Source organism: Salvelinus namaycush, chromosome 18, assembly GCF_016432855.1.
Source record: "Salvelinus namaycush isolate Seneca chromosome 18, SaNama_1.0, whole genome shotgun sequence".
Classification (NCBI taxonomy): domain Eukaryota; kingdom Metazoa; phylum Chordata; class Actinopteri; order Salmoniformes; family Salmonidae; genus Salvelinus; species Salvelinus namaycush.
Window position 1 is genome coordinate 16,884,968 of NC_052324.1, and position 273,839 is coordinate 17,158,806.

At 43.0% G+C, this 273,839-nt stretch overlaps 13 protein-coding genes, 1 long non-coding RNA gene and 2 pseudogenes across 17 annotated transcripts; 7 read left to right on the top strand and 9 right to left on the bottom strand.

Annotated features, from left to right (window-relative positions):
- Positions 1-3,516: 3,516 nt before the first annotated feature.
- rnf10 (ring finger protein 10) lies at positions 3,517-32,734 on the bottom strand. The gene is made up of 17 exons (XM_039013367.1): positions 32,177-32,734; positions 21,298-21,482; positions 20,811-21,016; positions 20,617-20,707; positions 20,344-20,528; positions 20,090-20,226; positions 7,325-7,479; positions 7,020-7,148; positions 6,689-6,929; positions 6,438-6,571; positions 6,204-6,321; positions 5,991-6,092; positions 5,756-5,893; positions 5,291-5,382; positions 5,073-5,130; positions 4,738-4,902; positions 3,517-4,636 (listed from the first exon to the last, which is right to left on the bottom strand). The coding sequence occupies exons 1-17, from the start codon at positions 32,340-32,342 to the stop codon at positions 4,563-4,565; spliced, it is 2,376 nt and encodes a 791-aa protein (XP_038869295.1). The 5' UTR covers positions 32,343-32,734; the 3' UTR covers positions 3,517-4,562.
- A 1,305-nt stretch (positions 32,735-34,039) lies between these two features.
- pop5 (POP5 homolog, ribonuclease P/MRP subunit) lies at positions 34,040-42,175 on the bottom strand. The gene is made up of 5 exons (XM_039013368.1): positions 42,112-42,175; positions 41,888-42,030; positions 38,278-38,427; positions 37,854-37,937; positions 34,040-34,605 (listed from the first exon to the last, which is right to left on the bottom strand). The coding sequence occupies exons 1-5, from the start codon at positions 42,129-42,131 to the stop codon at positions 34,520-34,522; spliced, it is 483 nt and encodes a 160-aa protein (XP_038869296.1). The 5' UTR covers positions 42,132-42,175; the 3' UTR covers positions 34,040-34,519.
- A 1,992-nt stretch (positions 42,176-44,167) lies between these two features.
- On the bottom strand, positions 44,168-45,899 carry LOC120062716. The gene is made up of 3 exons (XM_039012776.1): positions 45,459-45,899; positions 45,082-45,226; positions 44,168-44,929 (listed from the first exon to the last, which is right to left on the bottom strand). The coding sequence occupies exons 1-3, from the start codon at positions 45,868-45,870 to the stop codon at positions 44,584-44,586; spliced, it is 903 nt and encodes a 300-aa protein (XP_038868704.1). The 5' UTR covers positions 45,871-45,899; the 3' UTR covers positions 44,168-44,583.
- A 1,203-nt stretch (positions 45,900-47,102) lies between these two features.
- Positions 47,103-57,761, bottom strand: hps4 (HPS4 biogenesis of lysosomal organelles complex 3 subunit 2). Its single transcript, XM_039013369.1, has 13 exons — positions 57,499-57,761; positions 57,134-57,216; positions 56,899-56,989; positions 56,612-56,755; positions 56,227-56,334; positions 54,172-54,288; positions 53,893-53,987; positions 53,718-53,790; positions 49,835-49,974; positions 48,897-49,632; positions 48,255-48,381; positions 47,768-47,879; positions 47,103-47,600 (listed from the first exon to the last, which is right to left on the bottom strand). Exons 2-13 carry the CDS (start codon positions 57,172-57,174, stop codon positions 47,429-47,431), a joined length of 1,956 nt encoding a protein of 651 aa, XP_038869297.1. The 5' UTR covers positions 57,175-57,216; positions 57,499-57,761; the 3' UTR covers positions 47,103-47,428.
- A 122-nt stretch (positions 57,762-57,883) lies between these two features.
- Positions 57,884-64,501, bottom strand: LOC120063169 (cytochrome c oxidase subunit 6A, mitochondrial-like). The gene is made up of 3 exons (XM_039013370.1): positions 64,335-64,501; positions 58,379-58,527; positions 57,884-58,192 (listed from the first exon to the last, which is right to left on the bottom strand). Exons 1-3 carry the CDS (start codon positions 64,435-64,437, stop codon positions 58,103-58,105), a joined length of 342 nt encoding a protein of 113 aa, XP_038869298.1. The 5' UTR covers positions 64,438-64,501; the 3' UTR covers positions 57,884-58,102.
- On the top strand, positions 63,967-71,582 carry LOC120063170. Its single transcript, XR_005478477.1, has 3 exons — positions 63,967-64,647; positions 65,138-65,200; positions 70,937-71,582. It is a non-coding gene; the product is annotated as an uncharacterized LOC120063170 (long non-coding RNA).
- Positions 71,583-77,894: 6,312 nt separating this feature from the next.
- On the top strand, positions 77,895-80,670 carry LOC120062717 (phospholipase A2-like). The gene is made up of 3 exons (XM_039012777.1): positions 77,895-78,029; positions 80,116-80,243; positions 80,420-80,670. Exons 1-3 carry the CDS (start codon positions 77,926-77,928, stop codon positions 80,542-80,544), a joined length of 357 nt encoding a protein of 118 aa, XP_038868705.1. The 5' UTR covers positions 77,895-77,925; the 3' UTR covers positions 80,545-80,670.
- A 6,454-nt stretch (positions 80,671-87,124) lies between these two features.
- LOC120063171 (malectin-like) lies at positions 87,125-94,155 on the top strand. Its single transcript, XM_039013371.1, has 6 exons — positions 87,125-87,402; positions 87,670-87,922; positions 88,998-89,176; positions 89,946-90,122; positions 90,379-90,436; positions 90,784-94,155. Exons 2-6 carry the CDS (start codon positions 87,715-87,717, stop codon positions 91,029-91,031), a joined length of 870 nt encoding a protein of 289 aa, XP_038869299.1. The 5' UTR covers positions 87,125-87,402; positions 87,670-87,714; the 3' UTR covers positions 91,032-94,155.
- Positions 94,156-95,137: 982 nt separating this feature from the next.
- LOC120062718 (protein unc-119 homolog B-like) lies at positions 95,138-100,348 on the top strand. Its single transcript, XM_039012778.1, has 5 exons — positions 95,138-95,428; positions 97,646-97,759; positions 98,354-98,456; positions 98,877-99,049; positions 99,390-100,348. The coding sequence occupies exons 1-5, from the start codon at positions 95,191-95,193 to the stop codon at positions 99,500-99,502; spliced, it is 741 nt and encodes a 246-aa protein (XP_038868706.1). The 5' UTR covers positions 95,138-95,190; the 3' UTR covers positions 99,503-100,348.
- Positions 100,349-101,555: 1,207 nt separating this feature from the next.
- Positions 101,556-104,195, top strand: LOC120063174 (protein CUSTOS-like). The gene is made up of 6 exons (XM_039013374.1): positions 101,556-102,391; positions 102,582-102,612; positions 102,748-102,846; positions 102,994-103,061; positions 103,189-103,279; positions 103,469-104,195. The coding sequence occupies exons 1-6, from the start codon at positions 102,262-102,264 to the stop codon at positions 103,842-103,844; spliced, it is 795 nt and encodes a 264-aa protein (XP_038869302.1). The 5' UTR covers positions 101,556-102,261; the 3' UTR covers positions 103,845-104,195.
- hnf1a (HNF1 homeobox a) lies at positions 104,152-111,391 on the bottom strand. 2 transcript variants are annotated; one of them, XM_039013372.1, is made up of 10 exons: positions 110,813-111,391; positions 109,596-109,795; positions 108,660-108,840; positions 108,318-108,520; positions 107,957-108,102; positions 107,384-107,525; positions 107,003-107,176; positions 106,728-106,843; positions 106,483-106,567; positions 104,152-104,697 (listed from the first exon to the last, which is right to left on the bottom strand). In XM_039013372.1, exons 1-10 carry the CDS (start codon positions 111,109-111,111, stop codon positions 104,567-104,569), a joined length of 1,677 nt encoding a protein of 558 aa, XP_038869300.1. In that variant the 5' UTR covers positions 111,112-111,391; the 3' UTR covers positions 104,152-104,566. The 2 variants fall into 2 exon arrangements, with proteins under 2 accessions (XP_038869300.1, XP_038869301.1); XM_039013373.1 differs by lacking the exon at positions 104,152-104,697 and adding an exon at positions 105,200-105,250.
- A 9,268-nt stretch (positions 111,392-120,659) lies between these two features.
- LOC120063175 (RNA-binding protein Musashi homolog 1-like) lies at positions 120,660-145,427 on the top strand. 3 transcript variants are annotated; one of them, XM_039013375.1, is made up of 15 exons: positions 120,660-121,365; positions 121,733-121,773; positions 122,517-122,598; positions 123,834-123,918; positions 136,180-136,221; positions 136,813-136,905; positions 140,040-140,088; positions 140,768-140,850; positions 140,956-141,073; positions 141,699-141,836; positions 142,413-142,469; positions 142,759-142,815; positions 142,922-143,088; positions 143,505-143,550; positions 143,690-145,427. In XM_039013375.1, the coding sequence occupies exons 1-14, from the start codon at positions 121,307-121,309 to the stop codon at positions 143,544-143,546; spliced, it is 1,113 nt and encodes a 370-aa protein (XP_038869303.1). In that variant the 5' UTR covers positions 120,660-121,306; the 3' UTR covers positions 143,547-143,550; positions 143,690-145,427. The 3 variants fall into 3 exon arrangements, with proteins under 3 accessions (XP_038869303.1, XP_038869305.1, XP_038869306.1); XM_039013377.1 differs by having other exon boundaries at positions 141,756-141,836; XM_039013378.1 differs by having other exon boundaries at positions 141,756-141,836; positions 142,922-143,067.
- Positions 145,428-171,966: 26,539 nt separating this feature from the next.
- On the bottom strand, positions 171,967-196,161 carry LOC120063593 (annotated as a pseudogene).
- Positions 196,162-200,557: 4,396 nt separating this feature from the next.
- On the bottom strand, positions 200,558-202,381 carry LOC120063594 (aspartate beta-hydroxylase domain-containing protein 2-like). Its single transcript, XM_039013937.1, has 3 exons — positions 201,227-202,381; positions 200,827-200,940; positions 200,558-200,667 (listed from the first exon to the last, which is right to left on the bottom strand). Exons 1-3 carry the CDS (start codon positions 202,089-202,091, stop codon positions 200,558-200,560), a joined length of 1,089 nt encoding a protein of 362 aa, XP_038869865.1. The 5' UTR covers positions 202,092-202,381.
- Positions 202,382-215,470: 13,089 nt separating this feature from the next.
- On the top strand, positions 215,471-240,946 carry LOC120062842 (annotated as a pseudogene).
- A 1,270-nt stretch (positions 240,947-242,216) lies between these two features.
- LOC120062719 (leucine-rich repeat-containing protein 75B-like) lies at positions 242,217-271,799 on the bottom strand. The gene is made up of 4 exons (XM_039012779.1): positions 271,518-271,799; positions 251,194-251,322; positions 249,045-249,160; positions 242,217-242,840 (listed from the first exon to the last, which is right to left on the bottom strand). Exons 1-4 carry the CDS (start codon positions 271,797-271,799, stop codon positions 242,261-242,263), a joined length of 1,107 nt encoding a protein of 368 aa, XP_038868707.1. The 3' UTR covers positions 242,217-242,260.
- Between the last annotated feature and the right edge of the window lie 2,040 nt (positions 271,800-273,839).

A 273,839-nucleotide genomic window follows, 5' to 3' on the forward strand; every position in this document is an offset into this window, starting at 1 on the left:
TATGTTGAATATCAGTTGGAAAGACAAAACACCTGAACACTTTTTTAAATGTATTACCCCGTTTGCTTCCAGTGTGAAATAAATCGTTGTGTAATGCGATCATCTAGCAACTCAAAGGTTGCGAGTTTGAATCTCATCACGCACAACTTTAGCAACTTTTCAACTACTTACTACTTTTGAGCTACTTTGCAACTTCTTAGCATGTTAGCCAACACTTCCCATAACCTTAACCCTTTAACCTAACTCCTAAACTTAACCCTCACCCCTAGCCTAGCTAGCATTAGGCTGTTATGCTGGCAGTATGATCGCGGTAAAAAAAAAAATAGTCTCCTAAAAAGACACGCTAAACTCGGAATATCGATAATTCTTCGCACTAGTGCGGTACAACTGATATTCACAGCATTGCAACCTTTGAAAAAATACATGGATAATTTTATTTTTATACCAACATTTATTTTGAAAGTTTACACATTGGTATGTTAAAAGCTATTGTGTATGCTATATTTAAAGAAATACAATTTTTATCAAATTCAAATATATATTATTGGAATTACTCAGACTATGCGAAACTTAAATTGGTATCTTGTGCTGGGCAACGGGTTTATAATAATACAGTGCTGGCGACTCCTTACTCCATTCACTGCAATGTAATACACTACACTGTGTATGGGATACTTATTGGGTTGTAGAAGAGAACTTTACTACCTGTATCATATAAACTGGGGTAGGGAAATACTCAGTCGTGTCTCTGTTAAGCAAATATGGCCCGTTTTATAAGGGGACTGTGTCGCACTGCCTGCTTCTGGCTGTTCGCTCTGCCCCATCCATAGCCCCCAATGCAAAACACTAATAGACTGTACATGGGATACATATTGGCTTGTAGAGAGAACGTTTTCTACCTGTCTCAGCTAAAGTGGAATGGGAAATACTCAGTAGAGTCTCTACTATCCTAAGGTTAGTCTTGGAGGTGGACTGTAAAGTACTTCAGTACAAATACTTTAAAGTACTACTAAAGTAGTTTTTGGGGGTATCTGTACTTTACTATTTATATTTTTGACTACTTTTACTTCCCTACATCCCTAAAGAAAATAATGTACTTTTTACTCCATACATTTTCCCTGACACCCAAAACTACTCTTCACATTTTGAATGGCTAGCAGGACAGGAAAATGGTCAAATTCATGCACTTATCAAGAGAACATCCCTGGTCATCCCTATTGCCTCTGATCTGGTGGATTCACTAAACACAAATGCTTCGTTTGTAAATTGTGTTGGAGTGTGCCCTTGGCTAACCATAAATAAATAAAAACTAGAAAATGGTGCTGTCTGGTTTGCTTAATATAGGGAATTTTAAATGTTTTATACTTTTACTTTCAATACTTAAGTATATTTTAGCTATTACATTTACTTTTGACACTTAGGTATATTTAAAACCAAATACTTTTAGACTTTTACTCAAGTAGTATTTTACTTGGTGACTTTCACTTTTACTTGTAATTTTCTATTAAGGTATCTATACTTTTACTCAAGTATGACAATTGGGTACTTTTTCAACCACCGGTCGTACGGCCTGCGGCTGGATTTTCACTCCACCCCTCCGTAGCCCCCAATGCAATACACTGTAATACACTGTACATGGGATACATATTGGCTTGTAAAGATACGTTTCTACCTGTCTCAGCTAAAGTGGGGTGGGAAATACTCACAAAGGTCTCTACTAAACAAATATGTGAAGTTTTGGAGTGGGACTGTGTCGTAAATATCCAGAAACACAGCTTTAAATGACCTGGTACTATCCATGGTCCATTGAAGGCCAAAACGTCAATCTTTTAACCTTGCTTAAATAAAACTTACTTTATGGTGAGGGAGCGTTGCTCCTTTTTCTTTTCGATGATGATTAGATTTTTTGTTTGCACCTCGACTCACATTGGTGGAGCGCCCTCCAATTCTTTCCCCTATTCATGGTCTTGAAATTACTACACACTCAACAACAAAAACACAAAAGCTAAACTTTATTATCAAAACGAAAATTAAATTTATTTACAAGTTAAATGTAATGAATATTAACCAGGCTATTAAGGACACAGTATAATAAAGCTTTCTGAACAGCAATGGATACAATTATTTACAAGCTGTAGGCCGATATGACTATATACTGCTTATCAAGGCGTGCTGTATACAGTGATGGCCTACTACCTAGTTGTCAAAAATATTAACAGAGACAAGATTATTTACAAGCTATATTGTCATGATTATCTATAAAGCCCAGCAAAGGCACTTTTTGTAGAGTGCAAAATGTATTACAAGAGACAAGGCTATCAGTACACAGTATAAACAAGCTTTCAGAATAACAATGGAGAACATTCAACCTGGTCTCAGTGCACTTCGTATTATTCCGTCTGTAAATCCAAGGGACTCCATTTAGTATGATATGTTACCTTTCATATGGTATGTATTCATTTGTGGATGTCCATCACCCATTTCGTATGATATGTTACGAATTGTCAAAACGTACAATATGTTACAAATTTGCTTAATGTACAACATGTTACGAATTTGCCAAACGTATGATATGTTAAGAATTCTAGCTAGGTGGCTAGGTATCTAATACTAGGATTGTGGTAATGTAGCTGGTCGCACTTGGCTGGCTGTTAGCTACAAATTGGTAGGTATGGTGTGCCACCCTTTGTACAGTTTTCATTACTACCCTGACACGGTCGGTGACAGGTTAGAATCGGCTGCTGCTTGGGTCCTCCTGGGCTGCGTTCAATACGAGAAAAACGTACTGCTTCGTTCAATTAAACGGAAACGGTCCTGTTCTGAACGACCAGTTGAAAAACGGGGAGGGATTAGGTTATGAGTTCAAAATGCAACGCTGCCAACCACTTCCCTTTAAATACGCCACTCATTGCATCAATCCATACCCACTAAACGGAGGAAACGTACCTCAGTATCATCAAGAACGTTTTGGGAAAACGTGTCGTTTAATACAAACCTTTACGCAACGTAGCAAATGTCCAATTGAACTGAACGAACCCCTGGGGAAAAAATTACAATATCCTTTGCGTGTACGGGCCATCTAGCGGTCGTATCCCCCCCCCCCTACCCCAAAAAAAATCGTACATTTATTTCGAAATTGTTCTTGATAGGTAGGTTCTGATTTATTTAAAACATTTCAGAGACATTTTTCATAAATCAAGCCATTCACTAGGCAGGTGGACTAGTAATCGGAAGGTTGCAAAATCGAAACCCCGAGCTGACAAGGTAAAAATATGTCGTTCTGTCCCTGAACATGGCAGTTAACCCACTGTTCCTAGGCCTCATTGGAAATAAGAATTTGTATTTAACTAGGCAAGTCAGTTAAGAAAAGGTTAAAAAAATAATCCCAGTCCACTCAACTACCTTTCTCCTTCTGACAGCCAAGTGTCAACTAAAGTAAAAAATAGTAACAAAATAACAATTGTGCATCAATACCCTCTCATTTTGCTGCAATACAAAAAATAACCAGACAAATAGTTTGATTGTGCATAATCCTTTATTCCAATGTCAGGCCAGTTGACATTTTTAATGTTCATGTTCACTACAAACTTAAAAAATAATCAATGACCAAAAAGAACCCTCAAACAAAACATCTTCTATATAGTATCTTTACATCCCACCTTTTCACTCCTTATATAGCAAGTAATCCGAAGTCAGCAGATCTCTAGCTTCACACATAAAACATATTTGCAACACTGAATTGAAACCAGGGGGGTAAAGTGCCAATGTTACAAATTAGACTAGGAAGGACAAACAAATGACTATGGTAGAAGGGGGAAAATTAATAGATCAAAGAGAAGAAACTGCATATCCATGGTCTAATAATTCAAACACAAGGTCCACAGTGTATTTGAGTTGTCTGCCATCAACACACAAAATATTTCCAATCCTTTCTTTAATACAAGCTACACTGTATTCCTTGCATTTCCTCCAGACCGGTATGAGAATCAGACTCATGCATAGAGGTTGTGCTATGTTCAGGCCAAATCAGAGTAAAACGCAAGCAGAACATACAACTTGCATTGGATAAGTTTTTTGTTTTTGTTAAGCAGACATTTTTTTGAAGAACAAATTCAGGGCTGACAGTGTTTGGGACTTGGGATTGAAAATCTGGGATGGTACCTGCAGCTGGCTGACTGCTACCCCAAATAAAATTCACCCCTCAAAACGATTCCATTCAACCCAATGTAGATCCTAATATGGTCTCTATAACAAATGTAACTCATTCTACCCTCCATCCTTACAGCATATTTTTAAAGAAGATTTTCAATGTGGCAGGAAGTTGGAACAAATCTTTGTGCACCAGAAGTATTGTAGAACGCATAATAAACCAATTGCACAATGTAAGAAATTGTGAGTGGGACTGTGGTCGAGGCATTACTTACCTTGGCTACATACAACAACAAAAATTCTCCATTGTCTGTCATTCTAAAATAGAGCTGCATGGGAAAATGACAGTGATAAGAGATGGATCAAACTAAAATGTGAGCAGGTGAAGGGATAAATATCAACTTCAGTGTCGTCTACTTTGTGTGAATCATAGAGGTGCTGAACAGAAGCTTCTGTTTCTTCTTCTTCTTCTTTCCCCCCTTTTCATCTGAGAGAGAGAGAATAGGATAAGTATGCAGTCTTCCAACTCCACAAATAAGGCATCACTTACACAAGCTAAGACACAGACAAACACAGTGAAAGACTGACCGGGGATGACCACTGGCTGTGGTGGAGCAGTTGGACCATGGTCCAGCTGCAGGAGTGCCTCCTCAAAGGCCTGGCTGAAAGAGTTCTGGAAACTGGGCACTGGGACCCGGTCAGACACATCACTCTCTCCATCGCTGTCTGCCGCTGGAGGAGCCAGAAGCATTTCTGAGGGAGCAGCACAACAACAACAAAAAACAGTCAAACATGGTCCAACACTGACACTATGGTCCAAACAAACATAGGGTTCAGCTGACAGTGCTCGCCGTGCCAACTGATTTGAGCAAACACTAACAGAAACTGAGGAGAAATGAATGATGTAGACGTGGAGTTGTCACCTTTCTTTGGAGTGGTCCACGGCCCAGCATCAGCCCTGGCTTTCCCATCCCTCAGCATCTTATCAGGGGAGAATAAGGGGTGATGAGAGAAAAGTCATCTAAATTGTCTATATCCAAAAGTTGTAACATCCTGACATCCAAGGTAATCAGCTCGTAATAAAAAAATAGTAGGTACAGACATGTAGGAGTGACTAAATTAACGAGTTAGGCCTACAGACCTGAGCAAAGGACATGCAGTGAGAGTCATCCTCCACACAGCCCACGCTGGGCGCAGGGCTGTCTCCAGTCAGACTAGGGAACATCATCCCATCTACAACAAGATGGAAATGGCGATTTCAGTTTACAAGACACCGTTTGTAATGTGCTATATTTGGGGCGGCAGGTAGCCTAGTGGTTAGAGCGTTGGGCCAGTAACAGAAAGGTTGCTAGATCGAATCCCCGAGCTGACAAGGTACAAATCTGTCGTTCTGCCCCTGAACAAGGCAGTTAACCCACTGTTCCTAGGCTGTCCTTGTAAATAAGAAATTGTTCTTAACTGACTTGCCTAGTTAAATAAAAGGTTAAATAAAAAACGAATTCCATGGCACAAAATACAAACATTACTATCAGAAGTCCATAAAACAGTGACACTTTAAATTTCCAAGCCTGTCAAAATAAAGGACAGTTGAAAGAGCTGGTCTCACCAGAGACAGCGCTGCTGGTGAGGGCTGAGTGAGGGGCCAACAGAAATTCAGGATACACTTGTGGACTGCCGTTGTGAGGTGGTGACCCAAATGCCGGGAACTGCTGAAGATTCTCCAGCCCAATATGCACCTCTGGATCTGAGAAAACATTCATATGAAGATACTTTATCTGACGACAATTTTTCAGTTACACATTCTACATTGAGAAACAACCAAAAAAGTAAAATGGACTCACATTTCCCCTGCTTCTTGTTCTCCTCCATCTCAATACGCCTCTCCCTGCGCTTCTCATCCCTTGCTTTCTTTTGTCTGAGACGCTTTCTTTTCTCCAAATCATCTTAGAGTCAGAAGAAAAAAAAGTGAGGGGGAAAGGAGATCAGTATTGGATTAGTATTTACTCTAAGAAGCAATGTACATGACTAGAATAGAGAGTACGTTAGGTTCTGACCTGCAAAGCTGTCCAGGGTCTCTTTGGACAGGGTGGGGGGCTGCAGGGCCAGCTCACAGATACTGAACTCACAGGTGAGCGGCAGGTGAGCCAGGTAGCGGTGTCGACGGCGAATCTCCTGTAGCCAAGAGAATCAAAACCTGAGATATTGCACATGTTCCTGGGATGAAGCAGAAGAAACAAAGTCTTGGTACATTTTTCAAGAACAAACATGGTTTAGATCTAATCACTTACCTCAGTGATAGTTTGCCCCTCAATCTCCACCACAGTGGCCGTGATGGTGTGGGGGCTGGCCTCTAGGCTGCCGTACTCACGTTGCAGACAGCGCACATTCACTGGGTGCAGGAACATCTGCTGGCAGTCCTCCGCTGGAAGAACAAAGGAGTAAGTGCAGAGACTGGACTTTTGAATGTAATAAAGAGGACATGGTAGATGTTAAGTGGAGAGACACTGATAAACCGTAGTTCTGCTAAAGGGTATCCTACCTTGGTAGAAGTAGTAGGAGGGTCCATGCTCTGAGGTTTGGGGGCGCGTCGTTTCAGCCTGGCTGGGATGGTTCTCCTCAGCAGGCTGGGGCTCTGGAGCTGCATCCTCAGGGGACTCCTCTAGCACTCTCTCCAGGAGCCCTTCAGGGAGCTGTGGTTCCTCACCGGTGGCCTCCTCAGGGTCCTCCTCTGGAACCTCTGCCACCTCATCATCAAATGCAGAGGAATACTGCAGAACTGGCTGGAAAGAGTAAAACATGGAGAATCTCTGAGCCAATAACACGGGCGAGTTTGGAGAGTATATTAATGGGTTATAAATGCAAACACTTACCTTGGTACTGCTAAAGGTGGTCACGACTTCCTCCTCAGGGGAGGGGGGATCTGCCAGGGTGAGATTTGACAGTTCCAGGTTGTCCTCAGCACATGCCTTCTGGTGCTTCAGCAGAGCTTCCACTCGCTCCTGGACCACAGCACAGGAAAGAGAGGGGGTCAGTTCATGCTATATAGGCATATCATATATGACTTGACCTAAGTTTATGTAACAAGTCAAACTTCACACACACACATCACTTCTTGCTTCATGCAGTAGAAGCTGCCTGTATTTTAAACTACAAGCTGCTAGTTTGTCAGTGTTACCTGCAGATTGCACAGGGCACTCTGGATGAAACAGGCTGTGGCATCCTCTCCCTGGGTGAGCTGACCCTGCAGAGCGGCCTTCTCCTCGGCCACTAGGCCCAGCACCTGCTCCTGAGAGGCCAGCAGCAGTTTGGAGTACGGGCTCAGATGCACATCTACAGCACAGGGGTACAGCCGTGTCACAACGACTCACATATACCATACCACAGAAACAGGTATATGGTAAACAGTGTTGCACAGTACACTAAAACTTTGGTACTTTTTCAATACTACAAACTAGGACTGTGGCAGTCATGACATTTTGTTAGCCGGTTATTGTCATGCAAATGTATGCTGATCTCACGGTAATTGACCGTTAATGAACAAACATGTTTAGCATCTCCAGGCATACAAGTCACTGATGCGTGCCTTTGGAACATTTACATTTGAAAAAAGTCTAATAAATCCATTTAATATACACCATCACAATAAATCCATCATCTATTTTAGGCAGATCTAAAGAGACATTAAATGAAAAAATATATATATTTCAAAAGGAACCGAATATGAGTTGGCCTACTACTGACTATGCGCCATGCCAAAGGCTGTAGGCTTTAGTTTATTTAGCAGACAAGATATGCTTATGAGTGCCATTATTTTATATGATTTTATTGTAAGAATAATATAATTGAACTTAGCGGAATAAAATAGAAAGGATATTTTTCAATATCGGAGCGGGTGCGCATATGAAGCGGCTGTTGAGCATTATAAAAAGTGATCATTTGAAACGGCTCCTATACGCAGGATTTAGAGTTATTTGGCAACTTTAGTTGTGAATGACACAAACCTTAGAATGTCTTAGAAATCAAAACATATATGGGCTGCATGATGCGACTACAGGCTATTAACTATTTTAAAAAGTCACAAAAAAGGGCAGGACCAGGGACAGATGAAAATGTAATCCATATGCATTTGAATAACGACTGGCAGCCGCTTTCCCGCAGTGTAAATCATGCTGGGTAGGCTACTATAGTAGCAGCTGGGATCCTCTTTTTAGTGGCAACATTCAAAACTTTGCTTTCACATGGGATTGCATATAGAAATGTCTGTTTAAAAAACATTCATTTCACTTCACACATGTTTGTCATGGGCTCTCCAACCATGTTCCTGCAGCTACCCAATGCTTAATTTTGGAAACGTCGATAGTAACAAGTTTTCACAACAAAACATTTCAATAAACTGTTGACAGCCCCCCCATCTCTGCACGACCGAGAAAGCAATGAAGGAGAGGAGATGGAGAAACGCAGTGGTGAGATATTCTATAGCTAAAAAAGGCAGTGTGTCAACCTATTAATTATGAAAACATTAAAACGTGCCCCATTACTAGGTTATTCAAACTCAAATTCACTATAAAATGTAGGCTAAATTCGTAAACTGCCCTGCACAATCAATGAACCAACGGCATCGCCTAGGCCTATATGTTCCCTCCCAGACTCATGGATAGAAAGATTGGAGCGTAACATAAGGTAACCAGTCCATCCAGAATGCATAATACAGTCCACACTCAAAGGCAATTACTAGATTGTTTAATTGTGGATTATAGGCTAGACCAATTATGTACCAAAGACATCTTAAATAGATGTTTTTTATATGCGGTAGGTGATGTATTGTATAACTGTGGCACAATCATTATTTTGATTCTGTTTTGGTGTGGCTTGGGCTCATAGTGGGGCAAAAAAGTATTTAGTCAGCCACCAATTGTGCAAGTTCTCCCACTTAAAAAGATGAGAGAGGCCTGTAATTTTCATCATAGGTACACTTCAACTATGACAGACAAAATGAGGGGGAAAAATCCAGAAAATCACATTGTAGGATTTTTATGAATATATTTGCAAATTATGGTGGAAAATAAGTATTTGGTCAATAACAAAAGTTTCTCAATACTTTGTTATATACCCTTTGTTGGCAATGACAGAGGTCAAACGTTTTCTGTAAGTCTTCACAAGGTTTTCACACACTGTTGCTGGTACTTTGGCCCATTCCTCCATGCAGATCTCCTCTAGAGCACTGATGTTTTGGGGCTGTTGCTGGGCAACACGGACTTTCAACTCCCTCCAAAGATTTTCTATGGGGTTGAGATCTGGATACTGGCTAGGCCACTCCAGGACCTTTAAATGCTTCTTACGAAGCCACTCCTTCGTTGCCCGGGTGGTGTGTTTGGGATCATTGTCATGCTGAAAGTCCCAGCCACGTTTCATCTTCAATGCCCTTGCTGATGGTAGGCTTTGTTACTTTGGTCCCAGCTCTCTGCAGGTCATTCACTAGGTCCCCCTGTGTGGTTCTGGGATTTTTGCTCACCGTTCTTGTGATCATTTTGACCCCACGGGGTGAGATCTTGCGTGGAGCCCCAGATCGAGGGAGATTATCAGTGGTCTTGTATGTCTTCCATTTCCTAATAATTGCTCCCACAGTTGATTTCTTCAAACCAAGCTGCTTACCTATTGCAGATTCAGTCTTCCCAGCCTGGTGCAGGTCTACAATTTTGTTTCTGGTGTCCTTTGACAGCTCTTTGGTCTTGGCCATAGTGGAGTTTGGAGTGTGACTGTTTGAGGTTGTGGACAGGTGTCTTTTATACTGATAACAAGTTCAAACAGGTGCCATTAATACAGGTAACGAGTAGAGGACAGAGGAGCCTCTTAAAGAAGAAGTTACAGGTCTGTGAGAGCCAGAAATCTTGCTTGTTTGTAGGTGACCAAATACTTATTTTCCACCATAATTTGCAAATAAATTCATTAAAAATCCTACAATGTGATTTTCTGGATTTTTTCCCTCATTTTGTCTGTCATAGTTGAAGTGTACCTATGATGAAAATTACAGGCCTCTCTCATCTTTTTAAGTGGGAGAACTTGCACAATTGGTGGCTGACTAAATACTTCTTTGCCCACTGTATATAGGCGAATGCATAAGCTCTACTATGCGTATGGATGTTCTACATGCAATGTCTTAAATGCTTTGAATTAAATCACCTTAAAGCGCTGTCCATTTCGTTGTTTGGCTTTAAAACAACATCAACAACAACCGTGTTTCCCACTCAGTTTCAACCTGCTGTTGAACCTGCTGTCGTCACAGTGAGGTGAGTTTTAAAATCATGATATTATTTTGATAAGTGGTTGATGTGATTTCGATAGCATTTGCATTGATGTCAGAGTGGTTAGAGGGACAATAGAGCCCTGAGTACCAGGCCATTAGGACCTGATGGTAGTTGGCAAGTTGCTTACTACAAACACATGTCAAGAGATTACTTTGACTGTGGTCATGACTGCCGGTGTGGCGGTAATACGGTCCCTGCAACAGCCCTAACTACAACATGAAAAACGATTAGATAGAATTTTGTTACTTCCGGTTCGTCTATTAAACGTCTCTCACGTTTGGAAACCAACTAAATGTATTTTACTTATTCGAAAATGTATTAATTAGCCCAAATTTAAGACAAACAGAATGCATCCCCGATTCATATTCCCTGCAACTTTCTGAAGACAATAGGACACAGGAATGCGTGCAGCGCTTGCATGTCTACCACTTTGTGTTGCCTTTAGCATGCTAATGCTAACCGTCGTCAGGTAGATGGAAAGGCTTCCACAAAAAACTAAATTAAAAATGTACTGCAAAGTAACCTATGTCTACCTGGAAGAATCTTTCTAACTCCATGTGTGCTACAGAAACCAAACAATACTAAGCAAGGTTGCCAGGTTTAACTAAAATTACCAACACATTGACCACTCCAAATCCATATATATTTCACTAGAATGTCATTGTAAACAGACAATTTTCCAGGACATAGACATGTCTTATATTGTCAGAAAGCTTAAATGATTGTTAATCTAACTGCAGTGTCCAATATACAATAGCCATTACAGCGCAAAAATACCATGCTATTGTTTGAGGATAGTGCACAACAACAAAATTCCTTTATCAAGGCAATTGGTTTGATACATTCACCTCTGACGGTAAATAATGTACGTACATTCAGTAATCTTGCTCTGATTTGTCATCCTGAGGGTCCCAGAGATTAAATGTAGTATAGTTTTGTTTGATAAAATCCATATTTATATCCTAACAACTAGAGGTCGACCGATTATGATTTTTCAACGCCGATACCGATTATTGGAGGACAAAAAAAGCCGATACCGATTAAATCGGCCGATTTAAAAATAAAATGTATTTATATATATATATATATATATATATATATATATATATATCATACACACACACACATTTTTGTAATAATGACAATTGCAACAATACTGAATGAACAATTAACACTTTTATTTCAACTTAATATAATACATAAATAAAATCTATTTAGTCTCAAATAACATGAGAACATATGTTAAAACGAACCACCAGCTTTCCTGGGTCTTCAATATTCCCAGTTAAGAAGTTTTAGGTTGTAGTGCAGAAAGCAAAGCTTGTCTGCATGGTCCCCTGTCAGTCTGCTCCTCCGCGAAACACAGACCTTATTTGAAGTAGATCAAGACATTCTCTATGGAAGACATGAACGGTAAAATAACGAAGGAACCCCTTTCAAGTTCAGCCGCAAGTTATTACAGGAATTATAACGCGTCGACTATTTCTCTCTAAACCATATACCTTTGACTAATCCGAAAACTATCACCTCGAAAACAAAACGTTTATTCCGTTCCGTATTTTATCTAACGGGTGGCATCCATGAGTCTAAATATTCCTGTTACATTGCACAACCTTCAATGTTATGTCATAATTACGTAAAATTCTGGCAAATTAGTTCGCAAAGAGCCAGGCGGCCCAAACAGTTGCATATACGCTGACTCTGCGTGCAATGAACGCAAGAGAAATTACACAATTTCACCTGGTTAATATTGCCTGCTAACCTGGATTTCTTTTAGCTAAATATGCAGGTTTAAAAAATATATACTTGTGTATTGATTTTAAGAAAGAAATTGATGTTTATGGTTAAGTACACATTGGAGCAATGACAGTCATTGATTGATTGTTTTTTATAAGATAAGTTTAAATGCTAGCTAGCAACTTACCTTAGCTTACTGCATTCGCGTAACAGGCAGGCTCCTCGTGGAGTGCAATGTAATCAGGTGTTAGAGCATTGGACTAGTTAACTGTAAGGTTGCAAGATTGGATCCCCCGAGCTGACAAGGTTAAAAATCTGTCGTTCTGTCGTTCTGCCCCTGTCGTTCTGCCCCGAGGCAGAACGTTCCTAGGCCGTCATTGAAAATAAGAATGTGTTCTTAACTGACTTGCCTAGTTAAATAAAGATTAAATAAAGGTGTAAAAAAAATAATATATATATATAATAATAAAATCGGCGCCCAAAAATACCGATTTCCGATTGTTATGAAAGCTTGAAATCGGCCCTAATTAATTGGCCATTCCGATTAATAACAACTAGAGGTCAACCAATTAATCGGCCGATTTCAAGTTTTCATAACAATCGGTAATCTGCATTTTTGGATGCCGATTGTGGCCGATTACATTGCATTCCACGAGGAGACTCCGTGGCATGCTGACCACCTGATACGCGGGTGCAGCAAGGAGCCAAGGTAAGTTGCTAGCTAGCATTAAACTTATCTTATAAAAAACAATAAATCTTAACATAATCACTAGTTAACTACACATAGTTGATAATACTAGATTAACTAGCTTTTCCTGGATTGCATATAATCAATGCGGTGCCTGTTAATTTATCATCGAATCACAGCCTACTTCGCCAAACGGGTGATGATTTAACAAAGGCGCATTTGCAAAAAAAGCACAATCATTGCACGAATGTACCTAACCATAAACATATTTTGCCTTTCTTAAAATCAATACACAGAAATATATATTTTTTTAAACCTGCATATTTAGTTGAAAGAAATTCATGTTAGCAGGCAATATTAACTAGGGAAATTGTGTCACTTCTCTTGCGTTTATTGCACGCAGAGTCAGGGTATATGCAACAGTTTGGGCCGCCTGGCTCTGGCTCGTTGCGAACTAATTTGTCAGAATTTTACATAATTATGACATAACATTGAAGTTTGTGCAATGTAACAGCAAGATTTAGATTTAGGGTTGCCACCCGTTCCATAAAATACGGAACGGTCCGTATTTCACTGAAATAATAAACGTTTTGTTTTCGAAATGATAGTTTCCGGATTTGACCATATTAATGACCAAAGGCTCGTATTTCTGTGTTTATTATATTATAATTAAGTATATGATTTCATATTTCATAGAGCAGTCTGACTGAGCGGTGGTAAGCAGCAAGCTCGTAAGCATTCATTCAAACTTTACTGCGTTTGCCAGCAGCTCTTAGCAATGCTTGATCACAGCGTTGCTTATGACTTCAAGCCTATCAACTTCTGAGATTAGGCTGGCAATACTAAAGTGCCTATTAGAACATCCAATAGTCAAAGGTATATGAAATACAAATGGTATAGAGAAAAATAGTTGACGCGTCATAATTCCTATAATAACTGCAACCTAACATTTCTTAACTGGGAATATTGAACCACCAGCTTTCATTGGTTCTGAGCAAGGAACTTAAACGTAAGATTTTTTACATGGCACATATTGCACTTTTACTTTCTTAACCAGCACTGTTTTTGCATTATTTAAACCAAATTGAGCATGTTTCATTATTTATATGAGACAAAATAGATTTTATTTCTGTATTATATTAAGTTAAAATAAGTGTTCATTCAGTATTGTTGTCATTGCCATTATTTATATGAATATAAATAAAAAATTAATAACATTTAAAAATACGGCCGATTAATCGGTATCGGCTTTTTGTGGTCCTCCAATAAATCGGTATCGGCGTTGAAAAATCATAATCGGTCGACCTCTAACAACATCCATGTCGTATACAGTGTTTTGCATGAATTCCGACTCTTTCAACTTGCAACAGAACAATTTATTAAAATCTAATCCGCAAAACATTGTTTAACCCAGTCAAATTCGGTTTCTGTGCAATCCTCAGACACTCTAGAAGGCAACCAAACTTGTTCCATCATTCAACATTACATATTGGCTACACAGCACGTCAAATAGCCCATGAAGGTCAGCCATCATTACGCACCAATGAGACGAGCGGTGTTCCCTTGATTGACAGTGTATTGGTCCTATGACCACTTATTGTAACATAGCTAGCCAGATAACCAATGAGCTGGGCTTTACAGTAGTATGTGAACGCCCTTTGACGACAAACAGCCATCAAGCTAGACCTGTGCACAACCATGTTCATTCTCAAGGGGAAAGAAAACAGAATGAACAGTAATTTGCGTTACGCAGCGGTTTGTTCTATTCTACAAACTTTCTCAAAACTGAAAAAGTAAAACTTGGCTACTAATAGGCTGACCACACCGCTCGCGTCGCATGCGCGAGCGTTGCAAAATACATTTTAGAAATCTATGCTGTTCAATTATTGCGTCAACGAGCGTCTGCGTTGCCAAGGGCTAAAATAGAACTCCTATTTCTGACGCTGATCGTGCTGCAAGGCCTGCCTCTCCCATCTCCTCATTGGTTTATAGAAGCAGATACCCACGTGCCATCTCCTCATTGGTTATACCCACGTGGGTGATTGAAAGACGAACTGTGTTGCCGGTCGGTGTAGTAATACTATGAAAGTTTAGATGCCAATCACCATATAAGTTATATGAAGAAAAAGCCTGGAAAGAAGAGAGATGACTATAAATGATTCGGTTGACCGTTTTGTGTGTGGATTAATTGTCGGAGTAGAGGACCTTGTGCATTTCAGGTAAAATAACAACTCAATGTTTATATCCCAGGACAAATTAGCTAGCAACAGCTAGCTAGCTAAATAGGACAAATTAGCTAGCAAGTGCAAGCTAACAAGCTAAATTGCATAAATGTTTAATGCTTTTCGACCTGTTCACAAATTAATGTAATTGGTTCAAGTTTGTTTTTGATATTTTAACCTGCGTGTCGTGATCGCGTTTGGTGTAGCGGGACAAAATACATTTATGCGCGCATCCGGTTTGGGTTCCGTGTCAGAGTGGAAGAGTTGAATCGAAGTCCAAGTATACAATGTATTAACTTACCCTACAGTGTTTTCAGAAAGTATTCAGACCCCTTGACTTTTTCCCCATTTTGTTATGTTACAGCCTTATTCTAACATTTATACACTTGTTTTTTTAATCTACACACAATATCCCATAATGACAAAGAAAAAACAGGTTATTAGAAATGTATGCAAATGTATTAAAAAAACTGAAATATCACATTCACATAAGTATTCAGACCCTTTACTCAGTACTTTGTTGAAGCACCTTTGACAGAGATTACAGCCTCGAGTTTTCTTGGGTATGACGCTACAAGCTTGGCACACCTGTATTTGGGGAGTTTCTCACATTCTTCTCTGCAGATCCTCTCAAGCTCTGTCAGGTTGGATGGGGAGCATTGCTGCATAGCTATTTTCAAGTCTCTCCAGAGATGTTTGATCAGGTTCAGGTCCGGGCTCTGGCTGGGCCTCTTGGACATTCAGAGACTTGTCCTGAAGCCACTCCTGCTTTGCCTTGGCTGTGTGCTTAGGGTCGTTGTCCTGTTGGAAGGTGAATCTTTGCTCCAGTCTGATGTCCTGAGCACTCTGTACTTTGCTCCGTTCATCTTTCCCTCGATCCTGACTAGTGTCCCAGTCACTGCCAATGAAAAACATCCCCACATCATGATGCTGCCATCACCATGCTTCACCGTAAGGATGGTGCCAGGTTTCCTCCAGACGTGACACTTGGCATTCAGGCCAAAGAGTTCCATCTTGGTTTCATCAGACCAGAGGATCTTGTTTCTCATCAAGTCCCCTTTAGGTTCCTTTTGTCAAACTCGAAGCAAGCAGTCATGTGCCTTTTACTGAGGAGTGGCTTCCGTCTGGCCACTCTACCATAAAGGACTGATTGGTGGAGTGCTGCAGAGATGGTTGTCCTTCTGGAAATTTCTCCCATCTCCACAGATGAACTCTTGAGCTCTGTCAATGTTACCATTGGGTTCTTTCACCAGATTGCTCAGTTTGGTCGAGCGGCCAGCTCTAGGTAGAGTCTTGGTGGTTCCAAACTTCTTCCTTTTAAGAATGATGGCCACTGTGTTTTGTGGGGACAGTCAATGCTGCAGAATATTTTTGGTACCCTTCCCCAGATCTGTCGCTCGACATAATCCTGTCTGAGCTCTACGGACAACTCATGGCTTGGTTTTTGCTCTGACATGCACAGTCAACTGTGGGACCTTATATAGACAGGTGTGTGCCATTCTAAATAATGTCCAATCAATTGAATTTACCACAGGTGGACTCCTATCAAGTTGTAGAAACATCTCAAGGATGATAAACGTAAACAGGATGCACTTGAGCTCAATTTTGAGTCTCATAGCAAAGGGTCTAAATACTTTTTTATTTTATTTTTAATACATTTGCAAACATTTCTAACAACTTGTTTTTTCTTTGTCATTATGGGGTATTGTGTGTAAATTGATGAGGATTTTTCTTTTTTAAAATCCGTTTTAGAATAAGGCTGTAATGTAACAAAATGTGGAGAAAGTCAAGGGGTCTGAATACTTTCCGAATGCACTGTGTGTGTGTATGTTATGTTGGCTGTGGTTTGAGTGTCATGTTGCCTATTGGTCCACATATTTCATTATAGTGATTGTGTTCCCCATACTCAATATAAATGTTTATACATATGTATTGTGTATTTGATGTATTGACGCAGGGCTCACCCCCTGCTAAAATAAAGGTTAAATAAAACAAGTAATAGTAAACTTGACTTAACTGGAAAAAAAAAAAATCCTCAATAGTGGTAGAGATGACCTCTGGGAGCCAACTCTAAAGAGACCACGTTCAAGCCCTCCATCCCCCACTCATTCAAAAGTAGGAACTGGTTCCTCCAGTCTGACCCCTGCTGCTTTCTCTGGCTCCACCCCCACCAGGCCATCTAGAGGTGTGAAGCGGCCAGCCCAGAAGCGGAGGAGGGCCAGTGCACCGGGGGCAACTACCACCGAGGGAGAGGACTGTTGGCACACTGTACTAGAGGATGACGTGGTGCCACTTCCACCAACATTTCAACCTAAAAAGGTAGCCAGGACCTCAGCTGGACATGACTGGAAAGTACAGCCCCCTTCATCTTTGTGTTACCTTATTTTTTAATTAACATAACTATAGAGAACATACAAAAATGTTATGTACTTACATTAATCAATTGACCAATTCAGCCACTTGGAGGCCACTTGGCTACATTTGGGCAAACTCATGAGGGACATCTGGGAGACTTCATACTAAATATTATGTAGCTCACTAGGGCTGGGCGATATGACGATATATATCGTGTGACGATAGAAAAACGTCTATGGTTTCATATTACGCTTTATCATTTATTTCGTTGTGTCGCAAATCACACTCTTTACGGCAATAGTTTTCATCCATTGGACGTCGCTTTGCGTTCTGAAATTTGCAACACAAACAAACATGGAGGAGAGTGAACGTGACACAGAGCACGGAGACCGTACCTAAAATAAGGGCCACTTTGGTCGCATGGACGTGGTTTGGGTATGAAAAGTCCGACACGGACCAGAAAACCGTCCTCTGCAGAATATGCAGCAGGCCGGTCCCAACAACAGGCTCAAACACCACTAACCTCTTTTACCACCTACGCAAGAATCATGTGAAACAGTATGGAGAGAGTCTACGGATGAGACCCAAAAAAGTACAGTCGAGTGCTCAAAACAAACCCTCGACTCAGACGTTGCAAGAGGCTTTTGCCCGCGACACAGCTTATGGCAAAGAATCATGAAGATAGGAGATAACAGCTGCAGTTACAACTTACATCTGCAAAGACATGGCCCCAATTTACACGGTCGAGAAACTGGGGTTTCGTGAGTTGGTGCTAACACTCGACCCAAGGTACCAAATGCTAATACCTTTATTTGTTGAGTATAATTCAAAATGTAATAAGAAATAGGCCTTTACATGTGGTCATTTTAGATAAACTATTTATTCATTGAATTAACAGAAAATGTGTATATCATGATATGTATCGTTATATGAAATGACCTATCGGGATATGAGATTTTGGCCATATCGCCCAGCACTAGCTCTCACATTCTTGAATATATCGGTCTGAAACTTTTCACACACACTGTTGCCCTGTTGTGGACAACATCTAAATTATCCCCAGCTTCCTATCTCAATGTATGGCCTTTCTTTTGCATTTCAAAGATGATGCAATAAAATTCCCAAGTTGTTGTTTTATTTGATGTTTTACCAGATCTATTGTGTTATATTATCCTACATTAATTTCACATCTCCACAAACTTCAAAGTCTTTCCTTTAAAATAGTATCACGAATATGCAACAGTGTGTGTGCAAAGTCATTGACTATAGCTCAGTATTCAACACCATAGTACCCTCCAAGCTCATCATTAAGCTCGGGCCCTGGGTCTGAACCCCCCCCTGTGCAACTTGGTCCTGGACTTCCTGACGGGCCGCCCCTCAGGTGGTGAAGGTATTTAACAACACCTCCACTTCGCTGATCCTCAACACAGGGGCCCCACAAGGGTGCGTGCTTAGCCACCTCCTGCACTCCCTGTTCACCCATGATTGCGTGGCCACGCACGCCTTCTACTTAATCAAGTTTGCAGACAACACAACAATAGTAGCACCACCCGCAACCGCAGGGCTCTCCAGAGGGTGGTGCGGTCTGCCGAACGCATCACCAGGGGCAAACCATCTGCCCTCCAGGACACTTACAGAACCCAATGTCACTGGAAGGCCAAAAAGATCATCAAGGACAACAACCACCCGAGCCACTGCCTGTTCACCTCGCTCATCATCCAGAAGGGAAGGTCAGTACAGGTGCATTAAAGCTGGGACCGAGAGACTGAAAATCAGCTTCTATCTCAAGGCCATCAGACTGTTAAATAGCCATCACTAGTACCTTAGAGGCTGCTGCCCTATATACATAAACTTGAAATCACTGGCCACTTTAATAATGGAACACTCGGTCACTAATAAATTGACATATTTTGCATTACTCATCTCATATGTATATACTATTCTACTCTACTGTATTTTAGTCTATGCCGCGCTGACATTGCTCGTCCAAATATTTATATATTCTTAATTCCATTCATTTACTTTAGATTTGTGTGTATTGTTGTGAAATTGTTAGATATTACTTGTTAGATACTACTGCACCGTTGGAGCTAGAAACAAGCATTTAGCTACACCCGCAATAACATCTGCTAAACGTGTATGTGGCCAATCAAATTCGATTTGATCCTTGCCTCAGGTCCTGAGCTACAGCCAGTTAGATTTGGGTATGTCATTTTAGTCGGATATTGAGATGAAGGGTTCTAACCAGAAGAGGTTCTAATTTGTTTTTATAAAGAGAAATGCCATGGTGGCCACGGCACAATTTAGAAGTAGCCCAAAAACCAGCAACCAATACATTTTCACCAGGACATCATTTTCAAAGTAGTCCAAGCTGCAGTAAAACCGCAGACATGGCAACACTGGTGCATGTGCACATGAAATAAAGGGTAGCTACACAAATCAAAATGTATTCGTTTTTCAAAAGTGGTCCCCTGGTGTGATTAAAACATTAAAATGTGTGATTTTCAGAGCAAAAACCTGGAAAATCACAGTCATTCTCCTTGCGGTATCGTGATACTAAACCTGGTATAGAAGTCAAACTTCTGGTATCGTGACAACACAAACATATGGTAATCATCCTCCTCATCACTCACCTCCAAAGAGTATAGGCTCCTCCACCTTCACCCACTGAGAGCTGGGCATGGCCACCAAAGCCCCCTTCTCCCTCCGCATTAAGCACATGGTGATGAGGTCACCGACTGCATACTGCCTGGTTTCCATCGCAACCACACTGCAGTGAGACATGAGGGGATAGAGTGCGTTATTCACCATTTTCAACCATTATATTTTCTTTCCCAAAGGTGGCGATACAGAATGTTCTAATAGGGCTGTTTAACATCTCTCTAACCTTTTGAGGTCATCAGAGTGCACAGACTCATAGCAGATGGGGCACTTGGACCAGCTCTTGTCACTGAGAGACAGGTAGTGCAGCATGCATGGCCAGCAGAAGATATGGCCACAGCGGGTGATATGGGCCGCTACCGGGGGGTAGAGGCAGATGGGGCAGGAGGGCACCTCATGACTGTAGATGCGCTGGAGGGGGGAAATAATAGATGCAATAAAAGTCCAATTAGGAGGTGGAGATTTCAAGCGAAAGAGAGGGCTGATGTACGGAACCTACCACTTGCTGCACACAGTCCCAGTTCACCAGAGTGTCTGGGTCAGTGAAGTGAGCCTTGTAGTCCTGGTCATCGGTCACCACAAACTGGCAACTAAGGCAAAAGGAGACCAAAAAGTTAATAAACACCAAACTAACAATTCAACAAGCCTTCTGTCATACTGTACAAGAAAGATTTGAATTGAGAGGGCGCTCACTTGGCCTGCAGGAAAAGCTCCTTGTTGAAGGGCTTATGCTTGTGGCCCCACTTGTTGCGGCGGCCCCAGCAGGAGTGTCCTTCTCCTCCTTGACCACCATGGCCCACACGAGGCTCAAAGGTGAAGTTGAGCAAGTGGTTTAGACTGATCTTTTTAGGTCCAGCAAACTGAGCCGGGCTGAACTCAGCCTGGCGGCACTCTGCTACCTGAGGGAAGGGAGAAAATAAGTAGAACCCGACTTTCCTGGTTCACAGGCAGGAATAATAATATTCCTATGGGTTGATGCTGCCTTGTTTCTACCGATCAGTGACTCAAACCATTCTAGCATATAAATATTCACTGTAATAAGTGCTATTTAAGAGCTAACAAGATCCCAAAGTTGGAATATACAAGTATAGGGCCAAACAAAGCTCTCTTAAATAGGCTTATGTAGGTTATTCCATAGCCAACAACAGATTCATGTTTTTGTTATCTTGTGAATGCTCACCTCTTCACATCTTCCTCCACCTGTAACGCCATACTGCCGGGATCCACCTCTCTGGGGAGGTCTCTTGTCAAAATTCTTGCTTTTCTGTGAATTGGTGCGACGAGGGCCAGGGAAACTGTCACTCTTGGGAACGGAGGGCTCTCGCTTGCGGCTGTAGCGCTTAGAACCTCCATTATTCTTACCATCTGGGGAGAATCACAGGGGAAATAAGGGGATTTATCATTCCAGCAGGATCATCAGCAATTCTATTTGCATTATCATTGCTTTTCTCATGCTCACTGTTGCGGGGCACTGTGATGTAAAGTAGAAATTAACTTGTACCAGCTTGTAGCCTAAATCAACCAAGGGAAGGGTGAAGATTATGCAGACCTTGCTGATATTATTACTGTTGTACCAAATACCTCTCTGAAAGACACCAAAGCAGAAAGGCATATTGGTAAAAGGTAAACATATCCTGCCGGTCCTCTAGTTTAAAAAAAAGCTAATCTTTAGAACCCACATGACTAGTACAGGGTGGGCCGTGTCATGTGCACTTATCAGCACAAGCCAGAGCAAGTCAAGTCATACTTGCACACAAGTGATAGATCACTCTAAAATGACCTGTTATGTGTGTAGATCCTGTTACATGCCTCAATCCCAAATGAATGGCAAAGATACAGTCTACAACAGTGGTCAGCAACCGGTCAACCCCTACCTAAACCATTTTATATTTCAACTTCAAATGAGGTAGAGATTAGAGGTCGACCGATTATGATTTTTCAATGCCGGTACCGATTATTGGAGGACCAAAAAAGCCGATACCGATTAATCGGGTGATTTTTTTAAATGTATTTTATTTGTAATAATGACAATTACAACAATACTGAATGAACACTTATTTTAACTTAATATAATACATCAATAAAAATCAATTTAGCCTCAAATAAATAATGAAACATGTTCAATTTGGTTTAAATAATGCAAAAACAAAGTGTTGGAGAAGAAAGTAAAAGTGCAATATGTGCCATGTAAAAAAGCTAACGTTTAAGTTCCTTGCTCAGAACATGAGAACATATGAAAGCCGGTGGTTCCTTTTAACATGAGTCTTCAATATTCCAAGGTAAGAGGTTTTAGGTTGTAGTTAATATAGTATTTATAGGACTATTTCTCTCTATACCATTTGTATTTCATATACCTTTGACTATTGGATATTCTTATAGGCACTATAGTATTGCCAGTGTAACAGTATAGCCAGGAACACAACGACAACAGCCACACTCGAAGCAGCGTTACCCATCGCTCCACAAAAGCCGCGGCCCTTGCAGAGCAAGGGGAATAACTACTCCAAGTCTCAGAGCGAGTGACGTTTGAAACGCTATTAGCGCGCACCCCGCTAACTAGCTAGCCATTTCACACCGGTTACACCAGCCATTAGGCTGATAGGCTTGAAGTCATAAACAGCGCTGTGCTTGCAAAGAGCTGCTGGGAAAACGCACGAAAGTGCTGTTTGAATGAATGCTTACGAGCCTGCTGCTGCCTACCATCGCTCAGTCAGACTGCTCTATCAAATCATAGACTTAATTATAACATAACACACAGAAATACGAGCCTTTGGTCATTAATATGGTAAAATCCGGAAACTATCATTTCGAAAACAAAACGTGAAAAAACGGAACCGTTCGGTATTTTATCCAACGGGTGGCATCCCTAAGTCTAAATATTCTTGTTACATTGCACAACCTTCAATGTTCTGTCATAATTACGTAAAATTCTGGCAAATTAGTTCGCAATGAGCCAGGCGGCCCAAACTGTTGCATATACCCTGACTCTGCGTGCAATGAACGCAAGAGAAGTGACACAATTTCACCTGGTTAATATTGCCTGCTAACCTGGATTTCTTTTAGCTAAATATGCAGGTTTAAAAATATATACTTCTGTGTATTGATTTTAAGAAAGGCATTGGTGTTTATGGTTAGGTACAGTCGTCCAACGATTGTGCTTTTTTCGCAAATGAGCTTTTGTTAAATCATCCCCCAGCGTTGCATTGATTATATGCAACGCAGGACACGCTAGATAAACTAGTAATATCATCAACAATGTGTAGTTATAACTAGTGATTATGATTGATTGATTGTTTTTTAAGATAAGTTTAATGCTAGCTAGCTAGCTAGCAACTTACCGTGGCTTCTACTGCATTCGCGTAACAGGCAGTCAGTCTCCTTGTGGAGTGCAACGAGAGGCAGGTGGTTATAGCGTTGGACTAGTTAACTGTAAGGTTGCAAGATTGGATCCCCCGAGCTGACAAGGTGAAAATCTGTCGTTCTGCTCCTGAACAAGGCAGTTAACCCACCGTTCCTAGGCCGTCATTGAAAATAAGAATGTGTTCTTAACTGACTTGCCTAGTTAAATAAAGGTGTAAAAAAAAAAAAAAAAAACGGCTAAATCGGCGCCCAAAAATACAGATTTCCGATTGTTATGAAAACTTGAAATCGGCCCTAATTAAATCGGCCATTCCGATTAATCGGTCGACCTCTAGTAGAGATGTCCCAAAGATCACAGATAGCGGAGGGAGGGAGAGCTATGCTGCTATAACAGCCTCCACTCTTCTGGGAAGGCTTTCCACTAGATGATGGAACATTGCTCCAGGGACTTACTTCCATTCAGCCTCAAGAGCATTAGTGAGGTCGGGCACAGATGTTGGGAGATTAGGCCTGGTTCCAATTCAAACCAAAGATGTTCGATGAGGTTGAGGTTAGGGCTCTGTGCAGGCCAGTCAAGTTCTTTCACACCTATCTCAAACCATTTCTGTAACACCTCGCTTTGTGCACAAGGGCATTGTCATGCTGAAACAGGAAAGGGCCTTCGCCAAACTTTTGCCACAAAGTAAGAAGCACAGAATCGTCTAGAATGTCATTGTATGCTGTAGCATTAAGATTTCCCTTCACTGGAACCAAGGGTCCAAGCTCAAACCATGAAAAACAGCCCCAGACCATTAATCCTCCTCCGCCAAACTTTACAGTTGGCACTATGCATCGGGGCAGGTAACGATCTCCTGGCATCTGCCAAACCCAGATTCATCTGTTGGACTGCCAGATTGTGAAGTGATTCATTACTCCAGAGAACGCATTTCCACTGCTCCAGAGTCTAATGGCGGCGAGTTTTACATCACTTCAGCCGACGTATGGCCTTACGCGTGGTGATCTTAGGCTTGTGCTTGGCCGTGGAAACCCATTTCATGAAGCTCCCGATGAACAGTTCTTGTGCTGACGTTGCGTCTAGAGGCAGTTTGGAACTTGCTAGTGAGTGTGGTGTGGCCTACCACTTCACGCCTGAGCCTACTACTTCACAAGAACAGCACTTGCAGTTGACCGGGGAAGCTCTAGCAGGGCAGAAATTTGACAAACGGACTTGTTGGAAAGGTGGCATCCTATGACGGTGCCACACTGAAAGTCACTGAGCTCTTTAGTAAGGCCATTCAACTGCCAATGTTTGTCTATGGAGATCGCATGGCTGTGCTCTTGATTTTATACACCTGTCTCTGAAATAGTAAAATCCACTAATTTGAAGGGTTGTCCACATACCTTTGTACATAGTGTATAATGTGGCCTGATAAGAATATTGGCAAGTCAAGCATAGCCAATATGCTGAGATAATGTATTAGGCCTAATGCACAAACCTCATTCCTACAGAACTGTATTTTTTTTGTTTATGTTGCATAGGCTTGTTTTTTTTAAGTCATGTTCAAAAAAATATATATTAGAGCGGTAGACCCCGGCTTGCTTTTTGACTGCGAAAGTGATCTTGACTCAAAAGATTGGTGATCACTGTTCTACAACGACGAAATGAGATGTCATCCACTGTCGTAAGGCCTATAACTAGCTAACTCCACCAGCCTCTATGGACGACTGTACAAAAATAATATTCTGTATATGCATGAAACAGACACTTGGAATAATTTTCTCCTCAACGGAGGGTCACATATAGCAGTTATGAAACAGCCCACCTTAGCCTGTTTGGACAATAGTTTACCTGTGGTTAGATATCAGTAACATATTGAAAAGGCCTATATACATGAAATTCAATGCAATGTGCAGAAATCATTATGCACCCGACTCTTGGTGAATGTTTCAATGCTCTGTCAAAAGGCACGACTTACATCTCCTCCAATATCACGTAAAGAAACCAGCCCTACCACTAGGCCCTGCAACGTAGCGTGGATCAGAGTATGTGAGCGGAGGGTGCCCAGTGTGACTGCAGCGTGGCGCGAGATTCCCAAAGGCTGGAGCGTCGGCCTCCTCGCCCGCTTCAATTTCGCTCCAGTAGTTCTCACTTCACGAGCTCAGGGCATGCCCGCCACAGCATGCATTTGTAGTCTACTTGTGTGCTGCTAATAGCCCCTTGCTTTAGCTACTGTCATGGAGTTCCCTAAATATTTTCATAAAGAAACTGATAAAAAAATCAAGGTAACTTATAAAGATCAGGACCAAGAGCAAGAGAGAAGGTGCGGTGATGTAGTGTCCACAACTAAAGAATAATTGTGGAATATGAAAATACACTTATCTGAAGTATAATGTGCACGTAGTAAGTACACTATGCTAAAAGAAAGGAATGAGGTGGGTAGATAAATACTTTGCTAGAATGGCACACAAACTACAAATCAGATCTCTTAAACATTTTGTTATATTATCTATACAATAGGCCATAACTGATTTTGGCCCAATAAGCCTGGCATATTTGATTGGGTTATTTAGCCAATTAAACAACTATGCCCAGCCTGGCAAGAACGCCCAAAAAAGGGTGTTTAGCATCCCCAGCGGCTCTGCAAGTGTGGAGAGAATATTCTTCGCTGCTGACCTGCTCTCCAGGCACCATCGCATGAGCCTGAAGCCACAGACGGGCCAAACTCATGATTCTGAAAATAAATTCAAAAGGAAAGTCATTTTTTATTTCATTTGTATTTAAATTCTAAGTAAGTCACAGCCTATATGCGCAATTTATAGAATGTAATGATTTAATACTATGAAATGTGCTTCATGTCCCTACCAACCTATTGTGTCGCACTTGCAACTGCTTCAATGTAATTCTTTGTAGGCTATAGCCTTGAAATAATATAGCCTAAATAATTAATTTTCATTCCTTCTTAGGCTCACTGTCTGGCTCCTGACCCATTTAGTGTTTATGCTGTTTAATATGACACGTAGTCTATTGAAATGATGGTCACTTCTTACATTCACCTTCATGTTTTTTCAATTACTTTTCATTCAAATCCATATGGTTTGGTTTCAATACCTTAAAACCAACTTGGTAGGTCCAGGTAGTCACAAAAACAGATGGGGACCGGTTAAATTGTGATCTTAATGAATGGATCAAATTCAGAGCAGGAGTTTTTTCCCCCTGTGAACATGGAGTGGTTTTTAGTAAAGACATGGACATACATGGAGCGCAAGCACGAGCGGGATTTCCAACCGCTCAACTCTGCTCACACGCTCTGGCTTGGATGACCAGTGTGTTGTGAATAACAATGGTGGAATTGGCAGTTCACCTTCAAAATAAAAGTCCCCCACTGAACTGATGCAAACGTATAAAAAGTGTAATCGTGCAACTTGCTGAATTTATATATCAACATTTCAACTTTGTTTAGCGTCTAGTACAAAGACAATAGTTAATGACACAAAAAAATATAAGAAATCTGTTGAAACTGCACTGTGGATGTATTATACTTCAGAATTGCATTAGGGACATACAGTACCAGTCAAACGTTTGGACACCTACTCATTCAAGGGTTTTTCTTTATTTTTACATAGTAGAATAATAGTGAAGACATCAAAACTATGAAATAACACATATGGAATCATGTAGTAACCACATTTTTTTAACAATTCAAAATATATTTGAGATTCTTCAAAGTAGCCACCCTTTGCCTTGATGACAGCTTTACACACTCCTGGCATTCTCCCAAACAGCTTCATGAGGTAGTCAACTGGAATGCATTTCAATTAACAGGTGTGGCTTGTTAAGTCAATTTTTGGAATTTCTTTTAATCTTAATGGGTTCGAGCCAAGGTAGGGGAGTATACAGAAGATGGTTCTTTACCAAACAGGGCTAAGTCCATATTATGGCAAGAATAGCTCAAATAAGCAAAGAGAAAACAGTCCATCATTACTTTAAGACATGAAGATCAGTCAATAAGGAAAACTAAGAAATTTGAAAGTTTCTTCAAGTGCAGTCACAAAAACCATCAAGCGCTATGATGAAACTGGCTCTCCTGAGGACCGCCACAGGAAAGGAAGATCCAGAGTTACCTCTGCTGCAGAGGATAAGTTCATTAAAAAGTTACCAGCCTCAGAAAAAAGAAAAGAAATGTAATCGCCAATTAACTGCACCTCAGATTGCAGCCCAAATAATTGCTTTAAAGTTCAAGTAACAGGCACATCTCAACATCAACTATTCAGAGTTGACTGTGTGAATCAGGCCTTCATGGTCGAATTGCTGCAAAGAAACCGCTATTAAAAGGACACCGATAAGAAGTGACTTCCTTGGGCAAAGAAACACGAGCAATGGACATTAGACTGATGGAAATCGGTCCTTTGGACTGATGAGTCCAAATTTGAGAATTTGTTCCAACCGCCGTGTCTTTGTGAGACGCAGAGTAGGTGAACGGATGATCTCTGCATGTTTTGTTCCCACCCTGAAGCATGGAGGAGGTGGTGTGATGGTGCTTTGCTGGTGACACTGTGATTTATTTGGAATTCAAGGCTCACTTAACCAGCATGGCTACCACAACATTCTGCTGTGAAACGCCATCCCATCTGGTTTGCGCTTAGTAGGACTATCATTTGTTTTTCAACAGGACAATGACACAAAAAACACATCCAGGCTGTGTAAGGGCTATTTGACCAAGAAGGAGAGTGATGGAGTGCTGCATCAGATGACCTGGCCTCCACAATCACCTGACCTCAACCCAATTGAGAAGGGTTGGGATGAGTTGGACCGCAGAGTGAAGGAAAAGCAGCCAACATGTGCTCAGCATATGTGGGAACTCCTTCAAGACTGTTGGAAAAGCATTTCAGGTGAAGCTGGTTGAGAGAATGCCAAGAGGTGCAAAGCTGTCATCAAGGCAAAGGGTGGCTACTTTGAAGATTCTCAAATACACTTTTTTGGTTACTACATGATTCCATGTGTTATTTCATAGTTTTGATGTCTTCGCTATTATTCTACAATGTAGAAAATAGTAAAAATAAAAACCCTTGAATGAGTAGGTGTCCAAACTTTTGACTGGTACTGTATATTGCAATGTATAGCCTTACCCCATTTCATGGACTCGATCCCTAGGTATCAGCCTACTCAGTAACCACGTTTATGCGAGTAAAGCCATACCGTATACATTTTTTTACTTAAAAATCACGACAGCTGTGATGGAAACAATTTCGGTACAATTTTATAAATGCTGACAGAATGCGAGAAATGGCAGTGGAAACACATTTATGGGCAAATATTGATTTAATAACCATCATATCGAAGTAAATTTGGAGTCACGCGATGATAATGTGTGGTCCTTTTACTACAACTCGGGGAAACCATGCAGTTTATTAGGCTACAGATGAAATAAGTTGTGAACGTGCACAGTGATCCTGCTGCTCCTTTCCAATAAATATTGAGGGTCTTATTCTGGTGACATGATGATCGATGCTTGACTCACTCTTATCTAGGGCTGTGACGGTCATGACATTTTGTCAACCGGTTATTGCCATGCAAAAGACTGCCGGTCTCATGGTAATTGCCCGTTAATTAACATACACATTTAGCATCTCCAGGTCACCACGCCTTTGGAACAGCTACATAAAAGTAGATGTCTAATAAATTCATTTCATATACACCATCAAAATAAATACATTTTCTTAGGCAGGTCTAAAGAAACATGATAAAAAATGGATTTCAGAATAACAGAATATTGTATGTTATCTGGTTATGTGCCACAGAGGACGACAATTCACATTTATGTTACTTGTATTCTCATTTTTACTTTCAAAGGGAAAAGAAAAAAATTATGAATGTTGGGTTCTTACATTTCCCACAATCCCACCCTGTACAAAACAACATGCAGATGTCTCATCCGGGTCTCTGTCGTACCTATTGTGTTTATTGGACATTAATTTTGCATTGTACAGCCTTACCCCATTTCATGGACCCAATATTCATAGGTAAGGCTGTACATTGCAATATGAATGTCCAATACACAGAATAGACTGACTGGGAAGGTGATTTTCCACAGGTTTGTTCCACCTCAAAAAGCACTTTAAGAGGATTGACACCAACCATCTCAGATTGTTCTGAAATCGTTCACCCAAAATGACATTGGTTTCCTTACCTTGACAATAGACTGCTTACAGGGTATGACGCAACCCATGCTTTGGTTTTGTTGCCCACTGTTTCAAATGCTAACTTCTTGGCATTTGTGGCACAAATCTAATGCAAGTCAATGGTATCTATATTAGCATTTCAAAACTTTATGGTCAAATCATTAAGTATCTAAAAATTGTTACTTATAGATCAGAGATTGGCAAATTGGGGCCCGTGGCAATTACACCTTGCATATTCTACTATTCTAAATTGCAACAGTAAATTGAGACTCTCTCTCCCCAGTCAGTCTCAATATACTTTGCAATTTAGAATACGCAAGGTAATTTCAATTTCATTGTGCATCAGCAGTTCTTCTCTTGTTATGTAACACGGACCCCAAACCGGCTGCGTGTGTGCATAAATGTATTTTGTCCCCCCACACCAAACGCGATCACGACACGCAGGTTAAAATATCAAAACAAACTCTGAACCAATTACATTAATTTGGGGACAGGTCAAAAAGCATGAAACATTTATGGCAATTTAGCTAGCACTTGCTAATTTGTCCCATTTATCTAGCTTGCTGTTGCTAGCCAATTTGCCCTGGGATATAAACATTGAGTTATTTTACCTGAAATGCACAAAGTCCTTTACTCCGACAATTAATCCACACACAAAACGGTCAACCGAATCGTTTATAGTCATCTCTCCTCCTTCCAGGCTTTCTCTTCTTTGAACTTATATGGTGATTGGCATCTAAACTTTCATAGTATTACCACGACGACCGACAACACAGTTCGTCTTTCAGTCACCCACATGGGTATAACCAATGAGGGGATAGCACGTGGGTACCTGCTTCTATAAACCAATGAGGAGATGGGAGAGGCAGGACTTGCACTGCGATCTACGTCACAAATAGAACTGACTTCTATTTTAGACGCTCGTTGACATGCGCGAGCAGTATGGGTGCAATAATTTAATAATATTGATTTCTAAATATATTTTGCAACACGAGCGGTGTAGTCAGGGTATAATTCACTGACAGTCACTCAATTAGCCCATGTCTGCAATTTTTTTTGAGATTGTTTAGTTTAGAGAGCTGGCCGCTAGACAAACTTGTAGTTGGCCTAATTATTATTGAATTACCGATCAGGGGTCCACCATTGAATTAGTTAGTCACTGACGAACTGACTAACTTGATATCGGTATTTGACACGGGTTCAACGCCACCATCAACCTGAATATCACATGAAAAACGTCATATTTCTCTACACCCTATGGCAAAAAGTGTAGAACTGCAGGAAATTGGCTGTAAAACCGCAAATTTTCCTCTGCCCCATGGCGAAATGAGTAGAATTACATGAAATTAGTTAGAAAATTGCAGAATATTCTCCCTCCCCATTTCAAAATGTGTAGAATTACAGCCAACGTGCTTAAAAAACCACAACATTTTCTCTACTTCCCATGGCAAAGTGTAGAAATGCACATTTTAAAAAATATATATAAATCAATAAAGTCACTCCCCGCTGTCAAGAAGGGGTAGCTAAAAAAAATTGCTCACACGGTGGGGACAGGGGAGCCTCATGATGATTTCAGATGTTGTGTCCCCCATCCCATTCAAAGTTGCCCATCCCCTTTATAGATCATTTGGTTACGAAGCACAAAAGCGCTAATATAGATACCACTGATTTGTGCCACAAATGCAAAAATGTTAGCATTTGAAACAGTGACAATGTTACCAAAACATGGGTTGCAGTCATACCTTGTCCATAGAGCATTTACATGGTAAGGAAACCAAAATGTTATTTGGTTAAACAAAACACCTAATAGAAGGAACAGCTCCTTCTTGTGGTCAGAAGCTGGTCATTATAGGTATATATCCCCTTCTACAAACTGAAATGATTAATTTCACTGATGGGGGGATGACATCACCAAATTCACTGAGAAGACATTACACAGGATGAAGAAACAATACTCCAAGCCTCAGTTCCATACTACTTCAGACATACGAGAACTGATACTGTATACTTGTTGTTCGGTTGGGATTGGCGTGGGGTGGTCCGTGGGTGGCTTTTGACCAGTTCTTTGGAGTCATCATGTCTTACTCATTGTTAGAAAAAAGTTTGGTCCAAATCGGATGTTAGGTACTGGGCATATATTTATTGAATATTATAATAATCCTATAAACAAAAAAATGGTCACTGGATGCAATCACTTTGCTTAATTTCTCAGAGATCAAATTACATTTCAACAAAATAATATTGCTAGAATGCTCATCTTTTCTGTTCTATCTACAGAATCAATTTCAGAACAAGCTGAGATGGTGGGTGTTATGGCTTATGACATGGAATGACCCCACAGTTACACTATCTAAGAAGCTAATATTTGTATAAACTCTTTAGAATTGTAATCTATGGGTGTCATTTAGTAGGCTGATTAGCCGTTACCTATGGACCTTGTGTCGCTCTACTCCGTGACACCCAAAGACTACAATTCTAAACCAGCTAGGAGATTGGCTAGGATTTAGTTCGAATTAGAAAAGCCATTGATTAATGTTCACCTGTTTTCGGTTTAGATTCTCCAGGTGTTGGGCCTGTAGAACTCGAACGGGGCGGAACCTTGTTGCTGTTGGCATTGCTGTTTGGATTCTTCTCCATGGTTGTGTCCTTTCTGCGAGAGGTATTTAGGCCGAGCTCCGGGGAGAGAGCGTCCGAACTCCCTAGCATTAAATGGGACAAAGGGAGAGGAGAGCGGATTGTAGCGAGTGCGGGTCAGGCAGCGAAGGCCCTGTTTAATTTCGGTCAAACTGGGAGACTCCATTACGGCGACATCTTGACAACAAAACAAACCAAGAAAAATAGAGACACAATTTAGGCGTCTCAGTAATGGAGGCGGTGTAGAAATTGAGAACGAAGCGAAGGCTCACACCGCGGGGCCAAGACCCAGGAAAGTTGATCGTTTTCGCGTTCTGGGAAACACTTCGCCCCAAAAAGGCGTTGACCGTTCTCCAAAGAATGGAAAACGGACAATTGTGAAGTTATCCCCCCAAAATATATTATCTAACGGACGAGCTAAAACTAATGGCGACAGGTCGCCAAACAGGAACCACAGAGACCCGGATGAGACGTTTGCGCGTTGTTGTTTTGTACAGGGTGGGATTGTGGGAAACGTAGTAGGAACCCAACATCCGTATTGTTTTTGTTTCTTTTTGAAAGTAAAAATGAGAATTGTCGTCCCCCTCATTGTGGTCCTTCTCTAAATGTTTGAGGAAAAAGTGGCAGTATGGTTGGCTAGCTCTGGAAAACCCAAGGAGGGGGGGGGTACATATACCCAGCCCTTGAGTTCTCAATTGAATGTACCGCATGGACTATAGCTGGATCAATGAAGAAATTGGAGGGGAGGAAGTGTAGTCACGGTTGGAGTCGGTGTTCTTGAAAATACAGCTGGGTGTAACTTTCCTAAAACATTAAGTATATATTTTGTAATTGATTTAAAAAATATATATATACACACACACACACTTTACAAAAATATAAAACACATGTTTCATGAGCTTAAATTAAAGAGCCCAGAAATGTTCCATATGCACAGAAACATATTTCTCTCAAATTTGTTTACATCCCTGTTAGTGAGCATTTCTCCTGTGCCAAGATAATCCATCTACCTGACAGGTGTGGCAAATCAAGAAGTTGATTAAACAGCATGATCATTACACAGGTGCACCTTGTGCTGGGAACATAAGGCCACTGAAATGTACAGTTGTCACAACACAATGCCACAGATGTTTCAAGTTGAGGGAGTGTGCAATTAGCATGCTTACTGCAGGAATGTCCACTAGAGCTGCTGCCAAATAATTTAATTCTCTACCACAACTTTGTTTCAGAGAATTTGGCAGTACGTCCAACCGGCCTCACAACCTCAAACCATGTGTAACCACAGCAGCCCAGGACCTGCACATCAGGCTTCTTCACCTGCGTGAACGTTTGAGGCCAGCCACCCGGACAGCTGATGAAACTGAGGAGTATTTCTGTCTAATAAAGCCCTTTTGTGGGGAAAAACTCATTCTGATTAGCTGGCCCTGGCTCCCATGTGGGTGGGCCTGGGAGGGCATAGGCTGCGCCACTGCCCAGTCATGTGAAATCCATAGATTAGGGCCTAATGAATTTATTTCACTTGACTGACTTCCTTATATGAACTGTAACTCCGTAAAATTGTTTAAATTGTTGCATGTTTTGTATCTAGTTTTGTTCAGTATATGAAAGATACGCTCCAAATGTTTCCAAAACTGTATCACGTGTATTTGCGTTTAGACTGAGCATTTGGCCCGCATCAGAGCGTTGCTGCATTTTCCACAAGGCTAAAGGGGACATCCAATGGCTCAATGTAATGTAATGGAATTGGAGTCATGAATTAGGGCAAATGGTTGGCTTGATAGAAGAGATTTTATTATTATTTTGCTTTCAGAAAATGTATACATAAGTGTAGAAAGTAACATATTAATTATACACATAGCAGACATAACAAAATTATTTATGTACACATGTCCCATGTTTTATTTGCTTTGTTTTAAATAGCTCACAGCTGATCTGCATTCACACTCCAACAGCTGCATTGAAGCACCAGGCTCTATTCCAGGGGTATTCAACTCTTAATCTGCGAGGTCCGGAACCTCCTGGTTTTCTGTTCTACCTGAATGAATTGCACTCAACTAAATTAGTCCCTAATTAGAGGTGAACAATGAAAAACGTGGAACTGGCTTCGAGGTCCAGAGTTGAGTTTGAGGGCTCTATTCTGTCATGAAATCCATCAGCCTAATAACAGAACTACCTGTATTGGGATTAACAGTGTCTTCCCAGAGGTGAGATACACTGCAAGTAGCAAGAGCGTCAGAATGATGTTGGTGTCACTCATCCTCCTCTTCTTCATCATCATCTGCCTCTTTCTTCAGGGTGCAGCTCAGTACTGACTTGCGGATCTCTGATCTCTCTGCTGCACAATGAAAGACAAACAAAACAGCCACAGTATAGTTTGTTTAATTCTCAGTTCAATGGTTTGAAATCAAACTAGATGGTAATTGTACATGAATTACAAAAGCAGTGTGACTTGCTTTACCTCTTTAAAAAGTATTTTTGTGGTAATTGTAGAAGTTTAAAAAGTTTTACTTTACCATTTAAAGCAAAGTAGTTTAAGTGTGTATGGTTTTGAAAAATGTTATAGTAGTGGTATTGTCTGCAGTAGTAATGATGGTGACTGGTTATAGTTGAAAACATAGGTAGATGAAAAGTTAGGATAGCCTGAACATATGAAAGCTGGTTTGCTGTATCTAGCTTGAATGGTTCAATAATTAATGTTGGGGAGTTATTTTACACTAATTTATATAGTTGATAAACTTAAATAATTTGAAGTTAATAGCCTGAACATTTGAAAGGTGGTTTGGTGTCCCTAGCTTGAACAGTTCAAGAATTACTGTTGGGGAGTTATTTTATGCACATTTATGCAAATGTATTTAGTTCTAGTTTATACGTGTTATAGAAGTAGATAGCTTGAATGTTTTAAAGTTGGTCTTGTAGCTTAATTGGCCAAGGAGCAGGACCATTTTCAATTGCTCTCTGCATTTCTTTGGTTCTCATTCAAACCTATGTTAATTTATGCACATTTTAAAATGGTTAGTTCAATTATAGTATCAAAAATCTTTTGACAAGCAATCTAAGTATGGTCAGTCAAAACATATCAGCGTTGGTTTGGAGTTAATAGGTTAAGCGGTGAAAGAGGAGAGATCTAGAATTATACTTCCTACCATTCTAGTGGATGGCTCTTTTTTGCCATTGAAATGCATTGGTATCCATACCAACGGCTCTGCTTGGGCTGCTTGATGACGCAATATGTAAGAGCTGTTAGCTAATATTAGCTAGCTGCTTTTCATCACTCTAAATTGACAAATAGCTGTAACCTTTAAAACCTGTTTGGGATAGGGGGCAGCATTTTCACTTTTGCATGAAATGCGTGCCCAGAGTAAACTGCCTGCTACCCTGTCCCAGATGCTAATATATGCATATTATTAGTAGTATTGGATAAAAAACACTCTGAAGTTTCTAAAACTGTTTAAATGATGTCTGTGAGTATAACAGAACTCATATGGCAGGCAAAAACCTGAGAAATCCAACCAGGAAGTGGGAAATCTGAGGTTTGTAGTTTTTCAAAGCTTGGCCAACCGAATACAGTGTCTATGGGGTTAACCTTTCTAGCGCAGGCGTTCCGATAGCGGAACCCCTCGACAACATTCCGCTGAAAAGGCAGAGCGGGAAATTCAAAAATATTTTTTTGAAATATGTAACTTTCGCACATTAACAAGTCCAATACAGCAAATTAAAAACACACAGCCATTTTCCAGCCAAAGATAGGAGTCACAAAAAGCAGAAATATCGATAAAATGAATCACTAACCTTTGATCTTCATCAGATGACACTCATAGGACATCATGTTACACAATACATGTATGTTTTGTTCGATAATGTGCATATTTATATCCAAAAATCTGTCTACATTGGCACGTTACGTGCAGTAATGTTTTGATTCCAAAACATCCGGTGATCTTGCAGATAGCCACAGAAATACTAATAATAAACATCGATAAAAGATACAAGTGTTATTCACAGAATTAAAGATAGACTTCTCCTTAATGCAACCGCTGTGTCAGATTTCAAAAAAAGATTTGCGGAAAAAGCATCATCTGAGTACGGCGCTCAGAGCCAAATCCAGCCAAAGAAATTTCCGCCATGTTGGAGTCAACAAAAGTTAGAAATAACATGATAAATATTCACTTACTTTTGATCTTCATCAGAATGCACTCCCAGGAATCCCAGTTCGACAATAAATGACTGATTTGTTCCATAAAGTCTATCATTTATGTCCAAATAGCTATTAGTTGTTAGCGTGTTCAGCCCAGTAATCCATCTTCATGAGCACTAGGTCCAGACAAAAACTCAAAGTTCCGTTACAGGTCGTAGAAACATATCAAACGATGTATGGAATCAATCTTTAGGATGTTTTTAACATAAATCATCAATAGTGTTCCAACCGGAGAATTCCATTGTCTTTAGAAAAGCGCTGGAACGAGAGCGAACTCTGTCGGGAGCGCGCGTCACGAGCCTGAGACACTCTGCCAGACCACTGACTCAAACAGGTCTCATGAGCCACTCCTTTATAGCAGAAGCCTGAAACAAGTTTCTAAAGATGGTTGACATCTAGTGGAAGCCTTAGGAAGTGCAACTTAAATTGGTCAAATATATTTTTGTTCAAATGCCAGATTTGAATAGCAGAGAAGTAGAGGAAGATTTCATATACTGTAACTTTTTGTCTAAGGGTTCATAAATTCAATCTGGAGTGCCAGAGTGTGCTCAGTGCCCTCTGGGCGTTTGTAAATTCAGAGCTTTTCACTCTCGGTGCGTTCAGCGCACACACTGGATGCTCTGGCCGAGGTGTAAGGTTGATCCGAGCGTTCTGGCCACACAATGGCAGCCAAGCACCCAAGCTAACTGGCTAATGTTGGTTAGCTAATTCCAGACACAAATGAGGGAACACCTCACTCTGACCATTTTACTCATCCTATTTTTAGGTTATCCAAAGTGTTGGTGACTAACTTAACTGCTGCTGGCAACAATTCAATCATGCTTTTTTAAACCGACGTTTACTGACACCAGCCATATTCAACGGGTGTTGAGCGTTCGTTATTCTGTGCTCTGGCACACTCAGACGAGAATACTCTGACATCGGGGTAGATCGCCAAAGTGAATTTACGAACTAAGCTGATCGCAAAGTGGTCAAATAAGCTGATGTGTCAAAAGTTATTGTTTACAGTGAATATTGGAAGTGATGATGTCACAATGAGGCGCTTTAGAAAGTGGAAAAAAAAGTCCCATTAAAGTGAATGAAGATAGACAAAAAGACAGCAAAATTAAGTTTAAAAATATGAAAAAGTTACGCAAGCACACTATTCCAGACCTTTCTGCACATTAAAGTTTGAACGGCATTTCTATCTTAAACAGTGTAAGAGGAGTAGCGTACAAAATAATAACAAAAAGTATATTCGCTTTGGAAGTCCCACCAAATTATAGCTTCTCTGTAACCTGGTTGTTGCCTAATCAAACTTACTAGATTACTAGGCATATTGTCTGCAATGAGAAAACCGTGCATGGGTAAGGAACTGATGTACAAAAATAAAGCAAACCATTGCATACCTTCACTCTGACAGAGGGGGAGCATCCGGTGGAGCTGCTGAGTATTGTATCGGACCAGAAATTTCTGACATGTCCGGATCGTTCCTGCATAAAAGTAGACATTGAATTTGCAGTTAGTTACCCTCAGTGCAAAATATATATCTTTGTTAAATTGATGACGGCACTAGAGCTGGTATATATATTTAAAAAAATTGTACACAGTTTATAATGTTCAATTGTAATTAGTATGCTTTGATTAACTGAACAAACTTCTTTCATATAAACCCTCTTAGGTGGAAGACAAAACAGTTCAAATAAAAACAAGTTGGAAACCTGTCTTTTTTTGTGTGCAAATAAATACAAATAATGTATGCATGCGTGTCACTTTTACATCCCAAATATCAGCTACAACTTGTTCATGCAAACGGAAGTTGGTCTGTCTTACCTCCCACATGCAAACAATTCAGAAAACATGGCACTCTTTGCCCTCGGATCTCTAGACGGGTGATGAATGGCAATGCAGACCAGATGAGTCTGTAGTGGCTCTTCCGACAGCGCAGGAACACAATTCCAGTGTGGGCATTCAGATATTTCACTGAAAAATATAAAATTTATTCATTACTTTTATGAATTATCCTCAGCCTTTTTTACTCCCAGCCAATTTACCCCATCCTGGATGGAAAGCAATTTGGGGTTAAATCAAATTGTATTTGTCAAGTGGTTCGTAAACAACAGGTGTAGACTGACAGTGAAATTCTTACAGGTCCTTTTCCAACAATGCAGAGTTAAAGATAAAATTGAAATTTAAAAAAATGGAAATAGTGACAAAGGAATAAACACACATTGAATAACAACATGGCTAGCCTATATATAGGGAGTATCAGTACTGAGTCGATGTTCAGGGGTACGAGATAGCTACCCTGATTATGTATACTGAGCAAAAATATAAATGCAACAATTTAATTGATTTTACTGAGTTACAGTTCATGTGGAGATCAGTCAATTGAAATAAATGCATTAGGACCTAATTCTATGGATTTCACATGACTGGGAGTACAGATATGCATCTGTTGGTCAGCTACCTTAGAGAAAAAATAATAATATACTTTTTTTTTTAAATGGCCCTCAGGATCTCGTTACGGTATTTTTGGTTCATTCAAACTGCCATTGCAAAAAATAAATAAAATGCATTTAAAATAAAAAATAAAAAACAGGGGGCACTGTTTACAACGTTGACATCAGCAAACCGCTCGCCTACACGTGGTCCGCGGTTGTGAGGCGGGTTGCACGTACTGCCAAATTCTCTAAAATGACATTGGAGGCAGCTTATGGTAGAGAAAAGAACATTAAATTATCTGGTAAGAGCTCTGGTGGATATTACTGCAGACAGCATGCTCCCTTAACTTTAGACATCTGTGACATTGTTTTGTGTGGCATAACTGCACATTCTAGAGTGGCCTTTTATTGTCCCCAAGCACAAGGTGCACCTGTGTAATGGTCATGCTGTTTAAATCAGTTTCTTGATGCCACACCTGTCAGGTGGATGGATTATCTTGGAAAAGAGAAAAGCTCACTAACAGATGTAAACAAATTTGTGCACAAAATTTGAGAGAAATAAGCGTTTTGTGCATATGGAACATTTCTGGGATCTTTTATTTCAGCTCATGAAACCAACACTTTACATGTTGCGGTTATATATATTTTTTTGTTCAGTGTAATTAATAATTGAAAATTATTCAGACCCCTTCTCCACATTATGTTGTAGCCGTATTCTAAATAAAAAAAGTTGATTTACACACACAACCCCATCATAACAAAGCAAAAATAGGTTTAGACATTTGAGCAAATGTATTAAATAAAACAGATATACCTTATTTACACAAGTATTCAGACCCTTTGCTATGAGACTCAAAATTGAGCTGAGGTGCATCCTGTTTACATTGATCATCCTTGAGGATGTTTCTACAACTTGATTGGAGTCCACCTGTGGCAAATTCAATTGATTGGACATTATTTGGAAAGGCACACACCTGTCTATATATATTAAAAAAACAACACTGTTGTTAGTCCATGTCAGAGCAAAAACCAAGCCATGAGGTCAAAGGTAATGGCCGTTGAGCGACAGATCTGGGGAAGGGTACCAAAACATTTGTAGCATTCAAGGTCCCCAAGAAAAGTAGCCTCCATTCTTAAACGGAAGAAGTTTGGAACAACCAAGACTCTCCCTAGAGATGACTGTCCAGCCAAAACAGGGCAATCTGGGGAGAAGGGCCTTGGTCAGGGAGATGACCAAGAGCCCGACCGTTCCTCTGAAGATGGGAGAACCTTCCAGAAGGACAACCATCTCTGGAGCACTCCACCAAATCAGGCCTTTATGGTAGAGTGGCCAGACGGAAGCCACTCCGTATAAGGCACATGACCACCCGCTTGGCGTTTGCCAAAAGGTGTCCAAAAGGCCCGACCATGAGAAAGATTCTCTGGTCTGATGAAACCAAGATTGAACCGTTTGGCCTGAATGCCAAGCTTCACGTCTGGAGGAAACCTGGCACAATCCCTACAGTGAAGCATGCTGGTGGCAGCATCATGCTGTGGGGTTGTTTATCAGCAGCAGGCACTGGGAGACTTCTCAGGATTGAGGGAAAGCTGAACGGCGCAAAGTACAGAGATCTTTAATGAAAACCTGCACAAGACCTCAGACTGGGGTGAAGGTTCACTTTCCAACAGAATGACCCTACGCACACAGCCAAGACAACGCAGGAGTGGCTTCGGGACTTGTCTCAATGTCTGAGAGGCCGGACTCAAACATCTCTGGAGAGACCTGAAATTAGTTGTGCAGTGACGCTCCCCATCCAACCTGACAAGAGCTTGAGGATCTGCAGAGAAGAATGTGAGAAACTCCCCAAATACAGGTGGCAAGCTTTTAGCGTCATACCCAAGAAGACGAGGCTGTAATCACTGCCAAAGGTGCTTCAAAAGTACTGAGTAAAGGTCTGAACTTCATGTAAATGTGATTTGTTTTTGTAATAAATTAATTTCTACATTGTTTTTGCTTTGTCATTATGGGGTATTGTGTGGAGGGGATTTAAAAAATAATCAATTTTAGAATAAGGCTATCACAAAACATGGAAAGAGTGAAGGGGTCTGAATACTTTCTAAATGCACTGTGGGGGGGGGGGGGGGGGGGGGGGGGGTAGAGTGACTACGCAACAGGATTGATATAGTAGCAGCAAACGTGTTGTATCAGTATGTGTGTTGGTATAAGCCTAAGACTGTGTGTGCAGAGTCATTGCAGGTAGTCCGGGTAGCGATTTTGTTAGCTATTTATCAGTTATCGCTTGGGTGTAGAAGCTGTTCAGGTTAGTGGGTTAAGTGCTTTCCTCAAGGGTACAACAGCAGTGGTTCGTACCACCAGCAGCCCCCTAGCTGCACGTTGAGTTCCAACAATATCACTTATGTAATGTCAGCCAGTGGTGGGAAAAGTACACAATTGTCATACTTGAGTAAAAGTATATACCTTTTTCAATAGAAAGATACTCAGTAAAAAGACTACCTGAGTAAATGTCAGTGTTTGGTTGTAAATATACTGAAGTGTAAATCATTTCAAATTCCTTATTAAGCAAAGCAGATGGCAACATTTTCTTGTTTTTAAAATGCACGGATAGCCAGGGGCACACTTCAACACTCAGACAATTGACGCATGGGTTTAGTGAGTCTGCCAGCTCAGAGGCAGTAGGGATGACCACATTCTCTTGAAGTGCATGAATTTGACAGTTTTCTTGTTCTGTTAAGCATTTTAGTACTTTTGGGTGTCAAGGAAGCTGTAGGGAGTAAAACGTACATTCAGGAATGTAGAAGTAACAGTTCAAATAAATAAAGTACAAAAGCAGTTTACGCCACTGTCAGTTAACTAATCTGAATTGTTATTGTAAACCTAGTCTAGCATAGTGGGCTGCAAGCCCTTTTCAAGTGTATGCTATTGCATCATTAACGTTACTTTAAGTGATCAAATCACATTGCTTAGCTACACAAGGTGGACTAATTCCCTTTATCAATACCTGAGAATCCGAGGCTGGACAGTGCAGCGCCATAGTCACCGTGCGCTCGAGCTACTGCTGTTTTTGTGGCAGAGTAGATGGCTCGGTCATCTAGCAGTAACAGATTGCGTCGATCTGATACGCAAACTTCACACAGCAAATATCTGCGAAGAAAAGCGTTTGATCAGGAGGGGAGAACTTTATAATTGTACACATTAGCAACATGTAAATACGAGCTATTTTACCTGGATTTTAGTCGCACCATTTCGCTGACCACATGTCGATATTTCTACTTCCGTGTTGGGTAATTTAACGAATGACAACTCGTGGTGGGGCTCAAGATTGATTGGCATCATGATAAACCAATCGCGATCTTTTACCAAAATAACTTTACTGCCCAGATGCACACTCAGAGGAGCTCGAGTCCAGATTGTCTTGGCTAGAATGGATACAGTTTATGTCCTAACTGTTGTCCTACCCTAATTATCCTAACCTGCTACGAAAAGTCAAATCTGACAAAAAATGTAGCCTATGCGGATGACTCAACACTATACACGTCAGCTACTAACTACAGTGAATGAAATCACTGCAACATTTAAAGAGCTGCAGTTAGTTTCAAAATGGGTGGCAAGGAATAAGTTAGTCTTACATATTTCAAAAAGTTAAAGCATTGTATTTGGGACAAATCATAAACTAAACCCTAAACCTCAACTAAATATTGTAATAAATAATGTGGAAATTGAGCAAGTTAAGGTTACTAAATTGCTTGTAGTAACCCTGGATTGTAAACTGTCATGGTCAAAACATGTTGATACAACAGTAGCTAAGATGGGTAGAAGTCTGTCAATGATAAAAGGCTGCTCTGCCTTTTTAACAACACTATCAACAAGGCAGATCACACCTGGACTACTGTTCAGTCGTGTGGTCAAGTGCCACAAGGAGGGACCTCGGAAAATTACAATAGGCTCTGAACAGGGCAGCACGGCTGGCCCTTAAATGTACACAGAGCACTAACATTAATAATATGCATGTAAATCTTTCATGGCTCAAAGTGGAGGAGAAATTCACTTCTTGTTGACATGTTGAATGCACTGAGGTGTCTGTTTAAACTACTAACACACAGCTCGGATACCCATGCATATCCAACAAGACATGCCACTAGAGGTCTGTTCACAATCCCAAAGTCAAAAACAGACTATGTGACGCGCACAGTACTGCTTAGAGCCATGGCTACATGGAACTCGATTCCACATCAGGTAACTGATGCAAGCAGTAGAATCAGATAAAAAAAGACACCTTATGTAACAGTGGGGACTGTGAAGAGACACACACACACAGACACAGACACACATTCACATGATAAGACACGTATACATGGATGTGGTATTGTAAATATGTGGTAGTAGGATAGTGGCCTGAGGGAACACACAATGTGTTGTGAAAAGTGTTCTGAAATGTAATGACATATTTTAAAATGTATATAACTGCGTTAATGTTGCTGGACCCCTTGCAAGCAGCTAATGGGGATCCTTAATGAATACAAATACAAATATCCTTTCTAATCAAAACCAATCCAAACCCCTTTTACTTGGCTTCTGCCAACAGAATATATAACTACTGTAGTACTACTGACATTTTTACCTCTATATGCAATGTTTCCCCCTTTGACTGTATTATGAAACTGAGTTTAAGTTGTTGACGTGTTTTTTCTTATTTTTCCTTTTCCCCCATTACCATTTATAACTCATAACAATTTCTTATTTGCCATTTCATGGACAATTAAGTGTCAACAACTCAGCATAGATGTTTTTGCTAGCTGTTGGTTTCTCATGATTTAGTAGTCCACCACTTTTTTTCACACCAACTGTCAAAACTTGTGTTGAAGCCTATTTTTATTTAACTAGGTAAGTCAGTTAAGAACAAATTCTTATTTTACAATGACAGCCTACCCCGGCCAAACCCGGACGACCCTGGGCCAGTTGTGCGCCGCCGTATGGGACTCCTGATTCCGTCCGGTTGTGATACAGCCCAGGATTGAACCGGGGTCTGTAGTGATGCCTCTAAAACTGAGATGCAGTGTCTTAGACCGCTGCGCCACTCAGGAGCCCTAGCAAGAGAAGGTCTCTCTGTCAGCTGAGAGAAAAACCCCACCTGTTGCTTGAAAACTGCAGGTGAAAAAACATGGAAAACAACAAGTGAATCACACATACATAAGATACAAGACAATGAGATTGTTGCCACAGTTTAGGACTGTACCCTTTTATGAACAACGTTTGTTTAATGCAACAAAAAAAAGAGAGACAGAGTTTCGCCAATTTAATAAGATTCAGTTTCAATAAAGGAAAAACAAACACATTTCCAATAAACATATGTGATTATATACAATATTTGCATCTTTACAAATCAAAATCTTTCTTACAAAACACAACAACACAGATAATTTAATATATACAAGCATTTGCTGAAGTGCAAAGAACCCCATACCCCTTGGGGTATAACATCTTAAAAATATATAGATTTTGCAATTATTTAAAAAATGTTAGGTAGTGAACACATCACATCCACTACCTTCACATAACAGTAATAAAAGTTGTTGCCCTCAGAAAAATAAATGCAGCTTCATAGACTTGAGGACATTCGAGACAACATGGAGATGGGGTTATGGAGCATCGCAAGGTAAAATGTGATAGTGTGTACAATCCTGGTTTGTGTCATCTTTATCTGTAGGAGAGAGCAATGAATGGAGAGTGTAATAGGTGGACTCCATTGTGCTCACAAGATACCTCCACTCCCCCCCTGTCACAGTTCAGGGCAAGGCCTAACTCCACATTGGTCAGCAGGGGGCCCACCCCCTCCCCCCACAGATCAACATTGGTATCCTGCAGAGACCATGGAGCTCCTGGCCTTTCTCGTGGGCCCCCACTTGAAAGATCCCCCACTTTCCGCATGCCAACTAGGCTTGGCCCCCCTACGGCACCACCAGCTGCCTCCTGAAGACCTTGGAATAGAAACAGCAGATCAACTTGAAGCTCCAGAACGTTTTCCTTTGACAGCAAACTGTATCTGTGGAATAAGGTGAAGAGGGGAGTCAGGACCACAGTACTTTTGCCTCATAATCACAACTTTCAGTTTCCATAGATATGGAATATAGTTATATAAAAAGTTGAGGTAATACAGCTAAGTAAGTATATCATCATGTCAACCATGACTCTTACCGTGTGGGAAGCTTGCGTTTTGCCATGTAGGAAAGGACAGGCTCAATGTTCAGGTGTTGAGGATTCAGCACACGGAGATGAATCTCAGCTCTCATTACTGTCACTGACAGAACATCCTGACTGAGAAGGAACTCCATGTCTGTATCTAGTGGGGGAGGAAAAACATTATGTAAGGCCTAAATGAAAGAAGTACCACTCAGAATGTGACAGTGGCCCCATTTCTCCTCACTAGAATGAATGTTATCTTCTATAAAACCTAAGTCTGAATTTAGATTCTTTATTGTAGGTCTGTCTACATAGGCTTACTTATTTAGTCCAAGAGTAGGCACAATAAATGGCTGAGTATCTACTTCAAATGCCTGGATTTAGATTCCTACCTCCACTGATACGACCCTGAATCCCCTTGACACCTCTGCAATGGAAACGTAACTGACAGCAACGATAGACCTGTCTGACAAAACGGAATAGCGGTTGCTCTGGATAGACTGCACGCCGTAAACCTCCTTGGGGCATTGAAAGCACCCGAAGACGATGTAGCTGTGCCAAATCCATCGGGAGCGCGTTGGTTTCCATCCAAGGCACTGCCAACAGTGCGCAATGTTGCCGCTGTGTCGCCTCGCTCTCCCGTCGACACCGTCTCAAGATATCTGTGTGTAAAGTCTTGTGTCCATCCTGAAAAGTGGATGACGTTGACAGTAACTCCTTAACCGCGCGACACTGTACTCCAATTAAATTAGTAGTCATAGATAAGCACATTAAGGCAATCCAAAATAAGGCTGTAAAAGCCATGGTGGTGGGTGCGTAGTTGGAGTGCTCTACTAGAGTTGTACCAGCTCCGTCCAGTGGTACAGCTTTAATGAAAAGGACCGCTTATCTCCGTGGTTTAAGGGGTATGCCCTTACGCTGACAATGGCCGGGCATTCTGCCACTTAGAATTTTAATTCTGTTTCTCCACACCCTGTTTTTTTCGTGCCCCTAACCACCTATTTGCACCCCACTGGCCCATAAAATGCGTTTGCATAATAAGGCACCCGAGAACACCTACTCCAGTCATTCAAATTCAGCTACGCAACTAATGACCCTAATTACACTATATTTGGACCACCAAGAATGGTTTCATTTACAAGACAAACAAAAGGCACAGAAACCGAGATTACTTTCTATATGGATAGCGTTCGCACGTAGACAGTCCTGTATGTTATGAAGCCCCAAATTATCTTACATTTCATTTCAACTTACATTTAGTCATTGTTCCTCCACTTCACCCAAAAAAATATAATTACCATGATAACAAGTGGGGTTGGTGTTCGTACTTTAGTGTTTGAAAAATGCTGCGAGCGCCATATCTCTTGTTCCATTGAGCTACTAGGCCTATTATTGATATGACACTACAGGGACCACAGTGGCCCCTGTAATTTAGAGTACAATGTGCAGCTCATTTAGACAATTAAGATAGAGTTAATTTACTAATTCATCCATACATCAGTTGATCTATTGTAAATAACCACATTAGAATACATGCATTTGAAATAGTTTACTTGGAAGAAAAAGTGTTTGCCATAAGACCAAGATCTATTGACAAAATACTTTTTTCAAGAATCACCCACTGCAGTCTTTGCAAACAACCTCATCGAATATTTTTGGAACAGGACTGAAAATTATCACATTGAGTGTACGCAATGGCTTTTGAGTTGTCTTAATCAAAATAAACCCCATAAGGAAATCCAAGAGTACACAATAATTACATGATATCTGTAAATACATATTTTTTCTACATACACCATGTCATTTGTGGGTGGTGGTGGTGAAGGATTCAGTGGCAGCCGAGAGGATTACAGTGATTAGGATACCCAGCAGCCATGTCATAAAGTTTGTACATTGAGTATTTGTTACACAAAACCACTTGTGTTCTGTATAAGCTCATGTGGTGTTGGAATTTCATAGTGCAAAATGTCTGCAGTCTTGACAAAGATCATGGCCCTCTGCACATTAACACAAAACAATGTAGGACTTGACCATCATTCTTGTAAATAGTATATTTTATTATAAGTCATTGAGAACAGATTCTGTTATACAATAATGACCTGACCAAGATAGGACAAGAACCATACAGCAAAGCGAACAAGTGACAACATTACAGATAAAGCAGACATTTCTTAAACGCCACGCAATAACAGAAAAAGCTAAAAATACATACAACTTCCTATAATTCTTTACAAAGTGCTTATATTAACTTGCAAAAAGGTTCAGTGTAAGTACAGTGTTGGAAATGAATTTAAAGAGTATCATATTCAGTAGAGAAAGGAGTAGAGAAAGGTGCTGGTGGAACTCTCCTTGTCATGGTCAGTCAGAGCAGGTTTATCCCATGTTTCATTAATCTGTGTCGGGCCTTGCTGGGCAGAGAGAAAGCGCTGTCCTGGTGGTTAGGAATGCCAGAGTTTCTCACTGCTCCGCCTTGCTGCAGGAAGTACGTCTCCTGGGCCACGCTGCGGGTCCCGTACACAGCTGCACCAGCGCTCCTGTGGTATAAACATTGTGTCTAAACATTATACATACAACTCAATGCCAAAACACTCAAGGATAATACAAACGGCATAATGATGGCCTCCGTTCCACTACCCCCATTATCAGCCTTGAGGAGTAATGAATGGTGAGAGCCCCCTCCATCACTGCTGGTCATACTGACCTGACAATAGCCTCCTGCAGAGCTTCAGTGTGAGAGAAATGCGAGTGGAGCAGCGATGTGGCTCTCACAAAGGAACACTCCTGGGCTCCCCCGGGCCTGCCAGACAGGTTGGCTGCAGGGACACACAGCAGTCTCTCGTTACAAATGCCACACAAACATGAACGGCAATCAACCACGCAATAAAAAAGCCTGAGATTGTGTAGAGTCCTAGTTGCTCAAATGTACCCCAAAATACCCATATCAGCTAACACAAAGTCCACATAAAACACCACAGTCCCACAAAATGCCCCAAAACATCCCAATCAGCTACTGCAAAGCACTGAGCTTTCTACTCACTCTAGCAGTAAGGTGAACACTGGGAAACTGAAAGACATGGTTCCATAGACAGAAATGGACAAAGAGAGAGAGGCAAAAGGTAAGAGTCAGACAAAGGCGGAAAAAATAAGTATAGAATATACAGAGAGCGCTGAGAATATTCAAGCCTCACTTGTGAGCGTGTTCTGTATACAGTCAAAGTGTGCAAAGGTGTATGGTCCATGTGGGCCAGAAGTCCCCAGAGCAGTGGTCCTCAGATGTGCCTCCAGTCCATTTAAAGATGCCAGGCTGCTGTGATACTGAGCATAAACCACAGGGTGAGAGTAGACTAAATAACAAACTGCTGTAATAACACGTAGGGCAATAGTATATTTAAGCAATAAGGCACGGGGGAGGGGGGTGTGGCATATGGCCAATATGCCACAGCTAAGGGCTGTTCTTAAACACAACGCAACGTGCCTGATACAGCCCTTAGCCGGTATATTGGTCATATACCACAAACCTCCGAAGTACCTTATTGCCATTATAAACTGGTTACCAATGTAATTAGAGCAGTAAAAATACATGTTTTGTCATACCCGTGGTATATGGTCTATGGTATATATGGTCTGGCTATACCCGTGGTATATGGTCTGGCTATACTCGTGGTATATGGCTGTCAGCCAATCAGCATTCAGGGCTTGAACCACCCAGTTTATACATTTCATTTTCTAACAGTTGAACACAGGTGGTGGTCCAGAAGGCGGAAACTCGTGGAACACTCATGCATGAACAAACATTCATATCCCTCCCATATTCCCCAAAAGTTCCTCACCACTTCCTCCATGGCTGCAGTGTTGCTGTGGAAGTCTGGCTCCACCAGCAGGGCCAGTACCAGCCCTCTCACCCTGTGCTGGTACAACGACATGGGGAGCAGAGGGGCCTCTGTAGAGTTCTCACCGGGCGAAGGGGAGTAGGGGGGCACATCACAAGTATCAGCCTGCAGTAAACCTTTACTCCCCTGTCCTTCCTTCTCCTTAAACACCTCCACATTCCCCATCCTCTGACTGCCAGGCTCTGGGGACTCCTGACCTCTGAACTGGAGGGCTCCAGCTCTCTCTCCACTCAGTACAATACTACCTCCATTCTGTCCATTGATGTGACGCAGGTCCTTGTTTTGCATTGACCTGCCTCCTCCTGCAAGACCCGACTCATCTCTCCCACCATCTATGCTGTTAAAACTGTGGTCGTACGAACTTCCTGTGACACCCTCCTCCACCTCATGGGACAGCTTTCCATTGGACAAGTTATGACCAGAGGTCTCTGGAGCGACCTTGATAGGTGAAGGGCTGAGAGGGCCAGGAGTGTGAAATGAAGGACTTGGGCTAAAAAGCGACTCATCCGATAGAGTTGACTGGGGAGTGGAGGGATAATGGAAGGATAGTGGCACGTAGTGGGTGGGGTCTGGGTCAAGCGGATCAGTGGTTGGTGTGTCAGATAGGGTTCTTGACAGGAGGCGGGACTTCCTAGGTCGGTTTGATTCCTTTGGAGTAGATTGGGTAGATTTGGATCTGCAGGACAGACACAGGCTCAACAATGTATCCTCATTTCAGGGTGGCAACCATTCAAAACGTGTCTAACCCCCACTTTCACTTGGCTTTGAGCTTACTGTATCAGGACGGAACATATAACTCACTCTAGTTAGAGTGTTTACCAGAAAAGGATATACTTTATACAGTGGAGGGGGGTTTCTTTCAGAGGTGGGTGAAGTACCTGGATTCTCTGTCCACAGGAGCGGAGCGGAGATACTGTAGTTCAGTGGCGGTCAGGAACACAGTGGTGGAGGTCACTGGGCTAGATAGAGGAGTGCTGCCAGAAGAGCTGGAGGAACTCAGTCCATTGGGTCTCTGGTCCTAGAGCAATATAGAAGCATAAGCAAAAATGTATGGCAAGGCCTGTAACTAAAACTGCTGACTTTGGGGGGGGGGGGGGAAATCTGGCGCAGGAAGAAATGGCAGCAGTTTTACGGGCGCCAAACCAACTGTGCTACTTTGTGGTTTTTTTTGCGTTATGTAACTTATTTTGTACATGTTTCTGCAACCGTATCTTACGGCAAAAAATAGCTTCTGGATATCAGGACAGCGATCACTCACCTCGGATTAGACAAAGATTTTTTCTTCAACAAGCAGGACGCACAGGACATACTCCGAACACCCGACAAGCCAACATCCCAGTTATTGGCAAGAGGAAGAGACGCAGGTACAGAGAACACAGAGCGGGGTGCCTCGTGAGGATCCGCAGGAGGCGAGTGGGAAAGCTGCCGTTACCGTCAATATTACTCGCAAACGTGCAATCATTGGACAATAAATTAGATGAGGTACGATCACGAATATCCTACCAACGGGACAGCAAAAACTGTAATATTCTTATGTTTCACGGAATCGTGGCTGAATGATGACATGGATATTCTGCTAGCGGGATATACGCTGCACCGGCAAGATAGAACAGCACACTCCAGTAAGACGAGGGGGGGCGGACTGTGCATATCTGTAAACAACAGCTGGTGTACAAAATCGAAGGAAGTCTCTAGAATTTGCTCGCCTGAAATAGAGTATTTTGTGATAAAATGCAGCCCACACTATTTGCCTAGAGTTTTCAGCTATACTTTTCGTGGCTGTTAATTTACCACCACAGACGGATGCTGGCACCAAAGGCCGCACTCAACCAGCTGTATAAGGAAATAAGCAAACAGGAAATCGCTCACCCAGAGGCAGCGCTCCTAGTGGCCGGAGACTTTAATGCAGGGAAACTTAAAATCAGTTCTACCTAATTTCTATCAACATGTTAAATGTGCTACCAGAGAGGAATTTTTTTTCTAGATCACCTGTATTCCACACACAGAGACGCGTACAAAGCTCTCCCTCCACTTGGTAAATCCGAACACAATTCTATCCTGATTCCTGCTTACAAGCAAAAATTAAAGCAGGAAGCACCAGTGACTAGGTCTTTAAAAAGTGGTCAGATGAAGCAGATGCTAAACTACAGGACTGTTTTGGTATCACAGACTGGAACATGTTCCGGGATTCTTCCGATGGCATTGAGGAGTACACCACATCAGTCACTGGTGTTGGAACCCTGACCTGTTCACCGGACGTGCTACCTGTCCCAGACCTGCTGTTTTCAACTCTCTAGAGACCGCAGGAGCGGTAGAGATACTCTTAATGATCGGCTATGAAAAGCCAACTGACATTTACTCCTGAGGTGCTACACCCTCGACAACCACTGTGATTATTATTATTTGATCATGCTGGTCATTTATGAACATTTGAACATCTTGGCCATGTTCTGTTATAATCTCCACCCGGCACAGCCAGAAGAGGACTGGCCACTCCTCATAGCCTGGTTCCTCTCTAGGTTTCTTCCTATGTTTTGGCCTTTCTAGGGAGTTTTTCCTAGCCACCGTGCTTCTACACCTGCATTGCTTGCTGTTTGGGGTTTTAGGCTGGGTTTCTGTACAGCACTTTGAGATATCAGCTGATGTACGAAGGGCTATATAAATAAATTTGATTTGACTGGCTTTATCAATAAGTGCATCGAGGACGTCGTCCCCAGTTACTGTACATACATACCCCAACCAGAAGCCATGGATAACAGGCAACATTCGCACCGAGCTAAAGGGTAGATCTGCCGTTTTCAAGGTGCGGGACTCTATCCTTATAAGAAATCCTGCTATACCCTCCGACGAATCATCAAACAGGCAAAGCCTCAATACAGGGCTAAGATTGAATCGTACTACACCGGCTCCGACGCTCGTCTTATGTGGCAGGGCTTGCAAACTATTACAGACTACAAAGGGAAGCACAGCAACGAGCTGCACAGTGACACGAGCATACTAGATGAGCTAAATCACTTCTATGCTCGCGTCGAGGCAAGCAACACTAAGGCATGCATGAGAGCATCAGCTGTTCCGAACAACTGTGTGATCACGCTCTCCGTAGCCAACGTGAGAAAGACCTTTAAACAGGTCAACATTCACAAGGCTGCGGGGCCAGATGGATTACCAGGACGTGTGCTCCGGGCATGCGCTGAACAACTGGCAGGCGTCTTCACTGACATTTTCAACATGTCCCTTGACTGAGTCTGTAAAACTAACATGTTTCAAGCAGACCACCATAGTCCCTGTGCCCAAAAACACGAAGGCAACCTGCCTAAATGACTACTGACCCGTAGCACCCACATCCATAGCCATGAAGTGCTTTGAAAGGCTGGTAATGGCACACATCAACACACCATTATCCCAGAAACCCTAGACCCACTCCAATTTGCATACCGCCCAAACAGATCCACAGATGATGCAATCTCTATTGCACTCCACTTTCCCACCTGGACAACAGGAACACCTATGTGAGAATGCTTTTCATTGACTACAGCTCAGCGTTCAACACCATAATACCCTCAAAGCTCATCACTAAGCTAAGGATCCTGGGACTAAACACCTCCCTCTGCAACTGGATCCTGGACTAGCTGACGGGCCGCCCCCAGGTGGTGAAGGTAGGTAGCCACACATCTGCCACGCTAATCCTCAACACTAGAGCCCCTCAGGGGTGCGTGCTCAGTCCCCTCCTGTAGTCCCTGTTCACCCACAACTGCACGGCCAGGCACGACTCCAACACCATCATTAAGTTTGCAGATGACACAACAGTGGTAGGCCTGATCACCGACAATGACGAGACAGCCTATAGGGAGGAGGTCAGAGACTTGGCCGGGTGGTGCCAGAATAACAACCTATCCCTCAACGTAACCAGGACTAAGGAGATGATTGTGGACTACAGGAAAAGGAGGACTGAGCACGCCCCCATTCTCATCGACAGGGCTGTAGTGGAGCAGGTTGAGAGCTTCAAGTTCCTTGGTGTCCACATCACCAACAAACTAGAATGGTCCAAACACACCAAGACAGTCGTGAAGAGGGCACGACAAAGTCTATTCCCCCTCAGGAAACTAAAAAGATTTGGCAAGGGCCCTCTGATCCTCAAAAGGTTCTACAGCTGCAACATCGAGAGCATCCTGACTGGTTGCATCACTGCCTGTTATGGCAACTGCTCGGCATCCGACCGCAGGGCACTACAGAGGTTAGTGCGAACGGCCCAGTACATCACTGGGGCTAAGCTGCCTGCCATCCAGGACCTCTACACCAGGCGGTGTCAGAGGAAGGCCCTAAAAAATGTCAAAGACCCCAGCCACCCCAGTCATACACTGTTCTCTCGACTACCGCATGGGAAGCGGTACCGGAGTGCCAAGTCTAGGACCAAAAGGCTTCTCAACAGTTTTTACCCCCAAGCCATAAGACTCGCTACTGTATATAGCCTCGCTACTGTTATTTTTCACTGTCTTTTTACTGTTGGTTTATTTCTTTACTTACCTATTGTTCACCTAATGCCTTTCCCCGCCCAAAATTGCACTGTTGGTTAGAGCCTGTAAGTAAGCATTTCACTGTAAGGTCTACACCGGTTGTATTCGGCGCACGTGACAAATACATTTTGATTTGCATTAAGATATTGATGCATAATACAACAACCAAACAAATTCAGACGATCACAAGATAAAATAAAAATCTCAAATGAGAGAAGCACCTAAATTATCAGCCATTGTCATATACCTGCTTGTATGTTTCCATTTCATGAACCATGACTTTCACTGTGAGATCAGGGGGCATCTGTGTGCTGACAACCCTGTGGAGCAAAGACACGTTTATATACACACAGTTCGTGTCTGGTTCTAATCTGTGGTTAACTACTCCAGCACTTTGCTGCAGCAAAGGTCAGACAGTTTACCTCCCACAGTAGAGTACACAACCAGCTAACACAAGGGGGCAGCGTTGACAGGCCTGCAGAATGAGGGCAGCCTTGAGTAGGAGAAGTGGGTCAATCTGAGAATCAAAATGACACATAAAACAAGGAAATAATTGCCAGGCTAGAAGTAAATCAACTTAAAAGGTCAATGAAATAGATAGTAATTGTAACAGCGCCTTACATAAAATAAGGAATCGTATGATATTACCTGAGGTAGCAAACCCTACCGACATCATGCCCAACAGACGACTTACTACTTACATGTGTAGAGTCAATGGTGCTCAAGACACTGAAGATGTGGTGGAGTTCAGTGGCACCTCCTTGTAAGTGGGAGAGGTACTGGGTCCATCGAACGGCTAAATCTTCCTGACTGTAGATCTAAATGCAAGGCAAATCAGAGGGAGGCATATTTAGCATTAGCAAAAAACAACGCACATCTATGTGAAGTGAGGACATGATATGGACATGACAGATTGCTGTACAGAGCTAGGATAAGTGTTAGTGATGTGCAGTTCACAAACTAATAATTTATTTTGGAGCGCCTCTTTTTACTGACCGGAGAGTCAGGATTCGTTTTTCCTGAGACTCATTCATTTGATCAGCTGGCCGCAATGAGTCCTACAACAAGATTGATACATGCTCCTCTGGCTCAGCCGCTCCAGAGACGTGATCCGACCACCATATATAGGCATACGCAAAGGAAAATAGATCATGCTGTAAGCAGCACAAAATGTTTATTGTAACTGATAATTGATTGCATGTGCAAGAATGAATTCAATGAATTGATTGAACGTTACGATGGACACAGCTTTATAGAACCAACACACTCGAAAACGAATAGTTTGGAGGGCTGCAGTTCGAACGATATTGTGCTCATCACCCATACGGCAGTCAAGCAATGCTTTCCGCCAAGAGTAGTTCAGAATCTAGTCCGGTTGCGGCCACAAGTAGACCTTGTTTCAAACATTTGAAAAAATAATCATATTTTTATTCCTAGCAATCAACAAATCTTCATTGTTTAAAACCTCTTAAGGATCGGACCCTTTTTTCTCTCAATTTTCGCCTAAAATGACATACCTAAATCCAACTGCCTGTAGCACAGGACCTGAAGCAAGGATATGCATATTATTGATACCATTTGAAAGGAAACACTGAAGTTTGTGGAAATGTGAAATTAATGTAGGAGAATAACACATTAGATCTTGTTAAAGATAATACAAAGGTACAAAAGTTCCATCATCTTTGAAATGCAAGAGAAAGGCCAATATGTAATATTCCAGGTTAGGCGTAATTTTGATTTTGGCCACGAGATGGAGGCAGTGTATGTGCAAAGTTTTAGACTCTTCAACGAACCATTGCATTTCTGTTCAAAATGTTGTATCAAGATTGCCCAAAATGTGCCTAATTGGTTTATTAATACATTTTGAAGTTCATAACCGTGCACTCTCCTCAAACAATAGCATGGTATTCTTTCACTGTAATAGCTACTGTAAATTGGACAGTGCAGTTAGCTTAAGTTCTTGTTAATCTTTCTGCCAATATCAGATATGTCTGTGTCCTGGGAAATTTTTCTTGTTCCTTACAACCTCATGCTAATCACATTAGCCTACGTTAGCTCAACCGTCCCACGGGGGACACCGATCCCTTAGAGGTTAAAGCACACTTTTACATGTCTGTCACAAATGACAGCTCCAATAAGCATCCTATGGTGAACCACATGCAGGGCCGGCTCTAGCCTTTTAGGTGCCCTAAGTGAGATTGGGTTGTGGAAGACTCCCAACCTTCCGGCAAAAATGTTAGTGGACCCCATGTTAAACTGTGATTATTTTAGTTTTAAAGTTAATTTCCTGCAATTCTACACATTTTGTAATAACTTATGCCATGTTAATATGATATCGGAGTGAGAATGACTAACAAGATCAATGGGGGGGGGGGGGGGGGGGCTGGAGGTCACATCTCGTTCACCATAGAGGGCACGCAGGACCCCTACCAGGGAAAGATAAACTCACGAGTCATGATTCTACAAGCCTCTCGTTCACATGTCTTCAGGGCCGGTTCCAGGCATAAGCGACATAAGAGGTTGCTTAGGGCCACCGGGTGAACCTGCCCTGATGACATGTGAACGAGAGGCTTGTAGAATCATGACTCTTGAGTTTATCGTTCGCCGGTAGGGGGTCCTGCGTGCTCTGGGCATTACAGACTCAAATTAACAAAATTGGTCATAAGATTTGTTCTTTTGACTGAACAAGTCGAAAAGACTAGTCAGTAAAAATACGCAAACTTCCCATCACTATTAAGTGTTAGAGATGACTGTACCTGGTAGCTCTGGCGGATAGGGCCGTTATAGAAACTAAAGAGATTTATCAGCTGATCCAGGAAGTCACATATACTGACGTCTGGTATTTCCACTGAACAGCTTAAGGCCTGAGGGAGGGCAACATGGATAGTTATTATGACATATACACAGGGGATTGAAACAAAAACAGGTTTAGGGGACGAACAGTCTCATTACAGTAGTCTATCCATCTGAGATATCGGTGAATGTTTCAATAAGATCTGTCAGGTTTTGCTCAAACATCTGAAGATATGTTATAGACTTAGTGCATAGTTGTCATATACGACAATGATCTGGTGTGGTTCCAGGCTATGGTGCAAATAACCTCAGGCGGAAGTGTCGTAACGAGATTATGGCGCAACTCACCCACAAAAAGTTGTCTTTCATGCGGATGGCGAACTTGCTCCGCCGTAGCCTGAGCAGACGTACAGGGGAGGAGGAGAGCTCAGAGACACAGCGGCTCACGCCTGCCAGCTGTCCACACAGCAGCTCCTGCTTATCGAGAGGCGTCTGGAATAAATAAAAGGCAAAGAACCATCATTCAACAGACTCATCCAATTGGTAGGGGATCATTACTGCAATCAAGTAATCATTCTTAATACACAGTATCAATAATCTCATTGAGGGACCACATACACCCTTGACATCCCTACCTCTTCAGGATAGAAGTAGCAGATGCCAGCTCTTGTAGGGTCACCCTCACCCTTGACCTTTGACCCATCATACAGGAAGAAGTTAATGCATCTGCAAATCACCAAAAAATCTGATTGAGCGAAAATAACCAAACTAACATTAGAAAACCAAGTAGGGACTATTGAATAGCAGGGGAAAAAATGGATAGGAATTCAATAGAATAATAAAACCTCAGATCAGAGGTGACAGTCCCACCTTCTTGAATCAGGCACAATGAGCTCAGCCATAGCTGCCATTGGTTGTTCTTGCTCTCAGTCTGTCCTGCACACTCTCCCTACCTTTATAAAGACCGTGATTAATAAAACAAGTGCATTCATTACGTGAATGTTATATCCTAGCTAGGTACAATGCAGATAACTAGGCCTATTGTTTTTCATTTTGATGACACGCCTTCGCTATTGAACCAACTGGTGGTAATTACCGACTGCATGACTAAAAATCGTAAGACCACATTGAACAGAATTGCCCAAAGTACTTCTACTAGCATGTAACGTTAATTTCACAAAGCAGTAGTCATGTCTCGCAAACTACCAGCTGGCTGACATTTAACGTTAGCTTACCAAATTCGTCAAGCCGCTTCCAAATGATGTTGACGCAGTCTTCCTCCAGGTCTTTCAAGGTAATACATGTAAAGTCGCCATCTCAGTCGAGCAATACCTTCAAATTTCCTACCTTTACTTTGCAAAACTTCACTCCTTTGTTTCAGACAATTTGACAGACTGAATTGAAAACAGAGTAACTAAGATTAGCTACTCGCTTGCTAGAGGAATGTGAGTCACAAGAAGTTAGTCATGTGAAAGAAGGGGAAGCAAATAGTGTCAAACAGTGCGTCGTTCTGAAACACGAATTTCTAAACTCCTTTCGTAACTCCAAACAGACTTATTTGGTAGAGAAAGAGACATAAGAAATCACCTGATAGTGTACATGAGTTAATAATGACAAACACATTTCGGTAATATTTATTTTAGTTAAGTTTAAGCACACATTGTGTTAAATGGTCCAGAAAAGTTTTACTATCATGGAGTCCCTTGTGATAAGTGCACATAGTTAAACATAATGGAATAGAGGAGCGTAAACTGTTTGAAGAGTGTGATCTAGTAACAGAGTAAAGAATTGAGGGAAGACTCTGGTCCCAGTGTGTGAGGTAGTCTGGAAGAAGAGTGATCACTCTTCGTGTCCTTCATAGCCATCAGGGAGGGCATTTACTTCAGGGTTGTGGAACAGGCTCTTGTTGCCATCACCCCATGGGAAACGCTGGTGAGAGACAAGAGTTAAGTTAACATAATGACAAATTCAACTAACAGGGAGCACATTAAAATGTGTAAATACTCTAGGCAAAATTACAGAGACGATAATACCAACTATACAATCAGAGGTGGTTTGCAATAACTGGATGCATTTAGTATTTTTCCATAAAACATTTTAAAACTTGAATCAGACCTTGCTGCGAATGCGAAGGTGGCTGTAAGGTACGAACTCAGGTTCCACATGGTGTGCAGCATGTTGCTGCATCTTCAGGTACATGTTCAACATGCACACTGCAACCCCCGGAAGGGCAACTACAAAGGAGAGGATCTTCCATGTTCTGGCTGGAGAAGAAACAAAGAACAAAATGAATTTGATGAGTAACACTGAAGCAAAGGCTTTATATACACTTAAGCAATACATTTGATCTTTATTCAGTTTTTCACATTTTGATGTAACAGATATGTTTATTTGATCTCACTGGAATGCCAAATCTAACTTCACGTTCCTTTTAATGTGTGCACAGGGGTACAAACCATGGAGATCAAGTATCTCAAATCTCTGCGTGTGTCAATGTCAAAAGCAACCAAACCACCAAAGTGCAGGTTTTGTACTGTTGAGTTGCCATTTCCAAAGAACCTCTGACTTTGTTCCTGCTTGTTGTAGCTAATGTAAGTTAACTAGCAAGCTGCGTGAATGCTTTTGTTAGCTAGCATTTTCAGTAAGCCCTTGTTGATACTAACCAGAAGGCCAAAACTAGATAACTAGCAATATAATTAAATCACAATGGATTCATTTTTGAATGAAGCAGCTGCCTGTTAGCTGTTGAGTCAGTGGAGAAACTAGCTAGCTATGTTGTGCTAAATGACGACGTGAACCGTTTAGCTAACATAAGCTAGAAAGCAAACTGGCAGTATGGGAAATTGGAGTGAATTAAATGTTTTATTCGTCATTATTTATTGCTAGGTAGCCATCTTGGTAAAGCATTGTGCTGCACTTACCACCCAAATCGTTTCATATGAAATGTGTGTGACTAGCTAGCTAACTAAACTGAGCCAGGCAAAGTTAGCTTGCTAATGAGCATGTGCACAGTATCAAACTGAACACAACCCCCAAAAAAGTATCCTATATATTTTTTTTATATGCAGTTTTGCTTAGTTAGAATAATTCTGATGAAATGGGGGTGGATTACACTGGGAAAGGTGCCCTCTAATTTCTCTTGTGACTTCTCTCGGCTCCCCACGTGGAGGTTTGTGCTCTCCGATTGGCTCAAAGTCAAGTTCTCCGCCACTGACAAGCGTTGTGATTCTACAAGTAGAAAACGGCAGGTTCGTTGGTACCAGGTCGATACGCAGTAGGGACGTCTTGTTCTTGAAAGAAGGCACGGCCTTCTACTGCGCTAAGTACCTGACAGCAATGTTCCCTCTAACTTGCAGGCGCGCAGCTCCCCCGGGACTGCCATGCATACATGCTGACCATACCGGACACGTCGCGTGCGCCGCAAAATAAATGTAGAAATCCATGTTATTCAATTATTGCGCCAACGAGCGTCTGCGACGCCAAGTGCTATAATACAAGTCATTCCTATTTCTGACGCAGATCGCGCTGAAAGTCCTGCCTCTCCCATCTCATTGGTTTATAGAAGCAGGCACCCACTTGCCATCTCCTCATTGGTTATACCCACGTGTGTGATTGAAAGACGAACTTTGTTGCCGTGGTAATACTATGAAAGTTTAGATGGATCACCATCTAAATTCAAAGATTAAAAAGCCTGGAAGGAGGAGAGATGACTAGAAACGATTCGGTTGGCTGTTTTATGTGTGGATTAATTGTCGGAGTAGAGGTCCTTGTGCATTTTAGGTAAAATAACTCAATGTTTATATCCCAGGACAAATTAGCTAGCAACAGTAAGCTAGCTAAATAGGACAAATTAGCTAGCAAGTGCAAGCTAACTAGCTAAATTGCCATACATGTTTAATGCTTTTCGACCTGTCCCCAAATTAATGTCATTGGTTCAGAGTTTGTTTTGATATTTTAACCTGCGTGTCGTGATTGCGTTTGGTGTAGGGGGACAACATAAATGTGCGCACGATGGCTCACGCGGGCAGACGGTTTGGGTTCCAGAAATATCAGCCCACAGAGAAGCACGAGATTGCACTTCAGTCAACTTCCTAGTTTTCCCCTTTAACACTCAACGTTTCCCTTCGAATTAATGCAATATTAGCCACTTTCAATTAAAACATACCAAAACAAAAACTAACTATGCAAGAGATTTTCTTGTATGCAGAGCGTATTGGAGTAGGATTCTATTGCATTGAAAGGCATGACTCAGGCCCATACTCTATACAGACTGGTGAGCCATAACCAATCAGATCTGCAGTATCCATGCGTCACCGTAAGGATGGTGCCAGGTTTCCTCCAGATGTGACGCTTGGCATTCAGGCCAAAGAGTTCAATCTTGGTTTCATCAGACCAGAGAATCTTGTTTCTCATGGTCTGAGAGTCCTTTAGGTGCCTTTTGGCAAACTCCAAGTGGTCTGTCACGTGCCTTTTACTGAGGAGTGGCTTCTGTCTAGCCACTACCATAAAGGCCTGATTGGTGGAGTGCTGCAGAGATGGTTGTCCTTCTGGAAGGTTCTCCACAGAGGAACTCTGGAGATATGTCAGTGACCATCGGGTTCTTGGTCACCTCCCTGGAAAAGGGCCTTCTCACCCGATTGCTCAGTTTGGCCAGGCAGCCATCTCTAGGAAGAGAGTCTTGGTGGTTCCAAAGTTTTTCCATTTAAGAATGATGGAGGCCTGTTATCTTGGGGACCTTCAATGCTGCAGACATTTTTTTGGTGTCCTTCCCCAGATCTGTGCCGACACAATCCTGTCTCGGGGCTCTACTGTTAATTCCTTTGACCTCATGGCTTGGTTTTTGCTCTGAAATGCACTGTCAAGTGGGACTTTATATAGCCCGGTGTGCCCCTTTTCAAAATAATTTCCAATCAATTGAACTTACCACAGGTGGATTCCAATAAAATTGTAGAAACATCTCAAGGATGATCAATTTGAGTCTCATAGCAAAGGTTCTGAATACTTATGTAGATAAGGTATGTTTTTTATTTATACATTTCCAAAAATGTCTAAACTTGTTTTCGCTTTGTCATTATGGGGTAGTGTGTGATTTAAATAAAAAATTTTCCTCAATTTTAGAATAAGGCTGTAACATAACATTTTGAAAAAGGGAAGGTGTTTGAATACTTTCCGAATGCACTATCCAAATAGTTCGATTTCATAACCCAATACATCCGATCATAAGCACAGAGCTCTGACATAACGGTGCATGTTTCTCATAACAACTTGAGGATTTTACATTTTATGGTCGTTGTCTTCAAAGTTGTTTCTGCTGGTCGCAAAAAGCTAAATTAGCATGCTGAAATAAAATGTAAGGTATTGAAAATAAAACGCTTGGTACACACTCAGTGCTCAGTTGACATTTCACAGAGATACTCAAATGTGAGAAACGTTAAAAATAACAGGAATTTCAAATTAATATGAAAATATATGGCATGTCTCAAATCGATATCCATCTTACCTCTGTTTTATGTCCTGCGGATTCGAGAAGAAAGATGAGTTCAACGGGAAAGTAAGGCTACTGGCTACCAGTCAGGCTTAATTCTTGCACAGAATACATTTTCCAGATTTTTGACCACTTTTTCTCTTGCCTCCATTGAGTTACTCAACCTAAAGCTGGCCATCCTACAAGCGTAAAAACTCTTAAGGTAACCATGATTGCATTCTGACCACTGTTCCCTCTAAGCTGCGTGCGGGCACGCAGTAATCGAACCCACAAATGCTGACACTCCAGATACTCAACTAGTCTAAAGAGGGACAGTTTTATTTCTTCTTTAATCAGAACAGTTTTCAGCTGTGCTAACATTAATTGCAAAAAAGGGTTTTCTAATGATCAATTAATCTTTTAAAATTATGAACTTGGATTAGCTAACAACGTGCCATTGGAACACAGGAGTGATGGTTGCTGATAATGGGCATCTGTATGCCTATGTAGATATTCCATAAATAAACATTATTAAAAGCATTTTCCTGCTACAATAGTCATTTCGAACATTAACAATGTCTTCACTATATTTCTGATCAATTTGATGTTATTTTAAATGGACATTTTATTTTTCTTTAAAAAACAAGGACATTTCTAAGTGACCCCAAACTATTGAACGGTAGTGTATATGTAACGGATGTGAAATGGCTAGCTAGTTAGCGGTGGTGCGCGCTAATAGTGTTTCAATCGGTTACGTCACTCGCTTTCAGACCTTGAAGGGGCCGCGGCCTTTGTGGAGCGATGGGTAACGATGCTTCGTGGGTGTCAGTTGTTGATGTGTGCAGAGGGTCCCTGGTTCGCGCCCGGGTCGGGGCGAGGGGACGGGCTAAAGTTAAACTGTTACATTGATGCTGTTGACCCGGATGACTGGTTGCTGCGGAAAAGGAGGAGGTCGAAAGGGGGGTGAGTAACGGATGTGAAATGGCTAGCTAGTTAGCGGTGGTGCGCGCTAATAGCGTTTCAATCGGTTACGTCACTCGCTTTGAGACCTTGAAGTAGTGGTTCCCCTTGCTCTGCAAGGGCCGCGGCTTTTGTGGAGCGATGGGTAACGATGCTTCATGGGTGACTGTTGTTGATGTGTGCAGAGGGTCCCTGGTTCGCGCCCGGGTCGGGGCGAGGGGACGGACTAAAGTTAAACTGTTACATATACACCCCCCCAAATTAGTTGATTCAGCCACACCCGTTGCTGACAGGTGTATATATATAGAAAAATATATATACACAAAAAAAAAGTACAAAAATTGACACCGCCATGCAATCTCCATAGACAAACATTGGCAGTAGAATGGCCTTACTGAAGAGCTCAGTCACTTTCAACGTGGCACCGTCATAGGATGCCACCTTTTCAACAAGTTAGTAAATAATTTCTGCCCAGCTAGAGCTGCCCCGGTCAACTGTAAGTGCTGTTATTGTGAGGCTCACAACAGGGACGCCGAGTGCTGAAGCTTGTAAAAATCATCTCTCCTCGTTTGCAACACTCCCTACAGAGTTCCAAACTGCCTCTGGAAGCAACGTCAGAACAAGAACTGTTCGTCTGGAGCTTCAAGAAATGGGTTTCCATGGCCGAGCAGCCGCACACAAGCCTAAGATCTCCATGCACAATGCCAAACGTCGGCTGGAGTGGTGTAAAGCTCGCCACCATTGCTCTCTGGAGTGATGAATCACGCTTCACCATCTGGCAGTCTGATGGACAAATATGGGTTTGGCGGATGGTAGGAGAATACTACCTGCCCCAATGCATAGTGCCAACTGTAAAGTTTGGATGTGGAATAATGGTCTGGGGCTGTGTTTAATTGTTTGGGCTAGGCCCCTTAGCATTAAGATTTCCCTGCACTGGAACTACAACATACAATGACATTCTAGATGCTTCTGTGCTTCCAACTTTGTGGCAACAGTTTGGGGAAGGCCCTTTCCTGTTTCAGCATGACAATTCCCCTGTGCACAAACGAGGTCCATACAGAAATTTGCCAATCAGTGTGGAAGAACATGATTGGCCTGCACAGAGCCCTGAACTCAACCCCATCAAACACCTTTGGGATGAATTGGAACGCAAATTGCGAGCCAGGCCTAATCACCCAACATCGGTGCCCTACCTCACTAATGCTTGTGGCTGAATGGAAGCAAGTCCCGGCAGCAATGTTCCAAAATCTAGTGGAAAGCCTTCCCAGAAGAGTGGAGGCGATTATAGCAGCAACGGGGGGGACCAACTCCATATTAATGCCAATGATTGTGGAATGAGATGTTCGATGAACAGGTGTCATACTTTAGGTCATGTAGTGTTACTAGCCATCTGGCTAGTATAGGATGGATATAGGTGGGACTTGAATTGCCAACAACTCCTGTGTATGTGGTTGATTTGCCAAGTTCCTGTAGCTAACGTTAACTTAGCTAGTTACATTAGTCAAATTCGCTGTTATGCTGTCTCGCGCTAACGTTACGTTAGCTAACGTTAACTAGCAAGGTCACTACGTTATCATGTCCTTCAAACAACTTTATGGCTTGTCATTACTAAATCGCTTCATTTGAGAAATGTTTGTGTGGGCTTACCTGTTTGCTCCCCATGACTATGGGCCGCTGAGGCAGAGAGTTGACGGGTCTGGATCATTGAGGACCGTAGGAGAGCTTGCGAAATTCTTCCAAAAGACACCATTTTCGCTGTCTTTCTGCCCGATCAGATGAACGGAAGTGATGTAGTGGGAAACGTGCTCTTCTAATGGGGCTCCACGGTAGACGCTCAATTCAGAGCGTACCCAGGGTAGCTGTCACATTCAAGCCAATCACTGCGCAGCATAATTTTTTAGCGTCAAACCAATCAGTAAGTAGAATTTTATTCCGCACAACATGAACATGGAGCCAACTGGTAAGTACCTACAGTAATTTCACCTTTGTATACATTTAGTTATATCCATTTCCTACATTTATTAGCGATTGTAAGTACACAAATATTAATGTAAAAACGTAATTGTAAAATGAATGGTAAACTAAGGCTAAAACTACTCAGTAGATTAGCTATAACTAGTTACCTTTGCTGCAAGGTAACTAGCCATGGGCGAACCTAGGAGACTGTTTTGCGTTGTGAATACTTGCTGAGCTATACGGTAGCTCTTGCCCATTCACCATGACTGTTTTAACTATCTAGCTAACTAGAACATACAGCTAACTTGCTAGTTATGTATGATATGCCAGGACTGTCACAGCCTGACAAGCTTAGTATCAACCAATTATCAAGCCCTTAATTGGCTTATTAATGTGTTACTGCTGGGCTGGAACAACATGTTCAAACATCTCCAAGACCAGGAATAATAATAAACCTTGATTTACTGGTGACCAAGGACGTGTTTTAATTGCAGACAACATAAGCCCCGAGGAGCAGGAGATGATTCAGCTGGCAGAGGATGCAGAGAGGAGTGCTGGTACGTAGATGGCTCTACCCAATACATTATCTAGATTAAAAAAAGGCAGCCTATCTCCTGTTTCTGTAGCGTGAGGCTGCTTGATGTGCAAGTACAAACCCTGGACAGGATGTTAGTCTTGCAGGGCCTTGAATACATAAAACGTATGGCGTGTCGTCCCTACTATGTTGTCCATTATTTCCAGATAATGTAGATGGTCTGTGTTTATCCCTTAAGAATAGTATAGGTTAATGCTGTAGGCTACATACCAGAAAAGCATGGATTAAACACTTTTTTTGTGTGGATTTAAACACTTTTACTTCTCTTTTGAAAGCATTCAAGTGATGGGGATTCTGGGCATTATGGGTTAAAAAAGGACGTACAGCATCAGTTTGAAGGAGATTAAGAAGCGTACTGATGGGCCAGAGAAAATGTCAGCCACAGCCCTCTGCAACTACCTGAGGGTATGTTGTTATTACTACTTTTGTCACCACATGGTGCTCATATCCATGTCTACGCTCAATGACATTTTTTTTTTTTTTTTTATGTATACCGCCTTTTTTTTGGTTTAGTACATTGTGTGAAGTTGAGTGTAGGGCCATGTAGGGACAAGGAGTTAATTGGTGTGCTGGGCAAGTCTGCATCAGTAGATGCAATTATTGGTGACATGGCCCGAGAGGAAAAAGTGGCAGTCAGGAATAACTGTATATATCATAAGTTATTTTTTTTATTTTTTTTAAGTGTTTGTCTCTCTGTGTAGGATAGCAGCTGCATAAGAGTTCTTATGAATGTAACGTGGTTCATGGTCTGTTATGCCTTTGACATTTTATCTTGCTGCCTACACACTGGGCACAGATGTCAGTTAAAAATCTAGTTTTGATTGACATTTGGTTGAGTTGTCAATGTGAACCCTAACGAAACATTTCACCATGTCATTGGATTTAGGTTAAAAGTTGAGTGGGAGAAAAAAAGACCAAATGCCCTGACGTTGATGGCTTTTTGCAAATCCAGTTCGGTTTCCATGTTGATTCTACACCATCACTGATTTTCACGGTTTAAATGTGGAAACAATGTTGATTCAACTAGTTTTTACCCAGTGATACTTTGTCCCTCGTGCCTGCTTTTACAATGTTTTTCATTGTTGCCAACAGATTTCCCCATTATGTGATGTTGTGATATCCCTCTTGTCCTGATGTGCATTGTCTCAGCCTATTTTGTCCCTTGGCTGTTATCTGCCCTTACCAGTGTTTGTACCATTTTTGTGTTGTTTCCATAGGTCTCCCTTCATATACTGCCTAGGCGCACAGGGTACGGCCAGTGGCAAGCCCTTTAGCACTGTATTTTGTAATACATTTAATTTCATTGTCTACACAGAAATGGACTACTTAAAATACCCGAGCTCTGAAGCAAGCTTCCAGAAAATTGGAACGGAAATGGCCCCACACCAAACTGGAAGTCTTCCGACTAGCTTGGAAAGACAGTACCGTGCAGTATCGAAGAGCCATCACTACTGCTCGATCATCCTATTTTTCCAACTTAATTGAGGAAAATAAGAACAATCCAAAATTTCTTTTTGATACTGTCACAAAGCTAACTAAAAAGCAGCATTCCCCAAGAGAGGATGGCTTTCACTTCAGCAGTAACAAATTCATGAACTTCTTTGAGGAAAAGATCATGATCATTAGAAAGCAAATTACGGACTCCTCTTTAAATCTGCGTATTCCTCCAAAGCTCAGTTGTCCTGAGTCTGCACAACTCTGCCAGGACCTAGGATCAAGGGAGCCACTTAAGTGTTTTAGTACTATATCTCTTGACACAATGATGAAAATAATCATGGCCTCTAAACCTTCGAGCTGCATACTGGACCCTATTCCAACTAAACTACTGAAAGAGCTGCTTCCTGTGCTTGGCCCTCCTATGTTGAACATAATAAACGGCTCTCTATCCACCAGATGGATGTGTACCAAACTCACTAAAAGTGGCAGTAATAAAGCCTCTCTTGAAAAAGCCAAACCTTGACCCAGAAAGTTTTTTATATTATCGGCCTATATCGAATCTCCCATTCCTCTCCAAAATTTTAGAAAAAGCTGTTGCGCAGCAATGTATACAATGTATACGAAATGCTTCAGTCTGGTTTTAGACCTCATCATAGCACTGAGACTGCACTTGTGAAGGTGGTAAATGACCTTTTAATGGCATCAGACCGAGGCTCTGCATCTGTCCTCGTGCTCCTAGACCTTAGTGCTGCTTTTGATACCATCGATCACCACATTCTTTTGGAGAGATTGGAAACCCAAATTGGTCTACACGGACAAATTCTGGCCTGGTTTAGATCTTATCTGTCGGAAAGATATCAGTTTGTCTCTGTGAATGGTTTGTCCTCTGACAAATCAACTGTATATTTCGGTGTTCCTCAAGGTTCTGTTTTAGGACCACTTGTTTTCACTATAAATTTTACCTCTTGGGGGATGTTATTCGAAAACATAATGTTAACTTTCACTGCTATGCGGATGACACACAGCTGTACATTTCAATGAAACATGGTGAAGCCCCAAAATTGCCCTCCCTGGAAGCCTGTGTTTCAGACATAAGGAAGTGGATGGCTGAAAACGCTCTACTTTTAAACTCGGACAAAACAGAGATGCTTGTTCTAGGTCCCAAGAAACAAAGAGATCTTCTGTTGAATCTGACAATTAATCTTGATGGTTGTACAGTTGTCTCAAATAAAACTGAAGGACCTCGGCGTTACTCTGGACCCTGATCTCTCTTTTGACGAACATATCAAGACTGTTTCAAGGACAGCTTTTTTCCATCTACGTAACATTGCAAAAATCAGAAACTTTGTCCATTTTCTGTCCAAAAATTATGCAGAAAAATGAATCCATGCTTTTGTTACTTCTAGGTTAGACTACTGCAATGCTCTACTTTAAAGCACTAAATAAACTTCAGTTAGTGCTAAATACGGCTGCCAGAATCCTGACTAGAACCAAAATATTTGATCATATTACTCCAGTGCTAGCTTTCCTACACTGGCTTCCTGTTAAGGCAAGGCTGATTTTCAAGGTTTTACTGCTAACCTACAAAGCATTACATGGGCTTGCTCCTACCTATCTTTCCGATTTGGTCCTGCCGTACATACCTACACGTACGCTACGGTCACAAGACGCAGGCCTCCTAATTGTCCCTAGAATTTCTAAGCAAACAGCTAGAGGCAGGGCTTTCTCCTATAGAGCTCCATTTTTATTGAATGGTCTGCCTACCCATGTGAGAGACGCAGACTCGGTCTCAACCTTTAAGTCTTTACTGAAGACTTATCTCTTCAGTAGGTCATATGATTGAGTGTAGTCTGGCCCAGGAGTGTGAAGGTGAACGGAAAGGCTCTGGGGCAACGAACCACCCTTGCTGTCTCTGCCTGGCCGGTTCCCCTCTCTCCACTGGGATTCTCTGCCTCTAACCCTATTACAGGGGCTGAGTCACTGGCTTACTGGTGCTCTTCCATGCTGTCCCTAGGAGGGGTGTGTCACTTGAGTGGGTTGAGTCACTGACGTGGTCTTCCTGTCTGGGTTGGGGCCCCCCCTTGGGTTGTGCCGTGGCGGAGATCTTTGTGGGCTGTACTCGGCCTTGTCTCAGGATGGTAAGTTGGTGGTTGAAGAGATCCCTCTAGTGGTGTGGGGGCTGTGCTTTGGCAAAATGGGTGGGTTATATCTTGCCTGTTTGGCCCTGTCTGGGGGTATCATCGGATGGGGCCACTGTCTCCTGACCCCTCCTGTCTCAGCCTCCAGCATTTATGCTGCAGTAGTTTGTGTCGGGGGGCTAGGGTCAGTCTGTTATATCTGGAGTATTTCCTGTCTTATCCGGTGTCCTGTGTGAATTTAAGTATGCTCTCTCTTTCTCGGAGGACCTGAGCGCTAGGACCATGCCTCAGGACTACCTGGCATGATGACTCCTTGTCCCCAGTCCACCTGGCTGCTCCAGTTTCAACTGTTCTGCCTGCGGCAATGGAACCCTGACCTGTTCACTAATCTCGACCCGGCACAGCCAGAAGAGGACTGGCCACCCCTCATAGCCTGGTTCCTCTCTAGGTTTCTTCCTAGGTTTTGGCCTTTCTAGGGAGTTTTTCCCAGCCACCGTGCTTCTACACCTGCATTGCTTGCTGTTTGGGGTTTTAGGCTGGGTTTCTGTACAGCACTTTGATATGTAAGAAGGGCTATATAAATACATTTGATAACGATGGTCAAACAGTTTTATTTTTGTTTCATCAGACCAGAGGATATTTCTCAAAAGTACAATCTTTGTCCCCATGTGCAGTTGCAAACCGCAGTCTGGCTTTATGGTGGCTTCTTCCTTGCTGAGCGACCTTTCAGGTTATGTGGATATGGATACTTTTGTACCCGCTTCCTCCAGCATCTTCACAAGGTCCTTTTTGTTGTTCTGGGATTGATTTGCACTTTTCACACCAAAGTACATTCATCTCTAGGAGACAGAACGCGTCTCCTTCCAGAGCGGTAGGACCGCTGTGTGATCCCATGGTGTTTATACTTGCGTACTATTGTTTCTACAGATGAACGTGGTACCTTCAGGCATTTGGAAATTGTTCCAAGGATGAACCAGACTTGGAGGTCTACCATTTTTTTTGTGAGGTCTTGGCTGATTTCTTTAGATTTTTCCCATGATGTCAAGCAAAGAGGCACTAAGTTTGAAGGTAGGCCTTGAAATACATCCACAGGTATACCTCCAATTGACTCAAATGATGTCAATTAGTCTATCAGAAGCTTCTAAAGCCATGACATTTTCTGGAATTTTCCAAGCTTTTTAAGTCAGTCAACTTAGGGTATGTAAACTTCTGACCCACTGGAATTGTGATACAGTGAATCTGTCTTAACAATTTTTGGAAAAATGACTTGTCATGCACAAAGTAAATGTCCTAAACATCTTGCCAAAACTATAGTTTGTTAACAAGAAATTTGTGGTGGTTGAAAAACGAGTTTTAATGACTCCAACTGTATGTACCGGTACGTACACACACACACCAGTCAAACATTTGGACACACCTACAAGGGTTTTTCTTTTGACTTTCCTACCTTGTAGAATAGCAGCGACGACAAACTATGAAATAACACATATGGAATCATGTGGTAACCAAAAAAAAGTGTTAAATCAATATTTTCTATTGAGATTCTTAGTAGCCACCCTTTGCCTTGACAGCTTTGCACACTCTTGGCAATCCCTCAAAGCTTCTTGAGGTAGTCACCTGGAATACATTTCAATTAACAGTTAAAATAAAGAAACAGGTGTGCCTTAAGTTAATTTGTGGAATTTATTTCCTTAATGCGCTTGAGCCAATCAGTTGTTGTGACAAGGTAGGGGTAGTATACAGAAGATAGACCATGTCCATATTATGGCTAGAACAGCTCAAATAAGCAAAGAAACGACAGGCCATCATTACTTTAAAGACATGAATGTCAGTCAATATGGAAAACTTCAAGAACTTTGAAAGTTAAGTGCAGTCGCAAAACCATCAAGCACTATGTTGAAACTGGCTCATGAGGACCGCCACAAGGAAGACCCAGAGCCTTTGGTTTATGTCCCAGGTGTTTTTTTAAATAAACAAAATAAAGAAATTATGTGAAGTTTTTTTTAATCACATGGACCTCAACCTTTGCATCCCCTTTTACTGGGGTTTCGTCCATATCCATCTGCTTGATGAATTCTGCCATGCAAAACAAAAGAACATTACAATGTGATTTTCCGCTGCAGGAACCAGATACCTGCATTACCCCCTGGACCAAAACGAACCCTGACAACCTGCACATCCCTATTCCCTGTGAAGGGAGGCCTTCAAGAGGTGTGCCTTGTCTGTGAGCAAATTGGAACAGAAAGGGATGGAACTGACAGAGGGTCAATTCATGTATATTTTTGTCATTGATATGAACATTCTGGGCAATACAACCTGTAACAACTCATCTATGGAAATGTCCCTTTACTTAAAGTATAGACAACTGAAAAACTTGACTTGAGCTCATCATTGATGTGGATACTAACCCATACACCCTTATCTTTCCATTACCTCAGAATAGATTTGTTATAACAGAATAAGGAGATACATGAGTTAACGCACATCATAGAAATGTTTTGTCTAGTCCTGAGTCTTTTTTTAACCCCCGGGCCACAGAGACACCTAGGTGATCACAGAGATGGCGCCTTTGCCTACTTTACTACAGGGCCTGCGGTAAAGTAACTAAAGGCTCCACCCCTCAGTTCAGAAGATTGGTTCTGTGATTATGGATAATTGTGAGTAATGATGAGTAAGTTCATTCCTCCCCCAAAAATGCTAACCTCCCCTGTTATTGGTAATGGTGAGAGGTTAGCATGTTTTGTTGTAGCCTCTAACTTTCTCATCATTCATGATTGTTCTTTATTATCAGGACTAATTTAGAAGTGTTCAGAAACATCTTATTTGCTCACTTAGAAATAATTATTCCTGTAGTTACCAAACAATACTCCTTACTATTTAAAGAGAATTTCCCCTCTCTGATGCAAAAACTCAAGACAAACATACAATTTTGGAGAACTCTCCCAATTTCTCTGCTCGGAAGAATTAATGCCATTAAAATGGTCTTCCTCCCACAACTGCTCTACCTATACCAGAACATCCCAGTCTTCATACCTAAATCCTTTAATAAACAACTGGACTCAATTATCAATCCTTTCATCTGGGATTATTAAACACACAGGATAGGTAAAAAACACCTCTGCAAATCCAAAATGGAAGGAGGATTGTCTCTCCCAAATTTTATATTTTATTACTGGGCCGCTAACCTCCGCGCTGTTACGTTTTTGCTGGATGACGCACGTCCGTCACCCAGCTGGCTTAGTATGGAGCGGGAGGAGTGTCACCCCTTCTCTATTGGTGCTGTGATTTTGTCGCCTGTCAATCTGGAGAGGTCACTTTATCGTAACAATCCTATTATACATAGCACAGTCCGAATCTGGAAGCAAATTAAAACCCACTTTGAGCTTAGACCAATGTCATTCATGCTCCCTGTTGCCAGGAACCCCTCCTTTGCCCCCTCTAACCTTGATAACACCTTTGAGCAATGGGGAGAGTTGGGGATAAGTACCATAGGGGATTTATATATAGAAGGGACCTTTGCTTCCTTTGAGTTGCTGAGGGAAACTTATAATCTTCCCAGAAGTAACTTTTTCAGATACCTACAAATCAGAGACTGTTAGAAAACACCTCCCAACATTTGGGAACGCTAAGCCTTCCATGTTTGACGGATGCATAAAAACATCCCCCACCTCAGACAAACTGATATCTCGTTTATATGATGCTTTTCAATCTGTTAGCACACCTTCTACAGATGCCATTAAGGCAAAATGGGAGGAAGAACTAGGGACTGACATTTCGGTGGCAGACTGGGAAGATAGCTTGGAGTATATCCACACCTGCTCCATTAACTCCAGACATCGTCTCATACAATTCAAGGTATTACACAGATTACACTATTCCAAAACCAAACTGCATAGGATATTTCCTGATACATCCCCTATGTGTGATAAATGTCAGGCTGCACAGGGTACACTACTCCACTGCTTTGCCCTATGCTCTAGCTTGTATGGTTACTGGTGTGGAATTTTTAGGATCCTCTCTGAAGTTCTGGAGACTTCAATTGACCCAGACCCGCTTCTAATAATCCTGGGAGTGTCTGATTCCCTAAACGGATTAACCAACCCTCAAAAACAACTAATCTCTTACAGTCTCATTTCGGCAAAAAAAATAATTGTGTTTTGGAAAAAGAGGGAAGCGCCCACTACCAAATTATGGCTCAGCGAATTGGCAAACACTGTACACTTAGAAAGAATTAGATATATTCTGAACAATAAATTATCAACATTTGATCAAATCTGGCAGCCTTTCCTCTCTTACTTGGACCATTCGGCGCTGTGAATTTGTACTTAACGCACTCTCAATTGTAATATTTGAATCCACCTTTGGGCAGCATGTGCTGGCACCGCCACCCGAGCAGTCGGGAGGGGAATAAGGGGAAGGGATAAGGGGGGGGGGGGAAGAAGTGGGGGAGGGATAAAGGGGGGGAATAAGTGGGGGGTGACACCTACCCTCTTTCTTTCTACCTGTCCTTGTTCTGTATGTCTTGTTTTGTAATATTTGTTTTGTACCCAGAACTCTGGGTCTTTTTGTTTCTGTCTGCTCTTTTATGTTTAGATAAGAATTGTATACCTTTCTTATACCTATACACCATTCTTGTGTGTGCTCAATAAAAAATATTTGAACGAGAAAGAAAAAAAAAGAAATTATTATTCCAGTCATCATTAACCAATCAGTTCCTATAAGGCAAAACATAATCTGAAACAAGCAAGCTGTAAATGCATCCAACAAGTTTGCAGAGTCACAAGGTTGTAGTCACTGCGTGCTAGGAATATGGGACCAAACAATAAACGTTTGACAACTTTAATACATTAAGTGAATTAGTTTCATTTCTAAAACGGTCAAACATATGAAAAAACCCTCAGATAAAGGTGACCGTCTGTACTGTTGCCGCAAACATTTGATCTCAAATACAAAACGCTGGAGTATAGAGCTAACTAAAAGTTTGAAGAGACTGTATGAGGAGATTAATAATGTATAGAGAAAATACCTGAAGTAATAACTATTTAGATTAACCACCAAGTGAAGTCAAGCACTGATAACATTGTAGATGCTTGTTCATAATCTCTCTCCTTCCTTCATTCACTCTCCTCCCGTCCCTTTCAGACCCAGCTACTATCAACCATGTCAATTATGATGAATTTGAGATTCCAGTGAGGTAATTAACTTATTGGTAGATAATAGACCATCCCTAGCCATCGTACAAAACATTGAGTTTTACCCAGCATGACCCCCTGACCTCTGTCCTCAGGGACTTGTAGTGAAGACTGGTGGTCCTTCCAGGGTAGTTGCTACCCGGCATCAAAAAGGAAACTCAGCTGGAACAGTGCAGAGGAAAAATGTATGGAGCTGGGAGCACAGCTGCTTGTTCCTAACTGTGAGGATGAGCTGGTAAGGCAGTCAGGGTCTGTGGGCTAAAGGTCCATATGAACAACACAAGCTTTGGAATGATGCCAACTGCACCATGAAGTACATTTACATCTGATGCAAACAGGAAATTATGAACAGTAGACCCATGTTTGCCATGCGCTGTAAGCTATGCCAGTGCTGCTTCCCTGATAACATGACATTCTCAGGGTACAGGATGTATTTCTTTCAGTGACTGTATATAAACATCACACATTATGGCATGGGATTGTACCAGACTGCTGAGCAGAAGAAGCACACAGTGCATAACATAAGATTAGTCATAGAATGTTTGATTAAAGCTTGGTATGTCAGAATTTAACAACTTTCTTGGAGTTATTTTCATCAGATATTTTTCAGGTATTTGTGGGTGAATATGAATAGCAAGGGAGATTTGAAACCGACCAATAACCAACAGAGGCACATATTGGATCATGACAGTTATTGATTTCAAGAGAAGCACATGCTAGTACAGTACTAACAGAAAGCAGGGAGGTGAGCCACTGCGGGGGGGAGAGAAGGACAGGTAAATGGCATGGCAAGTTTAAGGGGGAAATAAGAGCGATTTCTCCAATCTACAAGATGCAGATGATGAGAACATCCGAAAAAAGTTAGTTGCAGAATACAAGTTTTGACTGCATACCTGTCCGGTGCATTCACAGGTGTGCTCAAGCTGCCCCTCCCACAGTAGCAGCCAGTGTCGGTATAGTCCAGCACAGGCCAGCTGTCAGGGTTGGCACAGACAATCAAATCAAATGTATTTATATAGCCCTTCTTACATCAGCTGATATCTCAAAGTGCTGTACAATCATCGTCCTGAACTTCCATAGTGCCCATGGGATGGGTTCATGCACCGCCTGTACTGAGACACACGAGGGGCCACATACAGACCGTTCAAATATCCACATGACCATTTTTATATAAAAAATAATAATTTTGAGACCAATTGGTCACATACTAGTATTGCTTTACTAACTCTAATGAATAAGTTACATTTAACAGTATAGCAGCATGGTTGAAATGGGAAGGTGACCCAAGGTCTCATTCTAGAAAACTGACTGTTGTGCCCTTGTGGCATAATGTAAATGTATGTTACATAACCAGCTGTACTGAGGTACTGTGTAGGTACTGGGTCAAATACCTTGCAGTGCACATTGACTTAACTAAAATAATATTTCCTCAGAAGAAACTATGACAGGACAACTGGACATGAATTACAAGAAAACACTGTCATTATACTTTACACTGCTCTGTTACTGAAAAGCATCAAGTCTGCATCAAAGCCCTGTCTCAACATACAGTATACCTAATAATACTCAGACTTGCAGATAGAAGGCTAACAGCAGCAGTGTGAGAAGCCCTTATTTTGGTGTTGAAGAGAATCAATGATCTAGCACACAATTTATATAGACTCATGGCCTTGAGGGGCGGGCTTTGGATGATTACCAGAGAGTGCCGGATGCAAAGTACACAATTGTACACAGGTTACTGCACAAACAGACACTATCATAAACACTTACAGACCTGTGTATAGTGATAAAGGTGCATTGAATCACATTTCAATACTGGTTACATGTTTTATTTAACAGGTCTAAGTCATTTTTATCACAATCAATTTTTCAAGCGACAGGATAATATGCATAGAGACAGGAGACTCAGTAAGTCATTGTACAAGGCTGACTGAAGTCATGAACTGGAAATGTGTGGGAATTTAAGCATGTGTTTTGTCATTTACACAGCTGTCTTCCAAAGAACACTGGAATACAGTGTTCTTTGGAAGAAAGTTAGGGGAAAGGCTAAATTTACCTTCCAGAGTATTAGTAATTTATTTGATACAGTAAAATGCTATTTTAACCCTAACAATGACTGCTTTAAGAAAGCAATATTACACTAGAGTAGGGCTCGCCAACCCTGTTCCTGGAGAGCTACCATCCTGAAGGTTTTCACACCAACCCTGTAGGTTCACTCCAACCCTGTTCCTGGAGCGCTACCATCCTGTAGGTTCACACTCCAACCCTTATCTAGCACACCTGATTCTAATAATTAGCTGAACCAGGTTAATTAATCTCCAGGAACAGGGTTGGAAACACCTGTACTAGAGTAGATTACACTATACGTCCTTTGTCCTGATCTACATTCTGATTGTGCCCACATACACTATAGCTGTTACATCTACACATGATAGTAAAACATGTCTCTTATCCATCCACATTGTGACCAGATATCCTGGTCCCTCCCTGTATGTAAGTTATTTAACAGATATTATTTTAAAGACACATATTGATGCCATAAGTCAATGGCATTACTTGCCAATGATTTTAGAGGGCAGGTGGTGATGATTTAAATGGTTTAAAACGTTCACTGTTTCCATCAGTCTATATTTGTAAGGTTGCATCTACACCAGTGTTTCCCAACACCAGTCCTCGATTAACCCAATAGCACACATTTTTGCTGTGGCCCCGGACAAACTCAACGGTTACAATTTTTTGTATTTATTAGAGATCCCATCCTCACTACTCTTCCTGGGGTCCAAACACATTAAGGCACTTACACAAAACAAAAGACAACAATACATCATATAAAGAATACACCACTATATAGCTACAACACAAAATGTATGATACTACCATACAACAATATTACAATGTACATGTGTGTGTCTGTACCTGTGTGTCCTTTCACAGTCCCCGCTGTTCCATAACGTAGACTTTTATGTTTATAAAAAAATCTGTTTCTACTGCTTGCATCAGTTACCTGATGTGGAATGTAGTCATGGCTCTATTTAGTACTGTGCGCCTCCCAAAATCTGCTCTGGATTTGGGGAGTGTGAAGAGACCTCTGGTGGCATGTCTTGTGGGGTTGATGATTAGATGACAAGTTGAATCCGATGTGCTTGTCCAGGGCTACATCTAAAATGTGTACTGTTGGGGCTACTCTAGGACTGGAGTTAGAAAACACTGGTCTACACAGACACTAATTGGTTTTTTGACCAATCGGCTCGGAAAAAGAGCTGATGTGAAAAGATTTGATGTGATTGGTCAAAATACCAATTAGTGGAAAAATATCAGAATTGGGCTGCGTGTGTAAACGCAGCCTAAGATATCCAGACACAATGCATATCTGACTGCCTCCAGAGGTGGTCAGGAATATCTGATCACAATGCGTCTTCTAATCATCTACACCTGTCTAAAAATATGGGCACAATCGGAACGTGGACATGATCAGGACAAAGGACTGATGTTAGAACCAGGTATAAATGGGGCTATTGATAGCAGCAATCCTTGGTAAACCAGTTTAGCACCCAAGGAAAGTATTTGAACCCTGAGATGTCATTCCGATTCCAGACTGAATGACACAACCCCTCATCTTATCACTTGTTCTCTTTAGCCTCCCTTCATCCAACATCAGAGGTAAAGTTGGTGTATCCTCTTGTTTCCTCTGTCATGCATCCAACCGCCCTCCTGTTGCTGCTGACTGGTAAGACTGTCACGTTCTAATTATGATTAGAAGATTTTTCCCCTTGAACCAATGTTGAATTTACGTCTGTGCCCGGTAACTCTGTTATATGGAACCTCAATGTCAGGAATATGTGCAGTAGTGTGACTGATTGCTTCATCTCTTTCTTCTGCCAGCCTACGTGGCTCATGGTTCACTGCTGCAATTTGCCAGAATGATCAAGTGCACCCAGCCTGAAGTCAACCCCTTCATGTATAATAACTACGGCTGTTGGTGTGGCTTGGGGGGGACTGGAAATCCAAGGGATGCGCTGGATGGGTAACTGAATTTCATTCAACTTATGTTGGACATCATGACCAGGCTTTTGTGTGTGTATATTACGACTGTGGTGGTCACAATTTCGTCAGCCAGTGATTGTCAAGCAAATAACTGTCGGTCTCACAGTAATTGACCGTTAATTAACAAACACATTAGGCATCTCTTGGCTTCCACACATAGCATACAAGGCCCTGATGCAGACCTTTGGAACATCTACATGCTTAATTTAGAGTTATTAATATACCTTAATTTGTTCGGCTATATGTTTTGATTTTTAATACAAGCTGCATGATGCGCCTCTAATGATTTAAGAGAAGTTGCTTGAAAGGCATCCATTCTGCTTTGTTTTTTTACGCAGGCTGTAGACTCTACATGAGTCACATTTTTCACAATTTGACAAAAATGTGATAATGCCTAGAATTTCACGGTGGAATCCCCTTTGTGGCTGTAATGCACCCTAAAAAAATCCAGGCCTGAGTGCTGCACGGCTCATCACTCGGGTCTTTCTTACAGGCTACAAGTGAAGAAACACATCGGGGATGCAACTGCGTGCGTCCTTACAAATTCTGAGGTGTATATTGGAAGAACTGTCCACATTTACTTTTCGTCAGCCAACAAGATGTGTAGGCCTAACGAACAGAAAAAGCACTAGCATATGTCAATCTACTGCCCACTTAACTCAGAAGCCAGACACACCAATGTGTCAGAGGAAACACCGTACACCTGGTGACTGTGTCAGCGTGCACTGCACCTGGCCCTCCACCGGAGTTGCTAGTGCGCGATAGGACAAGGACATCCCTGCCGGCCAAACCCTCCCTTAAACAGAGCCTGGACTCGACCCCAGAATCTCTAGTGGCACAGCTAGCACTGCGATGCAGTGCCTTAGACCATTGCGCCACTCGGGACTGGGACAGATGTGGGATGCGATAGATCCCAAATTAATACAACCACTACCATCAACTTTTTTTACGCAGTGTGGCTGACCCAACAGATCAGAACATTTAGCTTAAAATATTGATCAACTATTAGGCTATTTCTTCACATTATAAACGCAGCAATGCACACATCGTGGTAGGCTATAAGCATGAATGTTCCATTATCCGAAAATACCATTATCAAAAGTGACCTCAAATGCAATTATGCATGTAATGCTTTTATTATAAAGGTGCATTTTTATGGTGAGAATGATCTTCCCTAAACTTGAACCTCACGCGCTGCTTATGTATGCCAGTTAGGCTCTACACCCCTTGTAAAGTGGATTAATGTGCTTAATCTTAAGAAGTTATTTGGCCACTTTAGTTGTGATACAAATCTTATTAAAACATATTGGCTAGGCTACATGACGTGTGCGACTGATTCGAAAAAGTCGCAAAAAAAAAATGTTTCTTATGCTGGGCATCATTCACAAGTGATAATATATCATTCACAAGTGATACGGTAATATTGTCACCCATCAGACTTTTCTTGATTTAATATATACTTTTTTATATATATCTTGTCTTTACATATTATTTAGTATATGTGAAAATTGATTTAGATTGGACCATTATCATGCACCTGTATCGAGACGGGGGCAGCGGAAAAAAATACATGTCATCTATGTACTTAAATAGCAAATGGAGGATGCTTTTCCCTGTGGTTTATTTTCATGCCAGCCAGGTAGACTATACTCCTGTTGTAAAGATAAGCAATATGCTTAATATTAGGAAAGTTGAAAAATAAATATAGTAGGCCTACCCTATAGAAAGCTGATACTTCTCTTTTTAGTAGAGGCCATTACTCTGTTTTCTCGTGTAATTGCATAGCCTATTGAAATGTTGCGCAACATGAGCTCATGTTTCAATTTCGAATACATTTGCTTTGATGTCAGAGTGGTTATAGGGACAATAGTGCTGAGTACCAGGCAGTTAGCACGTTTAGTAGGCTACTAACGACCATCAGCAGCATCAGAGCTTGGAGAAGCGTAATTACCGTGACTAAACAGTCACGTGGAATTTGACTGCCTTCATGACTCGTGGTGGTAATATGGTCACCACAACAGCCCTGTGTCTATCTCAAACTCTTTACTTTTTCCTCTTTAACTCAGGTGTTGTGAGGTCCACGACCACTGCTATCAAGCGAGCAGGCATCTTCCAGATTGCCGTCCCGTCATTGATTATCCTTACATCAATCTGTATAGATTCTCTTGCACTAATGGGCAGGTCTCCTGTTCAGGTAACAACTGAACTCTAGAAACAAAATAATTTGTGGACATTTGCAATAAACAATACAATCTGTCCAAGCTCTATGAAATTGTCAGATGCACTGACGTTTTGTTGTGAAGGTGAGGTTTCAGCTTTGTCTGCTACTAATGTTTATCATGAGCCTAAACCTGTGTCCTTACTCCTCAGCCTCCAGCCACGTGTGCCAGATCTCAGTGTGTGAGTGTGATCGTGTCGCCACCAACTGCTTCGCCCAGTCGACCTACAACCCTAAGAACAAGAACCTGGACCCCAAAGTCCACTGTCTCTCCTGAGCCAAGTCAAATCTGGAAGCAGCACCAACATCTGAAACTAAATATGTAAACACAACTGTAGATTCACAGAATGTTTATGAATCCTGTTTCATGCATAATGTGTGCCATGTTTGCTGGAACAATTTATTTTGCTAACAAAACTGACAACCTGATTAAATTATTGAATGGCACTCTTGAGTGTTTGTTAGTTCTGCATTTTTATTTAAAGCATAGGTGCCCTACTTGCAACCATTTTAAATTTAAACAGTTTATCAGCCAATTTAAATTGATTTACTTGCATGTGACAGAATGCTAAATTGTAGCTGGTCCCATCAGATAAAAAGGCCTATGCTAACTTCACCAGGCGGCCGTGACTATCCTGGAACAAGTTCTGCATCAGCCAATTAAAATTGTTGCTGTAGTTGGCCGTGTTCTTAACATAGTTCAGTCCAACAGCACGTTCTGGTAATTAAAGCAACTATCACATGTATTTGACAGACTGGTCAAATTGCTCACTGTCAAGTGCCTAGTTGCAGTGGTGTGTATTTATGGGTGCCAAGGTAAACCAGGCTTCCCCCCAAAAATGTACCATTTTGTGTCTCTGTTTCATAATTTATTAAAGTAGAAAATAATACCCACTCAGTGTTGCACTCAACTGTGAGTGGTCCTGTCACACAAAACAAATTGTGAAGTCAAATTGGCTTCCCTTGACATCAAAAGCAAAACTTAATTGCCAGAAACAACTTGAATTTTTGCAACGTCGTTGTCCTCTGGTGGCTGGCTTGCTAGCTAAAATTGGCCCGATCTTAAATTAGCCATACATTGTGCCCATGGCCTGAGAGGATGGAAGTTTAATATGTAGCTAGATGTAGTAGGCTAATGTTAACCTGAGTGGCGCAGCGGTCTAAGGCACTGTATCTCAGTGTTAGAGGTGACACTACAGACACCCTGGTTCGAATCCAGGCTGTATCACAATCTGCTGTGATTGGGAGTCCCATAAGGCGGCACACGATTGACTCGGCGTCGTCTTGGTTTGGCCGTGATTGTAAATCATTTAACTGACATGCCTAGTTTAATTTTTTTTAAATTAAGTTAGGTTAGCGAGCAAACATTTTTTCACTTTTATTTAACCAGGTAAGCTAGTTGAGAACAAGTTCTCATTTACAACTGCGACCTGGCCAAGATAAAGCAAAGCAGTGCGACACAAACCACCGAGTTACACAAGGAATAAACAAGCGTACAGTAAACACAATAGGAAAAAAAGAAAGTCTATATACAGTGTGTGCAAATGGCGTGAGGAGGTAAGGTAAAAAATATGCCATAGTAGCGAAGTATTTACAATTTAGCAGATTAACACTGGAGTGATCGATGTGCAAGTAGTGATACTGGTGTGCAAAAGAGCAGAAAAGTAAATAACAATATGGGGATGAGTTAGGTAGATTGGGTGGGCTATTTACAGATGGACTATGTACAGCTGCAGCGATCGGTTAGCTGCTCAGATAGCTGATGTTTAAAGTTAGTGAGGGAAATATAAGTCTCCAGCTTCAGCTATTTTTGCAATTTGTTCCAGTCACTGGCAGCAGAGAACTGGAAAGGCGGCCAAAGGAGGTGTTGGCTTTGGGGATGACCAGTGAGATATACCTGCTGGAGCACATGCTACAGGTGGGTGTTATCATGACCAGTAAGCTGAGGTAAGGCAGAGCCTTACCTAGCATAAACTTATAAATTACCTGGAGCCAGTGGGTCTGGTGACGAATATGTAGCGAGGGCCAGCCGACTAGAGCATACAGGTCGCAGTGGCGGGTGGTATAAGGGGCTTTGGTAACAAAACGGATGGCACTGTGATAAACTGCATCCAGTTTGCTGAGTAGAGTATTGGAAGCTATTTTGTAGATGACATCGCCGAAGTCGAGGATCGGTAGGATAGTCAGTTTTACTAGGGTAAGTTTGGCAGCGTGAGTGAAGGAGGCTTTATTGCGAAATAGAAAGCCGATTCTAGATTTGATTTTGGATTGGAGATGTTTGATATGAGTCTGGAAGGAGAGTTTACAGTCTAGCCAGACACCTAGGTATTTGTAGTTGTCCACATATTCTAGGTCAGAACCGTCCAGAGTAGTGATGCTAGTTGGGCGGGCGGAAGCAGGCAGCGAACGGTTGAAAAGCATGCATTTGGTTTTACTAGCGTTTAAGAGCAGTTGGAGGCCACGGAAGGAGTGTTGTATGGCATTGAAGCTCGTTTGGAGGTTAGTTAACACAGTGTCCAAAGAAGGGGCAGATGTATACAGAATGGTGTCGTCTGCGTAGAGGTGGATCAGGGAATCAAGCAAGAGCGACATCATTGATATATACAGAGAAAAGAGTCGGCCCGAGAATTGAACCCTGTGGTACCCCCATAGAGACTGTCAGAGGTCCGGACAACAGGCCCTCTGATTCGACACACTGAACTCTATCTGCGAAGTAGTTGGTGAACCAGGCGAGGAAGTCATTTGAGAAACCAAGGCTATTGAGTCTGCCGATAAAAATACGGTGATTGACAGAGTCGAAAGCCTTGGCCAGGTCGATGAAGACGGCTGCACAGTACTGTCTTTTATCATGGCGGTTATGATATCGTTTAGTACCTTGAGCGTGGCTGAGGTGCACCCATGACCAGCTCGGAAACCGGATTGCGCAGCGGAGAAGGTACGGTGGGATTTGAAATGGTCAGTGATCTGTATATTATCTTGGCTTTCGAAGACTTTAGAAAGGGTAGGTAGGGTTAAATGCGGAAGACCATATTGTTGTTGAATGCATTCAGTTGTGCAACTGTGTCGGTTTTCCCTTTCAAGCCCAAATATATCATACTTTGATTAAAACAATGACTTATTGACTTAAATCATTGTGCAACATCACAGGTAAACTCTGGGCATCGTCTTTCAGCTGAAAAAGTGGATTTTCACTGGTGTGGGCATTCCAGGCAAAAACAAATGGAGGGTGGATGAGTGGGCGTATAATGTGAATGTCTAGCAACCCAAAATGTTTAGTGTTCAAATCTCATAATTGACAACTTTAACATTTTAGCTAATTACCTACTTGGGTAATGATGTTGTGCAATTACCCATGATGTTGCACAACGATGTAAGTCAATAAGTATTTTCTTAAATCAAAGAATGATATATTTGGGCTTGAAAAGAAACTGCCCGCGTCGTGCCAATGTTGTGTCTTTTCCTATGAAATGACGTGTAAATAATTTTTAGCCTACGTTTCGTTTCAGGGATGGGTTTTATTTGAACGTTACCACCCACCAGCATGGAATTGTTTATTAATTAGAAATGCCTGCCAAGTTTGTGAGTCGTGACTGAGCTGAGGAATATAATATATAAACTTTGGCAAGAGCAAAGATGGTGGAAAAATAATGTCTCACTCAGGCAGTTTACCATTGAGAAAAATGGTCAGTTCCGGTTAGCTTAACTGGGTGGGTGAAGTGGAGGACCTGTTGTCCTGTATATTCTTACCGTTTTCTTAGCACTGTTCTCTCCCAAGTGCTTGTAAGGGCACAGATGACCCCAGTCCTCAGCAGTCCAATCCCTGTACCTTTTGCAGAATATCAGTCTGTCCCTGATGTTTTTCCTGGAGAGAAGTGGCTTCTTTGCTGCCCTTCTTGACACCAGGCCATCCTACAAAGGTCTTTGCCTCACTGTGCGTGCAGATGCACTCACACCTGCCTGCTGCCATTCCCGAGCAAGCTCTGTACTGGTGGTGCCCCGATCCCGCAGCTGAATCAACTTTAGGAGACGGTCCTGGCACTTGTTGGACTTTCTTGGGCGCCCTGAAGCCTTCTTCAGAACAATTGAACCGCTCTCCTTGAAGTTCTTGCTGAGCCGATAAATGGTTGATTTAGGTGCAATCTTACTGGCAGCAATATCCTTGCCTGTGAAGCCCTTTTTGTGCAAAGCAAAGATGACGGCACGTGTTTCCTTGCAGGTAACCATGATTGACAGAGGAAGAACAATGATTCCAAGCACCACCCTCCTTTTGAAGCTTCCAGTCTGTTATTCGAACTCAATCAGCATGACAGAGTGATCTCCAGCCTTGTCAACACTCACACCTGTGTTAACGAGAGAATCACTGACATGTCAGCTGGTCCTTTTGTGGCAGGGCTGAAATGCAATGGAAATGTTTTGGGGGGATTCAGTTCATTTGCATGGCAAAGAGAGACTTTGCAATTAATTGCAATTCATCTGATCACTCTTCATAACATTCTGGAGTATATGCAAATTGCCATCATACAAACTGAGGCAGCAGACTTTGTGAAAATTAATATTTGTGTCATTCTCAAAACTGTAGAGCTTGAAAATTGAAAATTCAAGCCCCTTGGGTGCTGCCATAGAGTCACATTAGAAGTGCCCATCCATGAAGGATCAAGGTCATTGGCCACACATAAAATTACATCAAATCACATTATATCTACAGTAGCTTTGATTGGACTGATCATGTCTACATCATACTTTCAAAATCGTGCAGTCATCATCATGAATCAAGTCAACAATCTAGTGGCAAATCCTTTTTAATCCTTGTCATATGAAGAGAAATAAGGAAGAGAAATTATAGATTATATCGGTGCTCAACGGCTATTGGAAATAAACATTACACAAGAAGTTGGAAATCGCAAATTCAACAATGAGTGGTTTGGAAGGAATCAGTGGTTAACTGCAAGCATTGCAAAGCAATCATTAACCTGCTATTCAGTGGAGTGGCCGTGTGGTCCCAAGTCTAAGATGAATGGTCTCTTTTCCTAGTTTAGAATTATAAACATTCAACATTGGCCATGCTGTCAATGAAGCATGATTTGTGCCGCGCCCAAAACAACTGTTAACTTGGAAAGACAAAATCTGACTTTAGTGAGTTCAAGACAACTGGGAACTCTGGGAAAAACGAGCTACGACTGGGAAAATACATTTTGAACTTTCATTGAACTCAAATCGGGACCCAGATCGGGACCTCGGGCTTCTTTCTAGAGCTACGACCTGAAGATCACTGACGTTATCATGATTCAACCCCCCCAGAGTTCCAAGTTGTCTTGAAAGCACCATAAATCCAGAGAATGCCAGACTTTGATGACAAAATTTGCCCACAAAGACCCGCCGCGTCACCTTCCTGTTCAAGTGAGCACAGCACAAGGTGAGTCCAAACAGGTCTTGTATGCTGCTGCATAAATGGTGTAATATGCCAGGGAGATATGTATACTGTAGCTAAGAAAGTAATGCTAAGTGTATGTTGTGTAGTAAGCTGTTAGTAGCCCATGTGCCTCACCCTAATAATTTGGTCTATTTTCACCTCTTAATTTCACCTACTGTTCTGACTTGGTGGTGCACATGTAGCCTATAACCTGTTATTGAGAAATGTAATCATCTGATAGCCAGGTGTCTCAGTGGTATAGTGCAATTAATGTATTGTTTAGTGTTGTGTAGTGGATTTGCTAGCATGCATCCCACTTGTATATATTTTTTGCCCCACCAAGATTAACATGCTAAAAATCACCACTGACCATAACCCAGGGCTCTCCAACCCTGCTCCTGGAGAACTATCCTGTAGATGTGAGTAACCTGATTGTTTATCAACCAGTCAATTATTAGAATCAGGTGTGCTAGATTAGGGTTGGAGTGAAAACCTACAGGACGGTAGCTCTATAGGACCAGGATTGGAGGGCCCTGCATAAATCCCTTTCCTACCTAACCAATTGAAATGTAAACTTCAATGGGGGGTAGGCACGTCCCAAGGATCCCGGATAGCAAGGGCCTTTTTTGACAAACCCAGAGTGCAGTGCAAGCACGCTGCGTTGGACTCTTCTGATTGGACAATATTTCAAACATCGGTTGCGTTCCAGGCTATTGTTCATTGTAGTAGCGCTGCGCCGATAATCAGATCCCAAAATGCCTGAGAAAGTGTTTTACATTTATCGGGAGCCACATTGCTTTATACAGCAACCTTCGTGTCTTGTTAATGGGGTTCTCGAGAAGTTAAACACTTCGCATAGCAATGTGAGATCTGATCATTTACGCAGCACACCTACAATAAATACGACATGGAACACGACCATTTCCTTCTACCGATTTTGTGATTATGGAAATCTGGGGAAATTAATATCACTTTAATTTAAATTTAAATGTTTGCCATGTAGCAGACGCTCCTGTCCAGGGCGATTTACAGGAGCACTTTCGTCCTTCAAATTTGCATAAAATACATATGCAGATTTGAACTGCAAACGTTTTTTTATTGGAATTCTTATCTATATATTATATCTATGTGTTATAAATGTTATTTTCGAACACACAATTAATAAAATCACGAATAACTCCCATTAGGTGTAATTGTGTGTACCTTCCGCATTTTGCCAACTGAACAACGTTGCACTTCAACCAAACCTCAGCTCGGTCTCTTTCGCATCAACTTTGACCCTCTCATTGGTAAAGAAAGTGAAAGTTAATATACAGCGGTTATAGGGAACTGTATGTGATTCGTGAATCCAAAGCATTTATATGAATATGTTAAACTTTTAATACATATGTAGAAAAAATGCCATGTGATTGGGTGTCTCTTCAGTCATCCACTTCCTGTACAGTGAACCAGCAGTTCGTTCACACCCTCATGCAATGTGTGTGCCTCTATGGAAATCAACGTCAGTCATACAAATTTGGCAGAGAAGACCAAACGGCCATTACTGTCAATGAGAGCCGCAGTGTAGATTGTGGACTATTCGGTTTTACATTTAGCAGGAAACAGGCATAGAAGCAAGTTGCACCAAGGATTTTTCAACGTAAGAACTTCGTATTCAGCAAGCCACAGCTGCTGAGAGCTAGAGGAGGTCAGCTATCAAGCTGAGATAGCTAACAAGCTAGACAGGTAACTTACTGTAGCTAGCTAAATGTAGTAAAGCCCAACGAGGCAATTCGATCTAAGAGTATTTTACATTTTATATAGAGTAAACTGTGTTGACCGTACATTCTAGTTAATGAACGTTTGCCAGCTACAACATATTCACAATCAATGCTAATCTTAGCCAGAGAGCGAACATGCTAGCTAGCTCAATATATTTGACTATCTGGGGAGGGTTTTGTGCTGTCATTCATGCTAGCTAGCTACCAACTATTGATGCCTTCTCTCACACAGCTTCCTTGGGCCAACTGGTGTGTGTCTGCTTGTACCAAGCTGTGTATGGCAATGCAGTGGGTAAAAGTCCCACTGGTCGCCGGGCTGGTCGTGGCGGTGTTGTCGCTGCTGTCTGAACACTGTTGGGCGGATGGTGGGGGCCCAAACCTTGCTGAACGAGTTATTTGGGCAGTGAACGCTGGCGGGGAAGCTCACACAGACATGCATGGCATTCACTTTAAGAAGGATCCTTTGGAAGGAAAGCTTGGGAAAGGTGAGTCTGTCTAGGCATGGCTGAATCGTCATTTCCTTATTAGCTTCATAGCTAACCTCTAACTTTGTATGATACTGATACAGTTCCCTATTGCAAATGTGACTGTTAAATTGAATTAAAAGCTAACTAGCCAGCTACACGTTAGATCTGTGTGAAATTAGCCACACGTTTAACTATTTGGCTAAAAGCAAGTGAAATATTTTCTTCTGGTAGAGGGTAATCGTGTGATTGCAGATGTGTATTTTTCATAAATAAGATATTTCAAGCTAATCAACTCATGCATGGTTTTGACTTCCGCAATTTAACCAGGTTAACCCAATGAAGAGTCAGCATTACTTTCTAGTGCCTCGCTCGAAAATGAAGCACCTCATGGAAGAATAATTAACCCAACTGTGATGATAACTAACGATATTCAGAAATGTATGTCTTTAAAAGTAATAATTGGAAACTAATACCATGAGTAGTTAATTAAAAGTAAAGTATGAGGTAAATGATACAGTGATGAAACGTCATATTTGATGTTGTATGATAGCCACTTTGCTTAGTTCCACGGCATGTTCATCTATTCATTTGATGAAAAACACTTCACTCAGAAGCGACGTTTCAGATTGTTTCTTACATCCACTCTACTAAAACTAAAGACCAAATGGGTCTGTCAGGAAATATACTGAACAAAAATATAAATGCAACATGTAAAGTGTTTGTCCCATGTTTCAAAAACCGCTAGGCTACTCTTAACCGCTAGGCTATCTGCCGCTAACTTGCCAGAACAGATAAGTCATTAATATTTGAACATGCCAAACCATGGTTAGCCAGAAAGTTTGCATCTCACATTTTTTTAATGACTTTATCAGGCATAAAAATGCATGCACTATTTGCCTTGTTTGCAGCGTTTGTGTGCAAATACAGTACAAGAAAGTAAATGTATGCAGGCATCACTACTGTTCCAGTAGATGGGTAAGCAAATGGGTTTGTATTGTGTAAGCTTATGTGAGAAGTGTTGGGTGCAAATGCGACTGAATTGCTTATAAATCGACAACGTAGTAAACAATCTACTCTTTGTATTTCCCTCTAGCATCAGATTATGGAGTCCGTCTGCCCATATTGCGTTCTAGTCCTGAAGACCAGGTTCTCTACCAGACAGAACGCTACAATGAGGATACTTTTGGCTATGAGGTGCCGATTCGTGAGGAAGGAGACTATATACTAGTCATGAAGTATGCAGAAGTCTACTTTGCCCAGTCTCAGCAGAAGGTATGACAGCCATCCAATCAAATCATCATAATATGTTTTCTGTTTAGATCTCAAAGTTCTGTCCAGTAAACTGTAAGTCATGGTAATGTTATTCTAATTTGGCAGCAAAGATTGTTGTTCAACTTAGATGATGATGATGATAGTCTCAAAATAGACAAATTCCAACAGATGTTTTATTGGAAGGTAATGATTTATTAGTCATCTATAAATACTTCTTACAAACTTGTACACTTAGGACTGAGGATTTCCCATGCTATTTTCTTTCTTTATTTTGTATTTTCACCCCCTTTTTCTCCCCAATTTCGTGGTATCCAATTGGTAGTAGTTACAGTCTTGTCTCATCGCTGCAACTCCCGTACGGACTCGGGAGAGGCGAAGGTCGAGAGCCATGCGTCCTCGAAACCCAACCAAGCCGCACTGCTTCTTGACACAATGCCCATCCAACCCGGAAGCCAGCCGCACCAATGTGTCGGAGGAAACACTGTACACCTGGCAACCGTGTCAGCGTGTACTGCGCCCGGCCCGCCACAGAAGTCGCTAGTGCACGATGAGACAAGGATATCCCTGCCGGCCAAACCCTCACCTAACCCGGACGACACTGGGCCAATTGTGCGCCGCCCCATGGGTCTCCCGGTCGCGGCCAGCTGCGACAGAGCCTGGACTCGAACCGAGAATCTCTAGTGGCACAGCTAGCACTGCGCCACTCGGGAGGCCTCCCATGCTATTTTCATGTTGCGAATCTGGCTGGCTGAAATGATCCTTTCTACAGGTATTTGATGTGCGTCTTAATGACCATGTGGTGGTGAAAGACCTGGATATCTTTGAGCGGGTCGGTCACAGTACAGCTCATGACGAAATAGTGCCTTTCTCCATACGCCGCGGTAAGCTGAGTGTCCAGGGAGAGGTGTCCACCTTCAACGGCAAGCTCACTGTGGAGTTTGTCAAGGTGAGTTGAAGTGTGTCAGTGAATATTGTTTTTTCCTCTCCTCCTGACTCATCAAAAAAACCAAGTGTCCAAGTTAAACGGTCAAGCACAAAATGTACTATTACCTACATACTACTCTGAATGTGTGTTTGTTTAGGCTTTTTCTATGCCATTAATATTTTTTTACTAATAATGGTAGGACAGTGTTTTTCAAAATGTTCATTTGACACGTGGCTTTATCTCCTGGGAACTGATAACCTGCCCTGTGTTTTCTCAGGGTTATTATGACAACCCCAAGGTCTGTGCTCTGTACGTGATGAAAGGGACATTAGACGGTGAGCCTCATCAGTCTATTAACAGGAGAATATTCAACAGTGCCAGTCAAAAATAGCATTTTCTAAGATGTTGTCTTTATAATTCTGAAGTTCTTTAAAGAATTGTAATGGAATGTTGTATTATTATGGAATATTTGCTCTTTTTTTTATCCCATTCATTTTCAATAACATTTTTCATTTGCTCCTGAATCAATTAATTGTATGCACAATCCAGTCTAAAGTCATCACAACCTCTCCTCAATGTCCTCAAGTTCTGTATGACAAAATATTTTATTACCTTTCTATTTTCACTTAACACTATCTTTAAACCCATAATCTCAGCCCCCTCTATATTTTCTGCATCTCAGATGTACCAAAACTCCAGCCTCACCCTGGACTGGAGAAACGTGAAGAACTTGAGGAGGAGGAGGAAGAGGAGACTGAGGTAGGCGAGGAGGGTGGTAAGAGGAGTACCTCGACAGCTCCCAAGTACAAGGTCCAGTCAGGCCCCAGAACGCCAAACCCGTATGCGGCCGACAATAGCAGCCTCATGTTCCCTATCCTGGTGGCGTTCGGTGTGTTCATCCCTACACTCTTCTGCCTCTGTCGGCTGTGAGAACGTAAGTTCGAGGGGGAAACGGGGACATGAAGGACAAGAGACTGTGAAGAAGGGGGGGGGGGGGTCAAAGTGACATCAAAGACACAAGGCAAGCATACAGATGGGAGAGAGCACAAGATCCAAGGGGAGAATGGTGATAACAGAGGACAAAAAAGAGACTACAAATTTGGAATGCTGGGCAGGCGGCAGAATAAAATGCCTTCCTCACTGACTAAGGTCACACACAGAAAAGGGAATGGAGAGAGTTTGTGTGTGTTGTACATCCGACACCTTTTCACCATGTGGCACATTACCACATCGCATAGAAATAAGACAGGATTTCCCACTTTCAAACCAGGTTTCTCTTGTCTGGCAGGAAGTGCCTGGGATTATACTGAGGGGTTCTGAAGTGTTAGTGGCTGTCCCTCTTTATAGATACACTTATTGTTATGGATTTGGATGAGGTGTGGCTTGGAGTGAAGGGAATGCAGATAGGCTGCTATTATGATCAACAAAAAATCAGGCCCAGTATTTAGTCAGAGATGGAACAGGAGGTGAAATCATGAAAATGGACAGATTCTTAAAAAATTTAAATTTGAAGATATTTTGTTTTAGAGATTGTGTTGTTAGTGGAATTTAGGGGGAGATGGTTACCAATTTGATCAGTTAGGCTTTAGAATGTTGTTTTTTCTTGCTCTTTTTGACTTTTTATTTCTGTGTTTGATTATCTCCCAACGTGCTGGTGTTTTAGAGCAAAAATGTACTTTCGCTTTTGATACAAGATGTGCCATAGTCTGATGAAGACAACATACCAGTAATTTCAACAAGTTCATACTGTTACAGCCTGTTCTTTGCAGCACATTGACATTTCATGTGCTGTTTTATAAGACTGCTGATGAAGTGTTATCACATTCAAGGTGGGTTTCACAATTCTCTTGCATAATGTTTCAAAAATGCATGTGTACCTCAATGGGACTATCCCATGCTGTGCTGTTTCATATAGCTGATGCAAGTTTCCTCAAATGTGATCACAAGTAAGAAGTCCACTTGTTGTGCTGGCACGCATAAATATCTGTCCTAGAAGGTACCTTTTGAGGCAACTAGACTATAACGTTATCAGAAATTGAATCCTTTGAGGGTTTACCTGGTTTTTAATCACATTGATAAAACCCTCTAACTTCTGTTTTCCACTTAACGGTACATGGCTTGGTTTGCAGCTGATGAAAGGCCACCTTTGGAAGGTTATGTGAAATAGTTCTGAGCGATTTGAGTTACATTGCCAACAGTGAGGGACCTGATCATTTAACAAATACTCTAGTGGGACAGGTCCTGAATCAGGAACATGTCTAAATTGACTCAAAGATGCATGTAGTGTAGTCCTTTGTCATGGTCACTGCCTTTTCTGCTCATTTTATGATTGTGCATGCCTTTTTGTTTCACCAAAGAGTGTTTTGTGTTGTAAAATTTTGTTTTATAAAACTCAGTAATCCTCCATTCATAACACTCTGATTAATATGATTTAGTTTTTTTACTCACATTGTTGGTGCTGTAGTGATGATTAAGTACTAGGTCAAGATAGAACGTAAACATCAGAAGTTATCCCGATACAATTTGTGTCATTAGGAGTTATAATAACTGGAAGAGCCTAAGCGTTTTATTTAATTTAGTATTTATGTAATGTCCTCTTTGAGATACTGCTGGATTCTTTAAAAATATTGGAACATGAATGTAGGACTTACAATGTGAAGAACAATTGTGTGTGTATACATGCATAGTGAAGTGATGAGTTAACTAGTTCTTTCTATGTTAAACATTTGTTGCTAAGCAAGATTTTCAGTGGTAGGCTAAATTGAAACTGGCTGTGACCAGAAAGCTTGAGTGGCCTTAAGAAATATTTTATTGCGATTTTGAAATTGTTCCCAGGGAAAAGTTTTTTTTTATATATATTTTTTTTAAGCCTGCACACTTTATAGAACTAATTTGAGGCGCTATTAGTCAAATCAACATGATGTAAAAACAGTGTGCTTGCACCAGTCTTAATCATGATCTATAGCCTATTCACTATGCACCTGTGCGTAGATATGGGTGTGTGCATGTTTCACTGTTGGGAATATTTTTACTCTTCTCCGTCTCTCCATTAGTTCAGTTTAGGCCAGTATTTTTGTCTCATCAATTTGTCTCATTTATTTTTTAGCATACCTTGTCTTAAAACTTGCCTTAAAGTAGACCGCAGCATTTTGTTGTTATTAGTCTCTAAGGTGTCCCAGTGACATCCTATATTCTTCCATACAGTTAGCCTGGAAGTCAGTAGCTGCATGTTTGCATTGTATTTGTGTTTCCAATTGCCTCTGTATCAAGAACGTAGCTCTTTTACCAAGCCTTGTCTTATGTTTCCCCAAGCCTCTCCACACTTGTCATTGATTTCACACTTGCTGAATACTTGACAAATAGATGATCCCGGTGTTGTAAATCCCCTCACTCCTGAGGTTTCCCTCCATGTTCCATGCTGCTGGAAAACCAGCCAGGGGAGGTTACAATACTTGATAGTCAGCTGATAGTAGTTTGGTTTATTTGTTTTTTTATATAAAAAAGAAACAATCCATAAATAATCAGAAGCACCTTTTTGTTCCTTAGTTGAAAAACTGCAACAAAAAAAATGTCAATCTTTTTGTTGGCTAATCGAAATCTACACAGTTGCGTGTGTATATACTGTACGGTACAATATCACACTTATTGTAGTGTGACAGCGGTTGTTTTTTTTCATCAAACTATTGTTATTATTGAGGTGTTAGGTATTTTTTAATGGTTAATTGTAAAGAAGACTGTGGCCTTTCTGCTGGGGATGACAGCCAGACAAACACTGACTGTCAGGAAGAGAAATGTGATTAGCAGTGTATGGAATTCTTTACATTTTATATTGTATAATTTAAGTAAGAAAGTGGGGTTTAATCTTGAGATATTTGCTGAATGATTAATAAAGATTTGTAGCTTTAACATTTTCCTCAGGATCGGTTTTATTTTATTTTTTAAATTACCATGATTTAACTGGTTTATTTTCAAAGCATTTGTCTGTTATTTGTGTGTAATTTTGTTTTGATTGAGTCATTGTTGCCTTGGTTTGAATACATTTGTTTTACCATTATCTGCTTTGAGGTTCCTTTTTGTGTGCTTTTCATTACTTAATTGCATGGTTTTTATTTATTTTTGTCCACGAAAGTCCCAGTGTGCAATAATCCTAACCCTACATAAGCTCACCTTGGATAAGAACCAACGGCTTGCTGTCATATAGATATGTAGGCCTAAGTCTTCAATAATTACATTTAGCTGCATCACTCTCCCATTATCCCCACTGCGGTACAGACAGACAACAGTCATACACTCTTGCGCTCCACACACAGTCACAATCACAGAGTATGTATGAATTTGTGTGAGAGTGATCAATGCCAATAAGGAATCCTACTCTCCTTATTGATTTCTCCCAGCCCTGAGGGCTTCAGGCAGCAGGTGGACTGATGGAGTAATTTGAGATGCCCCCCATCTTACTCAGTTTTAGCTCTGCAAATAACATCTACAAAGTAGGAACTGCTGATAAATGCTGTCTCTTAATAAATGTGCTATTTTATCTAACAGGTGTTTTAGCAAATTGTTTCTTTATAATTTATCCCATGTTCTACTATCCTTAGGGTTATTGCAGTACCTCGCCCTCATAACTGAACGGTTCAACATGCTGTATCACTGAGATACTGCAGTCGTCACAAATCATGAGAACTACAATTCTATTATATTTCTATGGGGGTGACGTGGGAAATGTATGGTCGGTAGGATGAAATGGCAGTAATGCGTTTGAGAGATGTAATGAGAGATGATGAATAAAAAGCATGGGCAAACTTAACTACATTGGTATAGTGAAACCATTTTCATTAAGTTGTACCATACTTAGGTGTTCCCTGGTTGGAATTCCATTTACCTGCAACCTAGGTTAAAGATGCAAAAAAATTGTTTACCTTGCCTGCAACGTTTTTGAACATCCCGCCCTACTGGTAACTATGGTAACCACCTACCGTTTTCAGCCAATTACAATCGACTGTTCTCAGCATAGGTTCTCCATTGAGACGCTTCGCCATCTTGAATTTAGTGAAAATTGCAGTTGACTAAACAAACACAGAACAACCAAGACATGAGCGGCTCTAACTCTCGGAACGAGACGGCAGCCACAGTTAAAGGACCGGACACCGATATGGGGCTGGCTGCAAATTCCAGGGAGCGAAAGTCCGGTGGAGATGTGATGAAGAGACTCAAGTCGCGACGAAATCAAACGGATAAACAGCGGCCTGTTGTTACAGAAGATGAGCTCAGGGCGCTAGGAAGAGACATCACACCAGATGAAATCCTTGGTCTGTGTGCTGTTACACGGGGTATGTATGGAGTTAGCTACTGATTGTTAAAGCAGATAATGTGATGTAACAAAATATTTTTGGTTTCCATTACCGGGAGTTACAGGTTAGTTACTGTTTGATGTAGCACAGTTGTCCAGTTGTAGGTGGTGCGTTTGAATTTGAGGTGGACCCACCTGTCTAACGTTAAATCAATCAGTGAATATTTTAAATAGACAAGATGGCGGCATACACATTGTTGGATTACTTAATGTAGAAAAAAGTGATTTATTTTAATAAAAGAGCATTTTCTAAATTCAAATGCTCCACCTGCAACTGGACAGACATTTTAGAAGATAAACGAAAAATGTAAAGTGTTGGTCCCATGTTTCATGAGCTGAAATAAGATCCCAGAAATGTTCCAAACACACAAGTGTATTTCTCTAAAAGGATGTGCACAAATTTGTTTACATCCCTTTTAGTGAGCATATTTCCTTTGCCAAGATAATCCATAGACCTGACAGGTGTGGCATATCAAGAAGCTGATTAAACAGCATGATCGTTACACAGGTGCACCTTGTGCTGGGGACAATAAAAGGCCTCTAAAATGTGCAGTTTTGGCACAAGTCAATGCCACTGATGTCTCAAGTTTTGAAGGAGTGTGCAATTGGCATGCTGACTGTAGGAATGTCCACCAGAGCTATTGCCAAATAATTTAATGTTCATTTCACATTTTTGAGAATTTGGCAGTACGTGCAACTGGCTTCACAACCGCAGACCAAGTGTAACCACGCCAGCCCAGGACCTCAACATCCAGCTTCTTCACCTGTGGGATCGTCTGGGACCAGCCACCCTGATGAAACTGAGTTTGCACAACCGAAGAATTTCTGCACAAACTTTCAGAAACTGCCTCAGGGAAGCTAATCTGCGTGCTTGTTGTCCTCACCAGGGTCTTGACCTGACTGCAGTTTGGCGTCGTAAACAACTTCAGTGGGCATATGCTGACCTTTGATGGCCACTGGCATGCTGGAGAAGTGTGCTTTTCACGGCTGAATCCCGGTTTCAACTGTACCGGGCAGATGGTAGAGTGCCCCATTGTGGGATTATGGTATGGGCAGGCATAAGCTATGTACAATGAACACAATTGCATTTTATTGATGGCAATTTGAATGCACAGAGATACCGTGCCATTCATCCGCCTCCATCACCTCATGTTTCAGCATGATAATACACGGCCCCATGTTGCAAGGATCTGTACACAATTCCTGAAAGCTGAAAATATTCCCAGTTCTTCCATGGCCTGCATACTCACCAGACATATCGCCCATTGAGCATGTTTGGGATGTGCTAGATCGACGTGTACGACAGCGTGTTCCAGTTCCCGCCAATATCCTGTGGTCCTGTGTGGCTCATTTGGTAGAGTATGGAACTTGCAACGCCAGGGTTGTGGGTTCGATTCCCACGGGGAACCAGTATCAATGAAAATGTATGCATTCACTACTGTAAGTCACTCTGGATAAGAGCGTCTGATAAATTACTAAAATGTAAATATCCAGCAACTTCGCACAGGCCACAATCAACAGCCTGATCAACTTTATGCAAAGGAGATGTGTCGTGCTGCATGAGGCAAATGGTGGTCACTCCAGATACTAACTGGTTTTCTGATCCATGCCCCTCTCTTTATTTTTAAGGTATCTGTGACCAACAGATTCATATCTGTATTCTCAGTCATATGAAATCCATAGATTAGGGCCTAATTTATTTCAATTGACTGATTCCCTTGTACTGATTCCCAAGCTTTGAAGTTGTTACATTTTATTTTTGTTCAGTGTACATGTTTGGCCGAATCGAGAACGAAGATAGTATCGCCAAGGTAAGGTTGGTCGAAAATTCTATGTACTACACAGTACTTAACCTGTAACTCCCGGTAATGGATACCAAAAATCTTTGTGTAAATCTGGTGTAACAATCTGTAGCTAGTATGGAGTGGATTGATTGAAGATGATGATAGATGTGATTTGGATAAGATTCAAGTTAATCAATGTAGCTATCTATTCTTTTTCTAGCTCATCTACCTAGTTAATGTGTTGGCTAACTTGATGTGGTTGCAAACACTGCATACCTCGCTTTGTAGTGAGTTAGTTGACTTTAACTAGCTAGCTAAGTTTGCACCACTGTTTTGAGGAAGCAGAACAAAGAATCTGTAGACACACCAGATTCCCTGTCTGTATGTGCTGCTTACTACGAATTTCCTTCCAGATTATCTATGTAAACCTGAGGACAATGTCTACAATATTGACTTCACACGTTTCAAGATCAGAGATCTGGAGACTGGGACAGTGCTCTTCGAGATTGCTAAACCTCACAACTGTGGTAAGTTTAAACTTTTCCACAACACTTTGCCACAACATAAGTGACAGATCTTAAAGGTATACTCAGCAATATGCCATCATAATACACACTGGGGTGACTTTCTGCTTATATAAATCAAGCTGGGGTTGCTGTCAGCTTGAACAGGGAACCAGGCTCAATCTGTGAGACACCCCAGTTGCTGAAACCATTGCAATCACTGCTAACCGGTGCACTGGTGGTGTTAGGTTGGGGCACAAAACAACTGCTGAAATCTGCCACACGTGACACTTGGCTCTTTACAATGTGGACTTGCCTCATTGGAAGGTATATATTGGGACAGCCCATAATTTTGGGAGATTTGAGCATTAGTTTAGTAAGCAGGAAGTTCCCCCGCTGTGTATGATGTCATATTGCTGAGTCTACTCCGAAGGGCCCCAGACTAAATGAATCTGTATTATTTCAAGTAAAACCAAACAAGCCAAGTTATTCCTTCTATGATAATGAATGTAGTCCTTATGCAAATGTTGTAGCTATAATTTTAGGTTGAAATCTGAGATTACCTTTTGTCACTTATTTGGATGCCAATTACATTTGAATCCATGTTGTCTTCATCAGACCCTGAAGATGAGGAGAATGGAGATGGAGACACCAGTTCTGGGCGCTTTGTGCGCTATCAGTTCACGCCAGCCTTCCTCAGACTGCGGAATGTTGGTGCAACGTAAGGCAGTGGATTAAACAGGAAACATCACATGCATTATCATTGTTAGAAGTCACATGACTCATCATTGAAAAACCACATACTTTGGTAAGGCCTAAATGTTCCATAGTATGTGCTTTCCCGTATGCTGACAAATTCTGAACTGTTTAGTTTGCTGGTGTGGCTTACCAGCACAAGAAACTAAGTCCTGCAGCTCCGGCAACCACCTAAACTACAACAGAGAGAATTTGGCAGAGCACACAGCTGGGAACAACTATTGAAAGAATCATCCTACTTTTGGAATATAAAAAGGAATATAGATGGTCAATGAATAAATCTACAATTCAAGTAGTTGAAGCAAATTAATGCAGATACCACCCACAGTTATGTTCAGCATGTCCCTGCTAGTATCTCAAGTGCCTCTTTCTACTCTGCTTTCAGTGTGGAGTTCACCGTGGGGGACCGGCCTGTTAACAGCTTTCGCATGATAGAGAGGCATTATTTCCAGAATAAAGTTCTCAAGAACTTTGACTTTGACTTCGGATTCTGCATCCCAAACAGCCGGAACACTTGCGAACACATCTATGAGTTTCCCCAGCTCCATGAGGACCTCAGTAAGTCTAATAGTAGTAGTGCATCTTTCTCACTTCGTCTATCAACTTTGTTGTAGCCTGTGTGTGTCCCTACAAGCTAAAGTTCAGACTGGCCAGAACATAGCTGGCCAAGTCTGTAAGTCTATACTATCCACATCCATACAGAGCCAGTCATACAACTCTCGTTGTAAGGGGAGGAATGTGGATACTAAACCATGTGGATACATGGTTCCTCTACAGGTTGTTTATTTTGGTGCGCTGAACAGCAGTAATTTACTTTTTTAGTTCGTGATATGTGTGTTGTGCTGTTCCTTATGAAGTCATTTGCAAACTGAATTTCCTTCTTTTTTGTCTCTTTAAGTTGGCCTAATGGTGGAGCACCCGTATGAGACCAGGTCAGACAGCTTCTATTTTGTGGACAACAAACTGATCATGCACAATAAGGCAGACTACGCCTACGATGGGGGCCAGTAGTATCTGAAGATTAGCTTCTTGTGTGCAATGCAACGCAGGGGTCACATTGCCCCTGAATACAATCATCATGTAGCTCTTTTGGGAACAGGAGTGTACTTTCTCCACTTCAGACATTCCAACAAACTATACCAGCCCCAGGTTTGGAGAAAAGGGACCATATCTACCTTCCAAACAGGTTGCTTCATTTATTTGATACCTCGTACCCATCTATTGCTTGGACTCATAGGAATCTCTTGTCAATCACTCTTTTGTAATGTTGAACATGTTTTCATTTGTCTTTTCTAATGTTTCCACATTTAAATGGTTACTTTACTGCTTATTTCAATCTGCTTTGAGTTCAGTATTTGTTGCAATATCCTTGTTTTTGAGTTGTTTTGTGTTTAGTCAACTGTTACCAGACAGCTCTACAGAGGGATAAGGGAACATTACATGATCCCAATCTGAATGTTAAATACCGGTCATTTGTAGCCCGTAAGATGAACAATGATTGAAGTTGACAGATGGCACAATTGGATTGCAAGCAAATTACTACAACTGTGATACTACCTAATTTCATTGAACAATAGTTTGGTTCTGGTCATCAATTTTTAACTACACATTCTGCTCAAGTCGCAATCGTGATCCTTTGCTATGTCTTCATTCCTCATATAGTGGGCTAAACTGTATATTCAGCTTTGAGACTAACAGATGCTCCATGAATTTGACATCTTGCCTTGATGTAGAAGCTGTATTATTCGTATTGAGTGTCCCATGTCACCCCTCTAGCTATATACACAGAGCATAAAACATTATGAAAACCTGCTCTTTCCATGACTGACTGACCAGGTAAAAGCTATGATCCCTTATTGATATCACTTAAATCCATTTCAATCAGTGTAGATGATGGTTAAAGAAGGACTTTTAAGCCTTGAGATATGGATTGTGTGTATGTGCCATTCAGAGGGTGAATGGGCACGACAAAATATTTAAGTGCCTTTGAACGGGGTATGGTAGTAGATGTCAGGTTTGTGTCATGAACGCTGCTGGGTTTTTCACGCTCAACATTTCCCTGTGTGTATCAAAAATGGTCCACCACCTAAAGGACCTCCAGCCAACTTGACACAACTGTGGGAAGCATTGGAGTCAACATGGGCCAGGATTCCTGTGGAATGCTTTTGACACTTTGTGGAGTCTATGCCCTGACAAATTGAGGCTGTTCTGAGGGCAATGGTGGGCATGGGGGGTAGTAAGTGATAGACAACACCCCTGGTCTGTTACGTGTTTAGCATTTGTAAATGTGCTTGTAGTATGTTCGTGCCTGCTGGAGTTACACTGAGTTTTCCAAAACTAAATGAAACCTCCCACATGTGCCTTGTATTCAGACTTCTCAGCTCAAGAGGCTTTGTTGTGTGAGAGAAATCCATGTGAAGTCCAGCTGTGCTGCGCTACAAATCTGTCCAACATGTCAAACGCTGGCCGGAAGAGATTTTTGTGAGTTCATTCTAAGCATATCCCAGTCAGCTATAAAATAATATTGGTTACCCAGAAGTAAAATTAGCGCGAAAGTTAGTGATTTCTTGTTTTACTTCTGGGGGAATGCCGATAACAATTCATTACCTTTGTGCGAAGTCTCCTCCCTTGTAAACTGAAACGGCCAAATCTCCTTCCTTTTGCTAATTTCACCTGTGTTTATCATGGTCAAAAAGCACATTTTTTGTTTTCATGAATTTTTATGATAGACAATTTTGAGTTTGTAGCTGTGGAATTTAGTGGAAACCGCTTATCATCCACACACAGGCTTTAAAATCACAGCACCAATTTAAGAACCGCCTAAACCCAATAGTGCTGCTTGTAATCACATAATTGTACGTGAGTCTCGACATATTCTCGCCGTTTCCTCTGTCCACGAGAGGTTAGTTATGAAATTATAACTATACAGTTCATAATGACAAGTGGAAGGTATAGTGTATGTATCAGTGGAGGCTGCTGAGGGGAGGACGGTTCAAAATAATGGCTGGAACGGCACGAATGGAAACCATGTGTTTGATACCATTCCACTCATTCTGTTCCACTCATTCTGCTCCAGCCTATCACGAGCCCGTCCTCCCCCAATTAAGGTGCCACCAACCTCCTGTGATATGTATGATGATGTGGCTGTGATGTTAACCACTTTAGAGACTTGTGATGTCTGTTCTAAACCTTTACTGATGTAAGGTTTGTGATAGCAGCCACCATTTTCCCCCCTAATAGCACCACCAAATTAACACTAATTATGGCTTTTACAACACAGTCTCTACTGATATAATTTTTCACTCTTATGAAGTTGGACCCGCATACTGTGTAAACTGGAACCCCTTTGAATTTATTGAGCATATTGTACTTTTATCTATTGATGAATGTGTTTTAGGACAGACAAATTTCACAGTGAGATTTTTATTCAACATTACTACAAAGATGATTGTATTTTGAATGTTACATTTCAGGGACCATAGACTCCATATGTTGTCTATATCGTTGGATGTGTACTTGGTCAACTAGAAGTAGAACTAGAAGCCCTCCTAACATTGCCTTTTATGTTCTGTTAAATGTTTTTGTTTCTGCAAGATGATATACTGCCAGGAGAGGGGGGAATTTAAAAAAAACAATTGAACAAATGTTCTGTATACATTTTGGCTTAAGTTCACTCACTCTCACTGCACTGACTGGCGTGCATTTCTCCCCCGAAAGACTTCATTACCCATAGTACATTGCTTTGTAGCGGCAAATGTACTTGATCCAACATGTCAGCACCCGTTGGAAAGATGGTTGAAGACTCAAGCAGTGAAGATGAAGATCTGGAAAAGTTTAAGGAAGCAGCTTGGAGTTTTGGCACATATGGAATTAATGGTACACACAATACCAACACGGCAGGTAAATTCAGCCTAAATAACCTTGTGCTTTAGCTAAAACACCTGATGTAACTTAGCTAGCTAATGCTAGTCAACAACAAATGTGGGGTGGGAGATAGTTTAGTGTGTGAAATCTTTAGCCAGCGATCAAATCTATCTTACCCCAAAACAACAGCAAAGTCTTAACAGTAATGTAACGACTGTTGTTTTAGATGGGGAAAGCAATGGGAAGTTATCCCGTCGGTAAGTTGATCCTTTTCTCTGAATGGCATGCTATCCCCTCTGTATTATTATGATTCACCATCATGCATAGAGGTTCTGCCTCACGTTTGGCTTCGCCAGAACAATCACGTAATTATGTAATGCTATGGTCAACAGTGTGGCTGTATCTAAACATGAACATGATGGGAACGAGCTTCAGACGACTCCGGAGTTCCGTGCGCACGTTGCAAAGAAATTAGGTGCTATACTTGACAGGTACAGTATTTCTTCTTTGTCATGGGAAAATGTTGATGAAACATCAGTTTTACTATTATAGCTACCTATAGCCTTTGCCTCGTGTTACCTCCACCTATCAACTTTTCAGTCGCCAACTTTAATCTAACTATGCAATTTGATATTCAGTTGCATTTCAGTGATATCTGCAGAAACAACAAAACCCTGCACACAGTCAACCAAATGTGAAGATGAAGGTGAGGGTTTATCCAGAAATTGTTTTGCATTGAAACTAATGCAGTAGTTATGAACTGTATGATGTCAAATATGATGCGATATAAATGCTGTGTGTGGTCTTGATCTTTTTTCTTGTTTTTTTTGAAGGTTTCCGGCTGTTCACCACATCTGTCCCAGGAGAGTTTACCATTGATCCCCCTCCTCCTCCTGTAAGGCGCCGGCCCGTCCCCAGCTCAAGGTGATGCTTGTTCTATGTAGGCCTGACCTTTTAACCTTTGGGATGTGTGAGGTGGTTTGATGTCACCTTGTTAACTACTTTGGGAAGGAATCCTTACAGTAGCATTGCATGATTGAAATATTCCTGTATCTCATATTGTAATACTACTGTAATAAACAGTTTAAGTTTGTTTCTGCAATTTTCTCCTAGTGACAGTGACAGTGAGCTGGAGATGAGACTGAGAGAGGCGGCAGTGTCAGTTACAGACCTCCTATCATCTGCTCTCCCCATCGCAGTTACACCTTCCCTGCCAGAGTCCCTCAGCTCAGATAAATTGAAGAAGAAGAAGAAGAAATACAAGGTTCAGGAAGAAGAGGACAGTAATAACAGCCCTGTCCCAGAGAAAAATAAGAAAAGGACAGCTCCCCGCGAGGTCGAGAACTGTGGAGAAGCCTCACCTTATGCTAAAACGGAGGAGGACCAAAAAAGCCCCGAGGAGGATAGTCTACCGCTGAAGGTCAAGAAGAAGAAAAATAAACAAAAAGGCACAGATGAAAGGGTGGAAGAGGAAGTAGAAAAGCACTGAGAGACTTCTGGACTCACTTGTTGTGATTTGGGATATTGGCAGTTCCATACTTGTAAGAACTGTTAACCTGTTGTAGCTTGGTGTTCTTAGCATTCATTATAACATGGTCAGGTCATACACTGTTATTTTCTTTAAATAATCACTGCAATGTTGTACTACTTTACTTGTTCTTTTCTGGAATGGAATACGTTCTTTCAGAAATGTGGAATAGTGTAAGTCTCACCAGATATTTTATGACATTTTTTCTCTGCCCAAAACACAATCAGTGCTATGCCTTGTTTTGTAAAGGAAGCAGTTTACACTGATGTCAAGAATTCTGAGAGCATTTTTATTAAAACACTTTTCTATTGATAATATACATGTTTATTGTAAAACGGGGATCAACCGCTCAGCGTTCTCTGTTTGCATGGATTTAGATGTGGTTGTTTCTAATGGTTCATCTCTGACCTCAGATCAGCAGACTGACACTGAGTACAACGTTCTTTGTAATAGTAAGGCTGCTAATTCAAGTGACTAGACTGATAACTGGCAGTGAGTCTGTCCTGGATTTATGTATCTAGCAGAATGAGTTATAGTTTCTCTGGAAAATTTTACTGCAGAAGTAGTTTTGGAGAATTTGCGTTACATCTCTATTACAGTTCTCTACTTACTGTAAAAACTATTTTGTTTCACCCACCCTCTACTCCCACCCCTTCACATTACATAGTGGTTACATTCTGTTGCTACTGTGCGGTAGAGACCATCTGTGCAGGAATGTAGGAGTTGATGTCTGCTGGCGAAGAGGAGAGGCGGTGAGGTGGATGAGTTTCACTAGACTGAGATGGAGGATACAGCTGTAAATTCCCAGAGGAAACTAAGAAAGACAGATGTTAAGTTATTAATTTCCAATTTCTCTACTGTCATTCCAATTACAACCCTGCATTTAAAATGCCCTATTTTGACTGGCAACTACAGAATACCATGGGTTATATTTACTACTATCTAGCTGTATTAAGATGACTTTAAAGTACAGTACCAGTTATAAGTGTGGACACACCTACTCATTCAAGATTGAAGACATCAAAACTATGAAATAACACATGGAATCATATAGTAACTAAGAACTTTTCAACAAGTCAAAATATATTTTAGATTCTTCAAAGTAGCCACCCTTTGCCTTGACAGCTTTGCATTCTCTCAACCAGCTTCACGAGGTAGTCACCTGGAATGCTTTTCCAACAGTCTTGAAGGAGTTCCCACATATGCTGATCACTTGTTGGCTGCTTTTCCTTCACTCTGCGGTCCAAATCATCTCAATGGCGTTGAGGTCGGGTGATTGTGTGGAGGCCAGGTCATCTGATGCAGCACTCCTCCTTCTTGGTAAAATAGACCTTACACAGCCTGGAGGTGTGTTTTGGGTCATTGTCCTGTTGAAAAACAAATGATAGTCCCACTAAGCGCAAACCAGATGGGATGGCGTATCGCTGCAGAATGCTGTGGTAGCCATGCTGGTTAAGTGTGCTTTGAATTCTAAATAAATCACTGACATTGTCACCAGAAAAGCACCTTCACACCACCACCTCATGCTTGACGGTGGGAACCACACACGCGGAGATCGTCCTTTCACCTACTCTGCGTCTCACAAAGACACAGCGGTTGGAACCAAAAATCTCAAATTTGGTCTCATCAGACCAACGGACAGATTTCCACTGGTCTAATGTCCATTGCTCTTGTTTCTTGGCCCAAGCAAGTCTCTTCTTATTATTGGTGTCCTTTAGTAGTGGTTTCTTTGCAAGAATTCGACCATGAAGGCCTGATTCACAGAGTCAAATCTGAACAGTTGATGTTGAGATGTGTCTGTTACTTGAACTCTGAAGCATTTATTTGGGCTGCAATTTCTGAGGCTGGTAACTTTTTAATGAACTTACCCTCTGCAGCAGAGGTAACTCTGGGTCTTCCTTTCCTGTGGTGATCCTCATGAGAGCCAGTTTCATCATAGTGTTTGATGGTTTTTGCGACTGAACTTGAAGAAACTTTCAAAGTTCTTGACATTTTCTGGATTGACTGACCATGTCTTAAAGTAATGATGGTCTGTTGTTTCTCTTTGCTTATTTGAGCTGTTCTTGCCATAATATGGACTTGGTATTTTACCAAATAGGGCTATCATCTGTATACCACCCCTACCTTGTCACAACACAACTGATTGGCTCAAACGCATTGAGAAGGAAAGAAATTCCACAAATTAACTTTTAACAAGGCACACCTGTTTAATTGAAACACATTCCTGGTGACTACCTCATGAAGCTGGTTGAGAGAATGCCAAGAGTGTGTCAAGCTGTCATCAAGGCAAAGGGTGGCTACTTTGAAGAATCTCAAATAGAAAATAAATGTTTTGTTGAACACTTTTTTTGGGTACTACATGATTCCATATACACTATTTAACGTTTTGATGACTTAACTATTATTCTACAATGTAGAAAATAGTAAGAATAAAGAAAAACCCTGGAATGAGTAGGTGTGTCAACTTTTGACTGGCACTGTATGTGTTACACACTTAGTAGCTTTTTTAGATGTCTTCAGTCTCCCCTTTTAGTGTAGTGTAAGAAACTGCATCTTTTTGGGAAATAGTCTACACTTGGAGTAACATGATTTATCTTACCTGGCACAGGTGAAGGGGACTGCAGGTGTAGGGAGTCCTCCTGGATGGGTTGATCTGTCTGCTCCTCAGGGTCTGTGGTCAGAATCTAACCAATGCAAAAGTCATTAGCAGATTCAACCCACATTAATACTACTACTGATCATTAGCTAGTGAGTAGACTTTTCTATACCTGTATACACAGACTTATGCAACTGATTAATAATGGCATCACTTTCATTTTAGGTGAATGTTTGGAATCACAGTACCTGCCTGACTGTGGTTAGACTGGTCAGTGTTCCAAGGCTGCTGCTGTCAGTGATGACCATTGCTTGGGACAGTAGGCTGGACGGAGGGTAGTGGGACATATCAGACTTGCTGTACACTGCAATGGAGAAATTGAGAGCAGGCGCATGGGTACTTTATGAAACCCTCCTTAGTTCTAGCTGTTCTATTAGGTTGCTCTCACTCATTCCTTGTTTCACATATTATATTTCTGTCAAAGGGCAAATGAAGGAGTAACATGCTGCCACTGTGGCCTTACTGTGACATGGAAGCTGTGCCATGGTTGCCATGAAAGGACTGTGGTGGGTCATATGACTCTGGAACTGCTGTGTGAGTTGCTGCTGGGAAGTGGAATGAAGCTGCTGCTGGAAAGAGATTGGCTGAAGGGTGGTGAACCCGCCTCCCACGTTGTTGATGACAGGTACGGTTTGACCTGTTGACCAACAGGCCAGGAAAACAGGGATTAGGCTAGGCTATTTTGTTAATGTCAGTTAGTTTTTATATCTGACAACTTTCTGATCATCACTGGAAAAGGATAAGATACAATACAGTGGATATGTTTTGAAATGACCGTTTTAAAAATAATTATGCTCTGACTTAGAGCTGTTTTGAGTGGAGGGGACTATGTAGAATCGGTTACCTATGAGGAGAGAGGACTCTCCCAGACTCATGACGCTGGGCAGGGAGGTCATGATGAGTCCATGGTGGGGAGCAGGCGAGGCAGACAGACTGTGCAGTGATGTCAGGGTGCTGACTGGGGGCAAGGGGCCACCACCTGATACCTGAGATGGGGAAAGTTGGTGGCAGAACCACAGCCATGGATTCTTGTGAGGATTGAGATGCTTTGTATATCCAAAGGTTTATGATGACATGAAGTAGTCTATGATCTCACTAGTTTAACGTGATATGGCTTGGGATTTCACTGCGTTACATGATGATATATGGTTAGCGACCTCATGGTCTTATATAACGATGTAATATGGTTTGTGATGTAATTTGCTTATTATGGTTTGTGATCACACTGATGTGTTGTGCAGTTACTAATCTATGTATTGTGATGATTGGGATTATGTGATCACAGTTGCTGATCTCTGGTTGTGACAATGAGAGGTTGTTTGCTCTCATCTCACTGGTTTGTGATGGTGTAATGGGGATTATAACAATGTGTGTCGAGGTGAGATATGGTGAATGATAATATGGTAGGTGATCTCACTGGTTTGTGATGGTGTGTTTCCAGGAGTGTGTGGCTGGGCTCCAGTTGAATGGGGCTGGCCAGGCGGCCCCCCAAGCCTCTGTCTCCATTGTGACCCCTCGATGACCCCAGATTGTCACATGTGATTTGCTGGCTATACTTCATGCCTGGAAGAGAGGAAGCCTGTTAGGATGAGTTAGGATCAGGTGTTTCCTGGGAGGAGGGAATGTTGCACCCTGTCAGTCTTGGCTCTGTTCCTCTGTATAAGGGCACTGAAAATAGTACATAAGCAACATCTGATGACAACACTAATGATTAATTATGCCCTTTGTGGATTAAATTCAATTATATTTTGATTCACTTTGGTGAGGGTGAGTGTTACCTTGCTCAGGGCTATGTGAGAGCGTGTGGTTGGTGGAGCTTGCTGATTGGCTGTTGTAAGGCATATCAAGAGCCAGTTTATGGCGGAAGGCCTCCTCCTTGCGGCGGTTAGCGAACCAGTTGTACACTCGTACCTCTGTCACCAGGTTAGAGCCCAGGCCAGCCAGCTGGGACGGAGACACACCCCTCTGGAGACACTCAGCCCTGAGGGAGAGCCAGAGAGGGCCCAGAGCAAGATAAATGTCTTTAAAGGGGGACACGCTAAAATGACAGGGACAGTTCCTCCATTGCACTGGAACTGGGAACATTTCCTGTTTTAGCTGACCTCTCCCCTCTCTCTCACCTGTTACACTCCTCCACTAATCCCTCTCTCTCCTCTTTGCTTGGGTTCCTCTGTCGTTCATAGGCGTGGAAGAGGATTTGCTGGGAGGCGGGTCCCCATTTGAACCTGTTCCTACGTCCCTTCCTCACATCCTCTCCCTGATCCTCTCCAGACCCAAGGGCATGCCTGGCATTAGTAAACTCTGCATGGGGTGGTCAGTGAAAGCATATTTGTAGAATTTTGTGATAAACGTCAATTGTATTGATATAGTATCCATATTGTTATATCAGTATTATTAATTATTCAGACAGTATTGTTATATCTTTAAAACAATAGGGCTAATTCACAGGAATCTGTTTTTATATTGGAGTTTGAGATCATTTGCAATGCAACGTGTGTGTGTGAGTGTAGGACATGCAGATTGTGTGTCTCTACACATGGAATGTGAAAGTGGACAGTATCATGTTACCTTACATGTCTATATTTGACTCAGTGACCAGTGACCATAGTTGTTTACAGCTGACAGACAAATTGAATACTGTATCATGATGGATTTACCAGTCTAAGGATTGGGGTACAGGGATTGTGATTTCGCTATCATTGGGAAAACACAGCAGGAGACCACACTTTCCTTACATGGTTGAAATGGAAAGTTTGCAAATGTCAAAGCTATTTGAAACTTTTCCAGGAAGTGGATATAAGGAAGGACATAGAATGAGAAAGAAGAGTAAGGAGAACCGTTGACATAATTGTTCTTCGCATCCTGAGATTCAGTCTTGTGTAAGAGCTCCCAATCCCCAAAACCGTATAGATTTATAGCAATTTATTGTGAATATTAATGAATGAGGTAGTCATGATTTGACCTATTATAAATGTTACACTTCAGAGTCTAGACTGTAATGTCATACTGTAGTGCAGTAAAGGCAGGGTCAGCTCATCAGCTGGTCAAATACTCACGCTGGCTAATCTCGCCCTGCTTCCTGACGTACCAGCTGTACAAAGCAGCCCGTTTCTGGTTCTTCATGGGCGTGCCTTTGTTGAGGTGCTGGGAGAGATGGGACTGGTTGAGGCCTGTGGACTCGACCACCTCTCTCTGGGGGAGGTTATGCTGCTGCATGTAGCTCTTCACCAGTTTTGCCACGCGCCATGGATCCTCCCTATCACACACAGACAAACACACAGACAAAACACATATGCATAAAGAGAGGGAGGGAGGGGGAGGGAGAGAGGGATGTTGACAATAAGAGATAAGGGGAAGCACAGCAGGGCAAAGTCCAGCTCTCTCTGGTCACTGGAATTAAAGCCCATAAAGATATGGATAGCCTACTTGCTGCAACACAAACCTTGACGGCTAGCAATAGTACATAACATTTGTATTATGTATATTAACATACAAAAGCTTTATCTATGTTCGATGCATTTTTATACTAAGGCATGGTTGGTCAAGTTGCGTTTTCATGCTAGGTGTTGTAAAATGGCCAACTTTTAACTATATACAATGACCAGTTAAACCATAATCTTGAGATATATGTTGTAGTTTGAAATGTGGTGAAATTAAATGGGCTTTAACAAATAGTAGTAAATATTCACTCAATCTGTTCTAACGCACAGACAAACATAGCACATTTCTGTTAATCTTAACCATTGCATGTAGTTCATTCATTAAATGGACAGAGAAACCTGATGGGGTGGGTAATTAGTAACCAGGAAAGGAGGAACCCTCCTTTAAATTCACCTCAGAGGCCAAGAGAGATCTCAGAGGGAGCAGGAGAACGGGGGAGGAAGGGGGAGAGGGGGACTAAATTTGAGAAAGACGAAGAAAGGGAGTAGAAAGGATGCTGCCAGGTAAAACCGTCAATTGTTTGTCCTCTCTGGAACCTTTTCTTGGTCAGAAAACGACAGGAAAAGAAAGCCGAAAAGAAAGAATGGAGAACAGAATCAAGTAACCACCATAAAATGTATTTGTTTTTAAAGATTTGTTTTTTTTTTTACAAATGAGTTGGACATTATTTTTTTAAAGTGAGAGAATAATAGCACAGCAAAGGGGTATGGCTATGTTGTTGTATGGGTGTGTGTATTAATATTTGAGGTTTGATAAAAGGAAGAGATTGATGTACTGTATATGTTGTTAAGGGGAGGATAGGGTGGATGGCAGACATTTGGGAGCTACTTACTGAAGCAGTTGGTCGACCAGAGCCCTCTGCCTGGCTGCCTCCTCTGGGGCTAGGGCCTCCAGCTCCTGGAATATGGGGGGTGGAAAATCCATTTCTCCCTCCTCCGAACTCTCGCCATCCCCCCTGTCCCCCTTCTCTGCTCCAGGGGTGACCCTCTCTCGCTCCAGTTCTCCCAGGGCATGGACCAGGACCTCCCGGGACAGTCCAGAGCCCAGCAGAGCCCAGATCAGCTGCTCCTGGAGAGCAGACAGACGCCCAGGGCCGGGCCCTGCTTCTCCTTTCCTCTCCTCTCCCTCCATTACGCTGTTGCCTAATCTTTACCTCACTAACACAGCACACAGACTACGCAGGCCACAGGTCACAAACACACACTCACACACCAACACAGACACACTGCAGTCATGCGCTTACACAAAAAACAGAGCAATTGGCTTCTGGAATCATTGCATTTCTGTCCTTCAGTTTAGGAATAGAGAAAGTTTGCTTTCATTTTCCCCCCGTTTGATTTTTCTCCTCGTCTCGTTCCGTTCTGAGCTGAGCTGTCTGGTTTTAGCCCTCCACCTGCTGTTATGCTTTAAAAGGTATTTTTTCCCTCCCCCCTCCTCCCCATGCGCTTTCTGTGAACTTTGTCCCCATCTCCGTCCATCCCTAACAGTGAGCAAAGTGCAGTCAAACTATAAATGAAAATAACCTGCACATTCATACAGCCTCCTGTATAACACACAAATGTAATACATATGTGAACGGTTACAAAAATTTGCAAATTGCATCTTAATACGCACATTACAACCCAGCATATTTATTTTTCAATATATTCTAAACCGACACAATTCTCCATGACACTTACAGGCATTCATTTTAGGATCCAAAAAGGATAACAGCAAAATGCATATTTTAGACTGCCTTGATGTAATTTATGGCTAGTATAACTATACTATTCTATTTCAAATCAATGGTAAAGGCGAAATGGAATGGATGTTGTAGCTTAACATTTAACATGGAAACCTGATAGGTGTGTTTTGAGAGGTTTGGATTGAGTTGAGTTGGACAGAGAAATTGAAAGTAACTGTTGTCCTGTACAGCACTAGAGGGCGCTACTGCATCATTCTAGAAAGACAAGGTATGATAGAGGTAGCTTTTAGATGCCGAGAACACCTGCTAGTGTTCACTGACTTAGGGTTCTGGTTCTTTCTCTCTGCTCGCTTGAATATTTCTGCTGTCCCTGACAGTCACCTAACCTTTCCTCTAACCCTCTTCCTGGGTCTTTTTCTCCCCCAGGTAACCTAACCTAAGGTTGGGTTTTCACTTTCCCAGAGCAGGAGACAATCTGGCCATAAAACCCTAACAAAAGCATCCTCCCACCCCTTTGTCCAACCCTTTTCTCATTCATTCCTTCCTCTCTCTCATTGAAAGTGCTTTACCGCCTGTGATTACATCAGACATAGATGTCACATCAAAGCTTTCACTAAAGATTTCAGATATTTCAGATTCACAGGTCGTTACTATCACACCCCTGTTCTGTATTATCCTCCATGACTTTGTCTAACTTCAAGCGTACATCTGAATCAGTAATACTTAAGAACCCCTACAGGTGGCATTGTAGCTATGCTGTATAGGTATTGCTTTCGCAGTGTGGATTCATCTCCAATAACGCTCTCTCTCTCTTTACCTTGTGCTACCTCCGGTTCAGCCTCTTTCCTCACCCCACAGTACACTAGGGAAGATGGCATTGTGCAGTATATGAAAGGGGGAACAGGGCTCCCTCTATCTCTCTGAAACACTACTGCCCTGTAATTAAGTCCCATTGTGCCTGAATTTGCACTGTTCAGAGGACAGCCCAGTGAGGGAGACAGGGCAGGGTAGTGTGGCCTGTACTGCATTTAAATCCCATACAGTGCATTATATCACACATTCTAGCAGGCATTTGGTGTGAGAAAGTAAATATACAGTTATGTAATTGTATTATCAAAGAAAAAGTGTGTTTGCATGTGTTAGTATGTAGCCTACAGTATCTTCTGTTCTAGAAATAAAGAACCAAATCAAATCAAGTTTATTTTATATAGCCCTTCGCTCCTACCTAACTCGGAAAGATAGGTAGGAGCAAGCCCATGTAACGCTTTATAGGTTAACAGTAAAACTTTGAAATCAGCCCTTGCCTTAACAGGAAGCCAGTGTAGGGAAGCTAGCACTGGAGTAATATGATCAAATTTATTGGTTCTAGTCAGGATTCTAGCAGCCGTATTTAGCACTAACTGAAGTTTATTTAGTGCTTTATCCGGGTAGCCGGAAAGTAGAGCATTGCAGTAGTCTAACCTAGAAGTAACAAAAGCCTGGATTAATTTTTCTGCATCATTTTTGGACAGAACATTTCTGATTTTTGCAATGTTATGTAGATGGAAAAAAGCTGTCCTTGAAACAGTCTTGATATGTTCGTCAAAAGAGAGATCCGGGTCCAGAGTAACGCCGAGGTCCTTCACAGTTTTATTTGAGACGACTTTACAACCATCAAGATTAATTGTCAGATTTAACAGAATATCTCTTTGTTTCTTGGGACCTAGAACAAGCATCTCTGTTTTGTCCGAGTTTAAAAGTAGAAAGTTTTCAGCCATCCACTTCCTTATGTCTGAAACACAGGCTTCTAGCGAGGGCAATTGTTGGGTCTTCACCATGTTTCATTGAAATGTACAGCTGTGTGTCATCTGCATAGCAGTGAAAGTTAACATTATGTTTTCGAATAACATCCCCAAGAGGTAAAATATATAGTGAAAACAATAGTGGTCCTAAAACGGAACCTTGAGGAACACCGAAATGTACAGTTGATTTGTCAGAGGACAAACCATTCACAGAGACAACCTGATATCTTTCCGACAGATAAGATCTAAACCAGGCTGGAACTTGTCCGTGTAGACCAATTTGGGTTTCCAGTCTCTCCAAAAGAATGTGGTGATCGATGGTATCAAAAGCAGCACTAAGGTCTAGGAGCACGAGGACAGATGCAGAGCCTCGGTCTGACGCCATTAAAAGGTAATTTACCACCTTCACAAGTGCAGTCTCAGTGCTATGATGGGGTCTAAAACCAGACTGAAGCATTTCGTATACATTGTTTGTCTTCAGGAAGGCAGTGAGTTGCTGTGCAACAGCTTTTTCAAAACTATTTGAGAGGAATGGAAGATTCGATATAGGCCGATAGTTTTTTATATTTTCTGGGTCAAGGTTTGGCTTTTTCAAGAGAGGCTTTATTACTGCCACTTTTAGTGAGTTTGGTACACATCCGGTGGATAGAGAGCCGTTTGTTATGTTCAACATAGGAGGGCCAAGCACATGAAGCAGCTCTTTCAGTAGTTTAGTTGGAATAGGATCCAGTATGCAGCTGAAGGTTTAGAGGCCATGATTATTTTCATCATTGTGTCAAGAGATATAGTACTAAAACACTTAAGTGTCTCTCTTGATCCTAGGTCCTGGCAGAGTTGTGCAGACTCAGGACAGCTAAGCTTTGGAGGAATACGCAGATTTAAAGAGGAGTCCGTAATTTGCTTTCTAATGATCATGATCTTTTCCTCAAAGAAGTTCATGAATTTATTACTGCTGAAGTGAAAGCCATCCTCACTTGGGGAATGCTGCTTTTTAGTTAGCTTTGCAACATTATCAAAAATAAATGTTGGATTGTTCTTATTTTCCTCAATTAAGTTGGAAAAGTAGGATGATCGAGCAGCAGTGAGGGCTCTTCGATACTGCACGGTACTGTCTTTCCAAGCTAGTCGGAAGAGTTCCAGTTTGGTGTGGCGCCATTTCCGTTCCAATTTTCTGGAAGCTTGCTTCAGAGCTCGGGTATTTTCTGTATACCAGGGAGCTACTTTCTTATGACAAATGGTTTTCGTTTTTAGGGGTGCAACTGCATCTAGGGTATTGCGCAAGGTTAAATTGAGTTCCTCAGTTAGGTGGTTAACTGATTTTTGTCCTCTGACGTCCTTGGGTAGGCAGAAGGAGTCTGGAAGGGCATCAATAAATCTTTGTGTTGTCTGAGAATTTATAGCACGACTTTTGATGCTCCTTGGTTGGGGTCTGAGCAGATTATTTGTTGCGATTGCAAACGTAATAAAATGGTGGTCCGATAGTCCAGGATTATGAGGAAAAACATTAAGATCCACAACATTTATTCCATGGGACAAAACTAGGTCCAGAGTATGACTGTGGCAGTGAGTAGGTCCAGAGACATGTTGGACAAAACCCACTGAGTCGATGATGGCTCCAAAAGCCTTTTGGACACTTTGTTTACTGGAAAAGTAGCTCACTAACAGACCTGCTATTTTCCCTGCTGTCCTCAGTCTCATTAGTCAGCAAACCTCCCTGTTTCTGCCCCCTCCTCTTTCAGCCTTGTGTCCATGCCACCCAAGACCCCCCCCCCCCCCCCCCCCCCCCCCCCCCACACTATTCAACCCCATTGATCATGCATGCAGAATAAGCACTGTCCACATTTTTGTAGTTTCCTCTGCAGGGAGGAGAGGCTGTGTAGCCTACGCTGTGTGCCTCCAACAATGTCCAACAGCTCACCCAGTATAAACTTAATGGACACTTCACACACAAACAGAGCTTACCATAAACAGCACAAAAATAAGTAGTCAATAGACATAGCTTTCACATATTCTTGAGTAGGAAGTGTGAATGCGTGTTTGTTCAATCTCTCGTTCTTATTGTCATCTGGTGTTAGTTTAGCGGCTTACCTTGAGAGTGCACCCCCTAATGGAATGAGCTGAGTGTGTAAAGGGGAGTCGGAAGAAGCAGAGTCTTCTAGGACAATACAGTAGTTACGGTTAGTCTATTTGAAGTTTTAATACAGATTTGAAAGGCTTTCCAAAGTTCCCTCACAGGCTTTCGGAGGCATGTGAATCAACAACATTGTTCACCTTTATCACCCTAGGCATTGGTGCTAATGCATTTCCATTGCTTGAATTATTTGAATGGCTGTTTCTTTGAGGTAACATTGTGATCGGCCTCCAATCGGTTAACAAGTCACATGATGTGTTGGAGAGGAGATTAACTGGAGCTGGTTTTGGCAATAATGAAATACTGAAGACCCAGCAGTGAATGAGCAATTACACTACCCAAAATCACCTCATTGTCAGCGGGTTAGAGTATGGGGGTGGATTGTGCTAGAGTGAGCGACTGTATTACTGATGCTAGTGTCAGGACTGTTCAGGTGTAGGCGAACCAATGCCTGGAGACTAGCTAGCTTTCCATCCAATTAGTGACACATTTTCATGTGAATATTCTAAACTCTGCATAAAGAAAATATGCGCATTTTCCCAGCAGTGGTGTTTCCACCTAACTGACTTGTTGCAGATTAAAAAAGTCAGTGCGTGATGACAGTGCACTCACAATGTTTTCATGTACCTAATAAAAATCTAAAGTTCAATGTGTTTCCATCGCATTTTCAACTCTACCGATATATTTTTTATCACAAACGGTTGCGTTAAATAGCAAATGTGTCTACTCTGGACTTGACAGGTGTGCTCTAGCCAACAGCTAACAGATAGTGTGGGTATGCTAGTCTACTTGATCAGATTATTATGGAGAAAAAAAATTATATTGAATGGCAGTCATATTATCCTCAATATTTATTGGAAAGCAGCATCAAGCTCATCACCGTGCACTTGCATCACTCTGTGAAGTTCATAACTTATTTAATCTGTAGCCTAATAAACTGCATGGGTTCCCAAGTCGTAGTAAGAGGACCACACACCATATCATCGTAAATTTACTTCGATAAGATGGTTATTATATTAATATTTGCGTTTCCACTGCCGTTTCTCATATAGCGTAATTAATTTTAGACACAAGAAGAATTATCTGTCATAATTTATACAATTGTACCGAAACTTCCTGTTTCCATCACAGCTGTCGTGATTTTTTTTATACGTTATGCTTTTACTCTAATTAAAGCTCTGGGTGGAATGTGGCTAATGACACACAGTTTAAGACAATGTGAACACTGATATGACGTCTGTCCTTCAAAGAAGATCAACTAGCCCAAAAGTTGTATTTTCTCAATCCATTTTATTTGTAGACAAAAAACTGCACATTTTCATGAAGGCCTATACTGTAGCTGTAAAACGGCATGTTTTGTGAGATTGATTGAAAGTGGAGAGCAGATTTTTCAAGGCTAGATTCATTGTTCAATATTTAGTAATGCAGTTGTCAATAAGGTAACACATAACTAAATGCTATACATGACCTACTGTCAAACAAAATAGAATTCAAAATGTGTCATCTGTACAGGGTTGGATACAATTTGGATTAGTCTGAACGTCATATGTTCACCAAGTTTAGTCATTTATTTTCTTGTCTATGTGTTGTAAAGTGTTGTAGCAGCTTACAGTGCATTCAAAGTATTCAGACCCCTTTTTGTTACGTTACTTACTTATTCTAAAATGTATTAAATACTTTTTTCCCCCTCATCAATCTACACACAATACCCCATAATGACAAAGCAAAAATGGTTTTCGACATTTTTGCAAATGTATTGAAAATAAAAAACTATCACATTTACAGAAGTATTTAGACTCTTTACTCAGTACTTTTGAAGCAGCTTTGGCAGCAATTACAGCCTCGGGTTTTCATGGGTATGACACTACAAGCTTGGCACACCTGTATTTTGGGAGTTTCTCCCATTGTTCTTTGCAGATCCTCTCAATTTCTGTCAGGTTGGATGGGGAGCGTTGCTGCACAGCTATTTTCAGTTCTCTCCAGAGATGTTAGATCGGGTTCAAGTCCGGGCTCTGGCTAGGCCAATCAAGGACATTCAGAGACTTGTCCCGAAGCGTCTTGGCAGTGTGCTTAGGGTCGTTGTCCTTTTAGAAGGTGAACCTTTACCCCAGTCTGAGGTCCTGAACACTCTTGAGCAGGTTTTAATCAAGGATCTCTCTATACCTCTCTCTAAACCTCTAAAACATCCCCACAGCATGATGCTGCCACCACCATGCTTCACCGTAGGAATGGTATTGGCCAGGTGATGATCGGTGCCTGGTTTCCTCCAGACGTGACACTTGGCATTCAGGCCAAAGAGTTCGATCTTGGTTTCATCAGACCAGAGAATCTTGTTTCTCATGGTCTGAGAGTCCTTTAGGTGCCTTTTGGCACACTCCAAGCGGGCTGTCATGTGCCTTTTACTGAGGAGTGGCTTCCGTCTGGCCACTCTACCATAAAGGCCTGATTGGTGGTGCTGCAGAGGTGGTTGCCCTTCTGGAAGGTTCTCCCATCTCCATAGAGGAACTCTGGAGCTCTGTCAGAGTGACCATCAGGTTCTTGCTCACCACCCTGATCAAGGCCCTTCTCCCCTGATTGCGCAGTTTGGCTGGGCGGCCAGCTCTAGGAAGAATCTTGGTGGTTCCAAACTTCTTCCATGATAGAATGATGGAGGCCACTGTGTTCTTGGGGACCTTCAATGCTGCAGAAATGTTTTGGTACCTTCCCCAGATCTGTGCCTCGATACAATCCTGTCTCAGAGCTCTATGGACAATACCTTTGTCCTCATGGCTTGGTTTTTGCTCTGACATGCACTGTCAACTGTGGGACCTAATATAGACAGGTGTGTTCCTTTCCAAATCATGTCCAATCAATTGAACTGTAGAAACATCTCAAGGATGATCAATGGTAACAGGATGCACCTGAGCTCCATTTCGAGTCTCATAGCAAAGGGTCTGAACACTTATTTTTATTTCTAATACATTTCTAAAAACCTGTTTTCATTTTGTCATTATGGAACACTGTGTGTAGATTGCTGAGGATTTTTTTATCCATTTTAGAATAAGGCAGTAAACATAACAAAATGTGGAAAAAGTGAAGGGGTTTGAATATTTTCCAAATGCACTGTATGTCACATGAGGGAGTTGAGTGAACTCAAGCATGTGTATTAGGCCTGTGGATCTAGACCTGTGGATCTATGCATGTGGATCTATGCCTGTAGGACAGTTCATTCAATCCTATTATCTCAACTAAATGAAGAGATGGTGGCATGTTCATTTCAGGATTGTTTCATTGAAAACCATTTTGTCAAACTAATCAAAAAGTGTTCTCTTTTTAAAACAGGTTTTCACAACACAGGTAACTACCAAAATAATGGAAACACTTGAGTAAATGAGGGATACACACTGTAACTCAGTAAAATCTTTGAAATTGTTGAATGTTGCGTATATATTTTTGGTCTCTGTATACATGATCCTAAACATGAGATGCTAATTGCTTAACTCCGGAACCACACAATTCATAGAAGGAAATCAGTCAATTGAAATAAATAAATTAGGCCCTATTCTATGGATTTCACATGACTGGGCAGGGGTGCAGCCATGGGTGGGCCTTGGAGGGCATAGGCCCACCCACTTAGCAGCAAGGCTACCCCACTACGGAGCCAGGCCTAGCCAATCAGAATGAGTTTTCCCCACAAATGGGCTTTATTACAGAGAAAAAAATATTTGATCTACCATGGCTATGCCCCCATAGGATGACAATGCGCCCATCCACAGAGTACGAGTGGTCACTGAATGGTTTGACGAGCATGAAAACGATGTAAACCAAATGCTACGGCTGTCTGTCACTAGAGGTGCCGGAGACAGCGTTTTCCATCACCAACAATAAAACCTCAAAATATGGAATTTCTTGTGGAAGACTGTCGCATCCCTCCAATAAGGTTCCAGACACTTGTAGAATCTTTACCAAGGTGCATTAAGCTGTTCTGGCTGGTGGCCCAATGCCCTACTAAGACACTTTATGTTGGTGTTTCTTTTATTTTGACAGTTACCAGTAGAATCTCAATTAAACCTATTGAAGGTGCATGTTGAAGGTGCATTCACCACGGTCCAGTGGTTATGCAATAACTAGGAAAGCTCTACTCCTCTTGTGCCAGAAAGGTCCAGGCTTCTTGGCAGAAGGCATAGTAGCACACGTTACATGTCTACTTCTATTTTGAAACACTACATGACAAAGTATGTGGACACCTGCTCGTCGAACATCATCCCAAAATCATCGGCATTAATATAGAGTTGGTCCTCCTTTTTGCTGCTCTAACAGCCTCCACTCTTCAGGGAAGGCTTTCCACTAGATGTTGGAACATTGCTATGGGGACTTGCTTCCATTCAGCCACGAGCATTAGTGAGGTCGGTCACTGATGTTCGATGGGGTTGAGGTCAGCGCTCTGTGCAGGCCAGTCAAGTTCTTCCACGCCGATCTCGACAAACCATTTCTGTATGGACCTCGCTTTGTGCACGGGGGCATTGTCATGCTGAAACGGGAAAGGGCCTGTTGCCACAAAGTTGGAGGCACTTAATCGTCTAGAATGTCACTGTATGCTGTAGCATTAAGATTTCCCTTCACTGGAACTAAGGGGCCTAGCCCGAACAATGAAAAACAGACCCAGACTATTATTCCTCCTCCACCAAACTTTACAGTTGGCACTATGCATTTCGGCATGTAGTGTTCTCCTGGGACCTGCCAAACCCAGATTCATCTGTCGGACTGCCAGATGGTGAAGCGTGATTCATCACTTCAGAGAACATGTTTCCACTGCTCAAGTGTCCAATGTTGATGAGCTTTACACCACTCCAGCCGACGCTAGGCATTGCGTATGGGGATCTTAGGCTTGTGTGCGGCTTCTCAGCTATGGAAACCCATTTCATGAAGCTCCCGATGAACAGTTCTTGTGCTGACGTTGCTTCCAGAGGCAGTTTGGAACTCTGTAGTGAGTGTTGCCAACGAGGACAGGCAATTTTATTTATTTTTTACGCGCTACGCACTTCAGCACTCAGTGGCTGAGCAGTTGTTGCTCCTAGACGTTTCCACTTCATAATAACAGCACTTACAGTTGACCGGGGTAGCATTAGCAGGGCAGAAATTTGACAAACTGACTTGTTGGAAAGGTGGCATCCTATGATGGTGCCATGTTGATAGTCACTGAGCTCTTAAGTAAGGCCTATTGACAATATTTAGCTATCGAAATTGCATGGTTGTGTGCTCGATTTTATACACCAGCCAGCAACGGGTGTGGCTGAAATAGCCGAAAACACTCATTTGAAGGGGTGTCCACATACTTTTGTATATATAGTGTATTTATGTGCCTAGTTTAAAACCTTAAACCAGTACGAAATATATTTAGCTCACACCAACAAAAATGATCATTCTAATGATTTCATACAGTATTATCATTTACCCAAACTAAAATACATATTGATATCTCTATTTGTTTATTTTACAAATTGTAACACATTTTTGTATTTATAAGCATGCGTAAAATGTGCGTAACGCTAGGATGAGAGGAACACGCGGGCACAGCACAAGGAGGAGGAGTCGACCACCTCTCCTTGAGCCAAATGTACTCGTCCCTCCTCTCTGCAACAGCCCGTTCCCCCCTTAAACCTTGGCCAAACCCCCGCCCCATCTCTCCACTCCCATCTCTCCACTCGGTCTGTTTTTCCATACCGTACAGTCTGAACACACCGGCACGAAATGGATACGGAAGGGAGCCAGAGCAGCCTGTCCTCCACGGACTCCCCTCACGACCCCTGGTAAACCTACCTTCCTCAGTCGGCTATACCTAGTCATGAGATCGATACACCTCAGAGACAAACCCGGGAGTTGAGAGAAACTACCTATTTTACTGAGACGGAGAGCGTACTCGCACTTTTTGTGTTGTTGGTCCATGGGCTTCTCATCTTCAAAGAGAGACCGCCCATTCATAGTATTTTTGTGAACAGCTAAGTTATATTTAAGCTTCAATAACGGTGTTATAATTTATATTAAGCGAGTTAAATATTGCTGTAACGGGTCGACATTTCTAAATGATTGAACTGCCCTTGTTTACCAAACATCAAAGCTTACATATTACGTAGGCCTATTTAATGTGCATTTTCACTTACGTGTTATTTCTTTTAGCAAAATGTTCATAGGCGGTCTCAGCTGGCAGACGACACAAGGTGAGCTTTTTCTCCAAACTTTATCAAAACTTTTATCAGCCGTTTATTCTCGTATGTGATTCTCAGTCATGTGTTTTTAAAGTCACAGTGAGAGTGGGAAATAATCATCTGTAGCTATTAGCCTAAATTCTAGTTTTGATCCAAGATTTCTAAAAGTGATGAATGAGTTGTGCTACACTCGCTTGGCATCTAGATACATTCAATCAGAGGTCCTTTGCTAAAATCAAAGTCCCTCATTCAACACAGATCAGTAGCCTAGCATACAGGGGGATATAATACAGAATGCCAAGATGAAAATGAACCAATGCTAAAGTAATGAGACAAAACTATAACTGGCCCTAAATCTTTGGCAATAGGCTATTGTTCAAGACAATAATTGAGCACATCGCAGGAAGAAAGATCGTTGCAGTCCTTGGGGGATGAGTTTTGTCTTGATTCTGTCATTGGATATTGTATCATAATTTACTCTCGTTATGCAGTATGTATGTTGATATAACCGAAATATATCATATTCTGTATAGGCTGTCATGGTCAACTTTAAATATTCCTTATTTTATGTTCTCATTACTGGACATTAACATTGTTGACGTTTGAACCGAATCACAGACTGCGACCATCAGAAAGTTGAACAATGGTGGCTACAATTCTACCGTAGTAGGCTGTAGAGTCACACACCACCTGCTTTATGCAACCGACATACAAAAAAATAGTTTATCTCAGTTTGTTGGTCTTCTTTCTTTCAGAGGGATTGAAAGAGTACTTTTGCAAGTATGGCGAGGTGAAGGAGTGCATGGTGATGCGGGATCCAGTTACCAAGCGCTCTAGGTGAGGGGGGCGTGCGCGGTGCAGCGCCCTATCAGAAAAGCCCAAGCCCGCTCAGACACATCACACCAGTTAAAACTGCTCGTGATTACATTGGCCTACTTAATTCACATGATTATTATGTGCCCATACTTTCTTTGTGTTTTAATTATTTTACCGTGCCTTCAGAAAATATTCATACCGCTTGACTTATTCCACGTTTTGTGTTACAGGCTGAGTTCAAAATTGAATAAATATATTTGTCTCACCCATCTACACAATATCACATAATGACAAAGTTTTTTTTTTTTTTTTTGCACATTTATTGAAAATAAAATACAGATATCTCGTTCAGTTCATACCCCAAATGTTAGACTCACCTTTGTCAGTGATTACAGCGGTGAGTCTTTCTGGGTAAGTGTCTAAGAGCTTTCCACACCTGGATTGTACAATATTTGTCCATTATTCTTTTCAAAATTATTTCAGGACTGTCAAAATGGTTGTTGACCATTGCTAGACAACCATTTTCAGGTCTTGCCATAGATTTTCAAGCAGATGTAAGTCAAAACTGTAACTCGGCCACTCAGGAACATTCACTGTCTTCTTGGTAAGCAACTCCAGTCTAGATTTGGCCTTGTGTTTCAAGTTATTGTCCTGCTGAAATATTAATTCATCTTCCAGTGTCTGGGGGGAAAGCAGACTGAACCAGGTTCGATCCCAGGCTTTATCTCAACCGACCGTGATCGGGAGTCCCATAGGGCAGCGCACAATTGACCCAGCGTCGTCCTGGTTAGGGGAGGGTTTGGCTAGAGTAGGCCGTCTTTGTAAATAAGAATTTGTTCTTAACTGACTTGCCTAGTTAAATGAAAAAAAAGGTTTTCTTCTAGGATTTTGCTAGGGCTAAGTTACAATCTTTTTTATCCTAAAAACTTCCCAGTCCTTAACGATTACAAGTATACCCATAACATGATGCAGCCACCACTATACTTGAAAATATGAAGAGTGGTTCTCAGTAATGTGTTCTATTGCCATAAAAAGGGGTTGAATACTTATTAAGTCAAGCCATTTCAGCATTTCATGTTTAATTATTTTTCAAAAGATTTCTAAAAACATAACTGCACTTTGACATTATGGGGTATTAGGCCAGTGACAATCTCAATTTAATCCATTTTAAATTCAGGCTGTAACACAACAAAATGTGGAAAAAGTCAAGGTGAATACTTTCTGAAGGCACTGTATATGCTGATATTTATTTGCAGGGGTTTTGGATTTGTCACGTTTGTTGACCAGGCCGGTGTGGATTCAGTTTTGGCAGTAACCAGGCATGAGTTGGATTCAAAAACAGTGAGTTATTAATCCACTTAAAGTATTTCTGTAGACTAGAATACTTTTCTAATGTTATCACTTCTATTTTTACCCAAAAGCCAACTCCAAAACATGTTTTCTGTTCTCAAGAACTAACTAAAACCATATTTCATATGGCTGTAGTAGTTTTATCAATTTTAAGTCTTTTAGACATATTCTACAATTTTTTTAACTTTTGTAAAGTTATTACATTATCTCTGGGAAATAAGTCAAATGTAAATACAAAATTAAGTAAATGTATATATATTACTGCCTTTATATGGCACTATTAAAGAGTTGCCATAGCTGCCTTTAATTTAATCTAGACTACTAAACTATGCTATTAGTAAAATACTTATGAATATTGCTCTTCCCAATATGATTTGCAAGTGTTCTTTACACATGACACTTAATGGGGTCTAAAAACTACATGTTGAGCCATGGAGTAAAGTTCAGGAATAGACTGGGCTACAGAATATGCTCTCTCTTTCCCTCACCCTCCCACAGTGAAACGGTCAAGAAAGCGTTACACAGTGTCAATTGCCATGGAAACTGGGGGACCCAGACAGGGTTGTGCTCAATTGCACAGTTTCTGCTTCATAGCAAGTGTAAACTCATCGTCAAACGTTCTGCATGCTGTTTTATACTTCAGTTCGCAAGTCATTTGTTCCTAGGGTGAAAATTACCTCCATAACTGTCTTATTTAAACACATCAATTCATTAACTTGTGCCTCTGCACCCTGAAACTAGCAAGCTACAGGTGTTTATGTAGTTGGGACAAGATAGTGATATTCCCAACATTGTCATATCGGTACTATTCAATAGGGAGGGAGTGTCAGAACAACCACTACCATATGGAGGGGCATTATGATCCCTTGTGGGAAAACAAAAGAAAATCTCAGAACTCCGTTAGCCAGATCAAAGACTGCACAATTGTTTCGAACAACCTGTTTCTATGTGTACATATGCACGAGGGAGTGTGTATAACTTGCGTTTTTAAAACTCTGGGGGTTGTGTGGTTTTGTTATTAATGAATGTGGGCTGGTTTGGGAACAATGCTGCCCGTTGGTCGTCATAGGGATGGCTGAGTTCCCCCTTACTGGGTGGGAGGGGTGATGGTTGGGGGTAGGTCAGTGTATTGAAATGTGCTGAGGCTCCTTCTTCCCTTTTGTGTTTGGAGAGGTACACCATCTCAACATATCTACAGATATACACAAGGAAAATGAGTTGAGACTAAAGAGGACACCACTCGAGGGAGGGAGGGAGAGTCATAGTTAGGGTGGAGAGCTATATGCGAGAGAGAGCGAGTAAATCTCAGTAAGACAAAAAATAATGGTGCTCAAAAAAGGTCCAGTCGCCAGGACCACAAATACAAATTCCATCTAAACACCGTTGCCCTAGAGCACACAAACTATACAGACCTCGGCCTCAACATCAGCGCCACAGGTAACTTCCACAGAACTGTGAACGAGCTAAGAGACAAGGCAATAAAGGCCTTTATGCCATCAAAAGGAACATAACATTCGACATACCAATTAGGATCTGGCTAAAAAAAATCTTGAATCGGTTATAGCACCCATTGCCCTTTATGGTTGTGAGGTCTGGGGTCCGCTCACCAACCAAGAATTCACAAAATGGGACAAACACCAAATTGTGACTGCATGCAGAGTTCTGCAAAAATATCCTCTGTGTAAAACACCAAATAATGCATGCAGAGCAAAATTGGGTTGATACCCGCTAATTATCAAAATTCAGAAAAGAGCCGTTAGATTCTACAACCACCTTAAAGGAAGCGATTCCCCAACCTTCCATAACAAAGCCATCACCTACAGAGAGATGAACCTGGAGAAGAGTCCCTTAAGCAAGCTGGTCCTGGGGCTCTGTTCACAAACAGACCCCACAGAGCCCCAGCACAGCAACACAATTAGATAAAATCATGAGAAAACAAAAAGATAATTACTTGACACATTGGAAAGAATTAACAAAAAAAATGCAAACTAGAATGCGATTTGGCCCTAACCAGAGAGTACACAGTGGCAGAATACCTGACCGCTGTGACTGACCCAAACTTAAGGAAAGCTTTGACTATGTACAGACTCAGTGAGCATTGCTATTGAGAAAGGCCACCGTAGGCAGACGGCTATGTGCACACTGCCCAAAAAATGAGGTGGAAACGGAGCTGCACTTCCGAACCCCCTGCCAAATGTATGACCATATTAGAGACACATATTTCCCTCGGATTACACAGATCCACAAAGAATTCGAAAACAAACCTAATTTTGATAAACTCCCATATATACTGGGTGAAATACCACAGTGTGCCATCACAGCAGCCAGATGTGTGACCTGTTGCTACAAGAAAAGGGCAACCAGTGAAGAACAAACACCATTGTAAATACAACCCATATTTATGTTTATTTATTTTTCCTTTTATACTTTAACTATTTGCACATCGTTACAACACTGTATATAGACATAATATGACATTTGAAATGTCTTTATTCTTTTGGAACTTCTGTGAGCGTAATGTTTACTCTTAATTTTGTTTTTCACTTTTGTTTATTATCCACTTCACTTGCTTTGGCAATGTTAACATATGTTTCCCATGCCAATAAGCAAGTTATAGGGTGGAGAGCTTTATGGGAGAGAGAGTCATAGGGTGGAGAGCTTTATGGGAGAAACAGAGAGAGAGAGTCATAGGGTGGAGAGCTTTTACGGGAGAGACAGAGAGAGAGAGTCATAGGGTAGAGAGCTTTACGGGAGAGACGGGGAGAGAGAGTCATGGGGTGGAGAGCTTTATGGGAGCGAGAGAGAGCGTGTCATAGTTAGGGTGGAGAGCTTTATGGGAGAGAGAGCGAGAGTCATAGGGTGGAGAGCTTTATGGGAGCGAGCAAGAGTCGTAGTTAGGGTGGAGAGCTTTATGGGAGAGAGAGCGAGAGTCATAGGATGGAGAGCTTTATGGGAGCGAGCAAGAGTCGTAGTTAGGGTGGAGAGCTTTATGGGAGAGAGCAAGAGTCGTAGTTAGTGTGGAGAGCTTTATGGGAGAGAGCAAGAGTCGTAGTTAGGGTGGAGAGCTTTATGGGAGAGAGCAAGAGTCGTAGTTAGGGTGGAGAGCTTTATGGGAGAGACGGAGAGAGTCGTAGGGTGGAGAGCTTTATGGGAGAAAGAGAGAGAACGAGAGAGCGTGTCATAGTTAGGGTGGAGAGCTTTATGGGAAAGAGAGTCGTAGTTAGGGTGGAGAGCTTTATGTGTGAGAGAGAGAGTCGTAGTTAGGGTGGAGAGCTTTATGGGAAAGAGAGTCGTAGTTAGGGTGGAGAGCTTTATGTGTGAGAGAGAGAGTCATGTGGTGGAGAGCTTTATGGGACAGAGAGAGAGAGCAAGAGTCATATGGTGGAGTTCTTTATGGGAGAGAGAGTGTCAAAGTTAGGGTGGAGAGCTTTATGGGAGAGAGAAAGAGAGTCATAGGGTGGAGAGCTTTATGTGAGGGCGAGAGTTGTAGATAGGGTGGAGAGCTTTCTGGGGGAGAGCAAGAGTCATAGTTAGGGTGGAGAGCTTTATGGGAGAGAGTCATTGTTCGGGTGGAACGCTGTATGGGAGAGAGAAAGAGTCATAGGGTGGAGAACTTTATGGGAGAGAGAGAGCGAGAGTCGTAGTTAGGGTGGAGAGCTTTATGGGACAGAGAGAGATAGTCAAAGTTCGGGTGGAGAGCCTTATGGGAGAGAGAGAGTCATAGGGTCGAGAGCTATATGGGAGAGAGATTCATAGGGTGGAGAGCTTTATGGGAGAAACAGAGAGAGAGAGTCATAGGGTGGAGAGCTTTTACGGGAGAGACAGAGAGAGAGAGTCATAGGGTAGAGAGCTTTACGGGAGAGACGGGGAGAGAGAGTCATGGGGTGGAGAGCTTTATGGGAGCGAGAGAGAGCGTGTCATAGTTAGGGTGGAGAGCTTTATGGGAGAGAGAGCGAGAGTCATAGGGTGGAGAGCTTTATGGGAGCGAGCAAGAGTCGTAGTTAGGGTGGAGAGCTTTATGGGAGAGAGAGCGAGAGTCATAGGGTGGAGAGCTTTATGGGAGCGAGCAAGAGTCGTAGTTAGGGTGGAGAGCTTTATGGGAGAGAGCAAGAGTCGTAGTTAGTGTGGAGAGCTTTATGGGAGAGAGCGTGTCATAGTTAGGGTGGAGAGCTTTATGGGAGAGAGAGCGAGAGTCATAGGGTGGAGAGCTTTATGGGAGCGAGCAAGAGTCGTAGTTAGGGTGGAGAGCTTTATGGGAGAGAGCAAGAGTCGTAGTTAGGGTGGAGAGCTTTATGGGAGAGAGCAAGAGTCGTAGTTAGGGTGGAGAGCTTTATGGGAGAGAGCAAGAGTCGTAGTTAGGGTGGAGAGCTTTATGGGAGAGACGGAGAGAGTCGTAGGGTGGAGAGCTTTATGGGAGAAAGAGAGAGAACGAGAGAGCGTGTCATAGTTAGGGTGGAGAGCTTTATGGGAAAGAGAGTCGTAGTTAGGGTGGAGAGCTTTATGTGTGAGAGAGAGAGTCGTAGTTAGGGTGGAGAGCTTTATGGGAAAGAGAGTCGTAGTTAGGGTGGAGAGCTTTATGTGTGAGAGAGAGAGTCGTAGTTAGGGTGGAGAGCTTTATGGGAAAGAGAGTCGTAGTTAGGGTGGAGAGCTTTATGTGTGAGAGAGAGAGTCGTAGTTAGGGTGGAGAGCTTTATGGGAAAGAGAGTCGTAGTTAGGGTGGAGAGCTTTATGTGTGAGAGAGAGAGTCGTAGTTAGGGTGGAGAGCTTTATGGGAAAGAGAGTCGTAGTTAGGGTGGAGAGCTTTATGTGTGAGAGAGAGAGTCATGTGGTGGAGAGCTTTATGGGACAGAGAGAGAGAGCAAGAGTCATATGGTGGAGTTCTTTATGGGAGAGAGAGTGTCAAAGTTAGGGTGGAGAGCTTTATGGGAGAGAGAAAGAGAGTCATAGGGTGGAGAGCTTTATGTGAGGGCGAGAGTTGTAGATAGGGTGGAGAGCTTTCTGGGGGAGAGCAAGAGTCATAGTTAGGGTGGAGAGCTTTATGGGAGAGAGTCATTGTTCGGGTGGAAAGCTGTATGGGAGAGAGAAAGAGTCATAGGGTGGAGAACTTTATGGGAGAGAGAGAGCGAGAGTCGTAGTTAGGGTGGAGAGCTTTATGGGACAGAGAGAGATAGTCAAAGTTCGGGTGGAGAGCCTTATGGGAGAGAGAGAGTCATAGGGTCGAGAGCTATATGGGAGAGAGATTCATAGGGTGGACAACTTTATGGGAGAGAGAGACAGAGAGCGAGAGTCGTAGAGAGAGTGTGTGTCATAGTTAGGGTGGAGAGCTTTATGGGGGAAAGAGAGAGTCGTAGTTAGGTTGGAGAGCTTTACGGGTGAGAGAGAGAGTCATAGGGTGGACAACTTTATGGGAGAGAGCGAGAGTTGTAGTTAGGGTGGAGAGCTTTTTTCTGAGAGCGAGAGAGAGTTTCATAGATTGGAGAGCTTCATGGGAGAGAGAGTCATAGGGTGGAGAGCTTTATTGGAGAGGGAGAGTCGTAGTTAGGATGGAAAGCTTTTTATGGGAGAGGGGGTCATAGGGTGGAGAGCTTTATGGGAGAGAGAGAGTCATAGGGTGGAGAGCTGTATGGGAGCGAGAGAGAGAGTGTCATAGGGTGGAGAGCTTTATGGGAGAGGGAGAGAGTCGTAGTAAGGGTGGAGAGCTTTGTGGGATAGAGAGTTTCATAGGGTGGAGAGCTTTATAGAAGAGAGCGTTTCAAAGGGTGGAGAGCTTCATGGGAGAGAGAGAGAGTCGTAGGGTGGAGAGCTTTATGGTAGAGAGAGAGAGAGAGTCTTCGGGTGGAGAGCTTTATGAGCGAGAGAGAGAGTCATAGGGTGTACAACTTTATGGGAGAGATCGAGAGTTGTAGTTAGGGTGGAGAGCTTTTTTCTGAGAGCGAGAGAGAGTTTCATAGATTGGAGAGCTTCATGGGAGAGAGAGTCATAGGGTGGAGAGCTTTATTGGAGAGGGAGAGTCGTAGTTAGGATGGAAAGCTTTTTATGGGAGAGGGGGTCATAGGGTGGAGAGCTTTATGGGAGAGAGAGAGTCATAGGGTGGAGAGCTGTATGGGAGCGAGAGAGAGAGTGTCATAGGGTAGAGAGCTTTATGGGAGAGGGAGAGAGTCGTAGTAAGGGTGGAGAGCTTTGTGGGATAGAGAGTTTCATAGGGTGGAGAGCTTTATAGAAGAGAGCGTTTCAAAGGGTGGAGAGCTTCATGGGAGAGAGAGAGAGTCGTAGGGTGGAGAGCTTTATGGTAGAGAGAGAGAGAGAGTCTTCGGGTGGAGAGCTTTATGAGCGAGAGAGTGTGTCTTTGGGTGGAGACCTTTATGGGGGAGAGAGAGAATTTGTCATAGTTAGGGTGGAGAGCTTTATGGTAGAGAGAGAGAGTCGTAGGGTGGAGAGCTTTATGGTAGAGAGAGAGAGAGAGAGAGTCATAGGGTGGAGACCTTTATGGGGGAGAGAGAGAGAGAGTGTGTCATAGGGTGAAGAGCTTTATGGGAGAGAGAGAGATAGTCATAGGGTGGAGAGCTTTATGGTAGAGACAGAGAATTTGTCATAGTTAGGGTGGAGAGCTTTATGGTAGAGAGAGAGAGTCGTAGGGTGGAGAGCTTTATGGTAGAGAGAGAGAGAGAGAGAGTCATAGGGTGGAGACCTTTATGGGGGAGAGAGAGAGAGAGTGTGTCATAGGGTGAAGAGCTTTATGGGAGAGAGAGTGAGTCATAGGGTGAAGAGCTTTATGGGAGAGAGAGATAGTCATAGGGTGGAGAGCTTTATGGTAGAGAGAGAGAGAGAGAGAGAGTCATAGGGTGGAGACCTTTATGGTAGAGAGAGAGAGTGTGTCATAGGGTGAAGAGCTTTATGGGAGAGAGAGATAGTCATAGGGTGGAGAGCTTTATGGTAGAGAGAGCTTGTCCTAGTTAGGGTGGAGAGCTTTATGGGAGAGAGAGAGTGTCGTAGGTAGGGTGGAGAGCTTTATGGGAGAGAGAGTCGTAGTTAGGGTGGAGAGCTTTTTGGGAGAGAGCAGGAGTTGTGGTTAGGGTGGAGAGCTTTATGGGGGAAAGAGAGCGAGAGTCGTGGTTAGGGTGGAGAGCTTTATGGGAGAGAGAGAGAGTCGTAATTAGAGTGGAGCGCTTTATGGGAGAGAGAGTCATAGGGTGGAGAGCTTCATGGGAGAGAGAGAGTCATAGGGTGGTAAGTTTTATGGGAGAGAGAGAGCGAGAGTCGTTGTTAGGGTGGAGAGCTTTTTGTGAGAGGGAAAGAGTCGTAGTTAGGGTGGAGAGCTTTATGGGAGAGAGAGAAAGTCATAGTTAGGGTGGAGAGCTTTATGGGAGAGAGAGTCGTAGTTAGGGTGGAGAGCTTTATGGGAGAGAGAGAGAGTCGTAGTTAGGGTGGAGAGCTATATGGGAGAGAGAGAGAGTCATAGGGTGGAGAGCTTTATGAGAGAGTCATAGGGTGGAGAGCTTTATGGGAGAGAGAGAGTCATAGGGTGGAGAGCTTTATGGGAGAGAGAGAGAGAGTCGTAGGGTGGAGAGCTTTATGGGAGAGAGAGAGAGAGTCATAGGGTGGAGAGCTTTATGGGAGAGAGAGAGAGTCATAGGGTGGAAAGCTTTATGGGAGAGAGTCATAGGGTGGAGAGCTTTATGGGAGAGAGATGGTCATAGGGTGGAAAGCTTTATGGGGAGAGAGAGAGTCATAGGGTGGAGAGCGTTATGGGAGAGAGAGTCATAGGGTGGAGAGCGTTATGGGAGAGAGAGTCATAGGGTGGAGAGCTTTATGGGAGAGAGTCATAGGGTGGAGAGCTTTATGGGAGAGAGAGAGAGTCATAGGGTGGAGAGCTTTATGGGAGAGAGAGAGAGTAATAGGGTGGAGAGCTTTATGGGAGAGAGAGTCGTAGGGTGGAGAGCTTTATGGGAGAGAGAGTCATAGGGTGGAGAGCTTTATGGGAGAGAGAGAGAGAGAGTCATAGGGTGGAGAGCTTTATGGGAGAGAGAGTCATAGGGTGGAGAGCTTTATGGGAGAGAGAGAGAGTCATAGGGTGGAGAGCTTTATGGGAGAGAGAGAGAGAGTCATAGGGTGGAGAGCTTTATGGGAGAGAGAGAGAGAGTCATAGGGTGGAGAGCTTTATGGGATGGTAGCGGCACAGTTTCAAAGTAACATTCTGTGCAGTAGTATAGAAGTGTAGAGAAAAGTTTGTAGATAAATTATAGATTAAAGACGTCAGACCAAGTCAAAGGTTACTACATCAGTCTGATTTGGCATGATGCTAGTTGCAATGGGGGCTTTAATGGTTAGTTGCCATAGCTTTTTTGTCTCCATGACGCCTCCCTCCAAAGAGATTGGACACAAACCAACATCTTTGAAAATGATCATTCCTGGGATACCAGACTAGGTGACAGTTTAACCTATAAAAACCTAGAGCAAGTAATAGATTATATCCATGTGTTGTCAGCTGGATGGAGCATGACTGAGTGTGGTTGGTAACAGGGTGTGACTGTGCTCTGCGTGGCCGGTGCTCTGTTGCAGCTTTAGAGTGTGTGTGTCTGGGGTGGAGAAGGCTCAGTGACCAACGGCAGGGGTGGGATGGTGAGTAGGGTTGGCTTTTGTTTAGAGTGAGAACACCCTGCCCCCTCTCTTCTCTCTCTTACAGCCGCAGGCAGGCTGTCCTGTTAGACAGTAGAGAGAGAAACCTTCTCTAGTGGCAACCGAAAGAATTTACCATGCTGTGACTGACTAACCTGCTCCAGGCCAAGAATGGAGGGAGGTTTACTCAGAAGGACTTTTTTAATTGATATTTATTTGTAGCTGCTAGGCACACTGTCTGCTAGTGACTTGAGTAGCCTATCTATGGAGAATTATTGTATTATGTTTTAAGATTACTCCCATCGGAGTGATGTTGCACTCTGTCGTCATGGTTTAGAAAAGGTTTTGAGGTAAAGTGAGTTTTACAAGATATTATGTAGTCCTACATTTCTCAAGCATAACTTTAACACAAGGATACTCCAACAGGCTAATATATCGATGATAGCAACAGTAGGTCAACATCAAGTTACAGAGCGTTAAAGACTCCTGCAGCTCGTAAAACATATTCTATCTAAACATAGAGAACTGTGTCAGTCGGACTCAGTCCTGAGTATGGATGTCATTGGTGCACTCCACACCTGCTATGCACCCACCCAAGGCAAGCTCAGTCCTAAGAAAGGGGAAATAATAACCTGTCCTAGAAAATGTCCAATTCAAATCTAAGCAGTTTGAGATATCCTAAAATCATTCATTCTATTGATTGTAGAATTGGTATGGATAAGGTGTTTCAGTTAGCCCTGACGTGAAGGGACTAGCATGCTGACCCAGGAGGAAGTCGAGGAGAGCGAGGAAGGGATGCATGAAGGGAGAGCGGGAAGTTGTTAATCACCCCATCTGTGATTAATATGGATCTTTTAGTGTAACATTTCTAGTGTTGATTCAAGAGTTACATTAACACCGTAAAGAGTTAAATTAACACTTAATTGTGTAAAATACCGCCAGTGTTGGTGTTCCCATTATTATCATATTTCCCAGCATACTCTATTGCAGGTCGATTTTGTGTTGTTGTTGTTTGTGTCAATATCTATGTTTTTACATGTACATTGATTGATGAATTAATCTTATGCTACTCAAATATGAATAACATTTTTTAAAAACTATTTATTAGACTTATTGCACCCGTTATAATTGTTCCAGTTTATATATTTAAGGTAGTCTCATATCTTAGTCTTCCTAACCCTGGCAGTCATTCTGGATGCAGGTGATGTGTTAATAAAAATTCAAAAAATGTTGGATATCCCAACTCTGTCTGGATTCCAATAGGAATTGCACATCACTTCACAAGCCAGCATAATGTGATTTGCAGGGCTGATGTGGCATATAAACTGAGTTTCAGGCCATTGAATTAGAGTAAAACTAGGCCCTCAAAAGAAGCCCTTATGAAATATGTTTTGTATTGTCTTCAATAATTATATTTTAATGACAACATATTCAGCTAAGACCTCACTTGGTGAAGGCCACAGGACTGAAAAGTAATGAATGCAACAGCCATGTCTCTATCACTAACAAACACAGTCATGGGGGGTACTGGTAATGCTAAAATTCACTCGAAAGGCACCCTGGGAAATATGCAATTAAGGCTTAAAACTACAGCAGGGCTATTCAATCCGAAAACATTTCTGGTTTGGGATTTTGTATGGTTATTCAAAGAACCATCCCATTTATGGTTCTTCAGAAATCCTAAAATGGTTCCCCTATAGCATCGCTCTCAAGAACCTTATTTGGTTCCAACGTGCACCTTAATTTTAAAGAGTGCATGGTTGGACTGTAATTGGTCAAATGGATTGTCCTGATTTGATAAGCCCCCTTGCCTTTTTCTAAGGCTCAGCTGTGTGGACAGTCGGTGGGCCTGGGTTACGGCCCACCTCCCTGACACCAACACCTCTGCCACGTTTAGCATGATTCAATAAATATGTCATCATTAATACAAACTAAAGCAGGATGTTTTGCACTTTGTGGTTATGTATTTTACTTTGTGTCATAAATGTAGAAAAGGGGGGCATTTAACTTTCTCCAATCAATTCTCTATTCGGGTCATTTATTTTGTTTTCAAAAATGATTTTATGAAAAAGTTCCCTCACCTGTCTAATGTCCATATTTTCCCCCCATGGGTGTGTGTTGGTTGCTGTATGTTGATTTTGTTTGTGTGTGTGTCTGTTTGTTTGTTTTTTTAATGTGCACAGGAGTGTTGGACATCAGGAGGGTTGGTGACTGGAGGTGACTATCAGAGTAGTCTAGCAACCATAGAACTAAACAGTAGACTCTGCATCCGATACACCATTCAGTCTAGCCGAGCCTTCTCACTCTGCTCAATAGAACCTACCGTGATGTCGACACTACACATGTAGACTAAACACTGTACTTTACTCTGGTAAACGCATGTGGTGTACCACAGAGGCACTCGCTCTCTACTGTAGTTCTACTGTAGTTCTACTCTACCCTGTCATGGTTACGGACTAATATAGTGCTCTTAGCACTGTACTGTCTTACCGTCTTGTAGCATAACAGTACAGCGTGGAATAGCCTAGTTGTTCTATTAGATCAGTAGAGACTAATACTATAGAGGTTGCTGTACTATAGTCTCTATAGTCTTATCTTTTTTGTATGGTGTAGTTACTCTTTATCCAATCTGAACAAACGACTATATTGTCAATTGGAAATATATGAATTCAATGGTTTGGCTTTTGTTATTATTATTTATTATCATTATATTAATTTAGTATTATCATCTTCCCAAATATGTCCAATATTTCAGTCTCTGCACTGTTAATGATAGCTTAGCTCCCATGTTTACTGAAGAACTGTGTGGAAGAATGGCGATAAACACACTATGAAACGTTGGCTTTTAAATAGCTCAAAAAATCATCATAATGTCTTAGCGGGAGAGAAAAACAAACAAAATGAGGCTGATGTGCTGTCAGTGTGTGAGGTTGACGGCTCTCTCCTCTGTCTGTGTCAGTCCATTCTCCCTCCTCGTCTTCCTCATCTTCCTCTTGTTCTGTGCTGTCCCTCCCTTTCTTTCATCTACTGTGTCTCTTTCGCTGTCCTTCCTTTTTTGTGGAGGTGAGATGTGTTTGTGATTGTAGTGCCTGTGTGAGATTCCAGGAGATCACATGTCACATGTTGGTGACGAGAGGAGGTGAGGGCTGTGGAAGGCAGGCAGGCAGGCATGCCGGAAAACATTCCCACTCATTCCACCTGCACACCTATAAACCAGCACTTCAGGGGTTGGAAAAGTATTCATAGAACTGAGAGCAACCCTGGCTAGGCCAATGGGGTTATGGTTACAATGAGAGCTTCTTAGTTCCAAATCTACCAGCAGATTCTTTCAGAGAGAAAGTAAATGTTATACTCATCAATTTTTTTCATCTTCTATGCCCCACGTTGTGAAAACAACAATCCCTTGGGTCTATCCTCTAGTTGTCTTTTTCCTCTAGCTTTCATAATGACCTAATGTACTGGTGCAGCATTGTAACCCGGACACCCATGTTAATAAGGAACCCTTACAGGATGAGGCAAGGAGCGGCACCAAAGAGACCACAACCATGGACTTGGTTCACATTTACCTGATTTCATGGGCTCTGTATTGAGCTGTGTGTCTAAACTGGCCTTTCTCCTCTGAACTCCCTCCTCTAGATTGATCCGAAAGTTGCATTCCCTCGTAGAGCCCAGCCCAAGGTGAGTGAGCCAGTCTAGTCATGGTTTATCAGGGCTTAGTCCTGTGAGTTCAGTGTGAATGGCATTGCTGGGAGGGAGCAGGTTAGCCTGTGCTTGCTATGTTAAGCTTTTCACATTCTATCTGGCCTAATGCCTTGTCAATAGATGAACATGACTGCTGCTGTGACATCAATGTGATCTGTACACTCTTGTGTGATCAAGTGGCTTTTGTTAACACCTTATACAGCACAATAATGTACATTTTGTATATTCATAAGAGCGTGTAACCTGCAAGTTCACCGGCTGGTGGTGGCAGTAGTAATGTTCTACATAAGCTGTGTAATAACTATGTTAATAATGTACTGTTGGTCGTGATGCCATAAATATCAACATAAAGTCTAAAAACATTTTGTGCTAATACTTGGGCAGAGTTATTTCATCTGACTCCTTTGCCTGCTGGTGGTTTTTTCATTGGCACCTGAATTAATTGATCATAGAGATGGACAATACCAGGCTACCCAACTACAGCCACCGTTAAAGGTTCATCTTAATCCATGGTGTTATCACCGTTATTCTCGATCCATTCATAAACGGACCCATTTCTCCTTGCAGCTAGTGACTCGGACCAAGAAGATTTTTGTTGGAGGTCTGTCCGTGAACACGACCATTGAGGATGTCAAGGCGTATTTCGAGCAGTTCGGAAAGGTAAGCAGCATGGGAGCTAGTATAGCTATTGAAATGTGAGGTAGAAAGTAGACGTGTGTGGATCTGTGTCTCAGACTGTGTTGAGGCAGTGGAGATGAGTGTGATGTTGCATTATCCTCCATGCCACTGTTTTCCTCAACCCGTCTCACTTCTTTGTTGTTTAGATGAAACTGATTGCTGAGGTAAAGGTAAAAATGAAGTGCAATTGAAGAGTTGTTTTGGAAGGGAGGAGAGTTACTTGTGGGAGGGGTGGAGGAGAAGAAGGATAGAGAGGGTAGAATGGAGGTATGGAGCATTAGGCTAAGTTAGGGAAAAGAGGGAGAAAAAAGTTTTGGAGAGGGAGTGAGTGTGGTGATGGTAGGGAAGGGGGAGGGATTATCAGAATTTGAATTAATCTGATGTAACAGCTGCTCCTACCCCCAACCCCCTCCTGGCCCGTTACCGTAGTGACCCGGCTTGCCCATTGTCCCCAAGTAATTCAGCGGGCAAGGGGTTTTGTGTTGAGGGTGGGGGGTTGGAGAGTGTCAACCCAGGAGTTTTGTAACAATAACACTGGTTGACCAACGGTCAAACCAACCCAAACCAGCATACGTGTCACTTCCAGTCTGTCTTCAGTTCTTCAAACTTATACCTTTGATTTTATTTGAATATCCATAGATATTTATTTGAATATCCGTATTGTACTCAGTTTTGACGCTTCCCACCATAGATTCCAAGGGCTTTGAAATGCAGAGCAGAGATAATAAATGATGAGGTAAAAAAGGCAGAAGGGAGAACGGGTGCAGGGACTATTATGTCTTTGAACAAAGCTAGGCAAATATTTTGCTAGTTTGTACAGGAGTTCAATATTTACAAGGAGGTGCGCTGTGGTGCACTCTTACTCCTCTGTTGAATCTTCAAACTTTTCTTACTTTTGTTGACTGTAACTATTCTAAACAGACAACTTGAAATAGTGGTCTCAAGTAACCTATGCAAGTAAGTAAGGTGCAAATTCAGTAGGAAATCAGATAAACCAATGAGCCTGCATACTAACTAGATTAGCTTTCAACCCCAATAAAAGGCTGAGGCAAAGCTAATTTATGTAGTTTACCATTAGTCAGTCAGGGCAGTGTGATAATGTAATATTAAATTCAGTCTTGATAATTTAAATTATACTTCCTGTATCTAGCATATGAAGTGCTTCACTCCCAATCATAAAATTGCATTAATGGAATGAGATGGAGAGAGAGGTGGCTAGATGGAGAGATGTAAACTCTAGCCACCCATGGAAGTTTCTGATTAGACTGCCTCACTGGACCTTTTGTCTCCTGCCCTGCTCTGGACAAGGGGGTGGAGAGAGGGATGGGGAGAGAATGACTGGGAGGATGAGCAGTGGAAGAGAGGGTAAGAGGGGAATATTGTCCAGTGCACCATTTTAAAATGTCCCATGTTTGAAATATATAGCTTTGAAGGACAGTTATTGACTTACTTAGAAACATTTAGTTAAATGAGGACATTGATGTTTTAACTTGTGTACATTTTAATTGCACTGGGTACTTGTGGGGAACATGTGAAAAACATATCCGAAGTGTCAGGACAGTTTTATCATCCTGCAGATTGTAGATTTCAGCATATAATTCACCTTCTAATTCAGTATATACAGTTTGGTTAAAGTTTGGTGCTCTAAACTGTGGAGCAACATTGTCTGTGTTGTTCCATTGCTGTGTCATGGTGCTTGGACTGTAAAGAGGCAGGCCTGGTTAGGGAGACAGGAGGGTTGATAGGGAAATGTCAGAGTGGAAAGAGTCAGTGATTTGAGAGAGCTAAGACTGACAGGTCTTCTTTCACCCTGGCTGGAGGCCCTCCTCCCTCACCCTTGACCTTTCTTCGTCCAAGCTACCCAAGGGTGGACCCAAGCACGAACACACACACACACACACACTGACACACGCACATTGACTAACACAATGTGTCAGCTCTGCGTGGAACCGTATAGGCGTGTGAATAAGTGGTTCTGGCAAATAGGTGGTGGAACCATGTGCACCTGCCTTTGGCTTTATTGCAAACTGAAAGGCATCAGATATTGAATGTGGAAAGCACACATATTGCTTTACTAAAATATTAGTTAGCAATTAATTCAGGAGTTCATTTGAATGATATTAGGTGTTTGACAGTTGCTTTTTTAAATTAGATTTTGTATTGAAATGTATTGGTCTGTGTTCAGCTGAAGATGAATCCTGGGCCTCTACTGTGAAGGAGGGAGGTACAGAGGGAGAGGAAGAGAGGGCACTAGGAGAATAGGAGTTATGGCTGGCTGTGCCAACAGACAAAGCCTCCACACCTCTTTGTTCTCTTGCACCCATTCTTTGTCGCTCTCTGTTCTCCTCCCTCCCAATTTAGTCCCACATTTTCTGTCTCCACCTCTATCTCACGATACTGTTTCTTTCACTTCTCTTTCTCTCACACACACCCATCTCTACCTCACCATGGTCTGTACCTGTATTCTCTCCCCAGTCCCTCTTCCCCACATCCAACATTATACATGCCCACATTTCTACCTTACTTATTGTACCTTCTGTCTATCTATATCTCTCACTCTTCCTCTCTGACTCTCTCACACATCCTCTCTCTTTCTCTGTCTATCTATGTCTGTATCTCTCTCTCAAACTCACACACATTCTCTTTCCCTCTTAACAAATCATGCTTGATGCCGGATAAAGATTTTTAAGATAACTTTTTGCACAGTTGCCATGGGAATGGCAAACTTTGGAAAGTAGGGGGAGCGAGGGTGGATTATGTCCTCTTTTTCAGAGAGAGATTCCAACTATGCAGTTCAGAGGCAAGACATCTAACTTAGAGAAACAGGGAAGTGATTCAGATTTTGGGTTTGTGAATCAAACCTTTTCTAGCGGCCATCTTGTGCCCATGCATCACTAATGTCCCCTCTTAAGATGTTTCTTCTTCTGTTTTCTTCTCTTCCTCTACTGTGCTCTCCTCCCTCCTTTGAAACCTGTCCCCCTCCACCCCTCCTCGCTCTGCCCCTTTTGTCCATCTGTTGCTGAGCCTCCCGGGAGAACTTGAGAAGGGGTGAGGTCAGACAATATGGCGAGTGCGTACATTGTGAGGTGATGTGTGTAAAACTCTGTGTCCTCTAGGTTGATGATGCCATGCTCATGTTTGACAAGACCACCAACAGACACAGAGGTGAGACTGAGAAACCCTCTCTCTGTCCAGTCCCCCAGTACTTCAAGCCTTACATCTCCGTATCCTCAATAGTTTTTTACATTTAAGTAATTTAGCAGAAGCTCTTATCCAGAGCGACTTGCAGTTAGTGGGTTCATCTTAAGGTAGCTAGGTAAGACAACCACATATCACAATCGTAGTAAGTAATACTTTTCCTGAATGATGCAACTATCAGCTATCTCCTCATAGGCTGAACAGGAGGAACGGAGTAGGAGGAGAGGAACAAGTCTAGGCTAATTAGTCAGTCTGTTAATCGGGGATCAGGATAAAGCCTCCTAAAGCGCCTTCTACCCACCCTGGGACTGATCGATTATGACAGCCCCCCAGCTTTACTTGGCTGAGGGAGGGAGGGAGGCTCGTTGACCTGGCCAGCAGGGAGGGGAGGGAGGAGGGGATGAGCCAGGAACAGCGCCCCAGAGGGGGGAGGGTGCGGATGTACTAAGCGGCTACTACAGTACCTAATACAGGAGGTGGTTAGCAGTCGTGCATTAGCCCCACACTCTAACCCCCAGAGACAGCAGAATGGATTTCCCCAAACTTGGGTTTGAGATGTTCAATAATGGGCTTTAATCAATGGTGTTGCCGAGCTCTTCATGAGCTGACCCTCCTCACATACATTATTTGTATTTGTCCACTCCAGGGTTTGGCTTTGTCACGTTTGAGAATGAGGATGTGGTGGAGAAAGTGTGTGAGATGCATTTCCATGAGATAAACAGCAAAATGGTGAGCTAAGAAGGCTTTAAATAAATCCTTCGTTATTCAATACACAATGTAATTGTTAGTTGTAGTTGTTGACTGTTTTGTCCCCTTCGTGTGTGCTCATGACAGGTGGAGTGTAAGAAGGCTCAGCCCAAGGAAGTGATGTCACCCACGGGCTCGGCCAGGGGGCGCTCTCGGGTGATGCCCTACGGCATGGATGCCTTCATGCTGGGCATCGGCATGCTGGGTAAACTCATAGTGACGAGGATGACGACAGTAATGTCGACGATGATGTGGCCCCTCATCCTGTTACCCCATACCATCACACATCCTCTCATAATATCATATTTTATATTATGAGGAGATGATTTACCACAGAAGTTACTACCGCTAGGGGACCGATAGCATACCATATTTGAGCCTACCAAGTCTATTAAAACATGTGGTACCAAATTAGTTTGAGGTACCCTGGAATTGATGCACTGTATGATCTTAGGAAAAGTAATGCATGTATGTATGTAATATTGATATTGATGAGATATTTATGAGATATATATATTTATCTATCTATATATATATATATATATATATATATATATATATATTTAATAGGATTTAGTGGTTAAAGCATGCCTCTGAAGATGGGGTAATGACACTACCATCTACTGTTCAGTCTGAGAACTGGAATATTCCCAATGATGTTGGCAGGACAAGAGGGAATTATAGGCAAGGGTACAGTTGTTAAGTTAGATCAACTTTGAGCTGAGCATACGTACACAACATACACTGTTGGCTGATCTAGAATAAAGCATGTTATTGAGTGTATTGTTTCTGTGAACCTGTTGTTTCATTGACAGTATCCTCTTTCACAGGCAGGGGGCAGCACTGTTTCACTCAAACACAGACCCATGACTGTCCTTTCACCATAGGTTACCCAGGTTTTCAGACAGCTACGTATACTAGTCGAAGTTACACTGGCATCACCCCTGGATATACCTATCAATTCCCTGGTAAGAACCTACTCCTCCACCCATTCATACTCCCCTGAGTCAATCATGGCCATTTTGTGAGGTTCCTGGACGGTCACAGAGTAGTAGAGGAGTCCAATCATTTAATGATGGTTGTGTGATCCTATTCATCTTCACTTGGTGTGTGTCTAGACTCGTCATACTCTGTATAGCTCCCACAACACAGACAAACTCTTTAACCAACACAGCCTCCATGGAAGCTCATAAAGCACTCTGAGTGTCATTTGCTGCTTATAAATATCAGGGAGTTGACTGCATGTGCTTTGTGTGTGTTCGTAAGAGAAAGAGTGGGTATGTTTGTGGGGGGGGCAGTATATTCTTATTCCATCTTAACGTATTTGGCTTGAACCACCAGTTAACCTGACTTTTTCTTCTACGTAAATCTGCCACTTCCCATTCGCTCTTCATTTCTTCCTCTTACGCCATCTCATTGATGTGTTCCCTTGGTGTCACCCTAGTTGTATGTTCTCTGCCAGTGTGTGTGTGTGTATGGATGGGTGTGTCCCTTACCTCGCCGGTGTGTTGTTTCAACAGCACTCTCTGATGTTTCTGTTCTAGAATTCCATTTAGAGAGGACCCCCCTTCTGACATCACCACACCCCCCTGAGCTCACAGGTCAGTCCCTCCTCTGGCCTTTACAAGCAGCATGCCGTCCGTCTGCTACACACCCCTTTACTGTGCTACACACCAGTTATTACACAGTGACACCAGTTACTACACACTAATTACACACCACAGGCGTGGGTTTGCCCTCATCAGTGTAATGTAGCCCCATATGTTAGAGGTGGACATGATGTCAAGGATAATGGTAAAAAATCCTGTTCTGACTGACCTCTAGAGAGGTCAATGCTGTTCGTAGCCCGAGCTGGATTTGAAACCTGCTGTACCTCCTCTACCCTGTCAGCCATTCCTCTGTCGGCATACGGACCAATGGCAGTGGCGGCAGCAGCAGTAGCAAGAGGTATGTATGAGGGGTTGAGAAATGTTTGCTAATTTGATGTACAGTATTTCTCCTGTGTAACTAATTATGTGTCTGTCTACTTATTTGCATCTGTATGTTATTTTAGGCTCCGCCCCCTCTCGCTCTGGGGGGTTCAGCAGCCCTGGGCCAATGGCAGACTTATATGCAGCAGCCAATCAGGAGTCTGCTGTCAGCAGTTACCTCAGCGCTGCAAGCCCCTCCCCAAACACTGGGTTCGGCCATAGTCTGGGGGTAAGACACAGCCCTTATCACGTAGGTATTTTAGACCCTATTCATGTTTGGAAATGCAAAATGTGTCTGCATACTATCTGTTCAGAATGTCATAGGAAGACTATCGAAGCTACATAGCAGTGCTCCTAAGATGTTGATCTTGGCACGTGTTCATATATCCATCTTGCAATACTGTCCAATCTTGTGTTATGACCGTATACATTGAGGGGGTCTGTTATGAGCATAGAATTGTCTGTCAATGTGTGACTGTAATATCAAGTCAAAGGAACAAGTAATGTTGCTCTTGGATAATATACTGTCCATTTTGACAGATTTTTCTGGCACATTTGGTGAGGGTTGTGTTATTGAATGTGATATGATGTTGAGGGTGTTGGTGGTTGTGTTGTGATGACTGGGCGCTCCCTCTAATCTCTCCTGTGTCTGACTGCTCCCTACAGGGTCCTCTGATTGCTACGGCCTTCACTAATGGCTACCACTGAGAGAGTGAGTCTGCTACTACACCCACCCACAGCATCACATACTCAGTCATGTTCCATTCAAATAAATCACTCTAATTTACTGTACATTTATTGTAACAATATAATGTTGCCTATTCATGAAAATTGTCTCAATTTCTCTGCAGAGCTGTGAACTGAGAGATGGAAAGCTTTGAACTGGTCTGACACTCCTCTCTGGCTGTGTGACCCTGCATCTGCAGTGGGAACACTGACCCTTGACCCCTGATGTCCACGCCCCTCCTCCCACTGAGGATCTCTTTTCTTCAGACTTCCTGTGTTCGGTCTTAACATCCCCTCCTGTCTAACATGTTACTGTAGTTAGCAGAAAGGAATAACAACCTTTAAAAATATATATTTCTGCTTTTATTAGAAAAACATGCAGATAATTCTAGCTACTTTTTTAAATGTTTATTTCATTTGACTGTTTTGTGGAAATTGTCATGTATTCTCGTATGTCTTAATTATTATTATTTTTTTCCCATTTGATTCTTTTGTCAGAAGAAGGTGTTTTATTGAGAGGCGGTGAGGGAGAAAAAGTGATCTCCAGGTTCAGAATATGTGAAGGACTGGAGCAAGTATTTGTACTGAATAAATGTATATTTATCTTTCAGTACATACAGAACATTGCTGATAATACAATTTTTTTTGTATGTATTACAAAGTTGAAAAATGTATATCTTGGTAGGTGTTTAACAAACATTTGTTATACTAATAATGATAAAAGTAACAAAATTGATAGTCATGGGCCTATTTCCAGTCAGATTTGAACTGCGTGATATCTGTTTTTGTAAAATATTGTAAATATAACTGTCTTTTGGATTCTGCAAAAAACGAGGGGTATTGGGAAGGCAGTGATGGTATTTGTTTTCAGCAGATGGTTTTTTACTTTCATTCATACTGTTCGGCGTTGGGCACTCAGACTGATACATATCATAGTGTATTTGTGTGATTCATAATCTTGGACCAGTTGTGAGACTGGTCCAGGTCTGACAGAGTGAAAGGGTTTGCTCCTATACTGTGAATTCACGCAGGAACCACTGTTATCAGCACTGGGAGAGAGAGAGCTTGTGGGGATATTCCTCTTTTGAGTAGGCCTAAAACTGTTTCTTTCATCATTACTTTGAACTTATTTTATTGTTGTTTTAGAATGATCATTTTGAATATGTAGTGGTTGTAAAGGAAAATGAAGGACAAACATGCAGGAACCAGTCGTAAAACAGTTTCACAATGGTACGATTTCACGGCTAGATTCTTTCTCAGATTGTGTTGTGTGACTGCGCGTTTGTGTGTTTGTACATTGTATGGCTATGCGGTCACACTGAAATTAGGTGTGAAATGTATTGTCAGGGAATGGATATATTGGTGGCAAATGTGAATTTATCATCTTCATTTTGGTTTGTTAATGAACTTCCTTGTCTCTGTCGATGTGTGGAGGGGATTCGTTCATTCGTTTCAGTGCTAAATTAACACTCTCAGAGGTGGTCCTGAGGCTCTTCCATGATGAGATTGTATGTATTTCTCCTCAACCCCCTTCTCCACACTGACAGATACGCTGTACATCTACTGGATGACACAGACTGGAGCCATGAAACTCATGAGAAGCTATATACTTTTTAAAAAATGTTACCTTTTTGCAATGGGAAGTTAGATAAGGTGTTTTACTTTTGTGGTTAGTTTAAGAACAAGAGGCGCTGTCAATTTCTATCACCAAGTTGTAGATGTTGATATTTTTCTAAGCCTGCTGATTGATTGCCATGGTGTTGCAGCCTTTGGACTCTGTGTTTACTCTGAAAGGTTCTTGTCAACACTGTAACCCTCTTCAATTTTTTTACAATTCCTAATAAATTATTTTTAAACATTCTACTAATGCTTTAAGTTGTAACTGTCTTTCCAAACATGGTTTTCATGAAAGGTTTAGAAACAGTATGAGATGTATGAGAGGGAGTAGTAATGGATTGATTTTCAAGCTTGACATGACTAGTATACAGTACTATATGTCAGATAAAGGGATTGTAGTCTCTCCCACTGACAGACTTACCATTACGCAGAAGAGGCAATTCTCTCAGGCATCACATCAAGGGGCCTCATGAGCTGGGCATAAAAAATATGAAAATAATTTATCCACTTGAGGCCCCCCCCCAATGCTCCGCTCGATGCATAACAAATTCCCATCAAAATCTGTCTGTTTAAACTAGAGATGTCTCAATCCACTGCATCCGCCGATGAACTACAGCAGGGTTTGTCAGACCAGGACACATCTCGACAATCTGACAGGTAATTCCACAAAAAATTCTTTGCATTCTTTTTCCTGAGCTTTCTTACATCTCTCAGATATAGGACAGACACTTAAACAATTTCTATGGGCTAATAGCAGTAAGGCCGAATTCAGTGTTTCATCCAAAAAAAAGATTTATTTTTTACAGGGGTCCTAAAATACCAAATCAAATAGCTAAATGATCCTTGGTATGACCATCTTAAAGCAATTGCATATGTTAGCTTAGTTGTAGTTTCAAGTTGCCATACATCCTAAATCACATCACTGTCACGCCTCCCTTGGAGGTCTGGATAATTTTTGATTGCAAAAATGGTTTGAATGGTCCGCTGGCTCCCAGCGGCAAGATCTTGATTGGATGTTACATTTCAATAACCCTCCCCACACATGCCCATTGGTGCAACGTGTTATGTTTATCACTGTTTTCAGACCGGGAAGGACACATTTTGCAGAGAGTTGTTCCATATGCTAATTTGCAACATTGCAGAAAACCTGGAGGAAAAACATTCTGTTTTGTCAGAAGTGTGCTCTATACACAAACATATTTTGATGGGGTTTTAAAATCAATGATTTTCCGGCAATCCTCAACGTAGACTTGCACCTACGACACTAATCTAGTGAGCATTATTGGAGCTCCACCCAAGCAAGGCATTTGATTGGTTTGACGCGTAGCGAGGCCTCACTGATTTACACCGGGTCTCCACCCCTATTTAGCTATTTTTCTGCCATGAACTTCACCAGGCTTACCCGTATTAGGGAAGCCTGGTTCTCAACGAGGCTAGCTTAATAGAAACCCAGCCCAACCCGAACCCAAACTTACACTCTTGGGGATACAATACACATTTCTTCAGTAAAAAGACAGGTGTTGCTGATAATACTGTCATCATCATCGAGGCAGAGGACATGTATGTGAAGCCCATGTATCTGATGCTGTCTGGCAAAATAGAGTATGGCATGTCATACTCTTTTTGGCCAGACAGCATCAGATACATGGGCTACATATAGTAAGACAGAGGGGCGCTGTTTCGCTCGCTCGGATGCTTTCTCTGGTGAGATAGTCCATTGTTGATTTAGTCCCAACATGTTTTGCATGTCAGCAATCAAGTTTTCAACATGTATAACTTTCAAAATACAGTTATATGTATATTTAAAGTGACCAGAGTAGTCATTCTTAGGTGATTTACTTTTAAGTGAGTCTTCTGAGCCATTTACAATGGGCAGAGGCCCACTAACGTCATGATCCATAACATGACTAGAATCTCCCAACCACCATCAGCAGTTTTCACTCCTATCCCTGTGTAAAAATTCCTCAATCTTTTCCTGCTCTCTTTTTTCCCTTTTCTCTATGCGGCTGATTCAGACTTAGGAATTTACGCTTTTCCTACGCATACCTTTCCTACACACTTCTCAGTATTTGGTATTCAGACATGTTCAGTTGCTTAACAGGCTCTGGAGTGTGGCTACCTTGCATGTGTTGAATACATTCCGTTCAACCCCTGAAAACCCTCCCACTTGCTGGCCAACATATTTTCCACCCCTTTAAATACGGTGTACATTTTAGTTAGAATTTTGTCGACAGACTCACTAGAATATATTGAGAGAACGGGTTCAGAATATTAGGGATCAATGAAAGAAAGTCATCTAAATATATGCATATTTGTCTCCGTTTCAGCACCAATTGGTCTTGTAGATTATTTAGGTTTAGGAAAGTATTTATGAATCATAAAAACAGGTTTGGAGAGCCTTTATGCATGAAAGAAAGAAAACAGTGGTTTGATTTGTTCTGAAAATTGCCACATTCAGTTCTTTAACTCATGGTAATGTTGGAAGACTAGTGTACATAGAATTACAATAGGGAGAATAGTGTACAATAGTAGGCTTTACCCTCGTCTATTGCCTGCACTAACCATGGAACTGTGTGATGACACTGCCAAGTATTGCACCATGCGTCAAGTTCAAGCAGTTAAGAATGCACTCTGATTCATAACAATTTAATTAGCCCACATGTCTTTTTAAAAACATGATCAACTGTTACTAATGATCCTCAGCAACAACCACACAGCCGTGATGGCGTTTACAGAGGAAGAAAATGAAGGTAAAGGAAACAATGTAATTAAATGGAATGATAATGTATGCTATATCAACTAAAGGGAATGAACAGTAAATTGCCAGTTGAATATGTGTTATTATTAGGCCTACTGACGGTCGATACTGATAGTAGATAATATAGTAGATAATACATGATAGAAATAGGAAAGAGAGAATGTCGGGTTAGCCTATAATTAAAGGAGCTATATGTAATATTTTTTGGGACAGCGAATCTCTTGTTGTCAAATTGACTGGGGCGCTAACGGATTGTGCCACAATCGGTTAGTGTGAGGCTCAGGCTCAATCTGTCTTTTGTTGACCAATAAGAAGGCTGCACCATTAGAATGGGGGTGGGTCCAATACATATTAAAGTTTCTGAAATTACAATGCAAAAAGATTACATGTAGCTCCTTTAAGCCATTCGAGTGCCATCTCTGCAAATGAAAAGACCATACAATTTAAATTCTGCATAATGGCACAGCATTCATAAACTTTACTGTTGGAAAGTTGATATGTTGATATGCTTCAGTTTGCTGCCATATGACATTTGTTTCCAGCGATTATAAGGTAAAATATATCTAAAACAAATGTCATTTATATCTACAATTATCCAATCGGTTTACTCATTTACATAGCTCTTGTCAATAGCTCTTGTCAAGTTGTAAATGACAGTGCATGGAGAGGGGTGTTTTTTCTATCTGAAAAAATAAAGTAGATGCTTTTTCCACTTGGAAATGGTTGGTTTGCTAGACCTTATTCATGGTTTCCTCACGTGTAAAGGTGTTGGAATATAGTGTATCTGCAGACACACCTCCGCCACACCTTCATTTATATATTCGATCTCCACCCCAAACGAATAGCGGGTGAAAAGCATGCCATTCTCATGCTTAAGTTCAAGGTTAGAATACGTATAGAGAGAGAAGTGCATAAAAAGGGAATTACATTCAATTTACATGCGCTTGCAGGTAGCCTAGCAGTTAAGAGAGTTGAGTCAGTAATCTGAAAGATTTGAATCCCGAGCCAGCAAGGTGGAAAAATAGGCCATTAGTCCCTTGAGCAAGGCAGTTAACCCCCAACAACAACTGCTCTCCGGGCACAGTTGATTAAGGCAGCCCCTGCACCTCTGATTCAGAGGGGTTGGGTTAAATGCAGAAGACACATTTCGGTTGAATGCATTCAGTTGTGCAACTGACTAGGTATCCCCTTAACTTGGGTCAGAATTCCCCCCTATGTTCATGTCTTAATCTACTCTCTCTCTTCACTTTCTTGAAGCCAGCTCATCCCACTTTCTTCTTCTCTCTCCCTGTTCCTCCCTCTCACCGTCCTCTCGCAGCCCTCCTCTCTCAAAAGAAGGATAGTATTTACCCCTGAAAGTAATTAGGTAATCTCTCACCTCTGGCTGGAGCCCCCAGTCTGCGTCCTTCTTCCCACGCCTAAGGCAGCCTTAAGATACTCTTCCCCGGGTTGCTACTTTTCCCATACATTGGCTTACTTTTTGACCTGGGTCTTCTACCTAATTTCTGTCCATCTCTGACTGACCTGTGTGACCAGTGACCCGTTTAGCTGGTTCGATGTCTCCAGGAACGCCCCAGCCAACGGAGGTGAAGACCAAGCGGCCACTGGATGAGAGTGCTGACCACTTGGGGGGCAGGGAGGCACAGGAGATCCCCCCCCTCTGAAGGACAATATCTACCTTACCATCCTCACCTGTCAACATCAAGACTCTGACCTCTGTACTGGTGAGTCTAAACAAATGCCTCGGGCATTAAGACAGGCATTAAGTAATGAGTATGGATCAATGATATGTAACCTCTTATCTCTGGATATTTTTAAGATATTGAGGACTGGTTATTTTGAATGTTTTGTCCAATAAAAATGTTTGAGAAACACTGATCATTTTGTTAGCAGTATAATATCATGAGTGAAACTTCAGCCATGACATCACTTCATGGTAGTTTTCTGGTACAGTGTGCTACAACAGACACAGCAGGGGTGGAAATATTTATCAAGGGAGGATCAATGAACATGCAAAATAACGTAGTGCAGCGAGTGGAGGTTCTCTTTATTGAAACGTGAAGACCCCTAATTATCAGTCTTATTTTTTCTGTGTGTGCATTGTGTAAATCTACATCAGCATTTCCCAAACTCGGTCCTCGGGACCACAAGGTGCACGTCTAGTTTTTTGCCCTAACACAACACAGCTGATTGAAATTAGCAAAGCCAGAGTTATACTTAAACTGAATCTTTATTAGTGAGAGCTTTGCAATAGCGATGGCTGGTCGACAAATCACTGTCTCTGATGATTCGTTGAGAGCGGTGAGACAAAAGTACAAATGTCTTTTATAACCAAGATACACCCCTTTTAACCTACATGACGAACAACAGATATATAGAATGGGTCACAAGGTTAAGATTTGTATGAAAGATACCTATAATACATAGCAGAGTATCTGCTGTGTCAACAGTTTATTGTATAGACCAGTGTCTGTCCCTCTGACTCCAAACTGGAACCATATCTCCCTGGTAGGGTATAGAACAGAAACATTAACTCATGCTCTGGAATGCTCTTAAAGGTTTTTTCACCAAAAAAGACATGGTAAATCTCCTGTCAGTGTTAAATCTCCCAGAGGCCCATCCTCAGTAGAACACACACACAATAGTTAAGAATACTATTCTTTTGAATAAAACAACCATTTGATGCAATAAAAGTATTCAAACATAATCTTGCAATTTTGCCACCATACCTGCCCAGCATTTTTATACATGGCCCTAAGCATGATGGGATGTTAATTGCTTAATTAATTCAGGGATCACATCTGTGTATATATACACTGAGTGTACAAAACATTAGGAACACTGTCCTAATATTGAGTTGCACCCCCTTTTGCCCTCAGAACAGCCTCAACTTGTCGGGGCATGGACTCTACAAGGTGTCAAAAACGTTCCACAGGGATGCTGGCCCATGTTGACACCAATGCTTCCAACAGTTGTGTCAAGTTGGCTGGTAGAGGATCTCTACGCCGATTAGCTCGTTCCAATTGGATTGAGATCTAGTGACTGGACAGGCCACTGCATTAAGCATGTTTATGGAACCATTCCTGGAAAATCCTAGCCTTGTGGCATGATCCTGCTGAAAAAAAATATTTGTAGATGGAAACACTGCTGCCATGAAGGAACGCACCTTATTGGCAAAGATAATCAGATATCCTGTGGTATTCAAACATTGCTACACTTTTATCAAGGGGCCCAATGTGTGCCATGAAACCCCCCCCCCACACCATCACTACATGCCTGCAATGTTGACACGCAGCATTATGAATGTATGTACCCAAGTGATTTTCTCCCTACCCTAGTCCTCCCATCAGCGTGAAACAGCAGGAACCGGGATTCATCAGACCAGGCAATGTTTTTCCAATTCTCCAGTGTCCAGTGTTTTTGGTCCTTAGTCCACTGCAGTTTCTTGTTTTTTGCTGAAAGAAGTGGAACTCTGTAAGGTCGTCGGCTGCCATACCCCATACGTGTCATGGTACAATGAGGTGTGTATGCTTCTTATGTCTTTGGGCACCAATGTTGTACTGGACTATCAGTTGACTAACTATATCCCGACTGTAGCTCTCCACAATTTGTCAGCTTCCTTTGTCCTCTTTCATCAATGACCCGTTTTCAACCACTGGCCTGCCGTTGGCTGGATGTCCTTTGGGTGGTGAACCATTCTTTATAAACAAATTAAACAGTAAAGCGTGAAAAACCCACTACTACCATACCCCGTTAAAAGGCACTTTTCTTGCCCATTCACTCGCTGAATAGTACACAATCGATGTCTCAAGGCTTAAAAATCCTTCTTTAGCCTGTCTCCATCCCTTCATCTACGCTGATTGAAGTGGATTTAACAGGTGACATCAATAAGGGATCATAGCTTCCACCTGGATTCACCTGGTCATGGAAAGAGCAGGTGTTCTTAATGTTTTGTACACTCAGTGAATATCCCTGATTTACTAAATGTCCATTATTTTGTCAGTTACCTGTATGTAGGGTTGTTAATAGGACAACTAGTTGATTCACAAATATATAGTTGATGCAAATAGTTGATGCACTGAGAGCTTGCATAAACCTAATGGACTTTAAATGTGGTTTTCTCCTGTTATTGTTTGGTTTTGACATTCTACCTGATTGACCTATAAGGCTCTGGATTTGAATCTCTATTTCTCTTGGACAGACAGACACACACACGTATTCATACACCATGAGGGCCTCTGCAAGCCACCAGGGATTTTTCACAGGTTGGGTTCAACCTGGCACTGATGGGTGAGATGTTTTTGTGGCTGACTGCCTTCCTTACTCCCCCACCATTCCCACTTATTCCTCACACCCATTGCAATCTGGCAGGTCTGAAGGATCCTGTATTCTGATATGTAATCGAATCAACATTAAAAGGCTGAAAATAGAGGAGACGTTCCCCTGGTCTGTCACAGGTGGAACCTTAATGATGGTTTCAACATCACTGATTATGTTGATGATACGATGGGGGTGTTGATGACAATGTTGACGATGGTGAAGATGAGAAAAATAGAACCTTATGATGATCATTGCTTTGCTCTTATTTCATTCCACACATTCATATTTTAAGTAATTTCAGTAAAGAATGTAAAGGATTCAACATTGTGCAGTGTACAAGAAACTGAATCAATGCAAAAACGTGTTTTCCCATCTCTGATTGTCAAAACCTTGAGCTGCAGCTCCTGCTAAGACTGATGTTCACACCTGTCTGTGTTTATCTTACTGTGTAAATTGTTTGGAGCCTCTGCGGATAGCTATGACTGGTTTCCCAGAGTATACTGTGGCGTGGCCCAGTTGTGAGACAGTGAAACTGGATAGCCGTGTGAAAGCATCAGAGAAATAAATCAAACTGCAATGGGTGAGCTGAGCCACCGTAGCCACCGTATCTTCCTCAGGTGTCATATGTGTAGACAGACACATGATATTAGCATTTTTAAAACTTGGTTGATAAGTACTAAGAATGTTTTATCAGTGTAAACCCCACTTGCACATCATTTCCATATTTATTTACAGTGGGGCAAAAAAGTATTTAGTCAGCCACCAATTGTGCAAGTTCTCCCACTTAAAAAGATGAGAGAGGCCTGTAATTTTCATCATAGGTACACTTCAACTATAACAGACAAAATGAGAAAAAAAAATCCAGAAAATCACATTGTAGGATTTTTAATGAATTTATTTGCAAATTATGGTGGAAAATAAGTATTTGGTCACCTACAAACAAGCAAGATTTCTGGCTCTCACAGACCTGTAACTTCTTCTTTAAGAGGCTCCTCTGTCCTCCACTCGTTACCTGTATTAATGGCACCTGTTTGAACTTGTTATCAGTATAAAAGACACCTGTCCACAACCTCAAACAGTCACACTCCAAACTCCACTATGGCCAAGACCAAAGAGCTGTCAAAGGACACCAGAAACAAAATTGTAGACCTGCACCAGGCTGGGAAGACTGAATCTGCAATAGGTAAGCAGCTTGGTTTGAAGAAATCAACTGTGGGAGCAATTATTAGGAAATGGAAGACATACAAGACCACTGATAATCTCCCTCGATCTGGGGCTCCACGCAAGATCTCACCCCGTGGGGTCAAAATGATCACAAGAACGGTGAGCAAAAATCCCAGAACCACACGGGGGGACCTAGTGAATGACCTGCAGAGAGCTGGGACCAAAGTAACAAAGCCTACCATCAGTAACACACTACGCCGCCAGGGACTCAAATCCTGCAGTGCCAGACGTGTCCCCCTGCTTAAGCCAGTACATGTCCAGGCCCGTCTGAAGTTTGCTAGGGAGCATTTGGATGATCCAGAAGAAGATTGGGAGAATGTCATATGGTCAGATGAAACCAAAATAGAACTTTTTGGTAAAAACTCAACTCGTCGTGTTTGGAGGACAAAGAATGCTGAGTTGCATCCAAAGAACACCATACCTACTGTGAAGCATGGGGGTGGAAACATCATGCTTTGGGGCTGTTTTTCTGCAAAGGGACCAGGACGACTGATCCGTGTAATGGAAAGAATGAATGGGGCCATGTATCGTGAGATTTTGAGTGAAAACCTCCTTCCATCAGCAAGGGCATTGAAGATGAAACGTGGCTGGGTCTTTCAGCATGACAATGATCCCAAACACACCGCCCGGGCAACGAAGGAGTGGCTTCGTAAGAAGCATTTCAAGGTCCTGGAGTGGCCTAGCCAGTCTCCAGATCTCAACCCCATAGAAAATCTTTGGAGGGAGTTGAAAGTCCGTGTTGCCCAGCAACAGCCCCAAAACATCACTGCTCTAGAGGAGATCTGCATGGAGGAATGGGCCAAAATACCAGCAACAGTGTGTGAAAACCTTGTGAAGACTTACAGAAAACGTTTGACCTCTGTCATTGCCAACAAAGGGTATATAACAAAGTATTGAGAAACTTTTGTTATTGACCAAATACTTATTTTCCACCATAATTTGCAAATAAATTCATTAAAAATCCTACAATGTGATTTTCTGGATTTTTTTTCTCATTTTGTCTGTCATAGTTGAAGTGTACCTATGATGAAAATTAGACCTCTCTCATCTTTTTAAGTGGGAGAACTTGCACCATTGGTGGCTGACTAAATACTTTTTTGCCCCACTTGTAACGGTTTTCCTCCTCTTCGTCCGAAGAGGAGGAGTAGGGATTTGACCAAAACGCAGCGTTGTGATACGACATGAATATTTATTTAAACAAGACGAAAACTAAACAAACTTGAGAATTTACAAAATAACAAAACCGATGTAGACAGACCTGAACATGGAACTTACATAACACGAAGAACGCATGAACTGGTACAGACGACACAAACGAACGAACAAACGAAACAGTCCCGTGTGGTGCACAGACACAGACACAGACACGGAAGACAATCACCCACCAACAAACAGTGTGAACAGCCAACCTATATATGGTTCTCAATCAGAGGAAAACGTAAAACACCTGTCCCTGATTGAGAACCATATAAGGCTAATTACAAACGACCTAAACATAGAAACACAAAACATAGAATGCCCACCCCAACTCACGCCCTGACCAACTAAACACATACAAAAATAACATAAAACAGGTCAGGAACGTGACACCACTGTATTTAGGCTATCAAAAAACGTGATTATTGTAGGCTATCAAACTTCACTACGTCAAGGGAAATTTAGTATTATTTCTAACAAAGATATCTAAATATATTTCAGGATGTTGTGTATCCCTGGAAATAATCTGAAATGATGTAAACATAAAATTTTTGAAAACAAAGCTTTTCCCCAAAAAGTGGTCTCTTGGCACAACTTACTCTATGTTGGGCATAGGGACAGGGTAAGTTGAGCTGCCTTGGGGTAAGTGGGTGATGGTACTGGTAGGTCAAAGTTGAATTCATGGAATGGGGGTGAGGTATATTGTACATATTAAATGTGCCTACATTCAGAGCTCTCTGTTCAATATCACTTACCCTTACATTTCTTGAACAGTTGTCTGTGGCAGGGATGTTGTTTCGATGTACCAATTCGTACGCAGGTTCTATGCATTTGAGGCTACTAAGCCCATGAAACTAGTCCACGAGATTCTGGATATGCTTAGCAAGTTTGATCGAGTTAAACAGAAAATGAGGAAGCTTGTGGATAAGGTCTGCAGTCTCCAGCCACCTCTTGACCCGACTGCTCGCACACGCTTTTTCAGTTCTGCCCACACATTTTCTATGGGATTGAGGTCATGGCTTTGTGATGGCCACTTCAATACCTTGACTTTGTTGTCCTTAAGCCATTTTGCCACAACTTTGGAAGTATGCTTGGGGTCATTGTCCATTTGGAAGACCCATTTGCGACCAAGTTTTAACTTCCTGACTGATGTCTTGAGATGTTGCTTCAATATATCCACATAATTTTCCTCCCTCATGATGCAATATATTTTGTGAAGTGCACCAGTCCCTCCTGCAGCAAAGAACCCCCACAACATGATGCTGCCACCCCCGTGCTTCACGGTTGGGATAGTGTTCTTCGGCTTGCAAGCCTCCCCCTTTTTCCTCCCAACATAACAATGGTCATTATTGCCAAACAGTTCTATTTTTGTTTCATCAGACCAGAGGACATTTCTCCAAAAAGTACGATCTTTGTCCCCATGTGCAGTTGCAAACCGTAGTCTGGCTTTTTTATGGTGGTTCTGGAACAGTGGCTTCTTCCTTGTTAAGCGGCCTTTCAGATTATGTCAATATAGGACTTGTTTTACTTTGGATATAGATACTTTTGTACCTGTTTCCTCCAGCATCTTCACAAGGTCCTATGCTGTTGTTCTGGGATTGATTTGCACTTTTCGCACCAAAGCACGTTCATCTCTAGGAGACAGAACGCGTCTCCTTCCTGAGTGGTATGGCGGCTGCGTGGTCCCATGGTGTTTATACTTGCGTACTATTGTTTGTATAGTTGAACGTGGTACCTTCAGGCATTTGTAAATTTCTCCCAATGATGAACCAGACTTGTGGAGGTCTACAATTTTATTTCTGAGGTCTTGGCTGATTTCTTTTGATTTTCCTATGATGTCACGCAAAGAGGCACTGAGTTTGAAAGTAGGCCTTGAAATACATCCACAGGTACACTTCCAATTGACTCAAATGATGTCAATTAGCCTATCAGAAGCTTCTAAAGCCATGACATAATTTTGTGGAATTTTCCAAGATGTTTAAAGGCACAGTCAACTTAGTGTATGTAAACTTCTGACCCACTGGAATTGTGATACAGTGAATTATAAGTGAAATGATCTGTCTGTAAACAATTGTTGGAAAAATTACTTGTTTCATGCACAAAGTAGATGTCCTAACCGACTTGCCAAAACTATAGTTTGTTAAAAAAAAATTTGTGGAGTGGTTGAAAAACGAGTTTTAATGACTCCAACCTGAGTGTATGAAAACTTCCGACTTCAATTGTACATTCAAGTTCCTGCAGTTGTTGGAGGATTATGGTGCTGCTCGGTAGTGCTGTGTAGTTGCACTCTTCTGATCATTCATTAATGAAGTCACAGCCATGTTCTTAGGTTGTATTGTCCTGTGCAGCACATAAGCTATTGTAGGCATATTATTTACAGCTTATGTAATTGGAGGTTGTATTACGTTTATACCTGCCATTTACTATTGTATTTAATTTCCCCCTTTTCAGAACCACACACACTCTTGGTTAACACAATTGTGAAGCCATACACTGTGCTGTGCCGTTCCTGCTTTATGTGAATCAGCATCATTCAACTACCTCAACTGGAATCCTACCTGTCTATTTTGCCTACGAACACAGCCATGAATAAAGAGTGGTACCAACACATCCTCCGAGAGCAACTTCTCCCAACCATCCAGGAACAGTTTGGTGACAAACAATGCATTTTCCAGCATGATGGAGCACCTTGCCATAAGGCAAAAGTGATAACTAATTGGCTCGGGGAACAAAACATCGATATTTTGGGTCCATGGCCAGGAAACTCCCCAGACCTTAATCCCATTGAGAACTTGTGGTCAATCCTCAAGAGGCGGGTGGACAAACAAAAACCCACAAATTCTGACAAACTCCAAGCATTGATTATGGAAGAATGGGCTGCCATCAGTCAGGATGCGGCCCAGAAGTTAATTGACAGCATGCCAGGGCGGATTGCAGAGGTCTTGAAAAAGAAGGGTCAACACTGCAAATATTGACTCTCTGCATCAACTTCATGTAATTGTCAATAAAAGCCTTTGACACTTATGAAATACTTGTAATTATACTTCAGTATTTCATAGTAACATCTGACAAAAATATCTAAAGACACTGAGGCAGCAGACTTTGTGAAAATGTATATTTGTGTCATTCAAAACTTTTGGCCACGACTGTACACTTTGGTTGGAATCATTAAAACTCGTTTTTCAACCACTCCACAAATTTCTTGTTAACAAATTATAGTTTTGGCAAGTCGGTTAGGACATCAACTGTGGGCATGACACAAGTAATTTTTCCAACAATTCTTAACAGATTATTTCACTTATAATTCACTGTATCACAATTCCAGTGGGTCAGAAGTTTACATACACTAAGTTGACTGTGCCTTTAAACAGATAGGAAAATTCCAGAAAATGATGTCATGGCTTTAAATGCTTCTGATAGGCTAATTGACATAATTTGAGTCAATTGGAGGTGTACCTGTGAATGTATTTCAAAGCCTACCTTCAAACTCAGTGCCTCTTTGCTTGACATCATGGGAAAATCAAAAGAAATCAGCCAAGACCTCACAAAAAAATGGTAGACCTTCACAAGTCTGGTTCATCCTTGGGAGCAATTTCCAAACGCCTGAAGGAACCATGTTCATCTGTACAAACAATAGTACGCAAGTATAAACTGTGGTAGATTAATTTCCTGTATTACCAAATGAGGAGAGTTACAAACCACACACCATTCAGAGTTATACTTAAACTTCACCTTTAATAATAATTAAGCTTTTGCAATAGCATTTGACTTTCAACAATTCACTATCTCTAATGAAAAGTTGAGAGTGTCAACATAATGGCAACTGAGATCTTTTATAGCAAAGATCCACCCCTCTCAACTTACATGACAAACCACAGATCTCAGGAACTCTTTACAAAGGGCCTTTTACTTGAGAAAGGAGTATCCCATAGCCAGATAGCATTAGCTATAAATTATTGTTCAGTTTGGTCTCTAAGACGAGGTTCTAATCTCGTTCCTGGTACTTCATAGTACAAAAACACCAACTCATCCAATGGCATATATCAATTGTCAACTCTAGATACTCCCATCTCAAGTACACCCCACTCCTGGACAAGCTCACTGAGGGGAGTGAACCTCTTGGTCATATACTATCTCAAGATAAGTGCAACATCAGAGGGGACATACAATGGTTCCAGACACTGCCATACTCCTCCCCCCAATGGGAAAAGGAGGGAGTGACTGGTGTACAGACATTGTGGAGACAACTAACTGGTTCCCCATTAATCACACCATCCCTTCACATGGTTTAAGAATAGGTAAAGACACTGTTCCATTCTGTCCTCCTCCCCTTCTGATATTCTGCATAGCACCAGATGGTTTAACAGATACATTCACATATGAAGACAAGCCTGACCTCTCCCCTCTCTGGGCCCCAAGTGACTGAGCCCTAGCTGAGAAGGGATAAGTGCAACTGCCAACCCTATAGTCCAAAGGGAAACATTCTAATGACAAGTATCTCACATAAGCATATTATGCAAATAAAACATCTTATCTATGTTACCCAACTAATTCTGATTCATCCGCCACAAAACACTATGGGACCATGCAGCCGTCATACTGCTAAGGAAGGAGACGCGTTCTGTCTCCTAGAGATGAACGTACTTTGGTGCGAAAAGTGCAAATCAATCCCAGAACAACAGCAAAGGACCTTGTGAAGATGCTGGAGGAAACCTGTACAAAAGTATCTACACTGCTCAAAAAAATAAAGGGAACACTTAAACAACACAATGTAACTCCAAGTCAATCACACTTCTGTGAAATCAAACTGTCCACTTAGGAAGCAACACCGATTGACAATAAATTTCACATGCTGTTGTGCAAATGGAATAGACAAAAGGTGGAAATTATAGGCAATTAGCAAGACACCCCCAATAAAGGAGTGGTTCTGCAGGTGGTGACCACAGACCACTTCTCAGTTCCTATGCTTCCTGGCTGATGTTTTGGTCACTTTTGAATGCTGGCGGTGCTTTCACTCTAGTGGTAGCATGAGATGGAGTCTACAACCCACACAAGTGGCTCAGGCAGTGCAGCTCATCCAGGATGGCACATCAATGCGAGCTGTGGCAAGAAGGTTTGCTGTGTCTGTCAGCATAGTGTCCAGAGCATGGAGGCGCTACCAGGAGACAGGCCAGTACATCAGGAGACGTGGAGGAGGCCGTAGGAGGGCAACAACCCAGCAGCAGGGCCGCTACCTCCGCCTTTGTGCAAGGAGGAGCACTGCCAGAGCCCTGCAAAATGACCTCCAGCAGGCCACAAATGTGCATGTGTCAGCATATGGTCTCACAAGGGGTCTGAGGATCTCATCTCGGTACCTAATGGCAGTCAGGCTACCTCTGGCGAGCACATGGAGGGCTGTGCGGCCCCACAAAGAAATGCCACCCCACACCATGACTGACCCACCGCCAAACCGGTCATGCTGGAGGATGTTGCAGGCAGCAGAACGTTCTCCACGGCGTCTCCAGACTCTGTCACGTCTGTCACATGTGCTCATGTGCTCAGTGTGAACCTGCTTTCATCTGTGAAGAGCACAGGGCGCCAGTGGCGAATTTGCCAATCTTGGTATTCTCTGGCAAATGCCAAACGTCCTGCACAGTGTTGGGCTGTAAGCACAACCCCCACCTGTGGACGTCGGGCCCTCATACCACCCTCATGGAGTCTGTTTCTGACCGTTTGAGCAGACACATGCACATTTGTGGCCTGCTGGAGGTCATTTGGCAGGGCTCTGGCAGTGCTCCTCCTTGCACAAAGGCAGAGGTAGCGGTCCTGCTGCTGGGTTGTTGCCCTCCTACGGCCTCCTCCACGTCTCCTGATGTACTGGCCTGTCTCCTGGTAGCGCCTCCATGCTCTGGACACTACGCTGACAGACACAGCAAACCTTCTTGCCACAGCTCGCATTGATGTGCCATCCTGGATGAGCTGCACTACCTGAGCCACTTGTGTGGGTTGTAGACTCCGTCTCATGCTACCACTAGATTGAAAGCACCGCCAGCATTCAAAAGTGACCAAAACATCAGCCAGGAAGCATAGGAACTGAGAAGTGGTCTGTGGTCACCACCTGCAGAACCACTCCTTTATTGGGGGTGTCTTGCTAATTGCCTATAATTTCCACCTTTTGTCTATTCCATTTGCACAACAGCATGTGAAATTTATTGTCAATCAGTGTTGCTTCCTAAGTGGACAGTTTGATTTCACAGAAGTGATTGACTTGGAGTTACATTGTGTTGTTTAAGTGTTCCCTTTATTTTTTTGAGCAGTGTATATCCACAGTAAAACGAGTCCTATATCGACATAACCTGAGAGGCCGCTCAACAAGGAAGAAGCCACTGCTCCAAAACCGCCATAAAAAAGCCAGACTACGGTTTGCAACTGCACATGGGGACAAAGATCGTACTTTTTGGAGAAATGTCCTCTGGTCTGGTAAAACAAAACTAGAACTGGTTGGTCAAAATAACCATTGTTAAGTTTGGAGGAAAAAGGGGGATGCTTGCAAGCCGAAGAACACCATCCCAACCATGAAGCACAGGGGTGGCAGCATCATGTTGTGGGGTGTTTTGCTGCAGGAGGGACTGGTGCACTTCACAAAATAGATGGCATCATGAGGGATGAAAATTATGTGGATATATTAAAGCAACATCTCAAGACATCAGTCAGGAAGTTAAAGCTTGGTCGCAAATGGGTCTTCCAAATGGACAATGACCCCAAGCATACTTCCAAAGTTGTGGCAAAATGGCTTAAGGACAACAAAGTCAAGGTATTGGAGTGGCCATCACAAAGCCCTGACCTCAATCCTATGGAAAATTTGTGGGGCAGAACTGGAAACGCGTGTGCGAGCAAGGAGGCCTACAACCTTGACTCAGTTACACCAGCTCTGTCAGGAGGAATGGGCCAAAATTAATCCAACTTATTGTGGGAAGCTTGTGGAAGGCTACCTGAAACATTTGACCCTAGTTAAACAATTTAAAGGCAATGCTAACTTCTGACCCACTGGGAATGTGATGAAAGAAATAAAATCTGAAATAAATCATTCTCTCTACTATTATTGTGACATTTCACATTCTTAAAATGAAGTGGTTATCCTAACTGACCTGAAACAGGGAATTTTTACTAGGATTAAATATCTGCAAATGTGAAAAACAGAGTTTAAATATATTTGGCTAAGGTGTATGTAAACTTCCGACTTCAACTGTATGAGTCTTATTTTTGTATATACATTTATAGTTTTAAATGTTATGATTATTAATTTGTGTTGTTCCAAATGTCCAATAAAAATTACAGTTAGTGCAGAATGGTGCTTTTTTTTGTGTTGGGGGCGGGCGCTGAAGGGGGGTGTCACGCCCTGACCTTAGAGATCCTTTTATGTCTCTATTTTGGTTTGGTCAGGGCGTGAGTTGGGGTGGGTATTCTATGTTCTATGTTGTGTATTTCTTTGTGTTTGGCCGGGTGTGGTTCTCAATCAGAGGCAGCTGTCTATCGTTGTCTCTGATTGAGAACCATACTCAGGTAGCCCTTTTTTCCACTTGTCTTTGTGGGAAGTTGACTTTGTTTAGGGCACTTTGCCTTTGAGCTTCACGGTTTGTTTTTGTAGTGTTTATTGTTTTGTTTGGCGTCATTTTTATTCAATAAAAGAAAATGTACGCTCACCACGCTGCACCTTGGTCCTCTCCTTTCAACAGCCGTGAAAGAACTTCCCACCACCAAAGGATCAAGCAGCGCGGTAGAGAGGACTCCTGGACATGGGAGGAGATCCTGGATGGTAAGGGACCCTGGAGGCAGGCTGGGGAGTATCGCCGTCCAAGGGAGGAACTGGAGGCAGCTAAGGCGGAGCGGCAGCGTTATGAGGGAACACGGCTGGCAAGGAAGCCCGAGAGGCAGCCCCAAAAATGTTTTTTGGGGGGGCACACGGGGAGTGTGGCTGAGTCAGGTTGGAGACCTGAGCCAACTCCCCATGCTTACCGTGGCGAATGCTATGGGGTGATGCGCACTGTGTCTCGGTTGAGCATTCACAGGCCGGTGTGCTCGGTGCCAGCGTCCCGCATTTTCCGGGTGGAAGTGGGCATCCAGCCAGAACGGGTTGTGCCAGCTCTGCGCTCGAGGCCGCCAGTGCGTCTCCACGGCCCAGTGTATCCGGTGCCTCGGCCAAGGAAGAAGCCTCCTGTATGTCTCCCCAGCCTGGTGAGTCCTGTGCCTGCTCCCAGAGCCAGGCCTCCTGTGTGTCTCTCCACTCCAGAGACGGCCTCCAGCCCGGAGCCTCCAGAGACGGCCTCCAGCCCGGATCCTCCAGAGACGGCCTCCAGCCCGGAGCCTCCAGAGATATTCTCCAGCCCGGAGCCTCCAGAGACGTTCTCCAGTCCGGAGCCTCCAGCGACGACGTCCAATCCGGAGCCTCCAGCGACGGCCTCCGGTCCGGAGCCTCCAGCGACGTTCTCCGGTCCGGAGCCCCCAGCGAGGGTGCCCAGTCCGGGGCCCGCAACGAGGGTGCCCAGTTCGGGGCCCGCAACGAGGGTGCCCAGTCTGGGGCCCGCAACGAGGGTCCCCGCACCAGAGGTGCCACCAAAGTGGGGTGAGCCAGCGGTGGAGCGGGGTCTGCGTCCCGCACCTGAGCCACCGCCGCGGATAGATGCCCACCCAGACCCTCCCCTATAGGTTTAGGTTTTGCGGCCGGAGTCTGCACCTTTGGTGGGGGGGGGTACTGTCACGCCCTGACCTTAGAGATCCTTTTATGTCTCTATTTAGGTTTGGTCAGGGCGTGAGTTGGGGTGGGTATTCTATGTTCTATGTTGTGTATTTCTTTGTGTTTGGCCGGGTGTGGTTCTCAATCAGAGGCAGCTGTCTATCGTTGTCTCTAAAATGTATATTTTGTAATCAGATGTTAAAATTCAACAGTAAGCTTATATTATACTTATAGTGCTGCTCGGTCGACCTTCAAAAACGCAGTGTCTTGGCCCTCTCCAATGCCCCAGGTAGTTGAACACACATTCAGCTATGGCACAGAGGGGTTAGGTGGAGGGCCACTTCCTGAATGCAGAGAATACCCATTAGACAACAAAATAATTGGGCTGCCTGTCTAAATGCAGCCATAGTGTAATCCTGATACCAATCTGGGACAAAGGCTTGAATTTATTATATAATATCTGGGACCAAGGATGGAAGTAAGAAGACAATATTCAGAATAGAGATTCTGACACTGATCACACCTCCAAATTTCGTTTACGCCTAAACCCAAGTTGTTCTTGTGGACGGACTGCTGTTCCTCTGCCCATCCTGTGCTGAAATAGGCCTATATTCAGGGTGCGAATTACGGGGGAGCCAGGGGGATCAGCTCCCCCCGAATGAGACGTTAGCTCCCCTAAATGTAGCAAAAGTCCAACTTTGGGGGGTCTCTAACTAATGCTAATTTAACCATTCTCCTATTTGTTTAAAATGTAGTGGTAAATATGTTTTACAGTGGAAAATAGGAAAATAAACGTTTCCAAATTAAACGAATAGCCCCACCTCTCTGTCATGGTTTAAACCATTTATTTCTATGTGGCAGCGCTGAATTTCGGCCTCAGCTGAGTTCCTTCATGCATAGCTTTTCCTTTGTACTTCCTCATTTTCGCTATTTGTTTTGCCATGCGTCCTTGATAAAACAAATAGCCTTTATTCCAATGCATTAGATCTATCCGTTGATGTATCGTTGTTTTCGTTTGTCAGTCAGCTGTTTAGAGCGCTCAATGCTTTGTTTTTCAGTTACGCGCGGGTAGGTACTGGTGTTATCTGTGCCATCCGTGGCCGGAAGTAGTATACCATTTATTCAGCTTTATTATTTTCTATCAATAATTTTTTTCTTTACTGGATCAGCTGATGATGGTCGACAATATCACTAGACAACTAGCATACAGCTATAAACCAATTCGCATCCAATCCATCCAACAAGTCTACGTTAATGACAGTAGTCCTATAAGGTGACTCTTTCGGTTAGAACTGTTTTCACGACGAAACATAATAATGTTTGCTTAGGCATAGTTACACTTGGAGTGCATTTTCCGAGATCTCCAAGAACCATGATTCGTACATGGTTTAAGTTAAACGTTAACATTAAATTGTTAAATGCTTAATAATGACAAATAACAATATCATAAATGTTATTAATGTAAGGGGGGAAAATGTAGTGTTTTATATTACATTATCTGTGAAGACTCCAAACATTAACTCATTAATTATGGACAACTCATGAACTAGAACATGTTTTGATTCAATTCATGTATTATATTGAATGAAGGCTACCTGTTCTGTGTGTAAAATTGCCTCGGCTGAGAGGGTAGGCTACCGGCAGTGGGGTAGGCCTAGTGGAGGGTAAACGCAAGAAAACGCCGTTTACCCACCTTTTTTAGAAAAATTTATTGAAAGTATAGGGAGCATAATTTTTTTTTTTTACCTGGACCGGCAATCAGAGTTTACCCACCTATATATTTTTTACCACTACATCACGGGCCTATTTGAAGTTCATTGTAATAATACACATTGTAGCCTAGTAAATTGACAGTGTGTTATGGTGACCATCCCGTTTTCCCAGCACGGTATCAGCCCCATTTCAGGTGTCCCGTATTTTCAGGCTACAAAAAAAAGTACATTTGTCAGCAAGGTTAATCAATTAATGTAGGCCTAATCAATGGACATTTCTGATTGTGATTAGGCACACATTTTGGTCTTTTGTAACAGATTTAACAGATCTATTTCCATTCATCAAATGGCACCAGTATACATGCAGTTTGAATGCTGGAATTATTTTGGAGTGGACGAACATGCACATGTAGCTTACTTTTTGAAGTGATTTGTTTGACAATCAGATGAAAATATCAACTGGTTGTGTTCATGCCACATTAAAAGGTAATTAATTTTTACCGTTTAAATTATGTCTTTATTATTAGGCCCATAAAAATAATTCACACTCTGCCTATGTTGCTTCATGTCAGGATCAACTTGTGAATACATCCAGGCCAGTTGCAGATGAGGGTCATCTGTTAGCGGTTCCTTGAAAATGCATGGTAATCTACAGACTAGGTAAAAACTATAATAACACACACTACAAGTTTGAACTGTGATTTATTGGTGACGATTATTCTTAGGCACAATGACGCAAAATAGAGCCGCATGCTGGTGAAACACTTGACCTACACCGCCTATACAGTATAGCAGAGATGAACGTCTCACAACCACTCTGAAACAAGTTGCTGCTTTGAGTCCCCAACCCCATCACCATTTATTGTAGTGTAGCGTCGCCTGCTGGTGAAAGTTGACACTTGTCTGTGCATAATAATGTACTTTTAGTTACAAGACTGGTCTAAAATATCCATTATGATCAATTATATGAAAAATCGAGCAGTACATAGGCCAACGTAGGCCTGATGACAAAGTAGGGTACAGAAAGTACTTTTTCGCTAAGCCCTGGTGTTTTTTATTTCACCTTTATTTAACCAGGTAAACTAGTTGAGAACAAGTTCTCATTTACAACTGCGACCTGGCCAAGATAAAGCAAAGCAACAACACAGAGTTACACATGGAATAAACAAGCGTACAGTCAATAACACAATCGAAAAAAGAAAGTCTATATACAGTGTGTGCAAATGGCATAGGCAATAAATAGGCCATAGTAGCAAAGTAATTACAATTTAGCAGATTAACAGTGGAGTGATAAATGAGCAGATGATGATGTGCAAGTAGAGATACTGGTGTGCAAAAGAGCAGAAAATTAAATTAAAAAAATATGGGGATGAGGCAGGTAGATTGGATGGCTATTGGATGGCTATTTACAGATGGACTATGTACAGCTGCAGCGATCGGTTAGCTGCTCAGATAGCTGATGTTTAAAGTTAGTGAGGGAAATATAAGTCTCTAGCTTCAGTGATTTTTGCTATTCGTAGCCAAATACATTTAATAAACTCAGTTTCACAATTACTGACATTTAATCCTAGTAAAAATTGTCTTAGGTCAGTTAGGATCACCACTTTATTTTAAGAATGTGAAATGTCAGAATAATAGTAGAGAGAATGATTTATTTCAGCTTTTATTTTATTCATCACATTCCCAGTGGGTCAGAAGTTTACATATACTCAATTAGTATTTGGTAGCATTGCCTTTAAAATGTTTAACTTGGGTCAAACGTTTCGAGTAGCCTTCCACAAGCTTCTCACAATAAATTGGGTGAATTTTGTCCCATTCCTCCTGACAGAGCTGGTGTAACTGTGTCAGGTTTGTAGGCCTCCTTGCCCACACACGCTTTTCCATAGGATTGAGGTCAGGGCTTTGTGTTGGCCACTCCAATACCTTGACTTTGTTGTCCTTAAGTCGTTTTGCCACAACTTTGGAAGAATGCTTGGGGTCATTGTCCATTTGGAAGACCCATTTGCGACCAAGCTTTAACTTCCTGACTGATGTCTTGAGATGTTGCTGCAATATATCCACATAATTTTCCTCCCTCATGATGCCATATATTTTCTGAAGTGCACCAGTCCCTCCTGCAGCAAAGCACCCCCACAACATGATGCTGCCACCCCCGTGCTTCATGGTTGGGATGGTGTTCTTCGGTTTGCATGCCTCCCCCTTTTTCCATTATGGCCAAACAGTTCGGTTTTTGTTTCATCAGACCAGTGGACATTTCTCCAAAAAGTACAATCTTTGTCCCCATGTGCAGTTGCAAACCGTAGTGTTTTTTTTTTAATGCACGCCTCTAAGAAGAGGGAACGCAACACCCCGTGAAGTGAAAGAGGTATGGACTGTAGGTGTGAGTAAGGATGACAAAAGGCAGAGAATTTACCGTTTACTGGGAATTTATTCCTTCACACGGTAATATGGGGAAAAGGGGCTGGAAGGAACCAAAGCAAAGAAAGTAAATATCTAAGCCCCCTCTCCTACCTTACCTGCCTATCCACTACTTACCTAATTTAACACCACCTGGTGCGCTAACCAAAATACAGGGGGTGGGCCGCCCAGGTTTTACCTAGTGTGCCTAGACAGTGAATATACTACGGGTATATGTATGCCCGCGGGCCTCTTGCCTAAGCACTCCCTAGGTGCCTTCCCCTTCCCCCCTGGGAACAAATTAAACAGAATATTATAAACAATTTCACAAACACACTGAGAAACACAGGACATCAAAATAGGCTCTGACTGAGCAACAAACTCACACAGAACATACCAAAGCTGCTCCCATCAACAACTAACATAGTACATACCAACTGCCTGTCTCACTCTCAGCAATGATCTCTCTCTGAGAACACAACCAGCATATGATATAACCCTCTGCAATCATCCCTCTCTGCAATCATCCCTCTCTGCAATCATCCCTCTCTGCATTCTCTCCTCTGAGCAACAGAACACTGGCTTATATAGCTTAAGAAGGAATCTATTTGAAGACAGCTGTCTCCTGACGAGGGGGCGGGGTCAGCTCTCCAATCATCAATTCGGGGCCGACCAATCAGCTGCTTGGGGAGAATTCAGGAAGCCATCTCCTGAAACACACACTTAAATACACAAACTACAACACAGAAACTGGGGAACGTAACACGCCCACCACAAAAAATGCAAACATACAGTTTGCAATAACAAAAACCATATCGTATCCCCAGTTAGTAAACCCGTGAAAGAGCGTCGGCAACCACATTTGCCGAGCCCTTCACATAAGCTATCTGTACATTATATCCTTGTACAATCAGAGCCCACCGCAAAAAGCGGCGGTTCTGATTGTACATTTGCTTCAAGAACACTAAAGGATTATGGTCCGTGAAGACCATTACAGGCAAGGCACTGGATCCCACATATACCTCAACATATACCCCCACTACTTACCTAATTTAGCACCACCTGGTGCGCTAACCAAAATACAGGGGGTGGTCCGCCCAGGTCTTACCTAGTGTGCCTAGACAGTGAATATACTACAGGTATATGTATGCCCGCGGGCCTCTTGCGGGCCTCTTGCCTGTTGGTCACAGATACCTTTAAAAAAGGTTGGGGCGTGGATCAGGAAACCAGTTCGTATCTAGTGTGACCACCATTTGCTTCATGCAGCGTGACATCTCCTTCGCAGAGAGTTGATCAGGATGTTGATTGTGGCCTGTGGAATGTTGTCCCACTCATCTATGGCTGTGCAAAGTTGCTGGATATTGGCGGGAACTGGAACATGCTGCCGTACACGTCGATCCAGAGCATCCCAAACATGTCTGGTGAGTATGCAGGCCATGGAAGAACAGGGATATTTTCAGCTTCCAGGAATTGTGTACAGATCTTTGCGACATGGAGCAGTGTACTATCTTTTTTATTTTATTTTTATTATTTTACCCCTTTTTTTCTCCCCAATTTCGTGGTATCCAATTTGTAGTAGTTACAGTCTTGTCTCATCGCTGCAACTCCTGTACGGACTCGGGAGAGGCGAAGGTCGAGAGCCATGCGTCCTCCGAAACACAACCCAACCAAGCCGCACTGCTTCTTGACACAATGCACATCCGACCCGGAAGCCAGCCACACCAATGTGTCGGAGGAAACACTGTACACCTGGCGACCTGGTCAGCGTGCACTGCGCCCGGCCCGCCACAGGAGTCACTAGTGCGCGATGAGACAAGGATACCCTTGCCGGCCAAACCGGCAGGAAACCTCCCCAACCCGGACGACGCTGGGCCAATTGTGCGCCGCCCCATGGGCCTCCCGGTCGCCGCCGTCTGCAACAGAGCCTGGGCTCGAACCCAGAATCTCTGGTGGCACAGATAGCACTGCGATGCAGTGCCTTAGACCACTGCGCCACTCGGGAGGCCCCCTGAGCAGTGTATTATCATCCTGAAACGAGGTGATGGCGGCAGATGAATGGCATGACAATGGGCCTCAGGATCTCGTCATGGAATCTCTGTGCATTCAAAATGCCATTGATAAAATGCAAATTTGTTCATTGTCTGTAGTTTATGCTTGCCCATACCATAATCCCACAGCCACCATGGGGCACTCTGTTCACAGCATTGACATCTGCCCAGTACAGTTAAAACTGGGATTAAGCCGTGAAGAGCACACTTTTCCAGTGTGCCAGTGGACATCGAAGGTTTGTGCAGAAATTCTTTGATTGTGAAAGCCCACAGTTTCCTCAGCTGTCTGGGTGGCTGGTCTCAGACAATCCCACAGGTGAAGAAGCCAGATGTGGAGGTCCTGGGCTGGTGTAGTTACACGTGGTCTGCGGTTGGGAGGCCAGTTGGACGTACTGCCAAATTCTCTAAAACGATGTCGCTTATGGTAGAGAAATGAACATTCAATTCTCTGGCAACAGCTCTGGTAGACATTCCTTCAGTCAGCATGCCAATTGCACACTCCCTCAAAACTTCTGTGGCATTGTGTTGTGACAAAACCACACATTTTAGAGTGTCCTTTCATTGTCCCCAGCACAAGGTGCACCTGTGTAATGACCATGCTGTTTAATCATCTTCTTGATATGCCACACTTGTCATATGGATGGATTATCTTGGCAAAGGTGAAATGCTCACTAACAGGGATGTAAACAAATTTGTGCACAACGTTTGCGAGAAATAAGCTTTTTGTGCTTTTGGAACATTTCTGTGATCTTCTATTTCAGCTCATGAAACATAGGACCAACACTTTACATGTAGCATTTATATTTTGTTCAGTGTATATTTATTGTGCCTAGACTTAAGTTTATTGCTCTGTATAGTTTGTACATTATGCAATTTAAAAAGGAAAGTTTGATGTGTCAGTCCAAATGTCCTTGTGAGACACTTCTCTACTTCACAGTTGCCTAGTATAGGCTAGGCTTATTACGTTTGTCTTGTAATGTCTTATTTCCTGGCTTTACAGCATATTGTATAACTGAAAAAATACATTTATTTTTAGTACTCTGTAGCCTACTATATACACATTAGACAATGTATTCAATATACTGTAATTACAAGTAGGTTTGTCTCTTTGGTATGCATAATAACAGCAAAAGGACAAACTATGACTAACAGACAGACAGACAAACTACTGTAAACCATCATGTTTTGAGTGCACTGCACATAAATGTGAAGAAAAGCTACTATTTTCCAGATCTGGGGTTGGCTTGTTCACGGAGGTCCTCTTAGCTCTTGCTTGTCCGTCCCATCACCCCATTGCATTACAGACAGGATCCGGTGCTTTTATGGTGCTGGGTAAACACAACTTAAAAGATCACACAGTATCAGGAACCAGTTAATCAAATGAATGAAAGTGTAAAATTGCTGCTGCTTTCTGAGATCTTTCGTTCAGACCCAGGATCACACAGATCGGACATCCAAATTAAGCAGTATAAAACAAATCATTTATAAACCACGAGATGGTGGATACAAGAACAGTAAAACTAGGTGCACAAATACACACTTCTGTGGGACATAAACACTCAAAACTATGCACTCTTCTGTTCACACAGGTAACGTGGTGGAGTTCTTGGTCATTAGATATAACACGTACATAGATACAAACCCATTTGTGATCAGTCACACAAATAACACTCTCTGCTTTTCTCACTCTATTACCCAAACTTGAAGAATTTACCAGTAGTCACAAGTAATATTGACATTTAAAGGGGAAATCTACAGTTGCTACATACATTTTTGGACTCTGTATACCCATTGATTCTTGAAGAATATAACAGATTCCTCATGAGCATGGTTCAACTGTCGTACCTCATCAGAACCCAAAATATCAGCTTGTTTTACGCAAATGTTTATAAACAAGTTCAATGTAAACAAACACTGTATAGCCTCAGACATGGTTAAAACTAGAATGTTGATTTCATGGATGGTCAGTCCTTGAGCTGTCCATGAGTTTCAAAGTGGTTCCATTTTTCCAGGCTTATTCCTTAGCCTTTTACCAAAACACAAGCGTTATTGTTCCAATGGCGGATTGCCCTTTAAAGGTCGAGAAACAAAACTTGCCTAAATAGCAGGCTACACACAAGTGTATACAGTTTGTGGAGGGTTAAAAGTGCGGGAAACCATAAGCAAGTCAGTCTGTAAACTACAGTAGAATTTGCCTCTGTTGGACTGTGGGGCTTTTAGAGAATAACACTATTTTGGGGAGAACAGTGTTCATCCATTTCTCCTTAGATGTAAGGGCTTTATTTCCAGTTTCCCTCAGGAAAAAATTGCTCAGAGGTCCTAGTATTTCCTCTGCTTTGCTCATTCGATGATGAAAAAGTGGCAGAGGTTCACATTCAGCATAAACAACTTGAAGCCATATTGACCACTCCTCCTCTCAGCGGAACATCATTTGTACGAACTCTGTGAAAAGAGAGGATAAGATCTGTCAAAGATTAGAAGTTCAGACAGTGTGTGTGTGTCTGGTGTGTGTGTGGTAAAATATGCATATTTTTGCTCTGTGTGGAGTTGACAGTATCATATGTCTATATTTGACTCACAGTGATTTGACCCATAGTTGTTTATGATGGAGACCACACTTCCCTTACATGGTTGAAACACAGTTTGCAAATATCAAAGCTATTTGAAGCTTTGCCAGAAAGTGGATAAAAGGAAGGAAATATGAGAGCGAAGAGTAAGGAAGACCAGTCGACATCAAGCATTCATGAAGCACTCCTGTCCCAGCAGGTAGAGACTACCTTGCATACAGCATAAGTAGCAAAGTCTCTAGCCATTACAATATTATCTGTGATTGTATTAGTATGCTGGTATAGATAAACAAGATCTGCATCAGCTTACCTTCAAAGTCAACATGCCCATCACCATTCAAGTCAATGTCCCTCAGGATATCCTCTATGTCCCTGTGGCCAACCTACAGTCCAGTAACATAGGAGGAATAAGTCTGTGCAAAACAAACAGTTTTTAGTAGTGATGCATACATTGATTAAGCTACTCTGACAGACTTGATTCTGTAACCTCACCTGTTGTCCCAGCAACTTCCTCATGGCTTCTCTCAGCTCAGCTTATAGCTCCATCACCATTGGTGTCAAACTTCAAGAGGAAAAAACAAATGATCACATTCATAATCCAGAGCATGAAATATTAGAGAGACAACATAACTACTTTTCTCCGTATCACCCTCTCCTCCCTCCGGTTTCTCACCTCTTTGAAGGCATCTTTCACACCAATCATATCTGCAGTTTCAGCGAGAAGTTTGGGGCCCATCATCTCCACAAAATCCTCAAAATCAACATGACCTCCCACTTTACAAAAAGAGAAGAAACGAGAGAGAAATAAGAAGATGTTAGGGGAGGGAATTAGCAAACCATGGTGTAATGTACCTGTACTGCAAATACACTATATATACAAAAGTATGTGGACATCCCTTCAAATTAGTGGATTTGGCTATTTCAGCCACACCGGTTGCTGACAGGTGTATAAAATCAAGCACACCGCCATGCAATCTCCATAGATAAACATTGGCAGTAGAATGGCCTTACCGAAGAGCTCAGTGACTTTCAAAATGGCACCGTCATAGGATGCCACCTTTCCAATAAGTCAGTTTGTCAAATTTGTGCCCTGCTAGAGCTGCCCCGGTCAACTGTAAGTGCCGTTATTATGAAGTGCAAACGTCTAGGAGCAACAACGGCTCAGCCGCTGAGTGCTAAAGCACATAGAAATCGCCTGTCCTCGGTTGCAACACTCACTACCCTGTTCCAAACTGCCTCTGGAAGCAACGTCAGCACAAGAACTGTTCATCTGGAGCTTCATGAAATGGGTTTCCATGGCCGAGCAGCCGCACACAAGCCTAAGATCACCAAGCGTCGGTTGGAGTGGTGTAAAGTTTGTCGCCATTGGACTCTGGAGTAGTGAAAACGCGTTCTCTGGAGTGATGAATCACGCTTCACCATCTGGCAATCCGACGGATGAATCTGGGTTTGGCGGACGCCAGGAGAACGCTACATGCCCCAATGCATAGTGCCAACTGTAAAGTTTGGTGGAGCAGGAATAATGGTCTGGGGCTGTTCTTCATGGTTCGAGCTAGGCCCCTTAGTTGCAGGGAAGGGACATCTTAACACTACAGCATACAATGACATTTTAGACGATTCTGTGCTTTCAACTTTGTGGCAACAGTTTGGGGAAGGACTTTTCCTGTTTCAGCATTACAATGCCCCCAGGCACAAAGCGAGGTCCATACATAAATCGTTTGTCAAGATCGGTGTGGAAGAATTTGACTGGCCTGCACAGAGCCCTGACCTCAACCCCATCAAACACCTTTGGGATGAATTGGAAGGCCTGTCCCCACTAAAGCTCTTGTGGCTGAATGGAAGCAAGTCCCTGCAGCAATGTTCCATCTAGTAGAAAGCTTTCCCAGAAGAGTGGAGGCTGTTATAGCAGCAAAGGGGGGACCAACTCCATATTAATGCCCATGATTTTGGAATGAGATGTTCGACGAGCAAGTGTCCACATACTTTCACACTCTCACAATTCATGTTGATCTGTTGGCTCAGTTCTATCAACTCCATTTCAGTAGGCATGTATCCCATGGATCTCATGCAGTTTCCCAGGTCTTTACAGCTGATGAAACCGTCTTTGTTCTTATCAAACTCCTTAAAAGCATCCCGCAACTCTGCAGAGAGAATACAGAGGAAGATTACTCTGCAGTGATCTAAAAACGTCTGTACTACTGCCACTACCAGCGACAACTACAGAGAGACAAGCACAGGAATGTACATTAAAAAAACCTTACCATCAATCTCCTCTGGCCTCAGCTTTCTGTCCTATTAGGGCAAAGAAGACAGTCTCAGTGTAATCAGAATTGGCAATAAAATTCAGTTAACAATTAATAAAAATCAACATCATGAATAAGTCATTTAGTGATAATAACAAAAGTCGTTCCTATTATATTCTTACACTATCTGATGCTAACAATGCCAGGAACAAAGTGACTTTGAAAGGTAAATCAGCGGTCTGCTCCATGATAATTTATTCTGGTGCAACTCAAGCAAGGGACAATAGCAATATAGTAAAGAATGAAGTCACTGGAATGTTTTCAAACATCTAATGACACCCGTTCAGACTGCTCCCTGTGTCATTAGACACACAGCACAACCGGGAAACGCCTGTCTTTCAGTCTGCAAAAGAATGTAGCTGTGTTCTTTTGTCAGCTCTGGCTTACAATGAAAGCAACCTTTAAAGGATACAGAGGACAGATAGGGAGAGAGACATATCCCAGAACCCTTAGGGGTTAACCTGCAGAAGCAGAGAGAAGTGTAAACACAGCATCAACTCTGACGTCAGGCCCAAAGAACTGTCTGACTGGAACCACTCACACAGAAAACAGAGAGGCCCAAAGAGATACTGTTGGCTAAACATCAAGCAGCCATCAGGAGCCACAGCTAAGTCTTCACCAATAACCTAAATCACACAGACCGCAGGTGTTTCCTTTGACATCATACACAACACAAACATAAAATGTAAAACAAAGTGTGTTGAACATGGCGTATGTAGCCCCAGGTAAGTCCATGTTTGCTGTCTCAGCATATTTGTACACACACACACACACACACACCACACATGAAATCAAATGTTAATTGTCATATGCACCAAATACAACCTTACCATGAAATGCTTACTTACAAGCCCTTAACCAACAATGCAGAGTAAGAAAATGCTAAATATTAAAGTAAAAAAGTAGCACAATTAAATAATCACGAGGCTATATACAGGGGGTACCGGTACCGAGTCAATGTGCCAGGGTACAGATCAGTCGAGGTAATTGAGGTCATATGTACATGTGGGTAGGGGTAAAGTGTCTATGCATAGATAATAAACAGCGAGTAGCAGCAGCGTAAAACGGGGCGGGGGGGGGGGGGGGGGGGGGGGGTCAATGCAAATAGTCTGCGTAGCCATTTGATTAACTGTTCAGCAGTGCATTCGGGAAGAATTCAGACCCCTTCCCCTTTTCCACAGTTACAGTTTAATTGTAAAATGGATGACGTTATTTTTCCCCCTCATCAATCTACACACAATACCCCATAATGACAAAGCGAAAACAGAAATACCTTATTTACATAAGAATTCAGACCCTTTTCTATGACACTCGAAATTGAGCTCAGGTACATCCTGTTTCCATTGATCCTCCTTGAGATGTTTCTACAACTTGTAGTCCACCTGTGGTAAATTAGATTAATTGGACATTGGAAAGGCACACACCTGTCTATATAAGGTTGCACAGTTGTAATTGCATGTCAGAGCAAAAACCAAGCCAGGAGGTCAAGACAGGATTGTGGCAAAGCACAGATCTGGGGAAGGTTACCAAAACATTTCTGCAGCATTGGAGGTCCCCAAGAACAGTGGCACCCATCATTCTTAAATGGAAGAAGTTTGGAACCACCAAGACTCATCCTAGAGCTGGCCACCCAGCCAAACTGAGCAAGCGGGGGAGAAGGGCCTTAGACAAGGAAGTGACCAAGAACCCGATGGTCACTCTAACAGAGCTCCTCTATGGAGATGGGAGAAACTTCCAGACGGACAACCATCTCTGCAGCACTCCACCAATCAGGCCTTTATGGTAGAGTGGCCAGACGGAAGCCATTCCTCAGTAAGGCACATGACAGCCCGCCAAAAGGCACCTAAAGGACTCTCAGACCATGAGAAACAAGATTCTCTGGTCTGATGAAAGCAAGATTGAACTCTTTGGCATGAATGCCAAGCGTCATGTCTGGAGGAAACCAGGCACCGCTCATCACCCTATAGTGAAGCATGGTGGTGGCAGCATCATGCTGTGGGGATGTTTTTCAGCAGCAGTGACTGGGAGACTAGTCAGGATCAAAGGAAAGATGAACGGTGCAAACCTGCTTCAGAGAGCTCAGGACCTCAGACTGAGGCTAAAAAGTTCTCCTTCCAACAGGACAACAAGCCTTAGCACACAGCCAAGACAATGCAGGAGTGGCTTTGGGACGTGTTTCTGAATGTTCTTGAGTGGCCCAGTCAGAGCCCGGACCTGAACCCGATCTAACATCTCTGGAGACCTGAAAATAGCTGTGCAGCGACGCTCCCCATCCAACCTGACAGAGCTTGAGAGGATCTGCGGAGAAGAATGGGAGAAACTTCCAAAATACAGGTGTGCCAAGCTTTTAGCATCATACCCAAGAAGACGCGAGGCTGTAATCGCTGCCAAAAGTGCTTCAACAAAGTACTGAGTAAAGGGTCTGAATACTTATGTTAATGTGATATTTCAGTTTTTGCATTGTCATTATGGGGTATTGTGTGTAGACTGATGAGTGAAAACGTAATAAAACGTGGAAAAAGTCAAGGGGTCTGAATACTTTCCGAAAGCACTATAGGCATTGTCGTGCCCTCTTCACAACTGTCTTGGTGTGTTTGGACCATGATAGTTTGTTGGTGATGTGGACACCAAGGAACTTGAAGCGCTCAACCCGCTCCACTATAGCTCCATCGATGTAAATGGGGGCATGCTCGGCCCTCCTTTTCCTGTAGTCCACAATCAGCTCCTTTGTCTTGCTCACGTTGTGGGAGAGGTTGTTGTCCTGGAACCACACTGCCAGGTCTCAGGCTGTCGGTGATCAGGCCTACCACCGTTTTGTAGTCGGCAAACTTAATGATGGCCACGCAGTCGTGGGTGAACAGGGAGTAAGGACTAAGCATGCACCCGAGGGGCCCCTGTGGCAGATATGTTGTTGCCTACCCTTACCACCTGGGGATGGCCCATCCGGAAGTCCAGGATCCAGTTGCAGAGGGAGGTTTTTAGTCCACGGGTCCTTAGCTTAGTAATGAGCTTTGAGGGCAATATGTTGTTGAATGCTGAGCTGTAGTCAATGAACAGCATTATCATGTAGGTGTTCCTTTTGTCCAGATGGCAGTGTGGAGTGCAATAGAGATTGCGTCATCTGTGGATCTGTTGGGGCGGTATGTGAATAGGACTGGGTCTAGGGTTTCTGGGATGATAGTGTTGATGTGAGCCATGAACAGCCTTTCAAAGCACTTCATGGCTACAGACGTGAATGCTATGGGTCAGTAGTCATTTAGGCAGGTCACCTTGGTGTTCTTGGGCACAGGAACTATGGTGGTCTGCTTGAAACATGTAGGTATTACATACTGTCAGGAAGAGGTTGAAAATGTCAGTTGGTCAGGAGAGCGTGATCACACAGTTGTCTGGAACAGCTTGTTCTCTCATGCATGCTTCAGTGTTGCTTGCCTCGAAGCGCGCATAGAAGTAATTTAGCTTGTCTGGTAGGCTCATGTCTCTGGGCAGCTCATGGCTGGGCTTCACTTTGTAATCCTTAATAATTTGCAAGCCCTGCCACATCCGATGAGGATCAGAGCCGGTGTAGTAGGATTCAATCTTAAATGTATTGATGTTTTGCCTGTTTGACGGTTCGTCGGGGGATTTCTTATAAGCGTCCGGATTAGTGTCCAGCTCCTTGAAAGCAGCAGCTCTAGACTGTAGATCAGTGCGAATGTTGCCTGTAATCCATGGCTTCTGGTTGGGATATGTACGTACATTCCCTGTGGGGATGACGTCGTCGATGCACTTATGGATGAAGCTGGTGACTGATGTGGTATACTCCTCAATGCCATCGGCTGAATCCCGGAACATATTCCAGTCTGTGCTAGCAAAACAGTCCTGTAGCTTAGCATCTGTGTCATCTGACCACTTCCATATTGAGCGAGTCACTGGTACTTCCTGCTTTAGTTTTTGGTTGTAAGCAGGAGGATAGAATTATGGACGGATTTGCCAAATGGATGTGTTAAAATGTCTGATTGCATTTACCAAACAAACACACACACGGATACAAAAATATATATGGGTTTGTGTGTCGAGATTTATTATTGTCCAGGTCTTTGTGCAGGAAGATGCAGGTGGTCCCATAATGTTGTGAATGAGAGTGCAGTTTTGTGCTAGGGCCATGAGGGGCTCCTGAAAGGCCCCTGTAAGGGCAAAGCCCCTTTCCTCGCAGAACTGCACCACTCTGTACTGTCTCTTGTCTTCATGGACCAGCTTTCTAGGGGGCAAGGGTATATGGAGGGCAGTTAAACGTGATTTATGCTTGATCCGGCAATGCAGAGGACTCTGCATTTCTCCGTATAGCTCCGCATTGACATGATTGGTTGACGGTAGGTGGGGGCGGTACATTCTGTATAAACACCTCCTTGACAAGTTCCTTCACAACAAACATGGAGAACTTTGACGAAAGGCTATCAGAATAAGTAAGCAAATATAAACATCTTTATGGTACCTCATGTAGTGATTTAATGTAGGGATTTCAAAGACACAAAAACTGGTTTTAACTCCTGGAAAAAGATAATTGGGATAGAAGGACGCTGGATTAGCACACATTCAAAAAATCTGATTTAACAAAGTGTATATTCGTCAAATCCATCATGACTGATGTATTGTAACAAGCCCAATGTGGTTATTAAAATCCGATTTGGATATATTTTGCTGGTTTCGCTGCATAACATTTAGAAGTTGTCCCTTTTCAGGTTTAGAAGAAGTGACTGCTAAATGCTAACTCTCGTTCGTATAAGCTGGTAGCATAGCTACAGTAGCATAGAGAAATCAGTTGTGGAAGTCAAAGTAGTTTTCAACTGTAATGCAGATGATTGATGACGATGACCTGAACATGTATTGGGGTTGACAACGGTTTGGTTGAGTTCCATTGACCTCTTTACGACATCTATGAAAGGGGAAGCTTGAAACAAGAAGTGGAGACAGGCAGTTGCGGGACCAAAAAAATGAAGGGTTGAAGGGGAGATGCAGGTGGGAAAATGGTGTTGCCTTTTTACTTCATAATTTCTTGGCTGAGCTCCTATGTCAAGCACCAGGAAACTAAAGTGCAAGAAATATGAATGTTCTGACTTCTGCGGAAGTTGCATTGCAGTAAATGCTGTATGGCCACTGTAGACGCCAGATTGACCATACATCGGTTTTGAGAGACCCGTAGTAATCAAATTTCAATCAAATGTATTTGTAAAGCCATTTTTCCATCAGCTGATGTCACAAAGTGCTGTACAGAAACCCAGCCTAAAACCCCAAACAGCAAGCAATGTAGGTGTAGAAGCACAGTGGCTAGGAAAAACTCCCTAGAAAGGCCAGAATCTAGGAAGAAACCTAGAGAGGAACCAGGCTACGAGGGGTGGCCAGTCAGCAGCTATGGGACAGCTATGGGACAGAATGGATAGAGGTACAGTTGTGAGTTGTATTGTGTGTGTGAGCAGGGGCACAACTTTCACTGGGGATGGGGGATAGATGTCCCCCCCGCATTCTGAAATTGCATTCCCCCCAGTTTTATCATTGGATTGTGATACAAAACGAGGCAACGGTGTGCTTTAGGTCAGGTAGGCTGTTTGGAGTGTTTAACTGACTGGATAAAAAATTATGTTCCCCCACTTCTAAAACCAAAGATGGACACCTGTCTGTAATTCTCTAATTTCTTTAAAAATGTTGTAAGAGCTGCAGTGCATAATATCGATTTGACATTTGTCTATTTTTTTATTTTTATTTATTGTATTTATTGTACAACCCAACCAAGCCGCACTGCTTCTTAACACAGCGCGCCTCCAACCCGGAAGCCAGCCGCACCAATGTGTCGGAGGAAACACCGTGCACCTGGCCCCCTTGGTTAGCGCGCACTGCGCCCGGCCCACCACAGGAGTCGCTGGAGCCCGATGAGACAAGGATATCCCTACCGGCCAAACCCTCCCTAACCCGGACGACGCTAGGCCAATTGTGCATCGCCCCACGGACCTCCCGGTCGCGGCCGGCTGCGACAGAGCCTGGGCGCGAACCCAGAGACTCTGGTAGCACAGCTAGCGCTGCGATGCAGTGCCCTAGACCACTGCGCCACCCGGGAGGCCCACAATTATTCTTTTTAACGTCTTCCTTCTAGCTAGCCCATCTAGGGACTTGAAAAAAAGTTATTTTTTGAATTGATTTAAATTTTCTTAGGGAAAAATTGTGACGCTAAATGTTTTTATCTATTTGCCCAGGGACTACAGCTGAAAACTATCCAGCAGAAATGTTAATTGATGTGCATTGTCCCTGTCAAATAATAAAAAATATATATATATGGGGGAGCACGTGATGCCGCGGAGCTGAGCAGACGTTGACAAACCGAGCTCTTCAAAGTTATTCTATTATTACCTAAATAAGAACGTTGAAACAATATTCTAACATCGGCTGATAAATTGTCAAGTACTTACCTTCCCAAAGAGCCATGGACCGCCGAAAGAGGCAAGAAGGACGACCAAAACGTCGTTGATTCCCAAGATAACGATAACGCTAGCAAGATTAGCATTAGCCCTCATAACTCAAACGACAGTTCCAGACTGTTGCTCTCGGCCTCTTGCGAGCCTGCCGACATGCTGGCTACTCTCCTCCGGGAAATTCAGGATGGTAACAAAGGTCTTTCTATGAAAATCGATAAGAGAACGGCTGAACTCCATTCTTCCATTGACGACCTGAAATCCTCCATGAATGATCTCCTTTTGAGAACGACTGAGGCAGAGTTGCGCATTAGCACAGTTGAAGACACCATCGCTCGACATGACCAGGTCTTGATACAACTGCAAAAGGACAATGCCTACCTCAAAAACAAGGTAGATCAGATGGAGAACCAGAGCAGACGTAGTAATATCCGTGTGGTGGGATTGAAAGAGGACAGCGAGGGCCGTGACCCGGTCCGTTTCTTCACTCAATGGATCCCGGATGTCCTAGGCACAATCAACTTCACCAAGTCACTGGAAATCGAACGCGCCCACAGAACATCAGCGCCGAAACCCCGGCCAGATGAGCCCCCACGGGCCGTCCTGATCAGGTTCCTCCGTTTCCAAGACAGAGAGAAGGTACTGCAACTCGCAAGAGCCAAAGGGGACATAACCATTGATGGCAAGAGGGTCAGCCTTTTCCCGGATATGAGCGCGGATCTCGCAAGACGTCGCAAGCAGTTCAGACCTGCCGCCAAAGCACTGAAGGAGAAGAACATCATCGGCTACCTCATCCACCCTGCGCGGATGAAAGTTCAGTACAAAGGCCGAAGCCATCTCTTCAACACGCCGGGAGAAGTGTACACTTTTCTCAAAGAACTGAGCAACGTCTGAGCCAGGACGGTCTCTTTGGGGGATAAGATGCAGTTTGTTTGTTTTCTCTTATCCGGACTGAACCGCTGATATCCTCCGGTCGCTATAATTGATTTGTACATTTTCAACTAACCGTATCTTTCCGGGGTGAGTTCTATTACATTTACAGGAGAGTATATTTTGGTTTAGTACATATCACTGGGCGAAGCAAATAAGTGGGTTTAGGCCCACTGCTTTCCCCCTCATTTATGTTAATCTTTCGAAAAGAGACTCAAGCAGCCCTTACCGTGGGCAGTAAATATTCAGCCATAAATATCTATTCACAACGTTTGTTTTCAATTTAGAGAGCTCGCAGGTTTTAGTTTACGCCAAGGTTTAGCTAGTAAGAGCAAGATGGAAAGCGAGCAGCAACGTATCTCTACAAGTGTATTCATGTTTGATTGTTGGGATTGTGGTTTTAGTCTAACAATCGGGGTGGGTGGGATTCTTTATTTTTTTCCCCTTTTTTCTATGTTTATTGTTTCCTTCCTAAAGAGACACATAGGTCACTTCTGTGTTCAAACCAAAGTTGAAACATTTCCTAACTATCTACATATGATAGATTTCCATTCAGTTACATATTTGAAACCCTACTATGCTTAATCCACTAAAATATGTCACATTCAACGTAAAAGGTCTTAACAGCCCGATTAAAAGGAAGAGAGTCTATACATACCTTAAGAAATTAAAGGCTGACATTGTGTTTTTACAAGAAACACATCTTACAGCCAGTGAACACAAGAAATTGAAGAGGGAATGGGTAGGACAAGTTTTTGCGTCCTCTTTTAACTCCAAAGCAAGAGGAACTGCAATTTTGATAAGTAGACACATCCCCTTCTGCGTCAGCAACACCATCTCTGATCCCTCTGGCAGGTTTGTTTTGGTGCAGGGGCATATGTTTTCAGAGTCTTGGACCCTATTGAATATCTATGCTCCTAACTTCGATGACCATATGTTTATTCAGAATGTCTTCCTTCAGGTCGCTCAAGCACCACCAGGATGGTTACTGGTTGGAGGAGATTTTAATTTTTGTTTAGATACAGTTCTTGATAGGTCCTCTGATAAACCCTCACTTCTTACCAAAGCCAGCAAGCTCACCATGTCATTCATGAAAGATCTCAATTTACTAGACATCTGGAGACAGTTGCACCCACAGGATAGGGACTACTCTTTTTATTCACACCCACACAAGACACACACACGCATAGATAACTTTTTACTGTCGACACAACTGTTTCATAGAGTGTTAGATGTCGAGTATCTCCCCAGATTGCTTAGTGACCATTCTCCCCTGGTATTATCAATCTCCATTCCTACCAAGGTAAATGGAGCATATAGATGGAGACTAAATTCTACACTCCTAAAGCAACCTGAATTTTGTGCATTCATCAAAGAGCAGATCAATATTTTCACTTTGACAAACAAACCCTCCGCTCCTGACAGTTTCATTCTTTGGGACACATTGAAGGCCTATCTGAGGGGACAGATCATTTCCTATACTAAAGGGCTGAAGAGAAAACACGGTGCGGAACTGAGTGCCCTTGAATCTGAAATCTCAGAGCTAGAGAAAACCTACCAAAGAGGCCCAACTAAAGATCTATACAGGCTTTTGGTAAATAAAAAACTGAAATATAATATTCTGAACACATATCAAGCTGAGAGGGCCATCACTAAATCAAAACAGCGTTATTACGAGCTTGGAGAGAAAGCACACAAAGTATTGGCATGGCAACTGAAAGCAGAGGAAAGTAAGAGGACAATTAATGCTATAGAAACTCTTACTAATGAGATATCTTTCGACCCTACTGAAATTAATAATACTTTTAAGAAATACTATGAAGACCTCTACACTTCCCAATCAAGCGATGATCTATCAGAGATCGACTCCTTTCTCTCCTCTCTCAACCTCCCATGCCTGTCAGGGGAAGACAGCGAGCGCCTGAGTGAACACTTCTCAGTTCCTGAATTGTTGGAGGCCATTAAATCCTTACCTTCTAATAAATCTCCTGGGGAGGATGGCTTCCCTCCAGAGTTCTATAAAGAATTTAGGGAGCTGTTGGTCCCCTACCTTATGGAGGTACTTAAAAAAGCCAGGGAAGACAACTGCTTTCCAGAGTCTTTCTTCCAAGCAGTGATTACTGTAATCCACAAGAAAGGGAAAAATCCACTAAAGTGCGCCTCATATAGACCAATCTCTCTCCTTAACACAGATTGTAAACTGGTCACCAAGATGCTATCTAAGAGACTGGAGTCATGTCTTCCCCTGTTGGTCAACCCAGATCAGACTGGCTTCATAATTAATAGATTGTCCTCCAATAATCTCAGAAGGTTCTTTGATATAATTCACCTTGCTAACAAAAACAAAATACCTAGTGTCGCAGTCTCCCTCGACGCTGAAAAGGCCTTTGATAGGGTTGAATGGCCATACCTCTTTCGCGTCTTGGAAAAGTTTGGTTTAGGTACCGGGTTTGTAAATTTGATAAAATCACTCTACAAATCTCCTAAAGCTAGGATTGCTACCAACGGGATTACTTCCTCCTCTTTCCCTCTCCATAGGGGGAACAGACAAGGTTGCCCAATTAGCCCCCACCTCTTTGCCCTCGCCATCGAACCGTTGGCTGAGGCTATTAGAACGTGCCCTGACATACATGGCTTTGAGGTGGGCCCCCATACCCATAAATTATCACTCTTTGCGGACGACCTTATCTTATTTCTAACAAACCCAGAACACTCCCTCTCTCACTTGCAGATCCTACTACAGTGTTATAGTTCTTTCTCTGGATATAAGGTCAATTTAGATAAAAGCGAAATCTTACCGTTGTCTGTCTTTGACCATCATACCATCAAGCACAAGTTTCCTTTTAGATGGTCGCCTATGGGCTTCACATATTTGGGCATAATGGTGGATGGTAACCTGAACAACCTCTATAAACTCAATCTGGCCAATTTGTTGCAAAAGGTGGAGGGTGACCTTTGTAAATGGATGGACTTACCTCTCACTCTACTGGGTAGAATCAATGTAATTAAAATGAATGTCCTGCCCAGATTTCTATATCTGTTTCAATCTCTCCCTATCCCTGTTCCCGCAGCATTCTTTTCCTCTCTCGACAAGATGACCAGACGGTTTATCTGGCACGGCAAAACCCCTAGGGTTGGCCTGGATAAACTGACCCTGGATTACAGTCAAGGGGGCTTAAACCTCCCCAATTTTAGAATGTACTACTGGGCAGCACAGTCTAGGTTTCTGGCTCAGAGGTTTGACAAGGGTCCCTCTCCCTCATGGTTGAACATTGAAAAGCTTGAGGTAAATGATGACACTGGGGCAGAATTGTTTTACAAATGGGACAGAAAATCTATAAAAACCATCACAGACAACCCTTTAATCATACATTCTGTCCTGGCATGGTGCAAACTGCATGAGCTGTTCGGACGAGGGGGATTCCTTTCCCCTAAAACCCCTTTATGGAACAATAGATTGATTCCTATGTTTTTCCAGAATAGTAACTTTAGACCATGGTCTGATAAGGGGATCACTCTTCTGGAACATTGTTACGAGGAGGGAGTTCTTATGTCTTTTGATCAGCTGAAACAGAAATACCACTTGCCTAACAGGGACTTCTTTAGCTACCTACAACTACGAAACTTTATTAGGGTGTCTCTCAAGGGACAATGGAACCTACCTAAGATGTCACCTATTGAACAACTCTGCCACGCAGACCAACCACTGTTCAAGACCATTTCCCGTGTTTACGATGCTCTTATGTCAGGACTAACACTGCCTGGGCTAGATAAACCCCGACTTAGATGGGAAAAAGATCTGGGTATTGATCTTGATGAGGGTCTATGGAGTGACCTATGCAGGGATGGTGTTACATCCACATTGAACTCCAGATACAGACTGATCCAGTTTAATTTCCTCCATCAGCTCTATATCACCCCATCTAGACTGCACAAGTTCAACCCTGATATCTCCTCCCTATGTTTTAGATGTGGCTCAGATGAAGGAACATTCCTCCATTCCACTTGGCAGTGTTCAAAACTACACGGTTTCTGGCAGGGGGTATGCGATACCATATCCTCAATTCATGGGGTTGCATTCCCTCTAGACCCGGAGGTCTGTCTACTGGGCAACTTTACTAACACCAATCTTAGGCAAAGCCATACTATAAAGCTAACAGAAATATTGCTAGCGATTGCCAAGAAATGTATCGCCTTGAAATGGAAAATGGATTCCCCCCTGCCAGTTGCAATGTGGCTATCAGAAGTTAATAGTTGTATCCCACTGGAGAAAATTACTTACCGCTTGAGGAATAAGTTAAATACATTTTACAGAATTTGGCAACCTTTTATTGACTATATGGAGAATCTCCCCCCACATCACATTGAATGAATCTCTATATTATCCTTATATAATGTTTCACACGTAACGTATAATATGTAGCCTACGGCAGGTGACCATATGATCCAATGTCTCATTATAATTTTTTTTTTATTGTATGTCTGTATATATAATTATAATTTGTTTTATTTTTTCTTTCTTTGTTATGCTCATCTGTTATTGTCGCTTTGTCCTATTGTTGTCTAGTGTCTTTTCACGTTTGTCTTGAGTGTTGTTGGTTGGAAAATGCAAAAATAAAATATTTAAAAAAATATATATATATATATATATATATGAATGACCTGTTCAAAGTGCTTAGGGCCCTGCCTTCGACCTGTTAATTATGTCATGCTGCATCTCAGTCATATTGTAATACTTATCAGTCCTTAGCTTGTGCTGCTACCTTTTACCAAATGTAATTTCTACAATGTAGAAAATAGTAAAAATAAAGAAAAACCCTGGAATGAGTAGCTGTGTCCAAACTTTCTACTGGTACTGTATATTTTTGTTGTTGTTTCTTTGTAATACTACTAGCCACCTAGCAATTTTATGACGATGGCTTTAGCTAGACCAGATAGGTTCCCAACCTCATGACTAGCTACCAAGATGCCATTTCAGGCTATCCATTTTTTAAATGTTTTTATTTCACCTTTATTTAACCAGGTAGGCCAGTTGAGAACAAGTTCTCATTTACAACTGTGACCTGGCCAAGATAAAGCAAAGCAGTGTGACAAAAACAACACAGAGTTACACATGGGATAAACAAACGTACAGTCAATAACACAATAGAAAAATCTAGATACAGTGTGTGCAAATGTAGTAAGATTAGGGAGGTAAAGCAATAAATAGGCCATAGTGGTGAAATAATTACAATTTAGCATTAACACTGGAGTGATAGATGTGCAGATGATGATGTGCAAGTAGAGATACTGGGGTGCAAAAGAGCAAAAATAAATAATATGGGGATGAGGTAGTTGGGTGGGCTATTTACAGATGGGCTGTGTACAAGTACAGTGATCGATAAGCTGCTCTGACAGCTGATGCTTAAAGTTAGTGAGGGAGATATAAGTCTCCAGCTTCAGTGATTTTTGCAATTCGTTCCAGTCATTGGCAGCAGAGAACTGGAAGGAAAGGCGGCCAAAGGAGGAGTTGGCTTTGGGGATGACCAGTGAAATACACCTGCTGGAGCGCGTGCTATGGGTGGGTGTTGCCATGGTGACCAGTGAGCTGAGATAAGGCAGGGCTTTACCTAGAAAAGACTTATAGATGACCTGGAGCCAGTGGGTTTGGCGACGAATATGAAGTGAGGGCCAGCCAACGAGAGCATACATGTCGCAGTGGTGGGTAGTATATGGGGCTTTGGTGACAAAACGACATCTAATTTGCTGAGCAGAGTGTTGAAGGCTATTTTGTAAATGACATCGCCGAAGTCAAGGATCGGTAGAATAGTCAGTTTTACGAGGGTATGTTAGCAGCATGAGTGAAGGAGGCTTTGTTGCGAAATAGACAGCCGATTCTAGATTTAATTTTGGATTGGAGATGCTTAATGTGAGCCTGGAAGGAGAGTTGACAGTCTAACAGTCTGACACCTAGAATATGTAGACAACTATAAATACCTAAGTCAGAACCGTCCAGAATAGTGATGCTAGGCGGGCAGCGATCGGTTGAAGAGCATACATTTAGTTTAACTAGCATTTAAGAGCAGTTCGAGGCCACGGAAGGAGTGTTGTATAGCATTGAAGCTCGTCTGGAGGTTTGTTAATACAGTGTCCAAAGAAGGGCCAGAAGTATACAGAATGGCGTCATCTGCGTAGAGGTGGATCAGAGAATCACCAGCAGCAAGAGCGACATCATTGATATATACAGAGAAAAGAGTCGGTCTGAGAATTTAACCATGTGGCACTCCCATAGAGACTGCCAGAGGTCTGGACAACAGGCCCTCCGATTTGACACACTGAACTATATCTGAGAAGTAGTTGGTGAACCAGGCGAGGCAGTCATTTGAGAAACCAAGGCTGTTGAGTCTGCCGATAAGAATGCGGTGATTGACAGAGTCGAAAGCCTTGGCCAGGTTATGAAGACGGCTGCACAGTACTGTCTTTTATCATGGCGGTTATGATATCGTTTAGAACCTTGAGGTGCACCCATGACCAGCTCGGAAAACAGCGCAGAATGTACGGTGGGATTCAAAATGGTCGGTGATCTGTTTGTTAACTTGGCTTTCGAAAACTTTAGAAGGGCAGGATGGATATAGGTCTGTAACAGATTGGGTCTAGAGTGTCTCCCCCTTTGAAGAGGGTGATGACCGCGGCAGCTTTCCAATCTTTAGGGATCTCAGACAATACGAAAGAGAGGTTGGTAATAGGGGTTGCAACAATTGCGGCAGATAATTTGAGAGAGAGAGAGAGGGTCCAGATTGTCTAGCCCAGCTGATATGTAGGGGTCCAGATTTTGCAGCTCTTTCAGAACATCAGCTATCTGGATTTGGGTGAAGGAGAAGCAGGGGAGGCTTGGGCAAGTTGCTGTGAAATTTCAGAATTTTTGCTGGCCTTCCTAAGCCAGGATTCAGACACGGCTAGGACATCAGGGTTGGCGGAGTGTGCTAAAGCAGTGAATAAAACAAACTTAGGGAGGAGGCTTCGGATGTTAACATGCATGAAACCAAGGCTTTTACGGTTACAGAAGTCAACAAATGATAGCACCTGGGGAATAGGTGTGGTGCTGGGGGCTGCAGGGCCTGGGTTAACCTCTACATCACCAGAGGAACAGAGGATGAGTAGGATAAGGGTACGGCTAAAGGCTACAAGAACTGGTCGCCTAGTGCATTGGGGACAGAGAATAAAAGGAGCAGATTTCTGGGCGTGGTAGAATAGATTCAGGGCATAATGTACAGACAAGGGTATGGTAGGATGTGAGTACAGTGGAGGTAAACCTAGACGTTGAGTGACAATGCGAGAGATTTAATCTCTGGTGGCACCAGTTAAGCCAGGTGAGGTCTCCACCTGGCTTGACTACTTCCGGCGCTGACAGAGATGGCCGCCTCGCTTCGCGTTCCTAGGAAACTATGCAGTATTTTTTTTTTTTTACGTGTTATTTCTTACATTGGTACCCAAGGTAATCTTAGGTTTCATTACATACAGTCGGGAGGAACTACTGAATATAAGAGCAACGTCAACTTACCATCATTACGACCAGGAATATGACTTTCCCGAAGCGGATCCTGTGTTTTGCCCACCACCCAGGACAATTGATCGGATCCCAGCCGGCGAACCTAAACAACGTCGCCGTAAAAGGGGCAAACGAAGCGGTCTTCTGGTCAGGCTCCGGAGACGGGCACATCGCTCACCACTCCCTAGCATACTACTCGCAAATGTCCAGTCTCTTGACAACAAGGTTGATGAAAACCGAGCAAGGGTAGCATTCCAGAGAGACATCAGAGACTGTAACGTTCTTTGCTTCACGGAAACATGGCTCACACGAGAGACGCTATCGGAGTCGGTGCAGCCAGCTGGTTTCTTCACGCATCGCACCGACAGAAACAAGCATCTTTCTGGTAAGAAGAGGGGCGGGGGGGGGGGGTATGCCTTATGATTAACGAGACGTGGTGTGATCATAACAACATACAGGAACTCAAGTCCTTCTGTTCACCTGACTTAGAATTCCTCATAATCAAATGTCGACCGCATTATCTACCAAGAGATTTCTCTTCGATTATAATCACAGCCGTATATATTCCCCCCCAAGCAGACACATTGATGGCCCTGAACAAACTTTATTTGACTCTATGTAAACTGGAAACCACATATCCTGAGGCTGCATTCATTGTAGCTGGGGATTTTAACAAGGCTAATCTAAAAACAAGACTCCCTAAATTCTATCAGCATATCGATTGTGCAACCAGTGCTGGTAAAACCATGGATCATTGTTATTCTAACTTCCGCTACGCATATAAGGCCCTCCCCCGCCCTCCTTTCGGAAAAGCTGACCATGACTCCATTTTGTTGCTTCCAGCCTACAGGCAGAAACTAAAACAGGAAGCTCCCGCACTCAGGTCTGTTCAACGCTGGTCCGACCAATCTGATTCCACGCTTCAAGACTGCTTCGATCACGTGGATTGGGATATGTTTCGCATTGCGTCCAACAACAACATTGACGAATATGCTGATGATTCGGTGAGCGAGTTCATTAGAAAGTGCATTGGCGATGTCGTACCCACAGCAACTATTAAAACATTCCCAAACCAGAAACCGTGGATTGATGGCAGCATTCGCGCGAAACTGAAAGCGCGAACCACTGCTTTTAACCAGGGCAAGGTGACCGGAAACATGACCGAATACAAACAGTGTAGCTATTCCCTCCGCAAGGCAATCAAACAAGCTAAGCGTCAGTATAGAGACAAAGTAGAGTTGCAATTCAACGGCTCAGACACAAGAGGTATGTGGCAGGGTCTATAGTCAATCACTGATTACAAAAAGAAAACCAGCCCCGTCGCGGACCAGGATGTCTTGCTCCCATACAAACTAAATAACTTCTTTGCTCGCTTTGAGGACAATACAGTGCCACTGACACGGCCCGCTACCAAAACCTGCGGACTCTCCTTCACTGCAGCCGACGTGAGTAAAACATTTAAACGTGTTAACCCTCGCAAGGCTGCAGGCCCAGACGGCATCCCCAGCAGCGTCCTCAGAGCATGCGCAGACCAGCTGGGTGGTGTGTTTACGGACATATTCAATCAATCCTTATCCCAGTCTACTGTCCCCACATGCTTCAAGAGGGCCACCATTGTTCCTGTCCCCAAGAAAGCTAAGGTAACTGAGCTAAACGACTACCACCCCGTAGCACTCACTTCCGTCATCATGAAGTGCTTTGAGAGACTAGTCAAGGACCATATCACCTCCACCCTACCTGACAACCTAGACCCACTCCAATTTGCTTACCGCCCCAATAGGTCCACAGACGACGCAATCGCAACCACACTGCCCTAACCCATCTGGACAAGAGGAATAACTACGTGAGAATTTAACACCATAGTACCCTCCAAACTCATCATCAAGCTCGAGACCCTGGGTCTCGATCCCACCCTGTGCAACTGGGTACTGGACTTCCTGACGGGCCGCCCCCAGGTGGTGAGAGTAGGTAACATCTCCACCCCGCTGATCCTCAACACTGGGGCTCCACAAGGGTGCATTCTGAGCAATCTCCTGTACTCCCTGTTCACCCACGACTGCGTGGCTATGCACGCCTCCAACTCAATCATCAAGTTTGCGGACGACACTAGTGGTAGGCTTGATTACCAACAACGACGAGACGGCCTACAGGGAGGAGGTGAGGGCCCTCGGAGTGTGGTGTCAGGAAAATAACCTCACACTCAACGTCAACAAAACAAAGGAGATGATCGTGGACTTCAGGAAACAGCAGAGGGAGCACCCCCCTATCCACATCGATGGGACAGTAGTGGAGAGGGTAGTAAGTTTTAAGTTCCTCGGCGTACACATCACAGACAAACTGAATTGGTCCACCCACACAGACAGCGTTGTGAAGAAGGCGCAGCAGCGCCTGATGTGGTAGAGAGAAACAGTCCGATTTGCTCTGTGTTGATATCGTGCTGTAAAGACTGGCATGTATTGTCCAAGCTAAAGCTGGAGGTGTCCGAGCTAAAGGTGAAGACCGCTAGCCGTGGCTAACAAAGACTAGTAGCTAGTTAGGAGCTAGCCAGCTAACGGAGGTTCCAGATATAAGGAATATAAATAGCAGATTCGTACCACATTGGGTGAGGCAGGTTGCAGGAAAGTATATTTAGTTCATAGATAGAAAGTGAGATGAAAAAATTAGTACGAGAAAAAAAAGAAGAAAAACAAAGACAACACACGTCTGCTACTCCATCTTGGATTTGATATAGTTAGAGTAGCTAGCTCAATTAAGTTAGAGTAGTTAGCTTGTCTAAATATCTTAACTGGCATGTCTGCTTGCAAGGTTGGTAGACTTTAGAAAAGCAAGCAATTACTAAATGTACTGAGTAAGACTCACTCCTTTCAATCTTTTACTCAGATTTTTTGCAGAGATGCAGAGAAGCATATTTAGTTTCTTAAAACAAAATAAAAGTCACGAGGATACAGACAGCTCAAGAGGTATGCATTAGATATGCAGATTATTATTATTTACATAGAATTAAGCACAATGATTATGGCTCTGCTGGAAAAAGCTGTTTCAGGTGTTTGAAAACTGCAATATTCTCATTCTCATCCAGAATTTTGGGGTGCATGATGCCCCTGTTCTAAATTCATGGTAAATGTACAGGTCAGCGATTAATAGATTTTTCTGCTCAACTGTCACCTGGCTCTATTTTCCCCATCTATCCTCCATTCTCCTACCCTCTCATCACCTCCCCTCTGTAGACTATGACTAGGTCACACTGACCTAACAGATATACGGAGGCAATTTCACAGAGAAAATCACAGAAGACGGAGAGAAAACCATGGAGGGAGAAGAAGAGAGAGGGAGGGAAACAGGGAGAGCATTGTAGCGTTGCATTCATTTTAGAACATTCTCTAATGGTCTGTTATAAAAAAAAAAGTGAATAGGTAGAAGGAGCTGTCTGCTTTATTTGTCTCAGAAACAGTGTCCAAATAACACCTGCTATTTGGGGATCTGATAGTCCATGTGTTACGCTTCTCCCTGTGTCTCACTACCTCTCAATTACTGTGTCATAAAGAGCTGATTCATATTCAACTTATGTTTCACTGGCACACACTTCCTGACTGACTCAGAGTCCAGATGACAGAGAAAATAGATTGGCTGCTGAGCTGAGGGTTGTCATCCCGACTCACTGACTTCCTTGTTAGAAGCACCAAAGCTTCAGTATGCAAACACTCAGCAAAAACACATTAAAAAGGAAACTAATTCACTATAGTGCACCTATTCCGCAGAATACTTATTGAAATGATAACCAAAGTATGAGAAATAGCATATCACAAAACCTCATTACTATACAAGTCAAGAGCCCACTCCATGATGCCACACTCTCTAAGAGACCAGTACCAACTTCCACTTTATGAACACTAAGGACCCCAGTCTGCAGGAGCACATTATTATGTTTACGGAGCAGGGACACAAGTCATTCCCTACTATAGGAATGTTTTCTGATCTCAGCATGTTCCATTTTGAGGAATACTATACATTATCAGAGTGGCCTCTAGTGTAAAGATCATGCCTGAATGTAGGTGCTATACCAACGTTAGTTGATGCATTATGACACTTAAACAACCCTGCTAAACCAATTCCTTAAACTCTATAGACAGGCCTATCTAAACATTAGTAAATCGACTATGTGAAGGCTTATGTCACTATGTAGTTTAAGCTCTGTGTATGAATAATAATTGGCTATTTATTTCTGGGCAATAATTACAATATCTATAAACACATCCGAAACATGTTTGGAAAACACCTGCTCTGGGTGCAGTGATGTGTGGAACTTCTAAGATCCTTTAACCTTGACGAGATACTTCAAAGTGACTAGGCTACCTTCAAAGAGTAAAATACAAAACAGATATCATCATAGCTTTTTGATCAATGTATATATGAATATGCAAATAGAATTGATATCAGTCTAATACAAATTAACACTTCAGAACCATTCTGCTCTCTCTCGCTCCTCTGTCTCTGACTTTCTCCTTCCCATGTGAACTACTGTAGAGTGCATTCTGAAAGTATTCAGACCCCTTAAATTTTTCCACATTTTGTTACATTACAGCATTATTCTAAAATGGATTCAATTGTTTTTATACATTTTTGCAAATTTATACAAAATACAAAATAGAAAACTGAAATATTAAATTTACATAAGTATTCAGACCCTTTACTCAGTACTTTGTTGAAGCACCTTTGACAGAGATTACAGCCTCGAGTCTTCATGCGTATGACGCTACAAGTTTGGCACACCTGTATTTGGGGAGTTTCTCACATTCTTCTCTGCAGATCCTCTCAAGCTCTGTCAGGTTGGATGGGGAGCATTGCTGCATAGCTATTTTCAAGTCTCTCCAGAGATGTTTGATCAGGTTCAGGTCCGGGCTCTGGCTGGGCCTCTTGGACATTCAGAGACTTGTCCTGAAGCCACTCCTGCTTTGTCTTGGCTGTGTGCTTAGGGTCGTTGTCCTGTTGGAAGGTGAACCTTTGCCCCCAGTCTGAGGTCCCGAGCGCTCTGGAGCAGGTTTTCATCAAGGATGTCTCTGTACTTTGCTCTGTTCATCTTTCCCTCAATCCTGACTAGTCTCCCAGTCCCTGCCACTGAAAAACATCCACACAGCATGATGCTGCCACCACTATGCTTCATCGTAGGGATGGTGCCAGGTTTCCTACAGACGTGAAGCTTGGCATTCAGGCCAAAGAGTTACATCTTGGTTTCATCAAACCAGACAATCTTGTTTCTCATAGTCAGAGTCTCTAAGTGCCTTTTGACAAACTTCAAGCGGGCTGTGCCATGTGCCTTTTACTGAGGAGTAGCTTCTGTCTGGCCACTCTACCATAAAGGCCTGATTGGTGGAGTGCTGCAGAGATGGTTGTCCTTCTGGAAGTTTCTCCCATCTCCACAGAGGAACTCTGGAGCCCGGTCAGAGTGACCATTGGGTTTTTGGTCACCTCCCTGACCAAGGCCCTTCTCCCCCGATTGCTCAGTTTGGCCGGGCGGCCATCTCTAGGAAGAGTCTTGGTGGTTCCAAACCGTTTCCATTTAAGAATGATGGAGGCCACTGTGTTCTTGGGGACCTTCAATGCTGCAGACATTTTTTGATACCCTTCCCCAGATCTGTGCCTCGACACAATCCTGTCTCTGAGCTCTATGAACAATTCCTTCGACCTCATGGTTTGGTTTTTGCTCTGACATGCACTGTCAACTGTGGGACCTTATATAGACAGGTGTGTGCCTTTCCAAATCATGTCCAATCAATTCAATTTACTACAGGTGGACTCCAAGTTGTAGAAACATCTCAATGATGATTAATGGAAACAGGATGCACCTGAGCTCAATTTCGAGTCTCATAGTAAAGGGTCTGAATACTTACCTAAATAAGATTTAATAAAAACATATTTTTATACATTTGCACATTTTTCTAAAAACCTGTATTCACTGTCATTATGGGCTATTGTGTGTAGATCGATTTTTAATTTTTAATTTTAATTATTTAATCAATTTTAGAATATGGCTGTAACATAACAAAATGTGGAAAAAGTTCTGAATACTTTCAGAATGTACTGTACATCCATGCTGAGAAACCATCAATCCAGACATGGCTTTATACAGCAATGTGTGTAGCTGTGAATATATTACAATGCCAGAAAATGTATAGCTAATGTGTGCTCCAAATGTGTGCATTGCTTTTCTGGATGACTTGATGTGAAACGTACAATGAGGATAGCCTATATGGTTTCCTATTCACGGTTCCCTGACAGAGGAGCTCTGATAAGAGGACTTACTGAAGCCATCTGCACTTTCACAGACAAGCTCAGCCATTATTAATGTAATTGATTTACTATGCTCGTCAGGCATGTTAAATAGCTGTGAGATTCCACTACAAGATGTTAATTGTGACCCTCAAATATTAGTTTTCATGCACTATCAATCACATTCAGACTACTACCTCTATCTGAGATCAATACCCTGATAAAGGTAGGCCTATTGCTCCCTCTTAAGAAATAGCCTACATTACAGGGCTAGATGGGCCTTATTGATGATGAAATATAGCCTATTCCTATCTGTCCTTGCCACAATGTAATATGTTTAATCATAATGACCAAACTATTTGAAGAAGCGTATCCTTATAAATCAGTGATTCCTAGTTAATCATTATTTTTCATAATTAAGAAATACTTTTAATTGGGCCTTACCTGCCCAAAAACCGAGCTGAGAATTGGGCGCAAATTGAAGTCGGTTTCAAAGGATGCCGCACTGGACCTTCCGGAGCGGTGAGAGGATTGGCTGGACACGGGGATAGGCGATGAGGAAGCTGGGGAAGGCATGCTGGCATTCCCGCTAGTGGGCGAACTTGGCCTTGTATGGTCCCTCGACTCAAAAAATAGCCCGGTGTCATCTCTGCAATCAGAGTGGGGCTGTATTCTGGGGTCCAAGTGGGTAGGGTGAGTGTGGCTGTGGTGGTTTGCAGGCGGTGGATCGTCCCGGGTCGTTTTCCGGGTGTCGGTGATGCTTGGATGACTTGCAGTGTTCTCTCACACCTCGGCCCGAACCATGTTGCTCAGATGGGTCTTCCTGGTAGTTGGCAGCGGGTATCTGTCCGTTCGAGGCGTGGGGCTGGCTCTTACTAACTCGGGTCGTTGCCCTATTCTGGGTAACGTTGCCGAGTAGCGAAGGGTGGCACAGGGGTCTCCGCGCACTAAAGTCGCACTCTGCCGACAAGAATGACTCCTCTACGGCATTGCTGCTCACTTGAATTGCAGCTGGACGATGATGACTTCGGTCGGTTCCTGTCGTGCGTTCCGGGAAGTATGTCGATCTACCGCTTACCGAGGAAGAATTCAGCAAGGACGTCCTAGATTCGGATTTGGGAAAAGAGGAACTCTAGATTGCGTCTTGCGCCTAGTCTCGTTTCAGCAGTAGGACTACTCATTGCCGTTTGGTTGTGTATTTTCTCACATTGTCGGCCTTCGTACGGTAACAACAAAACCATAGCTGCCTTCAAAAGCTGTTCTTAAAAGTTGTATTTACCACCTGGTTGCTATGTGGCGCGGACGCAGGACGCGCGCAGATGCGTAACGAAAATCATAGCACTCTGTTCACGTCGCGTCACCTGTCACTACTATGAACATTCCTGGCACCTTGACATTTACAGTGTGTCGTTGTGGGAGGACCAAACTCCGTGCCCATAAATGATTGTTGTAGGCAGTAGTGTAAAGTACTTAAGTAAAGAATACTTGAAAGTACTACTTAAGTAGTTTTTTGGGGTATCTGTACCTTATTATTAATATTTTCACAACTTTTTACCCCATACATTTTCCCTGACACCCAAAAGTACTTGTTACAGTTTGAATGCTTAGCAGAATTGGAAAATGGCCTAATTCACACACTTCCCGAGAGAACATCCCTGGTCCTCCCCAGGGGAGCCACCAGGGATTTTGGGCCCCATGAAAAGATATCACATTGGGCCCCACCACCACAGGCCACACCAACCCTGCACAATTGCTGTAACCACACACCTCCAGAACCCAATCGACCCATTCAAAGCTTTAAATAACTCTACCTTTTGCAGGCTTGCAACTCTCTTGTAGTCCAATATTTACTGTACGATATTTACTGACAGTGAGCTGTGAAAATATAACATTGTGCAGACATGCATGCAACGTTCTGTGGAGTTCACTATTTGATGCAAGACTGATACTCTCTATAAGAAATGTGCTAAATATATTTTACAATCTAAATGTAATTTTAATGTTAACATTCTTGAATGGACAATTCTTAACATTAATGAATAACTTAAAATAACTTCAAATAAATATCACTTAAATATACATCTTACCTCTTCAATTAAAAAAATTAACATTATCATCTATAGAATGACATAACAAACAAAATAATCAAATCAGCAGCAGATTTTTGAACTAAGTATACATACCAACTAGAAAATTAGCAGCTGTAAAAGTGGAAATGGAAAACAAAATGGAAATGAAAAGGCCTGATGGTGGCGCTAGAGGAAAGGTCAAGTGGTCAACAAATCAATAGGTTTCTCCACTTGGGGTCTTGATTGTGCACAACAATTTGTATGGCAATCCAGCCATTATTTTGAGATATATCTAGTTCTCAGCCTGTGGGCATCATGTGTGTAGTGATCCAATATCCATAGCCATGCCATTTAACAGCATGGCAAGACTGCAAAGGCTGTCCTGGGACATAGTGGAGCTCAATGTGTTTAAAAAAACGTTTTAGCTTACTGAAAGCTCTCTCACCACCAGAAACAGTCACAGGCAGTATGCAAAATATATGTAAAGCAACTCACACTTCTCCAAAAATGCTTTGCAGCTGCATCTTACAAATTGCATTCAGGAGACCAAGAGGGGACAAGTTAGGGGGGAAAGGGGCAGCATATACAGTGTTCAGGTGTCTTACTTCATGTTGAAACTCAGGTGTAAGATCTCTGGAATACTTCATGATCAGTGGTTGGCACACAGAAGAGACTTTATCCTCACTAATCTGCCCAACTTTCAAAACAGCAGAAAATTATTCCACAATTTTTGCAGTGGTGTGGAACCTAGTGTCCAAGTCACTTATGTTGTCCAAAGCAGTAAAAAACACTGTGTTCTGAAACACCGTTGCTGCACTGTCCTGAGCTGTCTCCTCTTGAGAGGTCTCATCATGGAATCTCTTCCTTTTCCTCTGGCGGCGGTGTTCCTTGCTAAATTGAGGTGCAACATCCAATTGTGTAGCAATCAGTGTTGCCTCAGACAGGAGAGACTCCCATCCATCTCTAAGAGCCTGCATCTCTTCCTTTAAGGCTCTGATATTGGCTGCCTCTGTGTCAAATGAGCCTGGGGAACAGTGGGTTAACTGCCTAGCTCAGGGGCAGAACGACAGATTTTTACCTTGTCATCTCGGGGATTTGATCCAGCAACCTTTCGGTTATTAGCCCAACGCTCTAACCACTAGGCTACCTGCCGTGAATTTTTGCATAGCAACATCAGTATTCATGAAAGTAGACAATTATTATCTACATTCATTTTACTTAAGTATATTTAAAACCAAATACTTTTAGACTTTTACTCAGGTAGGATTTTACTGGGTGACTTTCACTTGAGTCATTTTCTATTAAGGTATCTTTACTTTTACTCAAGTAGGACAATTGGGTACTTTTTCCACCACTGGTGGTAGGCTATGATGTCATCAAATGGAATGGGTCATAATGCCGCAGTAAATTTCTACTGTACATCTCTATTGATTTAACAAGACGTCAAAGCTCCAAAATGAATGTAGATAATAATTGTCTACTCTCATGAATACTGATATTGCTATGCAAATATTGATTAGATTATCTTGCCAAAGTGGTGCTCAAATTCACGGCAGGTAGCCTAGTGGTTAGAGCATTGGGCTAATAACCGAAAGGTTGCTGGATCGAATCCCCGAGATGACAAGGTAAAAATCTGTCGTTCTGTCCGAGCTAGGCAGTTAACCCACTGTTCCCCAGGCGCCGAAGACGTGGATGTCAATTAAGGCAGCCGCCCGCACCTCTCTGATTCAGAGGGGCTGGGTTAAATGGGAAGACACTTTTCAGTTGAAGGCATTCAGTTGTACAACTAACCTTTGTGGCACAGGAGGTAACGCATTTGCCCTAACAGCAGGTTGCTGATCCATATTTACCTCCTCTCCATCTGCTCATACTGAAATATGGCACACCTACGCCTCCTGGTGCCACTAATATGAAACTGCAGAACAACATCATACCCAAGGGAGTTGACATACATACCCACTGAATACACAAGCTGTTACAACAGTGTTACCATGCACAAATGAGATTCTGAATTCAAGACAGAAGTAGGCTGATTCAGATAATTTGCCATTTATTAAATACTGTTCAAAATGAGTACAAATGCCACAAATATGAATCTATTGGGGTAGAATATCACCATAAATTTGATATACAGCTGGGAAAAAAAACAGAATTATATAAAATGTCACTGAACAATAGCCAAACCACCAAACATTTCAGATATCTAAAACTGAATGTATCAAAATGACAAATGCTCAGAAGAGAAGATGACATTACAGTACCAGTATATTAAGACCACACAATAACTTAACTATTGATTGTAAGACAATTATATTTCAAAACCTCTGATATGTTTTGTACTCCAACTCTATTTACAGAAATACAAAGATATCAAATACAACCATATTACAACCATTATTTAATTAGATCATTTACCAAATACAAGCCTTTCTTCTGTGTAGCAACAACACAGACAGTTTCAAGCAAATCATTTGATCTCTAAAAAAAAATGTTTCTATGTGCTTATCCAACCATGTTTCTGTGAAAGCTGTATTGATTTCTATAGGAGAGCACAGTAAAGTATCACACATTGGCAGGGATAATCACAGAGATAAGGATTGGGGCTGTAAACATTCAAATGTAACATTTTACATTATGGCTGTTTGGTCAAAGTCAGCAGGTGCTAAGAGTTACAGGGAGAAAGCAGATTTGAACAGGACAGAGAATATGTACACAGTGAGTATGGGAACGGGACAAGAGAAACGCTCCCTCCCACCCCACTCACACTGTTCTTCTCTACTTTTTTCACCAACCCTCTTAAATTCTGAAAGACATTCTCTCCGTCGCCCTTTACCTCTGCTTTTCTCTCTGTAGCTCTGTTTCTCTTCACCCCCCCCCCCCCCCCCAACAAACTCCTTGTCTTCTCAGCGCCCAGGGGTGAAGATGTAGTCCAGAGCCTGTCTCTCAGCAGCTGCCACATTAGGGTGCCAGAGGTCCACCATGAAGACAACCCTGGGTCCGTCCTCTGGGCCACCTGAACATAGAAAAAACACAGATTCATGTTTTCCTCCAATCATCCCTTTATAACAGCTTAATAACACTTTCTCACAACAGTAAACACACACACACAACCCGGGTAGAAAAAGGTGACCCCCTTTCACCCCCTCCACACACACAGCCGTCTCCCTCTCACCCTCATGGAAGGCCCTGTGGAGGAAGGAGTCATCAAACAGCAGACAGCTCCCCTCAGACCAGCACTGTGGCTCCCCGCCAACCACCAGCTCACAGGAAGAGGGCACTCTAAGACCTACGGAAGACAGGCAGCAAGTCAGTCTATATACAGTAATTACCAAGGAAACCAGGGAAAGTATTACATGACAAACACATACTGTATGAATATATTCTAAAATGTCAGCTGTATATGTTGTCATGCAAAGAAAGCTTTAAATCAACCCTACAATAGTAAACATCATTATTATCATTGTAATAATTTCAGAAACACAGGTGAATACACACAGGGAGCCAGGTGCATCTTTGAAATCGCTATATTTAACAGTGTTGTAGCCCTCCAGGCAGCTCTCTCCCCCTCTTACCCAGGTGGCAGCGCAGCCTGACGTTGGTTGGGCCGTAATGCTCAGTGATCAGGGCTCCCGGGGTTAGCACAGAGAAGCAGGCGTTTCCAAACACGTTGTTGGCGATAAAGGTGCGCAGCTGACCCAGCACCCTCCAGGCCCGGGGGCACCTCCTGGCATTGAGGGCCAGCGGAGTGCCCTGGTTCAACAAGTAGAAGGTCCACCACTGACCATGGGGGGTGCTGTTGGACTTCCAGCCCAAAGGAAGGGAGGAGCCAGCCCTTGCTGGGGGGGAGTGGTAGATGCTCTCAAACTCAGCCAGCAGAGCAGGGAAGCTCCTCTCCAGCAGCTCCACGTCGTGCTTCTGTGCGTCCCGGGAGAAGAAGGGTGCTGAGGGCAGGTCAGGGAGGAAGAACACCTCTGGCCTCTGGATGGTGGGCCGGCTGGTGAGGTAGCGACCCTGGTCTCGTACCCCTTTGTGTACCCTGCCCATGCCCGACCAGGTGTAGCGTTTGGCGTAATCTTGCAGGCTGTGGTACAGCTTCTGATTGAGACCGTCCCCTGTGTTGGTGCAGCGAAAGGACTCAGCGGACTGACAGTAAGCAAAGCCGTTCTGCTCCTCCACCCCTGACACTGGCCTGCCTTTAGCCTTGCCATCTCTCTCTGTGCTGATCAAGGCCCCCCCACCCCCTCCTACTCGACTGGGCTCATTGCTGTACCCCCCACGCAGGGGAGAGGAGCTGTGCTCACGACCTACCCTGTAACAGTACCACACAAAGAGCAGCAGCAGGCACATGGCTGTGCCAAAGGCACTGGACTCACAGTCCCTCATAGACTGCATCCCTCCAGCCACCATCTCCCTCACCCTCTCTAGTGACCACTCCATTCTGGCTCTTCGCTAAAACCACTGAGTTTGGTCTGAAGAAATACCGTTGAGAAGGTCAATAACCAACCCTGTCTGACACTGCTTGAAAATGGCTATTAGAGGAAAATTTTCCACAGGGTTTCTCAAAGGCTACTTTCAGGAAGCTCTTATCATCCCCCCTTCTGGATGCAGTCTGACACTATCTGATATGACACACTCAGGCTCCAGTCCTGAAATTTCAGTACTCAGGGATGAGGGGAGGGTTCCCCCTGCATGGTGCCTGGCTGTGTGATATTTGTGCTGCTCCCTTCCTTGTTCATTTTCGACAAATGCAGACAGACAACACACCTCAGGGTATCTGGTCTCTGCATCGGAGAGAGGGGGGGAAAGACAGGGAAAAGGTCATTAGACATAGGCACTGCACAACCAGATACACACAGCATCTAATAAAGAAGCAGAGTACCAACATGCAGATCTCATTGCAAGCTCAGTTTTCCACATTACCTCCCCCACTTAGCTGGTTTAATACGGAACTAACTCCCACCCTTTGCGCCACCCTTTACACAAACTCCCACCCCCACACTCAGCTCTGGACACACACAGTGCACCATGCGCACACACTCACACACAGATGGCATTTAAAATTCAGTTCTCCACACACCTCCGCACTGCACTGTAGAAAGCCATGAGTCACATTGCTGCATTCAAACACCAAAATCAGTCTGTCTATCACACACACACACAGTAAATCTCAGTAAGACAAAAATAATGGTGTTCCAAAAATGGTCAATTTGCCAGGTCCACAAATATAAATTCCATCTAGACACCGTTGCCCTAGAGCACACAACAAACGATACATACCTCGGCCTAAACATCAGCGCCACAGGTAACTTCCACAAAGCTGTGAACGATCTAAAAATACTTGAATCAGTTATAGAACCCATTGCCCTTTATGGTTGTGAGGTCTGCGGTCTGCTCATCAACCAAGAATTCACAAAATGAGACAAACACCAATATCCTCAGTATATAACGTGAAACACCAAATAATGCATGCAGAGCAGAATTAGGTCGATACCTGCTAATTATCCAAATCCAGAAAAGAGACATTAAATTCTACAACCACCTAAAAGAAAGTGATTCCCAAACCTTCCATAACAAAGCCATCACCTACATAGAGATGAACCTGGAGAAGAGTTCCCTAAGCAAGCTGGTCATGGGGCTCTGTTCAAAAACAGACCCCACAGAGCCCCAGGACAGCAACACAATTACACCCAACCAAATCATGAGAAAACAAAAAGATAATTACTTGACACATTGGAAAGAATTAACAACAAAAAAAATGAGAAAATTAGAATGCTATTTAGCCCTAAACAGAGAGTACAATGTGGTAGAATACCTGACCACTGTGACTGACCCAAACTTAATAAAAGCTTTGGCTATGTACAGACTCAGTGAGCATAGCCCTGCTATTGAGAAAGGCCACTGTAGGCAGACCTGGCTCTCAAGAGAAGACAGGCTATGTGCACAGCCCACAAAATGAGGTGGAAACAGAGCTGCACTTCCTAACCTCCTGTGAAATGTATGAGTGTGGCTCTAAGGCTATGCATACAAAACGAAATTCCTTAGGGTTTTCTAGAATAGCGCTTTGTACATTTATTGTAGGAAGGATAAGCAGCATAGATACATTAACATACTAACTGCAGTATTAAGCACTCACACAGACGAAAAGATGCACTGTAACAAGCAAACTATGCAGTAAACATAAACACACATAAGCAGAGCTCCCACTGTACAGACCTTCCTATGCTTCTCCTGCACAACCATCTCACCAAAAATGGTTCGGCAAACCTGCTTGGAAAGACAGAACAGCCATCTCCTCTCGTGAACACAGCCCAGATGACAGTCAACCGAGACGCACGCCCCCATAGAACCTCTCTAGCACAAATACACAGTTCGCTCGCTGCCTTGAATTGAGGAACTGTCGTAACTGAACAAACCCTGAATGGGGACAACCATCCATAACACTCGTCTGTCTGTCTCTCTCCCTCCCTCCCACTCTCAATTTCTCCAATATTCCTGCCTCTAATGCCCTTAAACCTTCATACATAAAGCTGTAGTTAGTCCGCCATCGTATCATGATTCACTCGCATAAAACCACGACAGATGTTCAAGGATTCACACTGTGTATTAACAATCTGCCAATAACAGCTACACTTGTAGCGCATAAAAACAAAAATGCAACATAATGATATTCGAAATAATAATAATGATGATGATAATATTAATAATAACTCACCCAATTTTCATGGTTTTGAAAGATATCTAGACTAGCCTACAGATTTACCATGTCACCAAGCAGCTAGTGAACTCTTTAAATAGGTATGCTATAAGTTTATTATTACATGTCAATCATAATTAGGCCCTAATCAATTTAGCAAAATGTAAAAAACTAACATCAGCAAAGATGTTCTATTATATTGACAAGATAGTCAAGTGACCGCTCTAACAATGGAAAAACATGTCCCCAAATATGGAAGGCAGGCAGGAGTAGGAAAGATCAGGTGGAACACTTCTAACCAATGAGACGGCAGATAATCGTGTGAACAACAGGCACAACTCAGAGGGTCGTCATTAGTTACCACAGCCACAAAGTCATAATTATGGCTAACCCCCGCCTATTTCTACAATTAACCTTAACTTTAACCCTAACCTTAACAACACTGCTAACCTTATGCATTACCTTAATCTTAAACTCGCATCGCCCAGAGTTCCCCCACCCACTTCACTTCCCTCCATTGAAAATGAATGGGGCTCCATTTTTTCATCTCTCCTAATGTGTTATGTGGAAATGCACTGTAATTCGGATAGTCACTCTTGCTTCACTCTCATGTGGGTGCTAGCAAACAGGCTAGGTAGTGCTAGGTATCAACAGCCAATCCAGTAGGGGCTGGAAGCTATAGTGAACTTTGATTGGTCAATAGCTTGCAATATCGCAGAGTATTTGCATAAAGTTCAGCTTTCCCCAACTTTGATCCTCACTTCCTTAAATTGAAAATTAATGGGGGTCTGTTGTTTCATCGCCTCCAACGTGTTATGTTGAAATGCACTGCAAGCCATTTTTCTCAAAGTTGCCTGAATGCCACGTGTATCCACTTATAACAGTACATTTGTAACAGCCTAAACATTACAAAACGTATATTCCATTAAATATACCTCACGTAATTCAACACTTTCTCATCAGTGGCATAGCACAGTTTTGCGGGGCCCCCACAAGGTCAGAGCAAGGCCTTAACTGTTTAATTCTAACAATAGGTTATTCAAATATGCAATACAAATCTCCAACCTCTTTTTGTTTTTTTTAATGGCACTATTAAATGCTCCAGGGTTAATTTCGTATAGCATTTTGGCATGTTTTTCTAGATTTTAGTTTGTTACTTTTTGTTGCGGGGAGTTACAAGTACATTATCCATTTCAAATGATACGTTTATAAAACATGTACCCGTAGGTTACCAATCCCCCCCCCCCCCCCCCCAGAAATGTAAGAACTACATACAAAGTTTAAGTGATAACAATTCTGTATAAACAGGAAAAGAAAACAAAACCTCCCACATTTTTCTTGCAGTATTACTTTAGTCCCTTGTTGAAAAAAGGATGCATGTTTTGGAATATTTGTGTTCTGTACAGGCTTTCTTCTTTCACTCTGACAATTAGGTTAGTATTGTGGAGTAACTACAATGTTGTTGATCCATCCTCAGGTTTCTCCAATCACAGCCAATAAACTCTGTAACTGTTTTAAAGTCCCCATTGGCCTCATGGTGAAATCCCTGAGCTGTTTCCTTCCTCTCCGACAACTGTTAGGAAGGACGCCTGTATCTTTGTAGTGACTGGGTGTATTGATACACCATCCAAAGTATAATTAATAAATTCACCATGCTCAAAGGGATATTCAAAGTCTTTTTTTTACCCATCTTCCAATAGGGGCCCTTCTTTGCGAGTTATTAAATGAAAACTTCCCTGGTCTTTGTGGTTGAATCGGTGTTTGAAATTCACTGCTCAACTGAGGGACCTTACAGATAATTGTATGTGTGGGGAGGTAGTCATTCAAAAATCATGTTAAACACTATTATTGCACACAGAGTCCATGCAATTTCTTATGTGACTTGTTAAGCAAATTGTTACTCCTGAATTGTTTTAGGCTTGCCATAACAAAGGGGTTGAATACTTATTGAATCAAGACATTTCAGCTTTTCATTTTGAATTGCTTTGACATTACGGGGTATTGCATGTAGGCCAGTGACAAAAAAAATCGCAATTTAATCAGTTTAAATTCAGGCTGTAACACAACAGAATGTGGAAAAAGCCAAGGGGTGTGAATACTTTCTGAAGGCACTGTATACAGTGCCTTCGGAAAGTATTCAGACCCATTCCCTTTTTCCACATTTTGTTACAGTACAGCCTTATTCTAAAAATTATTAAATTATATATATAAAAAAACATAAATACCTTATTACAAAAGTGTTCAGACCCTTTTCTATGAGACTAGAAATTTAATTCAGGTGCATCCTTGAGATGTTTCTACAACTTGATTGGAGTCCACCTGTGGTAAATTCAATTGACTGGACATAATTTGGAAAGGAACACACCTGTCTATATAAGGTCCCACAGTTCACAGTGGACGTCAGAGCAAAAACCAAGCCATTAGGTTGAAGGAATTGTCCGTAGAGCTCCGAAAGGATTGTGTCGAGGCACAGACCTGGGGAAGGGTACCAAAACATTTCTTCAGCATTGAAGGTCCACAAGAACACAGTGGCCTCCATCGTTCTTAAATAAAAAAAGTTTGGAACCACCAAGACTATTCCTAGAGCTGGCCGCCCGGCCAAACTGAGCAAACTGAGCAATCGGAGGAGAAGGGCCTTAGTCAGGGAGGTGAACAAGAACCCAATGGTCACTCTGACAGAGCTCCAGAGTTCTTCTGTAGAGATGGGAGAACCTTCCAGAAGGAAAACCATCACTGCAGCATTCCACCAATCAGGGCTTTATGGTAGAGTGGACAGAAGGAAGCCACTCCTCAGTAAAAGGCACATGACATTCTGCTTGGAGTTTGCCAGAAGGCACCTGCTCCAGAGCGCTTAGGACCTCAGACTGGGGTGAAGGTTCACCTTCCAACAGGACAACGACACTAAGCACACAGCCAAGACAATGCAGGAGTGGCTTCGGGACAAGTCTCTGAATGTCCTTGAGTGGCCCAGCCAGAGTCCAGACTTAAACCCAATCGAACATCTCTGGAGAGACCTGAAAATTGCTATGCAGCGTCGCTCCCCATCCAACCTTACAGAGTTTAAGAGAATCTGCAGAGAAGAATTGAAAAAGCTCCCCAAATACAGGTGTGCCAAGCTTATAGCGCCATACCCAAGAAAACTTGTGGCTGTAATCGCTGCCAAAGGTGCTTCAATAAAGTACTGGTAAATGTTCTGAATACTTATGTAAATGTGATATTTCAGGTTTTTATTTGTAATAAAATACCTGTTTTTGCTTTGTCATTATGGAGTATTGTGTGTAGACTGATGAGGGGGGAAAAAACAATTTCATCCATTTTAGAATAAGGCTGTAACTTAACAAAATGTGGAAAAAGTGAAAGGGTCTGAATAATTTCTGAATGCACTGTATACATATTGTTATATATACAGCCTATAGGGAGGAGGTCAGAGATCTGGCCATGTGGTGCCAGGACAACAACCTCTCCCTTAACGTGATCAAGACAAAGGAGATGATTGTGGACTACAGGAAAAAGAGGACCGAGCACGCCCCCATTCTCATCGACGGGGCTGTAGGGGAGCAGGTTAAGAGCTTGAAGTTCCTTGGTGTCCACATCCCCAACAAACTAACATGGTCCAAGCACACCAAGACAGTTGTGAAGAGGGCACGACAAAACCTATTCCCCTCAGGAGACTGAAAATATTTTGCAATGGTCCTCAGATCCTCAAAAGGTTCTACAGCTGCACCATCGAGAGCATCCTGACTGGTATGGCAACTGCTTGGCCTCTGACCGCAAAGCACTACAGAGGGTACGGCCCAGTACATCACTGGAGCCAAGCTTTCTGCCATCCAGGACCTCTACACAGGCGGTGTCAGAGGAAGGCCCTAAAAATTGTCAAAGACTCCAGCCACCCTAGTCATAGACTGTTCTCTCTGCTACCGCACGGCAAGCGCCAAGTCTAGGTCCAAGAGGCTTCTTAACAGCTTCTACCCCCAAGCCATGAGACTCCTGAACACCTAATCAAATGGCTACACAGACTATTTGCATTGCCCCCCCACCTCTCCCCCTCTTTTACAGCGCTGCTACTCTCTGTTGTTATCATCTATGCATAGTCACTTTAATGACTCTACCTACATGTACATATTACCTCAATTAACCGGTGCCCCCGCACATTGACTCTGTACCGGTACCCCCCTGTGTATAGTTTCGTTATTGGTATTTTACTGCTGCTCTTTAATCACTTGTTACTTTTTTCTTATTCTTACTCATATTTTTTTTAAACTGCATTGTTGGTTAGGGGCTCGTAAGTAAGCATTTCACTGTAAGGTTTACACCTGTTGTATTCGGCGCATGTGACTAATAACATTTGATTTGATTTGTATGTATGTGTTGAACTTTATGGATTGTTTATTTGTACGTGTTGAGTTTTAGCTGAGATGATTCATTACAGAGTTAAGTATATTTGTCCAGGTCTCAATTGTTCCTTGACTAGCACCATTAATTCCCTCTGTTGATAATTATAATGTTATAACTTCTAATAGTAACTGTATCCACTGGTGAATTGGGAGAGAGTGAGGTGATTGCCTTCCAAGAGCCAACATATTTTTGTGGCAGTGCTGCCTGCCAGAAGTAATCGTCTCTGAAAGGGGACACAGTGAACAGTTGGGAGATGGGGCCAATTTCATCGTAAAACGTTTCCTTGATGTTAAATATAGTCTGTGAACAAACTTAAAATGTATAAATTGATTGTTCGGTTTACGGGATGCCAAGGTAATATTCTCCCATATTCTGTTCCAGTTAAAGGGTTGTTCAGATTCAATTAGATCTGTGGACCATACTTTTTTAATGGCTAGCTCAGAATATGAGCATTCCAAAAACGGTATATATATTGTAGAGATGAGTCCTTGGATGGTTCGGTAGTTGGGTTTCCCAAGGGACTCCATAGGCCAGCAAAGCTGACTTAAGTTGTAAATATAGAAAAAAGGATTTGCCTGGTAATGTATATGTGTCTTTCAAGTCTTGGAATAATCTCAAAGGATTACTGCCCGTGATATCGGCAAGGGTACAGATTCCTCATTTGGACCATTGGGGGGAAGCAAAAGGCTGCCCTCCAGATCGTAAGGCATTATTGTGAAATATTGCAATATGGGCATCCCATTTTGATTCCCAGTTGCATTGTTTTTCAATTTTGCTCCAAATGGAAATTGTGTGAGCAATAATAGGACCAAAGCGTAGTTTACATTGTTTAAGGGGTATATCAGTGAAGGGTAATAGGAGACACCATATTTATCTCTATACTCAGCCAGAGAGAGAAGAATCATATCTAAACTAATTCATGACGAAATACTAGTGCCTGAAAATACAATTTAAAGTTTGGTACGGATAGCCCTCCTACATCTTTCCCTCTTCGAAAATGTGTTAATTTTTATCCGTGCTTGCTCACCTTGCCATATCCATTTTGAAACTGCACCATGGATTTTATCCCAATAGCCAGAAGGGGGAGATAAGGGCATCATTGAACTACAGATATTCAGCAGTGGCAATACATTCATTTTGACAGTAGATATTCTGCCCGATTCTGCCCGATCATAAGTGTGGACATTGTTAATGTTATAAATGACTATTGCAGCTGGAAACGGCAGATTTTTTATGGAATATCTACATAGGCGTACAGAGGCCCATTATCAGCAACCGTCACTCCTGTGTTCCAATGGCACGTTGTGTTAGCTAATCCAAGTTTTTAATTTTAAAAGGCTAATTGATCATTAGAAAACCCTTTTGCAATTATGTTAACACAGCTGAAAACTGTTGTTCTGATTAAAGAGGCAATAAAACTGGCCTAAAATCTGGAGCATCACGACCAGTGATGGTGATGGTAGTAGAGCCTCCACGACCAGTGAAGGTTTCTCAGAGCTTCCGGTCATTTCCGGTCACAACTTGTAGACTTGTTTAGGTGCTGCTGTGCGTTTTGTTGCTAACCTTACTTTGTTACCTGCCAACTTCACGGTTTTTACTTTTTAATTACCGTTTATATTTTTAGTTTTTCCCTCACTCAACTTTTTTCATTCAACTTTTTCACTTTGGATGCTTTATCTGGACGTGGTTCGTCAGGACCTCCACCAGTCGAAGCTAAGTAGTAACATTAACATGATGCCTTCAAATTGCAGTCGCTGTACTCATAATATACAGGAGAACGATCGCCTTACGGCGAGGATAGCTTCAGACGCAATCGTTAGGCAAGGGTAATTTCAGTGTAGGAATGGATGAAACAGCGTCTGTGCCACCAGTAACTACAGATAGTAGTATAAATCCCCTCGCACGGTCCCCGCAGCCGGACAACTTTCTCATGGCTTCTGGAAGGAAATGCTGTAGGAATGCTCAACCGGTGTCGCTTATTCAGCCGACAGAAACTTTCCCCATTAAGCAGGGAGTCGGAGTCAGAGGCTGAGCCTTCTCTGGTCTCTACTCCTCCTGTTCCGGGGTCTGAGACGCCGAAGCCTCCCACCATTAGCTCAGACAAATTGAAAACCCTAGTCATTGGCGACTCCATTACCCGCAGTATTAGACTTAAAACGAATCATCCAGAGATCACACACTGTTTACCAGTGGGCAGGGCTACTGACGTTAAGGCTAATCTGAAGATGGTGCTGGCTAAAGCTAAAACTGGCGAATGTAGAGCGTATAGGGATATTGTTATCAACGTCGGCACCAATGATGTTAGGATGAAACAGTCAGAGGTCACCAAGCGCAACATAGCTTCAGCGTGTAAATCAGCTAGAAAGATGTGTCGGCATCGAGTAATTGTCTCTGGCCCCCTCCCAGTTAGGGGGAGTGATGAGCTCTACAGCAGAGTCTCACAACTCAATCGCTGGTTGAAAACTGTTTTCTGCCCCTCCCAAAAGATAGAATTTGTAGATAATTGGCCTGCTTTCTGGGACTCACCCACAAACAGGACCAAGCCTGGCCTGCTGAGGAGTGACAGACTCCATCCTAGCTGGAGGGGTGCTCTCATCTTATCTACGAACATAGACATGGCTCAAACTCTTCTAGCTCCACAATGAGATAGGGTGCAGGCCAGGCAGCAGGCTGTTAGCCACCCTGCCAGCTTAGTGGAGTCTGCCACTAGCACAGTCAGTGAAGTCAGCTTAGCTATCCCCATTGAGACGTGTTGAGACACTATCCCCGTGTCTGTGCCTCAACCTATTTTGGGCAAAACTCAACATGGCGGTGTTCACCTTAACAATGGTTGGGGCCACTCCACCCCGCTCTCACCTTGTCCAGATCCATCTGAATGTTCCCGGCAGCGATGACGTATCCCAGAAAGGAGATAATGGAGACTTCTCAGCCTTGACAAAAAACTGGTTTTCCAGGAGGCGATGGAGGACTTGTCGGACGGAGAACATGCTCCTGAACCGAACGGGAAAAGACAATGATGTCGTCAGGGTAGACAAATATGAACCGGTTCAACCTGTCACAGAGCACATCATTGACCAGAGCCTGGAACACTGCAGGAGTGTTGGTCAGTCCGAATGGCATAACCAGATACTCTTAGTGCCTGCTAGCTGTGTTAAAGGCTTCCATTTGTCTCCTTCCCATATCCGAACCAGATGGTAGGCGTTCCGAAGGTCCAACTTCGAGAATACGGTCGCACCCTGGGGAGGCTCGAAAGCCGAGGAGAGGAGTAGTAGCGGGTAACGGTTCTTTACCGTGATGTAATTAACGCCCCGGTAGTCGATACACGGGCGCAGGGTTTTGTCCTTCTTCTCCACAAAGAAGTAACCTGCACCGGCAGGGGAGAAAGAAGGACGAATGATCCCTGCCCACACAGAGTCCTCAGTGTACCCCTCCATGGTCTTGGTCTCCACACCAGACAGGGAATAAAGCCACCCCCGAGGCTGTGTAGTGCCAAGGAGGAGGTCAATGGGGCAGTCATAGGGTCGATGCGGAGGAAGAGATGTGGCTCGGGCCTTGTTGAAAACCTCCCTGGAGGTCCTGATACTCCGCGGGAACGGCTTTACCAAAGCCCGCAGGAGGACGTCCAGGGGCAGACTGTGCAGCCTTGAGGCAATGCGCGTGGCAGAATGGGTTCCAAACGAGGATTGAACCCCTTAGCCCAGGCGATCAGGGGGTTGTGCCTGTGGAGCAATGACAATCCCAAAACCACGGGTGCAAGAGGAGATTCAATGAGCAGGAATTGCGTGGACTCACTGTGATTCCCTGACACTCATAGGTTGATAGGAATCGTACTGTGAGTGACCCTGCCAATTGAGCGTCCGTCCAACGCTCTGGCATACATGGGAACAGAGAGGAGTTGTGTGGAGATAACCAGCTCTGACACCATGGTATTGTCCATAAAGTTCTCGTCGGCCCCAGAGTCCATGAGCACCCGGAGAGATTTAGACCCGTCACCCCACAACAGGATAGCATGGAGAGGAGTATGAGTAATGGGAGATGAGGGACTCCCTGTACAGCTTTTAGAGCTCAGTCTGCGTAAATGTTCCTCAGGGGCCAATCTAGCCCTGCCCAGTTGCAGGAGGAGGAGGAGAGTCAACAGTCCTCAATGATTTCTGAGGGAACTCGGTCGACATCGGATTGTCTCGGGAATGCAGGCGTCAGGGATTTCTGGGGTTCTTTCGGCGGTGAGGGGAACACTGTGGAGGGGCATGTGTGCCCGGGAACAGATCTCCTCTCCCTACTGCGTTCCCGTAGTTGCCCATCGATCCTTATGGTCAAGTCTATGAGAGAGTCGAGGTCCAAGGGCAGCTCCCGGGCTGCAAGCTTGTCCTTAATTCCCTCCGATAATCCATTAAAGAACGAGTTGAACAGGGATTCCAGGTCCCAGGGACACTTGGCGGCTATAGTGCGAGAGTCTACCACGTAATCTGCAACACTACGGGAGTCTTGACGCAGTTGAAGTAGCTTCCGAGCCGCCTCTCTCCCAGACAATGGAGAATCGAACACCTTCCTTACTTCCGCCACGAAATCCTGCAGATTAAGGCAAACGGTGAATTGTTTCTCCCACACCATCGTAGCCCAGGTGAGTGCCCTCCCGAACATCAGCTTTGTAAGATATGATATCTTTGAACGGACCGACAGAAACAAAGAGGGCTGCAGCTCGAAAATGAGGGAGCACTGGAAGAGAATCGCTCCGGAGGAGGTAATCAGGATTCTCAGGAAGCCAGGTTGGGGAGAAGCAACACTGGTAGTGGGGTTACTGAGAGTCTGGGAGGTTTCCGGAGTTCCAACAATGCACTGACGGCATCGTCATGGTATTCCGCCAAGGTGTGGAATCCTTCCATAAGGTTATGTAGTAACTCCTTGTGTCTTCCAATGGTGGCTCCTTGTGAGGAGACAGTGTTGCAGAGCTGGTCCGAGTCTGCAGGTTCAGTCATGGCCAGTTCGTACTATCAGGATGAGACGCAGTTGCAGACACGTGATGCAGATGGTTCAAGTCTCAGAGATTTATTGAATATACAGGGGCAGGGAAAAGGCAGGTCGGGGACAGGCAGGGGTTAGTAATTCTGTTAATAGTTGGCAGACGTAGGGCCTCCCGGGTGGCGCAGTGGTCTAAGGCCACCAGAGATTCTGGGTTCGAGCCCAGGCTCTGTCTCGGCCCGGCCGCGACCGGGAGGCCCATGGGGCGGCGTACAATTGGCCCAGCGTCGTCCGGGTTAGGGAGGGTTTGGCCTGCAGGGATATCCTTGTCTCATCGCGCACTAGCGACTCCTGTGGCGGGCCTGGCGCAGTGCACGCTGACCAGGTTGCCAGGTGTACGGTGTTTCCTCCAACACATTGGTGCGGCTGGCTTCTGGGTTGGAGGTGCATTGTGTCAAGAAGTAGTGCGGCTTGGTTGGGTTGTGTTTCGGAGGACGCATGGCTCTTGACCTTCACCTCTCCCGAGTCCATACGGGAGTTGCAGCGATGAGACAAGACTGTAACTACTACCAATTGGATACCACGAAATTGGGGAGAAAAAAGGGGTAAAAATAAAAAATAAAATATATATACATATATACATATAATAGTTGGCAGACGTAGACGGCAAGCAGGCTCAGGGTCAGGACAGGCAAAACAGGTCGTAACTGGGAGACTAGAACAAAAAACAGAAAGACGAAAAAACACAGCTATAAATCTACAGTTGGGCTTGAAGCTATCAGATTAAGTTAATTATAACCTAATGGTGCTTCGTACTACACAATTCACATCATTGAGACAGATGTTATTTATTTATTTCGCAAATACAAAATCCCAGAGCCAAGCGGTTGCTTCCGGTCCTGCTGTGTTGAGGGGGAGTAGGTCTCCACTGGGACTTCAAGAATGTGGTTTATAGTTTGCTCCACCCCACAAGCACATAAGGGGCTTCATTTTTGCCCCATCAGTGGAGGTTGGCGAGGCATGGGAGGTGGCCAGTCTTGAACCTATTGAGGGTGGACCACTCCTTCCTGGGGAGGTTGAAACCAGGGGGCTGTTGTGTGGGGTAGTGATGAGGTGCTTATTTGTCCGGTCCAGTGACTATCATTCGTGTGTCCAGGTAAGATTTTTGTTGAATTCGTCAGTGGGTGGGTCTTTCCAAATTGGCTTTCTTGAGGGGAGGCTTTTCTTTGGTGGGTTGAAGAGCTCCACATGGATTGGTAGGTGTGGGGCGTTGCAGACTTTTCCAATCATTTTGTGGGTAGTTTCAAGTCTTCGGATATGTGCGGGGGTGATGTTTGCTAGGACAAGGAGCCAGGGAAGCGGGGTGGATCGTAGTGTGCTAGTGATGATGCGCATGTTGTAAAAATGTTGTAAAAATGTTGTATTTCTGTGTGTTTGGCCTGATATGGTTCTCAATCAGAGGCAGCTATCTATCATTGTCTCTGATTGAGAATCATATTTAGGTAGCCTGTTCGCACCTGTGTTTGTGGGTGGTTGTTTCTGGTTTAGTGTTTGTGTCACCTTTCAGGACTGTGCGTTTGTCGTGTTTGTTGTTTTGTTTAGTGTTGCATATTTTATTAAATGATATGAACACTTACCACGCTGTACCTTGGTCCTCTTCTTCTCCTCCAGACGACAAGTGTTACAGAACCACCCACCACCAAAGGACCAAGCAGCGTGGTAGAATGGACTCCTGGACATGGGAGGAAATCTCGGACGGCAAAGGACCATGGGCACAAAAGCAAAAGCAGAGCGGCGACGCTATGAGGAATTGGCGCGAGGAAAAGTGCACGAGAGGCAGCCCCAGAATGTTTTTGGGGGGAAGGACACAGGGAGATTGGCGGACTCAGGTAGGAGACCTGAGCCAACTCCCCGTGCTTACCGTGGCGAGAGAGTGACTGGGCAGGCACCGTGTTATGCGGTGAAGCGCACGGTGTCCCCAGTGCGCACACATAGCCCGGTGCGTTACATCGCAGCTCCTCGAATCGGCCGGGCTAGAGTGGGCATCAAGCCAGGAAGGATGATGCCGGCTCAGCGCATCTGGTCTCCTGTGCGTCTCCTCGGCCCGGGGTATACGGCACCAGCCCTACGCACGGTGTCTCCAGTTCGACAGCACAGCCCAGTGCGGCCTATTCCAACTCCCCACAATTGCCGGGCTACAGGGGGGATCCAGCCAGGACGAGTGGTGCTAGCTCTGCGCTCGAGACCGCCACTGCGCCTCCGCGGTCCAATGCATCCGGTGCCTCGGCCAAGGACAAGGCCTCCTGCATGTCTCCCCAGCCTGGTGAGTTCTATGCCTGTGCTAAGCACTAACCCTCCTGCATGTCTCCCCAGCCTGGTGAGTCCTGTGCCTTCTCCCAGAGCCAGGCCTCCTGTGTGTCTCTCCACTCCAGTGACAATCCATGGCAAGAAGCCTCCAGTGATAATCCATGGCACGATGCCTCCAGTGATGATCAATGTCACAAAGCCTCCAGTGATGATCCATGGCAAGAAGCCTCCAGTGATAATCCATGGCACGAAGCCTCCAGTGATGATCCATGGCACGAAGCCTCCAGTGATGATCCATGGCAAGAAGCCTCCAGTGATAATCCATGGCACGAAGCCTCCAGTGATGATCCATGGCACGAAGCCTCCAGTGATGATCCATGGCAAGAGCCTCCAGTGATGTACCATGGCAAGAAGCCTCCAGTGATAATCCATGGCACGAAGCCTCCAGTGATGATCCATGGCACGAAGCCTCCAGTGAGGATCCAGGGCACGAAGCCTCAGGTGAGGATCCATGGCATGAGGCCTGCAACGAAGGACGTTAGTCCGGAGCCTCCAGCGTTGCCCTCTAGTCCGGACCCTCCAGCGTCGCCCTCTAGTCCGGAGCCTCCAGCGGCGCCCTCTAGTCCGGAGCCTCCAGCGATGCCCTCTAGTCCGGAGCCTCCAGCGACGCCCTCTAGTCCGGAGCCTCCAGCGTCGCCCTCTAGTCCGGAGCCTCCAGCGTCTCCCTCCTGTCCGGAGCAGCCGGAGTCTCCCTCCTGTCCGGGGCAGCCGGAGTCTCCCTTCTGTCCGGAGCTGCCGGGAGCCGCCCGTCAGTCAGGAGCTGCTGGAGCCGCCTGTCAGTCAGGAGCTGCCGGAGCCGCCCGTCACTCCGGCGCTGCCGGAGCCGCCTTTCACTCCGGCGCTGCCGGAGTCTCCCGCCGGTCCGGCGCTGCCGGAGTCGCCCGTCTATTCGGGGCCCGCTGCAAGGGTCCCCAGTCTGGGGTCGGCGGTAAGGGTCCCCGCTCTAAGTGGGCCAAGACTAAGGTGGGGCGGGGTCCACGTCCTGCACCAGAGCCGCCACCACGGTGAAATGCCCACCCAGACCCCCCCCTATAGGTTCAGGTTTTGCGGCCGGAGTCCGCACCTTTGGGGGGGGGGGGGGGGGGGTACTGTCACGTCCTGACCTTAGAGATCCTTTTTATGTCTCTGTTTTGGTTGGTCAGGGCGTGAGTTTGGGTGGGCATTCTATGTCTGGTGTTCTATGTTGTCCTTGTGTTGTATTTCTGTGTGTTTGGCCTGATATGGTTCTCAATCAGAGGCAGCTGTCTATCATTGTCTCTGATTGAGAATCGTATTTAGGTAGCCTGTTCCCACCTGTGTTTGTGGGTGGTTGTTTCCGGTTTAGTGTTTGTGTCACCTTTCAGGACTGTGCGTTTGTCGTGTTTGTTATTTTGTTTAGTGTTGCATATTTTATTAAATGATATGAACACTTACCACGCTGCACCTTGGTCCTCTTCTTCTCCTCCAGGCGACAAGCGTTACAATATCACACAAATACACAAATAGAATAACACACTTTTAAAGAAGAGAACCTGATTATTACACTAGTGCACTTCAAACAAGAAATACACAAACTTAATTGCACAACTGCCATCTAAACCCTGACCTTTCTTGCCTTCCTTGATGCAAAGTTATCAATTACATCATCATAAGAAATCTGCCCAACAATTGCTTGGTTAATACTGATGACAGAAAGGCCACTAAGGCGTTCCTGTGACATGGTGGACCTCAGGTAGGATTTGATGAGCTTCAGCTTTGAAAAACTCCTCTCTGCTTCAGCTAGGGTCACTGGAAGAGTAAGACTAATTCTGAGAGTGGTCCACAAATTTGGAAACATTTCTGAGAGCTCCCTTTCGTGTATAAATATCAGCAGCTCAAGCAGGGTCATGGTCTTCGATGGCAAGTCAGGTAAGTTCTTCAGTTCCTGTGCAAGCTCTCTGCCATCCAAGTCTGAGTGTTCTTTATAGTGCAGTGTCATACTAAGGGCCTCACATTGTTCTGTCAGCTTCTCATTTGAGAGACTTTGGAAGGTTGGCAGCACTCCAAACTTCTCTCCCACATTTTACAATGTGGAAAATCTTTCCTGAAGGTCTGAGGTTGCAGCATCAGCAACGACACTGAAAAATGTCACCTCCAACTTCTTCAGGGCATCACTCAAAGGCTCATCAAATGATTCCTATGAAAGTGCGCTTTGTGGACCTCAGCCTTTTTTTGTTGTACTGAAGAATGGCCTTTACATTCATACCCTCGCAAATATCCTTGGCTGACGTTTGTGCAGTCATAAAGCCTGTTGCCCTGTAGTTGCTGAGACCTCTCTCTGTCCTTCTGAGAAGACTGACTGCAACATCCACATGCATACTGGGAGACTGCATCAGCTTTCTCACATGTTGTATCTGGCTCAAGATGTCATACCACACCACTGTACAGATGATGAAGCGGTATGATCCCACCTCCTCTGACAAGGACTGGGCCTCAATCTTTATTACATTTACATTTACATTTAAGTCATTTAGCAGACGCTCTTATCCAGAGCGACTTACAAATTGGTGCATTCACCTTATGATATCCAGTGGAACAACCACTTTACAATAGTGCATCTAACTCTTTTAAGGGGGAGGGGGGGGTTAGAAGGATTACTTTATCCTATCCTAGGTATTCCTTAAAGAGGTGGGGTTTCAGGTGTCTCCGGAAGGTGGTGATTGACTCCGCTGACCTGGCGTCGTGAGGGAGTTTGTTCCACCATTGGGGTGCCAGAGCAGCGAACAGTTTTGACTGGGCTGAGCGGGAACTGTACTTCCTCAGAGGTAGGGAGGCGAGCAGGCCAGAGGTGGATGAACGCAGTGCCCTTGTTTGGGTGTAGGGCCTGATCAGAGCCTGGAGGTACGGAGGTGCCGTTCCCCTCACAGCTCCGTAGGCAAGCACCATGGTCTTGTAGCGGATGCGAGCTTCAACTGGAAGCCAGTGGAGAGAGCGGAGGAGCGGGGTGACGTGAGAGAACTTGGGAAGGTTGAACACCAGACGGGCTGCGGCGTTCTGGATGAGTTGTAGGGGTTTAATAGCACAGGCAGGGAGCCCAGCCAACAGCGAGTTGCAGTAATCCAGACGGGAGATGACAAGTGCCTGGATTAGGACCTGCGCCGCTTCCTGTGTGAGGCAGGGTCGTACTCTGCGAATGTTGTAGAGCATGAACCTACAGGAACGGGTCACCGCCTTGATGTGAGTTGAGAACGACAGGGTGTTGTCCAGGATCACGCCAAGGTTCTTAGCGCTCTGGGAGGAGGACACAATGGAGTTGTCAACCGTGATGGCGAGATCATGGAACGGGCAGTCCTTCCCCGGGAGGAAGAGCAGCTCCGTCTTGCCGAGGTTCAGCTTGAGGTGGTGATCCGTCATCCACACTGATATGTCTGCCAGACATGCAGAGATGCGATTCGCCACCTGGTTATCAGAGGGGGGAAAGGAGAAGATTAATTGTGTGTCGTCTGCATAGCAATGATAGGAGAGACCATGTGAGGATATGACAGAGCCAAGTGACTTGGTGTATAGCGAGAATAGGAGAGGGCCTAGAACAGAGCCCTGGGGGACACCAGTGGTGAGAGCACGTGGTGCGGAGACAGATTCTCGCCACGCCACCTGGTAGGAGCGACCTGTCAGGTAGGACGCAATCCAAGCGTGGGCCGCGCCGGAGATGCCCAGCTCGGAGAGGATGGAGAGGAGGATCTGATGGTTCACAGTATCAAAGGCAGCCGATAGGTCTAGAAGGATGAGAGCAGAGGAGAGAGAGTTAGCTTTAGCAGTGCGGAGCGCCTCCGTGACACAGAGAAGAGCAGTCTCAGTTGAATGACTAGTCTTGAAACCTGACTGATTTGGATCAAGAAGGTCATTCTGAGAGAGATAGCAGGAGAGCTGGCCAAGGACGGCACGTTCAAGAGTTTTGGAGAGAAAAGAAAGAAGGGATACTGGTCTGTAGTTGTTGACATCGGAGGGATCGAGTGTAGGTTTTTTCAGAAGGGGTGCAACTCTCGCTCTCTTGAAGACGGAAGGGACGTAGCCAGCGGTCAAGGATGAGTTGATGAGCGAGGTGAGGTAAGGGAGAAGGTCTCCGGAAATGGTCTGGAGAAGAGAGGAGGGGATAGGGTCAAGCGGGCAGGTTGTTGGGCGGCCGGCCGTCACAAGACGCGAGATTTCATCTGGAGAGAGAGGGGAGAAAGAGGTCAAAGCACAGGGTAGGGCAGTGTGAGCAGAACCAGCGGTGTCGTTTGACTTAGCAAACGAGGATCGGATGTCGTCGACCTTCTTTTCAAAATGGTTGACGAAGTCATCTGCAGAGAGGGAGGAGGGGGGAGGAGGGGGAGGAGGATTCAGGAGGGAGGAGAAGGTGGCAAAGAGCTTCCTAGGGTTAGAGGCAGATGCTTGGAATTTAGAGTGGTAGAAAGTGGCTTTAGCAGCAGAGACAGAAGAGGAGAATGTAGAGAGGAGGGAGTGAAAGGATGCCAGGTCCGCAGGGAGGCGAGTTTTCCTCCATTTCCGCTCGGCTGCCCGGAGCCCTGTTCTGTGAGCTCGCAGTGAGTCGTCGAGCCACGGAGCAGGAGGGGAGGACCGAGCCGGCCTGGAGGATAGGGGACATAGAGAGTCAAAGGATGCAGAAAGGGAGGAGAGGAGGGTTGAGGAGGCAGAATCAGGAGATAGGTTGGAGAAGGTTTGAGCAGAGGGAAGAGATGATAGGATGGAAGAGGAGAGAGTAGCGGGGGAGAGAGAGCGAAGGTTGGGACGGCGCGATACCATCCGAGTAGGGGCAGTGTGGGAAGTGTTGGATGAGAGCGAGAGGGAAAAGGATACAAGGTAGTGGTCGGAGACTTGGAGGGGAGTTGCAGTGAGATTAGTGGAAGAACAGCATCTAGTAAAGATGAGGTCAAGCGTATTGCCTGCCTTGTGAGTAGGGGGGGAAGGTGAGAGGGTGAGGTCAAAAGAGGAGAGGAGTGGAAAGAAGGAGGCAGAGAGGAATGAGTCAAAGGTAGACGTGGGGAGGTTAAAGTCACCCAGAACTGTGAGAGGTGAGCCATCCTCAGGAAAGGAACTTATCAGGGCGTCAAGCTCATCGATGAACTCTCCAAGGGAACCTGGAGGGCGATAAATGATAAGGATGTTAAGCTTGAAAGGGCTGGTAACTGTGACAGCATGGAATTCAAAGGAGGCGATAGACAGATGGGTCAGGGGAGAAAGAGAGAATGTCCACTTGGGAGAGATGAGGATCCCAGTGCCACCACCCCGCTGACCAGAAGCTCTCGGGGTGTGCGAGAACACGTGGGCAGACGAGGAGAGAGCAGTAGGAGTAGCAGTGTTATCAGTGGTAATCCATGTTTCCGTCAGTGCCAAGAAGTCGAGGGACTGGAGGGACGCATAGGCTGAGATGAACTCTGCCTTGTTGGCCGCAGATCGGCAGTTCCAGAGGCTGCCGGAGACCTGGAACTCCACGTGGGTCGTGCGCGCTGGGACCACCAGGTTAGAGTAGCGGCGGCCACGCGGTGTGAAGCGTTTGTATGGTCTGTGCAGAGAGGAGAGAAGAGGGATAGACAGACACATAGTTGACAGGCTACAGAAGAGGCTACGCTAATGCAAAGGAGATTAGAATGACAAGTGGACTACACGTCTCGAATGTTCAGAAAGTTAAGCTTACGTTGCAAAAAAAAATAAAATCTTATTGACTAAAATGATATAGTACTGCTGGCTGGTGAAGTAGGCTGGCTAGCAGTGGCTGCGTTGTTGACTTTGTTTGAAAGTGTAGCTGGCTAGGTAACCTCTAACTGGCTAGGTAATCTCGACAATTTCTCTAAATTTCTCTAAACTACACAATTATCTTGGATACAAGGACAGCAAAGACAACTATGTAGCTAGCTAACACTACGCAATCAAGTCGTTCCGTTGTAATGTAATCGTTTCTACAGTGCTGCTATTCGGTGGCTAGCTGGCTAGCTAGCAGTGTTGACTACGTTACGTTACGTTAGGACGAAAATAGCTGGCTAGCGAACCTCAATAACTACACAATTATCTTTGATACAAAGACGGCTATGTAGAGATCAAACAAATCAAAGATAGCAAAGACAACTGTGTAGCTAGCTAACACTACACTAATCAAGTCGTTCCGTTGTAATGTAATCGTTTCTACAGTGCTGCTATTCGGTGGCTAGCTGGCTAGCTAGCAGTGTTGACTACGTTACGTTACGTTAGGACGAAAATAGCTGGCTAGCGAACCTCAATAACTACACAATTATCTTTGATACAAAGACGGCTATGTAGCTAGCTAAGATCAAACAAATCAAACCGTTGTACTGTAATGAAAATGAAAATGAAATGGTAATACTACCTGTGGAGCGAAGCGGAATGCGGAATGCGACTACTCGCTCCAACCCGGAAATAATGGTTTATCATAGGGTCTTTGGTTTGATCACTCACCTCAATCAGTGCCTCTCTCACCGCTGCTGCATGATACCTCAACGGCTCGACGCCCTTAACTTTACTCTCCCACCTTGTCTCAGTCCACATCTTCAAAGTCATATCCACATGTTTTTTTCAAGATGGCCCATCACTGTGTGGAGGCTGAGAACAAGGTGTACAGTTTGTGTAAGATGCCAAAGTAACCTGTGGCATCGACAGAACTTTTAGCAGCATCAGCCACAAACAGGTTCAATGTGTGAGCCTCACATGGCATAAATAGAGCTTGTGGATTCATTTCCAGGAGTCTGGCTTGGACACCTTTGTTTTTGCCTCTCATGTTAGCTCATTATCATAAGACTGTCCTCTGCAGTCCTCAAAATGAATTTTTAGCTCCTCTCATCTTTTGAGAATCAGGCATGCCAAATGTTGGTCTGTGGACTCCTCTGCCTCCAAAACCCCCATAAAATGTTCCTTTATGTGGGGCTCCTCCTTCAGTGACACAATTCTAGTCACAACTGACAACTGTCAGTGTGGCTGACATCTGAGGTGCTGTAACGTCCGTTGTTTGAAGGAGACCAAGGCGCAGCCTCGCCGCACTGGCCTGGCTACGGGGAGCATTCAACCAGATAAGGTTGGGCAGGCTTGGTGCTTAAGAGCTCCAGTACGCCTTCACGGTCCGGTATATCCGGTGCCACCTCCTCGCCCCCAGCCCAGTACCACCAGTGCCAACACCACGCACCAGGCTTCCTGTGCGTCTTCAGAGCCCTGGTCCTCCTCCACGCACTCGCCCTGTGGTGCGTGTCTCCAGCCCGGTACCACCAGTTCCAGCACCACGCACTAAGCCTCCTGTGCGTCTCCAGAGCCCTGTACGCCCTGTTGCTGCTCCCCGCACTAGCCTTGAGGTGCGTGTCCCTAGCCCGGTACCACCAGTTCTGGCACCACGCACCAGGCATACTGTGCGCCTCAGCAGGCCAGAGTCGGCCGTCTGCCCAGCACCGCCTGCGCTGCCCGTCTGCCCAGCGCCGTCTGAGCTGCCGCCTGCGCTGCCCGTCTGCCCAGCGCCGTCTGAGCTGCCCGTCTGCCCAGCGCCGTCTGAGCTGCCCGTCTGTCCTGAGCCTTCAAAGCCGCCCGTCAGTCAGGAGCCGCTAGAGCCGTCCGTCAGTCAGGAGCCGCTAGAGCCGTCCGTCAGTCAGGAGCCGCCAGAGCCGTCCGTCAGTCAGGAGCCGCCAGAGCCGCCCGCCAGTCAGGAGCCGCCAGAGCCGCCCGCCAGTCAGGAGCCGCCAGAGCCGCCCGCCAGTCAGGAGCCGCCAGAGCCGCCCGCCAGACAGGAGCCGCCAGAGCCGCCCGCCAGACAGGAGCCGCCAGAGCCGCCCGCCAGACAGGAGCCGCCAGAGCCGCCCGCCAGACAGGAGCCGCCAGAGCCGTCAGTCAGCCAGGACCTGCCAGAGCCGTCAGTCAGCCAGGACCTGCCAGAGCCGTCATTCAGCCAGGACCTGCCAGAGCCGTCAGTCAGCCAGGACCTGCCAGAGTCGTCAGTCAGCCAGGAGCTGCCAGAGCTGCCTGTCACGCCGGCGATGCCGGAATTGCTCCTCAGTCCGGAGCTGCCCCTCAGTCCGGAGCTGCCCCTCAGTCCGGAGCTGCCCCTCAGTCCGGAGCTGCCCCTCCGTCCAGAGGCGCCCATCAGTCAAGTGGGGTTAATTTGGAGGGTCGCCGTTAAGAGGAGGCCACGGAAGCGAGGATTAACTATGGTGGGGTGGGGGCCACGTCCAGCGCCAGATCCGCCACCGTGGACAGATGCCCACCCAGACCCTCCCCTATAGGTTCAGGTTTTGCGGCCGGAGTCCGCACCTTGGGGGGGGGGGGGGGGGGGGGGGGAGTACTGTCACGTTCCTGACCTTATTTCCTTTGTTTAGTCTTTGTTTGGTTGGTCAGGACGTGAGCTGGGTGGGCATTCTATGTTTTGTGTTTCTATGTTGGGTTTGTTGTTTGGCCTAATATGGTTCTCAATCAGAGGCAGGTGTTTGTCATTGTCTCTGATTGGGAACCATATTAAGGTAGCCTGTTTTCACTGTTTGTTTGTGGGTGATTGTTCCTGTTCGTGTGTTCATCTGTTCTGTGTTCCCATGTTCAGGACTGTAGCGTTTTCGGTTCCTTCTGTCAGTTTGTTGTTTTTGTTCGTCGTTTAAATATCCTAATTAAAATATGGATTATCATCACGCTGCATTTTGGTCCTCCTCTCTTTCACCCGAAGACAGCCGTTACACAGACGTGTCAACACCTCTCTCCATCTTATCCTCTCAGCCTCCACAAGTGCCATCTCATGCTTATCAATTGTTTCCCCTTTTTTGATCCTCATTGCCAGTTCATTCCATGTTTTCATGCAGCTTTGGTGTTCTGGGCTGCTGTCGTGTGAAGTCAGCAAAGAACTTGCATGTTTCCAGTCTGTCAGTTGTGAGTTTGCTAAATTAATTTTCTTCTTAGAAAAGAGTTTGCAGCAGAAGTAGAAGAGGCTGTTGTTTCTTTCAGAATACACCAACCAACTTCTAGGGATTTTTTCACCACTCACCAAGGTCTTCTTCCATTACTCTCATTCCTTGGGAAAACAAATTTAGGTGGTACCTCACTTGAACCACTAGTTGTGTCCGAATTCTGTCAGAACTGAAGGCCAGTCAGCAGGGTCTGTAGACAGTGGTTCATCCTCAGCAGCAGGATTTGGTGGGGATGCCACTACAAGTATTTCTAATGGAGAGCAGATGGGCATTAGTTTCACACGTCACAGAATTTATGGAGGTGGAACAACCCACATACATACCCAGTAATAATAAAATCATCATTGTTACCTACAATGTGGAAACTTAAAACTTTGAAAAAGGGAAATTATTTGTTTTGTTTATGTAATGCAGGGATGCACAAATAAACACATGTGTGTGAACCCACACACCCACACACACACACATGTGTAACCTCCTAGGCTAATTCTAGGCATAAGACACCCCAAAAGACTAAATATATCACAAAAGATACAAAATATCTGCATAATATAGATATATTTGAAGTTAGCCTACAGCATCGGAAATTCCTTTTACTGAGCTCAGGACCTAGTCAATACAATCACACAAAACCTTTATGATGTCACCTCAATGAAAGTCAACCAAATAAATCATGTGCTAGTTAGGTTGTAATCGTTTTGCTGCAGGCTACACACATTATCATGATGAAACTGTGTGAAATTATATCCAATGTTATGTAAGCTAGTTGGACAGAAAACGGAATATTGTTGCCCTATGTGTAATAGCATAGCAAGCAACATAGTAACATAGGCTAACAAACATAAGTGTTATACTAGCCTATTTCATTACATGCATAATATTATACTCATAAAGCTGTCACGAGAATTTTCAATCCCAATGATAATAACTAACAATCAATAAGCTTTGACCAATCCCTGAGGTTTATAAGACCCTGGGTATAATAATAATTAGGCAAAGACTCAGCTTCTGCAAAAGGTTCGTACAGTTTATTCACGAGAACGTTCTCAAGTCCACAATACAAAGACATCCATTTTATAACTCACTCCCTACTTACGCACATACCTCCACACAAACAGTAGAATGCCTACACACATACAGTGGGGCAAAAAAGTATTTAGTCAGCCACCAATTGTGCAAGTTCTCCCACTTAAAAAGATGAGAGAGGCCTGTAATTTTCATCATAGGTACACTTCAACTATGACAGACAAAATGAGAAAAGAAAATCCAGAAAATCACATTGTAGGATTTTTTATGAATTTATTTGCAAATTATGGTAGAAAATAAGTATTTGGTCAATAACAAAAGTTTATCTCAATACTTTGTTATATACCCTTTGTTGGCAATGACAGAGGTCAAACGTTTTCTGTAAGTCTTCACAAGGTTTTCACACACTGTTGCTGGTATTTTGGCCCATTCCTCCATGCAGATCTCCTCTAGAGCAGTGATGTTTTGTGGCTGTTGCTGGGCAACACGGACTTTCAACTCCCTCCAAAGATTTTCTATGGGGTTGAGATCTGGAGACTGGCTAGGCCACTCCAGGACCTTGAAATGCTTCTTACGAAGCCACTCCTTCGTTGCCCGGGCGGTGTGTTTGGCGGTATGTTTGGGCATTTTGTCTGTCATAGTTGAAGTGTACCTATGATGAAAATTACAGGCCTCTCTCATCTTTTTAAGTGGGAGAACTTGCACAATTGGTGGCTGACTAAATACTTTTTTGCCCCACTGTACATACACACGAACAGTAGGTGGGTTGTATCCTTCCCCATGGTTCTCACCACTGTTTATCACTACCAAGCTAGCAGTTCCATTCCCCCGAGATTAGAGGAACCTTGAAAGGACTCCCTGTCATATCGTAAGTTTCTCAGAGTTCTAGCCAGGTCAGGTCATACACAGTTTAATTGTTCTCGGTATCTTCTTAGTCACACACACACACATTTCTACTTGTCTCGACCAAACCAAACATTTGTGTTGATTTGGCATCGATACATTACCCATCCCTCAACACTGTCAACCAAGAGTCAAGACTAAACCAATTCACCTTGGTGGTGTGCAGACTGGTTTTATATTATTCTTAACGATTTCGTACACAAACCAGAAAAAAATACAACAATATGTTTGTGAAACAATATACTCACAGTATTATGAATGAATGGTGGTTTATTTGGCAGCATTTCAGTGTGACTGATTTTACTAATTGCATTAGTACTGTACAAAGTTAGAGGTGCACTATTTGTTAGATTCCCCCGCTCCCCCTACCTCGGGCTTCAAGTGGGGAGACCTGAGGTCAACCTACCCCCGCCCCCCTCCCCATCCCGTACTTCTGAGTGGGAGACCTTCCCAGGCAGTAGCCTGCCTAGCTCACAAACTAGGATCAGGGCGTCCTGTAACGGTTTTCTTCCATAGGTGAAGGAGAGGACCAAAGTGCAGCGCGGCTAGTGTTCAACATGTTTAATAAAATAACAAGTGAAACACTACAAACAACATACAAAATAACAAATGTGCAAAACCGATACAGACCTATCTGGTGCAGAACACAAACACAGAGACAGGTAACAAACACCCACAAAATCCCAACACAAAACAAGCCTCCTATATATGATTCTCAATCAGGGACAACGATTACCATCTGCCTCTGATTGAGAACCATATTAGGCTGGACATAGAAACAGACAAACTAGACACACAACATAGAATTCCCACCCAGCTCACGTCCTGACCAACTAAACACATACAAAACAACAGAAAACAGGTCAGGAACGTGACAGAACCCCCCCCCCCTCAAGGTGCGAACTCCGGGCGCACCCCTAAAACTCAAGGGGAGGGTCTGGGTGGGCATCTGTCCGCGGTGGCGGCTCCGGCGCAGGACGAGGACACCACTCCACCACTGTCTTTGTCCCCCTCCTTAGCGTCCTTTGAGTGGCGACCCTCGCCCACGACCTTGGCCTAAGAATCCTCCCCAAGGCCCCCACATGATTTAGGAGGTAGCTCAGGACAGAGAGGTAGCTCAGGACAGAGAGGTAGCTCAGGACAGAGAGGTAGCTCAGGACAGAGAGGTAGCTCAGGACAGAGGGGCAACTCCGGACTAATGGCAGCTCCGGACTGAGTGGCAGCTCCGGACTGAGTGGCAGCTCCGGACTGAGTGGCAGCTCCGGACTGAGTGGCAGCTCCGGACTGAGTGGCAGCTCCGGACTGAGTGGCAGCTCCGGACTGGGTGGCAGCTCCGGACTGGGTGGCAGCTCCGGACTGGGTGGCAGCTCCGGACTGAATGACCGCTCATGACTGTAGGGCAGCTCATGACTGTAGGGCAGCTCATGACTGTAGGGCAGCTCATGACTGGAGGGCAGCTCATGACTGGAGGGCAGCTCATGACTGGAGGGCAGCTCATGACTGTAGGGCAGCTCATGACTGTAGGGCAGCTCATGACTGTAGGGCAGCTCTGGCAGCTCCTGACTGGCTGGCGTCTCTGGCAGCTCCTGACTGGCTGGCGTCTCTGGCAGCTCCTGACTGGCTGGCGTCTCTGGCAGCTCCTGACTGACGGACGGCTCTAGCGGCTCCTGACTGACGGACGGCTCTAATGGCTCGGGACAGACGGGCGGCTCTAATGGCTCGTGGCAGACGGATGGCTCAGATGGCGCTGGGCAGACAGATGGCTCAGATGGCGCTGGGCAGACGGATGGCTCAGACGGCGCTGGGCAGACGGATGGCTCAGACGGCGCTGGGCAGACGGATGGCTCAGACGGCGCTGGGCAGACGGATGGCTCAGACGGCGCTGGGCAGACGGATGGCTCAGACGGCGCTGGGCAGACAGGCAGTGCAGGCGGCGTTGAGCAGACGGCCGACTCTGACCTGCTGAGGCGCACAGTAGGCCTGGTGCGTGGTGCCGGAACTGGAGGTACCGGGCTGGAGACACGCACCATAGGGAGAGTGCGTGGTGCTGGAACTGGAGGTACTGGGCTGGGGCGGGAAGGTGGCGCCGGATATACCGGACCGTGCAGGCGTACTGGCTCCCTTGAGCACTGAGCCTGCCCAACCTTACCTGGTTGAATGCTCCCCGTAGCCCGTCCAGTGCGGGGAGGTGGAATAACCCGCACTGGGCTGTGTAGGCGAACCGGGGACACCATACGTAAGGCTGGTGCCATGTACACCGGCCCGAGGAGACGTACTGGAGGCCAGATATGTTGAGCCGGCTTCATGGCACTTGGCTCAATGCTCAATCTAGCCCGCCCAGTGCGGGGAGGTGGAATAACCCGCACCGGGCTATGCACACGTACAGGAGACACCGTGCGCTCTTCCGCATAACACGGTGTCTGCCCGTACTCCCGCTCTCCACGGTAAGCATGGGAAGTGGGCGCAGGTTTCCTACCTGCCTTTGCCACACTACCCTTTAGCCCCCCCCCAAGAAATTTTTGGGATTTCTTCTCGGGTTTGCGTGCTAGCCATGTACCTTCATAACACCAGTTCCTCTCTCCGGTTGCCTCCAGCTGTTCCCATGGGAGGTGATCCCTTCCAACCTTAGCCCAGGGTCCTTCTCCGTTCATAATTTGCTCCCATGACCATTCCTCCTGGTACCGCTGCTGCTGCCCGTTGCCACGCTGCTTGGTCCGGGTTTGGTGGGTGTTTCTGTAACGGTTTTCTTCCATAGGTGAAGGAGAGGACCAAAGTGCAGCGCGGCTAGTGTTCAACATGTTTAATAAAATAACAAGTGAAACACTACAAACAACATACAAAATAACAAATGTGCAAAACCGATACAGACCTATCTGGTGCAGAACACAAACACAGAGACAGGTAACAAACACCCACAAAATCCCAACACAAAACAAGCCTCCTATATATGATTCTCAATCAGGGACAACGATTACCATCTGCCTCTGATTGAGAACCATATTAGGCTGGACATAGAAACAGACAAACTAGACACACAACATAGAATTCCCACCCAGCTCACGTCCTGACCAACTAAACACATACAAAACAACAGAAAACAGGTCAGGAACGTGACACGTCCACTCCGACAAGCTTCATTGACCTGACGTGCAAATGAGCGATAGAAAACCGATCGCTCAAATGTCACCATTCCAATTGTTTTGTGCGGGCGTCCCGTGCCGCCCCCGGCAAGATGCCACCCTAGGCGGCTGCCCATGTCGCCAATACCTAAATCCGCTACTGTCTGTTTGTCACGCCCTGACCGTAGAGAGCTTTTTATGTCTCTATTTTGGTTTGGTCAGGGTGTGATTTGGGTGGGCATTCTATGTTCTTTTTTCTATGTTTTGTATTTCTTTGTTTTGGCCGGGTATGGTTCTCAATCAGAGGCAGCTGTCTATCGTTGGCTCTGATTGGGAACCATACTTAGGTAGCTTTTTCCCATATGGTTTTTGTGGGTAGTTATTTTCTGTTTAGTGTTTTGCACCTTACAGGACTGTTTCGGTTTTCATTTATTCTCTTGTTATTTTGTTTAGTGTTCAGTGTAAATAAAAAACATGAACACTTACCACGCTGTGCTTTGGTCCGACTACTCTTCTTCAGACGACAAAAACCGTTACACTGTTAGACAAGTAACTCTTTATCCACATTATAGCAGGGGGTGTAAAGCCATAACACATACGTTTTTCCAGCAGCAGACTGTGATCGATAATGTCAAAAGCTGCACTGAAGTCTAACAAGACACCCACCACAATCATTTTATCATATTTCTCTCAGCCAATCATCAGTCATTTGTGTAAGTGCTGTGCTTGTTGAGTGTCCTTTCCTATAAGAGTACTGACAGTGTGTTGTCAATTTGTTTTCTGTGAAATAGCATTGTATCTGGTCAAACACCATTTTTTCCAGAAGTTTACTAAGGGTTGGTAACAGGCTGATTGGTTGGCTATTTGAGCCAGTAAAGAGGGCTTTACTATTCTTGTGTAGCGGAATGACTTTAGCTTCCCTCCAGGCCTGAGGGCACACACTTTCTAGTAGGCTTAAATTGAAGATGTGGCAAATAGGAGAGGCAATATCGTCTGCTATTATCCTCAGTAATTTTCCATCCAGATTGTCAGACCCCGGTGGCTTGTCATTGTTGATAGACAACTGTTTGTTTAAATCTATCAAATGTAGAGAACTTTACAGACCATGAGTGGTCCTGTTGCACTACATGTAATGAGGACATGAATAAGGGGTCCTTATGGTAGAACTGACCCTGCTCATTCCTGATTAATTTAGGATTTTATACAAATCTGACGGAGTTGACCAAATCTCTGGACACATGTTTTAGGAATCAAAGTTTTGAGAGAAATATTATTTGAAGTCAAAGAGGGCTATTGCAAGAAACTACACACGAAAAATGTTCAGTTAATATACATTTTTGCCAGTTTCTTTAAAACAAAATTAAACACTTTTTTGGACAGTTTGAAATTGGGATCCTTTGCTCCGGACAAGGGCATTTCCAGGCTTAGAGCCAGCATGGAAATTCATAAAATTGAAAGTTTTAAAAAATTCCAAAAACAAAACTTTTCCCTTATAAAATTCCCCTAAATGTACATTTTAAGCTAAAAGAATGCAACAGCAAAAGGATTGTCCCGACTTTCAAGAATCCCTGAGCTAATTTCCTGCTATTCTACGCGAGGCTGAGAGAAAATGTTCCAGTTTTAAAGTTAATTTCCTGGAACGTGGCCAAGAGGGCGGCAGGTAGCCTAGCAGTTAAGAGCATTGGGCCAGTAACTGAAGGTTCCTGGTTTGAATCCCTGAGCCAACTATGTGAAAATTTTGCCTGTGCCCTTGAGCAAGGCACTTAACCCTAATTCCTCCTGTAAGTTGCTCTGGTAAAGAGTGTTTGCTAAATGACTTAAATGTAAGAGGTCAGTGTGTACATAGTAGAGCACAATACAATAAAAACAATCCCTATGGTCAACAACATTTTCCTCTATCAGAGCTTTACACTCAAAAAGTGATACCCTCTCCTCCAGTTTTAAAGTCTATTCTGCTGCTGAGAATGAGAGTGCTCGTGCTGTGGTACAAAGAGGGGTGGTAGCGGCACCTCATGTTGAGCAAGCTAGTTTGGAGATGAGTGTCAGAGCTGCTAGGAGTACTGGGTGGAGGAGTCAAGCGCAGAGAGCAGGGATTCAAGAACGTGGATTTATTTTCCAGTTGACAGGGAAAAACGATCATGCCCGAAACACACGGGCGCATGAAAATACGAGTCCAAAAACACAGGACTAAACTGTCCAGGAAAAATAATACATCCAAATAACAATCCAACACCAAATAACAGAGAAACAAGCCCGCACAAAAGCCAGCGGGCTTACTGCCCTTAAATAGCCTACCCACAAAACTAAACTCAAAACAGGTGCACCCAATCAGCCCAAACTAACAGAAACAAAAAGAAAAGAATCGATGGCAGCTAGTAGGCCGGTGACGACGACCACCGAGCGCCGCCCGAACAGGAAGAGGCACCATCTTCGGCGGGATTCGTGACAATGAGTTTGTTCCTGGTTTTGACCTTGGCTGCTGTTGTCCTCATGTGCTCCTGGAAGGTGAGTGACCTGTCCAGGTCACCCTGAGGTATGTGGGGGTGGGGTGGTGCTGTAGCTTGTGGTTGTTCATCAACAGTAGATGTTGAGCTCTTTGTTGGCATTTGCGTTATTTTGGTGGACTATACTGGACACAGACAGACAGATAGCCAGGCTCACTACATGTAAACCCCCATCAGGGGACATCCTGCAGAAAGGAGGATCGGCAGTAGATGGAGCCATTGCTGCGTTACTGTGCACCTCTGTCATCAACCCACAAAGTATGGGCATTGGCGGGGGTCCATATTCACGGTGATGGACAACGGTGGTAAGGACACTTCATCCCCCTACTACAAGATACCACACAGACATTCAACTATTGAAATCTCAGAGGGGGGATAAACACTTTTCATGCCATGTACCTTTGTTGATTTCAAAGGCACGGTCCGTCCCTCAGGAGTTTAATCCTGATCTACTGAGTGGATGCCCACAGATCTTTCAACTGATGACAGGTATTTGGAGTGAAAATGACTAAACATGAACATGGCTTGACTTGTTTCTGTTGCTGACAAGCATGTCCTTTCTCAGCGCAGTGTGAGCTGTTTTTCTAGTTACTCAAGCTTTCCTTCATGTTGGCATCGTGGTGGGAATTCTGTGGAACTCCAGTAATCCTGGGGCAGCTATATCTTACTGATTAAGGCAGTATGTCAAGTGACAAACACACTATGCTGGTTTATAGGCAAGGATTTTCATTCCTTGGTTTAAAATCATTATTTAATGATGACATTTAGAGCCACTACAGTCATATATATGATTAATTTCCATAAATTACCTTTCCTCTCCAGACCTCAAAACTCCTGCCTCCGTTCTGACAAGCTGTCTGCTAATGTCAGCCTGCTTCTGGTTCTCCTCTCACTGCAAGAGGCAGATGGTTTTGCGGCTTCCTTTTGACTTCTCCCCTTTTCAATAAAATGGGATTATAAACGCACTAAACTGGACAAATGGCCAAAAATGCCATGTGCTGCGCTGTGAGCCAAGACCACACACAGTGAACAGCCAGTCAGTTGGCTTTGTTTTTAATACCACTAGTCAGTTTGTTATACAGACTATAAACCAACATCATCTTCATTTGTAAACATAATAGGGCAAACTTCCACAGAAAATTTGAGAAATTACTATACTAGTCGAAATTGAATGGCTTGGCAAAATCTCTAAAATAAATCCACTCCTGATAGGCTTAAAGGTCCAATGCAGACGTTTAAAAACATGTTTTATCTCAATGGTAACAATTAAGTACCTTACTGTCATTGTTTTCAATTAAAATGGTAAAAATAATATGATTTACCACTTTCTTGCAGGTATAACCCTTTTATACATATCAGTGGGTAACTGGCAAATTGGGAGGGGTGGGGTTGTTGTTAAACCATGGGGGCTGTTTGCATTTCAAATTAGACCCGATACCTGTATTTTGGTTAAAAATAAATAAAAAATAATAATGTTTGGTTGGGGCCACTTGCAGCCGGGGGCCCTAAGCAATCGCTTATGTCGCTCATGCCTGGAATCGGTCCTGCTGGGAGTGGGGAGGAGGTGATGTCACCAGGCAGGCCAAAACTCCATCCCACCAAAACAGGCTGACATTTCAAGCTGTCTTTTCAAAAAGCTCTTACATTAAAATTAATTCATCATTTTCACAATTTCACAGTATTATTCCAACCTCATAATGTGGAAAAATATATTAAACAGAGGAAAATTGACTGCACTGGGCCTTTAAACATGTTGCGGACAAACAAACTAAGCTACAATCAGTAAGTGATAGCAATCTCAGGGATATGGAGATAGATACCATGACTGAAGACCATTTCAGATAGAGAGAGAGAGATAAATGGTGTGTAAAAAGTCTGTTTTCCCCCACCCCTGATTCCAGCCAGCCAATGGATTGGTGTCCCTGGAGAGATCCATGGGTATGAGCAGGCAGACTGGCTGTTTGGGAAACTCCCCTGGGCCAGCTTCTTCCATACCACCATCAAGCTGGCCAGAGAGGGTTTCCATATACCCCAGGTCCTGAGCCACTTCATCCCACTGGGATGAGACCCTACCATTACGGTGCGTATGAAACCAGACAAACATCAACTAAGCTACAATCAGTAAATAATAACAATCTCAGGGATATGGAGATAGATAGATGCCGTGACCGAAGACCGTTGTGGAGAGAGAGAGAGAAGTCTGCTGTCCTGGGCTGCTTTATCCCACTGATCAACAGGGATGAGAACCACCCTAACATTACGGTAAGAAACACCCGGACCTGCAGCGCCAATCTGCAGTTCAAACAATAACAAAGCGCCATCCTCCCAATGATTTGGTCAACAGCTGAGGGACGGGGCTGGAAAAATTGTACCACTCTGAAATTCATGGACAAAGCTATGGATATAAGGACTTACCATTCATGATATCAACATTATAGTTTGAACCATGTTTTAGGGCTATACAGTGTTTACATTTACATTGTTTATTAAAAAGTCGTAAAACAAGCTGATATTTTGTTTAAAAGTATTTCAAGAGAGCAACTGTCAAGCCATCATTCTGTCATCACATTGCAAGAAAATGACATTTGACCTGTCCTCTAGTCAGTTGTTTCTAGATAAGGATGGAATCCTGCTGAAGGTTGGAGACACTGTGAAGTTCGAAAAAATTGCTGACACATTGGAGAAAATTGCAAACCAAGGGGCAGATGCTTTTTACACTGGAAAAGTAGCAGAGGATTTAATCTGCAACATAAAAGATATGCTCTTATGTAGAGCATAAACAATCATCATTAGCTTATTGATATTTGGTTAAACTGATGCATAACTGACATTAATTATAAGAATGTGAAGATTGAAAGCCTCATGGAGACCAGATAACATGCATTCCCACCTCCTTATTACATTTGACTTTTGTCTATAGAATACACCCTAAACTCAGCTTCTCTGATGGGAGAGCAAATACTCTTTATTAACCTATCAACGCTACATCGAAGCTTGTAAGTTTTCCAACGGACTAAGGAAGTACACCCGTGATCCACACTAACTCAGGAGTAAGTTCCACAAGACTCCAGGCATAGGAAATCATTAAGGAATGATACAGTATAGGTCAAGACCAAGACGCTTCGTAAATCTAATGATCTAAGTGCTGTTTAACCCCAACAGGGTACTCTCAGGCTCATGTTGAGTGACAAGGGAGCATTATATACAGCATCAGCTATTTTTGACCTTTATTTAACTAGGTAAGTCAGTTAAGGTCAAATTCTTATTTACAATGACGGCCTACCCCGGCCAAGACCTAACCCGGACGACGCTGGGCAAATTGTGCACCGCCCTATGGGACTCCCAATCACAGCCGGTTGTGATACAGCCTGGAATCGAACCAGGATCAGTATTGACACCTCTAGCATTGAGATGCAGTGTCTTAGACCACTGTGGCACTCGGGAGTCTAAGGCACTGCTGCAAGCTTTGCTGTGCTCCAGTCTTAAATTACTATCCATCCCTGCTCATTTTGACAGAGTGGAGTGGTCAGGAAATGTGAGAAAAGTCCCCATTTAGCCAATATCACATTTCTGTGTGGGTCATTTACTCTAGTGAAGTTAGTGAAGTCATAAGCCTGTGTTACTGGCTTCTGTGGAAACTGAGAGCTTTGATCCATAAATTGCAATGTGGAACATGAGCAGCTAACCTCACTAGAATTCATGTTTGTTTTAATGCCATTTGCTATCACAGTAACTCCAAATGTTGTTTGGGGGCCTGTTGTTGAAGGCATTTACCAGAGGCCTGCCACCAGCACTGAGACTGAGCTACGGATTTATTGAGTTCTCTCCTTTATGCTCAGCTGTCGTCAGCCAGGAACAGCAAAGGATTATTACAATCTTATGTGCTGAAGCAGAATCTATTAAACTACTGTGATCAGATATTCCTAGGTTTCTTTCACAGATTGTTCACAAGATGTCTTATCACTGCACACCTGCTAGCCCTGAGACATGGCTGTATACTCGTAGGCATCTGACTATGGCATCACAGGATTCTGCAGCCATGCCTCAGGGCTAAACACCTTTTCAAATCACTCACTATAGAATTAGGAATTAGAATAGTAACTTAATAGGATCTATATGTCACTCACATACAAAGCCAGCTCTCAATATATTTAATTCAGATCTTAAGAACTGTGTACAGTTTATTCCAAACTGAACAGCAAACCATCCAAGAGGGTGAAACAAGAAGTGGCTAGTGGTTCAACATACAGTATACTGTTGCTACTGTAATGCAACATATAGTGTAACTCCAACATCCCTGATCAAGGTCCATTTCCTTCCTTTGACCAGAGAGCACTTAAGTTCACTGAGCAGCAGTTTGCTGACCACTTCAGGGCCATGTTTAGCGGTGATGAGACCCATGATGCCCAGTACAACATAGTCACTCCATACCTGGACACCATGGGCACCACACATGTATCTGTGATGGCTGAGGATGGAACTGCTGTGTCTGTTATCTGCACTATCAACCACATGTGAGTAATTCACTGTGTAGAATCCTTACAACGACCATCATTGGGGTTATGTCATAGATGTATAATTGTCAATGACTTGTCAAATATCTTTTCCTTCACACAGGTTTGGATCCAGAGTGTTCTCCCCTGTACAAATTACCTCGACTACCCCCGCACATTGACTCAGTACCAGTACCCCCTGTATATAGCCTCGCTTTTTTATTGTGTTACTTTGTTTTTCTTTTTTTACTTTGATTGATTTAGTAAATATTTTCTTAATTAACTCTACTTTCTTAGAACTGCATTGTTGGTTAATGGCTTATAAGTAAGCATTTCACGGTAAGGTCTACACCTGTTGTATTCGGCACATGTGACAAATAACATTTGATTTGATTTAAACAACCAACCCGTTTATGGAGAATGGTGTTATTTCTATCTGAAAAAATAGAGTAGATGCTGTTTCCACTTGGAACCGGTAGGTTCGCTAGACCTTATTTATGGTTTCCTCACATGTAACGGTGGTGGAATTATTAGGGAATTAAGTCAAGGTCAGAATACAACGTATCTGTGAACACACCTCCGCCACACCTTCATTTATTCAATCTCCACCCAAAATGAATAGCAGGTGAATAGCACGGTATTCTCATGCTTAAGTTAATCGTCAGAATACGCATAGAGAAAAAAGTGCAAAAAAAGGGAATTACGTTCCATTTACACCCGCTTAACTCGGGTCAGAATCAGGCCCTTAGAGACTTACCCAGAAAGACTCACAGCTATAATCACTGCCAAAGGTGCTTCTACAAAGTATTGACTCAGGGGTGTAAATAAGTATGTAAATGAGATATTTCCATATTTAATTTTCAATACATTTGAAACATTCTAAAAACATGTTTTCACTTTCTCATTATGGGGAAGTGTGTGTAAATGGTTGAGAATTATTTATTTTTTAATCCATTTTGAATTCATGCTGTAACACAACACAATGTGGAATAAGTCAAGGGGTATGAATAATTTCTGAAGGGACTGTAGCTACACTATACAGAAAAGAAAAAATCTAACAAAAGAAATTCCCCTTGTTTTAGCAGAAGCAGGCTTGATTCTATAATCTATTCAAGTGTGCTTCCGCCTAACCCATTATGCAAACATTATTGCTCTATCAGACAAGAAGGATGGGTAACTACATTCTCAGAATTTCAGATCAGTTCAACTATTCACTGGACAAAGGAAGAGGATTCAGAAAGGATGAGGCTCTATCTGAATGAATACCACAACACACTGTATTTTATGACCTTCAGATACATTTTGTGATTCTCTCTTCAAAGAATACCCCAGGAAGCCTCTAGTCATGAGCTGTGTGAACATAAGAGATACAGCAAATCTGCTCGTCTTAAAATATTAATAACAAACGAACTAAGACTTCTACATGTATGATGCTTGACTTACATATGCTATGTAAGTAAGACAAAATCTACAAGATGTGATGAAGTTACAGAGTGGCTTTCCTGAGGACTGTTACAGTGTGTATGTCTGACCTAGACCATCGCATTTGTGACATGGGGGATGTGACAGTCACACGGGGCCGTGACCATCTGTGGCAGCAGGAACAAAAGGACTGGGAGGAGAGGATGAGGGACAGAGTTAACCCTAACCTCGTGACTGACTCCCTGCCCCTGCCTCGCGCTGGTGCATGATGGGAGCTTCGGGTTTTTACTAGTGGAATGCAACAACGCAGATGACCCCGTGCCCTTGCACACAGCCACACAGTAACCCCCAACTCCAAAAACTCTAGCCTAGCCACCCGCATCCATCACCTCTGAAGCTTATAGTGCTGCTCTGTTGTTTATTGACTCTTCTATACATGTTTGTGCCAACAAGATCAGATACACGGAAGATACCATTTCCATTGCTATTCACACGGCCGCAACACATCTGGATAAGAGGAACACCTATGTGAGAATGCTATTAATTGACAACAGTTCAGCATTCAACTATTGTTCCCTCTAAGCTCGACACCAAGCTCAGAACCCTGGGTCTGGACACCACCCTCTGCAACTGGATCCTGGACATCCAGACGGGCAGACCACAGGCTGTGAGGATTGGTAACAACGCCTTCTCTACAATGACTCTTAACACAGGGGCCCCCCAAGGGTGTGTCCTCAGCCCTCTGCTGTACTCCCTGTTCACCCACGACGCGTGGCTTTGTCACAACACCAAGTCTATTATCAAGTTTGCTGACGACACCACGGTTCTAGGCCTTATAACAACAACGAGTCAGCCTATTGGGAGAAGGTAAGTGACCTGGCATTGTGGTGCCAGGACAACAACCTCTCTCACGTCAGCAAAACAAAGGAGTTTATTATTGACCTCAGGAGGCAGAGGAGGGAACATGGCCCGATCCACATCAACAGGACTGCAGTAGAGAGCAAACAGTTTGAAGTTCCTCTGCGTCCACATCATCGAGGGCTTGACATGGACCAACAACACCACCACTCTTGTCAAGAGGAAGCAACAGCGTCTCTACTTCCTAAGGCGGCTGAAGAAATTCATCATGCCACCCCGGGTCCACTCCAAATACTATTGCTGCACCATCGAGAGCGTCCTGACCAATTGCATCACGGCCTGGTACGGGAATTGCTCCATTCACGACCGCAAGGCCCTCCAGCGGCTGGTGAAGACGGCCCAGCACATCACTGGGGCCGTGCTCCCACCCATCCAGGACATGTACTCGAAATTCAGCCTGAGGAAGGCCTGCAGCATCATCAAGGACCCCACACACTCCAGCCATGAGCTGTTTACTCACTTACCATCGGGCAGATGGTATCAGATCATGAGGTCTGATACTAAAAGGCTCAGAAACAGTTTCTATCTACAAGCCATCAGACTGCTGAACAGTTAAACTGGACTGACCACCTGCTCTGATTCTCTGCACCTTTACAAACAAACACACACACACACACACACACACACACACACACACACACACACACACACACACACACACACACACACACACACACACACACACACACACACACACACACACACACACACACACACTAAACAAACAACACAACTGCTGCTGCTACAAGACCCTTATAATGAATACTGCACAATTTAAACACTTGCCCCTCGATCCCACTATCCCACTACCAGGATAGCCTGGTTCAGGACTGGCAACCCCTGGCCTTTCTAGGGAGTTTTTCCTAGCCACCGTGCTTCTACACCTGCATTGCTTGCTGTTTGGGGTTTTAGGCAGGGTTTCTGTACAGCACTTTGATATATCAGCTGATGTAAGAAGGGCTATATAAATACATTTCATTGATTAACTTCAGCCTCCAAACAGTTGCTTAGATTCACCGTTTTTATTTGCAGTAAAATGTCATTCAAGATATGGCATGAGATATACATACAACGACCCAGTTGACAAATAGTATAACAATGACACACAACGCTAACATATATACAGCGTGAGAAAAATATTTTCCTGTCATAGTTCTCTCCCATTACAACATCTTTGATCTTGTATTTTTTTAAACATACACATACCTTACATACAAAGCACTTTCCTGTGCTACATTTCAGTGAACATGACAGTAGTGGTATGTCATTACTATATTAATACCTTCCTCTTGTGTGTCCCCTAATTGTTCCAGCAGAGTAGGTTAGTGTGCTCATTTTCACAATCAGAATAATTACGGTAATTGCATGGTTCGACAAAGGACACAACGTCAAAGCAAGAATACAAACAGTTACGACAGTAATCAGACAATACACAACAGCAAACACAGATTAAACACCCTCACGCATATTCAATCAGATGATACAAGTATATTACTTTGTTATTCAATTATTGTTATTCAATACATTGACTTCATTAATATCAGTTTGCTGAATGACCCTTATGTATATTATGGTTTCAGTGTGGTTAAGCTTCTTACATATTATTGCGAAAAACTATTAGATGACTTGGAGAAAACAGGTCAACGCATCAATGAGTTTGAAATGGATCTGAAGTCAATACATTTCTTACAATTCTTTAAGTGCAATGCAGCATAGAGCTGCAGCTGGTAAACCCAACTTGACTACCACGTGTTTTTTATAAACCACCTCTATTCAGCACTACACTATACTCAGCCCACCATGCTGATTATCAGCCCTGGCAATATAGCCTACAACGGAAATGTAACAGTCATGTTCCTCCCTTAAAACAAACAAACAAGTAAGCACATATAAATGTTAATAATGACATATTGGTATAAAGGGTGGTCAGTATGTGTTTACATTTTGGGTACCCTTTCTACAAAGAGATTAATGGGTCCACTCTTGGGGGTTGGCTGTACTGTCATTGATCCCACATGTATCCTGAAATGTAGTGGCTATGATAATGACTCAAATTGCTAAATGGAGCCGTGAATATCAGAGTTTTGGACACCGCAAACAATCAGTGAAAAAATCTGTCTATTGTTGAGTGCTACCTGTTGTCTTATAAGATGCCTTTGTTCATCTGCAGCGCACTAAAATAGCCTGTGGAAATACAACAGAGACATGTTTTGTGTCATCATTTACATCTACGTAGGTATTCACAAGTGGACATTTCGAAAGGGGGGGAAAAAGCAAAAAGTCTTGACTTAGCAGTTTTGCTGGCGTCACGTGACTGGTCGTCGGCTGTATAGTCTGTTGAACTTGTTTCATAGCCTTTGTTGAGAGATTAACAGAGAACACACAATGTGGAGCTAGGCCCTGCCTGCCAGGGATAGTCTCAGTGACAGTCCTGGTAGAGAACCCGGTTGGGACCTGCTGCTTCCAAACCAACAGCAGCTCATTAGACCACCAGCGTTATGCCGCTCCTCCGTCAAGCCGTCTGATCCGAAGTCCTTGGGATTTGCTCCACAGCTGCAACTTTAAGAGAGCGAGAGAGAGAGCACCTTTTCCTTAATTCGTTCAGCCCCCCTCCAATGAAACCACACCTCGTTCCCAGGAGCACCATCCGCCAACACAGTAAGTCACTAACATAATCGTCAGTTACTGCGGTGGTCTTGTGTGGGTTAACTCATAGATGGTGAGAGATTATTTGGTGGCTGTGTTGGGACAAGGGTCTCTGAATGTGTGGCGCTGAACATCCCTCGTGCCACAATGGGTGACTGGGCTCATGGTGTGAGGGGCAACAGGGGAAAGGTAGGAACTGGGAGCTGTGGGAAGGCCTTTTAAATACAGCAGGGCCAAGCCAGGGGGAGGTCACCTCATCACCTCTCACAGTAGTGTAGGGTGAAGTCCTTCGAAACCTTTCCACCCCCAATACCCCACGGCTCCAGCTCATCTTCATCTTCCTCCTCTTCCTCTGCCTCCTCCTCGTAGTGGCTGGGCTCCTCGATGGAGGTTTCCATGTGGTAGCAGTAGGGCTGACCCTCTGTGTACTCGTAGATGGTGGGCAGGCTGCTCTTCAGGCTGCAGCGGCGTCGTAGGGCCACTAACAGAGGCTGGGGCATGGTGAAAATGTCCAAGTTGTTGCTCAAGTCGATCCAAACCAAGCTGGAGAACTTCTTGGGGTCCTTTAGGATCTCAGTCAGGTCTTTGACTATGGCCAGGGTCAGCCGGTTGCCATTGAGGGCCAGGGTGTTGAGTTTGGGCAGAGACCCCAGGTGGGGTAGCAGGATACGAAGGTTCTCGTCCTGGAGCTCTGTGAAACTGATGTCTACAGCCACCACTGCATCCCCACTGTTCTGGAGGTAGAAGGCCACGTGGCGTACGTCTCGACTGGAGAGAGGGATACCAGACAAGTCGACTCTGTCAGTGGATACCTTTCTCTGCAGGGTTGTCTTGAGACTGTAAAGGGATAAAAAATATATATTGAAAAAAGTTAACTTAAGTAACAGGAATGAGGGATATAGAGGGGCTGAGTACTGAAATCAATTGTATCATCTATATGTGTGACCTAGGAACATGGCCTTCGTGCCATATTGTGTTTCCTGTGTTGTATAAAGGAAGGGGGTTGGGCACGCTTGGAGTGGAAGGCTGACATAGATTCTCCAGCATGAGGATTTAGCAATGTACACTGTGAAGGGCCAAAACATACGAAACAACCTCCTCATTCAGAGAGTGAAAACCATTGCGTTCCTTATTACCAAAAGCCAAAAACATTTACCATCTGATTATATGACACAAAACATTACAGAGCTCATTTATAAAAGAGACCTTGGTCTCAACATGACTCAAAATAAAGGTTAAATAAAAACATTTATTGGCTTAATTCAAAAGTCAAACCATGAAATTGCAATCCTGAATCAATGATTGAAACGAGATGAAACAAAACATGTCTAGACAGACAGAAATGGCATAAATTTGAAATCAACTAAAGTTGCTGGCATAGAAAATGTATTTGATTGCATAAGTTGTGTTGCTTCAGTGGATTTAACTACTTTTCTGTAAATGGCAGGGTTCCATTTGATATGAGACTGAAATGAAACACATTTTCCATGTGACAAAATGTATTCTTATGGCTGGATATCTGTCTCAGTGTATAGCCTCACAGCATGAGAGTATCATAGGCAAATCCTCCTGCCTTTTGAAAGATGACATTTGTGTGATGTTGGAATCCATGGCTGGATTTATATTAAAGGTATTGCACTTTGATGTTGCTTTAACGCTGACTTCCAGGAGTTGGCATATCATATCAGTGACTCATTCTGCGCAATGAGGAAGAGAGACAAGGGCAACAACCACTGATCTACTGCACTGTTCTGCTTCATAAATACACATTACATTTGTATATCATCTGCATACCACCCTATAACAACTTTTCCACATGGCAAATATTCCATACTGTTTGAGGACTTCAGTTCTTAACCAATCCCCATTCTCCAGCCTGTTTGGTAATAATATGTTCCACTAGAGCTGACAGAAGAGCCCTGAGTCTCTGATGTAGTATGGGTTTGAATTACAGCTTCCCCCAGACATTCATCCTTTCTGTCCTCTGAGTAATACTTCTGGACCTGACGGGAATAGAAATCAGCCGTAGAAATGTAATTTCCAAAGGCTCACCTCACATGTAAGTGTTACAGCAGTGCTGTGACACAATGGTGGAAATATGACTCTCTAATATGAGTTTAATAAGTCCTGTCTCTGGAGCCTGCTCTCCCCCTCCCCTCCACTCCTTATTCATTTTGTTCCCTTTACAGATGTAGGATCTTAATTTGATCACTCTTTTGTTGCTGAGAATTTTCCTGCAGGAAATGCAGGAAAAGCAAACTTGTAGTGTATTCAAGGTTTAAAAAGGCTTCTAAAGTTAGTCATTTCCACTTTAAAATGTCAGACTTGATTTGCCCTAATGAAAAATGTATCAGCCCCTACAAAAAATGTCCATTAATTACAATCCACATAATAATTCACATTTCCTGTTGCTGCAGGATTATTGGCTCAAATTAAGATCCTAAATCTGTATATTAATCCTCTCACTGCTTTTAATTTGGCCAAAATCTCATCTTCTCAGGAGCACATAAAAAAAGTCTAATGGCTGAATGTGTGAATGGGGTTATGCCTGCCCATTCCCTGCTCCTCAGACACATACTCACTGTGCTCTGGAAACAAGAAAAGAAACATCTCAGCTCTCTCTCTCTCTCTCTCTCTCTCTCTCTCTCTCTCTCTCTCTCTCTCTCTCTCTCTCTCTCTCTCTCTCTCTCTCTCTCTCTCTCTCTCTCAATTCAATTTAAAGGGCTTTATTGGCATGGGAAACATATGTTTACATTGCCAAAGCAAGTGAGCAAGTGAAATAGATAATAAACAAAAGTGAAATAAACAATAAAAAATAAACATTCATTAATAAAAAATTTAAAACATGAACAGTAAACATTACACTCACAAAAGTTCCAAAATAATAAAGACATTTCAAATGTCGTATGTCTATATACAGTGTTGTAACGATCTGCAAATAGTTAAAATACAAAAGGGAAAATAAATAAACATAAATTTGGGTTGTATTTACAATGGTGTTTGTTTTTCACTGGTTGCCCTTTTCTTGTGGCAACAGGTCACAAATCTTGTTGCTGTGATGTCACACTGTGTTATTTCACCCAACAGATATGGGAGTTAATCAAAACTGGATTTGTTTTTTAATTCTTTGTGGGTTTGTGTAATCTGAGGGAAATATGCATCTCTAATATGGTCATATATTTGGCAGGAGGTCAGGAAGTGCAGCTCAATTTCCAACTCATTTTGTGGGTAGTGTGCACATAGGCTGTCTTCTCCTGAGAGCCAGGTCTGCCTACGGCGGCCTCTCTCAATAGCAAGGCCATGCTCACTGAGTCTGTACATAGTCAAAACTTTCCTTAAGTTTGGGTCAGTCACAGGGGTCAGGTGTTCTGCCACTGTGTACTCTCTGTTTAGGGCCAAATAGCATTCTAGTTTGTGCTGTTTTTTTGTTAATTCTTTCCAATGTGTCAAGTAATTATATTTTTGTTTTCTCATGATTTGGTTGGGTCTACTCTCTCTCTCTCTCTCTCTCTCTCTCTCTCTCTCTCTCTCAATGTCACCCTCTCTCTCTAAAATAACCCTTTTTAGTTCCAGGTAGAACCCTCTTTGGTTCCAGGTAGAACTCTTTTGGGTACCATGTAGAACCCTCTGGGGAAATGGTTCTACATGGAACCCAATAGGGTTCTAACTGGAACCAAAAAGGGTTCTTCAAAGGGTTCTCCTATGGGGACAGCCAAAGAACGCTTTTAGGTTCTAGATAGCACCTTTTTTTCTAAGAGTGTAGAAACAGGATCTTAATTGAGCCCTGCACTCCTTTACGGCCCTTTCAAGGAATTTATATTGTGGTCATTAAATCCAGAGGAATTTATATTGTGGTCATTAAATCCAGAGGAATTTATATTGTGGTCATTAAATCCAGAGGAATTTCTTACAAGGGTCTGAGGGTCACTGTAAATTAGAAGGCTCATTGTGTCCCAATCTGGGTCTGACATTTCCAGGAATCTGAAATCATTCAAACTAGGCTACTTGAGCGTTCATAAATGTAATTGGAACAAATATAAGTGGATAGCAGGATTCAGTCATAAATTATGCAGAATGAACACAAAAATACTGTTTTTAATTACCTAGTCAGGGTAAACTGCTAAATATAGTGACTGTCGAAATGAAGAGCCCCTACAGAGGCAGATGGCCATGAAAAAGTAATACTGCTATGCACTGTAGATGAGAATAATTTCTTCAAGGAGTCCATTTTCTCCCCATATCTCCCCTGAGCTACTGCACAGCTCACATCATTTTGTTTTTGCAAAGTCATTCATGTTTAAAGCATTGCTCTTTAAACAGTAAACATGTCATTCATCTTTTCCCTTCACAACCACAGTAAATCTCAGAGCAGAGGGACAGGAGCAGAATGTTAAGTCGAGTCAGACTGAATAGCCAGGTTACCGCCCCTTATTTCCCCCTCCTCACCCCAGGTGTCTGCTGCACTCCTGCTGGCTGGCTGCAGGTGTGACATTTCAACATGTGACAGACAGACAGAGAGGAAGTGGCCATGCCAGGTTGCCAACTGTCATCATCCTTAGCTGACTCCTGTGTGTACAGGTTCCCTGTGGATTGAGCTGCCGAGCAGCACAGCGGTCTAAGGCACTGCATCTCAGTGCTAGAGGTGTCACTACTGACACCCTGGTTCGATTCCAGGCTGTATCACAACCGGGCGTGATTTGGAGTCCCATAGGGCGGCGCACAATTGGCCCAGTGTCGTCCGAGTTTGGCTGGTGTAGGCCGTCATTGTAAATAAGAATTTGTTCTTAACTGACTTGCCTAGTTAAATAAAGGTAAACATAAATAAATACAAATACAAATGATGATGGTCCTGAGATACTGTATTCTCATTAATCTCATATACAGTAGTATACAAATAATGAGTATGTCTAAACTTATGAAGAGGAATTTGCAAATTAGCCGGGTGATAAAAAATAAATAAAAAATAGAATATGCCATTAAATATGTATAGCAGCTAAATGTATTGTAATGAAACTTCATTGTCGGTGGTTATTATGCATTAGTTTAGCAGTGTGGTATAATCGTGTGCATTGCATAGCATTAGATTTGTGACGGTTAAATGAGCTCCGCTGATAATATCTGGGTTCAATAATATTTGCCCAGAACGAGCAATCCTTTATTTTATGTTTTGCTACAACTCAATTAACTCTGAATACAGGAACCCTTTACAAAGTGCCATTACGTGTTGAATACGGATGGGTGTAGTTTCCTTAGAGCTGAACATAAAAGCGATGGGAGGTGATGACTAATGCTTGTCCTGCTGCCTGCCTCAGACTGTGTCAGATAACAACTTCAACTACAAGTTCAATATGGGAACATGTCCTCACATTACTCACTGTGAGGGAGTCAGTCTCAACCTTAATCAGGGTGACTTCTGAGTTGACCCTTCTATTATTTGATTATTTTATTGTCTCTATGCACAGTCACAGGACTCTACACACTCACAGGACTCTACACAGTCACAGGACTCTACACACTCACAGGACTCTACACACTCACAGGACTCTACACACTCACAGGACTCTACACACTCACAGGACTCTACACACTCACAGGACTCTACACACTCACAGGACTCTACACAGTCACAGGACTCTACACACTCACAGGACTCTACACACTCACAGGACTCTACACACTCACAGGACTCTACACACTCACAGGACTCTACACACTCACAGGACTCTACACACTCACAGGACTCTACACACTCACAGGACTCTACACAGTCACAGGACTCTACACACTCACAGGACTCTACACACTCACAGGACTCTACACACTCACAGGACTCTACACACTCACAGGACTCTACACACTCACAGGACTCTACACACTCACAGGACTCTACACACTCACAGGACTCTACACACTCACAGGACTCTACACACGCACGCACACTGACACTTCAACACACAGATAACATGCACACACATTTATGCTGACTTTACACACACGCTCACACACTCACATAAAATCATAATTTACACTGCTGCTACTCTGTTTATCATATATCCTGATGCCTAGTCACTTTACCCTTATACATATCTACCTCTATCACTCCAGTATCCCTGCACATTGTAAATATGGTATTAGATCTGACCCTGTATATAGATTCTTACTTTCTCAAGTTCTCCTTAAACTTCAAAGTCCGCAGGCACATCAAAGCCTTACGTGAGTTTAAATGTAGTTGTACAGCAAGACAAGGCGAAGTGGGAATCAAGGTATTGTTTCAATTGACCCTTTTGTTACTATCCTTTTGTTACTTCCTTATTATTCTCTGTCTTTCTTCCTGTTACCTCAGACTGAAGCACAATGAGCCTGACTCATCAGATACTGAGTGTTCTCTTCCGCTTATTTTCTATCAGTGATAATTTCCTCTTTAGAAAATGCATTGTTTCCACTGTCTATCCATCTGTAAAAATGTAAAAAATGCAAATACTGGAAACAGCGTAATCATATCCTGCTTATTTTTCATCAACATAATTACTAAAGACTCAGAAACAGAATAACCTGTCAATTCATTTGCAAGCGATTTCCATTTTCATGATTTGGACATCAATGATTACAAAACTGGCTGGTACAAATAATGTGTTTTCATCTAAGGAGCCAATGGATCTTATTCCTATACAACCCCTCTATTTCATCCCATCCAAACTGGCCACGTTTGTAGGCAGGCTACTGTCTGTATGGAGAGTGGCCTGTTCTGAGTCAAAGAGGACTGATGCCATTGCACAAACCATTGCTGTGGTGTCAACAGCACCACACAGAGGAATGATTGACACTTCTGGTTGCCTCTGTGGTCCTGACCTGCTTGGCTAGCCCAGAGGCTGCTGTGTCCCAGCCCTATTGAATGTCAGACAAACCCACTCAAAACCCACTTAGGGTGCTTGTCATAAGTCTGGCTGTGGCATTGGCACCATTTTAGATGGCGGTGTTAGCATTTGGGCAGTTTAGAGAGTTTTATGTGTGAAAGACTGATGGCTAGATGGAGGAGCTTACCAGGCCTGGGACTTCCTCCTGGACATGCTCTGTCTGAGCCACTTAGAATGAGGTGTCAGGTGGTAGATCAGCTGTCTGCAGATCTTATCTGATGACTTGATGGTGTCAGCATCTTTCTGGGGGAAGAAAGGCTCAAAGATTTAAAAAAAAAGTGAAGTGTAACAACAAAATAATACCAGATGCCCTCTTTTTTGCCTAGTTCTAAATATGGTTGTTACTTTTTGAGACCACGTATAAGCAAAATACAGCACATTATATAACAGCTCAACTTTTGAGGTACATTGTACCAGAGCTTTCTTGATTGAAGTACAACTTTAGATCGTAGAAGGACATTTCCAGCTCAGTGTTCCTTTCGTTTTAAGTAGTTGTCAATCTCTGCCATTCAAAACCGTTCATAAGAACAGGAAAGAGGTTCTGTTATTGTGTCTTACTTTGAGACTGTTGCCTTGAGCTGTTCCTGATCAAAACAATTTAGGTGCCTTGCTGGAGTAAATTTAATCAGAGCTGGTGTGCAACAGTGTTGAAAACAGGAGTCATGTTGAGGAAATAAAGAGGCCAGATTAAATACAAAATCTAGTGAACACTTTTTTCTTGTTATTTCTATCCGTTGTCTGTTTATTGAGTTTCTTTTATTTTTACAGGGGCAGTGCACATTAATCAACATTATGTAAAGTCTGTTACTTTTTGCATCCACATCCCATTTCAACTCAATGTGTAACTGTCGCAAAACTGAAAAATTATCATGTAATTGTTTTAGCAATCTTTCTATGCAAACAACATCCAGCTCCTCTGTATGTGTCACACTGATCGGTTTCACTTGTCTTTGTGATTGTATCTACCCCCCTCCAGGTGTTGCCCATCTTCCCCATTATCCCCTGTGTATTTATACCTGTGTTCTCTGTTTGTCTGTTGCCAGTTCGTTTTGTTTGTGAAACCTACCAGCGTTTGTTTCCCTGCTCCTGCCTGTTTCTTGCTCCTGTTTTCTAGTCCTTCCCGGTTTTGACTGTTCTGCCTGCCCTGAGCCTGAGCCTGCCTGCCGTTCTGGACCCTTTACACCCTTTCTGGATTATTGAACCCTGCCTGTCTTGACCTGTTGTTTGCCTGCCCCTGTGGTTGTAATAAACTCTTGTTACGTCTGCATCTGGGTCTAACCTAAACATGATAGTATGGTAATAATACACTGGTGAGAAGAGGGCAGTGGGAAGGTAGGCCTCTAAATGGCAGATAATCCAAAAAAGAAGATGAGTAGGCGGCCAGTATGTTGTAATAAACTTTAGTGAACTATTAACAGAAAATATTTACAAAATCATACATATAGGAATTGTTAATAGTTCACTAAAGTTTATTGCAACGTACTGGCCGCCTATTCGTCTTCTTTCCTGGAAATAATACACTGACAATATTATAGCATTAAGGTTGCAAAGGGAGGGTACATTACTGGAAACCTCCGAAGTATACCAGTAAACTACCAGAATTTCGGTAACTTTCAAGATTTATTTTGAATTTTAGAAGATTACATCTAGTGGCCTTTTTGGGTACTTCAGAATATGACAGGTGTCTGTAATTATCTCTGAACCCTCTATGTGGCCTTATCACAAATAAAACAATTTAAATAAAACAATTATATAATGACAAAGCTGTAAAACATTATCCTAAATATAAACCACCAATTTAGTGAATACCATTGGTGTTTAATATGAGGGTTTCAGAATGAATCCTTTATACAGTATATTTTTTCTCCACACTTATAATATATTTTCTCTTGAACCATATGGTCTATCTACTAGAAACTCATGGACAATATGGACACAGATATAAAAAATTAAAACTATATATGAGTTATCCAAGGATAAATTACAAAAGTTTCTATAGATTGCCCAATATTTTCTGGTAATTACCAACATTACAGAAGATTCCGGTAACTTTGGTAAATTAGCGGTAGCTTTGCAACCCTATATAGCACCAATCATTATAAAGCCAAACCATTTGCATGGCAAATGTGGAAGACTTTCCTCATTAGTGATTGTATTGGAACAGCATATCATTCTATTCATGATGATAATTATTCTGTCGACATCTTGATTTCTGGAAGTTTGATTCCAAGCTAAGCAGACAATATACCTTGAGATAAGTGTTTTGGAGATCTTACCTTCTTGGGACACTGCATCTCGCGAGCCAGGCTTAGCAGCAGCTCATGGGAGATGGGATCCACCAGGTTGAGAAAAGCAGCATTCTTATATAAGATGTCATTTAGGGATGTTCCTTCCAAGCCCAGATCCTGCCAAATCAGACAAGAGACAGTATTACTCAAAGTGCCTTAAGGTCACATTTTTTACTCTTTGTACTATTTGAAAACAATGAATTGTGTAACACGAGCAGCATTATCACAGACACACCTGACTGATGATATATTATGAAATGATGATGAAATTGACAAATCTGTTTTAAGTGCAGGACTAGCTGGATATATACGGTATACAGAGGATGTTCCAGCAACAATAATGTAATGCTACTGTAGATGAGACACAGATAGAAAACTGTATTAATTTAAGGGGTGAAGGCTTTCATCTGAAAAGAGCTATACCTGAATACTGTAATGTGCTTAATGTGCCTTGCACCAGGCAGAAGCATTACTTTTAGGATATTCACCTACACCTCTGTGATTTAAAGTTTCAGAGAGCTTTAGCATGCCACAGCATTGCACAGTCAGCATCTCTAACTTTAGTACTATGGTGTCCTTCTGATGAATCCTGCAGTATATGAGAGTTCAATAAACATTATATGATGGATGAGCATTTGGTTCTTATTTTGATGTTTAATGTAGCATTCTGTTTAGGTCTGCCATTGCGCAATACATTCTAAACATTAGACTAAAAACAACTAATCTATGAATGGCGCAGACACATTTGTGAGGGCAGACACACACAAAAGAGTTGCTACAGTACATGACGGGTAGAGAGAATGTTTTTAAGGTGAGAATGATGTCTGTAACAAACTACAGATCAGAGCCAACTGAAATAAATTATTTGCATACACCTTTTAAGCCGCAAATGAAGAAGTAAGTAAGGAGCGTAGATAGGGAACTGAAAATGAAAGATTTTCACAGGCTGCATAGAATAGCTGTTCCTGAGTCCTCTACAAAGGCCTTATTAGGCTGTGTATGTGAGGGGTAGAGATTGGACGTGCACATAGAGAGAGCTGAGAAATGAAAGACATGGAGGATGGGAACACACACACACACACACACACACACACACACACACACACACACACACACACACACACACACACACACACACACACACACACACACACACACACACACACACACACACACAACAAAAAGTATTGATTGCAATGGACAGTTTGGGTGGGAGGCTAGCAGCAACCATTATTGACTTCCCTTTTAACAAGGGCACCAGTTAACACAAACAAGACAACAAATGGGTGGGAAGTTCCTTCTCTTTTTTCGAGAGCAAAGGTCTAAAAATACTTCCTTTCTGTGTTGTTTGTGCTTGTGGCCCACATCTGATCATCTCAGAGCCAGACATTGAAACAGGATCAATACAGATAAAACCGCACCACGTCTGAAGCAACCAGGAGTCCTTTTTAATGGGATATTGTGAAGAATAGACTTTACTACCTTACTGCAGACGCAACATTACAAACTCAGTTGCCTATATAGGTACATTTTCATTATTCAGTTGTTACAGTAACTCTAACCAAACCATAGCATGTCTACTAACTATACAGTGGATGATGGATCACCTCTTTTAATTGAGTTACAAACCAAAATATAATTGAGACACGTGCCGATTTGCAATAGCCTGAATGCTGATAACGTGAGTCTTATTCAATTAAACCAGAACTAATTTAAAAGAGGGTCCCCTGTGATGTGGCTGTCATGCAGCTTTGGCACTCTGGGTTATCTCCTTGCCTTGATTAAAGAGATTCTACAATCTCCTCTGTCAAGTCTTCAGCATAATTAACTACAGATTGGACAACCTCTGAAAGAGAGAGGAGCTTACGATTGAGCTAACAAACAGGACTATCAGATGTACTGTTATAGCGCATTAATAGTCATGTTATCATACTGCTGGTATTCTTATAGAAATGACTCATTTTCAGCTGATAACATGCTTTGAAATCCTGATCCGTCCCTAGAAACATGATGCATAGATAGTGAATAAATAGAGCCAAATCCAAACTTGACAGAATGGATTATGCTTGGGAATTTTCAAGACATCTTGCATTCCTGTGTTTTAGTGTGATACTAACCATGACTAAGCATGTTGTGTAGCAATCAGTGAACTACTTGTAGTTCAACTAGTAATTTAACTACATTTTGCAGCAGCTTGGTGGTACTGGAACTTACTTCAAATCAAATCAAAGTTTATTTGTCACGTGCGCCGAATACAACAGGTGTAGACTTTACAGTGAAATGTTTACTTACAGGCTCTAACCATTAGTGCAAAAAAGGTATTAGGTGAACAATAGGTAAGTAAAGAAATAAAACAACAGTAAAAAGACAGGCTATATACAGTAGCGAGGCTATAAAAGTAGTGAGGCTACATATAGACACCGGATAGTCAGGCTGATTGAGGTAGTATGTACATGTAGATATAGTTAACGTGACTATGCATATATGATGAACAGAGAGTCGCAGTAGTGTAAAAGAGGGGTTGGTGGGTGGTGGGTGGCGGGTGGCGGGTGCCGGGACACAATGCAGATAGCCCGGTTAGCCAACGTGCAGGAGCACTGGTTGGTCAGCCCAATTGAGGTAGTATGTACATGAATGTATAGTTAAAGTGACTATGCATATATGATAAAACAGAGAGTAGCAGCAGCGTAAAAAGAGTGGTTGTGGGGGGGGGGGCACACAATGCAAATAGTCTGGGTAGCCATTTGATTACCTGTTCAGGAGTCTTATGGCTTGGGGGTAAAAACTGTTAAGAAGCCTTTTTGTCCTAGACTTGGCACTCCGGTACCGCTTGCCATGCGGTAGTAGAGAGAACAGTCTATGACTGGGGTGGCTGGGGTCTTTGACAATTTTTAGGGCCTTCCTCTGACAACGCCTGGTGTAGAGGTCCTGGATGGCAGGCAGCTTAGCCGCAGTGATGTACTGGGCCGTACGCACTACACTCTGTAGTGCCTTGTGGTCAGATGCAGAGCAATTGCCGTACCAGGCAGTGATGCAACCAGTCAGGATGCTCTCGATGTTGCAGCTGTAGAACCTTTTGAGGATCTCAGGACCCATGCCAAATATTTTTAGTTTCCTGAGGGGGAATAGGTTTTGTCCTGCCCTCTTCACGACTGTCTTGGTGTGTTTGGACCTTTCTAGTTTGTTGTTGATGTGGACACCAAGGAACTTGAAGCTCTCGACCTGCTCCACTACAGCCTCGTCGATGAGAATGGGGGCGTGCTCGGTACTCCTTTTCTTGTAGTCCATAATCATCTCCTTATTCACGTGGAGGAATAGGTTGCTATTCTGGCACCACCCGGCCAGGTCTCTGACCTCCTCCCTATAGGCTGTCTCATCGTTGTTGGTGATCAGGCCTACCACTGATGTGTCGTCTGCAAACTTAATGATGGTGTTGGAGTCGTGCCTGGCCATGCAGTCGTGGGTGAACAGGGAGTACAGGAGGGGACTGAGCACGCACCCCTGGGGGGCTCCAGTGTTGAGGATCAGAGTGGCAGATGTGTTGCTACCTGCCCTCACCACCTGGGGGTGGCCCGTCAGAAAGTCCAGGATCCAGTTGCAGAGGGAGGTGTTTAGTCCCAGGATCCTTAGCTTAGTGATGAGCTTTGAGCGTACTATGGTGCTGAACGCTGAGCTGTAGTCAATGAATTGCATTCTCACATAAGTGTTCCTTTTGTCAAGGTGGGAAAGGGCAGAGTGGAGTGCAATAGAGATAGCATCATCTGTGGATCTGTTTGGGCGGTTTGCAAATTGGAGTGGGGTCTAGGGTTTCTGGGATAATGGTGTTGATGTGAGCCATTACCAACCTTTCAAAGCACTTCATGGCTACGGACATGAGTGCTACGGGTCTGTAGTCATTTAGGCAGGTTGCCTGTGTGTTCTTGGGCACAGGGACTATGGTGGTCTGCTTGAAACATGTTGGTATTACAGACTCACTTAGGGACATGTTGAACATTTCAGTGAAGACACCTGCCAGTTGGTCAGCACATGCCCGGAGCACACGTCCTGGTAATCCGTCTAGCCCTGCAGCCTTGTGTATGTTAACCTGTTTAAAGGTCTTACTCACGTCGGCTATGGAGAGCGTGATCACACAGTCGTCCGGAACAGCTAATGCTCTCATGCATGCCTCAGTGTTACTTGCCTCGAAGCAAGCATAGAAGTGATTTAGCTCATCTGGTAGGCTCGTGTCACTGGGCAGCTCGCGGCTGTGCTTCCCTTTATAGTCTGTAATAGCTTGCAAGCCCTGCCACATAAGACGAGCGTCGGAGCCGGTGTAGTATGATTCAATCTTAGCCCTGTATTGACGCTTTGCTTGTTTGATGGTTCGTCGCAGGGCATAGCAGGATTTCTTGTAAGCTTCCGGGTTAGAGTCCTGCACCTTGAAAGCGGCAGCTCTACCCTTTAGCTCAGTGCGATTGTTGCCTGTAATCCATGGCTTCTGGTTGGGGTATGTACGTACAGTCATGGTTGGGACGACGTCCTCGATGCACTTATTGATAATGCCAGTGACTGATGTGGTGTACTCCTCAATGCCATCGGAAGAATCCCGGAACATGTTCCAGTCTGTGATAGCAAAACAGTCCTGTAGTTTAGCATCTGCTTCATCAGACCACTTTTTTATAGACCGAGTCACTGGTGCTTCCTACTTGAATCTTTGCTTGTAAGCAGGGATCAGGAGGATAGAGTTGTGGTCGGATTTACCAAATGGAGGGCGAGGGAGAGCTTTGTACGCGTCTCTGTGTGTGGAGTACAGGTGATCTAGAATTGTTTTCCCTCTGGTTGCACATTGAACATGTTGATAGAAATTTGGTAGAACTGATTTAAGTTTCCCTGCATTAAAGTCTCTGGCCACTAGGAGCGCCGCCTCTGGGTGAGTGGTTTCCTGTTTGCTTATTTCCTAATACAGGTGACTGAGTGTGGTCTTGGTGCCAGCATCTGACTGTGGTGGTAAATAAAGTAGTCAGCTTCTTATGCCACACCTGTCATGTGAATGGATTATCTCGGCAAAGGAGAAATGCTCACTAACAAATTTGCGCCCAACATTTTTGAGAAATTAGCTTTTTGTGCATGTGGAATATTTCTGGGATCTTTTATTTCAGCTCATGAAACATTGGGAAACACTTTACATGTTTTGTTTATATTTTTGTTCAGTATAGACATTTTTGCACATTGATTGAAACTTAAATACAGAAATATTTAATTTACATAAGTATTCACACACCTAGGGCTGTGGCGCTCATGAAATATTCCAGCCTGAGATTGTCAAGCAAATAAACCAAATCAAATCAAATTTCAAATCAAATTTTATTGGTCACATACACATGGTTTGCAGATGTTAATGCGAGTGTAGCGAAATGCTTGTGCTTCTAGTTCTGACCATGCAGTAATATCTAACAAGTAATCTAACAATTTCACAACAACTACCTTTTACACACAAGTGTAAAGGAATGAATAAGAATATGTACATATAAATATATATATGAGCGATGGCCGAACGTCATAGGCAAGATGCAGTAGATGGTATAGAGCACAGTATATACATATGAGATGAGTAATGTAGGGTAGGTAAACATTATATAAAGTGGCATTGTTTAAAGTGACTGGTAATTCATTTATTACATACAATTTTTTATTATTAAAGTGGCTAGAGATTTGAGTCAGTATGTTGGCAGCAGCCACTCAATGTTAGTGATGGCTGTTTAACAGTCTGATGGCCTTGAGATAGAAGCTGTTTTTCAGTCTCTCGGTCCCAGCTTTGATGCACCTGTACTGACCTCGCCTTCTGGATGATAGCGGGGTGAACAGCCAGTGGCTTGGGTGGTTGTTGTCCTTGATGATATTTTTGGCCTTCCTTTGACATCGAGTGGTGTAGGTGTCCTGGAGGGCAGGTGCCCCCGGTGATGCGTTGTGCAGACCTCACTACCCTCTGGAGAGCCTTACGGTTGTGGGCGGAGCAGTTGCCGTACCAGGCGGTGATACAGCCCGACAGGATGCTCTTGATTGTGCACCTGTAAAAGTTTGTGAGTGTTTTTGGTGACAAGCCACATTTCTTCAGCCTCCTGAGGTTGAAGAGGCAGTGTTGCACCACGATGTCTGTGTGGGTGGACCATTTCAGTTTGTCCGTGATGTGTACGCCGAGGAACTTAATACTTTCCACCTTCTCCACTACTGTCCCGTCGATGTGGATAGTGGGGTGCTCCCTCTGCTGTTTCCTGAAGTCCATGATAATCTCCTTTGTTTTGTTGACGTTGAGTGTGAGGTTATTTTCCTGACACCACACTCCGAGGGCCCTCACCTCCTCCATGAAGGCCGTCTCGTCGTTATTGGTAATCAAGCCTACTACTGTAGTGTCGTCTGCAAACTTGATGATTGAGTTGGAGGCATGCATGGCCACGCAGTCATAGGTAACAGGGAGTACAGGAGAGGGCTGAGAACGCACCCTTGTGGGGCCCCAGTGTTGAGGATCAGCGGGGTGCAGATCTTGTTTCCTACCCTCACCACCTGGGGGCGGCCCGTCAGAAAGTCCAGGACCCAGTTGCACAGGGCGGGGTCAAAGCCCAGGTTCTCGAGCTTGATGACAAGTTTGGAGGGTATTATGGTGTTAAATGCTGAGCTGTAGTCGATGAACAGCATTCTTACATAGGTATTCCTCTTGTCCAGATGGGTTAGGGCAGTGTGCAGTGTTATTGCGATTGCGTCGTCTGTGGACCTATTGGGGCAGTAAGCAAATTGGAGTGGGTCTAGGGTGTCAGGCAGGGTGGAGGTGATTTGATCCTTGACTAGTCTCTCAAAGCACTTCATGATGACGGAAGTGAGTGCTACGGGGCGATAGTCGTTTAGCTCAGTAACCTTAGCTTTCTTGGGAACAGGAACAATGGTGGCCATCTTGAAGCATGTGGGAACAGCAGACTGGGATAGGGATTGATTGAATATGTCCGTAAACACACCAGCCAGCTGGTCTGAGCATACTCTGAGGACGCGGCTAGGGATGCCATCTGGGCCGACAGCCTTGCGAGGGTTAACACGTTTAAATGTTTTACTCACATTGGCTGTGGTGAAGGAGAGCTCGCAGGTTTTGGTAGCGGGCTGTGTCGGTGGCACTGTATTGTCCTCAAAGCGAGCAAAGAAGTTGTTTAGTTTGTCTGGGAGCAAGACATCAGGGTCCGCGACGAGGCTGGTTTTCTTTTTGTAGTTCGAGATTGACTGTAGACCCTGCCACATACCTCTCGTGTCTGAGCCGTTGAATTGCGACTCTACTTTGTCTCTATACTGACGCTTAGTTTGTTTGATTGCCATTTCGGAGGGAATAGCTACACTGTTTGTATTCGGTCATGTTCCGGTCACCTTGCCCTGATTAAAAGTGGTTTGCGCTTTCAGTTTTGTGCGACTGCTGCCATCAATCCACGGTTTCTGGTTGGGGAAGGTTTTAATTGTCGCCGTGGGTACAACATCACCGATGTACTTGCTAATAAACTCGCTCACCGAATCAGCGTATACATCAATGTTTTTGTTCAACTCTATCCGGAACATATCCCAGTCCACGTGATCGAAGCAATCTTGAAGCGTGGAATCAGATTGGTCGGTGATGTTCAACGATTGACCAGTGTTGAACAGACCTGAGCACGGGCATTTCCTGTTTTAGTTTCTGTTTATAGGCTGGGAGCAACAAAATGGAGTCATGATCAGATTTGCCAAAAGGAGGGCGAGGGAGGGCTTTGTATGCTTCGCGGAAGTTAGAGTAACAATGATCCAGAATTTTTCCAGCCCGGGTCGCGCATTCAACATGCTGATAAAATTTAGGGAGCCTTGTTTTCAGATTAGCCTTGTTAAAATCCTCAGCTACAATAAATGCAGCCTCAGGATATGTGGTTTCCAGTTTACATAGAGTCCAATGAAGTTCTTTCAGGGCCGTCGAGGTGTCTGCTTGGGGGGGATGTACATGACTGTGATTATAATCGAAAAGAGTTCTCTTGGTAGATAATGCGGTCGGCATTTGATTGTAAGGAATTCTAGGTCAGGTGAACAAAAGGACTTGATTTCCTGTATGTTGTTATGATCACACCACGACTCGTTAATTATAAGGCATACACCCCCGCCCTTCTTCTTACCAGAGAGATGTTTGTTTCTGTCAACGCGATACGTGAAGAAACCAGGTGGCTGTACCAACTCTGATAACGTATCCCGTATAAGCCATGTTTCCGTGAAACAGAGAATGTTACAATCTCCGATGTCTCTCTGGAAGGCAACCCTTGCTCGGATTTCGTCTACCTTGTTCTCAAGAGACTGGACATTGGCTAGTAGTATACTCGGGAGCGGTGGGCGATGTGCCCGTCTACGGAGCCTGACCAGAAGACCACCCCGTCTGTCCCTTCTGCGGCGCCGTTGCTTTGGGTCGCCTGCTGGGATCCAATCCATTGTCCTGGGAGGTGGACCAAACAGAGGATCCGCTTCGGGAAAGTCGTATTCCTGGTCATAATGTTGGTAAGTTGCTCTTATATCCAATAGTTCCTCCAAGCTGTATGTAATAAGACGTAATATTTCCTGGGGTAACAGTGTAAGAAATAATACATAAAAAAACAAAATACTGCATAGTTTCCTAAGAACGCGAAGCGAGGCGGCCATCTCTGTCTGCGCCAGTCACGGTAACTGACCATTAATTAATATAAACACACTTAGCATCTCCTGGTTTCCAGACCTTTGGAACATCTACATTTAAAAAGTCTAATAAAGCCATGTAAAATAGCTTACACCATCACAATAAATTAATTATTTATTTTAGACAGGTCTAAAGAAGCATGATATGAAGAAAATTTAGTCTATTTCAGAAGAACAGAAAAGCTTACTCTGAGTTATGTTATGTCCTTATGTTAGGCCCTGATCTGGCTATGCCATATGGCTGTGTGCTACACTAGTTCATTTAGCAGACAAGATTTGCTTAGAACTCCATGACAGTATGCTATATTATTTTATAGTATGAAGAATACAATTGAACATAGCTCAATAAAATAAAAAGGATATTTTCTCCAAACAATTTGAGGGAGTGCACACATGCGGCTATTCTGTGTTGAGCGGTTAACAAAGTAACAGGTACTCCGATATGCTTAATTTAGTTATTTATGTAACTTTAGTTGTGATAAAAATGTTGGGAGATATGTTTTGATATTTAATACATTCTAAGGCTGCACAATGCAACTCTAATGATGATTTGAAAAAAGTTGCATGAAAGGCATTAGCTCTGCTTAGTTTTTTGCACAGGCTGTACACACTTCATCAGACTCTCATTCACAATTTGACAAGCACTTGATAATGCCTCTAATTTCCCGGCTGCATCCCCTTTGTGTGTCCATAATGCCCCCTAAAAAAATCCATGCCTTTTGCAGCCAGTGGCCATTGTGCCTTTAGGCTGAATGTAATAATTATAATTCCCTTATCCCGGCTCGGTGCCGAAGCACCTCTCACTGATATGGCTCTCCGTCACGTGATCGGGTCTTTCTCACAGGCTACAAGTGAAGAAAGACATATCGGGGACGCAATTGTGCGCGTCCTTATCCAATTCCGAGGCGCATATTGAAGATACTGTCAACATTTACATTTCGTCAGCCAACAAGATGAGTAAGCAACAGCAAAAGCACTAGCCTATGTCAATCTACTATCCCCCATAGTACAAAAGTTGACCTATTATATTCTGTGCAAGAAATAAATATTCCAAACATATTCTGGGATAATTGAGGGATGCGATAGATCCCAAATTAATACAACCACTAGCATGAAAAGAAAACTGTTTTAAGCAATGGGCCTGACCCAACAGATGAGAACGTTTAGCTTAAAATGTAGCTAAACTATTAAGCTATTTCTTCACATTAAAACACGGCAGCGCGAATGTTCCATTAGCAAGTAAACACCATTCTCAAAAGTGACCACAAATGCGATTACACATGTAATGGTTTTAATATAAAGGTGCATTTTTATGGTGAAAATGAACTTCCCCAAACTTGAAACTCTGCGCTGCATATCTATGCCAGTTAGGCTCTATACCCGTTGTAAAGCGGATTAATGTGCTTAATTTTAAGAAGTTATTTGGCCACTGTAGTTGTGATACAAACCTAATCAAAACATATAGGCCTATGGGCTAGGCTACATGAGGTGTGCGACTTTGATTTGAAAAAGTCACAAAACAAAGCATGTGGTGTTTCTTGCCTTATGCTGGGCATCATTCACAAGTGATAATATATCATCCACAAGTGATAGGCTAATACTGTAACCCATCACACTATTCTTGATTTAATCTTGTCTTTACATATACTAAATAATATGTGTGAAATTTGTTTTGATTTAGAATGGACCATTATCATGCACCTGTCTCAAAACAGGGGCAGTGGAAAACAATACATGTCATCTATGCACTTAAATAGCAAATGGAGGACGCTTATCCCGTAGTTCATTTTCATGCCAGCCAGGTAGGCTATACTCCTGTTATAAAGAGAAGCAATGTGCTTAATATTAGGAAAGTTGAGAATAAATATAGTAGGCCTAGCCTATAGAAAGCTGATGGGATCCTCCTCTTTTTAATAGAGACCATCACTCTGTTTTCTCACACAATTGCATTGCTTATAGAAATCAGCAGCATCAGAGTTGCAGAAGCCTAATTACCATGGCTAAACGGTCACGTGGAATTTGACTGCCTCACGACTCGTGACCGCGGTATGGACCCCATAACAGCCCTGCACACACCTGAGTCAATGCTTGTAGAAACACTTTGATTACAGCTGTGAATCGTTTTGGGTAAGTCTCTAAGAGCTTTGCACACCTGGATTGTAAAATATTTGCCCATTATACATTTGTTTATTCTTCAAGCTCTGTCAAGTTGATTGTTGATTATTGCTAGACAGCCATTTTCAAGTCTTGCCATAGATTTTCAAGTAGATTTAAGTTAAAACTGTAACTAGGCCACTCAGGAACATTTGGCCTTGTGTTTTAGGTTATTGTCCTGCTGAAAGGTGAATTCATCTCCCAGTGTCTGGTGGAAAGCAGACTGAACCAGATTTTTCTCTCAGATTTTTCCTGTGCTTATTGCTTTACTCCGTTTCTTTGTATCCTAAAAAACTCGCTAGTCCTTGCCGATGACAAAAATACCCATAACATGATACATCCACCACGATGCTTGAAAATATGGAGAGTGGTACTCAGTAATGTGTTGTATTGGATTTGCCCCACACAACACTTTGTATTCAGGACAAAAAGTTCATTTATTTACCTTTTTTTTTGCAGTAATACTTAGCTGCCTTATTACAAACAGGATGCATGTTTTGTAATATTTGTATTCTGTACAGGCTTCCTTTTTATCACTCTGTCATTTACATTAGTATTGTGGAGTAACTACACTGTTGTTGATCCATCTTCAGTTTTCTCGTATCACAACCATTACACTCTGTAACTGTTATCACCACTGGCCTCATGGTGAAATCCCTGAGCAATTTCCTTCTTCTCTGGGAACTGTTAGGAAGGACGCCCGTATCTTTGTAGTGACTGGATGTATTGATACACCATCCAAAGCCTAATTAATAACTTCACTATGCTCAAAGGGATATTCAGCGTCTGCGCTTTTTATTGTTACACATCTACCAATAGGTGCCCTTCTTTGCGAGGCATTGAAAAACCTCCCTGGTCTTTGTGGTTGAATCTGTGCTTGAAATGTAGTACTCAATTGAGGTACCTTACAGATACTTGTATGTGTGGGGTACAGAGGTGGGGTAATCATTCAAAAATTATTGAAAAAGGAATGCAACTTATTATGCGATTTGTTAAGCACATCTTTACTCCTGAACTTACAGTGAGCTCCAAAAGCATTTAGACAGTGACACATTGTGTATTGTTTCTCCTCTGTACTCTAGCACTTTGGATTTGAAATGATACAATGACTATGAGGTCAGAGTGCAGATTGTTCCAAAAGTATTGAGACAAATTCACTTATATGTGTATTAAAGTAGTAAAAAGTAAGTTATTTGGTCCCATATTCAAAGCAGGCAATTACTACATCAAGCATCTGACTCGACACATTTTTGGGATGCATTTGCTGTTTGTTTTGGTTGTGTTTCAGATTATTTTATGCCCAATAGAAATGAATGGAGTCCCTTTTATTGTAAATAAGTTCCTAAACACTTCTACATTAATGTGGATGCTACCATGATCGTGGATAATCCTGAATGAATCGTGAATAATGTTGAGTGAGAAAGTTACAGACGCACAAATATCATACCCCTAACACATGCTAACCTCTCACCATTACAATAACAGGGGAGGTTAGCATTTTTGGGGGGAATGTTATTTGTGTATAAAAACAGAACTAACAGTAAATTCAGTAGGATAAATCGATCCGCTAATACAGGACTAGTAAAGCCCCAGTTCTTCTGAGATTCTTCAAAGTTGCCACCCTTTGACTTGATGACAGCTCTGCATACTCTTGTCATTCTCTCAACCAGATTCATGAGGTAGTCACCAGGAATGCATTTCAATTAAACGGTGTGCCTTGTTAAAAGTTCATTTGTGGAATTTCTTTCCTTCTTAATGCAGTTGAGCCAATCAGTTGTGTTGTGACAAGGTAGGGTGGTATACAGAACATAGCCCTATTTTTAAAAGACCAAGACCATATTGTGGCAAGACAAATAAGCAAAGTGAAACTACAGTCCATCATTACTTTAAGACAAGAAAGAAAGTCAATGAGGAACATTTCAAAAACTTTGAACGTTTCTTCAAGTGCAGTCGCAAAAACCATCAAGCGCTATGATGAAAGTGGCTCTCATGAGGACCGTCACAGGAAAGGAAGACCCAGAGTTACAGTACCTCTGCTGCAGAGCATACGTTCACTAGAGTTACCAGCCTCAGAAATTGCAGCCCAAATAAATGCTTCACAGGGTTCAAGTAACAGTCACATTTCAACATCAATTGTTCAGAGGTGACGGCGTGAATCAGGCCTTCATGGTTGAAATGCTGCAAAGAAACCACTACTAAAGGACACCAATAAGAAGAAGAGACTTGCTTGGGCCAAGAAACAAGAGCAATGGACATTACACCAGTGGAAATCTCTCCTTTGGTCTGATGAGTCCAAATTTTAGATTTTTGGTTTGAAGAATCTTAAATATAAAATATATTTTGATTTGATTAATACTTTTTTGGTTACTACATGATTCCATATGTGTTATTTCATAGTTTTGATGTCTTCACTATTATTCTACAATGTAAAAAATAGTAAAAATAAAGAAAAACCCTTGAATGAGTAGGTGTGTCCAAACTTTTGACTGGTACTGAATATTTTTTTTATCAATATTTTTGTTTAATTCAAATTTTTCAGGGGGTGGTGCAGCACCCTCAGCACCTTTACTTCCCGCGGCAATGCTGTTATTGGGTTTCCCTCTATACACAGACCACATGTACAGTTGATGTCGGAAGTTTACATACACATAGGTTGGATTCATTAAAATTCGTTTTTCAACCACTCCACAAATTTCTTGTTAACAAACTATAGTTTTGGCAAGTCGGTTAGGACATCTACTTTGTGCATTACACAAGTAATTTTTCCAACAATTGTTTAAAGACAGATTATTTCACTTACAATTCACTGTATCACAATTACAGTGGGTTAGAAATGTACTGAGTTGACTGTGTCTTTAAACAGCTTGGTAATTCCAGAAAATTATGTCAAGGCTTTAGAAGCTTCTGATAGGTTAATTGACATCATTTGAGTCAATTGGAAGTGTACCTGTGGATGTATTTCAAGGCCTACCTTCAAACTCAGTGCCTCTTTGCTTGACATCATGGGAAAATCAAAATCGAAATCATCCAAGACCTCAGAAAAAGAATTGTAGACCTCCACAAGTCTGATTCATCCTTGGGAGAAATTTCCAAACGCCTGAAGGTACCACGTTCATCTGTACAAACAATAGTACGCAAGTATATACACCATGGGACCACGCAGCCGTCATACCGCTCAGGAAGGAGACGCGTTCTGTCTCCTTGAGATGAACATACTTTGGTGCGAAAAGTGCAAATCAATCCCAAAACAACAGCAAAGGACCTTGTGAAGATGCTGGAAGAAACAGGTACAAAAGTATCTAGTTTTATCCACAGTAAAACAAGTCCTATATCGACATAACCTGAAAGGCCGCTCAGCAAGGAAGAAGCCACTGCTCCAAAACTGCCATAAAAAAGCCAGACTACGGTTTGCAACTGCACATGGGGCCAAATATTGTACTTTTTGGAGAAATGTCCTCCGGTCTGATGAAACAAAAATAGAATTGTTTGGCCATAATGACCATTGTTATGTTTGGAGGAAAAAGTGGGAGGCTTGCAAGCCGAAGAACACCATTCCAACCGTGAAGCACGGGGGTGGCAGCATCATGTTTTGGGGGTGCTTTGCTGCAGGAGGGATTGGTGCGCTTCACAAAATAGATGGCATCATGAGGAAAGGAAAATTATGTGGATATATTGAAACAACATCTCAAGACATCAGTCAGGAAGTTAAAGCTTGGTCGCAAATGGGTCTTCCAAATGGACAATGACCCCAAGCATTCTTCCAAAGTTGTGGCAAAACGACTTAAGGACAACAAAGTCAAAGTATTGGAGTGGCCATCACAAAGCCCTGACCTCAATCATATGGAAAATTTGTGGGCAGAACTGAAAAAGTGTGTGCGACCAAGGAGGCCTACAAACCTGACTCAGTTACACCAGCTCTATCAGGAGGAAAGGGCCAAAATTCACCCAACTTATTGTGGGAAGCTTGTGGAAGGCTACCCGAAACGTTTGACCCAAGTTAAACCATTTAAAGGCAATGCTACCAAATACTAATTGAGTATATGTAAACTTCTGACCCACTGGGAATGTGATGAATAAAATAAAAGCTGAAATACATCATTCTCTCTGCTATTATTCTGACGTTTCACATTCTTAAAATAAAGTGGTGATCCTAACTGACCTAAGACAGGGAATCTTTACTAGGATTAAATGTCAGGAATTGTGAAAAGCTGAGTTTAAATTTATTTGGCTTAGGTGTATGTAAACTTCAGGCTTCAACTGTATATACTGTTTCCTGTACTATTCTACTGTATCTTAGTCTGTTCCGCTCTGACATCAATCATCCATATGTATATAGTCTTAATTCATTCCTACTTAGATTTGTGTGTATTGGGTATATGTTGGGTAATTTGTTAGATATTACTGCACTGTCGGAGCTAGAAGCACAAGAATTTCGCTACACATGCAATAACATCTGCTAATCACGTGTATGTGACCAATAAAATTTGATTTGATTTGAAGATTCGTTTTTGGTTCAACCCCCGCATGGGAGAGGGAGATAAGGTCTGTGCAGAATGCTCTTTGTGTAACTCAACATGAAGATGTCCTCCTAACGATCCTTACGGAGGTGGAAGGCATACTAGGCTCCAAGCCACTTGGCTATGTTTCAGCAGATGTAGCAGACCCCGATCCAGTCACGCCCTATCTGCTCTTGATGGGGCGACATGATGCTTCACTCCCACATGCTGTATATGCAGACAAAGACCTTCTTGGACAACACCGTTGGAAGCATAGTAAGGTCCTGGCTTACCACTTTGGACCCACTTCATGTGGAACTACTTGCCAAGTCTTCAGCAGAGGCAGAAGTGGTGGAAGAATACACCAGACTTGAAGGTTGGACAAGTGGCCATGATAGTGGAGCCTCGTTGCTCATCATACGGATAGTGAAGACGATCCCAGGTGCAGATGGAAGGATCCGGACTGTGGAGGTCAAGGTCAAGTAACGAACCTACCTGCGTCTTGTTGCCCGATTGGTGGAGTTTCCTGCCGTGTTAGACAATGCAGACCTACCTTCGTAGAAAGGAAGATGGAGGCTTTTACTAAATTCAAATTATTTACACTAATTCTGGGGTGGTTGTATAAAAGCCTGTTAGATTTGAATTAAGAATCTCGCTAAATTTAATTAGATCTAAATGGACATTTTATTGAACTTCCAGTTGGCTTTAGTGGATACCAGACTGTTTTTCCTTTGCAGGGATATTTGTGCATTTTCTACCAAATGTAAGTCAGAACAAATATTTATTTCACTTTTAGAATATTCCTGTTGCTATTGTTATATGGAAATACAAGTAATTCGTATGTAGAGAACAGGTTGGCGTCGATAGATGGCCACTCTGTTTCTAGCACCTGAGCAACTTTGCAGTATTTTGTATTTTTTGTGTGTTATTTCTCACATTATTAGCACATTATTGTGTTATTACATACAGCCGGAAATAACTTTGGGATATCAGAGTGGCAGTAATACGACTTTCCTGAATTAGATCCTTTGTTCGTACCACTCAAGGCGATTGAACTTATCCTAGAGGCTGCTTCAAAACACTGCCAGTGGAGAAGAGGTATTCGGAGTGGACTTTTAGTTAGACTCAGGAGGCGTGCACACCATCCACCGCTTCAGAGTATATTACTCGCTAATGTTCAGTCCCTGGACAATAAAGCAGACAAGCTCAGGGCAAGGATCTCATTCCAGAGAGACATCAGGGACTGTAACATACTCTGCTCTACGGAATCATGGCTCTCTCCAGATATACTGTCCCCGTCCATACAGCCAGCTGGGTTCTCAGTACATTGCACAGATAGCAATAAAGAACTCTCCAGAAAGAAGAAAGGTGGAGGTGTACTGTATGTTTCATGATTAATTACTCATGGTGCTATTGTGGCAACATACAGGAACTCAAATCCTATTGTGCACCTGACCTAGAATACCTCACAATCAAATGCCAACTGCATTGTTATCTTCAGTCATCGTCACAGTCGTGCATATTCCCCCTGAAGCCGATACCACGACGGATCTCAAGGAATTACTGTACACTAGACCTTGTGCAAACTGGAAACCGCATATCCTGAGGATTTGGAAAGGCACACACACCTGTCTATATAAGGTCCCACAATTGACAGTGCATGTCAGAGCAAAAACCAAGCCATGAGGTCGAAGGAATTGTCCGTAGAGCTCTGAGACAGGATTGTGTCAAGGCAAAGATCTGGGGAAGGGTACCAAAACATTTCTGCAGCATTGAAGGTCCCCAGGAACTCAGAAGCCTCCACCATTCTTAAATGGAAGAATTTTGGAACCACCAAGACTCTTCCTAGAGCTGGCCGCCCGGCCAAACTGAGCAATTGGGGGAGAAGGGTCTTGGTCAGGGAGGTGACCAAGAACCCGATGGTCACTCTGGCAGAGTGCCAGAGTTCATCTGTGGAGATGGGAGAACCTTCCAGAAGGAAAACCATCTCTGCAGCACGCCACCACTCAGACCTGTATGGTAGAGTGGCCAGACGGAAGCCACTCATCAGTAAAAGGCACATGACAGCCCACTTGGAGTTTGCCAAAAGGCACATAAAGACTCTCAGACCATGAGAAACAAGATTCTCTGGAGATTGAACTCTTTGGCCTGAATGCCAAGCGTCACATCTGTAGGAAACCTGGCACCATCCCTATGGTGAAGCGTGGTGGTGGCAGCATCATGCTGTGTGGATGTTTTCAGTGGCAGGGACTGGAAGAGTAGTCAAGATCAAGGGAAAGATGAACGGAGAAAAGTACAGAGTCCTGCTCCAGAGCGCTCAGGACTTTAGACTGGGGCGAAGGTTCACCTTCCAACAGGACAACGACCCTAAGCACACAGCCAAGACAACGCAGGAGTGGCTTCGGGACAAGTCTCTGAATGTCCTTGAGTTGCCCAGCCAGAGCCCGGACTTCAACCTGATCAAACATCTCTGGAGAGAACTGAAAATAACTGTGTAGCAACGCTCCCCATCCAACCTGACAGAGCTTGAGAGGATCTGCAGAGAATAATGGGAGAAACTCCCCAAATACAGGTGTGTCAAGCTTGTAACGTTATACCCAAGAGGACTCGAGGCTGTAATCACTGCCAAAGGTGCTTCAACAAAGCAAAGGGTCTGAATAGTTATGTAAATGTGATATTTCAGTTTATTCTTTTTTATACATTTTCTAAAATGTCTAAAAACCTGTTTTTGCTTTGTCATTGTGGGGTGTTGCTTGTAGATTGATGAGGGGGAAAAAACTATTTAATCTATTTTAGAATAAGGCTGTAACGTAACAAAATGTGGAAATAGTCAAGGGGTCTGAATACTTTCCAAATGCACTGTATATTCTCGGACTACGACATTGCTCGTCTTAATATTTCTATATTTCTTAATTCCATTATTTTACTTTTAGATTTGTGTGTATTGTTGTGTATTGTTAGATATTACCACACTTTTGGAGCTAGGAACACAAGCATTTCGCTACACCTGCTAAATATGTGAATGCGACCAATACAATTTGATTTGGATGGGTAACTTTCTTCACCAGTTCTTTTACCATTTTGTACAATTATGTGATTACCCTACCAGTTGTTGTAACTGTAAAGTTAATTCTCCTGAGAGGAATTACAGGTTATTTTTCTCTTATTGTAAATTGTGTATAGAGATAGCTGACATTACTGTCATATTATTTATTGGATTTACATTGTAGTAATTTTCTCTTTCATGTATAACCTGTTTCGTCATTAAAACTCCTAGACTGGGCTTCTGTGTCTGTCGTCACTCTTTGACCAGAGTGCAGTCCGGAATCATTCTACTGCGAGTGGCCTATCCACACATTAGAGAGTACCAGACTCCGTTTTACAACTACTTTTTCAAAGTAACATTAGTTAAATAAATTATATTTTTCATAAGGATAGCTTTAGTGTAGCTTAACTTCCTTCAGTGTGAAGTAATTGGTAGCTTGGTAAACTATCTTTTCAGAGGAGCTTCCCCAACACAGGTAGCAATCATTACCAATAGGAAGGCTCGATTAAATCTATACAGATATTATGTCAATGCTGTACTTCACCTGTGTGAATCTACGTAACACATTTCCCCTGTATATCTTTTAAAAATACTGAGGCAAAACTTGAATGAACCAATATGAAATGGGGCGATTTCTGTATTTCTGGAACCGTCAGCTGCTCACTCTCCTGCTGTAACAGCCGAGGTCCATTACAGAGAATGGGCTGGCAGTAGGGAGGAAGACATTAGGGGCAGAGAGAGGGTGAATGTGTAGCTCTAATGGGTGCATTAGACAGCAGAGAGTGGAGGTGAGATCCTGCCCTGTCCATACCAGGGGATAAAGGGGTGGGATGACGGGGAGGAAGGGGGGCAGCACTCACACCCACAGTCCCATAAGACAATAGGAGCAGAAGAGTAGTCATCCGGTGACCTGTCAGTAGAAGAGACTGTACCGTGAGTTAGGTGGACTGTGGTGGGGGTATTGATCTGGGCTGTGCAGACATCCAAATTGCACTTAGACTAATAACTGAGAATTGCCATTTGTGCTTCAACCCAACGCAAGAAATTGTAGTGGGAATTAACCTTATTTTAAGCCATTTCTGGACAAAACACAGTCGATTAAATTGACCAAATCAAATGCAGGTTTTCCAACAAATGTGAATACTAAACACATTCTATTATCATTACATCATTATGGGTGGAATGGCATAAGATAATGTAACGAAATAGGAACATTTTATTAATGAAAGAAATCAGCATTCATTCTACAGACAGACACTTGTAGTCCCATGTGTTACACCATTGCTGTTGCACATATAATTCCCTATTTATGAGAATAAATAGCAGAATCACTCTATTCCCACAAGCTGGTCCAGCATCCTGTTTCTGGTATTATTAGAAACTCTGAAAAGTGCATGCACTCAGACAAATCTGTGCAATATGTTATGTCTATCATATTGTGAATAGTAATTGTGATATTGTTCAAGGTTTATTTGAAATAGCAGCAGCACCTGTGGTGCCATGGAAATGACCAGATGCCAGGGATGACAGTGAGAGTAGCGGGCCTAGTAGTTTACAAACACCTCCTTCAAAAACAGGTCAATAGTAGGAGCACCTGTGGCCACTGTATGGGTGGGTAGGCTACTTCAAATGTAGGTTCAATAATGTAGAGGAGCTCCTGCATAAACGGAAATATTGGGACTTATCCACGACAGTCTAAATTGCCCATGCTGCATATGATGCAAGGTTTATATATCTGTTCGAAAAATTCTAATCAAAATTGTTGGAATGGGACTGACAATACACATGGCGACAAGCAGCGCAGTGATGACAGGCATTTGCCATGAAAGCAGATCGATGCACATTTGCGCGATGTAGGCCTACTGTGCGCAATTTTGATCGATTCATACGCAATAATTCCAATGTAGATAGTTCGTCCTTACCTTCCTCAATAGTTTAAGCACGTCGGTTGCCTGATCTATCCTGCGATCACGGAGCAGCTTTTGTATCTCTCGGATCCATGCCACTCGCCTCACGTAGGGACTGTGATTGGACCGCCTCAGCATCCCCGGCAGTTTATCTGATTTCAGCATCATTGTAAACAGAAAGTCGCCGCCTTGAATTCTACCTCTGTCGCCTTCTCCTGTGCTGTTAAGATGCTTGCAACGCCTTTTCGTAAAATTCTCATTGTCCAGACTACTCTGTCTGCTTAATCTAGAACCCATATTTAAGTGTTTATATCGACAGTATTTTACAATTGCACAATGCAACCATAATACATAACCCTGTCTAAACTCAGAAATATCCCCCAGTTCAATAGCCCATATGTTATCTGTAGCCTATTGCCTATTATTGTTATCAGAAGACAACATTCAATACTGACAGCAACACAGCACAATATTCCTAATTTACCTGTTACCGGATATTCAAAGACTGTCTATTGCGCCCGTGACACATTTACGAGGACAGACGAATGCTCTGTTAATTTTATGATCTCTGAAGGTCTACGTGTGCCAGTATGCTCGGTGGATGCTCGTGCCTTTACGCTGTTGTTTAGGTTTGTGCAGTGTTGCGCGGCAGACACCAGACACGTGGCGCGCATAACCAATTATAGCCTTCTTCTGCCATTGCGCGCTCTACGAAGTTACGACACGCCCTTCTCACGACTTCAATTTAGGAAGGTGCATGGTATGGCCACTGAGTGCACAGCCTTTATTAAGAAACACCTGTTGTGAATAAACTCTACCACCTTTATTTAGGCTACTGTGACATTGCACTGTATTTGCATTAAACCTTTTGCAGCAATCATATGGATGGCATGGGGGTTGTTTGTTATAAAAATGATCAGTGAGACCAGTTTGGGTTGGGGCCACAGTGCTTTATTGTCTTACATTCATTCCCTAGATAAGGCCAAATGTAGTCACAGGGGCCATCAGGGGTTCAGAACAGTATGCAGCAATAATAGACAATGGTAAGTGCATAGAAATAGAATCCTACTATTTGGAACCCTATATCTATGGGTGAGCTGCTGTTAAATCCATAAGGGAGCACATGCTGTGCTGTGCATTGAGCAATCTATGGAAGTAAGTTCATCATCAACTATAAGCTGTGTGATTTATACTATCAAATTGATTAGGATATCATTGTTTGATATTGGGATCCATTTTGGGGGGAATTGGAATTCTGTCAAGTGTTCTGACATGGTTGGCAAGGATGAAATACTGTGTAATTCATTGTGAAATAGGCTATTGTGTGATTCAATTATAATCACTTCTGGACTCCTTCAAAGAGCATATTATACATCTAATAAAGGATTAAAAGGAACTTTACAAGTTTAAAATGCAATGTGAAAAATATTTTTGTCTCAAAAACCTTGGTTTGTTAACTATTTGTTAACTGCTTGTTAACTCGTTACGGGGGTTTTAACCATCTGTTCTGTCTAGAATGACATGGCTACCCCAATTCCCATCAAGTCCTATCCAACTACCTCGCATGTCTCCAGTGTTTGTCTGGTAAAATATGGTATGTCTGGCCAAATCAACATTACTGAACACTGAACACGTCATTTGATTGAGGCAACATGCTGTTGTGTGTGCCAAAGCTAGTTATGGCAATTTAGTGTGGTTATAAAAATGATTACACATGCTGATTAGGCTATGTTGATTACCGGTCAATTACAGAGACAGAACATGTGGTTAAGGCTGAAAGTAAGGAGTTTTTTATGCTGTAAATCAGTTGTGCTGCTGGACACCACAGGACTAGGCTAAATGTTACTGAGTAACTCATTACAGTGTTCAGTAACTCATTACAGTGTTCAGTAACTCAATACAGTGTTCAGTAACTCATTACAGTGTTCAGTAACTCATTACAGTGTATTTTTGTTCCCTCCTGAACAGCTTAGTTCTAAAGTATAGGCCAAATATCAGATATCAGGGTTACATCTATTATGTAAGTGTTGCCAAATGGTTGATAAGACAAACTCTTAATATAATAAATTGTTATTTTATAACACAATGTACTTTATGGTGAAGAGTACATTGGTGTGGTTGCCATGTTTTCTGTGTAGCCCGAGGGCAATTCCTCAGAAATGGAATTACTATGAGACTCAGATTTTTCACTATTAAATATATTTCAAAGTTTAACCAATAGCAGAAACCGTCATTTGAGATGTTAAACTTTGAAATCAATGGATTTTGTTTGGTATAAGTTGAGTTTACATACCATAACATAGACTGACCAGGTGAATCCAGGTGAAAGCTATGATC

Excerpts from the sequence above, each read along its gene's own strand:
- LOC120063174 (XM_039013374.1), top strand. The coding sequence starts at position 102,262 with ATGTCAGCACCCGTTGGAAAGATGGTTGAAGACTCAAGCAGTGAAGAT. Across the intron at positions 102,392-102,581 it reads ACACAATACCAACACGGCAG|ATGGGGAAAGCAATGGGAAG; the intron begins GTAAATTCAGCC and ends CTGTTGTTTTAG. Across the intron at positions 103,280-103,468 it reads CGGCCCGTCCCCAGCTCAAG|TGACAGTGACAGTGAGCTGG; the intron begins GTGATGCTTGTT and ends ATTTTCTCCTAG.
- hps4 (XM_039013369.1), bottom strand. The coding sequence starts at position 57,174 with ATGGCAGCTATGGCTGAGCTCATTGTGCCTGATTCAAGAAG. Across the intron at positions 56,990-57,133 it reads ATTGTGCCTGATTCAAGAAG|ATGCATTAACTTCTTCCTGT; the intron begins GTGGGACTGTCA and ends GGTGATTTGCAG. Across the intron at positions 48,382-48,896 it reads CTGCAGCCATGGAGGAAGTG|TATCACAGCAGCCTGGCATC; the intron begins GTGAGGAACTTT and ends GTTTATGCTCAG.
- LOC120062718 (XM_039012778.1), top strand. The coding sequence starts at position 95,191 with ATGAGCGGCTCTAACTCTCGGAACGAGACGGCAGCCACAGTTAAAGGA. Across the intron at positions 95,429-97,645 it reads TCTGTGTGCTGTTACACGGG|ATTATCTATGTAAACCTGAG; the intron begins GTATGTATGGAG and ends ATTTCCTTCCAG. Across the intron at positions 97,760-98,353 it reads TGCTAAACCTCACAACTGTG|ACCCTGAAGATGAGGAGAAT; the intron begins GTAAGTTTAAAC and ends TGTCTTCATCAG.
- LOC120062716 (XM_039012776.1), bottom strand. The coding sequence starts at position 45,870 with ATGGCTTTTACAGCCTTATTTTGGATTGCCTTAATGTGCTTATCTATG. Across the intron at positions 45,227-45,458 it reads TCAGGGTCGTATCAGTGGAG|ATACAGACATGGAGTTCCTT; the intron begins GTAGGAATCTAA and ends CTCCCCCACTAG. Across the intron at positions 44,930-45,081 it reads AAACGCAAGCTTCCCACACG|ATACAGTTTGCTGTCAAAGG; the intron begins GTAAGAGTCATG and ends CTTATTCCACAG.
- LOC120063169 (XM_039013370.1), bottom strand. The coding sequence starts at position 64,437 with ATGGTGTCTTTTGGAAGAATTTCGCAAGCTCTCCTACGGTCCTCAATG. Across the intron at positions 58,528-64,334 it reads TAGTCATGGGGAGCAAACAG|CCAGAACATGGAAGATCCTC; the intron begins GTAAGCCCACAC and ends TTTCTTCTCCAG. Across the intron at positions 58,193-58,378 it reads ACCTTCGCATTCGCAGCAAG|CGTTTCCCATGGGGTGATGG; the intron begins GTCTGATTCAAG and ends GTCTCTCACCAG.
- LOC120063175 (XM_039013375.1), top strand. The coding sequence starts at position 121,307 with ATGGATACGGAAGGGAGCCAGAGCAGCCTGTCCTCCACGGACTCCCCT. Across the intron at positions 140,089-140,767 it reads GACCACCAACAGACACAGAG|GGTTTGGCTTTGTCACGTTT; the intron begins GTGAGACTGAGA and ends TGTCCACTCCAG. Across the intron at positions 140,851-140,955 it reads ATGAGATAAACAGCAAAATG|GTGGAGTGTAAGAAGGCTCA; the intron begins GTGAGCTAAGAA and ends TGCTCATGACAG.
- pop5 (XM_039013368.1), bottom strand. The coding sequence starts at position 42,131 with ATGGTGCGACTAAAATCCAG. Across the intron at positions 42,031-42,111 it reads ATGGTGCGACTAAAATCCAG|ATATTTGCTGTGTGAAGTTT; the intron begins GTAAAATAGCTC and ends TTTTCTTCGCAG. Across the intron at positions 34,606-37,853 it reads CCCCCTCTGTCAGAGTGAAG|CAGAGAGATCAGAGATCCGC; the intron begins GTATGCAATGGT and ends TTCATTGTGCAG.
- LOC120062719 (XM_039012779.1), bottom strand. The coding sequence starts at position 271,799 with ATGGGTTCTAGATTAAGCAGACAGAGTAGTCTGGACAATGAGAATTTT. Across the intron at positions 251,323-271,517 it reads TGCTTAAACTATTGAGGAAG|GATCTGGGCTTGGAAGGAAC; the intron begins GTAAGGACGAAC and ends CTGATTTGGCAG. Across the intron at positions 249,161-251,193 it reads AGATGCAGTGTCCCAAGAAG|AAAGATGCTGACACCATCAA; the intron begins GTAAGATCTCCA and ends TTCTTCCCCCAG.
- LOC120062717 (XM_039012777.1), top strand. The coding sequence starts at position 77,926 with ATGATCAAGTGCACCCAGCCTGAAGTCAACCCCTTCATGTATAATAAC. Across the intron at positions 78,030-80,115 it reads CCAAGGGATGCGCTGGATGG|GTGTTGTGAGGTCCACGACC; the intron begins GTAACTGAATTT and ends TCTTTAACTCAG. Across the intron at positions 80,244-80,419 it reads TGGGCAGGTCTCCTGTTCAG|CCTCCAGCCACGTGTGCCAG; the intron begins GTAACAACTGAA and ends CTTACTCCTCAG.
- LOC120063594 (XM_039013937.1), bottom strand. The coding sequence starts at position 202,091 with ATGGAGTGGTCACTAGAGAGGGTGAGGGAGATGGTGGCTGGAGGGATG. Across the intron at positions 200,941-201,226 it reads CAGGCTGCGCTGCCACCTGG|GTCTTAGAGTGCCCTCTTCC; the intron begins GTAAGAGGGGGA and ends TGTCTTCCGTAG. Across the intron at positions 200,668-200,826 it reads CCACAGGGCCTTCCATGAGG|GTGGCCCAGAGGACGGACCC; the intron begins GTGAGAGGGAGA and ends TTCTATGTTCAG.
- LOC120063171 (XM_039013371.1), top strand. The coding sequence starts at position 87,715 with ATGGCAATGCAGTGGGTAAAAGTCCCACTGGTCGCCGGGCTGGTCGTG. Across the intron at positions 89,177-89,945 it reads TTGCCCAGTCTCAGCAGAAG|GTATTTGATGTGCGTCTTAA; the intron begins GTATGACAGCCA and ends TCCTTTCTACAG. Across the intron at positions 90,437-90,783 it reads GATGAAAGGGACATTAGACG|ATGTACCAAAACTCCAGCCT; the intron begins GTGAGCCTCATC and ends TCTGCATCTCAG.
- hnf1a (XM_039013372.1), bottom strand. The coding sequence starts at position 111,111 with ATGGAGGGAGAGGAGAGGAAAGGAGAAGCAGGGCCCGGCCCTGGGCGT. Across the intron at positions 108,841-109,595 it reads GCAGGGCGAGATTAGCCAGC|AGTTTACTAATGCCAGGCAT; the intron begins GTGAGTATTTGA and ends CACCCCATGCAG. Across the intron at positions 106,844-107,002 it reads GGCACAGCTTCCATGTCACA|TGTACAGCAAGTCTGATATG; the intron begins GTAAGGCCACAG and ends TCTCCATTGCAG.
- rnf10 (XM_039013367.1), bottom strand. The coding sequence starts at position 32,342 with ATGCTAGGGAGTTCGGACGCTCTCTCCCCGGAGCTCGGCCTAAATACC. Across the intron at positions 20,708-20,810 it reads GAGCTTTTCCTGCAGGCCAA|TTGCCAGTTTGTGGTGACCG; the intron begins GTGAGCGCCCTC and ends CTTTTGCCTTAG. Across the intron at positions 6,930-7,019 it reads CCACCTTTAGCAGTACCAAG|CCAGTTCTGCAGTATTCCTC; the intron begins GTAAGTGTTTGC and ends TACTCTTTCCAG.